Source organism: Drosophila sechellia, chromosome 3L (assembly GCF_004382195.2).
Source record: "Drosophila sechellia strain sech25 chromosome 3L, ASM438219v1, whole genome shotgun sequence".
Taxonomy (NCBI): domain Eukaryota; kingdom Metazoa; phylum Arthropoda; class Insecta; order Diptera; family Drosophilidae; genus Drosophila; species Drosophila sechellia.
Window position 1 is genome coordinate 16,963,884 of NC_045951.1, and position 205,786 is coordinate 17,169,669.

General features: G+C 42.3%; 27 protein-coding genes and 1 pseudogene across 49 annotated transcripts; 13 read left to right on the forward strand and 15 right to left on the reverse strand.

Annotated features, from left to right (window-relative positions):
* Positions 1-2,454: 2,454 nt before the first annotated feature.
* Positions 2,455-28,185, reverse strand: LOC6606077 (sodium-dependent nutrient amino acid transporter 1). Of its 2 annotated transcripts, XM_032719292.1 has the most exons (6): positions 28,027-28,185; positions 16,128-16,775; positions 7,537-7,768; positions 4,585-4,730; positions 4,393-4,529; positions 2,455-4,327 (listed from the first exon to the last, which is right to left on the reverse strand). In XM_032719292.1, the coding sequence occupies exons 2-6, from the start codon at positions 16,764-16,766 to the stop codon at positions 2,551-2,553; spliced, it is 2,931 nt and encodes a 976-aa protein (XP_032575183.1). In that variant the 5' UTR covers positions 16,767-16,775; positions 28,027-28,185; the 3' UTR covers positions 2,455-2,550. The 2 variants fall into 2 exon arrangements, with proteins under 2 accessions (XP_032575183.1, XP_032575184.1); XM_032719293.1 differs by lacking the exons at positions 16,128-16,775; positions 28,027-28,185 and adding an exon at positions 9,465-9,876.
* Positions 28,186-28,499: 314 nt separating this feature from the next.
* On the reverse strand, positions 28,500-31,822 carry LOC6606078 (exocyst complex component 1). The gene is made up of 6 exons (XM_002030851.2): positions 31,169-31,822; positions 30,883-31,110; positions 30,375-30,824; positions 29,831-30,312; positions 29,260-29,767; positions 28,500-29,181 (listed from the first exon to the last, which is right to left on the reverse strand). The coding sequence occupies exons 1-6, from the start codon at positions 31,820-31,822 to the stop codon at positions 28,834-28,836; spliced, it is 2,670 nt and encodes an 889-aa protein (XP_002030887.1). The 3' UTR covers positions 28,500-28,833.
* Positions 31,823-32,161: 339 nt separating this feature from the next.
* LOC6606079 lies at positions 32,162-33,005 on the forward strand. The gene is made up of 4 exons (XM_002030852.2): positions 32,162-32,240; positions 32,302-32,363; positions 32,632-32,801; positions 32,861-33,005. Exons 2-4 carry the CDS (start codon positions 32,318-32,320, stop codon positions 32,915-32,917), a joined length of 273 nt encoding a protein of 90 aa, XP_002030888.1. The 5' UTR covers positions 32,162-32,240; positions 32,302-32,317; the 3' UTR covers positions 32,918-33,005.
* LOC6606080 (DNA-directed RNA polymerase III subunit RPC7-like) lies at positions 33,006-33,885 on the reverse strand. The gene is made up of 3 exons (XM_002030853.2): positions 33,645-33,885; positions 33,447-33,575; positions 33,006-33,389 (listed from the first exon to the last, which is right to left on the reverse strand). Exons 1-3 carry the CDS (start codon positions 33,786-33,788, stop codon positions 33,030-33,032), a joined length of 633 nt encoding a protein of 210 aa, XP_002030889.1. The 5' UTR covers positions 33,789-33,885; the 3' UTR covers positions 33,006-33,029.
* Positions 33,886-34,104: 219 nt separating this feature from the next.
* Positions 34,105-35,546, reverse strand: LOC6606081 (RAB6-interacting golgin). The gene is made up of 3 exons (XM_002030854.2): positions 35,361-35,546; positions 34,577-35,276; positions 34,105-34,519 (listed from the first exon to the last, which is right to left on the reverse strand). Exons 1-3 carry the CDS (start codon positions 35,458-35,460, stop codon positions 34,303-34,305), a joined length of 1,017 nt encoding a protein of 338 aa, XP_002030890.1. The 5' UTR covers positions 35,461-35,546; the 3' UTR covers positions 34,105-34,302.
* Positions 35,547-35,843: 297 nt separating this feature from the next.
* On the reverse strand, positions 35,844-40,415 carry LOC6606082 (ubiquinone biosynthesis protein COQ4 homolog, mitochondrial). Of its 3 annotated transcripts, none has more exons than XM_032718295.1 (5): positions 40,334-40,415; positions 36,836-37,062; positions 36,573-36,777; positions 36,091-36,314; positions 35,844-36,019 (listed from the first exon to the last, which is right to left on the reverse strand). In XM_032718295.1, exons 2-5 carry the CDS (start codon positions 37,054-37,056, stop codon positions 35,863-35,865), a joined length of 807 nt encoding a protein of 268 aa, XP_032574186.1. In that variant the 5' UTR covers positions 37,057-37,062; positions 40,334-40,415; the 3' UTR covers positions 35,844-35,862. The 3 variants fall into 3 exon arrangements, with proteins under 3 accessions (XP_032574186.1, XP_032574187.1, XP_002030891.2); XM_032718296.1 differs by lacking the exon at positions 40,334-40,415 and adding an exon at positions 40,213-40,285; XM_002030855.2 differs by lacking the exon at positions 40,334-40,415 and having other exon boundaries at positions 36,836-37,209.
* Positions 38,330-39,985, reverse strand: LOC6606083 (UDP-sugar transporter UST74c). The gene has a single exon (XM_032718294.1). The coding sequence runs from the start codon at positions 39,758-39,760 to the stop codon at positions 38,639-38,641; it is 1,122 nt and encodes a 373-aa protein (XP_032574185.1). The 5' UTR covers positions 39,761-39,985; the 3' UTR covers positions 38,330-38,638.
* Positions 40,416-40,678: 263 nt separating the features above from the next.
* LOC6606084 (uncharacterized protein DDB_G0286299) lies at positions 40,679-44,935 on the forward strand. 2 transcript variants are annotated; one of them, XM_002030857.2, is made up of 6 exons: positions 40,679-40,936; positions 40,988-41,132; positions 41,193-41,252; positions 43,121-43,174; positions 43,314-44,308; positions 44,373-44,935. In XM_002030857.2, the coding sequence occupies exons 1-6, from the start codon at positions 40,736-40,738 to the stop codon at positions 44,622-44,624; spliced, it is 1,707 nt and encodes a 568-aa protein (XP_002030893.1). In that variant the 5' UTR covers positions 40,679-40,735; the 3' UTR covers positions 44,625-44,935. The 2 variants fall into 2 exon arrangements, with proteins under 2 accessions (XP_002030893.1, XP_032574638.1); XM_032718747.1 differs by lacking the exon at positions 41,193-41,252.
* On the reverse strand, positions 41,259-43,249 carry LOC6606085. The gene has a single exon (XM_002030858.2). The coding sequence runs from the start codon at positions 43,041-43,043 to the stop codon at positions 41,328-41,330; it is 1,716 nt and encodes a 571-aa protein (XP_002030894.1). The 5' UTR covers positions 43,044-43,249; the 3' UTR covers positions 41,259-41,327.
* Positions 44,936-46,186: 1,251 nt separating the features above from the next.
* LOC6606087 lies at positions 46,187-64,270 on the forward strand. Its single transcript, XM_032718806.1, has 2 exons — positions 46,187-46,289; positions 56,227-64,270. The coding sequence occupies exon 2, from the start codon at positions 56,241-56,243 to the stop codon at positions 60,207-60,209; it is 3,969 nt and encodes a 1,322-aa protein (XP_032574697.1). The 5' UTR covers positions 46,187-46,289; positions 56,227-56,240; the 3' UTR covers positions 60,210-64,270.
* Positions 64,271-72,740: 8,470 nt separating this feature from the next.
* LOC6606088 (MICOS complex subunit MIC13 homolog QIL1) lies at positions 72,741-73,551 on the forward strand. Its single transcript, XM_002030861.2, has 2 exons — positions 72,741-72,917; positions 72,978-73,551. Exons 1-2 carry the CDS (start codon positions 72,907-72,909, stop codon positions 73,333-73,335), a joined length of 369 nt encoding a protein of 122 aa, XP_002030897.1. The 5' UTR covers positions 72,741-72,906; the 3' UTR covers positions 73,336-73,551.
* Positions 73,552-77,240: 3,689 nt separating this feature from the next.
* On the forward strand, positions 77,241-81,651 carry LOC6606089 (glutamate-gated chloride channel subunit beta). Its single transcript, XM_002030862.2, has 7 exons — positions 77,241-77,880; positions 79,557-79,675; positions 79,736-80,134; positions 80,204-80,362; positions 80,418-80,573; positions 80,826-81,205; positions 81,268-81,651. Exons 1-7 carry the CDS (start codon positions 77,807-77,809, stop codon positions 81,508-81,510), a joined length of 1,530 nt encoding a protein of 509 aa, XP_002030898.1. The 5' UTR covers positions 77,241-77,806; the 3' UTR covers positions 81,511-81,651.
* Positions 81,652-82,144: 493 nt separating this feature from the next.
* Positions 82,145-82,927, forward strand: LOC6606090 (cytochrome b-c1 complex subunit 8). Its single transcript, XM_002030863.2, has 3 exons — positions 82,145-82,253; positions 82,528-82,712; positions 82,769-82,927. The coding sequence occupies exons 2-3, from the start codon at positions 82,538-82,540 to the stop codon at positions 82,861-82,863; spliced, it is 270 nt and encodes an 89-aa protein (XP_002030899.1). The 5' UTR covers positions 82,145-82,253; positions 82,528-82,537; the 3' UTR covers positions 82,864-82,927.
* A 93-nt stretch (positions 82,928-83,020) lies between these two features.
* Positions 83,021-84,412, forward strand: LOC6606091. Its single transcript, XM_032718417.1, has 2 exons — positions 83,021-83,571; positions 83,669-84,412. Exons 1-2 carry the CDS (start codon positions 83,411-83,413, stop codon positions 83,724-83,726), a joined length of 219 nt encoding a protein of 72 aa, XP_032574308.1. The 5' UTR covers positions 83,021-83,410; the 3' UTR covers positions 83,727-84,412.
* A 312-nt stretch (positions 84,413-84,724) lies between these two features.
* Positions 84,725-85,876, reverse strand: LOC6606092. The gene has a single exon (XM_002030865.2). It carries the CDS (start codon positions 85,734-85,736, stop codon positions 84,876-84,878), a length of 861 nt encoding a protein of 286 aa, XP_002030901.2. The 5' UTR covers positions 85,737-85,876; the 3' UTR covers positions 84,725-84,875.
* Positions 85,877-85,881: 5 nt separating this feature from the next.
* LOC6606093 (E3 SUMO-protein ligase NSE2) lies at positions 85,882-87,164 on the forward strand. Its single transcript, XM_002030866.2, has 2 exons — positions 85,882-86,288; positions 86,350-87,164. The coding sequence occupies exon 2, from the start codon at positions 86,400-86,402 to the stop codon at positions 87,099-87,101; it is 702 nt and encodes a 233-aa protein (XP_002030902.1). The 5' UTR covers positions 85,882-86,288; positions 86,350-86,399; the 3' UTR covers positions 87,102-87,164.
* A 43-nt stretch (positions 87,165-87,207) lies between these two features.
* On the reverse strand, positions 87,208-87,990 carry LOC6606094. Its single transcript, XM_002030867.2, has one exon. The coding sequence runs from the start codon at positions 87,902-87,904 to the stop codon at positions 87,395-87,397; it is 510 nt and encodes a 169-aa protein (XP_002030903.1). The 5' UTR covers positions 87,905-87,990; the 3' UTR covers positions 87,208-87,394.
* Positions 87,991-93,947: 5,957 nt separating this feature from the next.
* Positions 93,948-118,034, forward strand: LOC6606096 (solute carrier organic anion transporter family member 74D). Of its 3 annotated transcripts, XM_032718279.1 has the most exons (9): positions 93,948-94,024; positions 94,888-95,156; positions 108,111-108,146; positions 114,172-115,851; positions 115,986-116,349; positions 116,491-116,675; positions 116,738-116,881; positions 116,945-117,121; positions 117,265-118,034. In XM_032718279.1, exons 4-9 carry the CDS (start codon positions 114,444-114,446, stop codon positions 117,444-117,446), a joined length of 2,460 nt encoding a protein of 819 aa, XP_032574170.1. In that variant the 5' UTR covers positions 93,948-94,024; positions 94,888-95,156; positions 108,111-108,146; positions 114,172-114,443; the 3' UTR covers positions 117,447-118,034. The 3 variants fall into 3 exon arrangements, with proteins under 3 accessions (XP_032574170.1, XP_032574169.1, XP_002030905.1); XM_032718278.1 differs by lacking the exon at positions 93,948-94,024 and having other exon boundaries at positions 94,354-95,156; XM_002030869.2 differs by lacking the exons at positions 93,948-94,024; positions 94,888-95,156; positions 108,111-108,146 and adding an exon at positions 113,740-113,834.
* Positions 101,540-101,991, forward strand: LOC6606095. Its single transcript, XM_002030868.2, has one exon. The coding sequence runs from the start codon at positions 101,577-101,579 to the stop codon at positions 101,922-101,924; it is 348 nt and encodes a 115-aa protein (XP_002030904.1). The 5' UTR covers positions 101,540-101,576; the 3' UTR covers positions 101,925-101,991.
* Positions 118,035-118,196: 162 nt separating the features above from the next.
* On the reverse strand, positions 118,197-120,259 carry LOC6606097 (U4/U6 small nuclear ribonucleoprotein Prp4). Its single transcript, XM_002030870.2, has one exon. It carries the CDS (start codon positions 120,136-120,138, stop codon positions 118,477-118,479), a length of 1,662 nt encoding a protein of 553 aa, XP_002030906.1. The 5' UTR covers positions 120,139-120,259; the 3' UTR covers positions 118,197-118,476.
* Positions 120,260-120,697: 438 nt separating this feature from the next.
* On the forward strand, positions 120,698-123,875 carry LOC6606098 (putative RNA-binding protein Luc7-like 1). The gene is made up of 2 exons (XM_002030871.2): positions 120,698-123,501; positions 123,599-123,875. The coding sequence occupies exon 1, from the start codon at positions 120,867-120,869 to the stop codon at positions 122,124-122,126; it is 1,260 nt and encodes a 419-aa protein (XP_002030907.2). The 5' UTR covers positions 120,698-120,866; the 3' UTR covers positions 122,127-123,501; positions 123,599-123,875.
* A 380-nt stretch (positions 123,876-124,255) lies between these two features.
* LOC6606099 (enhancer of mRNA-decapping protein 3) lies at positions 124,256-128,744 on the reverse strand. Its single transcript, XM_002030872.2, has 5 exons — positions 127,814-128,744; positions 126,639-127,553; positions 126,418-126,578; positions 126,271-126,355; positions 124,256-126,215 (listed from the first exon to the last, which is right to left on the reverse strand). The coding sequence occupies exons 1-5, from the start codon at positions 128,350-128,352 to the stop codon at positions 125,885-125,887; spliced, it is 2,031 nt and encodes a 676-aa protein (XP_002030908.1). The 5' UTR covers positions 128,353-128,744; the 3' UTR covers positions 124,256-125,884.
* A 230-nt stretch (positions 128,745-128,974) lies between these two features.
* Positions 128,975-144,880, forward strand: LOC6606100 (E3 ubiquitin-protein ligase Nedd-4). Of its 16 annotated transcripts, none has more exons than XM_032718260.1 (20): positions 128,975-129,287; positions 129,683-129,909; positions 137,322-137,404; positions 137,475-137,556; positions 138,011-138,049; positions 138,120-138,289; positions 139,276-139,426; positions 139,488-139,612; positions 139,851-139,953; positions 140,742-140,941; positions 141,109-141,370; positions 141,449-141,520; positions 142,007-142,114; positions 142,266-142,506; positions 142,565-142,689; positions 142,753-142,894; positions 142,953-143,109; positions 143,169-143,462; positions 143,528-143,926; positions 144,001-144,880. In XM_032718260.1, exons 2-20 carry the CDS (start codon positions 129,721-129,723, stop codon positions 144,101-144,103), a joined length of 3,045 nt encoding a protein of 1,014 aa, XP_032574151.1. In that variant the 5' UTR covers positions 128,975-129,287; positions 129,683-129,720; the 3' UTR covers positions 144,104-144,880. The 16 variants fall into 16 exon arrangements, with proteins under 16 accessions (XP_032574151.1, XP_032574153.1, XP_002030909.1 ...); XM_032718262.1 differs by having other exon boundaries at positions 141,148-141,370; XM_002030873.2 differs by having other exon boundaries at positions 139,279-139,426.
* Positions 144,398-146,221, reverse strand: LOC6606101 (annotated as a pseudogene).
* A 3,005-nt stretch (positions 146,222-149,226) lies between these two features.
* LOC6606102 (brachyurin) lies at positions 149,227-150,311 on the reverse strand. The gene is made up of 3 exons (XM_002030875.2): positions 150,028-150,311; positions 149,707-149,969; positions 149,227-149,612 (listed from the first exon to the last, which is right to left on the reverse strand). The coding sequence occupies exons 1-3, from the start codon at positions 150,264-150,266 to the stop codon at positions 149,299-149,301; spliced, it is 816 nt and encodes a 271-aa protein (XP_002030911.2). The 5' UTR covers positions 150,267-150,311; the 3' UTR covers positions 149,227-149,298.
* A 609-nt stretch (positions 150,312-150,920) lies between these two features.
* LOC6606103 (brachyurin) lies at positions 150,921-152,076 on the forward strand. The gene has a single exon (XM_002030876.2). The coding sequence runs from the start codon at positions 150,935-150,937 to the stop codon at positions 151,745-151,747; it is 813 nt and encodes a 270-aa protein (XP_002030912.1). The 5' UTR covers positions 150,921-150,934; the 3' UTR covers positions 151,748-152,076.
* Positions 152,077-152,902: 826 nt separating this feature from the next.
* LOC6606104 (cyclin-T) lies at positions 152,903-158,839 on the reverse strand. Its single transcript, XM_002030877.2, has 4 exons — positions 157,562-158,839; positions 157,440-157,485; positions 156,003-156,586; positions 152,903-155,946 (listed from the first exon to the last, which is right to left on the reverse strand). The coding sequence occupies exons 1-4, from the start codon at positions 158,136-158,138 to the stop codon at positions 153,872-153,874; spliced, it is 3,282 nt and encodes a 1,093-aa protein (XP_002030913.1). The 5' UTR covers positions 158,139-158,839; the 3' UTR covers positions 152,903-153,871.
* A 2,270-nt stretch (positions 158,840-161,109) lies between these two features.
* Positions 161,110-203,411, reverse strand: LOC6606105 (ecdysone-induced protein 74EF). 2 transcript variants are annotated; one of them, XM_032717369.1, is made up of 7 exons: positions 203,034-203,411; positions 199,276-199,887; positions 198,631-198,912; positions 197,913-198,411; positions 166,332-166,697; positions 165,625-165,879; positions 161,110-163,691 (listed from the first exon to the last, which is right to left on the reverse strand). In XM_032717369.1, exons 2-7 carry the CDS (start codon positions 199,360-199,362, stop codon positions 162,709-162,711), a joined length of 2,472 nt encoding a protein of 823 aa, XP_032573260.1. In that variant the 5' UTR covers positions 199,363-199,887; positions 203,034-203,411; the 3' UTR covers positions 161,110-162,708. The 2 variants fall into 2 exon arrangements, with proteins under 2 accessions (XP_032573260.1, XP_002030914.1); XM_002030878.2 differs by lacking the exons at positions 197,913-198,411; positions 198,631-198,912; positions 199,276-199,887; positions 203,034-203,411 and adding an exon at positions 175,681-177,489.
* Between the last annotated feature and the right edge of the window lie 2,375 nt (positions 203,412-205,786).

Below are 205,786 nucleotides of genomic sequence, written 5' to 3' on the forward strand. Positions count from 1 at the left end.
AGAAGTGTCTGATCGTAATGGCAGCCACGAACACCACTGTGCACTTGTAAAGCCACGAAAAGGCCTCATAATTTCCACCTGGTCATAAATTTTAGCTGTTGCTTTATGATTTGTTGACCCGGGTCCAAGACCACACATTCATCCACTGAGTTTTTTGGAGCTTCCCGCTGCCTTCCGCCTTTCGGGGCCTTGACTTGGACACGCGAGGCAACCTTCAAGGAGGCCCCAATCCTGCAGTATCCTTACATGTCTCGTGGCATTAACTCGACTTGACATCGCATTTCAGGCGATTAGCACCAACTTAATTGGATTATGCAATCCAAAGACGTCAATCAGTGTGAAGTCCCTTGCCCAATCCCCGCTCTCGGTGGCATCTTATCGTCTCGAAGGTTAGATGGACCAGTTTTCTAATGAATTTCAGATAGAGTTCGGCTCGGACTAGAGCCACAATGAACGCCTAAGTATTTATTAGCTTTAATTTGAATTTTCATATATAAAATAAAACCGCGAATAAAACTCGTTGAGGCGCTGCTTCTTCTGCACGGCGATACATTTAGACATAGATGCTTCTATACGAAAACATAAAACGACAAAAAACAACACCGCCAAACAAAATCAAGCTCACCTCGAGTGTATCAAATTTGTATAAAATTCATCAGTTAGCAAATACGTCAGCTGGTAATACAAGATTCAAACTTTGTGGCCAGAGTGTATGTGTGTGTGTGTGTGTGTGCGTATCTATGTGTGTGTGGACACTATGCAAAGCAGAGGAAGAAGACCAAGTCCAACTTATACCATATATAAAGATATATTTGTACCTGTTGAGCTCGGATCGGATCGATTAGCATTTTAGTGGCTGGCCTAATGATACTCCACCATGGGAGCCACCTCAATGCAGTTCTGCGTGGCTAAACTATATTTTTATGTGGAATCGATTAACTCGAGCCATACATCACATGCTTGTTCCATCCATTCGATATGCCCCACTCAAGGCCCCCCTCGGTGATCCAAACAAGAGTTGGAATCAGCTCAGAAGTGGCCAAAACATCGCTTGATTGACCACTTAATGGGCCAACTTCGCACTTCTTTAGCGCTATTAATTGCACTGCGCGCCAAGAAGAATGTATCACATTTTACGAAAATTGGCCAGTAATTGCCTAATTTCCTTTTTCATAGCTCCATAAATATCCAACTCTCATTACTTCTTGGTACTCGAATGTGTTGGGTTGGCATTGAAAATATAACACATTTTACAGCCAGAACATAGAGGTTCAGTTATGAGTTTGTTTGACCTTTCCAAAGAACACAATAATAAATGTTGTGACTATTGAAAAAAAACAATTTTTGAAATTTTACTTAAGAATTGCTTATAGTTTGATATTTATCTAAGCAAACATGTATTGAAATGACTTCTAAACGAAATTAATCCTTGTTATCATCATCTGAATATTCTGAATATCGTTTTTTAAACGCATTAATATCTACTGTTAAGTCGTATAAACATACAAATCATATGATAATAAGCCCGATGCTGCAGACTAAATCCATATTCTAAACCAGAAAAATCCTACGCAGTTCCGTTTAGAATAACGGTACAAAAACGATTATTAACTTAGTGACTTTATAAGCTTTCGATTTCGATTTCGTTGCCGCTTGCGTCAGATAACTTGCTCTGCGGCTAAACACAAAAGTATTCTTAAACAAATTTTAATTGCCATCTAGGGGTGGCTCACTTGCCCAAAACCATTTTGTGCAAATTTGTAGCGAAAATTTATAGCTTAAAATAGTCGAACATATATTCTAAGCTGGATTTTGGTAGTTAACGGCGGCAGAAGCAATCGACACGATCCACCGATCATGTTCGAACATGTATGCTAATTGAAATTCTGGTTCCCCAACTTGAATCCATGGATGAGATATTTAAGTAAGAGTTTTGTGATTAGGAAACAAATTTAGCACCCGACTTGACAAATGCCCGAACTTTGATATTTAATGTCCATATAATTGCGGCGAACAGAAAACACGAGCGATCATAATTTACTAATCCTTCTATTTATTACATAAGATCGTTTTCGGAATCGTTGTGTTTTTAGTGTAACTTTGCAATGGATGCTTAGGTTATGGGGTCATAAGCCTACGGACTAACTAAGAGCTGAAAAAGCTTAGGGTTAATTCAGTTAATTCATGTTTTTTCAGGCACTCGAATCCTTGATAGTTCAACGTGCTTAGGCTAAATGTATACTCATTCTTATCCTGCTCCTGATTTCCAGATGAAGAACAATGACAACGGAATTTTCTCGACTTAAGCTAAGGAACTAGATCGTAGAACTAAATCTAGGGACATTCTCTCCTCTATCTCTCTCTCTTTCTATTTACAGCTCGCAACTAGAAGATACACTTTCCCTATGAACATGGTTCGTTATTCGTAGCTTACAGTTAGGTGTGCCGTAGATGCAATACGGATTACAGATACAGATACGTTTGTTTTGGATGCAACAAGTCTTTTTGAATGTGAATGCTTCGTTTCCTACTCCTGGTCCTCCCCTGATTTCACAGCTCCGTGGAATACTCTTCCGGATTGACGTTGAACTTCCGCCAGCAAATGTGATCCGCCGCTCCACCGGACGTCGCTGGAGGTGGCAGCTTGTGGGAGTTGACATTGACCACCGAGCTGGCCGACCGCTTGACATGCACGCTGGGCGGCGGCGGCTGGGCCGGAGCGGCCAGACATCCCGTGGAGCGGCCCAGCGGATTGCGGGACATGGCCGAGGTGTAGTTATTGTTGCTCTTGCCATTGCCGTAGGTAATGGATTCGTTGGAGGGCGATATCTCTATCCGCGTGGCATGGCCTGTACCAGTTCCACCATCGGAGAGGCGGCGAATGTAGACCACCTCACGATGTTTCTCCACGGATTCCCTGGGCGGTCGCATCTGCGTTTGGGTCTGCGGCTGAGCGGTCTGCCGCATTCTCTGTGAATACCTCGACTGCTTCGTATCACTAGCCTGGAAGGGAACGTATTGCTGCTGCGTGATTCCTGGGAATTTATCCACACTAATATCCTCTTCAATGGCTGAGTCCCCAAACATGGATCCGCTGTAGTTGGGGGAACTATTTCCCGGCGTGGATGACTTCCAGTGCTGCTGATGCATAGGCGTCTGGGTTTGACCTCCATTCTGTACTCCATACTTCGTCGCACTCGAGTACTGACCCTTCTTGATGGAGTGCGTATAGTCCCGTGTACCTCTTCGTCTTAGGGTAAAGTCCCTGCGTCCTGTGTCCTGGCATACGGAGCGCCACTGCTTCCAGGAGTGGCGGGCCAAAGGATCCGCCGGACCCCACTCCTTTGCAGGCTTTGAAGCCTCGCAGATCATGCCAAAGAAGTTGTACTCCACCTGCCGGAAGATCTGCACACAGGCGATGATCACGATGACGGCCAGCACAAAAAGAATTGGCGCCCAGCGAGGGAGATACTCCGCCAGCAAGTCGTACTGATCGTCGTCCGCACACCACCACACCAAAATACCTGTCAGTATGGCCGGACAAATGACCCACAGCCACATCCACACCCGAAAAATGGGACGACCTATGGAGAACTCGAGGTCGGTGTAGATGTTCTTTGCTCCGTAGATCCAAGTTATGGCAATCAGCTCGAACACCAAAGCAGTGACCACCATAGTGCCCACCAATCGCGAATCCAGCACGCGGGCGATGAGGAACTTGGGCGCCGCGAAGGAAATAACGGCCACCACCAATCCAATCAGGCAGATCACATAGTTGGGGCGTCGTGGCACAAGACGTGTGGAGGTGTACACCGCCACTGTGATGGATACCATGGCCGAGAGGATTATGAGGGCGTAGATTAGGGATGGGACCAGATGCTGTAGTAGGTGACTATCGCCCTCCCGGGATCCATTCAATACCCGGTCGTAGATGGCGGTTAGGGGCTTCAGTTCCTCCATATTCTGAAAGCCATTTGACGACAAATCAAACTGTACCATGAACAGGGTCACGGCAATGGCGTTGATGAGCAGGTTGAAGCAGAGATAAACCACCGAGGTTCTCACAGCGTCGCCTTTGTACAAGAACTTGCCCGTGACCATGGGCAGAGCTCCAAAGCCACAGTTCACTGAGAAGAGGACTTGCATCAGGGCATTGAACCAGATGTTGCTTTCGGCCAGCAAACCAGAGTCGAAGCCCCACAGCTCCGGAAAGTAGTGACGACTGAAGGAGTTTCGCACCTCCCAACCAGTGAGTGTGCAAAGCAGGACTAGACCAACTAGTCCGAAGACGAATATACTGCGCCGCAGGATTTTGGCATTGTGTGTGCTGTTGGATAAGAAATGGGCTTATAAATCTTTTACTATAAATGTATTTTAGTCATTCTATCTTACCACAACATTACAACTATCCAGAGGCCTATAAGTCCCGCTGCCAGAAGGCCAAAGTACAGAGGATTTCGCCAGAATGGAGTTAGAAAGGTCAGCTGCAAACACTCTTGTCCACTGGTTCCCGTCAGGAGGTATCCACTCTGTAGAATATCGCATTTTAAATTACATTCCCCTGGCAGAGTAGCTCTTACTTACCAATCGCAGTTTCACGGGTCCAGCGCACTCCCGGAATGGCAGGTCATTGGAGGCGAACATCCCGATGTAGGCCAGTGCCAGCACGGCCTGCAAGGACACCCAAATGGCCGAAAGCCAGGAGGCAAAGCGACTGATCATGCAGGCTCCTGAAATATAAATACATATAGTTTTGAGAATTGGCTCTACGCCTTTAGGTGATTATATCTATTTCGCTAAAGTGAGAACTAAGGGAAGCATGTGAAATATATTTACATATGTACTATTCTATCGCATAATTTATCTAGCCCAAAGTTCCTTCTCAGAATCGGATGTAAGCTACGTCTAATATACGACCCCATAAAGCAACCTTCTAAACAAACCACAAAAGAGCGGAAGATGAGGAACCCAGCTAATGAAATTACTTTTGTCATTTAAAAGGCGAAATTCATAAAAGCAAAGTCGTTCGTTTGAAAAGAGCTCAAGTGAAAACTAGTTATAAATGAGAACGAGATTTTTTAATATCTTTACATTTACATTCGCCAAACCAGATCAATTTGACCTTAAAAACACACCCAAAGCCGTTAATTAATATACGTATTTTAAATTGATTGGGGGACTACCCAAAGGCGACATTGAAAAGTGTCCGAAAAATATATAAAAATGATTTGAGTTTCAAAGGTTTTAGGGCTTGGTTCGATAGCCCAATGAAAACGATTGAAATATTTTAATTAGCATTGTCTGTTGTACAGACCGCAAATGTTTTGTCTTGTTTATTATACACTTCCTATCTATGCAAATAGGCCACATTAGATTATGGTACGTTTGCCAATTCCGTTAGCACCGTTTTTTATGCTTATATTGCACTATCGATCAAGAAAAAGGTGTAGCAACAAGAGCTCGCATCTCATCTGACCTATGGATTCTGTTCCTCATCCATTCATATACGCAATCGGCACGTGCCATGAATATTTTGCCTCATTTATCGTAATTATGGGCTGCGAACAACTCACTCATAAAACGATCCACTCAATGAGCCCGCTGATTTCATAATGAAATGGGTACTTTAAACCAACGTCAGTGGCTTGAAAAATGTTAAGTGTTGCCTTTGCCAATTTAAGAGTTTTATAAGCCATATAAATGCTTAAGTGTTTATCAAGAATTGGCTTTGATGATAACTCTTTAGTTGGGCACCAAAGCAAACTTTAATATGAGTTCTTTGTACCAATACTATATTTCAAAAGAGTCTTTAACATTTGCTTTTTAGTTTAACGCTCAATGAATAAATTAATAAATAAAACGGCTGTTGTTTAAAATATGTGTTACTTTGACTATAAATCATTGTGTGATGGAAATGCCAGGCCAGGCATAAAATATTTTAAAACGAGTAGCCATTTATCGAGATCTTAATATGCTGTTAATAGTGATCTTTACTACAAAAATAATAAAACTGCAGTTTATTGCTCATACGCACTGTTGCTCTGCTGTTTAAAATGATGTTTGATACAAAAATATTAAAAATGCAGTTTATTGCTTATACGCACTGTTGCTGTGCTTGTCATTTTAATATTGCATACACTTCTTAATTTATTACAATGCATCTGTCGTCTGAAACTATACTTATACAATAATAGCTTGGCCAAGTCCAAAAAAGGGCGATACAACGAAGGCATTCCTTTGCAGCCACCAAGCATTCACGTGTTTTGTTGTTGTTTTTATTATTACTGAGGTCTTTTCGAAGGTGTTGTGTCGTAATTTGCAGTTGTCGTTTTTGCTTTTTGCCATTATTAGTTGTTGCTCATATTGCTCATTTTTGAATTCGTTTGTTTCTCGTTACAATTGTTTTTGGTTTATACTTTTGTTCATTTAGAATTTGCCTTAAACGTCTCTATGGTTATTTTTTGTGGACGCGCCGCCGCCTTGCCCGCGATACCTGCACCACCATTTTGCTCGCCCGTTTCCGTTTCCGCTTTCGGTTCGTTTCCGGACCGCTTCCTCTGCCGCCCAAACACGATGGGCGTGGCGGGCGGCGGATCAGATCTTGCGTCTGCTGTTGGGCGTTGTGCTACTAGATGTTCTTGTGTGCCACCCACACGTTGTCCATCTGCCCGCTGCTAATGGGGCGGCAACTGGAAGGGGGGCGTGGGGAGCGCGCGACAGTGGGAGGGGCGGGGGGCGTGGCGCGCCAGCGATTACACGAACGGGACACACACACCAATGCATTTTGAGGTTTTAATATTTTTTTGTACGATTTTCAGAGATTTTTTGCGGTCGTCCTGATAACACGATGATGATTTTATCTACTAGGTCACATTTAAGTAAGTCTTCTCTTTTTTTAGTGTATTTTATGTGTATTTTTTAGATTTTTTTGTTTGCATTGATATAACTTTGGTCTGATATTTTTTTTTCTCATTTTGTCATTATCATTTTCAATTCGTGATACATGTCTTAGACTTTTGCGGTTGTTGATTTTGCTTTCTTGTTTATTTAGCTGCTCCTGTGCTCCTGTGCCCTTGCAATTGCACCTGCACCACCCCCTTTTCCGGGGGGTTGGCACCATATGCGCCTGTTCCGGCCTTGGTTTTTGCTTCAGAGAGTGAGAGAGAGATGACGAAAGTTTTGCAATCGTAACTTCGGCTACCAACGGACACAATTTGAGAGAGTGGGGATGAGACGGGATGTGCCCAACCGTCGTTGCTGCGGAATGCACGACCGCCCGCTGGAGGTCCTTGCAACGAGGATATTTAAGCTCTGCCTTGCGGAATTCCAACTTGGGAATTATAGGCGCGAGCCCGCAGTGCAACGCCAGAGCTTTCCCCATCAAGCTTCGTCCTGCAATTGGGGATGCAAAAAGCTGCAGCTGCAGCTTTGGCTTCGGCCCCATTTTGTAGCCCCCATAATGGGGGATGCTTCCGTTTCTGAGCACCTGTTGCCGGCCGAAAAGTATGCTACCCCCGCTACTCCATCGAAACTCACCTTTGAAAATGGGCGAGGCGCGCCAGGTGTGCGCCGCCCCCTGGCCCAGAAACTGGCCCACCGAGATCTCCAGCAGAACCATGGGCAGGCCGACTAGAAACAGCAACGCCACATACGGAACCAGGTACGCCGACCCGTAGCGGTCCAACTCGCGTGGGAAGCGGACCACGTTCGCATAGCTGAGGTTCAGGCACAGACAGAGCACGAGCCCGCGGAACACCGAGCATTTCGTCTGCAATGAAAAGAAATGGGACGAGTGTGGAAATTAGTTTAGACGACATGGAATAGGCATTAACCTGGCGTAAACTGAACCCATTAACTAAGCCCACCTAAAATGGAACATCATCCACTAAGTTATATTTGAATATAAATCTGATCTTATGTATTGCGACATGCTCTGTTTCCCTGTACAAAATACGCTTACCATATAATGGCTAGCTAAATTTTAGTTTTAAATTAAATTGAGCACAACTGAACACGTAATCATTAAAAAACTAAAATGTGAATTATGAGTTAGCACAACTTATTGTAAAAAGCTGTTCAAAGGTTCAAAGACTTCATTAATTTGCGTGAATGCATTTAACCCTGAACTCCCTTCGAAGAAAGTAAAAGTTAGCAATGAACCATGTCCGAAAAATTTGCGCAGCTGATGAGAAAGCCCAAATCTACAAATGTCTGTCATATGCAAACCCATTTGGATTTTCTTTTGCCGGTAACCCGGACAAATAGCGGCAGTCACAGTCACAGTTGCCGCATCCGCCGACATTAGGCAAAAACAAAAAGATAATCCTACAGAGCGTCGCCGTCATTTCCGGTACTTCCGCTTTCGACTTGTGTAATTTCGCCGTGCTTCGCTTTATTTTCATTAATTACACAATTTTGCTTTCTGTTTATTTGTCTTACGACTCATATTCCTCGAATTCCCCCACCCAGCCACAGCCATCGAAACTGGCTTAGTTCTTTGTGTTCGCACAGTGAGCGGCAAAAGAAAGTGGCCGCCGCAGCAGGGTGTCACGGGGGATCTTATTAAGCTTCGGCCAAAATTCGCTCATGACTCTAATAAGTCATCTGCGAAATGTACAGCATAAGCCCATTATTAGATGTGCGCGGGCAAAAACCTCAGCGAACTAACAACCGTCCTCACTTTGCTCACTTTCCAAGCAAAAGAGGCGAAAATACAGCGTAGCAACTAAAGAATACCTTCTATCTTGCAGCTTTTTGAATCTAATCAATTCAATTAATTTAAAATATATTTAATTATGTTTCTGAGGCAGCATTTCTAGTCTTGGTATATTTTGCAAAAATCATTAAATTGATGATAATAGAACTTAAGTAAGCAACATATTAAACATTCGCATTTTTAAAACGATTTTAATTTAATTTAATCAATATAACTGAATGATTAATTAATTAATAATTAATTAATAAGATAACATATGACAACTTGTTAACGTGTATTGTTTTGAATACTACAAAGCCGTAAGATAGTAGAATTATGTTCCACGCCGAAGTAAACAATGCTTGTAAATGCTCATAAACAGATTTCTTGTTTGTTGTATAATTGAGAGGCTTCTTAAGTCTCACCCAACTTCCAGAGCCTAAATTAATGCCACAGGGTATGCCGCCCAGCGCATCTAAGTGAAATTCGTTTAGTTAGGCAAACGAACTGCCAACAGGGCAAACTCAGCATCCGAAGGGGCAGAGCGGTAACAACGTGACGCCCAGGTAAAGGCGGTTAATAAAGCGAAAACCGCACGGTGAAAATGTAAACAAAAAAATCGACCAGCCAAGCGGCGTTTAGAGTTTATGAGCGTGCCGATGACGAGCGCTCCATGGGCATAGCATATCATCATCGTATCGTATCATATCAAATATCGTATGCCATATCATGCATGATGGCCCCCGCAAACCCCCGTCCTGGCACTCACTTTGCGATAGTATCGGAAGGGTACGTCCTCGTGCACAACGTACAGATAGTCGGCTAAATACTTTGTCGTTGGAATCTCCATCTTGGGACAGACTTTGTATTGCTTGTAGGTGTCGAAGAACTTGTCATTTTCTTGCATTTGTTTGTTGGTGCATACAAATCAGGTTTTGTATTGTTATGCTTTGGATTTTATTGCGAGGTTCTGTGAGCTGTGTTTCCCTTCGAGCTGGAATTTTAATTGCACTGCACTCGAAAATAAATAAATTACAATTAGCGCGGGCACTCGTGTGTATTTTAAGCATTTCGTATTTATTTTTTAAACATCATGCTAATTAAAGCCGGGGCATTTGTGTCAAGAAAATAACAATATTTTTATGCAAGTGGAACAAGTTATCACGTGACGACAGCGAGCCAACAAAAAGCGCAGACTTTTAAAATAAATTGGCAACACCTTCAGAGCCTGGCCCTGAACCGCTTATTGAATGTCTCGCCGTCGCGTTTTGTTTTTATATCACATAAGGTATTTGTATTCTTTATTTTTTCGCATTTTACACAAATCGCCAACGCATATCAATGACACTTGTCATGGAACTACAGTGCGCGAGCTCCTTTTCTATAAACAATATGCAAGTGGCTTGTGGTCGCGGATTGCCTGGAATTTAGTTACATTTCATTGCACAGAACGCTTTGGTCATTAGCGATTATTCACTTCACACTTTTGTATTTTCCCCGATTGCACTGCGTTTCCTTTTTTCAATTCGCTTAGCTGCTTTTATTTTTCCTTTTACTATATGTTTTTTCGCTTTTCGAAGCCTTTTGGCTGAGCGTGTGCACCACTCATCACCGCTACAGCGTCGAGTTGCGACTGCGCAGACGACGATTTTGATTGGGGGGGAAATCGAATTGGAGTGCCCGAGGAGAAAGAGGCGGCCGAGAGATGGCCAAACAAGTTTTCCCCCCAATAGGCAAACTTTTATTTGGGATCTCTCTCTGCCCGATTTTCCTCCGGCTGGGTTTTCATCTGGATGAAACTCTGTAGCTCGTATGTTGTTTTTGGACCACACCGAGCGTGCGAGCGGAGCGTACCTAACTGCTCTCTCATTAATGCAGAACTGACGACTGACGTAGTGCCGGCGGCAGCGAAATAAAGCAAGCAGCGACGGCACCAAAGCGTGGCTTTCTATGCACAGTGGCTGCGCAAAGTCAGCGCACACCTCCACGCATCTGCTCACGGCTCACTGGGTTTCTTTGGAAATTTATGCATGCTTCTTTCAGCACTAGAAAAAATAGCTTGTAGCCAAATATAGTTTTTAGTCCACGAGAAATCAGATATATAGCACTTCAAAACTTTATAAGGAAATTATTATATTTATATCTGATTCCAAACTAGCAGACCTCTACTGATACATGTCACCTTTAAACGATTCCTCATTTTAAAGCTATATATGCAAATATTTTTTCCAAGTGCACCTCACTTTGCTGAGAGAACCTAATAGTCGCAGGCTTATTAAAGCTCTTCTCCATTCTAAGCTCGCCCACGTGGGTTAATTGAAAAAAAGATCAGAGAACACAAAGATGCTGGCTGAATGAAATTCTATTGCTATTGCTATTGCTTAATGATGCCCTTAGGCCGCGTTCCCATGTCTCGAAATCCATCTGCATAATTAACCTGTCTTCTGCACAGCAGGAAATGGCCACCGCAAAGAGCAGAAACCGTCTATTAGGCTTGGCTCTTTGAGCCGCTTCTCATACTAATATTAAATTTTATTTTAACACGTTCTTTGGCGCAGAAGAGAAAAGAGCGTGGCAATTTCTAATTATTATGTAAGCATGCGAGCGAAACTGGCACTGGTCGCGTAATTAACAGCACTCACTGTGTGATCAAAAAATAAAAAGGGGGGAATGTGAAAAATTATCGCTGTAGCGCCGAGCGAAATAGGTGGATTGAATGGGCGCTAATGGGAAATACAAATATTATTACAAGCTAGAATTTATATTTGGCATCAAAGATCTGCCATATCAATCGAATCGATAGGCGTTGACTTTCTCAACGATGATCACATCAAGAACTTAAACACTTTTAGCATAAATAATTGCGCTTTTTTTTGGCTTTTTGACGGTTGGCTTGTGCCTGGCATACCGAATGAGCTCTAAAGAGGTATTATAAATATATGAAATATGAAAAGCCAAAAGCTAACAGCCAGAAGTAAAAGCGTGGGCTGGAGCCAATTAATTGAGAAACTTAACCCATAAATACCCGCCAAGGTTTCTCCGGGTTTCTTCTATCGAGAATTGATTCCGCGATTGTATCAGAATGGAAAGGTCTTGCTGCACAATAATTACCTTCAGTGTGGTGTCACCTGAAACTGGAGTGTGAAAAGGTCCCCACAATGGGGCTGGTCACAAAAGGTGTCCGAAATAAGGCTATTGTGAGTCGTATTTTATGTTGAATAAGCGATGCCTCGACAATCTCTTTGACTGAACGGATCTGGGCACTGGAGCATGGACAAGTGTACCCGGGGAGTTGTAGTTATGGTACTCGCATCTGGGCTATTGTTTTACGACTTGGATTGCGACTGAGGGTCTCTAATCAGTGGCCAGTGAAAGGAGAAGTCATGAAGCCATTCAGCTGTGTGTGATATCGTTAACTCGTCAAATGGTCTCGGTTACACCCAAACCCGGTAGAGCAGTGTACCGTGGACTGGGATTGTATATCGTAAGGCCCAAGGGAGTTCTGTTTGATTATCCACCGATGTCCATTTTCACTGGATACACTTTTCCCGATTTATCGATGCAATTCTAATAGCCCCACGCAATTAGCGTGTTGCATCGAACCAGTTTGCCACTGACGTCATTTCTTATTTTCATTTCTCTTTATGGCCGAAACGTGAGTCTTGCCACCGCCGAATTTGCACCGAAAGTATCTGCAAGATTGTACTGGCTGCCACTGTGTTTTGTTGAACTTGTTAATCAGCGAATTGGAAACGAAATAAAATAAGAGATGAAGTAACTGAACAGCCCGAGAAACATGCATATGGGCAGAGGTTTTCGCTTTTGGGTCTTGGGTTTTGGCCACTCGCATGAGCCGCAAAAGCAATGGAAGGGAAGTGGCCAGAGACGAGGGGCCATCGATTGTGGTAAGCAAATTGCACATTCAAAAAGTCCCAAGTTAAAAGTAAAAATAAGCAAAGAAATATGCGAACTGCCGGCAGACATGGAATTAGCCGAGCCCAGTTGCAGATACAGTTTAAACTGCGAGACCATGAAATTGGTCAATAACTTGTTCATTTGAATGCAGGATTTCGGAAGAAAATTATTTAATTATTCCAATAGTAAGCTTTAAAGTGAGTAATGGTTTCTTTAATTTAATTATTACGCCTAACCAATAAGGAAACAAATAAATTAGTTCCTTGTAATTGTTTTAAATCACATTGATAGGCAGGAAATCAATAAATAAACTATTTTGTTAATCGTAATGTAAATTGAAACTAATAGAAATTGAAGAAAAAAGTATTGAGCTTTTACTATAATCATGATTTGCAATTTAATAAAAAATAAAAAATGTATAATGTACCTTTAAAACCATTTGTTATTGTAAAATTAATTTGGCAACATTTGCATTTAAAACATGTTCTTCTAATCACAACAAAACAAAAGACTTAGGCAACAAACTCATTTACCAAACTGAAGTTTCCATCAGAGAACTGCAGCCCGCCACTGGCACTTTACGTCCACCCGATAAACACTCGGTCTCTAGGCACCCCGTGTTTTTTGACACCCTACTTGCGGCAATACAAAATATTCGAGTGTTTTACCGACGTTGTGTTTTTGTTACGAGTAAAAAAACCACCCGAGGCCTGCTACGCAAGAGCCGTTTGGGTGAGTGGACGCACAGTCAACGATCGGCCGCAGGTCATTTTTTATACGCCTAAAATTTGTATGGGTGGAAGCGCGACGGGTATAAGAAATGAAGGGTAAAAGGGAATACCCAAGAAAAATTTCGTGCTCATGTCTTTGCTCTTTGATGTACTCAATGGGTGCCACCCGTTTCGAATCATTCCCTTATTAATTTTTCACACGTCGCTACCTGAATACTCTAATGACAAATATTCTTATATAAAGTCATTTTTGAAATGAATTTTGTGACATTATGTATTATTATTTTTACTATAATCTATATTTAAATAACAATAACGTTAATAATATATATAATATATAATAATATATAATATAATATATATATATAATATAATATTATAATTATATAATATATAATAATATATATATAATTATATAATATATAATAATATATATATAATTATAATAATATATAATATTATATGAAGGGCATATTTTACAAAGTATTCGACAAAGTCTAGAGCCACGCCGAAAGAATAGTGTGTAAACGTATGGAGTGTAAAACGTATGGAGTTACGCATCTTGTCTGTGACTCGACTATCTACAATACCACCCGAGTATTTTTAGAAACACCCGAGTATTTTTGGAAACACCCATGTGTTTAACGGTAAACCCACAAGCATTTGTCTTTTTCTGACTGCTTGTCTTCTCTACCCTCCGTTATGGGTGCCGAGTATGATCGGCACCCGCGACGCAGGGCACCGTATTGATTCGGGTGCGCGCACAACGGGGTGTCTTGTCTGCATGTTCAGATTTATACTGTGTGTTTGTAAGTATCCGCGATGTGCGTGGCAGGTAGCACCCGCACACAAAATTGTAGGGTGTGAGTCGAGTGTTAAAAAATGCCACCCTTGCAGTTCTCTGGTTTCCATTGGCTTTTAATACAAAATCATAGCATACCTTACGGCTGAACATGATTTATTTGAAGTGTGTCAAATGTAAAAATGTGTTGTGTAGAAACGGCAATGTGAAATCATTGTAAAATATTCTGTTTGAGTATGCGGTCTTAAATATGTAAAACATTTTCAGTGAGTGACAATATGCATAAAAAAATCAGAAATTAAGTAAATTAAGATAACCCAACCTAAAATGCTTCCTAAAATTACTTAATTGCTGCTAATCTGGTTTAATTCAATGAGATAAACATTGTAAATGTCTAACTCAATGACTAATCCCATATAAGTTAATGCTTTCAAAACTGTTGATTAATTTGTGTTATTAAATTAGCTGCACGCACTTGGTACGATGTGTTTGTGTGTGTGTGTGCAGCTAATTAAGGCCAATTAGCATCTGTTCGACGCAATTCATACTGCACTTGGCACTTGCACTTCCACTTGCAATCGTCAGGCGAACCTGGCTTGAATGGGTGAAAATTGCGGGAAACAATGGGAGAGGTGTGTGGATGCGAAAGACAATGGCCAAGCAACCAGCTGGGCCCTATCCGGTCCACTCCGATCCGATCCAGTCCGGTGCCCGCTGCCTTACTAACCCAAATAGGAGACAAATACGAGCTCACAGATGCCGAAACTAGTTTTATGATCGTGTTTATGATGCCGCCGCTCCGGACAACCCTATAAACAATGACTATTAGACCAAGACACAAGGATGGACTGTGTGGAAGACCTGCATTCCCCGCATGGTTCGATCGACAAAAGAGCTTCAGGTGTTTGAAGGTTGCCATCGCCACGCCCTCTGCTGCAACCGAGTTTGTGTAATCTTGGGTAATCTTCATCTTGAAAAATATTCAAACACCTCAAATCGTAGACTAGCAAACAAAGGAGGAGAGCAAACAAATCGCGCGAAAATTAACGCGTTTTAACGCTAGAAGGTATAACAGTGGGTAGAAAAAGTCTACAGACGCACACAAAACTATAATACAAGTAGAACTGCACGCAAAATCATTAAATTATAGTTTAGATCCTCTAAAATTGTTGTTAATTAGATCTCTTTATTTTATGGCGGAGGTATTTATTGGTTTAGACAAATCAATCGATCGAAGCTCAGCAAACAACAATATAAATTGAGACTTGGGGCTTGAGACACGTACACAAATTCATTTCGAATATTTTCAGCATTATTAAGCAGAGAAATAAAATTTACAGCGACTCGTGAGTAATCGATAAACGGAATCACCGGAGCTTCATTCAAAAGACTCGCCTCACCTGATGATAAGCAGCAGTTAGCTGAGAATTACCCCGACATAATTCTTATTCAGATTCATTCTTATTTATTCTCAAAAGATCTGAGGAGGAAGATGATTCCAATCGCTTCTGGCTAGTCCGTAACATTGAACAAAAGAGGTTCAACTTTGGGAGATCTTGATAACTTCAAAATTGCCAAAACAGGTAGGACCACCACTTGACTGGAAGCCAATATAAATTGCATACACGAGCTCCGGCTTCGAAGATGAACTACTTTTTGAAAGTTCCATCAATCGGAATGCTAAATTTATCTCAAAAACGCTAATTAATACACATACATTTCTAAGGCTTGGCAACGAAATTAAAGACATGTGGCAGATATTCTATGAAGATTCCTTTACAAGCTTTTTAACTTGAAAGAAATAAAATCATTTAAGTTCTAAAGTTTTGCAAAAAGCTTTCACTATAAAAAGACTAATAATATAAACATAAATTTGGCTAAATCAAATCAATCAATCAATCAAGCTAAATCAATTTACATAAATGCTACTTCCCATTTTCCCATTTAAGCACACTACTTTTCCGCACCTGTCTGCTCCACTCACCTGTTTGTTGGACTCATCCTCGACGGCGGGAAGGAGCTTGGCATTGCTGCCCGTGGTGATGTTGTGGGCGGAGGCCGATACGGAGAAGTTCTTGGACACCGCATCGTGGTCCATGTCATGGTAGCCGCCCTGGATCTCACTAAGTGTGTTGTTGCTGCCGCTCAGGGTGACGATGCCGCTGGAGCTGATGCGACCGGAAGTGGCGGTGGTGCGACCGCCACCACTGTCCACCACACTGGACACCGTGGAGATGCAGCTGCGAGTGGTTTGTGGTGAGGGCGTGACGGTGGGCAGGTCCGTCTCGTTGGCCTTGGCGCGTCGCATATTCAGCCAGGACATTCGTTGCGGCTGTCGGCGATCCAGAGTCACGGATATCTGTTCATTTCCGTTTCCGCCACCCGTGGGCGCTCCGCCTATATAGACGCAGGTTCTCGACGTCGCTGTGGAATCGCTGCGCAAGCGGCTGGAGTTGTCATTGTGATTGTGGTTGTTATCGTGGCGCGGCAGAGTTGCCATGGCGCCGGGTATCTGGCGGTAGGTGGGCGTGGCCGGGGGCTTGGTGCCACTTCCGGCACGAGCTAAACTAAACTGCTCAGCGAGGGCCTCGTCGCTGCTGCGGGGCTTATAGCTGCTGCTCATCGATCAGATCTGCCAGATAAAGATAAAAGAAGAAGTCAGCTGAATTTATCATTTTAAGGAAATCGATACTCCATGAATAGGGGTAAACAAATTGGGGATCGAAAGCATTTCGAGGAGTGGCACATAATCTCAAGGTATCAAATTTCAAACGAATTACGAATCAAGGAAAAATGTTTTGGGCAAAAGAACATTAATTCTGAAAGGGATAAAATCGACTGCTAATCATCAATTTGTCAGAAGTATAAAAATATATTTTACATATACATATTTAAATATATAATTTTAATTATGTCTTCTCAAAAATGAAAAAATTAAAAAGAATTATTACTGATCAATAAAGTTTCACTTATATTCAAAGAGAACCTTTTATTTTTGATAAACAAAATCAGGTAAAACTGTCAACATTTTCTTTGTTTCAGTGGGTAAAATTCGTGGAAATATCAGAATGACTTCAAAGGCCGACTGCGCCAGCGGAATTCACACGCAGCCCGAAAATCATAAATAAAAATACGATTATATCCGCTTTGGGTTTCTAACGAAATGATTCATATGGGAGATGGGATGGGGGTTTTGTTTTCGGGCCTGTTTGGACAGCGGATTTACATGCGAATTGAGCTGCCAAAGAGAACAATGTGTGTCCGTTGAACGGAAAGTGAAATGTCGCCACATTTCGCAGGCATGCGAAAGTGAAAGCCCTGCAGCCATTCTACTTCATAGTGATGACCATATTTTGCCGTGGATTATGACATTGTTTTCGCAGATTCTTCGATCGCCTTTTGTAATGCAATCCAGCACAAATCAGAGCAAATCATTTCAATTCTGCTCTAGACAGGTGACTTTTTTGCTGCCGAAATTTCACTTGATTGGTTTTTTTTTTTATCAGACACCGACAGTGAAAACATCTCGGCCGAAAGTTGACAACAATGAGCGTTGAAACAAAGCCGTAACAACAACTGTTCCAATATGAGCACGATGGTTAAATAAAAAAATGCATGAAAACAAAATAAACGAATCGAAAGACACGCCGCGATATCAGTTTGTTCGCTCTCGGTTTCCCAACTTATTATTTTATTGACCTGAAATGAGTTTCTCGTGCTAAAAATATTTCTGGCGATCCATTGACATTGTTCCATTCCCATTCCCTGCAAAGTTAGCAACTTCACCAGCCATTTATAACTTACAGATGCACACTAAAACTTAATTTGTATTATTTTCTGAAAAAGAGCATGAATAATCTATCCTAAGCTTGAATCTACCGCTTAAAGTCAACAAACTGATATCCCTATTTGCAGGCCAATAAATCTGGCAATGTATTTTTAAAACAAAGATAAAGAAGAGACTTAAATACGTTCGTAATTATGCCAGCTACCGTCTTCGAGCCTTGGCAAGACAAACTGAGCAAATATATATCCGGCTAATAATCATTAATTAAGCCAAGTGCTCAAATATGTTCGACGATTGGTGTTTATATGTATATTTGCACCGCTGGATACAATTCAAATGGCACGATGACTCAACGCGAACACAACATTTCGATTATTGCGATTGTGTCACTGTATTAATGATGGCTCTCCTCTTATCGGCCCAATGGCACACATTTATCTTGGCAACAGCAGCCTCTTATCACAATCACTCGAAATGCATATTTACAAATAATTATGCATGCTTGCATAAATGGGCAAAAAAAAAGGTTTAGTGAAAAAAAACATGGAGAGAAGAAAACAAAATCAACTTTTAACATGCGATCGAGTTCGGTGACCAGCAAAACAATCCAAAAGAGGTCGTATCTTAATCTTAGCCGAGTATTTATACAAATTTTCGCTCATTTACTGCTGTTCCAGGCCGCCAAGTCATAAAAATAAAAACAGTTGAAATTTGAGGTGATCGACTGAGGATATATCATATGATATATCAAAATAGTTGCATTAATTAATTAATAAGATTTTTATATATTTTGGGAAAATATGAAACAATTATACAAAAAACAGATAACATACGAGACTATCAAATTAAGATAAATATCTAAAAAATATTAACATTTTAAAAAATAGTTGCATGCAATCTTAATATCGAAACCATGCTGAAAACGTTATATAATAAATATCTTTCGGTTTGTTTTTAACGAACTGCCAATACCATTTTGGACCCTTAAAGATGTATTTTCAGTATTTCCCCCTATAGTCCCTTCTTTCCTGATCAAATTACTTCAGCCAGCCAGTGTTTATCCACAAACAGGCATTTAATGAGTACCGGGTATCGAAGTGTTTACGTCTTCCTCGGCCAAATGAAGGCACCAAAGTGGATGACGGCGGCGTCTCCGTCTGTTTGTTATTGAACATTTGGCAAACAACAGTGGCGCCGTAGCTGAGATTTGCATTTGCATGTTGCAGATACAAAACGCGGAGAGATGTGAATGCCTTCAGTTAAAGATACTTTCGGTGGCCGAGTGTTAAGCCCACTCACACTGGCGCATTGAGATGGCAGACAAAGATACAATTTTGGGAGGAGTCGGGGCGGAACCAAAAGCGGGATCGCTCGACCGTTGGGCGAAGACTCGGAAACCCAGTCCAGCGGGACGGAGTCAAGGGATCCGCCGATCCGGCGATGCATCAAGTTACAAGTTATTAACAGGTACGAGGGCGAGTACAAGTGTTGCCAAGGAAAGCACCTCACAATGCCCGTAGATGTGCCACACATAAATATACATATATATCTATATCCGTGCCTGCTTTTCTTTGTGCACTCAGTCCGAACGGCGACAAGTGCGAGAGTTGGGGCTCGGAAAGTATGACACTTGATAAAGGTTCTGACGAGGGCAGCATACATACAAATATGTATAGGGAGTACTATCCTATATATAGAAATGCCGGTGCTGCCACCAGCCACCAACTTCATCGCCACCAAGGAATTCAGCCGGGCGTAACCACAAACCAAGACAACTGCCACTGACCAAAGAAAACGCGCACATTAACTTGCCATTTAGCCTGTACTTATGGCCCGGAGAGCCAAAACAAACCGCACAGAACCTCTGATCATTCCACCTTTTGGTAATAAAGTTTTTTAGCTGAAATTATCAAGGGTTCACTTCCAAGGAAGCCCCGAGAATCAACTGCTTGGCAGTCATTATTTTTAATGGAAAAGCAAATGGATGGATGAATCTGGCATTATATATGAAGGCTTCCCATATGGGAAGCTTACAAAACAAAGAACGGGCAGATCAATCAGTTATTGAAGGTCAAAGTGGTTCCTAATGGGCTTTTAATGCGTATTTACAGATAGAATCAGACAATGTACATATTCTTTGACGAAAATTACATTATTTTTATGAAATAGATGCAAATAAAGGTTTAGATAGTAAATCTATATGGCTCTACCAACTATGTTTTCTTTTTCGGAGATTTCAAATAAAATCAAAATATTTATTCCTGTTGTTTTCAGTGCTTTAACCTTTAACTTTAATAACATTCCCGCCGGATTACCATCAATTAAACGGCGCACTATGATAAAATTCGAACGCAATTGTAACGAGCACACGTGGTTGACCTTTGACAGGGCGAAAGTCCAACTGCCAGCGAATCGAACGCACATTACAGGGCAGAAATGTCACAAACAAAATAGTAATTTCCATTTACAAACCGTCAGCGCTAATTAGTGTCCAACCGTGTGGCTAATTTGGAGATCATTCAGCGGGCAGACCAAATCAAATCAAATCAAGTCACAGCTAATCTCGTGGCAACAATTCATTTAGTGAATCCAGGGTAAAATCACAATTGACATGCTGCACGGCTATGGGCTGTATCTGTATCTTTAATGGGCGGATCTGCATCTCAATCTGCATTCGAGTAATTGAAAGTCTGCGCTCGGTGTGGCGTAAAAGGAAAGTAAAAACTACTTAGATGGGTCTGCCTATTTCTCCTCTTTCTTCTGCTTCTGACGCCTCACAGATCGCAGCCACCAACGAAAGTAAAAACAACAAAGCCAAGATACTTGGCTAACTACCAACTAGCAGCTAGCAACTGCCAACTGAGTTGACACAGTTTCTCGGAAGGGGAAGATTATGTAAAATTATGTGCAAATTGAATTGAAACTCAGGCGACACAAGTAAAAGTATCTGCACGAGCACGAGTACGAGTACGAGTATCTCGGCATCCGCGCGTGTCTGTATCGCATTGATTGCCCCCTATTGATTGTCCAATTCCAATCGAGTCTAATTAATGCTGTCCGCTCTGGGGACACGGACCACGGACCAGTGCAAAATCTTGCCGGGCCTCGCCCATCGATCGGTTGACTGATTCCGATTCCCCCATTCCGAATCAAAGCGAATTTTTAGCGCTGTTTTCTCAACAAATTGTCACATCTGCGATGGCAATCCGAGTTCGTTTTTCGTGTTAGTGGGGCAAAATAATGGAGATGTGATCCGAAAACTCGTTCGGCCATTATGGCTCTGCAAATTGCATTTAGCTCGTGGTAATTACACTTATCCAGAGATCAAGGCAGTGGACACTTTTTACTTTTTTCCGCCAGGTTTTATTGGACCTGTTTTGCGCGTGGAGATTAGCCAAGAAATTGCCCACATCGACACTTGCTTGTCACTGGGTCAAGAGCATAATTGAAAAGATACACCAGGAGGCTCGGGCTCTGGCTCTGACTATCAGGCAACCGCAAACTCGATTCAATGGTTGATTCAGGACCGTGTTGGCCCATGATTTGCATAAATAGATTGTCGTGCTGCCCTTGCCGCTCGTTAATTGCATCAGCATCGAGTCGCTGGCAATCATAATCGGTACTCAAAACAAAACTCTACTAAACGTAGTTGGTGCCCCCCCTCCAAAAAATTTTGCCCCCCTCCAGTTGCACAACCGAAGTTTCGCTTTTGGTTTCGCACAATGGCAATTATCAGAATCATTAGCAAATGAATGGGCTCCACCTGCCCCCCTCATTGACATTAGATTCGCTTTCGCAATCGATTCGAGCAAACAGAAATAGTCAAATGGCAATGAAAATGCTGGGATGCTACCGGAATAATGTCAGTGTTTAAATGAAGCCAGGTGTTTGAGATCGAGTTCTTGAGCTGATAACTTGTTTTCAAAGAACTTTTACTGCGCCAAGTCAGGTGCCAAAGTCTCTTTACTAAGTTTTAAGTTGAGTTTAATGGGTTCCCGGTACTTATCTTAGGTTTTTCCTAATTCTATCTACAGCAAATCCCATTCACGTGAAGATAAGATTTAACACATTTTTACAAATTTGCACAAACTATACTAGGAAGTTTTCCACAATAGATTAAACTATTTAAACCAAACTGATTATATAACATTTAAAATTGTTGACTTAAAACAAAGATTACCGTGGAATTCCTTGAAATAAACCAAATAAAGTTCCGGTAAGCAATCACATCCACTTTAAATAAAGTTCTTGACATGCAAATATTTATAAATATTTCGTTTTTCACAGAATTTCAATGATCTTCGTTCCACTTCTTATGGCCAGCCTAAGGTTGAGCCGTCTCATTCATTCATCACTTGTTAGGAAGTAGATAATTTTTTAATTTGTATTCAAGTCGGCTTCTGCTTTTTTTCGGGCAACAAGCGCAACTGGAGCTGGTAATCAGAGACGTAACTCTGCTCCGAAAAGCTCATTTGAATGCTCCATAAAGGGCAATTGCCACACGGCGAACTGGGAATCATTGAGCCACGGGAGCCGTCATCAATTCCGATTCAATAGCGCAAAAATTCATGGAAATTACGTTCTCACACACGCAAAAATAAAAAGCAGACAAAACAACGAAAAACATTGAAAATTCGAAGTGCAAATACAAAGCGTTTTGCGGTAACAGAAAAACTACTATAAGCGACGACGACGACAGGTTCGGCGGTACTGACGGACTGCCTCACTGGCTGACTGGCTGAACCGAGCGAATCGACTGAGAGCGGAACTGCGATGAGCCGGGCTGAGCAGAGCCAGAGCCATTGCCACAGGCATGGATAATGTAGCTGACAGGTAGCGACGGAGCTGAGCGGTACAACACGTGTAACGGCTAAATGTATCTGCCAGATACACAGTTCCTAGCTGCCCATCCGATCGGGCGTCTGGTAATCGCTGTAATATCAGCGAAACACGCAAACCTATTCAAGATAACTGGAGAGAGATAGAGAGAGTCCTATTTAACCATATCCTGCACGCGAAAAAATCATATTTTCAGTTAAGAGATCTGTTAACAATAATCGATTTTATTTATACATTTCTCCACTATAACTACAATTTTATGTCATGTATAATTGCCTATTTAAGCTAAAATATCAATATGTTCTACTTGGTTTCTTTGTGATCAGTTTCTGTTAATTGATTCAAGCTAGCAAGAACTACATTATTTTGTACAGTGCACGCAGCACATAGGAACAAATATACGAATCTCGAAACTGGGTTTCATTGAGGGAGGGAAACCTTCGAACCCTGGGCAAAGAAGCCGCACAAACAAAGAACGAGGCGAAACGAAATGCTCATAAACAGGAAATTAATCACTCGAGTGTGTGTACAATGCGGCGAATCCCATTCTCAGGCAGGAGTAGATGTATCTTGGCCCGAGTCCCTGCCGGCGGAAAAGGACGAGGTCGCAAGGAAGTGGGAATTCAAGGGTAAGGGCAAGGTAAGGCAGAACGATGAATTCCCATTTGCCAAGGTCACACACACAGGTATTACAACTTCATTCGCTGCGTGCAATTCAATTCTGTTTACTTTGACTTTTCGATTGTTCGCACTGTGCCAGTGCAGCATAAAAGCGATCGTAAAAAATTCCCAGGTAACACGACGCTACTGGTGGCATAATGCTAATGAGTTCCTAGTTTGAGTTTTTCTTAACGATGATTCAATGGCGAGCCCAGCGATTCTTTGCCAATAACTAATTACAATTGGAGATGTTGCCACTTTGAGAGGAGGCGGAGAAGGCAGAGTTACCGGTTTCCGGCTCATTTCTAATTATAAATCAGATAAATCAACAACAATTACTTTTAATATTAATTTAGCATGCATCCAGCAAATATTTCATGGCACCAGAACATTTGCGCCTCATCAAAGTTCCTCACGGGGCAAAAAACAAAGGTTGATACGAAAAACGTGCGAGTGCTTTGTGTTGTTTTGATTTTTTGTTCTAGCCAAAATTTAATGAGTTGAGGAATCATCATCGAATCTGTTTTTTTTCTCTAAGAAATTCCGTCTCTATTCGCATAATCCGCAGATTTAAATTTTGATTTTTACTAATGGGAGCTTACTCAGAAATTCGAAAATGAGAAAATCCCATATGAAAAAACTTAAACAAGTATTTAAACAAATATAAAACATGTCAATAGTTTCTTATACAGAAGCTATCACACTATTTGCCTTGGATAATTCCTTAATTTGATAATTTCGTCTTCCTTTGCTGATGTGACACTTTCGTCACACCTGAGCTTCCCAGGTAAAAACTCTTTACTTTTTAAAGACCTCAAGGCAGTTGAGCCGCATTAGAACCAGGCACATCATCAAAACGAGGAAACTGGTCTATGTGTAATGTAAGACACGAGTTCGTCCACTTCCACGATCACGTTTGCATGGTGAAAACAAACCAAACCAGACGAGCAGACACGACACTCGAAGAAAAAAGGGGACGATAGCCAAGAAGTCGGCTTGCCAAGTAACCTGTCAGTTACCAAAATGAGTTCAGAGCCATTTTCCGCAGCATGCTTTACTTGGCCCCACATTACGCTTTTTGTTTTGCTATTTCCCAGTCGCCTTTTGGCCACTTTCTAGCAGCAGACTGTAGGAAAAGAACTCTAAGAGCCGAACAGTCGAGCAAATTGCACCACTTTGCGGCGTTCTGGTGGCGAGTCGGCCCAGAGGCATCATTACCATGGCCATTACCGGCTGCAGTGTACCTTACTGACACCATAAATGGTCCACCAGTGCCCCCCAGCCACGGAGTTATGTGCTCTAGGTCCAAAGAGGGCCTGGGCCTGGGTCTTTCCACGAATGTGAGTCTCTGCAGATACTTTCAACCTTTCGCTGCGTGGCGGCAATCGAGCTGCGGATCTGCAACTCTACTCCCAATCGAATATGACGTGCTCGTTCGTTTATTCTTTCATCGCTTCTATGAGCCAACTCGGCGGCAATATCGCAGTTGTCTCTTGGCTTTTGCAAACCTCTAAGAACTGAACGGGGCAAAGAACAATAGATGCTTGCTCAATAACTCAGATATTATATTTCAAATGAAGACATTAACTAGACAGTTTGAATCGGTTGTAATAGACTTCCTAATTTCACTTAACGATGGTCAGATTTAATGTACTTCCAACATGGAAGTTAACTTAAAATTTAGATGGATCTTGACTTTTTTTTGGCTCTTTCCCTAATTTTCTTCTTATCAGCAAGACAAGACATTTATTTATAAGCTTATAAACAATAGAATTTACTTTTCTTTGAGATCGGAAGGCCAAGTATATCAAGTTGTTACCATTTAAAGGCATTTTGCCCGTCTAATTTGGTTACAACGCCTGAGATGGGTTCACACAGTTCACATGGCTCATGGATTTGAGAACACGACAGCCATAAATAAAGATTCACCGACCGGGGCGAGAGGCAGGTATTATGTGAGTAGATATATTCAGATTCAGTTAGCACTTGCCGTAACTCTTCTCGCCTGTGTTTTTATTTATTTGAGAGTGACTTCATTTTCTCAGGGCTGAGACGAGCGATCTGAGCCGGTGACATGCAACCCCCGTTTCGGCCTTTTTTTACGCTTTTTATCGTATAACGCTCCATTGTTCGGAACAATGTGCGGCGCACACTCTTTTTTCCACATGCATTATAAAACATGCACATAACTATACTAGCACCTGTATATACTAGGTGTTTCAAATGCACATAGCACACTTACGGCGCTTATTGTTTAAGCTTTTCCGATTGCCAAATACTCCGAAAATATTAAGAAAATAGCTGAGCACGTATGGCGGAGATTAGGTGCCAAGTACGCCGGTGGTCAGTTCTGCTGATGACAGCAGCGCTGGAAAATGTCGAATTAATTAGTCTAGGTCTAGATTCTAGCCACTAGAGTCTAGAGTCTAGCCCCCACTCCGATCGCGAAATAACGGTCAGTTGGGCGGGCTAAAATGAAAATGTGCGGCCATATTGCAGTTGCCAGGGGAGGGGAAAAAAACAAGAAGCGAAAATGAAGAAAGAACGAAAGGTAAGTAAAAACTGCCGCTGGCAGCTAACCTCAAGTAAACTTGGGTTCTGGTTCGGGCCAAAACCGGAGGGAGATGGAGTAAAAAACCTGATGACTCAGTCACGAAGCACAAAGTTGATGGCTTCCCCCTCGGGAAATTGGCGGAAAGTCCGGATAGCGGGGGAGTGGGCGAGCTGTGGTTGGGGGGGCGGTAGGAGCACCTTCCTCTATTGCCGACACTGCAGCTGAGTATAATATTGAAACAAAAGATAATGGGCAAGTGCAAATATTTAGCGAGCGATGCATTCTGCAGCGGATATTACACGGCCATATGGCATTTCCTCTGGAAAAATGCTTAATGTGCCACGCAAACAGGTAAACATTCTATTTAGAACGAAAACAAGAGTGACTCTGAGATACTAAACTATACTAGATATTAGTAGCGGTTATAACCGCTTTTGAATAGTGGTATTAGTTTTGAGGCTGTTCCAACTGTTCAGCTGAAATTGAAATCTTTAGTTCTGTAAACACATAAATATTTTCCTTTTATATAATATTATTGTGTAGAACGAGTAAATGGGTTGTGGAACATTGGTTTTCTACGGTTATCAAGTGCGAAAAATATTGCAAACAATAAAGTGGAACGACAATTAAAATAAGCAAATAAACATTTCAATGGGGGCAATCAGTGAAATTAAATAAGGTTCGCATATATACATATATCAAATGAGAACTTTGATATCGCCGCATGCTGATGATGACATCTGACACTACATTCATTCATACATCAACTTTGCGTGAATACAGCTGGCACTCAGTAATATGCATATTTGCAAAATTGTATTTCAAAGTTGGCATTGAGGTAACCAGATACGAGCTTTCTAAAACTAAGAAATGAATGAAAGAATTTCCAAACCTACGCATTTCTAAAAGATTAACAAGTTCATGCTGCTAACCCATGGAGGCCACTTATCCCTGATATCTTCATGACTCAAGATCACCTCGGTGATTACAACATTTACTGATGACATAGATAACTTTGCCACTTAATCACTTCACACAGTTGCGCTCTTATCGCACTTTATCCGTTTCTTTGAGAACAAGTACAGTGCCCACCGAAATCGAAGGGCCAAAGAGTTGAGCTAGCTAATTATAGCGGAAGTCGAAAATGCAGCGCCAATATCATAGCATTGAACTTGCCAGACGATCGCCGAGCGATCGCGACCAACTGCCTTTCCAGGTGCTTATCAAGGTGGGCCAGGTTTCAGCGAAACTTCGTTAAAATATACGGCAAGAGCAACTGTGATGACCGCCAGTTAAGGCTAAAACAAAAGTCAGTTGTGTTGAAGAGGAATTGCGAGGAAAGAAAAACAGTGGAAAACGCAAAGAGCTATGGCGAGTGATCCCAAACTAGATATATATAAGCTTGTTATGAAAGAATTATGTAAAGTTTATGATGATTATCTTAGAAACCTATATTATTTAAACCCAAAAACGATCTGAAGACTCAGTATTCCTGTATCTCATTAAGGTCCTAAATAGAATTGTCTTTTTTATGCGTTCCGCATCCGATTAGTTTCCACGAGGGAACACAGGCATAAAAATGTAAATGTCTTCCGTTAACCGGTATCCACTGTACTACAGGCTGCCGAAAAAGTGGAAGAACATGAGCACGGGAGCGCACGAAAAGCACAAAAAGCGGGCAACGTGTGTGCATGAGAAATGCAAGGCGGAGGGCAAGACAGGCTAAGGTAAGCTAAGGAATGGAACGGCTGGAGGAGATGGGAATGGGAATGGAGATGGGGATGGGGGTCACGGGAAGGTAGGGAGAACCGAGTCAGGAGCGACAACCGCACAACAGCACGAAACTGGTCGGACGGGTCGCTATGGTGGCCATGTTTATGGGACAGCCCAGACAGGAGGGAGGATCAGTTCGGATCGGTTCGGTTCGGCGGTAGTCTAACTTTTTGTTCTCCCTGACGGAGCTTCATAAAATATGCACCACATTCAGTCGCATGCGTTGCGGCTTCTTCCATTTTCCGTTTGCCATTTGCCATTTGCAATTACCATTTGCATTTCACGGAGTTATCAACACGGCACATGAGCACACACACGGAAACACGTACGGCTAGAACAATTTAAAATACACGAAATAAAATGCTTATAATGCAGTTGGGAAAACCACGCGGGCAGGCGACAACCGATGCGAAAGAGGCGCGCGACTTGACTGGGAGCTCCAGCCCGAACTCCAACGGCTGGCGACCCAAAAGCCACCCCGGAAAGCTCACTCTTCGAGCTCTCTGAATGTCTCTTTAGGCTATCAGCTATCTCTTTTGATCTTGAAGAGCTCTCTTTGACCTTAGAAGGCTGTTTGAATATGCGCGGTATATATTTTACGATCAGCTGAAAATATCTGGAGCATAGCTTTTTAAATTAGAGTTATACTATAAAAGATTAAAGACGGAAACTTTGAAACTTCTATCTGTGATTTTTAAAGGCTAACGTATAAAAGATCAAGTCATCAGTAAGACCTCTACAAATTCTACATCTTTATAAATATAATTTAGTTTACTCGCATTCTTGGACAAAAGTTGAGTATTGGCTATTTAATTTTAGCTTACTTATACAATAATCAACTTCAATGGCTAGCTGTTGAAAAGTTCCCTTAAAGGCCTACTCTTCCAGTTAGTCTCGTTGATATTTCTTTACGCGATCCCTCTCTTTTGAACGTTTTGAACTTTCGCAGATCCACATCTGTTTAAATATACGCGCCATATATTTTGCAATCAGCAGAAACAGCGCTTTAAATACTATTGCACTTAAAAATAAAACCCGGTTGAACCGCTGCCTGACTTTCAGATTCCAATCCCTAGATCAGTGGGAGCGCGCTATGTCCGAGAAGAAGGCGAGTATGTCCTGAATGTTGAACTCCAGGTTGATCATGGCGCCGGCGTAGCACTTTTGGATGCGCTCTTCCAGGTAGTTATACTGGGCAATGAACTCCTCCTGCATGGCGTGCCATACCACCTGCAGTAGGTTCTCCTCCTCGCTCAGGTGCTTTTCCACCTTCTTGTAGAGGTTCTCCAGTCCTTTCTTCACCTCTCGCGCAGGATACTGAGCGATCACCTTGCGGAGTTCCTGCTTGGAGAAGGCCATCTGGTAGCTGATCTCCGTTTCCTTGACTCCCTGGGCCACCTTAAGTTGCACGCCTTCGAAGAATTGCTGCAAAGGCAGAATGGAAATGTATGAGATGGCGATCCACTTATCTTTTTTTCTGGAAGGTCATTGACTTTGACTTACATTCAGTTTCTCCAGCGGCCGGCCGAAGTACTGAGTCACATAAGCTTTTAGCGCATCGTTGTAACACTTCTTGGCCTCCTTTTTCAGGGCGTCCAGACCAGGAACCTTAAGCTGGGCTAGCAAAGCGTACATGTGGTGGTAGTTCTCCATGCGCACTACCTGAACTGGTGTCTTGGGATGCTCCTGCGAATGCAGTTGAATGCCCTCAAATATGGCATTCACCAGCTGCAAGTACCACTTCTCCATGTCCGTGCGGCGATCCGATTTGCGAAATATGCCCTCTGCAGTTTGGGCAAAGTTTTCAAAGTTTTCCACATATGGCAGAATGGCTTTCGATCGTTTGTGCAGCTTTGCTTCCCGGATAGACAGTAGTTGGTTCTGCATAAAGCGGTCGAAGCTCCGCTTCACCTGCACCAAGGCGGAAGCGAAGGTCATGCTGAGAAAGGAATGTGTGTCCTGGGCGGACATGACGTGCTGCGTAAGTCGCACAAAAACGTACAGGGAGTAGCTACGTAAAAAAAAATTTGTTGATTAATCCTGCCTAGATCCCATTACTATATTGATATCTTACAAGCTGTCTACACGCTCAAAGCTCTGGATGAAGCTAACCAGCTCTGGTTCTAGGCAACCGAAAAGACCCATCATCAGTTTACGCACATCCTCGTTGATCTGACGGTCAATCCGCTTTTGCGGGACACCATCGGCTGATGGTGAAACCGCTCCTGCTATGATGGACTGCGTCATATCCACCGCCTTCTCCATTTCCAACGTAGTCTGTGTGTTCTTCGTCGTTGGACTGATCACGTCCATTTGGAAAAAGTTGATGCAGAACAGCTGTTCCTGCAGGGCGATGGGTTCCAGCTCAGCTAGAACCTTTTCCAACAGTGCATCAAATCGAATTCGATCCGCTGTCTCCACACCAGGACCCCACTGATCCCTGTTGATTCCCAGTGTGCCATAAGGAATGGTGGAAACTGCGGACTTTCTAGAAGACGTAGACATGTCCAGATCCTCCCGAGAATTCCGTAGTTTCTCCGTCACCTGAATTTTAGCCTATACGATGGTCGAGATTAGTTTAGATTACAATCTATTACATTTCCAAGTTCATATCTTACCAAATTGAAGAAGTTTCTCACATCCCTGTCATAAATCTTGCTCAGCGATGCTGTGTACACACGCATTAGGCCATCGTAGGTCTTCCGATCCATGGCTTTTGTCCAGTGCATTAGCTCAGTATAAGGCGTCAGTTCTCGATGGACGTTGGAATGGTTAGGCAGCGTAAGTTCGGTGCTGGTCACCTGGATGTCTCCTATTTCATTGCCCAGGTGGATGAATAGGTTGTTCATAAACCGACTGACAGTGGCCGAGAACTTTTGTTTCCACTTTTCAAAGCGCTTGCGTTGGTCCTGCACCGCCTCCAAACGCAGCAGAGCGGGATCTATATCGCTATTCATGGCCTGTTGCAGGCACTGAGCAGCTGCAATGGCTGCTTTGCGTCCGTTGGCGGTCTTTAAATCGGGTTCATCCAGAGCCTGCTGCTGGCTGTGCGGCAGGTCCAGTTGACTCTATTAATGTATCAAAATTATTAAACACTCTAAAATTGGGTTAACTAAGAATACGCACTATGACTTTGTTGAGCTCCTTCATTAGCTTGATATTGTTATTGTTGGCAATCTCGATCATGGCATTTTTGCCTCCAATTTTCTCCATGGTTTCCTTGACATGCCCCAGAATGTCCTCGTAGCTGTCAAGACGGTTCTCAAACTTATCCGCCTCGGAGATAGCGTTGTCGATGTGTTCCATCATTTTTAGAACCTTCTGCTCTGAGGCAAGTACACTTTGCATATTGGCCTGCGAGATAAGAAATTATGAGTAATGTGTACACGCTGAACAAGCCCAATTTACTTACCCCATCCAAATCGTGGAGCTCTCGGGAAAGCTGCTCTATGAACTGCTCAGCATCTTTGATGGCGAAGTCGCACTCGGAGAAAAGTTTGCCCAGCTCGTTGGCCTCTTTGTCCGTCAGAGCGGTAAACTCCTGGGCCTCCTCCTCTTCGTCCTCCTCGTCGTCCGTGTGTTGCGTCTTCTGGGCCGCTCTGCCCAATGCCACTTTTTCTGGTGACTTCTCCGACAGCCATGTTGCAGGCACATTCCGGAACTCCGCCCGCTGGCCACGCACGCTTTTTTGGATTTGGCGATTGAGCACCGCCAGAAAGTTTTGGCGCTCGTGAGGGTTAAGGGCGTACCATTTGTACTGCTTCTCCAACTGCAGATCGAACTCATGTGTCTCGAACTGCTCGTTCCGGCCGTCAACCCACTTAATCTCGTCCAGCTGCCAGCTCCGCTTGCGCTTGTACTCGCCCTCGCGCTGCTCCGACTGTTTGATGAGGCACAAAGTGACCACAGGGACCGGTGGCGCCGTGGTGACCACGCAAAGGTAGCACGGCTTTTTGTCCTTCTTCTTGACCACCGTCACCACAGAAAGGAGGCGTTCGCCGGAGGCCAGAAAGAGCTCCTTCTGAAGCGTGTGCTTGATGTTGGCCATGGCGCCAATGGACAGCATGGCTGAGAATGTCTTCGGGAGGCACTGGTCTCGAAAAAAGTCCTTTCAAGAATCAACAACTGGCCAATTGTTTGCACTTGCAATTAGCAATCGCAGAACGCCTCCGCACCAACAGCTGATTTAACAGCGCTTCTGCAGAGGCGTTTACACACTATCGGTTGGGGATGAGCGCATTGTGTGAGTGTTGTTTACGTGGTTAAAAATCACATAGTAAAAATATGTTAAGACTACAGAAACCAATTAAATGTATTAAATCATAATGTTATTTAAACATTTCAGTATGATACATACATTGAGGGTTTCATCGCATCGTAGGTAATAACGAGTATGCAGCCCGTGATCTCATCTCCCACTGTTGGGTAGATATTATTCTATAGCAACACAACGGTCACACTGTTCAACACAAGGTAATCTTCGGGTGAGTTATAATGCGAAAAAAATTTGGCAGGGAAAATAAACCCATATTTACCCATTTCCAGCTACTTTCGAGCAATCATGTTGGTTAAGCACATTGTCAAGCAGGGGCTTCTGCTCAAGAACGGTGAGTTGGAGTGGCCCAACACCCCTTTTCAGCAAAACTGCTAACCTTAAAAATTACATAATGTGGATAAGCAAAGGGAGAATCTTTAAGGAACTGCGAAGGAATGGTTTACCCACCAATCTTCAGAATAGCCATGGATATTATCAGAATTAGCCAAACAAATATCGGAAGAAACTTGGATAAGATCATTGTCCAAGTTGTATTCCGTTGGGATTACCCCTTTTTAAAATAATTCACTTAGATATTCTTCCTTGATCTTTCATTTCAGCTGGCGCTTTGTCGCGTGCCGCTTACCACGGTGGACATGGTCCCCACTCCACCATGAACGATCTGCCCGTGCCCGCTGGAGACTGGAAGGAGCAGCACAGCCAGAAGAACGCCAAGTACAATGCCGCGCTCATCACTGGCATTCTCGTCCTGGCCGGCACTATTGGATTCGTAAGTGGCTGCCATATTTCTTCCATCCTATATCGGTATAATTTAAATACGCTTTGCAGGTGAAATCTTCTGGTGTCATCCACTTCAACTACTACGCACCCAAGAGCCTGGACTAAGCCAGCGTTCCCTTATGTGTAAATTAATCCAACATTTGTGTTAAATAAGCTTAAAGTGGCGACATAGTAAATCACAGATCCGAAAGTATTCAGTTAGATGGTTTTATTTGTCTCAGTATACGGGACCATCGTCCAAGTTGTCGTCCTCATCATTGAAGGCTTCTCCATTATCGAAGTACGTTGCACCGTAGTCGTTGTCCTCGTCCATCTCATCATCCATCGCCGCCTCCGGATCTTCCTCCTCCTGTTCGGAATCGGACTCTTGCTTGTTCTCGTCCTGCTCACCGCCACCTGATTTCAGTTCCTTCTGCTCCAGAACTTTCAGTCTGTCCTCAATGTTTGTCTTCTTGGTCAGCAGCTTCGGCCTTGCATCTGCTCCACGACGTTTTCTACTGGAGATGTTTAGCTCCTGGGGCATGGCTTTGTAGTTAAAATCGGGTTGTGCTGTGAGCTTCATGCGCTCCATGGCTTTCTGGGGGTGTAAAAGCACGATTATAAGCAGCTAATTTAAAATAGCCAGTATTATTACTTCTCGCCAGTCCTTGTGATCGAAGTTTTTAGCGTCCCGACTGGCGGAGATCATGTAATAGGGAGAATCTCGCATTCGGTTCAGAAAGTCCTCCTTCCACAGGAGCTGATAGTTCTGTGTGGCGGTTGCCTATCGAAGTAAAATAGGTAAAAAGTTAATCACTGTTTTATTAACTATAGTAAATGGATTTATACCCACTTCTAGGGTAGTGGGTCTGTTCAAAACTGGCGGAAATGTTGGTGGCGGCGCCGTCTGCACCGGCATATCCTTTGTGCATCCCAGCATGGCCATTTGCTCCGCCGTGAGGGTGCCTGTCTTGCCACCCCTTCCGCGGCCTGCCATTATGAATTTTAAATTTCTTTTAATCTGATTAGAAACACTTATTTCCGATCGTATTGTTTAGCTTGCACGTTTATTTCACTCTTAAAACGATCAGCTGTTGCCGCATTTAATAGTGTTGCCACCTAGTCAAAGTCAAACAATAACACAAGTTAACAATGTTCACTTTTTAATACCCTTATTTTTGTTAAAATCTCAGTTTTAACTACTCAGTGTCCCAAAATATAATTACACTTTAATTTTACACATAACATATACATATTTTATTTGCAATTTGCACTTCATCACTTATGCTATGAACATTAATTACATGCTAATATAAGAGCGCATTTCAGGCGTGTTTTATGTTTACTTTCCCGTACAATATAGCCGATGGAACATAATTTACATACATTTCTTTCCAATTTAAAAAATATAATATTTCAGGAAGCAACGAATTGAAACTTATGGTCAGCTCAAGCGAACAACGACGAATATTAGAATTAAAGATGCTTTGAAGTTTAATTTACATTGGCGCTTAGGGGCTTTGTGGAGTTAAATCAATCGGTTGGCAATCATCGGTTGGCGACAGACCCACTTTCTGCATCAATTCAGTGAGCTTCTGCGCTTTGCGGTCCTCGTTGTGGGCAATTACTGTGCATAGATGCTCGGTGAGCAGCTCCTTCTTTTCGGATGCATTATGCAGCTCTATCTTGGCCCGCAAGAACTGAGCCTCGATCTTAACGTATTGTTTTCTGTGGAACAAAAATATTAATAAGGGAAATATACAAGTATTTGGCTTCACCACTCACTCTACATTGGCAAAATGTATGCAGGCATTGTCGATCTGCTTCCTTAGCAGGGCTACGTCCACGGCCAGATCACTTTCCAGCTTGGACAGCTCGTGGCGGATCTCCTCGATCTTTCGCGATTCCGCCGCCGTCTTCTGAGTGTGCTGCTCGATGGCCTGGTAGAGCATTTGCTTCTTCTGCTTGTTCTGCTCCTCGATCATGCGACGATGCTGTTCGAAGTCCTTCAGGGAAATGCCCTTGAAAGGTGAGTCTGTGTTGAGGCGCTCCCGCGACGAGGTGTCCTCTGTACTCGGCAGGATGTTGCCATCATCGGTGGAGCTAGTTGTCTGGCTGTCACCGCCGCTGATCTTCAGAATCGAACTGTCGTCGGTGGACGTTGTTTCAGCATCTGCATACGTGGCGGGCGGTTGCTTATCTCTAGCTGTAGCAGTTCCATGGTAGAGTGCCTCTATTAATGAATCGGAGAGTGGGTGGTCCAAATTCAGCGATCCGTTCGCTACGTCATCCTCCGCCGCGGGAGTGGGAGCCGGTAGCTTCTCCGTGGGAGTCGTCGTTCCCGATTTGGTCTTCTTCGCCACATCCGGTTTTTGTATGGGTTGCTGTGGCTGCTGCAGCTGTTGCTTCCGTAACTGATCCGCTTGCCGGAAGATCTTATCGGGCATACGCCGAATGCCGGGTTGATTTCGGAGCGCCTGCTTCGCTGCTCACGCACACATGGGCAAAGGTTTTTATTATAAACAGATAATTGTTTACACGCTTTGGGGTTCATGCTCAGTGATCTAACCTGCTTCCAGACTCGCAGGCCTTTTGCCCACACCGCCCTCCTTCACGCCCGTTATCTTGAGGATCTCGTCGTGGCTGAAACCATTGAATTTCTCAGTCATGGTGATTAACTTAGGGATAATTAGCCATTAAGAAGACGATCGACCGAAAAACATAACAACACATCAGCAAATGCAAACAGAACGAGTGGAGTTGCCACGTCGGGTTAGGTTTCGATGCGATCATTCACGGAGATGGACTGTTCTCACTGTGCTCAAGTTCTAACATAAAAAAAATATCAAGTTTTTGCTTACGATCTTTAAATTATTTCGGCAAATTGCATCAGCTTTCTATTTATTGCCATAATCAAATAATAGTTATATTGGTAAGTGGAAACATCCAGAATCAGTTCGACGTTACACAACGTTGCCAGATCACAATTCTACGATCGCGATAGTACTACTCGATAGCCGCAATCGATAAGTTCAAAAATTTAAAAACGGGCTTAAAAATAAACATCCTTATTAAGCTTTATTCAGCACAGTAATTCCCAATTCGGAGCGCAGCTCGTGGATGTTCTGCTCCCAGCGCTTCTCCCAATAGACGGGCATCAAGGGCTTGGCCCGCTTGCCGTTCTCCAGGGCCCACGGCAAGTAATGCTTCAAGTACGCACGCCGCTGCCTAAGTAGACGAGAAAATAAACAAACGCGTGAATGGAGGTATAATTAAAGAGCCCAGTTCACTGAACTCACTTGGGACGTAGGCGAACTGCTCCGAACACCGCACCACCGTAGCACATGGGCAGACCCGTGTTCAGAGCCTCCACCCACTTGACGGCCACCTCGCCCAGCATATTGGTGGGCATGTCCAGCACCGTGTGGATCAGGTCGTGGCATTCGCGATACCGCGTCATCAAGTAGGCCAACTTCGGGTCCTCCAGAAACCGCACGGCCATGCGACTGTCCGGCGTGACTTGCTGAAAGTGGATTACCAAAATTATACTTGAATCGATGGACAGAAGCAATTATTATACCATCTATCTAAATATTTCTTTTATATGCAATATATGAGACAATAATTTTTAATATTTTCAATTGCTAGTTACCAATTTCAAATTCGACCTATTGTCATGACATTCACTGTCCAAATTCACTTAGGAATGTCTTTGAACCAGATTTTTGTACGTGTTATGGTTACTAAGGTTTGTTCCTACCGGTTTCTTCGAACCACTTACATTATCTTTCAGAAACTTTACGTAAGCGGCTCCAAAGGTATCCGGTGGCAAAGTTTCCAGGTACTTGAAGTCAATGGTGCTGGTGTGGATGCGCGGCTTATCAGCCATGATGCGCTGACCCTCCTCGCTGGCCTGCATGGTGTCCAAAATAGTCCATAGAGCATCCTCTCCAGTCGTCTCACCCAAACAGGCGATCATGTCATGTCTTCATAATAGTAAATAAGAGTTTTAGGAGGTTTTTTCAATTTAATCAGATGCCCTACCGCCTTGGATTCAAGAGCGCAGCAATGGAGGATCCGGCCCCCAGGAACAGCCGCTGGAAAGGCGATATCTCGATTCGCTCCTTGAGGTACTGACGCTCGAAGGCATCCAGAGGCTCCGCCTCGGGTGCTTCTGTGGTCACCGCTTGGCTATTAACTTGGGCTAAGTGAAGGCCTCGCCGCAGGGCCAGCGGCTTTTGGAGACGCAAACAGCGTTGCATCATGATGATCTGTGGATTCATAGAGGAGATATGGGGAGGTGCACCCGGTGGTGACCTTATCAGCACGATCGTCGTCATCATCATCATTATTATTATTATCATGATCATCAGCATCGCACACAAACATGACCCTGACTACCTGTCTTCGGTTAAAGCTGGTCTCTCGAGCCATACGTACGTATGTACGTGCCCACTTTCAATAGCGGCGAATATGAGCAAACAATTTGTCCATAATGTGGGTACGCAGACGGGGCTGATGCTGACTAACAATTTACCTCACCGCACGGCTAAGTCTGTGCAAACCTGTTTCGGCTTCCTCATTACCTGTCCCCACTCCAAATCCCTCACTCCACCACCGCCCATCAATATTGCGGGCTCCCAAAATAACCCAAACAAAGTGCTGCCGGGGCACTGGCACCTCATTCTGCGGCTTTATGCCCGATTCAATGTCGTCATTGTTGTTTCTTTGGATAAATGGGTAGTCACTATTTAAGAGATAAGTTATGTTTAGCCAGAGTTACTATTTAAAAGATAAGTTAAGTTTAGCAACAGCTAAACAGCAATACGAAACATCTCTGTGGGTTATTTAAAGCTTCATCTTTTGATAAGGAACTGGGCAGTTACCAACTAAAATTCAATTCTAGGAAAATAGATAACCATCTTAAAGCATACATACATATTACGCTAAAACTAAACAGTTTCAGCCGCGCAAATTTATTTACTTTTCAGAGATAGAAAAAGATTCTTCAGCACTCCAATCTAAACAAAAGTCTTTTGAGGCAATTACCAAATGAAACGGAAAATAACACAGCCCAAAAATCGGAAGGCGTGCTAATCTGAATAATACTATTACCACTCGCAATCACGTTATTGTCTGATAATATTGTTGTTTTTTTTTTTTATTCAACATAAAATAACCAAAAATTTGATAAAGAGTAACCAGTAATCGAGTAATCTATCAAAGGCGTTCTACATAGTGATGTTGAGTGATGACGCTGCTGGATTGTCCGGCACTGCAGTACTTTGTTTTGTAGCAATCTCGAGGCGCCGCCAACGTGTTTGCCCAGAAGAGATAAACAACCGATTAAGCACAAGTAATTGGCAAATCCCACAACGTAGTTCCAGACATTACTTATTTTACACAAAAAAGTAATTAGAAAAGCACATGTGAGAGAGCAAGATGTCTGCTTAATTTGCAACGTCCAAGTTGCTGGCCTTATCGGAGCAGGCAATCTTATCAATAATGACCCAAAATGGAACAGAAGACGAAACCCAATTGGTTATCTGGCCCACCCATTCCGTAGGAGGAGGAGTGGAAGTCTGTATATTTCTATTTCTTATGACACTTTCGATGCAGGAAACAGTTGCATGCAGACAAATGTACAAAGTGATTAAAATTATATAATTGCTAAATTACACTCTTTAAGAAACATAGCTAGATATATGTACAGAGACGATGCGCTGTGTGGTTGTAGGAAATCGAATACGAACGTTGTCGCGAATCGCAGATCGCAACTGAAGTACGCAGTACGGTATACACTAAACATATCGTATGGCTTTGGCTTGAGTTTGAGCTAAGACGAAGCTAGACATTCTCGCCGCGGGTGCTGGGTAAGTGGTCCTGCTTATCGGGCGCCCGCTTCCGCCGAAAAGTGACGTACGTGTAGAGCAGACTAGCCAGCACGCTGATGTTGATCCCAATACAGTTGAGCCACGAGAAGACGTAGTCGCCGCCAATGAACATGCCCAGATATGTTACGCAGATGTTTTTCAGGCAGCCCACAATGGTGGTGGTCAGCGCCGAGTTGAACTGCGTGCACAGGATGGTGCTGTACGATAGGATGAATCCCATAACGCAACTGAGCAGGAACTGCAGCACAAACACTAAGTCATTCCATTGTCCAAAGTTCAGCGCCTGATCCAGATCCCCTGTAACATAGTTGAGAGCAAGGGCAGGCAGAAACATAAACAGCGAGTTGTAGTACATCAGGCCGTACTTTCCGATCTCCGAGGTGTCAAGTTTTTTCTTCACATACACGCCATTCGAGGCGGTCAAGGCGTTAGTGATCATCACATAGATGTAGCCCCTCATGTTGAAGGACAGATCATCAGAGGCGGCCAGTAGCGCCCCACCGATCATTGCGTACACGCTGACCTGAACCGCATTCGAAGGTCGCAGTCCGAGGATCTTGAGCTCCAGCAGCATGGTCATCAAGATGGAGAAGCGTCGTAGGGCCGCGAACATGGGCAGACTCAGGGTCTTTGTACCGCCCAGTCCAAACATCATGTTTCCCAGAAATATCAGTGGCAGCGGAAAGATCTTGGCGAAGGTATTCCTCTGCAGAGGGGGAAAGTTCACCAATTTCAGGCGCTTGCCCATGCCCAGGACCACAATGCTAGCAGTAAGTTGGCCGAGGCTGAGGAACAGGAACGAGGGGAAGTGGTAGGAGGTCAGCACCGTCTTGTTTACCACCGTAATCATGAAGGAGGACAAGCCATAGAACAAGGCGCTCCCGATCTTCTTGACGAACAACGCCGAGTCCTCGCGTTCCCGGTGGCTCAACTCCTTCGAACCGGATCCATTGAGCAGCGATGCCCGATCCGCCGATCCGCCCATCTTCTCCTCCTGCTCCCTGTTTCCGACATCGCTCTCCGCCAGGAGCGGCTGCAAGTCCAGTGTAGTGTTGCCGCCGCGCGACATACTCATCGTATTTGCGGGAGTGCTGGTAGTTGAATTAAATCACTTTCGTCACTATCGTTCGTTCGGCGGCGACTATCTTGCGGCGCGCACATTTGCTCACTTTTTTCGGGGCCACTTTGGGGCCGGGGAGGAAGCGTTCCCACAGCACATTAACGAGTATTTGCTATTTTTACCGACGCGAAATCGCAGCCATTCTTCCCGGAACATATGTTCAGTGTGGCAGCAGCAGAGTTGTCAAAAAACGCTACGCAAACGAAATACCCTAAATGTGCCACACTGTTACTTAACAGCTCGTGTTACTTTTCTAGCGGCATGTCAATGAAAAAGTATATAGGATTTGCTAAATATATATTGAACTAATGTATTTAAATGTAACTTACACTAGTACCAGAATCCTATTAATAAGACCCAAACACTAAAATTATGCCATAAGTATTATTTTTCACGTAATAACTCACCAACGGATTTCACAAGATGTCTACGACAAGAAACTATTTGCTTATATGAAATTGCTATCACCGCTGTCTGTAAGCACTTTTACACTGATGGATTACAAGCCCAATTAATGAATAAACTTACCGTATAAATTTTAAGACATCTAACACTCCACAAATTAATTCAACCTACACCGCTTGATAATCAGCTGTTCTGTATGAAAAACAATAACACTGTTAACAACAGCGCACAGTGGCTAACATAGTCCGAAAGGCAATGTTGTGGAGTAACAAGAACAAAATTAATATTTTCAATTATTGATTCTATGTGCCATTCCCTAGTATATGAAGTAATTTTTATTGTATAAATTTTCATAATAATGCGCTTTTTTGTCTTTGTTTTGAATATTAAAATAAAGCCATCCTCATTAATCCCACAAAATTGTTGCCTTCGTCCCACTGTGCACAAGGCATATAAATAGTAGTGGCAACGCTGCCCGAAAGACCGAAATTGTTTGGTTTTTATTTTAACAACAAATTGGATAAAATGAGTGGCTTAAAGGCGAAAAAGTCCAGCAAGGGCGACCAAATCCCCAAGCCCATTAGCATTAAAAAGGAGAAAATGGAGGAGGACCGGAAGCTGCATCCCATGTCCCATTACATAGACGACCGCCTGGAACTGGTGAAACAGATTTTTGGGACCTTAAAACCGAAAACTATTTTGAACCTAGCTCCAGAGTTTCTAAAGGTGTGTTAAAAATCTTCATATGAAATGCAATTAATCAATACTTTTACGCAGAAAACGCCACTAGACGAAATCGAGGAACTTTGTCTAGAGGAGTTACTCTGCTTGTCTACGAAGCGCCTAAAATCCATAATAGAAAACACCAAATGTCCCACAGACACTGAAAGCTCCGAAGACTCCGATGTGGAGCACAAAGAAGGTAGGTTGAATCACTTTCTTGCCCTATAAACCCACCATTCATTGTTAAGTCTCATTTAAGAACACATCTCGCTAGAGGAGATATCCTCTGACAGCGACATCGGTCAGGAATCCCGAAAGAGTGAGTTTTTGGCTTGAGATACATTTAATTTAGAGTTAATTATCTGTGTAATCTGCACAACTGCACGCCGTAAAGTTATCCACCGTACTTAAACTTCTCGCAGGCAAAGAGTGGCGACACGTAGAATGCCCGCAATATGCAAATATCCTCTCCTATGCCGATGACCACGTTATCCTTATCCTCTTTGCCCACCTTCAGGGTAACGACAAAGTCTCCAACCTCCAAGCAGCCCTTCTTCCTCATAAAGTCAACTCCAAACTCAATAGGACTGTAGCTGCACTCGTTAAGATCCTTAGTGTAAAGAACAGGGTGCATGTTACGGCGCAAATGAAGCGCACGAGCGAGCTCAACCTTGCAGGTAATGGTTTCCGCATCATCTGTCTCCTCCAGCGGCACCATTACATATACTGGGCAATAGATCTCAATGCGCGAAAGGGCCACACTGGCGGTCTCGCAAGTGGTGAACAAAAATATGGCTTGACACTCAATTGAGCTAATTGTGCGGATTATAAAATTCACTATGGTCTGATATGAGGTTAGGATGCTCTTCAGTACCATCTTATTCTGGACCGCGCCAACACGATAATCTTTTATGGGCATCAGCTTTTTGACTATCAGCGGATATTTGTTGCACCATGGACTTTTTTGGATGTGAATAGCGTCGACCTTCCAGAGGAAATCGTGCAACTCAAATCGCTTAAAATCGCTGCAACGCTCCAGCGGAACCGTGCCAATTACTGGTTTCTTCTGGCACTGCGAAATGGGAAGCACGTCCTCCATAATGTAGTTATATACGCAACAGTTTACGTTGAACATGTCCGGTATCCAAATGTAGTCCACCAGCTTTATGATGCCTAGCAAATCAAGCATGTTGCTCCGCACATACTCGAAATCTATCATTCCGATCAACTTTAGGTTGAAATCGGAGTTCAAGGTCTGCCGCACGGCACGCAGAAAGCTCTTGCATCGTATCTTGGGCAGAACCACATAGTTGGCATTCAAAGACGCGGCCATCTCAAGGTCCTTCATGTACAGATCGGGATATAGGTCCGGATCCAGAGCGTGGCACTGTCTAGGAAGCTCTATAAAGTCGTAAGAGGCTACCAGACCGGCATCTATGATCATCACGGTTAGTGCTTCCCGCAGGGTCTTCACCACCTTACCCCTAACTTCACGTCCGATCAGCACCATATCGCCCAACTGAACGGAGGCGAGATAACACCGCAGATTGATCACGTACACTATTTCCTTAAAGCCTTTGTAGCGGTAAGACTCATCCGTGGTGAGTGTGACCACTCCACCTCGTGCCAGCATCACGGTGCAGTTGTTCCGCAGCCTGCCAACGCGACAGCACTCGCCGTTAATCTCCAGAGCCAGGCCAGTTATCAGACGTAGTTCCCTTTCTGCAGAATGCGCCGAAATGGCAATGTTCATGGTGTCCAAAATGGCTTTCAGTTCATCGGGCTTATTGCCCACCGTGTCCACGTGAAAGGTGTAGGTTCCATTTTCCAGCATACGTCGCAGCTCGTCGTGAGTGGTTTCCGTCACCAGCTTGGCCACAAGACCCAAATGGTAGTATCGCTTCCGCTTTCGCCGTCTGGCGTGCTTCTCGTGAGCCTCGCATGCCGCTTTAAAATCCTTTAAACGCTGCTCCAGGTCATGTTGTCCATTAAGACGCACCGTAAACTTCTCCAGACGATTCTCGTCGTCCGGCTGCTCCTCCTCCTCCCCCTGATCCTCACCTGTCTGACTGTCTAATTGCGGCGTTACCTCTTTCTGGTTAATCGGCATCCTGGCGTGCAGTTAATTTAAGTATACTTTAATCACAATTTGTAATGCAATCTGTGTCAATCTTGTCTGATTTTCAGCCAAGAAGAAGATCAGATCCAAGAAAACGAATAATGGGAATGAAAACAAAGAGTGTGAGTACAAACTTTACGAATGAATGTATAAAAACTAAACGAAATCGACCGAATGTATGATAACAACAGCCATCTGAGACTGTGCGCCCGTTTGACTGCAAATTTGCTAAGGTTACTAAGGTATTCTTTTCTCCCACAGCGGGCGGTCAAATGAGCGTGCTGGAACTGTTGGAACTTCAGGCGCGTGCCAGGGCCATCCGCTCCCAACTGGCAATGGAGCCAATCACCAAAATAGAGGTCAAGTCGGATGATGATATTGACGAGCTACCAGTGAAAAAGGTACAGAGAAAGGAAAAGGAAAAACGTAGCCCTAAAAAGACGGATTCGGGCAAGCGCAAATCGCAGGAATCAGCTAGAGCAACACCTAATTCCCAGCCAGATAGCAGTAGCAAGGAGCAGGAAGCGCCCCGGAAAAGGATCAAGATCAAGAGAAACTATAGGCAGACTTCAAAGTCGCCAGAAAAGGAACGTAAACCTCCAACATCTGCTCCCGAAACATTGGTTGCATCTAACGATTTAAACAAACTGCCACGATCCAAATCACGTTCAGCCTCACCAGATGTGATAACTATACAAACGGAACCCGAAACACTGCTGATCAGCGACAGTACGGATGATGAGACCACCAAAAAGAAGACGATTGAAACAACAACAACTAAGCAAGTCGACTCGGACCCACCAGCCCCAGTCGTTGAGAGCGAGCCAGAGGAGGGAGAAGTGCGCGATGAACCCGAAGAGCCTGCCAAGGTAGTTGAGCCAGCCAATCCAGAAGAGCCAACCGAGTCAGAAGCAGCAGTTATCGGATCGGATAGGTCTGATAAGCAAGATAAAACAGGGGATAAGGAAAAACCCTCGGAAGAAGCTCACCCAGCTAATCCCCCTGCAGAGCCAAAGAAGCCGATTGCAGCCGAACCAACTGCCCTTGACGACGAAGATCAAAACGACGACGTCATTTCAATAGGTGGGGATCTAGAAATGATTGAGGAAATGACGAAGGATGACGATTCATCTTGGGTGAGCATTAAGAGCGAGAAAAAGGAGAAGATGCAGGATCCTGAGGAACTGGACAACGATGTCATATCCCTGGGCACAAGCGAGGACGAACGCGATAAACTACAACAGGGAGACTCCGAGGTATTTTTAAATGCTCCTCAAAACAGTCACTTTTTTATCAATAGAATAATCCTTTTGTTTGCAGTCCTGGCGTTCACGCTACATGAAGAGTTCCAAGGTCAGCCAAGTGCTGGCCGAATCGCGTTTGGGAAAACGCGTCCGCGATAAGCTCAAGAAATCGAAGCGCAGCAAAGTCACCGCCAGGGAGGAGCAGGCCAAGGTTGAAAAGCCGGACTCATTTACTTCCAAGCATGAAGACGGATCCATAGAGCAATACCAGGAGCTTTTGCAGCACCGACAGCGTAAAACTTCAAACAGTAGCAAGGGGGATACATAAGTTTAGCCGCTAAGGGCGGGATTTATTGAAAAGTCGCGTACTGACGCACGGCCCTAGTTTATATGGCATATAAAAAGTCAAATAAAAATCCTCTGTCCTCGGGGGCGATAGGCAACAAAAAATTTGAATATATCGTGCTAAGCGGATATTTAATTTCTTATTCGCCTTTTCAATACTCTATTCGTGTAGCGCTGAGTTGTTGTTTTTTATAAATATAATTTTTTAAGTCAGGCTTTTTAGTTTTGTGTAACAAACCGTGTAAAGGGTACAAAATTTTTAGTAACATTGCAAAATATAATCTGTGTAACGCAGTTTTTGGATTTACTATTTATTTAAAATTGAATACATATATTTTATTTAATTTATTTATTTTTTATGAATTCAATTCGTCGACTTGTTTATTTGTAGTTTTCAGCTATGTTTTGTAATTTAAAAGAAAATGCGATAACTGTGCTTTTTTGTTTAAGGAGATTTTGCGTCGGCCGAGCAGCCTGGAATAGGCAGTTAAACGAGCCGCACGCAAGTTACGCCTGTGCATTGATATTATTTGTCATAAACAAGCTGAAAAATCATTAGGTACGCATTTGAATGGAAGGGTTTTGGTTTAACCCAGTTTCTGCTCCCCACCCGGTTTTCTATACATATAAGGATTCAGCTCCACCCGCCACTTTATCATCGACTTTGCTCGATTTCTAATCATGCGGTTGCAGAACATGTCCACACCACTCGAATCTACTCCCACCACTTTTCACTGTCCTCCTGGCCATTCCACTCGACTCGGTTTGTTAGCCACCCCAGTTCGGTGTTACTGGTCTGGTCACTGGACTATATCTCAATTATGCTGCTGGGGGGGGGGGGGGCGGTTGAAGCGTGTTGCACCATAAACGATGATTGTTTTATCAGAGACTCGGGCGTGTTGATAAACTGTTTTAGCAACAACAACAAAAAATGGTCCGGAGAGTTGTTCTCTGAGTGTCATTTTTATATTTGGCTTATCTAATACGCATGTCCTGTGAGCAGAGGGTAGGATTCGCTTACTTATATGAAAGTGTGCTTTTACTGCGAATCCATCAAGTGGGCGCCCAGTATACATACATATAAATGTGACATGGGTATAGAAAAATTGTTATAAAATTGTTGTATTAAAATTTAAAATAAATGTGTATTTAATTTTTTAGACTTTTTTAGACAAAATTTATATGCTTTAAGGTGCTTAGCCGAAACAAGCGGTAACAAAAATTAACTTTCTATTGAAATGCCCCACGTTGGGCGCCAAATAATGTACGTAGTTAGTGGATAAGACTAGCACATGTTTTGCCAAGCTCTACCACCCACTCCCCTACTAGGCCGTTTGGTTGTCTCTCTTTTTAGTCCGTAGAACGCCCCCGCGGCGAGAAGTAAACAAAATAGCAACAGAGCGTTGCCCGCTGGAGGTTGGGGTTGGCTCTGGGGGTGGTTTCTCTCGCGGGCTCTCGCTCTCTTTTGAGTGCGCGGGTGTGGGTGACTGCATCCTTTGGCGGCAGGCTGGCAATTGGGAAAACCGAAAAGCCGAATCAGTCTACAGAAAACGCGTACGTGGTGCAGAAGTAGCCGCGGGTGGCTACCACAGCGTCGTTTTGGACTTGTCGGCATGATAAAATAAGTGTAACGCCCCGTACAAGTTCTGTAAGTTTCCAGCTGCAACAAAATCAAACCAAATCCATGAGAAGCAAATGAAAGCCAAACAAATGCAAATATCAATCTGCCGATTAACTGTGTGTCCAAAGTGTTTGAAATAAGTGACAAAACCCGAGGATTTGTAAGCCAATAACAATCAAAAAGTGTTGGCAACACAAACATATTAAATCAAGGATAACCAAGCTTATTTTGTATTTTTATAACCATAAACGCTGTGCTAAAAAAAACCCGATAAGTGCTTTAAACTCTAACAAACTACTTAAGTATTAAATAATTTAACATTTTGATACTAGCCTAAACATGCCTTATCCAAGGAGTTTTCTTTCGATGCGCGCATATTATCGCAAAACGTTACACTTAGGATTAAAGATGCTCTCTCTGGCCGGAGACATTGTGAGTCCCAGCTACGAAAATTGTAACCCAACATAATCCATGTACCGGATATAGGATTATTGAACTATGCCCGCTTGCATTGGTCACCTAAAATTTTAAAAATTACAATTGGCTTAAAAGAAATACAAATCAAAATAAATTCGAATTGGCAAATTAAAAATGTGTTTGCTTAATGCTTCCGAACGCTTCAAATCCCTCCACATATACCGTGTGCAGTCAACGTTAATTTCCAGTTCCAAATTACCAAATCTAAAAACATTTCATTACAAAGATATATATGGAAACTAAATGACTGCATTTTTATCCTTTTCCCCTTAACTATACCCCTTTAATGTATGTATGTATAGAACACATATAATGACTTCATACAAATTATTTCATTCAGATTTCTTTTATAAATAATGAAATGAAACTCCAATGAGTAAGTGAAATACTTCTCATATATCTGATTTTTTTACATATTACATATTTCGCTTTTTATATTTATAAAGATTATAGGTTTATGGAAAGATATTGTTCATTATTAAAGTAATAACTTATACCAGCGGTTTTTTTAAAGAAAAGGTTTTTAGGGCTTACTTTAAATTTATGCTTATTATTATTATTAAATTTTCATATACCTTGTGCGTTGATTTACCTTACAATTTCCAATAAGTATGCTATATTGACAAACCAGTTTTTATAGAGCATGTGCGTTAAGGTTTTCCTGATATGCACCAACATGTATTACTTTGTGTTCAAAAAGCCAGAACGCAAATGATAAATGAGATTTTTTGATGGATACAATGACGAACTCACACACACACAGAGACAATGTCCAACGAAGTTGGTAAATTTAATTGGAATAATAAATGGCGTACTTGTATGTGTGTGTGCGTATGGTGTTCGCTGCTCTCTCTCTTTTTATGAAACAAAAGTGCACGATGCCTGATATAGGCATCATAAAGTTTTATTAATAATGAAAATTGTACTAAAAACGAGGCCAGCCGGAAAGGGACAATTTATTAAAAAGTCTCATTAGCTCACGGTTTTATCGCACATCGAGCATACGCCACGAGGTCCCCTTACGGGTGCTAATAACGTAAAAGCAGAGACGAGAATAATAATAATATGCCCCCGGCTCTGGGCTGCGATAAAGTTAAATTTTCGATATGGACATGGATAAAATGCCCACCCCGGTTACCACCACCCACTTTTTATGACATGGCAGCGGCAATAACTGGGCCGTCGGAGATTAAGTATTTTTAATACGACTGACAATAAAAATATAAAAATTTCAACGATAGCAAATAGCGACGTCAGCAGGACAAATCAATTTCAATACGAAGATATATCTATTGATATGTGTTTTGCATGTGTCTCTTGTAAATATCCAGGCGACTGATATTAAGTCACTTGCCATGTGCTCCTCCAGCAATATTTATTCGCTGAAAATCAATAAATTCCACACAGACACAAACACTCGCAAAGCGAATATTTTCCTTTTTTTCTCATTTTCTCTTTGCGCTGGCGCTGCGGCTCATTATTAATATAAGTATATACTTGTATACATCTGTATGTATAAATGATTTTTTTACATTTTGTTATTTCGCAGGGCTCGAAGGATGGGGGTTGGCTTAAGTGTTTTTCTATTACGCCTTTTGCCCGAATTCCAGCTTGGCCAACACACCCACCCACCCACACACACACACGCACACAGACTTAGTGCAACCCACCTCCCCAATATTATATTTGCTTTTAAATATTTTGATATACAGCCCAGTAACTCACACACACACACCACACGAGCACACTCACAACCAGGCATTTTCTCATAAAAATTTCGTACTCGAATAAGACGAAGTAGCTGCACACACACACACACCCATCAAGCCACCCACACACACACACAGAGTGGGCGAAATGTAACCCGCAGACATTATGGGTTAAGGGCGGCGGAGAGGGGGTGGGGCCACATGGCAAAAACTTTGAGCAGCAGCAGGAAAATAATGTAAAGGATGTGCCAGGGCCACCATGGAGACCAAGCCGACTGTAACTGGAAAATAATAATTTTTTCTCCCTTTTTTCCTTCATTTCTCGCTTTCTCCGAAGAGCACCCACACCACACTACACCACCCAATCCACCCACTCCACCCCATCCCACATTCAGCCCTCCCTCTGTATATTTGCCGTTTCTTTTGAGTGTCAGAAATGGAAAAGAAAATAATTTGATGGTTTCATAAACTCGCTTCGTGGGCCAAAAAGGGGGCGGCGGGGTGGTTCGCTTTTCCCCTGCCTGTGTGGGTGTGTGTATTTCTGATAAAATTGCAAACTTCTCCCCATCCCCCATGAACTATGTGTGTGTGCGAGTGTGTTTGAGGCAGAAGCTAGAATTTATGGAATTTTTCTGCTTTTGTATTCTTCTTTTTTTTTTGGTGAAAAGTTCTCGGACGATAGATTTTTCCTACAAAATATTTTGCAACATACTTATGGGGGTGGCTTCTGCAAAATGTTCATCATGCCGATAGGGCAGATGATAAGGAATACAGTATCAGTCTCATTAGAGCCAAGGAAAACACTTGCCTTATTATAAACATGACTATTATAACCCCTATTCCCTCTCCTCTCCCCCCCTTTTCCCATATTCCACCCACACATACGCACTTGGACTGGTTTGTGTGCACAGCATTTGTCCTTGTCTCTGTGTTTGAGTTTCATTATTAATTTTCCTCTTTTTTTCATATTTTTCGTATTTTTATTTTATCACACACAAACGCACACATAAGCAAGGGGGTGGAACGCACACACACACACGCAGTTAGTATATTGTACAAAGTAATATTTGATAGAAAAAAGTTTTAGTGTCCGACAGAGATGGAAATAGTTTTTGTTGGCTTTTCGCTTTTCGGTTGGTCGGAAAATAGGTTGTGTGAGCGTGTGTGTGTGTGTGTGTGTGTAGGAAATGCAAATGGTTGGGGGAAATTAATTTTTCACTTCGTGGCCCATGCGCCATGGAGATGTGAAAGTGAAAATGATGGAAAAATATCAAACGGTGAACGATTTTGAGGCCTTCGAAGCCTCTCATTACACGGTTTTCCACCCCGCACACCATAAATTCATGTTTGTTTGCTTTTCCTGCGCGTTCATTGGTTTCTAATGAGATTTCTTACTAATGAGCTGAGCACCTAGAAACTGCCAATGTTTTTCCGTTTTTTTTTTTCCTGTCGTTTAGCTTAGGGCTTTGTGCAAAGGATTTCTGTTGATACGTCAAAGAAGTAGGAATTCTGGGAAATTGTTTCGACACACTTCCCACTTCGAACATTTCATGTGATTACGAATTCGGAAGAATTGAAGAGGTTTTCTTTGCTTCTTCTCTAAATTATGCTCATTACCTTACTCAGATTACTACAGTATTTAATTCTAATTACAGCAACGTTGTTGTGTAATAATGGTTTGTCGATTGAAATGGATATAAAATGTAGGGGGCCATTAACACATCCTTTGAACCTTTCCATGCTAATTTGAATTTTCAAAAACTGATTGTAATGAGTTGTAATTAAAGGGACATCAAAGTAGTATCAGTCTAACCACATAAAATACTCGAGCAGAATTTCACGTACATGGTGCATTTGAAGCAAACTAATTTGTCGCACACATTTCCCGCGGAAAGGCGACACCAAAACCCGTCCTCTCCGAAATATTCCTCCCCCGCACTAGCAGGAAAACTAACAAAGATCATTACCCTCTTGCTGAGGGTTGATTTCCCAGTCCCGCGACTCGTTATAATTCCCATTCCCATTTACATTTTAGAGTCTACGCATAATTTCAATTTGATTTTCATCAGAAATATTAATTGCACTTGGGCGGGGGTGTCCTGTCAGGATCTGCCTTTGAAGGCGTTAGTGTGGCATATGGCCTCAAAGGGCGTATCAATCATAAGCGACATTTCGTCAGGACACGCTAGGCTAAGGGTGCGAGAAGTGGGTTGGGTCCAGTTTGAATTTAAATTTAATAATTACCATTATGGTGCCTAACGACCTGGGTGGGTGCTACAATTGTAGCTAGCCCATTTACTTCCTGTTTCATGGCTAAAAAACAAAAGCATGTATATTAAAAATACATAGTATATAGTTATAGTTACTGTATAGCTACTTCTATTATTATTGTACTTATGAGCATACATGTAAGACCACATTAAGTGGTTTACAATCAAAGTTATTGAGTGCATATAGAAAAAAAGGGTTGATGGGGTTGAGGTTCCCACTCCACAATTCTACATAAACCTTATGGTTTCTGAACAAAAGCTCACAATTAATTGAACCCATACCCAACTTATTAACTAAACAATAGTTGAAACGACATTTCAAGGCAATTACCAGACTATCCTCATTAGGGGAATAATTAGTTTAATAGGCTGCCATAAGATGTAGTTAAACAACTTGCATTGCTTGGCTTAATAATGCAAAGGCAATTGCATTTCGCTCTATAACGACTTGACCGCACCATTTGTGGTTTGTTTACATTCCGCCCACTGCAAGGACATGCGCCTACGAAAAAGGGGAAGCCCCCCTTTTCGGGCGGTGCGTGCGTGCGAGTGATTTCAGTCGAGTGACGGCGAAAGTGAAAGTGCCGGCACCGACAACGTCACAGCGGACATGTGTGAGAGTGAAAGTCGGTGGAAAAACCTTGACCACGACCACGGCGGCGAGCAGGTCAATGCAGACCAGACCGAGTGGGTGGCAATTCGGTGGGTCATTCGGTGGCTCCGATCCGATCCGATTCGATTCAGTTGCCGACCAATGAGTTGCCCACTGCTCCGTTCCGACTGTTGCTGCTCGACCATTTTGCGAGCCTGGTTCGTTCAACCGGCGATTTTCCATCCACACTCGTACACATATGGCCGGCTGCTCCACAAAAAAAGAAGAGAGTCACCTTCATCGCGCAGGCGCAGATCCCAAAGTACGCCGCAGGACGTTTGGGGCATCGAGGCAAGTTACTTTCTCTTTTTCGGCCTCTGATGTGTGTTGAATGCCGCGTGCCAAAAGAACGGGGGAAAATGAAAAAAGGGGTGGCCAAGGTTGGACCCACACGCACACACATGCACTTGCAGCAGGCATGTCCTTCGATACACAAGTATCTGTAAGTCAATCCGTCAATTGGGCAACGCAAACAATCACTCGCCGTATCTCTGGGGATAGCGTGTGATTCAGATTTTCACTGAAACAAATGTTATTCCCTTCAGGGATTCGATTCAGCTCTGACTTGATCATAAATTTATTTATTTTTATGTTACTGTTTTATTCTTCATACAGAATTACTACATTTATGTATATTTACGGGTATTATTACAAATTATTCAAAATATATAATTAATTTCCCACCATTATCAAAAAAAAATAATCACAAGCTAAAAAGCTGCAACTCCTGAATAGACTGGAAAAAGGATTTTATGTTCAATATATATATGATAATATCATAATTATAAATAATTCAAATTAAATTGGTTTGACTGATTTTTTACAACTCAATTATATTTAATCATGAATAAAAACATATAAATCGAAATCAATTAAAAGCAGTTCGACTTCAACACCCATATCTTGTAAAATAAAAAAGACAATACATGTAAATCACCCCTTTACCAACAAGAATTTCCTTGGTTTTCTTTTCGAAAAATTAAAATTGTATCATATGCCTTTTTTGGTTCAGAAACAGTTATACCCCAAGAAATCTTTTGTCATAGGATTCTAGAACCTTATTCTTCAAATAAAGTGTCTTTCCAAAGAGTTCCCTACAATACGTTTAGGTAATCATGTTATTAAAAGACAATTACAATGGTCCTTTGACAGTTATCCCTAAAAGGCATTAAAACTGGAACTGGTTACCTGGGTGGGGATTCTGATCCCTTTTTAGTCCGCAGAAGCCCTTCAATTAGCCAATTTCAGCATTAGGGAACATTGAACAACCCCCAAAACCCTTTCGGAAAATATTTATTCGATTCCTGACTACTCAAGTCAAGAAGTTTCAGCCTTTGTGACAGGAACTTGAAAGAAACCCAAAAGAAAATGCGACTCTTTTCATTGGGAGCGCATAAATTAAAATAACAAAAATATAACTGCCGGAACACCAATAACAACGATGGTGGCACACGAACTTCTGCAGTAGGAAAAACAAATTGAAAATCCTATCGAACAATGATAAATTGGCACGACAACAATAATACCGGGGGAAAACCTTCCAAGTTGCGCGGTTGTTGCTCATTCGTGTGTCACCCGTCCCTTTCTATTGTATTCGTAGTTGTAGTTGTGGTGGTTACTGAAAATTTCAAAAAAATAAAAGAGCGGAGGGAAAAAGAAAACGAAAAGGGGCGGAGCAATAATGGTTTTCCGGGCAGCGCTGCTCAGTTGTCGCTCTATGGATTTTTTTTAAGGGAAATTCTATGATTTTTGATATTTTGGGGTGTTTTATTGAGGTTTTTTTTCCGTGATATGGGTAGGGGCCCACAATGTGCATGTGTGTGTGTGTGTGCTCGCGGTATTAAGCGATATGGAGGGTTAGGCTTGTGTGTGTCGCCGGGATTTTAGTATCATTGCTATTTGCTGTTTTGATTTTCAACCGGCAACTGGCAATTGATAGCCGATATTTTTGTTATTCCGCTGCGTCATGCGGCAGTTGACAACGAGCAAGCCACTTGGCAGGACACGATCCCGACACACGCCAAAGAATTTAAAAAAAAAATAAAAAGTGCGCATGCGCAAAAGCACCGCGCGAACATAACGAGAGCATCTAGAGATCACCGATCGAGAAAATAGTTTTTGAAAATGTTCGGTGAACTTCAATCGCAGTGACAATAAGAAAATTTAACGATACAGTCCTTCGGATCGCGACACATTAAATAACGCACTTAATGAGTAGGTGGATATGCTATAATATAATATTGTGATGTGTCATTGTAAAGATAGTGTTAAGTGATCCCATGAAAATAAATCTGTTTATCAGGGAATTATTTCTGAATAATTAGTAATTAAATAATTAAATGGCTGAGTTCAAAATCTTATTGGAAAATGACTTGGAAAATCAGAAAATATATTTGAAAATTTTTAATCATTCAAATCATTTGTTTTGAAAATATGTTTTTAAAAGCTCAAAGATTTTTCTGTGTCCCGTGTTAAGCTTTCAACTTGCCATCTTATGTTACTCTACTTTGAATTACTTCTGAAATTCCAACAAATATCCTTGCCAGGACCAAAACCAATCCAACGTTATTGGTTTTCCCTTGGCCAGTGTCAAGATTGTGTTCCGAGTCCTTCAGCCCCGCATCCAAAACTTGGTTGATATGTTGGTTTGCCAAATTAGCCGCTTCCCTTGCGAAGTCTCAAAATATACAGTGCACACACACCCATTCTAGCCATATACATATAAATACCTAGTCGAGGAGTATATGGTTTTGTTTACACTCTGTTGGCATTTTCATTTCGAACATTTTTCTCGGGCATCCTCCTCCTGGCACGATGAGATGGATATAAGGCGGTAAGGCAGCCAGGCAGGCAGGCGGAAAAAATCAAATAAAATAACATCAAACTACCTTAGGCTTTATAAAAATCCCAGTCGAAACACAAGCAGCACTCGCACACCCACACACACAGACGTACATGCCCACAAAGATACTGAAGAGAAATGCGCACATCCTGGCAGGCATTTTTGCTTAACTCCTCAAAGTGGCAGGTCCGGGGTCATGGGGGGTTAAAAGGGATCGGGGGACGGGGTCGGTGGTTTTCGGCCTCAAGAAATTGTATAAAAGCAAAGTCAACAACAACTACAACTACAACGACAGCATGTAGCTGGAGAACCAATTTCCAACCATGGAAACTTAATTTATGTCTGCAGCATAGTTGAGAATATTTTTCTTTTCTTTTTTTCCTGCTCTCTAACCGCCACCCCCACCACCCCCACCAGCCCATCAAACTTATTTCCCCCTACCCTTTGACTGCGCCTCCTTGGGGTTTCTCCTTTCTGCCTCAGCTCAAATAGGAAAAAGAATTTTCGGTTTATTTCGAAATTTTTTTCCCTGCACGGAAAGAAATTCATGTCATTTCTATAAGTATTATTTTATTTTACTTACATAAAAAATATTATTGTATAGTTATATAATATATATTAATTTATAGTTCGTTTCTTACAATGCTTAAAAATGGAATGGCTTATATTAAAATGTTATCCTTTCTTTTAATTATATGCAAATTTATTTCTTATATTGGAAAATGCACATTAATCCATTAGATCGCATAAATGTTAATGATTATTTCATTTGGCATGCCATAAACTTTTCTCCCCGTGTATCTCCGCCTCCCTGTTGCCAGGCATTTTCCCCCTCACTTGCCCATCTCTTCCTTCCTATTTTCCTTTTTGCTTTTCTTGAGAATCAAATTTATTTTACCAAGTCATGTTGAAGAAAATTTTTATAAGTTTTATGCTTGACTCAAGTGATGGTGTTGGCCGGGGGCCCAAAAGTGGGTGGCAAGTCGCTGTGTGTGTGTGTGTTTGTGTGGTTGGGAGGCGCAAAAAGTTTTCTGTGTGCGCCACCCAAGCACACCCACTCGCACACACACTCGCACACAAGAAAATAAGCAAAATTTGTATTCCTTAAATCGGATGACTTTGTATAAATTTTCGTGTGCGCCACAATGGGGTTGTGTGTATGTGTGTTAGTGGGTGGCAGCTGGGGCTCATAGTAAACAAACAAAAAGGAAAAAAGTTTCCTTCCCCCCTATGTGTATGCTATACATACATATGTACATATATATAATGGAAAAATTTTTCATAGAATTTGCACAAAAATGAAAAAGTGTAGCCACAGCAAAATAGTGTGGGCGGTGGGGCACGGTGGGTGGGAATAATGATTATGGAGCAGAGGCAGCAGAAGGCGGACAGAAGCAGAAAAATGAAATTAAGCGCATACGGAAATGAGACACAAATATTCTGCGTGTGTGTGTGTGCGGACTTATGCGAGTGTGTGTGTGTGCAGGAGAAATATTTGAGTGGCATTCAGTTAAAGCCAAACTAAAATTGAATGGAATCCTGGGCCAAATATTCTGCGTTCCTTTTACGTTTTTCCCTTTGCAAAAATAATGCGATCTAAGCCTCGGTTCATTCGTTGTGTACACTGGAAAAGAGGAAAGGGACTTGTGAATGAGTGGATTACCATAACCATACCATTTCCTATTGTTAAAAAGATTATTACATTTGGTCTAACTATTAGTCTTTATAGCCTATTAAAAATAAATCACATTCCTTACCATTCAGTAAACATTGTGAGTGGGTTTAAGACTTTCATTGTTTACTTGTTAAATTGTTTTAAAATGTTTTTAGTTATTAAAGCTTATCTTAATCCATCGCATATGGTGACTAAATGACATATACATACATGCACATGAATAACCCTTATATCCCATTCCTTATCGAAAAGACCGCCCGCTAGCATGGCTTCGACTTCAATTAAAAAGTTCTCCACTACAATGTTTCTCCCTTTCCATCTTTCTTCCCCCGCCCGCAGTAATATCATCCAAAATGGCTGCATCCATATATGCCACCCCACCGCCAGATCTGAGCAGCGAGGACACTGCTCTCTCCGACGTCTCCAACTCATCGACACTCAACACGAACAGGAACAACCACACCAGCGGTAGCAACAGCAACAATCCACATGAAGCCGCAGGAGCAACACCCACAGCCACGTCAGCCACAACCAGAGGAGCAACAGGAGCAGGAGGAGTGGAAAGCACTTCACCCGCCGACCATTTGGTGCCGGCAATGGAGCTGGAACTGGAGCCGAAGCCAGCGGGAAGCGGAGCCAATGAGGCGGACCAATTGGAGGAGGCTGGAGAGGATGTACGCAAGGATGTGGATGCGGAGGAGGAGGTGGGCGATGCCAACATGGCCACCATGGCGGCAGCCATGCAGCTGCAGATTCTGGAGGCCCTAAGTGATGCGGCCAAGAAGCGACGCAAGCAGCACAATCCCAGCCGCTTGGAAGCGCTGAATTTGAGTGGAGAACCCACTGGTGTAGTAGGTCAAAAGAAAGCAGACTCCTCCACCGTGGACTACGAGGAGAAGTTGTCGAAGATGTTCCTTCCCAAGTCGTTTGAACAGCTAAAGGAGACCTTCGAAATGCTGCAGCAGCAAAAGCAAGAGGAGGAGCAACCGGAAGCGGGAGAGGAAATGGAAGCGGAAACGGAAGCCATGGCAGACATATCAGAATCCAGCAAGCAGCGCGAGAATCCATACCACACTTACTGCAAGCAGTGCGGCGAGAGTTTCGAGACCGAGTTCAAGTTGAGCCTGCACATGTTGCAGGATCACGGCGAGGAAAGGTCCGGTGATCAGGATCCCGCTGACTTTCTGGCCTCCATCAAGGTAAAGCTGGAGCGTGCCGACATTCCCAGTCCGCAACAGGAGCAGAATATGCAGCACGACCTTACCAATGGTCATGGCAAGGACTTGGAACGGGAGCAGGAGCACTGGTTCCAGGCCATGCAGGCGCAGCACCATCCACATGGTCCACAAATGCCGCCTGCTTTTCCATTTCCACCGGAGGCAGCCTTGGGACCAGCTGGCTACCTGCCACTGCTCGGCATGTCCGGGTTTCCAGGAGTGGATGGTCTCAACCGCCCTCCATTGAGGATCTTCAATCCCGAGGCCTACTGTGAGCTGTGCAACAAGGAGTTCTGCAACAAGTACTTCCTCAAGACGCACAAAGCCAACAAGCATGGCATCTTTGATCCCGTTGGCGAATCGAGCTCCAGCAACACCTCCAGTCACCACAATAACAACAACAATAACATCACCAGTAGTAACAACAATACCAGTGGTCACCCCAATATCAGTATGAGTTCCATGAGTCCAATGTTCCAGCTGCAGCGGGAGGCTCAGGTGGCGAAACAGGATCCCACACCAGCCGGCGGAGCATCGAATCCCGTGGCCTCGGTGCACTGCGACATCTGTTCCAAGCGTTTCACCAACATCTTCGCCATGCGTCGCCATCGGGCCAAGCAGCACGAGGCACAACCAGCTGCCCAAGTTTCACCCAACTCCCAGACACCCATGCAATCGCAATCCCATCGGGGAAGTCCCAACGAACCGTCGCATCCAACTATAAAGCAGGAAATGTCGCAGGATGCGGAGATCAAGCCCTATCAGTTGCCCGAGGGTTTCCGCGAGGACTTTACCCTGGAGCAGGAGGAGCTGAGCTTTGTGCCACCGCCCCGGAAGTTGCCCTCCCATCTGCAGCAACAGGCGAAGGATTCGAACTTCAATCCCGACAAGCTACGTCGCCTGGGCGTCCAGTTTCCCGACTTCTTCTGCGAGCTGTGCTGCCGGGAGTACGCCAATCGATACTTCCTACGCACTCACAAGTGGAAGCGCCACGGTCTGTTTGTGCCACCCGAAGACGTGGCACCACAGCCAGGCAGCAAGGATGAAGCCCAGATGGCCAGTGCTTGGCCCTTCATGCCACTCAATCTGATGCTGGCCAAGGCAGCAGTAGCAACCATGGATCAGCAGGAGCAAGAGCGCGAGCAGGAAGCGGATTCAGAGCAGCCCAGTAAGAGGATCAAGTTGGAACAGGGACAGACACCGCCGGAGGGATACGACGAGGATAAGCTGAATGGTTCGGTGGTGGGCTTGCAGAATCTTCAGAAGCTGCAGTCCATGTTGCAGCAACTGAACGACATCAATGGCAAGCGCCCGCTACCCTGTCATCTTTGTGGCCAGGAGCAGGAGAATCAGTATACATTGAGGGCTCACTTGATGACCGAACATGCTGGCCAGATGCAACTTCCCATGCCCATACCGATTCCACTGCCCGACCAGCAGGCCCCACATCCCATGGCCAGTTTGTACCATGCCCAGGGAAATCCGCAAACTCCGCCGGCGCCAGGAGCCAGATCCCCGCCAGGCTGTGATCTGCGCTGCCAGCAGTGCGATCGTGATTTCGCCACACCCCAGGAATTCAAGCAACATATCGCCGAGGTGCACTTGGGCAGAAACGGAGGCCTGAGCGGAAGTCCCCTGCGCGAGGGTTTCTTCACACCCGAACGCCCAGTGGCGCCGTCAGCGGGCGGACCCGGAACCCCAGCAGCTCCGGCTGCAAATCGTCCACCTTATACCCTAACACCCACAAGCAGCTACTGTGAGATTTGCAACAAGGAGCTGTGCAACAAATACTTCATGAAGACGCACATGCAGCGGATGCACGGCATCGAGATCGAGAATGGCGCCCAGATTGGTGGCGTGGTGTGCAACATATGCAACAAGGAGCTGTGCAGCAAGTACTTCCTGCGGGTGCACAAACACAACACCCATGGCATCATCGAGGAGGGCTCCCCACTGCCACAGCCGAGGGGTCAGAATGGAGTCAAAGCCGATGCAGCCGCCGCCGTAGCAGCATCACAGCCATCGCAAGCACAGCAGGATCAGGACCTCAATGTCTCACCAACCACTGTGGAGGGCAGTGGCGGCAGTTCATCCAACTCGGCCCATGAGGTGTGCCCACTCTGCTCTCGCCAATTCCGCAGCTTTAAGTGGCTGCGATCCCATCTGATGAACGAACACGGAACCGCCGGAGTGGAACGCCTCCGGGAAATGGACACCACCCAGTCCTCGACGCGCAGCAAGCCGAACAGTCCCACGCTCAAGATTCCCAACGGAAATGGCAGTAACCCAGGAGCGGCGGGTGCCGGAGCCGGAAATACCGCTCCCAATCTCGCCCAGGCCCTACAAAATCTCAATGCCCAGCATCTCTTTGGCCAAATGCAACAGCAGCAGATGCCCAAGATGCCACCACTTCCATTGCCCGGAATGTTTGGCGAGCAGGCGGCCCGGTTCAAGGAGTACCAGTGCTCACTGTGTCCCTTCAGCACGCCCTACTACGCCTTCTTGTTCATCCATGAGCGATCGCATGCTCTGCTCAACAACGGAGGTGAGGGCATGGAGTTGTCCATGGAGACGCCGCCACCACAACCCTCCAGAAGTTCGGGTAAATCACGCAGCAAATCCAGCAAATCGATGGTGGCACCTCCTCCTACTAAATCCGAAGAAACAGAGCCTCCACTGGAGCCCACCAATCTCAGCACCTCAGCGCCCAAGGTGGCATCTCGTTCCCCCCCCTCAACTGGGGCTGGATCTCCTCCCGCCTCCTCCCCCAAAGCAACCAGCTCAACTTCGCCCAAGATTCAACGACGTCGATCCACTTCCAAGCCCCCGACGACGCCAAATGGATTGGGCAGTGCAACTGGTGGCCACCGATCGGCAGCCACCTCGCCCTTCGAGGGCTGCGGGGAATTGGCCAACGGCATTGGCAAGCCGGCCAGCTATGCCCAACCGGATGGGGCAGAGGAAGCATATCAGATGCAGGCCTTCCACCTGCAGCCCGCCGACCAGGACTCCGAGATGCAGTTCGCACCTGCCCTGGTCTACCTGCCCGTCCGCGTCCGGGCCTCGGAGTCGGCCACGCTCAGCTTCCGGCTCACACCGGCCTAAAGGTGCCACATGCAGCAGGTATAGTGTTGCCAGCGTAAGTTCAACCCATAGAAACCAAAGAAGCCCCACAAAGTCACGGGATTGGGACACTCTAGAGAAAACTTTCGTTCTTTCGAATCCATTTCTGTCTTTAGCTCCGAAGGTATGCATAATACTTTAAATACTTTGAAGATTACAGGAAATCCTTGAGTGTTTCGATCCCAGGAACTCCCAGACTCCCCCCACTAAATAGTTAAGCAAACGAAGTTAGGAACTTGAACAAGACAAAATAGTGGAACTACAAAAGACTGAGTGCGCATATTAGTTGAGCTCATTATTAATCTTAAATATACAAAACCCATAACACAACAATCGATCAATATCTAAGCCCAAAATCGAGCCCAAAAGTTGACCATGTCCAACATGGCGCTGATCAAATCTACAGCCTATATAACAAAGAAGAACAAGTCCGTTTCAGCTGGCAGCACTATGCTAATCATCAAAATATGATAAATATACATAGCATATATTTTGATAGACGCATGACAAAGCATAAACCATAACATACCGCAACCTATAACATACATATATCTCTAGTGATTAACTATCAAAGTTCCTATGCGTAATAGTAATCTATCGCAATCGAGTTGCAGAAAATTAGAGGAGATGGTCAGAGGAATCTAAATACGTACATAGATTAGGCGAGGGGAAGGCGAAAAGTGGAGGGATGGATCCATGGAAAAAAGTACCATATATACCACTTAGAAGGATTATATATCGTAGTAGCAGCATAAAATCAAAATTACAATTATACATTTCTCAACTAGATATGAGGTGGGTTTTGTCGTGCTTAGATTAGGACTAATCGGTCGCGGGGATCGAAACGTATATACATATATATATGGCATATATGTGGCGTATTAAAAATGCTATGGTAAAGCTTCAGCACAAACAAATTGCTCAAAATCAAAATCTTTATAGCGAAGACTACACTTTTAGGATGTTTTTAAACGACGGCCCTGGAGATCTTCACTTCCTTTAAATATCCTCTAGAACACACTCTAACATTAACCGCATCTGAACCAAGTTATATCCGAGGAAATGTCTTCACTTAAACATAATTCCAGCGCACAACGTGTACATATAAAGTTGTTAAAGCTAACACCATGATAGTTCAGATTTTGGGTAGTCAGTTAGATGAAGGGAAAACTAATGCCAGATGGTAAAAATTAAGAACATTTAAACAACTCAGGGCAAAAGTACAATGACCATTAGTACTTTTTTATACAAACGTATTTAGAGAAACCAAAAACCAAAAGCATACGCAAGTAAATATTAACATAATAATAAATTAAATATATTATGAAACGTTAAAAAGATAACAAGAATGCTACCTCAGACGGACTTGAAAACAATAATTTAAATAAAATGAATTTATAAAGAAAATCTACGATACCATACGAAACCCTTCAAGCTAAATCTAATTTCGTGTAGTAACTTTACCTCAAACAGAATTACACCTTACTTTATTCACAGTTCTAATATATATCCTATGATTTACTTATGCATTCTAAGTTAAAGCATTCCAAAGACAAAAACTAGTCGCATAAACAAACGAAAATCAAACCATTCTAGTCAAACGAATAAGATAAAAATAGTTTTAAATGTAAAACAGGAAGCCAAAACAGATCGATCAACTCTTCAGTTTTGCGCGACGATTTTCGCAGATTATTTTTTAGTGTTTAAGAATTTGTTCTTTGGCGAGAAGAGTTGCCCAAAATGAGTTGATCGCTCCGAGATGAATTTGGATCGGCGAGGAACTATTTGCTATATTAAAAATTTCCTCTTTTAAAAACGTGTGTTTTTTAAAATGCTGCGTGCCTTTTAGCAAATACTTCGCCGAGTCCACAACACCAAGAAAATTTGAACTTCAAGAACAAAATGAAATTTTACATAGAACTACAAATATATATAGATCGTAATTTTATTTTACCTTTCACTTATTCCTTAGTTATTATGTCTTACTTTAACTGTGTATATATGTATCGAATAAATGTCATGCAATTTATATTTGTTAAACTTGAGTTTCCTTTATGATTTCCATGTTGATTTCTGATTTCCCAATTTGTATGTACATTTAACCCCGATTGAAGTGTGCCAGCCTCGAGTCCAAGGTCTTAAAAAATCTGTATCATCAACTTATCGCCTGCGAAGTTGTCGCCGATAGGGGAAGACCCTTTTTACTTTTGTTTCGATTTTTCTTCTTTTTTGAAAACGTTCCCATAGGGGACCTTCATTTCTCGGGGTGTTATATGCTGGTCCAACGCCTTGGCGACTTCAAATATTAAATTGCCATTTGATTCAATTTGTCAACAATGGCTTGAGAGCCTATCTGCAACTTGTTTAATCATTTTAAAAAACTCACAAGCAGCTGCCTCGTTCTCTTTCGTTTCAAATGCAACCGAAAACAGCACCCTCATAATAAAAAAAAGAAAACATAATAAGTGAAACTGTTTCCGGCTTTGGGTCAGGCCTTGACCAACCCCCTGATTAGAATGTTTGCATTAAAAAATACATCCGTTTGAATGGCTATATACCGTTGGAAAAAAAAACCTAAGCAACGATAACAAAAACCCAGCATGGTCATGTGAGGGTCAAGTTGGAGGGTCAGCAGCTGCAGTTTGAATTTGAGTTTTCAAAAAAAGAAAAAAGTTCCTAAGCCGGAATCCAAATCGATATTGCCATGGCTATTGATTTAATGCAGCCACCCCCCTCCGGGCGGTGAATCTCGCCCATTTTGGCAGTTAATTATTTGTCACGTGTCCATGCAAATTTCATCTCATTGATTACGGCCAGATATCCGACACTTTTCCGACTGCCGTGCAATTAAAGATTGACTCGAGCAGCAACCCCCTCGATTTGGCCAGGGGATGGATGCTAGGCAAATTCATAAATATATATTTTTGCGATTTTCCCCGAAATTGGTTCCATTGAATTTTTATGGCAATTTGGGAAAATCTGCTGCCAAGAATTTTTAAGGGCGCACACAATGGTGCAAATGACCAAATGCAGCGCTACCCCATGGTGCATTTGCATCGATTTAAGGGTGTCCGCGCCGCTATTTGCATGTTTAAAAGTGAGCTGGAAAAATTGCGATTTATATAAAAATGGAATGAAAAGAGAAAAATGGCAAGTGCCAAGGGTGATTTGGTAGCCACCCCATGCAAATTCTTTGTTTCCGCTGGCCTCGAGATTTTGGCAGTTTTGGAAAACGATTATTTTTATTTCTATTGATTTCGGCATGACTGCAACCACCACTCGACAGAGCGCACAAATTAAAAACGACAAGGATATGTTTTCTTAATCTAAAGCTAAATAAATTTTACAACACAAAACCCAACAACAACTTGCAACGTACCTTGAGCATAAATCAAAATTTTGTATGACCTTCGGTAGGGTCAGGCTGCAAAAACCAAAAGAAAATCAAAAAATACAATTTTAGTAGCGCTAAGCAAAACAAAAGCTAAAATCGAAAATCAAAAAATTACTTTCTTTATAAATATTTTAGTTGTAGGCTTAAGTCAAAGCAGCAAAATGCATTGAGAAATTATTAATTAATTGATGTTGAAGTGGGAAGAAGAGAGAAGAAATTGGAGATAAATGTAACACAAAGACGTGAGAGCGCAAATCAAAAGCCACGAGCAAAAAATCAAACAAAATTAAATTTAAATTTAATATAAAACGAAACCCAAGAGAATAACATTTATTTAGCAATTGGCAAATGTATGAGATATATACACTTGTATATCGATATATATATATATATATATATATTACTTAAACCTAAACAATTTTACTTTGTTATTATGTAAAACTATGTGTGAGTAACTTAAAGATGATATGAAGGAGAAATCGAACAAAATAATTTATATTATATGTGAAATCTGAAATGTGAAAGAGCAAAGAATCAAAAACGGTGGAGAAGCAAACATTTTTCCTTTCATTGTAAGTGAGCATTTATCAAAATTGTATGTGTTTTAAATTGATTATATTGAATATATATACAAATACATATAAATAAATTTAAAAACGTGTCATTCTCTTCACGAGGGGCTCCACTTGACTCTTCTGTGACTTCTTTAGTCCGACTTTCCCGGGCCAAAAACGCACTCAGGTACAAGTGTCATCATATGGGGCTTAAAAAGTGCTTAGGTCGCCCAGTGATTCCCATTGAAAGTCGACGAGGGACTTGCCTAAACTGATTTTCCGACTCTCGAGACGGAAATCCCGACCAAGTCCACCACACAACCCCTCGGTGTCCCCGGAAAACACGGGAAAATTTCAACTTTTCCGAGCTTTGACATTTCCTTTCAGCTTTTCAATATTTCCAAAGGAGACAGGGATGAGCGCATAGCACTCAGACGAAATAGTTTCTTTCTTAAATCCTTGAATGTTATTTTTTAATGGCTCAAACAAACACTGCTTTCAATACTCTAAAATTCATTTCACATATTTTTAATATTTATAAAAATAATTATAATACTTTAACTACTCAAGTAGAATTATTCTCTGTGCAAAAGTGGAGTGCGGAGCTCAATGCTGCATCCCCAGAGAACCGGAGAACTTACTTCCTTTCGCTGGTTGCTACCCCGAGCATTGCGAAATCAAAGTATGTCAATATTTGTATTACATGGGGACACTCACTGGCAGGAGCTACTGTAACTGTAGCTGTAATGGGCGAACACAATGCCCGTGGAAATGTCTTATCAATAATTTTTGAAAAGAATGCGACGAAATCAATTCCGATCGGGGAATGAAGATGGGCGTCTGACGCGTGTTCCTGACAGCTCCATGGTTCCCTTGTCCTGTCGTTCTGTTGTCCTTTGTCGCAAGTTGCCAAAAAGGCAAGGAAACAAACTTGTTCATAATTTCGAGGCGGAAGAGGGCAGAACACTTTCCACATAGTTTTCGTCGATGAAAGAAGTTCTGGTGAGTATTATAAACGAATAGTGCTACATAAGTTGGATAACTTTTGGGTACAGTTGTGCGGAATTTAGGCATTGCTACATATAATTCATATACACAATAAAATGTTTATGTAACAAGCTTAGAGATAAAAGTTTAATTTGAACATAACGCTTGGATCTCATTGACATCTAGCCCTTCATCCTAATGCATTTTGAATGGAACCCATCCATCAAAGACACCAATAGTTCCAAAATTCGACCATTAAATTATAGTTTTCGTCGTTTTTTGAATTGCTTTGTGTGTGGAAATTAGTTTTTAATCGATTTGACAGAGCTTCACACGCAGGCCCACAAATTATAGGCCTGAATTACTCATTGAACACCAGTCCACGGCCAACACAAGGACTTCCTCCACTTACTCCACATGTGAATGTAGGTAGCCGTACATATTTACGAGTAATTTCAACTCTCAATTAAATTGTTTAGGCGGCGCCAGGCGCAAACAACAATTTTTGTTGTCACCATATGCCATATAAAAACGCTTTCTGTTTTTAGTACCCTCGAATTGGTAGTAGAAGAGCATGTCGTTTTGGAGCAAAGCATAGCAATACCTTTCGATTCAAGAAATAGATCAATTAATTATTAAATATTTTAATAATCATATTGTTTAGTAAGTGCTTAAGTTGCTTAGTAAATGGAATTTTAATTTTTAAAGAGAAGGTTATTTTATATTTGATACGAATCCCTTCATCCATGTGCTTTTATGGGACTTCATTTCATTGACCGCTTGGAGTCCTGAGTCCTTGGAATGTGTCAAAAACCCCCAAACTTTGGGTCAACAACAACAGCTACAAACTTTAATAATTTAACTTATGGATTTTTCGGGCCTTTCGGAGTGGTAAGTATTTGTTATTTCGTTTTCTCATTTTCCAAATGTATATTAAGACGCAGGATGGCGGGAGGAGGGAGGGGAGCTGGGGTGGGTTTTTCATTTGTTTTGCCCTGGCATATGCACATTAGTCCTGGAAATGCGGCAATTTAAATAAATAACGCAAAAGGACACGCACCAGAGGCGAAGGGTCAGGGGTACCGGGGGGGTACGGCTGGCAGTAGGTTACCCTAATGACTTTTCAGAACGCGAACGGAATTAGAATGGCTTTTCTTTGCATACGTTATAAAAGGTATTTAGGATTTTTAACAAGGATTTTTTTTACATAATATGCTAAGCCAAAAGGAGTGGAAGTCGTTTTTCAATTTTTTTTTTTCTTGTATTTACTTGTATTTGTGGTAAACATTCGTCAAATTGAATAGATCATAACAATTTAGTGTACTAATATATACTTATAACAAATATTTGGTGAACTGCAAATACGTGATCCGTTCTCCAAAGGATTAGAAGTCTTTGAAGCTGGACAATTAAAAATCATGATATCGCTACCACATTAATTGACAAAAGTGACATTAATGCCACATCTAATAATACCTGTTAATGATCATAAATTAAATCTTAATGCGTTCGTTGGGTAATTTCCGGTCCAATCAAAATTCGTGGCACATGCGACGCTACAACCCCCCATTATAGATCCAGATCTCTTATCGAACGTCGCCAAAAGGCTGCATCCCTTTAATCATTTCTCATTTGCAGTCAAGTGAAGCCAAAGAAAGTAGAAAGTAAAGCATCGACGCCCGAAACACGGATTTATTTGAGTTTCGACTGCGTTTTGAGACTGCTCGGCTCGTCCTGCTCCTGGTCCTTTCAATTGGATACACACAGCCTCACTGGCATGTGCGTGAGTTCCAGAAAGGACTGCCAGGACTCGGAGTCTACGGCTTGAGTTTGAGTTTCAGTTTTAGGTTGACTGCGGAAAGGGGAATAGGTTGAACGGGCGTTGATGAGGAATAAAACTTGCCAGGCGAAGGGACTCCAGCTCACTCACACACTCGTCGTGCGTGTGTGTGCGTATTTGTATGGTTACGAGGGGGAAAGGACATCAGCAAAGGACGAGCGGACGAACGGAAGCAACAAGAGGGCAAATAATTTCTTCCTTTTGGCATGAAAGTTGAGAGAAAAGTAAGACGAAAATTGTAATTTTCATCAAACGAAAGAAAAGAAAGTTTTTTGTATTTCATTTCAGCTTGACCTTAAAAGAAAATTACATGCTCATGTGTGTGTGTGGGTGAGTGTGTACCGCATATATGTACAAACACATATGTACATACATGTACCTCTATTTGTGTGCGAGACTATCGAACGCAATTCCAAAATAAAAAGAAAAATTTAACGCAAAAGACAAAGTTTTTTTTTTTTGGGGGGGAGTGCCGCAGCAAGGATAAGGTTGCGGGAAAAGTGGGCGGGGGGCGGAGGAGTTTGGGAAATTCTATAAGCATGTGTGGGATGCTGAGGCTTTTGGCTTCTCGGGCTTCTCCGGTTTCCAGCTGGCCACCCGAAACGAGGGTGTCCTTTGAATTCCTGCGAGCGTGTGTGTGCTCTTGGGTGGGTGGAATGTATGCTAAAGTGAAAAGTAGTAAATAGAACTTTCTTCCTTCTCCTGACCTCCCCACCCTCCTCTCCTCCTTCTGCTGGCATCGTTTTTGTATTTCTGTGGGCAATTTGTACTTTGTCTGCGTTCAGCACTTTTTGCAGTTGTTGCTGCGGCTACTTTTCCACTTTTCTTTTCACTTTCATTTTACGGCTGTTCACGGATTCTGGATTCCGGAATTTTGGCAAGGGAGTGGAATTTGGCTCTGGTGTGTGTGCCCATTTGATATTTATCGCTTTGCAAATTAAAGTTGAGCCGCATAAAACTGGCGAAATTATTTATAGCAATAAATATTAAGCGATGCCCCACCATCCCTAATTTGCAGTATGAGAAAAAATGAGGTAAGACGACTGACAAGCTGATAATAAATTGAAAAATCTATCAACGGAAGCAGCCCCACTTTTCGCGGGGGGGAGGGGGGTTTTCTGATGGGTAACTATCAGCTAGCTGTTGATGGAGTAGAAATCATAATGTCAGGATTGACCTGACAGCTACAAAAACAATACGAACATCCTGCGGCATCCTTGTGCGAGAGCAAAAAATGTTGGAGAAAATACAGAGAAAGTTACTACTATATCACCGAACTCAACTACAGTTTGAATTAACTAAAAAACTAAACTAATGTTTAATTGTTTTTATTTCCTAACAAGTTTGTTACTGCTAACACTACCAACAAAATCCCATAAAAAACATATTACCAAGTAGTAAAATAATACGCGAGAAAGAAAACTTTATAGCGATGCCCCACTTTATGTATATATAAATGATGACAATAAAATTGCTCTGCTCGCATGCGTGTGTGTGTGTGGATGTGGGAGTGTGTCTGTTTCTCTGGCAATCAGCCATGACAGCCAGGAATTCTTATTCCTGACCGCCCCCCGCACCACCCACAAGCCACCCCGCAACCACCTCCTTGGCCATCACTTTCCCTGCAGTGATTTTGCAATGAAATTCGATGGCTCCGCCAGGGAAGTTGGGCCGATATAAGCCTCATTATGGAAAATCAATAGAGACGAACGTAACTTTAGACTTTGCCAACTACGGAAAAAACCACGAGATGGGCAAAAGAAGAATTGAAAGAGAGTGCACAGAAAATTAATGGATATTATTTCCAGTACAACAAATTTCACACAATTATATAAACACATTGTATGTAATTCAAAAAAGCTTAAATATTTAAAATTTTCGATAGGGAAAAAATTCTAAGCCTAGAAACCGAATTGGTTTATTGAAAGGCGGATCTAAGATCCTAAGTTCTTTAAATTAAATTTATTATTCGGACTTTATATACAGCAATTTTTTCAAGTGTAGTTCAATGTTATGGACTACGCATTAAACAAAATTTCGATAGGCCCACTACCCCACATCCGCAGCCCCCCCTTTATCATGGGACACAGCAAACAAAAAAAGAAGCAAAAACAAAATTAATTAATTTATGTGCCAGCCGAAATTTTTCCATGGCAATGGGGCTCACACACACACATACGCAGACAGCCGTCTATTGATACAATTTTTCCAATTTCAACGCCATGCTGTAACAAGCGTCTTGTTGTTGTAGCTGTCCTAGCTGTTGTTGCTGTTATCTTGTTGACAACAACAACTCGCACTCATTACAAAAACATAATAGCAAAGTAAATATTGAAAGAAATGGCATAAAATTATAAAAGCCTTGTCCACAACGAGGAAAACTGCCATTGGCAGACTGAAGTGAAAGTGAAGTGCCCCTCCTCTGCGGAAAGTCCAGTTTTCCCGTCTCCCCCCAAAGCGCCAATAAATTTTATGCACTATCACACGCACACACATACACACAACCGCTTGCTGAGTGCGTAAGCTGCTTAAGGGAAATGAAAGTGGAATTGGAAAGGCAAAAGAAAAGCGCGGGGAAATTGCGGTCAGTGTGTTGGTCAGACTTTGAAAGCGAATCCCGTAGTGGAGTTTGCATTATTCAAGTAAAAAAAGGCTGGCAAAAAAATAAGGAACCAAAAAGCCATCGACTTTTATACATTTATCTCGCAAAATGTTTGGCAACAGAAGGGCAAAAAGTGGTCAACGAGTAGCCGAAGTACATCAATAACTGCGGAGTCATTGATAAGATAAGTGCCGGTAATAATTCCTTCAAATCCGCTTGAGCCTCTTTTCAATCGGAGGTTGGTTTTTTATACTCGTAAGAGCTTAGGAGTAACTATATAATATATAACTTAGCTTAACTTCTACAACTTAGAATAACTATCTAATAAATATTTTGATATACAAAGTTTTTTAAGGAGCTGATTGAGCAGAGATTGATTAATTGACACCATTTTAAGCGACCTTCTTCTTCAAATGCTCCCACATTTCCTTATTATATGTCATATTCCATTAATAATGGAACTTTAACTATCCCTATAATCACCGATGAATTCCTGCCATTGCAACAGTAGGCCCTCGAGTAGTGGCCAGCATGGGAAGACATTACAAATTTGTCGGCGACGCGTGTCTTGATTTAAAAACCCCGATCTCGACCCCAAATAACAATCACGCCACATAGAGTCAGTTTTTACACAAAAAAACCCGAGCACATTTTACACCAAAACCCCGGCATTTTCCTTATCGCCAACACCCCGGGAAAACCCTAAGCCGCGGGCAAACACAGACGCGTGCGCCAATAGTATCGATATCGAATAGGTAAACGAGATCCATAAAAAAGCGTAAAATACTGCTGGATATACTCGATTGTACGAGTATGCGTGTTTGCGGCACGGGTAGTTTGGGTTTTAGGTTTTAAAAACCATTTGGACCCTACAAATGTACATTCGTACGTATCCCGGAATTGTGGCAGCTGCTTGTCGAATGGGAAATGTGAAATGCAGACGCGTGCGAAGAGCGAGTGGTGCCCCCAAAAGTTGTCAAAGTAAACGACATAAATTTCATTAGAGTTTACAATGCGCTGCATTGTTGCACATGGAAACCCTGGATATGTGTACTATACAAACTCGTAAAGGGTTGCCCGATTGGACAGTTTTTCGAAAATGTGTAAAATTTAGCCCAAAAGTGAGAGGGGTCACCCAAATTACTTTTGAGCGCAAATGAAGCGAACTGAATGCGAAATTGAAATCCTCTATCATGAGACTGCAAAGGGGTAAGGGTTAGAGGCTATAGGGTAAGGGGTAATGGGTAAGTGCTGAACCCTTGCCCGCTGAAAAGTTGCAATTTTCCGTGGATAATGCGAATTTTGCAACAAACATTTTCTTGACATTTTCCGCATAAAAATCTAGCTGGGTCGTGGATTAGGGGCGCCGGGGGTAAAAAGGGTCACCCAGTGCGCCGCTCATTGTGTAAATAAAGGATCAGGCGAATGCAACCAACTGTCACACGTCCGTGCGAAATTAATAAATTACATTTTCTCTATTTTTTTCGCGCAAAAATACTTGCCAATTTTTTAACCCAAAACGCCAGGGGAGTGGGGGAATTTAATTGTCGGGTGCACGAAGGGGTTGCGCAACGCATTAACTGAGCCCATTAATAAGCGTAGCCAACCCCGGATGACACGTGGGTCACTGTCGCCCGACCTGGAAAAAGGACAAGAGCGACAGGCGGCGCGAAAATGGGTGAAAAATAACAAAAGGAGCACCCAGCAAAAACAGTGGAAAACTGGCAAAAAATAGAGGAAGCCCGTTAAATTTCTCACTCGATTTGAAATCGGGACTTTTCAATAAATTGGCACAAACCTTGGCAGTTACCAATTCTTTGTTCGCCAGGCAATAATCCTCTTAACTGCAGCGAGTGTCGCAAAATTGGAACAATGCCGCGGGGAAAATAAACACGTTGCATAGGGGCACCAGTAGTAGCTGCGTCCTTGCCTCCTTCCGCTCCTTGTTAAGTAAATGAGATTTCAGTGGGAAACAAAGGCGGAAGCCTCCTTGGATAAGCCGGAAACTAGGACGGACTAGGACGGACCAGGAAGCTTCCCTGATTAGGAGAACAATAACTGCAGCACGATGCGGAGTTAATCAGCGGATTCCTCAGTTCATCAATTAACGTTAGCTAATACCAATTTTGAAACTATCGGTTCTAAAGTGTAGTTTTGATGTCTGCACTTTAATTAAACTTACATGATTATAATCAATACAGCGAATGTGTAAATTAGTTGTGACACAAATATATGAATTATATTTCATTTTAGGTGGTAACACACTTTAACTAATTATAATTAAGTAGTATTACATTTTATTATACAAACACAACAATACAAACCAAACCAATTCCAATAATATCCTATTAATTTTTTAGTGTGTAATTCTTCTAACTATTATTTTATATTCGTCCCATCTTAAACTGAAGATTTCGCGATTTGGAGAGCAAGTGCGGAATGGCATGGAGCTCAAGCTTCAGTCCTCCAAATTCTTAATTAAATAGCCATTACGTTGGGTGATAGACGTACGAATAATTTAATAAGTTCGCTCAGTCCTCAGCATTTTTAAAGGCTATGCATATTTATGAACGTATTGTAATCATTATATTGATAAGAAAAACTAATTTGTCTCCTTCCAACCCTCTAAGGATGGGAGCTAGTAAAATAATTTATGTCCTCAATGTATAAATTTGACCCAGAAGTATAAATTCAACTGCTAAAGATCTAAAATAACATCTTACTGGACCAGCAGTTATGGAAGGAATATGCAATATTTTATAAACAGTATTTTAATGCATTAAAATCGTTAAACAATAATTAATATTAAAATGATGCCAATAATTTCGGTTGAATCAAAAGGGATGGGCACACAATAAATTTTTAAGGAATATAAAACTAATAAATATGCATTGTGTATTCTTTTAAATAATACTTCGAAAAGGGATATGTCTTACCAATAAATGCTTCACCGCATAATCATGCGGCCATTAATTAAATATTATTATTATTAATTAATTTTAAATTAATAAACAATTTTAAATACTTTTTTAATTTGGAGTAAGACTGAGCTAGGTGTGTGTCTAGATTACGTTGGCGGTTCGAAACCTCACTGAATCTTTAAATGTATAACGAGCTGGTCACACTACAGCAGCAGATTTTAGCTGTTAGGTAGACACGGTCACTCCGACAATAATATGAAGTAGAAAAACAAGGAATTTTCCAAAAATTTTAAAAGAAAACGACCAGACTGCTATTGTTTGGATACACCCAAAGACCGCAATAGACTGTCACTCTCTCTTCCCCAAAACAAACGAATCAACATGGTTCTAGGGTAAGTCAGTATGCTTTCGCTTGAGGCTTACGTAAGCCTAACACTTCGAATCCTTTCTAGATTTCTGGTGCGCGGCGGTCTAGTGGCCGCAACCGTCTACTATACACAAAAGGTGGGCATCTGGGGAGACTCTGACCAGTCGGACAAGCTGTACAACGACATCAAGTCGGAGCTGCGTCCGCATGTCCAGAAGCTGGAGAAGCAACTGCCCTTCGAAGTGCCGCAGTTGCCCAAAACCGGCGAGATGCGCTTCCTGGCCAAGCACTACTACAACGAGGGCGTGAAGAACACCTTCCGCTTCATTCACATGCTGCCCTGCTACGCGGGCAGGGGCCTCAAGAAGGTAAAGGACACGTTCCAGGATTTTGCCCAATCCCCAGCCATCGCCGGCGGTGCGGAGTCCAGTCCGCCGAAGTAACCTAACCCACTGCTCTTCAATGGCAGGCTGTTTTCTTGTTAGCTCATAGTTAGCCTATTGAATAATGTCGTTGTAATGTGTCGTTATTCCTCGATCCGCTCCCCAGCGGATAAGCGACTTTAGATCTGTTCTCGACGTACTGAAACGCATCGAACTGGAACGTCCAGTTTAGAAATAAACAATTCTACGTGGTAGGCGGTAAGATCGCACTCAAAACGATGATGTATTCATTTGGGTGCACGGCAAGAAACTGCAGTTTGAACACAATCTCTGGTAAAATGGTATTTAATATTCAATTTATACAAATATTACCGGTTATAAAAGTCTATCAACCGTATTTCAATAAGGAAAAATATGATTTGAAAGAAAAGAGCATGGGACCGCAATCTTTAAGTTCATCATATAATAGTATGATAGTATCATTTGTGTATTATTCTTGCTTTTTTCGGTGTAGTTAAAAAAGAACCCTGTTACTTTAGTGATATGTGCTTCTATAAATATCCAGGCGAGCTGCTTTTTGCGCTCCACTAATTAAGATCTTTTCGTGTCCACGTAAGACGTCTGTCAGAGCACACTCCCCAAACAGGGCGGTGCAAAGAAAACTGATTTATGAGCCCACTAACGCTCCGGTTTTTGCGCCAGCTCAGACTATTAGATCTTGTATTTGGATCTAATATTTGGTCAGCTATAAAACCGGGGAAACCTGTCACGATGATTAGTCTTCTCCAAGCACGTGAACAGGGTTCTTTTCTGTATTTCCAACATGTCAGATATCCAAACGTTCTCCCGCACAACTGGTTTGATATCACTTGTACATCTTTCTTCTCGCTGATAACACGAAATTATTGCTGTAAACAATGTGATGTTTGAGATCGATGGTTATAGAAAAGATGGCCGACTCTTGTTCAACAGAACGGCGATAAAGATCTCAGCCAGCGTTGGTTTTGCCTCAACCGAGTCTGCCCGCCATGTTTGGCATTTTACAGCAGCTTCCGCTATGACAGCACGTTACGCATACGCCCCAGTGGCAAGAGCAAATATTAAACATTACTTTAGCAGGCGCAACGAATGAGAGTCCACAGACGTCATTGAAGGCGAACGTACGCCGGCAGCTGATAACAGTTTAGTCCCACAATTTGGCTACCAGGAGTCAGATAGATAGAACCAGTCCAAGTATTATTAAAAAACCAGTGAAAAAGCACCACGAGATAGAGCCTCCTGACCATCTCGGTTCGTTTGGCTGTCATCGCTTTAAATTTAGACACCTACTTGAGACTGCGACTGTGCTGTGCTGTGATTATCTCCACGGTAATACTACACGTTTTTAATTTCGATTATTTGATTATTTGCCATTCTATTTATGATATTTGCCCAGTGTCGCTGACGCTGGCTTCTATTTACATAGCCCCACCATGTTCTTAATTAATTAAACTTTTCGCTTGTTTATTGGCCAAGACGACCCAAACACAAGCAACTGTCTACTGCCTGCCAGGGAGCAGATGTTGTTGTCTCCAGATAAAGAATCTTCCGCCTCAGTCCTCCGGCCCCCCAGTCAGCTGAGGTGCAGGTGACTCATCTGCTAGGTGAGATAAAGCCGCAGATCGGAGATCTCAAGGAACCTCAAAGATCGAACCGCATCACGCCATCGCCAACACGTGATCACCAGGATCACAGTGGATCCGCCCATGGAAACCCAATATTTGGGGCAAACACACATAAACCCATTGCCAGCGACCCACAAAATCGGTGCAAATATCAATATAACCTTTAAACACCTCCGCCGGATTCACATATTCCATTTGCCGTGGCAATGACTCCGGTAAACAGGCGCAAATGGGTGATAAGCGGGGGCCAAGTTCTGCTCTTTCCTCGCCCAAATTGGCTAAATAGAGCACAAGTGCTTGTTTGCCTTGGCAATGCGAACAATAATTAAATAAGCCTTCTTGTTAAATATTCGCAGTTCAAATTTGCTCAGCCACGAGCATTTCATTTAATTAAAGTTCCCAAAATAACCACGATAAGAGGTGAGAAGTGAGAGGAGTCCAGCGAGGAATCGACGCAGGTAAATGGACCATAAAATAATTTATATTACTTGGGAATATCTACTATCTAATATCTACTACTACTCAAAAGTTTAAATATATATATCCACACAGCAGCATCTTTTCGAATAGCTAACAAATAAAGTAATTTGGCAAATGTTACAGGTAATTTTATCTGATATTCCATGCAAACCACTTGTCTAGCCCGTAGATCTCTGGGAAATAACGAATAAATCATTCAAACATAACCAGCGTCAATCACGAACCACTCAAGTTTCAGACTACCAACTAATTGTGTTTGACAAAGCGATATTAACTCATTCCGCTATTGGCCATTTGTCATATATTCAATTATTGTCACACTCTCAATTCTGTGTCACGTCGCGGCTTTAGCTTCGCCTTTGCCTTCGTCAGCTCATTATTATTAACGATATTATGGGCTTTCTGGGTGTGGAGCCCCCGTTCATTCCTCCGACCTTTTGAGCATAATCCCTTGGCCCGATCGTTCAACCAGGAGGATCGCTTGTTCCGCCGATAAGATGTGAATAGATTTTGTTTGGGGACAGTGGTGAGGTTTGTTGAACCTGCACCGCCCAAGTGCACGGAGCACCCACTAGCTGTCAAGTGGGATTCGATCATTTGCCGATCTAGCGATGGATCGCAAACAAGGCCAAAAGCGTGGGCAAACATTACAGGCTTAATTAGAAGCGCGGGTGGCTGGGCACTTGATCAAACAGCCGACCCATATGACTTATCATCCATCCACTGGTTGGGTACACACTCCGAGATATGTGTATGCTAAATGCCTGGAAACAAGACGCGAAATCCGACTGGCAGCGCCTTCATAAATGTTGCCATTATTTATTCTGATTCGGTGCATTTTCCAGTGCGACTTCCATACCGGTTTGCTAACAGACGCAACTGCAATGCTTCCGATTTGTACACCGCGGAAAAGTGCAATTTTCATTTAATCACTGTTATAACACCTTTAATAAATGGCTTTATAAGCTTAGTTCGAGATCCCTAGCACTTATTTTATCCTTCTTCTAACCCGAAACAAATGTAAAAAATGCTTAGATAATTTTAAAGTTTTCTCTAGCTTGTTTTGCCTGTAAATGTCATTTAACTTGGATTTTATACTTTTTTTTTTGGAGTAACTAATTCTATTTATTAAGATTTCAAAAGGAATCGTTCAGTAATTCCTCTGAACTTAACCTAATGTGTGATAAAGATAAATGAGACCAAGTGGTATCTTAATTATAAAGTACAAAAGAAAATGTAATATGTTATGTTATCCTCCGGGTAAGGAGATCGCTGGGGTGTACCCTCTTCAGTCTTCGGAGAGAGATGGGATCAGCTAGGATAGTTGCTAGTCGGTTCTGGTGGGCCATAAGCCTGTCGGCATAACGGCTGCTGTGGAAATTAATCTGCTGCGAGTCTAATAAAAGATTAAATACTAGCTTTGCTGTTTTTGTTAGGTGTTTGTAAACAAATAGTTGTCAAGCAAACTCTTCTTTCAAGGCCTGCTTGATCCAAGCCCAATATGATTTCTTATAGATATTATTTATTGAATACTACAAAATCAACTTAACCTTTTGATATATTTAAGTAACTACAAGTTAGTAAGAAGGGAATATTTATTATTACTTAAGAATTGGTATGGGTTGCAGAAGTGTAGCTTTACCGTGCAAGTTCGAGTTTCTCAAATTAAGGCGCCAGTCAAAAAGATCGCCTTACATCCAGACGAGAAATGTATCTACATCTTTAATAGTTTTTCTCCGAGTGGCAAACGCACGCGGGTGAGTACGTCTAGTATATGGTCTATAGAATGCTTATAAGTGAGGCGATCCCCAATCGACCCTGCGCTATTGCCTTCCAGCTCTTGACCAGCTAACAATATCTACTGCTGCTGCTGTTTGTATTGAGTGGTTCGGTTGGGAGTTGCGACTTGGGAGTAGAACCATCGCATCGTATCGTATCTGCCGGTCTTATCAGGCCCGAAAAAAGACGAGAGCCTCTCCGCCCACAACTCAGTGTGTTTTGGATCGTCGGCAGAGGCAGTGGCAGTGGCAGTGGCAGTGGAGGCGGCAGCGGCAGAGCGTTACCTGGTATTTCTCAACCACTAGGGGGCGCAAACGCGGCGCGATCTCAAACCGCCGACGAACGCAGAGCGGACAGAGCGACTCGTCCTCGAGGGAGCTGCGGCAAATTCGTAAATAAAGTCGCCGATCGACGTGGATTTGCATTAATTGCAAAGTGAATGTGTGAAGTGAATGTGCGAGGAGATCGTGTGAAACATGAGCATATAGTTTGACAAGCCAACGAAATCGAATCATTTCGCTAGCGGCCAGACAAAGTAAAAGTTGTAAACCTCCCACCAAATCAAGAAAAACTGTTTAAATTGCTAAAAAAATTAAGAATCAAGCCACATGATGAATCTGCATCTGAGCCAAACCTTTTGGATCACGCTGATCTTGGTCCTCAGCATATGGACTTCAGTTGGGTAAGTTTTGACCGGGAAACACCCAGCACCCAGTAAACATCTTACAAATCATTCAACCTCCAGCAATTCTCCGATAAAGATACATTTTGGTGGAACTGTCTAAATTTAGATAATAATTTGCTCTCACGTTTCTTTTTTGTCGCCGTAAGTCGAAGTAACTTTCCCAAAAATTATCAAACATTGCACCTTCGTTCGATGAGAACCTTACTCATACCAGAAGAATATTCTCTTCTGGAAATAACAATATCTTGCCCAAATTTCCATCTCGTATTTGTTAAAAAGCCACTGACAAAGGCTTAAAACTAAACGCGCAATTAAACATAAGCATAAGATGTCAACAGATATAGTCGAATTGAATAAACAACATTTCGTCGAAAATTCCCATCTAGATCATTTTGATAGGGGTGCTTCAAAAAGGTTGTCTGATAACGTTTCCCAAAGAGATTCAAGAGAAAATGTTTACATGGAGGCTGATAAAAGAAAAGGGTTACACATGAAAAATGTGGTAACCTTTCATGTTAACACGTTAACATTTCCTGTAACCCCTTTCCTTGGGAAATCTCAGATGCGTGGGTTTTTCCAGGTCTTCTACTCTTATGGTTTCGGAATTCTCCCAAAGCCCCTGATAAATCTTCGCCGATTTGCGTAAACAAATCTTTAGATTAGAATTTAATTAAGATTTTCTCGAAGGTGCAGAAGGTAACGGACCGAAAAGTATTTACAGTCGGCGCTACTCCTTTGATGTGCGAAAAAGGTCGCGGAACGGTGAAATTTTCTTATCGGATAAGTTCAAGATCTAAGCGCTTTATCAACAGGGCTATAATTAGTTTCCTGCTGGGGCGGGACCAGGTCAACTCGATTAATTGAATTAAAACATTTTATTGTTGCGCAAGCAGGCAAAACACATACAAACAACGAAGTAACGAAATAAAATGCAAGTTAAATAACGAGCGCCATATGAGGAGACAAATATTTTGCTATTATTTATTTTTATTCAGCCATTTATTCTGCTGTTTGACATTTTAAGGTAGCTGCAAATGAGCTTGCACAGCTGCTTAAAGGTGCTTACCGCTCAGTCATGCTAACTCCCCCATAAAAAACCGAGTGGAGCCGAGTGAAATCATTTTGAGTACTATCGGAAAAGGGGCCCACAAATTCATTAAATTTCATAATCGAAGTTATTCCAAAAAATCGACATACTTTAATTTACTGATTGTAAATGTTCCCAGATAGATTCATTGCTTAAAAGGGCGGAGATTTTACGAGTTGTTCAAATCGCCTTTCTTTTTGAGCTACTGTAAGTTGCTAAATACTACTTCCTTTCGTAAAATAACAATTGTACTTAATTCAAGCTATTATTAGGACGCAAAAAGTCTATGTTTTACCATTGTGATCTGAAATGTATTATCGTTTTTAAGCTTACCAAATACTGTCATTTAAGATCGCTGTCAAAACAAACCTCTTATTAACAGAACAATTAAAACTAGACTTGGTTAACCGAATTGTTATGTCTTTATAAGTCAATTGTTAAATAATTTTCAGTAAGGCAGTCTTGAAGTTTTGTTTTGATAAGTAAAGAGGGTTTTACAAGTACAGGAATGATACATTACATTTCTTCACTTCTCTGAAAGAACCTTCGTCTAAGGATTAACACTAAACTTAATAATTTTTTTTAGGGTCCAAGCTGAGGAAGAGGAGTGTCCTTCTATGGCGGACGCAGGAAGCTTGCAACAGACCCAGCTCATCCAGCGATTAACACATGTCTGCCGCTACGATCGTCTGGAAAGACCATTTGGTATACATTTTGAATATTCGAATGTATAAAACTAAGTTTAATACATGTTTCCCTGCACAGAATATGACTCTGATGGAAAACGCCTGCCCATTGTGGTGAAGACGCGTATCTACGTGTATTTCCTGCAGAACCTCAACTCCGACCTGCTGCAGTTCAAGATGCACGCGCTGCTGCAGCTGCGATTCCAGGACAAGCGGCTGGCCTACAAGGCCTTCAATCGCAGCGACAACATCCTGGGCCAGAAGCACCTGAGCGAGCGCCTCTGGCTGCCGCACATCTTCTTTGCCAACGAACGGGAGTCCAGCATCCTGGGCACGGACGAGAAGGACGTCCTGACTTCGCTTTCGCCCGAGGGAAACGTGATCATCTCCACGCGCATGCAGGCCAGTCTCTACTGCTGGATGAACTTCCAGAAGTTTCCCTTTGACCAGCAGTTCTGCTCCACGGTCCTGGAGAGCTGTAAGTTATGCGGTTTCATCATAGGATTAAAGCATATATATTAACTTTTCTTACTCATATTTATAATAGGGATGTACAACACTTCCGATTTAATTCTGGAGTGGGAGCCGCATACGCCCATCTCCTTTGACCCGGAAATGAGACTCACTGAGTACAATATGGCCCAGTTCTGGCACAACACTACGATTGTGGAGTCGGATGGGGACAATCTGCGGCATGGGGCTTTTGGTGCGCATACGAGGAGTTTGTTGGAGGATTCTTTCTTAATACTGTTTCCTTGCAGCTGGTAACTATAGTTCGCTGAGCTTCACGGTCAATCTCAAGCGAGAAATTGGCTTCTATCTACTCGACTACTACCTGCCCTCCATGATGATTGTGGCCATCTCTTGGGTGTCCTTCTGGTTGCAGGCGGACGCATCTCCTCCAAGGATTATGCTGGGTAATTACATTTAAATAGTAATAACTTAAGTTGTTATAAAGCAACATTTAGTATTCGAAACACATAATTTATTTGTTGACCTGTAACACAGTGCGTATGTGTAATATTCTCTTAGAACATTGCGCATACGTCATGTTCAGACAGAATAATTGATTGCTTAAATTAAAGGAATAATTACTCCCTCTTTGAAAGAATTTAGTAACTCGAAATGATTTTGATATGACTCACTTATACTGATTTCCATGCTTTTAGGAACCAGCACCATGTTGTCGTTCATCACGCTTTCCTCGTCGCAGAGCAAGAATCTGCCCAAGGTGAGCTACATAAAGGTGTCGGAGGTGTGGTTCCTCGGATGCACCTTCTTCATCTTCGGCAGCCTGGTGGAGTTCGCCTTCGTCAACACCATTTGGCGCCGCAAGGAGAACATTGAGCTGAAGAAGGTCAACAGCAAGTACATCATAAAATCCACATTGACACCACGACCGGCCCGTCGTCAAATTGGCGGAAGTTTGAGCAACGAATCCAGGGCGAGATCGTGTTCCAGTTTGGACAACATTGTGTCCAGCACGGAGAGCGTGCGCAATGGCAATGGCACTGTGAATCAGGGCTTCAACAACTACCTGACAGTGCATGTAAGTACTCCAGATCGACATCTTCCCAAGGATATATAATTTATCATATCTCATGTCCTTAGCCCAATTTACCAATCATAAGAACGGAGTGCGCCGAGGCGGATACAGTGTCTATCTGCAGTGCGCGTACGAACAACGATCACATCGTGGATGTGGACAAGGATAAAAAGGACTCGCCGCCCACTTTCACCACCATGACACCGCAGGAGATCGCCATGTGGATAGACCGGCGGTCCCGATTTCTTTTTCCGGCCATGTTCCTCGCCTTCAACGCTCTGTATTGGACATTCGTCTATGTTTTGTAAGCGGATGTGGGCAGATGCCGCCGCTTATGTGAAATCTTGTCTATTTGTGTAGTCCTGCTCGCGCAAATAATTGTTAAATTGTAAGATGCATCATCTCTTAGCTGTATAAATGTTAATCATTAATAAAGGAATAAACTTAATCTCAACATTGTTAAAAAAGGGTAATATGACAGGAAAAGTATTCTCGCTTGACAACTCATTTTAATACATGGCATTTTGAATACATTAAAATTATTTAGAAAATATTTTACATAAAATGGGGTATATGTGCCATCTTTAAAGGCAAGCTTGAATACTTTTGTATGCCTAATCACAGAAAATTAAGTTAAAAAGATAAGTAGCCCTCGATTTTACAATTCCATGTGTCTATTCTGTCTGTTAATTTGAATAAATATAATCTTTTCGTTCACGAAATTTAAGTTTGTAAACCGCTCACATATTTTTTTTTTTTAGGACAAAGGTAAGATTTTATGCCACTAAACAATTATGTTATACATTTTTTTATTATTATATTCTAATAAGATCCACTATCCACACAATTAAGGTGTATATCCACGCTGAAAGTCTACAAAAGGTACACTGCCTGGTGGTGGCCTGCACTTAGCTTCTGTCCAAGACATCAACCTTTCCTTTATTTTTCAAAAATAAAGCCTAACTGTTTGGTATGTTCAAGCGGTCCGTCCACGGTCACACTGGTTGAGACGAGTCGAGAGGAAATTGCAGCGTAAAAGTCGAATTTCAAGGTAAAAATTTGGCATCATAATCGTTGCAATGGCAGGTGCTGGCTCTAAAAATATGCACAATTATGGGCTGCCAAAAGTGCAGAGATCGCGCCCAGTGTTAGACGTACTCGGCCGCCTTCATCCGCGGAGCAGTGCGAAAATTACATAACCTCCGGGTGCAGCAAATATAGGAGCACCACCAGGGCCATAATGTTTATAATAACGATCTGTGTCTTCATACAAATCCTGGTGCACTTCCTCTGCGGTTGCTAATTAAAGCTTTTACCACCCGCAGCCCCACAACCATGCGTCTATCCTCGATCCTGAATGGCCAGCACTTTGGCAACCTGGCCAAGGTGCACGGCATCGTCACCTACAAGCTGTCGCCCTTCGAGCAGCGCGCCTTCGCCGGAGCGATCAGCAAGGGATTGCCCAACATGGTGCGTCGCTTCCGCTCCAACGTCTTCATCGTGACTCCCCGTAAGTAAACCGCTCGGGATTCCCATCAAACCGTATTGTAATACCCAATCTTTTAGCCTTCATCGTGGGATACCTGATCTACGATCTGACCGAACGCAAGCACACCGCCCTGCTGCGTAAGAACCCCGCTGACTACGCGAACGACGAATAAGCGTCCCAACTAGCAGATAGTTATGTTAAACTAATTAATAAAACTAAACCCACAGTTCAAGAGAGTTGTGTGTTTCGGTTGCTGGAAGGCTAAACAACAAAGGCTTTGAACTCATAAGTTACAAGTGGTATAAGCATAAGTTTTTGTTTAATTTTATCAGTTTTAATTCTCTGTTTGCTAAACAATTCTAAAAAGAATTTGTTTTTCTGGAGGAGCAGCATCAGCTGTTTCCCAGTCTTGGTTTGAACGCAAGCTAACTCACACTGCAATGTCTCAAATTAAAATTACGAAAAATTCATATGAGGAGAACTTCGAAAAAAAACACTACATGGATAATAATAATAATAAAATCAAAATTTTATTTGTTATTAATATTTAGCATAGACACTCACCCACTAGAGTTGCCCAGAGAGTGAAACATCGAAAGCCAGACGAAACAATCGATGAGTGAGAAAATGTAACTAGTCCCATCTCTAGCCACGGATCAGCTGTTTGCAAACAAAATATTGGCGTTCTAATTAGTTATTGCTTCGATGTTAGTGCATTAATGGACTGCTGCGGCAACGAAGTACGCAGCGAGAGTATCTACAACATGCTACAGGCCCTGGTGGACTCGAAGGTGATCGACGTGCAGCTTTTGTCGATTGCCGTGGGCATTTTCTTCGTGGTCATGCTGCTGAAAAACAATTTTCGCAGCTTTTCTGTCACGTAGATGGATCCAGTTTAGTGTTTAATATATCTCATAATGTAATGTACACTAAGGACTAATAATAACTACCTAAAGCCACCTTGCATCTTGTTTCAGTTCTATGGTTTTTGGAGCACTCCTCGAGGCAGTGACGTCACGCACATTATATGTGTAATAATTTGGGTGCTAGTACGTACGCGTGCTTTTTTCGGTCTCAGGGTCGTCGTTTTATTTCGGAGGTGTTTGCACAACAACCCCAAAAATATAATTGTTTTCGAAGGCCGGGTGAACTGGTTTGACGGCCCCCGAAACTTCCACGGAACGCGCAAAAAAAAGAAGAAAAAATAGAGTCCAGAATTGGTTAATTTCATCATTAGGCAACTGTGATTCATGGCAAGCTGTCTTGCGATAAGATAGCTTATTCGAATACTCGAAGTAAGTTCTACTTGGAACCGGCTTTCTCATCCAAGAACTGCTGAACTTTTGCCCCAATTGCCGGAGTAGAAGCCATATCCAATCACACTCAATTGCTATCCACAAACGATTCCAATTGACCGGCGACTGATTGCCCAATGTCTGCACGCACTTCCTGGTGCAGCATTAGAATTCAATAGACGCCCGACTTCAGCTGGCTCCGTTCTGCAATCCCGCACTGACTCATTGCCCGGCTCTTTCAGAATTTATGCAATACTGCGGTACGTGCTCTTATGCTAAAATATTGCATTAGAACACCCAGCGAACGTGACTTGATTGCAGGGCTGGAAATAGCAGCACTACCTTTAAGCCCTCGGATAAGCCACTAAGCCAAGTCTACCTATTCTCCTGAAAATAAATATAAAATAAAATATCCTTAAACGTCAACTGATAGTCCTGAAACTGTCTAATCCTTCACATAACATGAAATATACCTATCTTCACAGCATTAAACAAAAATAATTGATTAATGCAAGTTCATATGTATTCATTACATCATCGGATTATTCAAACTTTCCCAAAAACAAATGCAGTTAAGCTATTGCTTACCACACAAAATGAATCAAAATAAAGCTATCCATTAAGCCGGATCATTAACCCGATTCCATACTGCTGAATGGATAATCCAGCAGGTTGTCAATGAACTTGTAAATCGGGAGTTCCAGGAACTCCGACGCCCGTCGAAAACGAAGTGCTGACTGAAGTTCCGTTTGGTTAGTTTATTCATTTACTGTTAATATGAGATCTATATATGTACATAACAATTTTTACAGAGATATTCGGTTACAGAAGAAATTTTGTAAAAAGCTTATCTAAAAACCATAAATTTGAATATCCATCAGATAATAGATCATTCTTCGGCAGTTGGCTGTTGCTGGTTACTTAACTTATTTTTTAGCGCATAGGAGAGACAGTCCAAGTTAAGGGATCGGATTTTTGTAGACTTGGGATTCGCCTCAGAAATTGATGGCTTATCAGAGCCCGTCGAGCTGGAATCTTCCTTATCGCCTTCGCCAAATTTCAGTTTTTTGCGATCACACTTTCTTTGATCACTCGGCTTGGGAAGTGGTGGCTGTTCGGAAGGGATCGAACTGGCATCAGCTTTATCGACATGGTGGATGTGGATCTTCTGATTACGCTTTTTTTTATCTTTCTTCTTCTGGAGACTTGCCATGATACTTATCATTTCCTCCTGCTGGGCTTCGTACTTGGAGATGATGGCGTTCCGGCGCTCCAGTTTGGCGGTGAGGAAACCCACTTGGTGCTTGAGGCTGTCCACTTCACCAGCCTGCTCGGCAATGGTCTTCATCTCGCGGCGCACCCGCTTCATCTCCTTTTCTACCAGCTCGGCATTCTGCCGGACTTCGGTCATACGTTGCTGATACTTGTTGCGTGTGAGATTGATCTGCTCCTCCAGGAAGGCAATGTACTTCTCCTGCTTAGCCACGTGCTCGTCAAGTTTCTCCAGCTGCTGGCTCAAACGGGAACACTGCTCGGCTCCACCGCACTCTCGCTCATTCGGATTCGATTGAGCTGCGACTAGTTCGCTCTGTAGAATCTGGATCTCCTGCTCCATACGCGCCTGTAGAACCGCCTGCTCCTGCCGATACTTACGATGTTGGTTGTGCTTGGAGCGCAGCGAGGACACCTCGCCACGCAGGAGAACCACCTCGTTCTCCAATCGGGCTTTGGCCCGATCGTGGTATGGCATCGCGCTGGACAAATCAAATTTTGGTAGTCCAAAACACACGGCTTGTCTATTGGAAAATAGCTTCAAGATTGGTGTGTCTATTGGGATTTTGAAGGCATTCAGTGGAGAATCCGAGACTTGACATTTAAAAACTTAAATAAAACGTTGTTATACAGGCATGCTCTGGTAATCGTAACTTTTTCTATTTCGCAATTTATTTTTCACTGCACTTTGATCATTTAAGTAATTAAATTCAAAAGCAATATTTACAAACAACCCTCCCTGGTCGTCCTTTAAATTAATGATTTAATTCTTTTATATTTTATAAGTATTTTTACCTGCCTGTTTCGTTCCACCACCTGATCTGATTTGATATAAAAAAATATTTACTTTTTATTTCAACCACACAAATTCAAAAATTTCAAACGAATTCGGAATCCGAAAAATCGGTACATTCGATATAAGATCGATATCGTAAAATTCTTACGAAATCGATTACCGGAGCATGCCTGATGCTTCCACTTTACAAACGATTACATTCCACGTGGGATTTGCTTAAAAGCCTAATTTCAGGTAAATATCATCGTTATTTATAAATATAAGTTCATACAAAGTCCATTTATTAATTCGCTAGCCTAACCGAACCGTCAGTGTTGAACATTTGGCTTAAATATTCTATATAAAATGGAATTCAATAACCTTGCTGATTCCGCACTTTCCACTTTGGTGGAAAACCAAAAGTTCTTCAAGGAAATGTCAGATTTCGTGTCCGATTTCAGCGATGGCGGGAAGATCAAGAAGTTGCAGGAGCAGAGCGTTGGCAAGAGCAAGGAGCACGCCAAGAATCTCCTCAAAACGAAGATCAAGCACCAATCGCTCAAGAAGGCTATGAAGGATGCCAAAGACTCTAGCGCCACCATTGAGGAGTTCGAGGAAGTCTGGAAGGAGCGCTCCGAAGCGGTGGAGAAGAAGCGCATCAATGTCAAGAACCTAGACGAGTTCAAGAACTTCGTGAATGCGGTGGAATCAGCAGCTGGCCAGACAGGTGTGGAAGCCAATGGTCAAGCGAATGGCACCGGCCATGATGAGGATATTATCATGGAATCCTCCGGTAGCGAGGTCTTCTCGCTCTACGATCCCTGGTCCAAGGCCCTGATAAAGAAACCCATTCGCAACAAAATGTGTGGTCACATCTACGACCGCGACTCGGTGATGCCAATCATCATGGACAACTTTGGCATCCGATGCCCGGTGCTCGGCTGTGCCAACAGGTCCTACATCCAGCCAGATCACCTGGTCGAGGACTCCAATGTCCAACAGAAGATACAACAGCTCATGTCCAACGTGATCCTTGATGGAAGTGCCTCGGAGGAGGACGAGAAATAGTCAGATAATGATTGTGCGCAACTCCGTCCTTGTTGAGAATTAAGTTAATAAAAAATGAGATTAAACAAATAATAAATATTATTTATGATATATTTATTATTGCCATTATTTTATTTTATAACAACTAGTGCTAATTTAAGCTGACCACAAAACCCAATGGAACCACAATGTACACACAAGAATATGATTCACAACCTATTCCTGTACCTACTTGTGTTTTCATTGGCGTTCTTGGTCGAACGCGAAATTTTCTTGGACTGAAGATACTGGATCAGCAATTGGTTGGCCGAAGATTACGGCTTCACTTGGATGTCGCTCCTTTGCAGCTTCTCTACGGCACCAAGCATGTCCTGGCAGTGGTGGTCAATCCGCTTGGCCCGATCCCTTTCGACACTGGCCAGCACCTTTTGCAGATGTGACTCCAGCATGATGGCATTGCTCTTGATGGTGGACACCTGGCGCTCATAGTGCGCCTTTATTCTCTTCATCTCCCGCTGCTGCTTCTCGATGCGACGGGCCTGCATAAGGATTATGTCCGCCAGGTTTTGGCGATCGGTGTGATGCTGCTCCGCCTTACAATCCTGCTGCACCAGGACATCCAATTCTTCCTCGGAGATCGGACTTGCCTTGTGCTTCAGGATGTAGGAACTCGTATTCCCACCGCCAGTTTGTAGAGACTGCAATGGTTTCCTAGATGGCCTGGAGGGCATCTTTTGCAGCGAATCTATAGTTCGTCGAGTATATGGCCATTCATTTGACAATGCAGGCAATCCATCGTTAAAAATCCTCACGCCCTTGGTCATTTTAAACAATAATTTAGCAACTCGTGAATGTCGTACTGACTCTTAATTTTATTCGAATTATTTCAAATTTTGTCGATTAAGTGAGGGCAAACGTTGTTTTACCTCTAAAAATATTTAAAGGTGGATTGAATTCTTAAGACAATTCTGGTAATAAATAAACGAACTGTCTATTTTTTATGATATAAATGATCGTTTATGAATCATGCAACACTTAAATCTCTGCAAATATCCTCAAATTGGCAGAAAGTGAAAAAGTCGATCACTTTTACCCTTTTTTTTACCGATACTGACCAACTAATCTCAGTTATTTGAAAGTACTATAAAAACTACAAGCAAAATGACAGCAATTTGATAAACTCAGGTTCAAGGTGGGCTCATTTTTGGCCAGATCTTGTCAGAGTTTTCATGATTGTATGGGTTGAACCAGAGTTGAAAGTGCCACGCCCACCACTTGAGGCGACCAAGCACATGCATATCAACGTATACATACATGTAGGCATATGAATATTTAAGTAGGTACAACAAATTTGCACTTCTTGTATACTTATCTTAATATCTCTTAAGTAAATTTGGTAACATTACTAAAACAGATGATTATACAATTTTTCAAAAAGGAAAAATGTTTGAAGTTTCATACATTGCTGTTTTCCCACTTTATTCCCTCTTGGTTAGAGTATTCCAAAACCATTGATTTATGCTTTCTTTGCCTTTTGGTAAGCATAATTTGTATATTTTGGGCCGCGATGCCGCACACTTGATAAGGGTTATCGATATGCCCATGGATATATATGCATGCATTATGTGCGACTGATCATTATTTGTTTTCTTCCCATAGCCTGTGCGCGATGCACATTCGCAAGTTGTAAATTATTTGGCAGCAGGAAGCGGATTTCGGATTGTTTTCGGGGTATGGAAGATGGATGGTGGTGGCCGGCGAAAAAAAAGACAATCTTAATATCCTGAATACTCATAAACTCAAAGTACCCCCTTGAGCCATAATTCAAGCTACTTCCTCGAATAATTCGATTCACAGTCCTTCAACACAATGCCAAGCTCTGGTCGTTTATGTCACCATCACTGCCTTTGGCTTCTATGCTTCCAGTAAATTTCTTAATATGACAAAGTTGTTCCCACTTATGCAATTTCCATAAATTCAAGGTCAGCCGTACAATAAAAGTACAAAAAAAGCACATGTGGACATTCGTCTGGCTACTTTTTCGGCAGCCAAAAGATTGAGAGCTAGAGGAAGAGTAATTTTTCGCCAGAGATGCGCGAAAACATCTGCATATGAAAAATATATTTTTATAATAGTAATTTTAACAATTTAATAAATAAAAGTAATGGAAATAACTCTTATAGAAAGAAATTAAGTCTGATAAATCAAGAGCTTAAATCTTAAATACCATAATGATTTTCCTCTAAGGGATTCCAATGATCCTCTGCGTTAATTATTAAAGTCAAAATCATAAAAAATTAAACTAAAATCTTTTTGACAAAAAACTGATAGTAACGATTGGTAGTAGTTGAAATAATAGATTAATACAAATGCATACAAATGTTATCACTGATATAGTTAATGACAATAGCCTTTTAACTACAATGTAATTGATGTACTTGAAAATGTTGATTAAATGTTAAATTTTGATTGACCTTTGAAAATGTTGATTAATTATATTATAAATAAATAGTAAGTGTACTATAACAAACAAAACAAGAACTTAATTGGGTTTTTTGTAGTACGAAAAATTATGTGGAATCTTTAACATATAAATAAATAATATAAAATTATATAATATATTATTTTACAAAAATTGCACAGAATTCTAGTTTAGTAAATCAGGACGGATAATTGGTTTTCGAAAAGAGATTAAATAACAGTAGCACCTTAATTTAGCATTTAAATTCACCGATGCAACTAAGTATAAATAATAATTATGAACAGGTTAGGAAACTCTGTACTATTTAATGTATAATAAAATTATTTATTTAATTTGAATTGCGTCAATCAGACTCGCTACCTACTGCCAGCTCTATAAATCCCGCTTATAATATATACAAAATTCGGCTTGGAGAGCGACATTCCCTCACACCCCACCGACCCCTTTCCACATGCCGAAAAATGATATCAAAATGCGAAATCAAAACAAAGACCCAGAATTTCGGCAGACTAACCCAAACAACATAAAAAAAGGTCGAAACCCGACTAGCATCTAAGCCAAGCACAAAGGAACCACGCAGCAGACAGGGAGCAGACAGGCGAACCCCAAAACCAAACCAGAAGCCCAGGGGCTTTTTTCTGTCTCGTTCTTTTTTACTTTTATTTTTTTATAAGCCCCTTAGAAGCGTAGACTTTGGCTAGACGAAATTTGAGATGTCTAAAGGACGAAGGAAAGGCAATCAGAACAGAAGGAGGAGGAGCTGTCAAGTGCCATCGGAAGAAAGGAGGAGGTGCAGAGGCGGAGCTTGCTGGATTCGTTTGATTTTTTTCTATCAATTTCAGTTTAATTGCATTTAATTTGAATTGCAGACATCGAAATCAGGTTATATTTCTTGTTCGGCTGTGCAGCTTGATTTAATTTGCTCGCTAGACGGCCAAAAATCGACGTAGATATTGCGCAATTTGCTCACCCCGAGAGCAACAATCAAATGCACTCGAAAAGTCAAATAAAAGTGAATTGATTTATGGGCTTTTTGTTTGTTTGCACTAAATATTCTTAGAAAAAATATGGTTACCCACTTAAATCAGAAATAATTACTTGATAGTATAAAATAAAAATATAGAACCGTAGAATCTAGAATTCTTGCAGTCTTTCATTTATCGAAGATTTCATATGAAAGCTGCTGCTTTTGGCACACTTTTTCCACCCTCCATTGTATCCTTGCCTCGATTAAGCACTTGCGCATAAATCTGCAGAGGAATCGCCAAAAAGTTGTAGCTTTAGAAAAGAATCAAAACATATGAAATATGCAACAGGCCAGACACTTCGGTTGGAAATTTGCTTTGCAAATTCTGCTGGTTTTTGGCGACAAATTTCAATTTAACAATCGAGCACAGACATCCGTTCTGCGTGCAAATCTCAGATGTATCTATATCGCAAGATACTGAGAGATACAAACGCACACCAAAGTCGGCTGAAAGAACCCTATGCAACATAACTCAGCAAAGCAAACTCAGATTTCCGACAAGGGAACTCCCCAGCTCCTACTCGCTTCCAAAATTTCTGACTTCGACTCTGAGTTATTAAAGAAACGCCATCGAGTGGGGGAAACCAAACACAAAGTTTGTTATGTTGCGCAGGCGCAGCCCAGCAACGCCCTCAAATTCAGGGACTCGGCATGGGAGGATCCATATAGGGATGCGTACGGGGGAGAATCAGAAGGAGGCATCCGCACAATGTTATTGACCCGTCCCAACGGATCCGTTAGCCATCCTCCGCCCGGTTGTCCCGCCCCACCGCACAAATTCTTATTAAGATCAATCAGCTAAATGTCGGTTTTATGCTTAATGCTCATGATTCACACGGGCAGAAGAGTCCAGGAATCGAAACTCCATGTGGCAGGAATTCGACGTTCAGACCCTTAAAACACACCCACTGGTACTCTAATATGATGGTTAGAACTTTTCAATTGCAAATTCAGTTTTTAAAAAATATTAAAAAAATTATTGCCTAGGCTATAAAAAACCACCCATTCAGATTCATTTCGAATTTATTTCTCACTCACTCAAATAGTATCTGAATAAATGTACATATGTTACTCGCTCGAGATAATTCTTATTTCCCAAAGAAGTTAAGTTACCCTTCGCATCGATTCCAACTCCAAAAAAGCATGTCCCAACATCTTGTATGCGAATATAAATAAAAATGTGCATTTTTGGCAGCCTTTACAAAGTTGTCGGCACGTTTTAATGCTGAGAATTTGAGCAGCTTTTTGCCTTCTTTTCATACTTTTTTGGTTACTTAATTAGTCATGGCAGGCACACTCTGTGGAAGGGGGCGACTCGGAGTGGCAGAGGCAAGTACCCTTATAACGAATGCAAACTGTATTCGAGCGAGTAGGAGAATGGAGTGAGTCCGTTCAGATCTTATACAATAGTTTTCCCACCCCCCGCATTTGCTTATCACCACTGACACACATTATAGGCCAGCTCCGACTTTTGATCCGTTCTATTCGCTTCAAACTCATCCAATTCATAAGCGTGCTTCCTGCTTTCAGTCAAGATTAAATAAGAAGTTTTCCCATTCAGCAGTACGAATTATGAACAATTAGGGGAATCGTTAATAGTAATAAGAATTAATGAAAGTAATTGTATGGCAAGTACAGCTTAAGCTTAACCTTTTAACCTACTAATTATACGACTATATTAAATATACAAGTTCGTCATAAGGAAGCCCCACTGCACATACACATACCACACCACATTGTGTGCAACACATATAAATGTGCATGTTTATTCCATCTGACAACGGTTGGCGATAAGCCCAATGATGTAGTCAATACAACAAACAATAAGGAACATTTTTGGAGTTTCGTCGTCGACTTTGTCATTATTTGCTCGCCGTTTGTTTACAAGCTGAAACATTGACACACACACATCAGCTGCATCAGCAGCTCGTGCCCCACCCCAACCACCAAGAAGCCCACTCAGAATGCGTAACCCCCCCTTCAATGTGGAAGCGCCAACGCCCATGGGTTCATCTGCGGGTTATCAGCAGCGGACTGCAACTAGAATTGGTTACAAAAAAAGCGAGCCACGAAAAAGGGAAAACAACATTCATCCGGCGGCGAGAAAAGCAACCGCAAAAGTTCAATGCACATTTCGAGGTGAATTTGTTTTTGAGCTCTCGCTCGTCTCGGCCTGCAATTAATTACACAAATCGAACGAGCGTGTTTAACTTGTTTTCGCGTCTAACATGTCACGTAATTAGCCGTCTAGCTGCGAATCGAGCCAATATCGATGGGAGTTTGCCAAAAGAGTATCCAATAGATACGGCTGCGGCAGCGCCTGCGTTGCACTCAATTTGCTTGATTGTTGCGCACAGACTTTGCATGAGTACGCGTATCTGACAGTTTGCCTATCTATCTGGCCGCTTGGCGGACGACCTTGCGCCGAATATGCAATTGATACGTACTTTGCACATATGAATATTAATAGGCGACCAGAGAGTTACTCGAGGAATTTCACAAACTGAATTCCATTAGCCTCCAAACTCTAGAACATTTTGTAAACTCAGTTGCACCGACAGACCGCAGATGCATAACCTAAGAGATAACCCTTAATCGCAAAAATCGCTTGGTAAACACACAAAGCAACTTATAGAAACTAATTAGCACATTTTGCAAAAAGTATTCCTTTTTAGTATTACGCTGGAACTAACTAAAAATGTAACGAACATTAAACCACCGAATTTCCTCATCCTAAACACTTTTCTTTGAAATGCAAATCTCACAGGCTTTTAGCTTCTCTAAGCCTTTGGGAAAATATTGAATAGCTCGGAATAAGAACGCAATCAATCGAATCACAGACTAAACATATCCATCACTTTTCTTCACTTTTTTATAACCCACCCCACCCACTCGAAAAATCTTGGTTGAGTCATTTGCAGAAATCATTTAGTGTATGTATATTGGTGCATGTGTAACTTGGTGACTCTGCATGTGATTCGTAAGTGAAAAAACTCTAATCCAAGCTAATAGAAACTTGTCAAATTTTAAGCAAAATAAAGGACTTTCTATGAAACAATTGGTACTCTTATCAAAACCATTTGAATTATTCCCTTATGAACATATTGTATTCTAATATTCCGGTATCCTGAAAGTTTAAGCCAGGTCGATCAGTCTGATCTCCTAAATCCCCATTTCACTTTGATAAAAGAGCGCACGCCACTGATAACAAACTGAGAGAGCAGCCGAGCTAACAGAGCCCTAACAGCGTGGGGGCCTAACAGAGCCCCAACAGCCCCAAACAGCTGCGCTGCAGACGCCGACCGCGACGCAGACGAAAAGTTTTGGCTGTTTTCAGTTCGCCAGGCCGTTTTGCGTATTCGTATTCGAATTGTTACCGTGTGCGGACTGTGCCGACGGGCAGCGGAACTCAGGCGGTGCAACTGTATGTGTGCGGTGCGTGAGAGTGTGTGTGTGTGAGTGCGAGTGGGGGGCGAGAGAGATAATATGTACATTCGGTGTATATATACACATGTGTATACGTATTATTTCTATACGCCGCGATCAGAAACAACAACAACGGCAACAACAATGTGGGTCGTGCATATTGAACGTATGCAAATAAAACAAAAACAGATAAATGCCAAAAATCTACTACACATTTATAACCAAAACACACAGAGCGCGCGGAGAGAGCGGCAATAACGATAACAGCGGAGAAAGACCACCCCCACAGCGAAGAGAGAGCGTAAGAGAGTGGCGGTTAGAAGTATCTTTGAGATACACCAACACAAAGAGAACGCGTATCTGTATCTGCATCTGTAAATGTATCTTCTGGTCTGCGTTTTTCGACTCCTCGTATAAATTGAGCCGCACTTTGCTTATTCTCGAGTTTTTGCTGCTCAGACGTCGCTGTAAGTGCACGCGTCGCTCGACTTTTCGGTTCCGCTCCGCTCCGAATCGGTTTCGTTTTCGGTTCCCAATACCTCCAATATTCCCTGAAAGATACCTGTGTCCAAGAACCTCGTTGAATGCACATATCTTCGACAAATCGAAGGAAAAAAATTATTAATAAATTTCTAAACGCTCAAGACAAATAATTTCGCACACTATAAAAATATTTATGTTTAAAAAAACTGGTTGACAAATTTGTACGATCAAACACCTAAAGAAACTTATACACAAGCCCATAAAACCAATAACATATTAAATACTCTCTTTTTGAAGTTCAATAAAACAACACTTAATCTCTAAATAAATCGTTAATACGATCTTGAGACCATTTTAACAAAAAATTAAAGTGCCAATTCCATTTTCAGTGAGTGCTTGATAAATTTGTTGTATTGAAACCCAACCGCAAATACAATTTTCAATTGCCTGCGTGCGTGTCTCCGACGCACAAACATACGAATATAGCATTTAATTTTGTTCATTATGTGTGCAATTAAATAAAAAAAAATTGTGTGTGAAATAACAGAAAAAACAGTGCGGCGAACAGAGGCAGCAACAAATTAAACGCGTAAATTGCGTAGCAAATTCTGAATGAAAAAATTCAACAAAACCAGAAAGCGAAACAGGAGCGATAAGCGTAAGTACGGCTTTAATAAATAAATTTTATATGTTCATAATATGCCAATTTTTTGTGACACTTAAGAACTTCGAGTTTGATGGCAATTTAAGTTTGTCGGGAAAAAGATTAATAGATTTTAAGAGCTTTGCTTAAGTCAATATTACTTAGAGCCCCAATTAACAATTACTTCAACTTGCATATATGTATAAATATAGCATTTGTTTATTTAAAAATGTGTATTTCCCAAAAACAATTCTTGTATAATGCAATTAAATGTTGTGGCGAAATAAAATTTCAAAGTGAACGATCAATGCCAAACAAACATGCACAACCAGAAATTAGCTTAAAATTCATGGAATAACCTGATTTCGTTTCTTTTCATTTAATTGGGCTAAAGAAATTTCCCTTTTCAATACTGCCCCACAACAGAAATGGAAAGAACGAAGCATTCTCTGATTGATGTGGGGAAAAACAAAAACAGAAACCCCGAAAAGATATTTCGAAACAAAATAGAGAGGGGCAGGCGATGTCTAAGCATTTATCTTTTCGTTCTTCGACGCGGTTCTTGTTATTTTTTTTCGAAGGGCGGACTACTATTTGGGCGCCAGAGAAAGTGAAACATGTAATTTTTTGTTGGACGGCCTACAAAAATCATACGCCGTATTGAGTGAAATCGTAATGGGCTAAGAAATTTCTTAAATACGAAGGTTAAAAGGGGGCAGAGCAATCAGAAAGCGCACAATACACACTCGGAAATAATGATAAGACGCGCGGCGGAGAAGAGACCGTCGAAAGAATACGAAACACACACTCCACTTCTCTGCCTTTTCTGCCTGCTTTACTCGGTTCCCGGGTAATTACATACATGCCGTAAAACCAAAATAAATACGCACAGATAAAGATGCACAGATGCAGATACAGATACCGGGGTTTTGGGTTGGGTTCGGATGGGCTTTTTTCCCGCATTCTTTTTGTGTCCTCGCAAAACGAAAGCCGAATATCGGCGAAATGCATTAAGGCCGAACAAAAGCAAAAACGAAAACAGTCAATAAACGCTGTTTAATCAAATGTAAATGTTTATACCGCACCGCAACTATCGACTCAGAATTACCGACTTTCAGAGCGTCAGAGTTTCACTTTTGTACCTCAATCATAAGAGTGTTTGTTCTGGCCAGAAACCAGTAAGAAACACTCTTTTCCGTCTGACCCACATCGGGTTCGTTATCACCGATTTTTATTATCCATTTATATATATTTGCTTGATCGCATTGAATGCGTACACACAGAGTCGTTTATTTTTTGGATTTCAAAATTAAACACTTAAAACGACGTTAACACACAGCAGGAAACGCATCTGAAAGTGACAGAGAAATCAATTTATTGTTTCTCAAATTAAAGTTATTTTTTTGCAATAAAATTAAAAATTCATGAAGTTACATTATTTTGCTCAGGTTCATAGAGAAAGTCAAATGAGTGCTACAATTTGAAATAAATAATTCACCCATTTCATTGTTGACTTCTATGAAAAGTTTAGTTAAAAAGTTTTTATGTATCTCAAGTGCAACTGATGAACTTAAAGCTAATGATTGTGTAAACATAAGATCAACAGAAATTTTCATTTTAATGGTTATAATACCCATATAACGTGTTTCCCACAAGGTGTTTCCCACAACCAAAGTTTCGGAGCTAACTTTGTCTACCTCGCCATTCCCATATTTTTCCATTGTTTCCTTTTAACTTCATCGCCTCCGCCGACCAATAAATGATCAATGGCCCAAAGCATTTCGATTTCAGCCAAACTCATTTAATTTGTTTTTTGATTCCGCTCTTTTTTCGCCATGCGTCCCAAGTCCAGAAAAATAAAGAAAGATACAAACAAAAACTGGGAAAGAACTACAATATTCACCTGTAATAACGTCGCAGAAAATGAAGAAATCGGTTGAGAACCGGCAGACAAAAACAAGAATCGAGTAGAAGTGAGAAGACGAGCTACAGATGGAGATGAGAAAAAAAGTTGGGGAACTTCAGAGAACAGACCCGAAATCACAAACCAGATTTTCTACTAATTTAAATTCTTGGCATACAAAATATTCTAAAAAAAAATATAACAAAAATCAACAAAAGCGGAAAAAAGACAGTAACAAAACAAAGTTTTCTGTATTGATTAACGAAAAGAAGCGAAAATGGTTTTATTGTCCAAATATTGGCAGACAGTTTCACAAAGATCGTACGTCCCTATATTACACCCCTATCCATTCTTTAGAACTTCCGTTTCCTCGAAACACTCTTTGCATCTAATGGATTGACATTTGTTTTATCTGCCTGACGTTTAAAAGTAAATTTCTTGGCCAAGAGAGCGGGCTAAAAAACACATTTACTCATCGTTGACACAAAGGAAATTTTCAAGAAGTTTAGTCACTGTGTATCGATTTTTACTGGCTCGATATTGCTGTATTCGTTCGCCAGAGCACGTGTAAAGTTGTACACAAATAAGTCTTATTCACAAGCCCAAGCTGATAATTTTATATGGTGCTGTATGTATTTGGCATTATGCTAATCAACTGGAGAAACAAATACGTACAGCCAAATCGTCATTAATTATGCATTTATTTTGAGCGTCTCAGGCCGCTGGCTGCGGCCACATTTGATATGAAAACCTCGATTCGCATTTCGAGAAACTGAAAGTTGGCCTAAAAACACAGTTAGGAATTGCCCCTGGCCATGCATTGTCGTTGAGCTGGGCTGGGGTCGTGTTTACCGCCTTAGTCAACTAACTTTAGTCGCCACCATCAGCCAGATGTTGGCCTTACATTATGAATATCTCAAACGGATTTAGCAGCAGTCGCAAAAGATATAGAAAATGTATGCACAACTAACATAAACTTGTAAAGATACAAATGTATCTTGCGAATTTTCTCACTTTAGGAACTGAAATATAAGTACTATCCCTACTCATCGTCTGAAAATAAGATTATTTCTAACGGAAGCATATTTGTACAAATGCACAAACTAAGTAGATGCTTAATAAAACACACTTCATCTAGAGCAGACACATGTATCTTTTCAAATGCTGAACTTGTCTTCGAAATCATGTGCTCGACACACCCCAGACCACTCGAACAGCCCCGATTCCCCATGCCAATCACGAATATATGAGATGGATTCCCACATTCTCCAGCGACACGCCCTCTCTCTTTGGACGGACAAAAGCAGCCCCACTCGAGATGTATTTGTATATCGGGGACTGGATGCTGGATGCTGGATGGCAACCGTTTGCGAGCGATTAAGGAACCAGAAGTCGCACTTGACTTGCTCGTAGCCCCAAAGCCGGCCTGACATACAAAAGAGCCATTGAAGAGCAGCCTAGAAGATAGCAAAGCAGCCCGTGGAAGCGGCCAAGAGGAAGACGAATCACGATCATCAGCGGCAATTACCGCACTGTAACTACGCAGCATCTGCAACAACAACCACAATGTAAGCGGGCTGCGTGCAGAGTCAAGCAAAAAGTAAAAGAGATTCACATAGATACACAAGAAGCGGGTCTCCAGTTGGAGCCCGTGCTCCTTCTCCTCCCCTCCACCCCGGGAATTCGGACTCCACCCATCTGGAAGCTTGTTTGGCTGCTCGCTGCGACGCGTCTTTAGCAAGTGATTTCAATTTAATTGACAGTCCTTGAACTTGACTTAAACGCAACGCACAGCATAACACAGCACAGCAACCATAATAATAAAAACACCACAAGCATCCCCATCTCTTCACTTGATTCGCCATTCTTCCAAGTATCCAAAGTTCCTCCTCTTTGCGGGGTCTTTCGATTTTAGATTTCATTAAATTGAAATTAATGGTTTCGTTTTCGAGGTTCAAGCACATATAGATATTTTATGATAATGCACTTAGGTAACTGAATGGGTAATCAAAATAATATTAAAGGTTTTACAGCCCAGACGATTTAAAATGCTCTAAAAAGTATAATCAAAAGTATATACATATATTTATGTAAAAGTAAAAAAACAGGTTCATATATGCCTAATTTAAAAACTATACAATTAATATTCAAAGAAATATTTGCTAATACATCGCTAGAAAGTTATTTCATTGGTGGGTTCTTAAGATATACGAAATAAATCCATTTGTGAGTATAAATTTACCTGCTTAACTCATAAATAAAACACTAATTTTAGGTATTCAGCAGATAAGCAAACTATTTTTAACCAAAGTTTTAATTATCTAATCAATTATTATATTTGTATCAATTTATAAAATTTTAAAACGGTTTTTTGTACTTTAAAAATATTGAATAATTTGACTTGAATATTAATGAATTGTGATGAACTGGGTCGATTGCTTTCTTGAGAAATTTCTTTAATTGAATTCTTTAAATTTAAGAGGGGCTCTGGAGTTCGCTGTGGCCAACTGATATTTCCGCCCTTGTCGCTCTTCTCACTCATTGTAATCTGCATTTTCCTCCTTCCATTGTTGACAAAGCTGAAGAGCAAAAAAATAAATAAAAACCACACAAAAAGTTGCCCATTTGCGATTTCAGCACACAGTATTTTACGGCTCTGCTCGTCGTCATATTTTTTGGCAAATAAATCTTTTTAAAACAACAAGGGAAACACAGTAACATACATAAGAGCGGCGGATATACAATATATACAATTATATGTATATATACGAGTATAAACGCATTTGTCTATATAAAATCGTATCATCGCCGCATATATAATTTATTTTGAAAGCGTGCGTACGCCACGCATTTTTTGCCGCCTATTCTTTTCTTTTTTTTTGTGCCTAGACAAATGGATGTCCAAGGGGCAGACACGCCGATATATTCCATATTCATTCAATGAATTTTGATATTTTCGGGCTTAATTGTTTTTCTAGCTGTGAGCTGAGAGGCGGCCGCCGAATTCTCGGGCAGATCTATAAAATTTTACACTTATGACTCGGCAACTTCTTGGATATCGACACGTGTCGCTGAAGTTTTGTATCTTTTCCACCGTGCTTCTTTGCCCATTTCGGTTTCTACTCCGCATTGTGTATACGCCCCGTGGGCGTCGGACTGAGCTTTTTGAGATAAATAGCCACAGGTGACAAAAGATGTAAATGCACAACTTGATATTCAATAGATAAGACGGCCGCAGTCCGCTGAAGTAAATGAAAGAAACACGGAGCCGCAGAAGCGCTACGTACCCATGCAGAAACTTTCACCCGCAAATGATCTACGGGCCGAAAGAAAGACTTTCGCATCGGGATCGCGAGCGAGCCAGCTAGCGAGCGATCTAGCGAGCGGTACGCACATCTAATTACCGCACTCGAAATGTGATTAGAAATCAGTTCTCGTCGCCGAAAAGAATTGAGAGAGTGCCGCAGCACTCGGCAGAATAGTACAATAGTACAATACTTTCACAATCATTCGAATTCAAGTTCACGGCGAGGTTTGCAAGGGTTTCGGCAGTGATTAGAACTTGATATGTACGTATATGTTTGTATATATACCGATTCAGTACTAATCGGTGACGCCGCGTTGATAACTAATACGAAAAGGCGTACGATCTATTGAGTTCATAGTGAATCGTGCGTGGATCGCACGCACGGGAAAACTAAATTTTGATTTCTTTCTTTTCTGTGTCAATGAACCCATTTGAACTAAATTCTCTTTTATGATTTTTCTGGCTTTTTTTACCCCCTGATTTCTTGTGTTTTTTATTGGGAGCTTTCGGCCACGCCGGTGCGTGCGGCGTTATCTCAAAAAGTCTGTTGCGTAGGCCGATTCGAATGCGTTTAGAAAAGAAAAGTTATGGGCGATCGCGCCCCTCTTTTGGCCTGATTAGAAACCCGTCGAAATCAGTCCTAATCAGCTGGGAATTAACATATACTTAGATATATTTGTGTGGATAGCGTATGTAGATTCATAGATGAAATTAATTACGACTGTAATAGAAATTGTATTGATAGTTTAGCTTGTGTGTAAGTAATCGATCGTAAGTTTCAAGACTATATCTCATAAATAACATTAGCAGAATAGTAATATTAGTTTGCTTAGATACAGAGTTTTGTAGTTTCTTCAGGAAGTTAGAATGGATTCAGATTTTTGTTTTATAGAGTAAAAACCTTATTTGAGTACAAGCTTGGAGTTTTTTCTTAGCCTAATGATATAAATGAGATATTGATTAAATTAGAGATTCATTCAGATTCAGAGATGTCATCTTGGACTGTATGTACCCTACTATATATTGTTGTCATCTGGCGCTGATAAGGATCCCCGACCGGGATGAACCTTATAAAAAAATCCCCGTTAAGTTGATAAGAAACAATGGGATGACAAGTAGAAGTCCCCGCTGAGGTGAATCCCTTTGAAAAGCTATTTGCTCCTATAAAATCGCATGGCACCTCTATGCTCACCATCACTCCGATTTCAACAATTAGCCAGCAAAGATGTTCTCCAACAAGTGCGGAATACTGTTCCTCGTGGCCTGCTGCCTGGTGAGCCTAGTGGCATCCTATCGTCAACCATATACCGAGGAGTTTCAGACCAGTCCTGATCAGCTGCTCCAAGTGGCTCCCTTGGTACGCCGTGCTCGATCGCCTGAGGGAGGATCCGTGGTCGTAACCGCCAGCAAGGACCACCAAGTGGGTAGGGAGGCCAGTGTTCAGTACAACCACAATCTGTACAGTAGTGGCGATGGGCGTGGCACTATCGACGCCTACGCCCAGGCCAGTCGGAATTTCGACTTCAATCGGAACAACTACGAAGGCGGCATTCGGGGCACCTGGCATTTCTGAGCGGCAACAGAAGTATTAAATTGGTTACAACTTGATTCATGTGAATAAATACATGTGTTTACCCAAGCGTGCTGTTGTTGTTTTCCCATTAGTGACGAATCCTCCACGGCGGATCCCATCGAAGCCCAAAGATCTTTGCGCCTGACCAAAACAAACAGTAGCCGCTGCATCGGCTATTTACCCAAAGTAACTCAACTGAAGAAACAACATCAGGGGGCAGGCAATTCATCAGGCTGAAGTGGAATATACACTTCATAAGCAGAAGGGCACCCAAAATCTTTTGGATTGGAAATCCTTTTTAAAAGTTTTGGTTTCCGGTCTCTAGTTTTCATTGTCTAACAATTAGTATCTTTTTTTAATTATGCAAACTGTTTTTCCTACAAACGATAGCATAGATATATCCATTTCCCAAGTTCGTTACAAGTTGAATGGATGCGTTCGGCATGCACCTTGTGAAGTGTATGCCAAGAAGTACTAAAAGTCATGAGTCGTCGTCGGGGTCAATGGACTTTTCCTTCGCTGCTGGCGTCGTCGTTGTGTAACCAATAAAAATTGATTCTGTTGCGTGTGTGCCCTGTGGCCGACGGGGGCGGGGCAGGAAGGGGCGGCGAATTACGCACACTGCAACAAACTCACACACACGTACAGAGCGGAGGGTCTGTGAATGCAATTGGGGTTGATGCATTTATCGCTCGATTTCTTGGGGAACTCTTTTGTGAGAGCCAGTACTATATCTATGTATATATGTATATGTATCTGCTGGGTATTTGGGTGTGTATATATATGTGTGAACATGACTAAGGGTAATTACTTTCGCTTTCCGTTTGCTCAGCTGGCAAATCAATAAAACCGGGCAACGCAAGTCAAGAATACGTTAAATGCTTGACCCTCTTGCACATTTTTCGGGAAAGCCTCGTCGGCCTTTGCCGTGGCAACAAAGGCGTCGTTAATGAAAAGCCACGAAAAAGGAAAAGCAATGCCTGGAAAATGACTTTCCATTTTCATTTAACAATAAGCAATCAATTGCAAGTTCATGGCACAGCTAACGATCTATTAGAAGAAAGTAAAAACAAGCAACGAAACCCATGCGAGGCAGAAACAAAAGACCAAAACCTACGAAAAGCGACGCCTACACAGATACGCCAGGTGAGTTGAGTCCAGGTGAGTTTCCAGGTGAGTGCAGCTGTCAGCTGTTGCAGTTGCAGTTGCTGTCGCTGCTGCCGCCGCTGCTGCTGCTGCTGCCAATCAGTGCGAGCGGGATGGCGATGAGGAGACGGAGACGCAGTCGCAGTCTCAGCCTCTCGACTCGACTGGTTTTCATTTTGGCTTGGAAAAACCACACATTGGCATTGCCCCGTTGCCATTTTTAGTGGCAAAAACTGACTGCATCATAATGAAAGTGAAATGCATTGCGCAGATGGCGACGGCGATGGCGATGTCAGTTACCAGATGCAACACCGCCAGGCGGTGCAAGTAAGTCAAGTGCAGCAGTGCAGCAGCGCCAGCTGCCGTTGTTGCAACATGAAGTGCCAACTGAAAAACGCGCAGCGGATTCGATTCAATTGGATTGGATCGTATCGCTGCGGATTGGAATGTGCGCGCGTCACCGACATCTCCATTTCCATCTGCATCGCCAACTGAATTCGGCACCATTCAGTTAATTGGCTAAATGCGAAAAGAGCTAGGCAAAGCACACACTTTGCATGCACCGCAAGAAATTCAAAATAATACAATCGTGAGAAATCAATCTTTACACAAATGTGAGATGACAGTAATAATAAATCATGAAACATTATGCAACTTAAAATCCAAAAGATAAAGTTAAAAATCCAAATTATATAAAAATATTGAACAAAAAACTTCAGGTTGCAAGATAAAGTAACCTATGATCCAGAAGTTGCATTATTTCTTTCGGTGTATGCTCTGTTTAAATTATGTCAACATGCATGTACAGCAACAAAAGGCGAGAAGGTATGTACAAGTAGCGCACAATGTACAATGTACAATGTACAGTGAACAACGTACATGCGTATGCCTCCATTTATAGCCAGTGTTCAATGTCAGATCGCCGCCGAAGGTCGCTCTGTTGTCGGATGCAGTGCGCGGTTTTCATCTGGTTTCTTCGCTTGGATGTTTATCTGCATCTGCAGCATGAATATGCAGCCGTAAATGTATCTGTATCTGCATCTGCATCTCCATCGCAAATTCGTTCCCATGTGTGTGTGTGGAGTTCTGGACGAGTGTAATTGATTCCAATAGCATGGAAAACTTGACATTGAGACAAACAATTCGCATTGTGGTAGGACCACGACAACTCGACATTAAGCACGCATGCTGACAGCAGGCAAAGTATAGACTACAAATCAGAGAACAAGAATGCAGATTTAGTAGCAGTTGTTTAGTTCTTGGAAGCCTTGAACAATGGTAAATTCTACGGATTTACACAACTTCAATTACCAACAGTGAGAATCGTTAATACCCTTTTAAGAAATTGGGTAATAAAATATTTAAAAAAATATATAAAAATGGCATACCCAAAAATTCCAACTATAATTGTATAATTAACTCACCTTCCGTGGATGCAGTTTCTCTGGCATATTTTAGGCGCATGCTCGACTCAATCAAGTCACAATAAATTAACCTCTATTTGTAAGCCAAGTGAATAATGCGAATAGCTAACAAACAGACAGCTGAACACAATGCAACATCAATTCACTTTTTTTTTTTTTGGTCACATTTCACTGATTTTGAAAGTGAACGTTGTGGCAGGCGGCGGCAACTGGCGGAATCACGATTTTGTGGGCAGCGCAAATCTCTCCATCTCCCTCGTCAGTGGTACAGTGGACACGTCGTATGGTGGATAGGTGTTTAATTTAATTCTCTATTCAAATGAACTAAGTAGATAATAGAGTTAAAGGAATCTTGCAAGTGTGAATTGTTATGAAAGCTGGATTTATTTCGAATGCTTTTCGAGTTGAATAGACAAAGTAGAAGCTCGTCGTTTTCTGGCCTGATGCTGGTTTTTCCTGCCGTTAATGGTGCTGCTGCTTTTTTATTGGCAACTGCGTGGGTGAAATCCAGCAGACATAAATTTGGCGTCGTGTAGCTGCCGTTTTTACTTTTCCAGTGCGAGCAAATGAAGCGAAACGTGGGTTACACTTTTTACCATTTGCCTCTGCCTTTATTTATTTTATTACTGCATTTTTTTTCTCAATTTTTTGGCATGCATCTGCAGCTGCATATCTTTTTGAGTTACATATTGGTAACGTCTGCGGCCGGATAGACAACGAACTAGATGTGTGGATGTGAATGTGGCTGAATGGAGCTGCGTAGGCCGCTCTGCATCAGGTTGACCCAGTTTTCGCTTTCTGTCTCCGTTTTGGCCCGGGTTTTTGTGATTTTTTTGTGGAAATTATACGATATGCAACCCGCTGCAGACCCATTCCATGTTTGTCCGTTAATTTATGGCACTCCAGTTGCAGCTCAATCAATTTAGCACACATTCGTCTCTCGATTCAAGACGCTGGCCACGCTGGGCACTTATTCAATTGAGCGCCACGTAACTTTGCCAGCACAATGCAAATGATCTCTCGGATTCCTACTAAACTAGTTTTGCACCCATCCACTTTCTTATTCTTGTCACTTTGTGGATTTCGCACATTTGATACAATGAAACGGATGCGACCATGTTGGAAAGGGCAGTAAAGTGCACTGCTTTTGATTATACACTTGCTTGCGATTGTAGACGCTGTACAAATGGGCGTATACGCGATGTAGTTACACTTGTATACAATACGCCATGTGGGACAGGGCGTTATGAGGTGGTAAAACTCAAACTTTTTGTTTCATTTATAATATCTATTGATCTACTTAATACCTAAAAAAAAGAATTAATAACAATTCATTTTACATTTCATTCTTCATTCTTTTAAAATTCTTTTCCCAAATTTGACACTTTCTGACAGTGTGCAATTCTAGCAAGTGCATTCCTGAGCAATCTGAAAATAGACCATTGAATCACTTTTAAGGCACACCCAACTTGGGCAAGGAATTAAATCCACCTAGGTCAACAAATAAACACCCGAACAGCTTGCTAAATACCGCACTTTATGATATTTTCCTGTTGGCTATAAAAAAAAGGGGAGTACCGAACTGCATCAGACAAATTACAAATTGGAATTGGCCATTGCAATCTTGGCCACATGCCATTCACCAATACACCGACAAGCAAACACACATACCAACAAACAGATAAGTCAATGCACTTTTCGCCAGCACACACACACATGCATGCGCGCTGGGTAAACCAGAGAGGAAGAGCGAGAGAGCCACCGTTAGTCGCATGTCTGTGTGCGTGCCTAGATTTTGCAATAATTTCGTTTTCATTTCGAATTTGAATTTCGTTTTCGTTTCGCCTGCGACGCTCGAATGCTTCTGAAACTCAATTGTTTTCCCATTTGCATTCACTAATTATGTCATCCAGAAACCGAAGGCCGCTCCCATGGCGACCAGTTTTTTTTATCTCTGAGTTTTCCCAATCCCTTTATTGCCTGTCTAGACGAAGGAAAGCCCATGAATTTCGTCTACTGCGCAATAAGTTGTATATTGTCTGTATTCCTTTGGTCCCACGTCCTGCCCCTTTTTTTGCCTTAAGAGCTTTTCTTCGATGTGTCAAAAAAATCCAGCTTTTTGGGGGTAGTATTTTCGTTTGACTGTTCCTTGCTGAGTCTTCCTGCCTCAGATACTTGGATTTGTGTTGACCTAGGTCCGGAAAATGAGGAAAACGGGGGATGTAACTAAGAGCAATAGATGAGAGAGATGTGCGCAGACTTTGAGCTGCAGAAGCTTAATAGGAATTTCATTTTCCAGCCACTTTAATTTATTTTACTCTTCCATATTTGGTTCAAATTGAATGAATGCAACAGAAAGTTCGTTTAAATCAGTACTTATTCGGACGTTCTTATAATTCCGATGATCTTTATTTAAACAGAGTAGCTTTGATTTGCTTAATACAAGTATTAGGTCAAATTTATACATTTTGTTTGTTGAAACTGATTTCGTTTGATCTACTACTATTTCCATTTCAAAAGTGCAGCAGAAAGTGCAAGTAGCCGAAGAGACTGCCGCAGCTCTTTCGCTCTGGGATGCACTTCCTCTCTTCGGCGAAGAGCTTTGTGCCGCGCTCTCTGGCCTCTCGCCAAATTATTGAAATTGCACAAAGAAAAGTGAATCGAGAGAGCGGCACTGCGATTGTGTAAGTTTTACATGGATGCAAGAAACTTGTTTTCTTTTTATGGCCCGCAATTTGAATTCTTACTGCTGCGCCGGAGACTATTATTGTGGTTAAAAGTACCACCCCTAGGTGGCGTAATTAGAGCAGTTATCAAACACAAGCATACACACACATAGGCCGCGATTGCAATCGATTGCAGAAGAGAGTCCGCTGCACTCGTCTGATTGTGTCTGTGTGAGTGTGTGACTGACCTATCTCAATGCAATTTTGCTTGCCCGCTGCACCACACACACACGCGCGCACGCATGCACACACACACACAGCAGGCCGTTGTGCTTTATCTTTTATTTTTATACAATTTTCTGCTGCTGTTGTTGTTGTTGTTGTCGCCGAGGCGTCAGCAACTATTTTTGCCGCAGACAATATTTGCATTTTACATTTATTGTACACTTTGCCCCCATTTAATAGCTTTTCCTGTCCCTCGCTGTTTCGCTTTCGTTAATAAACAATAATGTGCGCTGCACTTTTTTCACACGCATTGCATCGGTCTGGCTGTAATTATTATGACCCAACTAAACGCCATGCCCATTTATATACGTACTTTTAATTACGGCTGATTGTATATGGCAACAATTTTATGACACCAATTTTATGGACATTAAATTCTCAGTTGCCTCTTAGCTACATTGTTGAACAAGAAGTTTGCCAAAAGTATTTTTTTATAGAGAAAAAAGAAAACAAGGCCTTAATTTGTAAAAAATTCATATATTTTACGATCTTAAAATTAAAGGAATGCTCTTTAGTTTAGTATGCTTCACATTTATTTCAAACATGAGAACTTGTTTCTGTACGTAGGACTTCCGGATAGTTAATGTATGTACATATAGTATTTAATGAAGTTACAAGTTTTAGTTATTAAATTAATTTTTCCTTTTTCTTCTTTATACTTTCAGTTACCAACTAAGAAGAAACTCACGCCTAACAGAAAGGTAAGTTGACAACAAAAAGACCATTTCAACGTTGTTTAAGAGTATACAACTAATTTAAAATGGAACGCCAAAAAAGTCAGGCGCCAAAAGAGTTAAGAAAGAAATCACACAAAAAAGACAAGTGGAATTTTACAAAGCCCAAAAAGTTGAATAAATAAAAAATTACAAACACGCACTCGGTGAAAATTATGCATGGATTTTTTGTTCGTTAAACAATTGAAATCTTTTTTTTTTTTTTTGCTGAGCGGTAAAAGAACCTGCTAAGTACTTTCATAAACAAATACTCATGGGCAATGAATGGGCCCTGTATCTATGCGAATGGCGTTGGTTCTATATCTATTTGGGAACCACTTTTATTTTTTTATTTCTCGGAAAGCCACTTGACACTTCGAGTGAACTAACTCCGAGACCCAAAACACTTGAGAAGTCTATTGAATGACCATTCATCTGTCTGATACTGGACGAAAAAGCCAAACTTTCTGCGCATGACGAAGCCTTACCGCATAATTGCACGCTAATTGGAAAAATCCATGCAGAACCTACAATAAATTATGCCAAATTAGCTGGTTTCGTTGTTAAGCAGCATCTTCCAGTTGACAGTTAACAATTTATAAAAGTTCAATTAGCCCCATAACGGTAATAATCGGACCGTGGAGCATTTAAGGCAAGTTAACACCTCGTCCGTTGGTCCACCAGTTGCATCCTGGCCACCGAAAACGGCTTAAATCAGCGGGTCAATCAATCAGACGAAGGGTTCTGTTCTGTTTTAAATTAAGATTTTTTGCGCTTTTAAACAAGCTTTCTTTTCTGCGGCCTGCAAGCACAGTGGTTAAAAAGCCAATTAAATAGTATCAAGTAACAACGATTTTAAAAGATACCTATGACACATTGATGTTTGAATAAAAAGACAGGATCAAATTTAAATTCTCCATTAGATATTATTCTATTTCATTTTAAGTAGTTAGGCTTTGAGACAAAGAGTTCCACTGTCTGAGCAAAATGACAAATGCAACCTCCGCCAAAAGCAAAAAGCAATCCAATCCACTCTCATTTATTCAGTACCCACCTATATATGCGTATCTTATAGGTAGCATATCCAGAATGAAAATAAATGTATCTGTTCGCTTTTTGCCTCGAGAACGTCACGTCAGCGCCATGTACTGATCTTCACGCGAGATATTCGGGGGAATTTCGAGAAGGATTGGAGCAGCCAGTAACCAGCTAGCACTGGACTCCAGGTCCACTGAGCACTGGACTTAATGCAGTCCTCCTCGAATGCCTTTTTGATTGCATTTCATTAGGTTCTTTTTTTTGCGGATTTTTTGTCTGTTTATTTTTTTGAATTTGTTTCGGCGTGGACTTTTGCGGGCATTTCAAAAATTTATGCACACTTGGCTGCCATTTTGAGGTTGTTAATTTTTCTTCATTTTTTTCGTTTTCGATTCGTTTTCTGACTGGCTTTCGTGTTTTTACCTTTCTCAGATTTTTAACAAGCGCCGTCAAAAAGGAAGTTTGGTTTTCCGACAAACAAAAGCGCAAATAAAGAAAAGTAACTGCTGTCCAAATAAGAAGTTATGTATGCACATTCAATTTAAATCATGAGCTACACCAAAAAATATTTATTGCAAAAATTCAATTTAACTGTTTCAGTTTATTATTAATTTATTAAATTATGAGGTGTTAGTTTCACAAAGAGCATACTTGCATTCACCTTTTCTTTTTTTTAAGTATTTTCTGTCATCGTTTTTGGCCAGAAAACCACACCCTTTGTGTTGCCATGAATCATGTACCTCATATCGTACTTATATATGTACCAAACTCCGAGGTTTACATCGTTGTTCCACTTTTAAATGCCTAAAAAGCACATGCTTAAATATCCGCATATACGATATATGTATATGTGGGATTTTACGATACCTTGATCGCATTGAAATACAATTTTTATAATCCCAGATTTGCTGCTTGAAAAGTTTTATGGCGTTTTTTATTTGTTGTGCGATGATTAAATATTAAATTAACTTTTTATAATAGGCTTAAACAAAATCACAAATAAAACAAAATTGACTCATGCCATTTGCACATCCAAATAATAATGGAATAATTTCGCCCGCGAATTGGGTTCAAAAATTATAATGATTATAAAGCTTCGCATATAAGTGTATTTATACTATAATCGTTTGTCACAGCCAAGTTGTGCACTTTTTGTTATTGTTTTTGTCTGTCCACTTTGAATTGTTTACACAATTCGAGCTTCTGGTTCAAATTTCAGTTCTCAATGTGAAGGTCAATGCCAAAACACAATAAACGAATCCATTTGATTGGTCAGCGAATTGGAGACCCTAGAGAATTAAGCCAAGAAAATGACTCAATTTTCGGGGGGAAATGCGAATAAACAAATAAGTCTGTTGAGTTCCGAACTTTGTAGAAACAGAAACGTAAACATATTCTCGAGATTAATGAGCCACCGCCTCATGTTGCAATATAAAAGATGCCTGCGATAGCACAGGTTCTGAATCGTTTCTATGCTAAAAGTGAAATGTGGAAAAACCACTTTTCCGAGCGCGCTTTTCCAGCAGGCCGCCAGCCCCAACTGCAAGGCCCGACTTCAACTTGGACTTGCAACTGGCATCTGTTGCTGGTCGAGTGTGCAATTTACTTTCAATGCCGCTTCTAGCCATTGTTGGGCTTTCTTCGCTGGCTTTGGCCGTGCATCTGCCACTTGTTTGTTGCCATTTTGCTGTTGCTGTTGCAGTTGCAACTGCTGCTGCTGCTGCTGCTGCTGCTGCTGCTGCTGCTGTCAGCGTCTAGTCAGCACGTTGCCCGCGTGTCTGGTTTTGTTGCATGTTGGCATGCAGCAGCAGCAGCCACTGAGCTGCTTGGTATGCAATTTGCAATAGTTGCGCTTGCGCAATTCAAATGGCCACCAATACTAGTGCGCTCGCACACACACACACACGTGCATACATAACTCAGTTACGTTGTAGGAAAAGACCAAAGACGGAAGTGGGAAGACGTGTTGCAAGTGGCCAGGAAAACCGGAAAATCCACACGTTATGAGCAGAGAAAAGGTGCAACTCCCCGTTTTCCCCGCCAACTCGATCATTCTTATTACACTAGACAGCATAGTTTTAATTCGAAAGAATACAATTTCAGTTCAGCTTATTATTTTATTATAAAAATCATGCAATTATACAATAAAATCGTTTACAATGACCTAATTTATGTACAATGACTGGAATTTATTAATGAATTTTTTGACATGTTTATTGACCTTTTTAAAATGTAGATTCTGCTACTTTTATAGGAATAAAAACCATTTTGTGCCTCGGTGTAAAATCAAGCGTTAATTTCCACGATGATGGGCTGTGGGCCCAATTGAAATGGAAACCTCGGCTAGAATCTACATATCGATCCGCTCGCAACTAGAATGACCCGCTCGTTTGGGCCTATCCTCATAGATAGTTTCGTAAACTGGTGGTTTAATTGCATTTATTATGATTGACACTGATAAATCGGTAATAACAAATCTAACTGTCAGTCGGACACTTGCTGCAAATTGAACAATTAACCATCCATCAGGCCAAATTAAAGGCAATAGATGGCCGGTCTGTTACATAAACATCTGGCGATGGTTCGCAACCCGGTCAGTTGATTTCAGCCGGGTTCAATGAGCCCAGCCCGCATCTCGGGCCCAAAACCCAGGCCGAAACCCCAGCCAAACAGGTAACCGCAGGAGTTCAGGTTCAGGCCAGGTCTCAGCAAGTGCATCGGAGTAGCTCCAAAGTTTAGACTCTATTCCTCTGCTGTCCATGCCCATCGAGGAAATAAGGAGCGGGGAGGATTACGCAGCGATGGCAGCGATAAGTGGCAGCCAGCCAGGTAGAACTGAAGTACTAAAGTACTTGGCTTTGTTGGCCCGTCTACGTTACCAGTTAGATTCTGCAGGGCGTGCGGAGCAGATAAGACGGGAAATAAAGATACAGCGCACGGCTTATCTTGAGGTGTTATATTTTCTCTATAACGTGGAGAAACAAGTTGTAATGCAAGCGTAAAGAAAGATAAAATCCACATCATTATATGCTAAAAATAATACTAATTTAAGATAAGTACAATCACACATTCTTAAATGATGATTGATTGTATTTTACTAGAGTTTCGATATTTTAGGAACCTATTGTTTCGTAATCTCTGGCGTTTTGTTTATATGCTGTAATCCCATTTGGCGCATCACATTTCTAAACATAAAAAGTAAATTAAAAATGCTAATTGAGCACGTGCTACTTCCATTCATCTCTAATTATGCATAAATAAATATTCGCTTGATTCAAACGCATTCCGATGGAACAACAGCCAAGTATTTCAAACAGAAATCAAAAGCGCAAAATGCGCAATAAATAAAATCGAAGAAAAAAGAACAACAAAAAATTCAAGGCCAAAGTTTATGACGCTTGAGGGGAGTAGAAGAAAAACATCGAGCTTCTCTACAATTTCCCCCCTCTTTCCACTGCACACACACATAGTTGGTTACACAGGGAGAAATTCAATGCAGTTCTTGCTCGATTCTTTTAAAATATATAATTTCAAGTCAAAAGGTATTAAGGTTCCCAATTTTCGAAAATCAAATCAGAAATTTTTTCCAATTTAAAATCCTTTAAAACTGCGTCGAAAAGTATGCAACAACATATTTTTTCTAGGTATCTGAGTATTCAACATAATGGTTGTATCTAAACATAAAATTTTTTTATAAAATAACTAAGATCAATTAAGCATTTTCAAAATTTTTAAGAATTCTTTAACAATTTTCTCTAAACGTATTCCATACTTGATTATATTTTATTAGTGAGGAATATTTATAAAAAACAAAAACAAATACATTTTTGTGCATTTAGGAGTGAGGGGACTGGCAAATCCAATCTCTCCTCACCGCCGAGAAAGAATTTCACTTTCCTTATCAGCGAGGTCGGGTACATTGATAAGATTTGCGACTGCAGCCAGTCCATAATGATTGCAATGAAAGTGAAATTAAATTCAGTCATGCCTTTTATAAGCCAACGCCAACGCAAATTGTTGAGTCTGAACAATAACAACAAATGCTTAGAACGAAATTTGCGAGTATTTGACATTGAAATTTTTTGTGCAAAAAAAAAAATATACAAACCGAAAGTGAGATACGAGTAGAGGAGCATTTGGACAAACTGTTTTAATATTTGCTTTGCATATACAAATTGGCTTATATACTACAAGCATATGTACATACATACATATTTAGTTGGTTTCTAAAAATGGGGAAATCATCATTTGGGAAATGTAAAGTTTTTGTATGACAGCGAGAGCCAAATTAGGTTTAAATGGACGCAAATAAGCCAAACACTCTCCTCGTGCGATTAAAATTTCATATCAGCCCAACCTTGAACTTTTTCGGTGCTCTTATCAATTTGTCAAAGTGTGGTGCAATCTAAAATACTTGCAGCGTTGCTAGAATTTTGTCGCATGCTGTTCGCACGACTGCGTTTCAAATGCATGTGTGTGTGTGTGTTCGGCACTGATAAGATGTGTGTGTGTGTGCTCAGTGTTTCCCGATTCTCTTTAGTCTTCGTTGGGGTTTCAACACCATAGTTCCATTATAATCGGATGGTGAGAAGTGACTTAACCAGAGAAAGAAAATCATTAAAGGAAAATGTGCCAATAGTGAGTTTTCAATTAAAAGCCTACCGGTATCTATAAAAACAATTATATTATTTAAGTATATTTCTGAATATACAGTTCAATTTTGTATTGTGTACTTTGCAAAGCATTTACTTCTCATTAAAAATACTCAGTTAATAATACAGCTTTTGATATAAATATAAAGGCATGACGTATATTTGTATTTGAAGTTAATCAATACAAATAAACAAAATGCGGGAAGAGGTTGGAAAAAGCTGAATAGGAGAAGATTTATAAAGTCTGAAAATATTTATTTTGCCTTTTCCCCAAAACAAATAAGTTATTTCAATACCAATCTTAATTTATCTTTTATTTTCAGACACAACACTGCCATATTAAAGCAAAGAATATAGAACTGTTTTGAAGACCAGATCAACCAATCTACCTCGACTTCTGGGCCAACAAGCAAAGGAAAACTAAACTCAATGCCAGAAGCCAATTTCCCGATAGGAAAATGGAACAGGCAATAAGCAAGACCACATAGAGGAGATTAACTAAACCGAGCCGTTGAGATTACACAGTTGAGATCAATAGAACCCATTGAAGATCGTTCGAACCAACTAGTTTTTTAGATTTCCATTAGAAGCCAAAATGACGAAGAGCAATGGCGATGTGGAGGCGGCAACCCAGGTGCAAAATCTGGGCGGAAAGCCCAGCAACGGACATGGCCAGCTGAATGGGAATGGCTATCATCAGAACGGCGGACGCAGGGATTCCAGTCAAGCATTCACACCACTGCTGTCGCAGCAGAATAATGGCACCACCAATGGCGAGGTGACCACTCCGCCTCCAAGTACAGTGCTCTACGAGAGCACTCCGAGCAATAATAACGAGTGGAAGGCTCCGGAGGATCTGGGCCACCTTAAGAACGGCCTTGGCAACATACTGAGCAGTAATAATAATGGCACCGGCAATGGGCACAGTCTCAGCGAAAAGTATGCCCACGAACAGGCTCCCCTGACCGGAGGTTACAAGTTGCCACCTCGCTCCAGTGAGTCCGAGGAATCCGATTTCGATTCCGACCTCAATGGCGGCTCCTCCGCGGAATCCAGCTCCAGTTGCGGCCTCTTCGGCTGTCGGCCAAGGTGGGCCAGGAGATTCGCGTCCACGCACGTCTTCATGGTGGTCTTCCTGCTGGCCTACATCCTGCAGGGCATGTACATGACCTACTTCGTCTCTGTGATCACCACCATCGAGAAGCTATTCCAGATCAAGTCGAAGACCACGGGAATTCTGCTGAGCGCCAGTGAGATGGGTCAGATATGCACGGCCATGTTGTTGACCTACTTCGCCGGCAGAGGACATCGTCCACGATGGATTGCCTGCGGCATGGTCCTGTTTTCCATCGCCGCCTTCTCCTGCGCCCTGCCGCATTTCATCTTCGGCGAGCAGCTGATGCACTCCAGTGTGATTCTGCAGCAGACGCAGGTCTCTCCCGCCAATAATTCCTTCTCATCACACTGGCTGAATGCCAGCAGTGAACAGGTTAATCCCAATCTGTGCATTTTGGGTGGCAACCAAACCCATTCGGGCAGCGAGTGCAACGAGGAGCGCCAGCTGGAGCAGGCCTCCCACTCCAAGATCACCGTCATCGTGCTGTGCATCTTCTTTGGCAGCCTGCTCAGCTCGGGCATTGGCCAGACCGCCGTGGCCACCCTGGGCATACCCTACATCGATGACAATGTGGGCAGCAAGCAGTCACCCATGTACATGGCCGTCACCATTGGCATGAGGATCCTGGGACCGGCGTCCGGTTTCATTTTTGGCAGCTTCTGCACGCGCTGGTATGTCAACTTCTCGAATCCCGGCTTCGACGCCACCGATCCGCGCTGGATTGGCGCCTGGTGGCTGGGGCCCGTGGCCATTGGCAGCCTCATGCTGCTGGCCTCCATTGCCATGTTCTCGTTCCCCAAGCAGCTGAGGGGCAAACAGAAGCCGCCGGGGCAGACGGCCACTCCAGCAGCTCCAGTTGAGCCGGAGGAGAAGCCCAAGCTGAAAGGTGAGAATGCCAAAGATGACTTGTTGTTAGCATTTGATGATAAAAATATTAGATTCATGCCTCTATCATCAACAGACCAGTCAATCAATGCACTTTCCTCTATCTGGAACTTAATCTTCAATTCGCCCATACAGATTTTCCCAAGACAGTCCGTCGCCAGCTGAGCAACGACATCCTGATGTTCCGCACTGCCTCATGTGTGTTCCACCTGCTGCCCATCGCCGGTCTTTATACGTTCCTGCCCAAGTATCTGGAGACCCAGTTCCGGCTGGCCACCTATGATGCCAACATGATCGCCGCCTTCTGTGGCATCCTGGTCATGGGCATAGGTATTGTCATTTCCGGGCTCTTCATCCTGAAGCGGAAGCCCACTGCCAGGGGTGTGGCCGCCTGGATCGCCTTCACAGCCCTCGTCTACTCGGCGGGCATGATCATCCTGATGTTTATCGGCTGCAGCATGAACGACTTTGCCGGCTACAAGCCAAGCGATGGCAACAGGTGGGTCATCAAACTAAGTTCTTGCTCACATAAGTATGCAAACTTTTTCCACGACCAGAGGATCCTGTTAAAGGTGTTACCATAAACTAGCTATTAGATCTATCATTTAATTTGTGTTACTTTTAATCAATTAATCTGCAGTCCCGCCTTGATCGAGCCTACATGCAGTGCCGCTCTCAACTGTACCTGTGATAAGGAGAACTTCGCGCCCATCTGCGCCGACGGCAAGATGTACATCTCGGCCTGCCACGCCGGATGCAGCAGCTCCTCGCTGCGGCCCAGCGACAATCGCACGCTCTACTCCGATTGTGCTTGCATTCCAGATGGTGAGACGCACCCTTAGCCATAGCCCTAAGATCCAGTATCTTAATCCCTATGCACCTTTCAGCTCCGGAGGCGGTCAACGGTTACTGTGATAATAACTGCAAGAACTTCATCTACTTTATACTGATCTTTGCCATTTGCGTATTTATGCATTCCACCTCCGAGGTGGGCAGCATGCTGCTCGTCATGCGCTGCACACACCCCAAAGGTAATAACCAGGATTGGCAAACAGATGTTACACTAACGATAACAAAACCCTAAATCCCCGCAGATAAGGCCATGGCCATGGGTGTGATACAGTCGGCCATCGGCCTGTTCGGCAACGTTCCCTGTCCCATCATCTACGGCGCAGTGGTGGACTCCGCCTGCCTCATCTGGAAGTCGGTGTGCGGCAAACACGGCGCCTGTTCGCTCTACGATGCGGACACCTTCCGGCAATATTTCCTAGGTGAGTCGGAATCTATAGGAAAATCTAAAAATAATATCTAAATTACTAATCACCGAGTATTTGATTGATACGTTACTATACAAGATAATAGATAATAGTTATTTATAAACAAAAGTACTTAGTAACCTATCTGTAATTCCCAGGAATCACGGCTGGCATTATGTTCCTGGCATTCCTGATGGACCTGGTGGTGTGGCGCAAGGCGCATCGCATCGACATCGCGCCCGAGGATCCGCAGGAGGGCGGGCCCGCTTCCAACGGAAGGACCTTGGAGGTGTCCGAGTCCAAGCAGCCCATCACCCCGGCGCCGGACACGACGGTCTAGGAGGAGCGGGTCGGCGACGAGCCTTGCACAAGCTGCAGGATTTCCAATAAACGTTTACCTTAATTGTTAATTAGTTATCATTTGTCTAGTTTGTTAGCCTAGTGCAAGAGTTATGTATTTAGTTAAGTGGCATCTTCGAGCGTCGGGAGACCTCATTCAAATCCACATTAGAACGCGCTCGTCCAGCTCCCGATCCCGATCCCGCTCCAAATCCCAGCACCATATTCTACATGAAACGGCTGGATTGCGATTTGAATCCTTGTAAATCTCAACGCGAAACAATGAAATGAAATTCTAGACATTATCTAACGTCATGCATGAACGTAGTTAATCGACAAGCTAATACTACAAAATGATCGACAATTGTGCAAAGTGCAAGAAAATTGATGAATCCTTATGTGTAAACTATATGTAACAGTTATATCGCGATGTATGTAATCTATAATTAATATATTAGACATACACTTACATGTATGTATGTAATTGCAACCTATCTGTGGTAGTTAAATTTTAGTTAAAATTCAAATTAATTGTCTAAGTTTGTCATACAACAAATATATACGAAAAGAAATTAAATGGAAAACTATATACAAGTAAAAAAAAAATGGTTTTTAATTATGAGGTTGGGCTGCTTAAGGACAATTGAAAAATTAAGAGGAAAAGTTGCTAGTTATCCATAATTGTAAATTAGAAAACAGGCTGATTAGTTGTTGGACTAGTAAAGCCTTTCCCACAAAAACCCGTTTAAAATTCAATTCTCTACCAAAAATGTATTTTTTATTAACAATTTCAATAAAAAAGTCTTAAATTTACGAAATGCAACATCGCTGCATCTGCCTTTCGCCTAACAAAAACAACAAATTGTGTTATACAAAACGAAAACTTGAAATGTTAGCATGAACTGTCTTGGGCTATTGTCTCTGAAATAACAAAAACAGTTGATGAGTAAGTGGTGCCCAGCGGGCAGATCGCAAGTGGAGATTGTCTGCGTACGTCCACAGGTGAGTACAATAAAGTAATGGTATCAAAATCAGCTATCCGGCGACCACAGCTTAAATGTGCGGTCAAATGAGGTCGTGGCTATATACTGCGAATTGGGCGCGATGTCCACCGATATGACCTTGTTGTCGTGGCCCTGTAGCGTCTTCAACGGCTGCCACGTCTTGTTGGACCAGATCTTGGTGGTCGAGTCGTAGGAGCAGGTGACCAGGAAGCTGCCGCACTCCTGCTGGTACTTCACGTCCGAAATCAGATTGGTGTGCGCAGGAATGGTGTAGACCGGCTGACGTCGCCTCAGGTCCCAGATTTTACATGTGTTGTCCTGGGACCCTGTTGCTATGTGGAATCCGTTTGGAGAAAAGTCCACGCCGAAAACGGCGCCCAAGTGTCCCTCCAGAAACATGATGCATCGCCCAGTGCGCAGATCCCACACTCGTCCAAAGGCATCCAGGCCGCCGGTGACCAGAACACTGCCGTCGGAATGATAGCTAAGGCAGTGCACCGGCTTTGCGTGCCCCTCCTGATGAAGCACCTCCGTCTTTTGCTCCAGATCCCACAGCCGCCAGCTGGAGTCGTAGCAGGCGGTGGCCAGAAAGCGGCCGGACGGATGGAAGGCTACCTTGGAGACGCGATGCGGCATATGGCCGGTGATGTCGGCAATCGACTCTTCGTTGTTGAAGCCCCACAGCTTGACGGCGCCATCGTGGCCACCGGAAGCCATGGCCACCACGTTCTCCTCATCCGTTTTGACTCCCGGCCGCAGAGCCACTCCACCCACATAACTGGCATGTCCGCGCAGCGTCTGCTTCAGCTCACAATCGGGCACGCTCCACAGCTTGCAGAGACCCGACCACGAGGAGGTCAGAAGGAGTGAGGAGTCTTCACTGAAGGCAGCACTACTCACGGGCCGTGTGTCACCCACCTGGGAGCACAGTGGAGCCAGTGACTGCAACTTCTTCTGCATCTCCACCATCCGACCGGCACGTGTTGCGCTGGGCACTTCAAGGGCCTCACGTGCTCGCACCAAGCGATCCTTGGCGCGTGGCAGGGAATAATCCGCCAGCCAGAGTCGAGCAATACGCAGACTATCGGGTCCCTCGTGATACCAGGTGGCCTGATCCTGCTCCCGCTGTTGCTGTTTGCGCTCCTCCTCCTCGTACTGCCTCTTGTTGATGGCGTTCTCTCCCAATCCAGCCAAAAGTTCCTTAAGACGTCTTCTTCGCTCCGCCGGTCCTTCACCAAAATAGCAAATGGGTTCGTTCAGCTGGCGCAGATTGCTCTTGATCTCCGTGTCGTCGGTAGACACATTTATCTGTCGTGCCCGCTTTTTCCGCTCAAATTCCTCGAGGAGCGCCACCTTGTCGCGCTCCATTTCCATCTCCAGATCGAAGTAGTCATCGTCAATTTTATTTGCCAGAGTTGCGGCTGTGGGTGGAGGTGCTCCGGCCTGCTTCGAATTGCTTGCCTTTTTCGTGGACTCCTCGTAATCCTCATCGGAATCTATGTCTTCCAGTTGCCCGCCTGTTCCAGTTGTTGTTGCTCCTGTCCCAGACGATGCCGGCGTTCCAGGTGTTGTTGTTGTTGCTGCCCCAGACGCCGCGGCATTTTGCCGCTTGCGTTCCGATTCTTCGAGCGATCCATAGTGCAGCGTTCGCTGCCGCTTGATGTACTGTATATCGTCGTCATCGGACATCGTTGCGGCCAGCAAACAAGTGCAAAATAATTAATTTTAAAACAAAATTTCGCCGAAACAACGAAGAAACAACAAAAAATATTGCCGTAAAGAAAACGTTTTGCTGCCTAGTGTTGAGCAACGATGAGAGGGGTGGTTTAGCGATGGCATCACCGATATTTAGAGCGGTATGCAGAGAATATGCAATAGTTTTTAGATCAATGTGTGGTAACAAAACAAGGGACGATTTTTGCAACTATAAATCATATTTAAAACAAAAACTATTTAAAGCTTAACTATTAATTCCATATGTTTATATTGATAATATCCATTATACTTTATATTTGATATATAACCACCAAATTTCTAATTTTAAATACATCTACCGTTATAACAGAAAACGACATTTGTTTTTGAAATTAAATGATGTTCTGATGATCCTTTTTTTATTTATTCAACAATAATCTATCACTAATCAATAATCTTGGATCTGAACAAAAGCCGTTACTCCTAAAAACCGTGACTTTCCACCGATATATCGGCCACCTGTGCTTCACAGCACTGTTTTGCAGCACTAACCCATTTTAGAACATCCTCACGCACGCACACACAGAATTTTCCTAGGTGATTAAAAGTGAGTGAAAATTTAAGATTTCCACACGCGTCGCACGCTATCGGTCACCAAGCCAGTGAGATAGCTGTCACTGCCACCGCTGCAGCACTTTTCACGCGCTCCTGGCCAGAAGGATATGAGCGCGCCGAGCAACAAAATGTCGGCCACCGATCAGATGCGAGCAATGCTGGACCAGCTTATGGGTACCACACGGAATGGCGACGAGCGCCAGCTGAAATTCTCTGACCCCAGGGTCTGCAAGTCCTTTCTGCTCGACTGCTGTCCGCACGACATCCTGGCGTCCACGCGCATGGATCTCGGTGAGTGTCCCAAAGTGCATGACCTGGCTTTCCGCGCAGATTACGAAAGTGCCGCCAAGACGCGCGACTACTACTACGACATTGAGGCCATGGAACACCTGCAGGCCTTTATCGCCGATTGCGATCGACGAACCGACTCCGCCAAGCAACGGTTGAAAGAGACCCAGGAAGAGCTGACCGCCGAGGTGGCCGAGAAGGCAAATGCTGTCCATGGCCTCGCCGAGGAGATTGGCAAAAAGTTGGCCAAGGCCGAGGCTCTCGGCGAGGCCGGCGAAGTGGAGGACAGCATGGAGCTGATGAAGGAGATCGAGGAGCTGCGTGCTAAGAAGATCAAGGCCGAGCACGAGTACCGCACCTCTATGCCCGCATCCACCTACCAGCAGCAGAAGTTGCGCGTCTGCGAGGTCTGCTCCGCCTACCTCGGGATTCACGACAACGACATCCGTCTGGCGGACCACTTTGGTGGTAAGTTACATCTCGGATTCCTCACCATCAGAGAGAAGCTGATCGAACTGGAGAAGACGGCGGCGCCGCGAAAGGCGGAGCTCAAGCGGACGGGTAAGATGACGGACCGGGAAGACGAGGGCCGCGGACGCAATCGCTACTTTGTAGGTGGTCGTGAACTGGACCGCCGCTCTCGAGTACATCGTTCCCGCTCCAGAGAACGACAGCGCAACCGGGATGGGGACCGCGAGCGCCCCAACAACGGACGCGGGCCTGAGGAGAAGGGCAGTGAGCGACCCAAGGAAACGGCAGATCCGGAGAGAGCCGAAAGGGCACCAGATCGTGGAGGACGGCGAGACGACAGGGACAACCACGGCAGGGATCATCGCGAACGGGAACGCGATGGAAGGCGGGATCGGGAGCGACATGGACGCAACGACAGAGGACGCTTTGGTGACAGAGGCGGCGGTGGAGGAGGCGGTGGCCATCACCGTGACGACAGACGCCGCTCAAGGTCCAGAGAGCGCTCGCCACGCGAACGCCGCAACTTCAACCACTTCAGGGATGGTGGTGGCGGCGGAAATGGCCAGCGCAAACGCTCCTACTCCCGTGAGCGCAACTACCGCCGCTAGGCTAGAATCCCGCCCAGCGCACGTACGTAGCATTAATCACATGAACTATAATGCCACCACAAATTGAACTACTGAAAACAACAGGAACCGAAAATTCTTAGCGTAACCAATAAAGCAACCTAGAGCCACACTGTCGACGCTCCAATATGAAGATACAACTACCTTTGTACATTTTTAATAATTTAATTGATTTCTATTTTTCATCTTGCGTTCCAACCTCTAACGACCGAATAAAGCAGACAAACTTTGGTTTGTTACTACCCCAAAGTAAACCGAACGCAGCCTAAGACCCCAGCCTAAATAAAAACTTTAAGAGAAACGATATACTCGATATAATGCGATTGAAATTATATAGTCCCCCCGTCCAGTCCAGTGTACTTGGCACGTAGAGACAGAAACCCAAACAGAAAATAGAAATCCCAACGAAACCGCGGTGTTGTCAATTATAGTTCAGTTCATAGTAATTCGGTTAGGACACAGCGGCAGTCAAGCTAAAGATAACTAATTTATAAAGATTCAGAGCAGGAGAAACGTTTATAATTATTGATATTTTGTGTGTTGTATAGCTAGCTACAAGTTGGTAACACTGACTGAAACCCAACCAAACCTGACCACGTTCGACCATGTACTCTTCTCAGCTAACGATCACGTTCACCCAGTCGAAGTCAACGTGTGTTGTGCATCGCTGTCGTCCCGCTTTGGGGTAAGCCGCCACCATATTTAACTCTGACACACTCCATCACTGCTCTGATCTGATTTCATTTGATATGATTTGATTTGATTTGTAACCCCAAAGCGTTCTCTACTTGAAGTTCCGTTCCACATTTTCGCAGCCGCTTAAACTCTCGCACAGCTTCGGTACGTATTGAGTATGGCGAGGTGACTATATCCATTATATCAGACCAATGTTAGTTGTTTTGGCAGATATGCATATTACATAGATAATCCAGATAATATAGCTTGGGTACGTATCCATACCGGCCGACGACGTTTCCTTTCGAATCGTCGAATGAGAGTGTCGTTTATTTATTCGGTTCTGGGTACGTATTATTGTTAGAAGATCGCGACTGTGGTACGTATGCATATAACGACTATAATGGTGCCCCATAAGCAAACCAGGCTCTGTAGGGTTCTCGGCGATCCAGATCCCAACGTACGTATTCCTCATTCTCTCTCTCTCTCTCTTGAAAATAAATAATCAAAACTACAATCACCACAAACCCAAATAAATTTTAATCTCGTAGCTGTTTAGAGGCAATTGACTTAAAATCCGTTTCATACTAAATCTCTGTTTATCTTGCCAAATGATACTTGAGCCACAGAATCGATGCCGCCGCGGGGCGCAGATCAGTACAGTACATGCCTATATGATGATGTGAGTATTCGGGACACTAATCTCTGATTACAATCAAGCAAATACCAAATTTAATCATCGATGACGGCTTGGTTTCTTGGTTTGATTTTTTCGGCAGCCAAGGATATAGAGTGGGATTATGAGAGCAGTGTAAAGAGTTGTTTGTGTTTGGCCCTGACAGTGGGTAAGAATCGATCGATAATGCCAACTGATTTTTAACTACCATATATCTATTAACAATACCTATTGTTATATCTACGCCTAAGTCAACACACTTTTCTACACACTTTTAAGTTATACACCCACACACGACACACTCTGATAAGATATAAATTAAAACTAATCTTTATGAATCTAAGCGGAATGTAATAAAATTGCACTTGAATTATCGCCGAGTCAACGAGTTTCTTAAATTTCATTCGCAAGGGTTCATCAAAGGCAGATTTATGACTGGAAATCTTATAGTCGTGCTATGCGAAGTGATAAGGGCAAGTATTCCTTTAAATCCACCGGGCTCGATATCGGTAACAAGATAAAGGTAACCCTAATGTGAAACCTATCTGTTTCAAATAGATGGAAACCATCCCCCCGGATGGTCTGTACTTGCTTACAGGTGCGTATGCCACAGGGTAAATATGCTAGCAATTTAAGAAGGAACCCATTGAATTATACAAATATGTTTAAAGATAAAGAAATGAAAATCGCTCAGAAACAGCAATTTAAATTTATATTTACGCCATTAATATAGCCCCCAAAATAAAACACAATTGTAAAGTTTGTTTTCTTCCATGAGAAGGCTTCTCGGTGTTGTTTTGTATTTTTTAATTTTGTTGTTACGTTGGAAAGGACTTTCTTTTTTATCCGTTTTTTTTTTCTGCCTGATTTCTTGTTCCAAAAAAGAATTTCCGTACAATTTTGTCTTTTAAGTATACATTTAAAATTAGGTTTTCATTCTTTGTTTAACAATTTCAATTGGCCCAAAAATAGATGTATTTGTTTTTAATTTTAAAGCGTTACCAAAATCTGGTTGCTTGTTGTTTCTTCTTGTCTTGGTGTTAATTCGTTTGGCTGTGAAATCTGTGGTTACTGTGGTATTGGAAAAACCTTCTCATCCTCCCTCGCCACCAACATCCCTTTAAGGTCTGGTCATCGTTTCTACTCCTAACGCAAAACAGTCACTGCGGGATCCGCCTGGCGGCTGATTGATCCGCATTCAACTCTCTTTTACAATATAATTTGATGGGTTTGGAAATTGAATTTGCAGATGATCATCAACATGATTGGAGTTTACAACTATAGTCATTATTTATACAACAAGTAGTTTCAATTTGGGTTGTTTGTTTTGAGTTTTTGGTTGCCTTGCTGAGTCGCAACGTTCTAAGATTTTGCACTATTAGATTGGATTTAATCTTATATAAAATTCATCGCTCTACAGTTTATAGTATAAGTATTGTGTTGTGGTTTCTTTTTAGTATTCGATGGGTAAAAAATTATGCTCTCGACTTTGTTTAGTTTCGCTTAAAGACACATTTTAATTATTTCTATACATAATATAAAGTGTTTCTCATTTTATAAGTTTTGTTTTGTTTTGTTTGTTATGGTCTGTTAAACGTTTAAACACTGCTTACGAAACTATCTTAGCTAATCTGATTTGATTTATACTTGGATTTGTATTCCATATTACATCGTACAATAGTTGTTGCTTTTGCTGTTGATTTAATGCTTAAAATTAGACATTGAATTTGGCATTTATTGCGCATACTTGATAGTAATTAACATGATCTTATCTTTCCCCATAGAATTGTATAGTTATTTACAAACAATTTCTCGCCTGATTTGTTGTTTACGATTATGAAGACCACTTGCAGGAAGGACAGTGAATTGTAAATTAAATTAAAACCGTAGGAAATTTTGGATTGCATGTTGGAAAAATTCCTTAGAGCGTGCGCCTAAACTAAAGCTTTATAAACTTGTAAATGCTGGACTAGCTTTTAAAACAGAGGGCTGAAAAAGAAGTGTTTGTTGCTAAAAATGAAAAAAATAATCTATAGGGTACAGTTGGAAACTAATCATAGTTCGGCACTTGGCCGGGCAGTTTTGAATTAATTTAGAAAATATAGATATAATAACTAGGCGTATCTAAAGGGATGATGCGTGAAGTAACCTAAAAACTATATGTGTACGCGCCGTAGAACAAAATATTTAACTTGAGTAATATATGAGAGAAGACTACTAAGAGCTAGATTCACAGGAAACTGGACTTGATGATCATCACAAGTGTGCGGGTGTGTCATTGTTATTGTTTTTGTTGTATGTGCTTATTCTTGTTTTAATGGATTGCAGTTGTTTCTGATGCTGCAGTTTGATTGCTGTTGTAAATGTTGGTGTTTGTGTTGTCGTTGTTTCAGTCCTTTGAGTGAATCGGTATCACATATTTATGTCCATACGGACTTTTGTACTTAATGCCACAATCACGATAGAATTTATCCGGTATACCTAGATTACATAAATACAATTTGCCACAATTGTTCGTTGATGCTGCTCCTGCTGCTAATTTGGTAGCCGCTGCTGCTGCCGAAGTGCTAGCAATGGGTGTTGGTGTGGCGGCAGCCGAAGAGGATGATGATGTTGTTGCTGTTGATATGCCATTTAATGGTAGTATGGGTAGAATTGAGTACTTGATAGCAACCTCATTAATGCCACACGGCGGCGGGTCTATGGCAAGCACCGAAGCGCTAAAAAAAATGTATAATAGTAATTTGCTTTCGACATTGAACGGCGTTCACTAACCGATTTACACTGAGCCATTTCCTGATCGCATCCGATAAATTAGCGGTGTTAGTTGATAATATCACAAGATCTGGCGTGGGTAAGGCTGAAGGTTGTAAATAGTTCAGTAATCGATTAATTATATTTTATATTATATAAGTAACTTACCGTCTACTGAGTGAACTATGACATTGTCGGTTGCCTTGAACAAGGAAATCTCTGCGCTACTGCTGTTCTGCTCCAGCAGTTTGGCCTGCTCCACGTACAGCAGGACAGTAAGTCCATGCGAAGCCAGCTGGCGACCTGTGGCTGCTCCAATGTTAATTATTCTGTAAGGAATTGTGTTAGAGACTGCCCTAGTTATGTACATATAGGTTTGATTAACTCACCGCATATTTTTGACGCCATCGCAGATAATGGCAATCTTCGGCCACTGATGATTGTTGGCCGGCGTCAATCGCCTGGCGCCGCCCAGCAGTGTAATGGCCAGATCACTGGCTCCGCGCGCCAAAATGTCGATCTGCCTCTGCAGGGAGAGGCCCGCCTTATCGGCACTTATCTCGATTTTATTCCGAACGTAAGCCGGAATCGTCGGTATAATGAGACCGTCGTCCGTCACAAAGTCCTGGCTGCCGTCGAACATGCTTTCGATCTGGCGCAATTGTAGTGGTTTGCTGGCCAGGATGTTCTCATCGTGACGATACTTCTGCTCTGGCTTATTATAATGATTGTTCACAATGTGCCGCACCACATCTGGTTTTTGGGTCGTCGACTCGATGTCGTCCCAAATTGCCTGCTTGTCGAACAGCGCCAGATTGCCCTCAAAATCGAAATCCTCGTGGATCAGCGGATCGTCCGCCTCACTGCCAAAAGTCAACTGCACCTGTTGCTGCCGCATGCTGCTCTCCCTTCGCACCCTGTACCGCTTGTTCTTTCCGTTGCCGTTGAGATTTCCATTGGTATAAGAACCATTTCCGTTGCTATTTCCATTGTTATTGGCATTGCCATTCCTTCTTCCATTTCCATTTGTATTCCCATAGCTCGAGGCAGCCGACTGCTTGTAAAAGCCATCTCCGTTGCTGACGATATCTATGGGTTTGCTGCTGCCCAACGACAAACCAGTTGCCTCGCCGCTATCTCCGCTGCTGCTGCAGTAACTCTCCCGGGTGTTGCTCACGTAGGAGCCCAGTTTCACCTCAACCTTCGGCGGTATCATGTTGCCAAAAAAGGCGGCCACGCTGTTGGGAGTCGTTGACATCTGCGGCTGCTGCTGAGCACTGGACGCACGGGATGTTTGTGGTGTTCTGGAAACACAAAACAAATATAAAAGTTAGATGGAACGTTTTTAAATAGTACGCTCAGTTGGCACAATACCTATCTAAAACTACTGTTGCTATCTTAAGTAATTAAGGTTATTTACTCATTTCGTATTTCAGAGTTGGTAAGTTTAAACATAAAGCTAACATCGAAATGAAATAAAATAAAGAGACAATCGTGTAGACTGCAAAAATCTTATTTTTTTATAAAGAGCTAACAAATTATTTAAATTGTTATATTATATTACCTTACGGTGCCATTTGAGTCGTTGGTCTCGATTAGCTTCAGCTGATGCATCTTATCGCTTAGCGCCGAGTTGAAGTTGCCACGTGGGCCCGAAGAACTCGATGGTCCGCCAGCCACTCCCCGTCCATTGTCGTTTGCCCTTGACCGCGGCGTCGATGGCAGATCCTGTTCTCGTTCCTGCTCCTGGAATTGCTGTTTCTGTTGCTGCTGCTGCTGGAGTTGGAGCTGCTGCTGCTTGCCCAGGATGTTAGAGAAGTGGGGCATCTTGACGGGCGTGGGCTTGTTGACCACTGGCGGCGGCACCGTGTGCCCATCCAGATCTTGCTTTACGGGCTCGATGAGATCGATGCTGCGAATGTCCGTGCACTTGAGGACCACCTCGGCGTTCTGCTTGCGCAGCGGCACGCCATTGCGGAAAGCCCTCACAATGGTGATCTCCTCGGCAGAAATCTGCTTGATCAGGCCCTGGAAGACACCCAGGACCTCGTCGCAGGCTATAGACACCGCACAGCCGATCCAGTCTTGATCCGTCGGACCCATGTAACCAGTTTTCGATACTCCCGCTGCAAATGCGACACGTTGGATCGGCTTGTTCTGCCCTGTCTAATGCTTGTTCAAAATGATTGCTGGCCCGCGAAGAGCTGCTTGTTGTTTTCGTTTCTAATACGCAATTTAGCCACTAACTACGCACCACGCACCTCTCCTCCTCTTCTTCCTGCTGCTGCACTGCTGTTGATTCTAGTGTCTTGTGGCTTAAAGTCGGGTGTTTTTGGATTATTTGGCTCTGCGGTCAAGGGGTTTGGTATTTTGTCTCTTTCAATCAATAAATGCACCAACCGTTGCAACACTTTGAGGCTAAAACTTATTGGATTCCTCGTTTCATTAGGATTTTCACTGCTTGCGTGTGGCCGTTCGTCGGTGTCCAGATAATACCAAATAATATCAAAACTCGCTGCGTGGCAAATTAGTTTATTGACGAGATTTATAATCAAAACATTTAAAAATTTCATGCTTTTAGGAAACTTGACCCTATTTGGAAAAACATTTGGTTCAATTAAAACCTGCAAGCCATTTTATGATTTTAACAAGTGTATCCCTTAACTGTAAAGGTTTCTAGTTGCTGTGGTTTGTTCTCAGTGCGCGTACACGGTCACTCTGGCAGTTTTGTTCTCGATTTTGTCGCCGTTTTTTGTATTCCTCCCGTCCGGTGTTTAAATTTTATTTTACACTTCGCGTGCGACATATATACAGGCAGCTATAGCCGACCGATATCGGCGATTGAGGCATGTGCGCCGCCGAAGCGGTCAAAGTGATAATCGCTTGAATAGTGAGCAGTGTAGAATTTGCCGTGTGATAGAAGTACGTGATGATTTTCCGCAAATAGTGGATAAAGGCGAGCCCACACGCATACCAGCGCAAAATATATACATAAATCGGGCGAAAATATAGTGCCCCGTGTTTGTGCGTGTGTAAACGTAAGTGGAAAACTTGGGCGAAACTTTATGCTAACCATAAATGGTCTACAAAGACATGGCTTCGCGCTTGGCTAATTATCAAGAAATTGTTTGGCTTTTGTGCTCTATCACCCACACCTCAATCACACAACACACACACACACACACCAGCTCACACGCCTGCACGGGGGCAGGGCGGCAGACAGAGATGGCATCTATCACAAGTACCGTTGTGCACTTTGTTTGCCGTCTTTGTTGTCTGTTCGCTTTTCTTTCCTTCGCTTCTCCTCTCCCTTTCTCCTCTTGTTACCTTTTGGCAGCCTCCTCTTGTTCTTCTTCGTGTCATTTATCGCTTAATTTGCACTTCCGCTTTGCACTTACTCACCCGCTCTCTTTCCGCCATTCTTTCATTGCAGAAGCTTCTCTAAAAGAAACAAACAACAACAACACAACAATGTCGGCACGTTCCAGCGGCTTGGTGGCCGCGGCGGCCCTTTCCGTCCCCTCGTCTTCATCCTCGGCGGCCGGCGGCGACGTGCCACGCCCACCGCCCCGCCGGCGAGCGGCCTCTGTTGCGGGACAACAGCAAACCCGCCAGGAATTTGGAACCGGACACACTCCCCGCAGATCGTTGGCAGCAGTGGTAAGTTTACATAAGTGCAGGTGACGACGCACAGAGAGAGCTCTACCTTGAAGGATAACTTAGGCACTCTTCTAACATCTTAGGAATGTTGTAGGAGCACCTAAAGGTTGCAACCTTATTTCACCACCCATTCAAGTCTGATTGAAAATGAAAGCATTTTCGATAAAGTTAGCTGAGTTAACAAATTATATAACCGCGTATGTATCAAATTAAGGTATCATAACAGCAAATAGTGACCCTGGCACCTATATGTTTATCAATTTTGAATAGATAGTAAGGAATTACTTACTATGACATCTTATAAGATACTCTTATCAATTGTTTTGGTTTCGTTGCAAACTGACTAATCAATAAATGTATCTCATTTTAAAGGGCATACCGAAATGTTGTCTTATCAGAACTAAGTCAACCAATTCCTATAACCATTTATATGGAATTGCCCACAATGTATCCACCATTTTGTTGGTGTGAAGAATTGAAAAGTATTTATCATCGGGTGGTGCTGGGGGATTTGGTCGCCCTTATCAGTGCCTCCGCTGTATTTAGTGTTTCCATTTTTACGATGTTTTAACTACTAATCTAATCTGCAGCTTGCCAAACAGCTGAGTCGTGTAGATGGGCCATGTAGATTTTACTCCGCTCATGGTTGATAAAGTGGGATATATGGTGGGAAAAGTAGGGGATCTACAATTCCTTCTGATGACAAAAAGCATGAAAACTTTACTAACTGTTATCCAATATCTAGCTTATACGGTGTTAAGGCCGTTGCATTTCGTCAACCATTAAGTTAGATGTAGTTGTATGACTTCAATAAGTGTTAGCCTTTTATTATTTACCTTTATTTAGAAGAAGCAATAATACAGCACATAACATTTTATCGTTTAGTCATTGTTTACTTGAACCAATTACTGTATAATGTTAAAGTAGCCTTTTTGCGGATTTTTTAAAATCTAAACACATTTCTTGACTTGCACTTTTCAAAGAGCCGAAAAGTGCCAAGAAAAGTATTAGGTAGCCGCCAGAAAATAAACTGGCATCATTGTTGTTTGCTTAGTGTCTGGAATGGGCTATTCCATTGTTTTGCTCACTTGTATAAACAAATAATTCGCTCGCCATCTCAGGCCGAACGGAAACTGAACTAATTTATTTATCTTAATTTGCCAAAGATGCTAGCCACTTGAGCAGTCATCGGCACCTTCGAAGCTAATTTAATTTATCAACACAATTCTTGGCCGCCGCCTGTTGAATGTTGTGTACATACACTTTATGGTTTTCTGGCTGCACAGAGCGAAAAACATTGTTTTAACTTTTGATATGTTTAATGGTTGATAAAAATATTTTAATTTCAAAAGTTCTAACGGAATTTGTAGAATTATATTATTCATAGTTTCTAATCGTCTTATGAACAGACATTTTGTTTTGTGTTTCTATTACTTTCTTTTTTTAGTATCCCAGTTTTGGTTGTTTGCTCTGTTTGCTTTCACTCAATGAGCGATAATTTGACGGCACTTCAATTCTGTTTGTCGAGCTCATTGAAGCGTTGTCAGAAAGGCTCGAAATTCCTGTCCAAAAAGTGGGAGGTGCATGAATGAATGGCTTATCTTCATTAGTGTTTTTTTTTTTGCCGCAAAAGTTGTATGCCCCCGCTAATTGAGCTCTGTTATTTGGGTTATTTAATCCAATTTGCACGTCAGCCGGCAAGCGGTGACGTCGGCCAATCGACGCACTTGTACGACCACTCGACGTCACAATTGCCTTAGCGGATAGCCTTAATGGGCCGCTTATCAGTAACAGTTTTGGAATTACATTCATTGAATCCATTGCGTCAGCAACCGGAGCAGTCTAATGTCCATAATAAGTGATTATGCGCTATTTAGCTGAACATTATTCATGGAATTGGAGGGATTCCCAAAATACAGACTTCACACAGATACGCACTCACACATAAATGGTCTACTCACATCAACTCGCGGCGCAGTCGATCAGCTGTTTTTGTTTTGTTTTGCTTTAAGACACTTGTTCGATGGCAGCTGTCAAAAGTGGGAGTGAGAAAACGCGAGAGGGAGATAAAAAGAGTACAGGGCTAAGCTGTCAATTTAAAAAGCTTTTAGCCAACAGCTCGTAGCTGGGGCTTTAGTGTTGAAAAATGTGTTCAGTACTGTTTTGGTATTTATATTTTATGGTTGAGAACTTTCCTTTTTATGGGTAATTAATTGCACTTTTGTGACCATTTATTAAAATCATCTATGCATGGGTATTGCAATGTGAAGTTTTTATTTTGCTCTTTGATAAGTTAATATTGGAATTTTGGCCAGGGAAGCCGACCATGAGGTAAATAATTTCCTCCGTTCCTTCGGTCACACTAGAAGCGATGAAAGCTCCTCGTTGGGGCAGCCTTTTGGCCCGACCGCGCTGGTCACACTTTTCAGTGGAGATGCCTTCATTTTAGCTTAGAACGCGAAAGCGCCAAGTTCCGTGTTTTGCGCTGCGGCTGCCGACAAGTGTTGCTGTTGCTGTTCCGCTCGCACCCACGACCGCACACACACTCGCTGCGGGAGCGAGCGAGAGAGGCAGACATTTACGCAGAACATGTTTTCGCAATAGTGTTGGTGTGCCGTTTGTTATTGTTGTTATTGTTTCCATCGCTTAGGGCCGTTAATAAAAGATAAATAAGTGAATAATTGAATTATAAATATTGTAGAGTGTACCGCCACAGACACACACACACAAATCGCTGGATTATATAGATAAATTTATTGCACAGTACCCCTGAAATGTGTTAATTATATAAAAAAAAACAGTAAATAAGCGTACGTACCGTAAAGCAATAGTTCACGCTCGGCACAACCGAGAAATCTCGAAATCACATCAAATGCAGAAGCATTTCCCCATTTCTTTCGCATTTTTCACGAGGCCCTATTAGTCATACAGGGCAAAAAAAAAGTTGGAATGGGAACCTAATGCTGCCCTGCCCCCTTTTGGCCCAACCAACATTGCGTATACGAAATAAACATAATAAAAACAAAACGGCAATTGTTGTGGAACCTGTTCCCTTTTTGTCGCCGTATGCAGCTTGCAGCTTAGCAAAAATCAAAAAGCTCGTCGAGATACCAAAATAAATCTTGTGTGCGCCAAAACCGTGAAAACCAAGTAAAAAGAACGCAAAAAAGGCTGCAAGAATATGAAATTCCTTTTTGACCAACTCGTTTTGAGCAGTTAAAACCGACAAACGCGGCCAATATTCTGATGCTCTGAGTGTTTGTTTATTTTATAACCCTCGCAATTTATTGTCCAATTTAGTTTGAGAGGCGTGCACGAAAATTAACACAAACGCGAAACGTAAACAGCGGAAGAAAAATCGGCAGTGAATAAAGTCCAAATCGGAGGCAAAACTAAATCCAAATCCCAATCCAAATCACCATCAAAATAAAGTAAAAATGGCCGAGTCAACAACCACATCGCCATCGGTGACGAGCGAAGATGGCCAAATCCATGGCTACAATAACAGTGATGTAAGTAACTGGCGAGAGCAGCGCCTCTCTTCTCTCTCGTCACTACGTGAAAATGGTACATATGCAAATGCTCGAGCCTCTGTGTGAGTGTGCTCATTTTCTTCGACCGCTAATTGAGCCGCCTTTGATGTGCCTCACGTGCAGCCCGTCCCTACGCCAACCGCCCAGTAATCCTCTCTGCATTCTCCGCTAAATCTCTAGAGATTTTCCGGCTCAAGGCCTCCCCGGTTAATGAGATTTTTCGATAGATATTGGAAAATATCAAATGAGATCGGTCGGAACGCAAAGTGCAATTGTATATCTGCCTGTTTGTGTATAAATATTTAGATGACAATTTGCCCTTGAAATCCTGACACCCTCCTTCAATTAATACAAACAAAAACCATGTTTAATTTAATTGGTAAAATTTTATAATAAGGAAATAAAGTTCGAAATGATGGCTTACACAAAAATATATATGTATAATTAATTTTCGATGGTACTGAAATTCTGTAGAAATTAACTATTGACCATTGAAAATTGCTCAATTTTTATTGTTACTATTGACATTTTAACTAACTTAACGATAATAGAGGCCTATTTATCGTACTTACAGACGTCATAAACATACATATATAACCGTCACATTACAATAAATTATTTATAGCCCTAAATTTATTTGACATTTGTATATGGCTATGCCTTATAAAGCGAACACTTTTTCTATATTCTAGTTCTTTCTGGTTATGGCTTCTAAAAATAGATTTTTTAAGAACTTATCTTGTAAACTATCAATGTATCTTTCATCTAACCCAGATGCACGGCAGAATGTCAATTTGTGTAATGAATTTGCATTGACCTCTGGAAATGGTGGCAAGTGATGGGTGGCAACCAATCAATTAGGTTAATGGCAGCGACTACGCTTAAGGCCACATTCTTTTTTGGCCTGAAGAGTTTTCACTCTGCCCCATGTGCGCATTAAAACGTACGAGTAACAATTGATATTCGAGCTGGTTTAATTTCGCTGTTGACTGGTATTTATTATCTCCCATCAGCCTTGCGCTTAAGCCATCTGTTTGAACAGCAGATGGATTGACTTTTTTTCGGCCACCAAAACGCTTCCTCTCTTATTCGCTTTTGCTTATCAGCGCACAGCTGAATGATTATTCACATATATATTTTTATAATTCATTATTCATGCAGTGGGCACGGAAATAAAAGTGGATGAAAACTAAGGTGAATGTGAAATAGTTTGAGCAGGGCGGAACAGTGGCGATTGGACGGACTGGACTGATGGCAAGGAAACGGAGAAAGGGCAGTTGTGGTTGTATGTCACATGGTCGAGCGAATGGTAAAGTCAACGGCTTTCCAACTCCGATAATGAGCGTTTGGGGCTATGTGCGTATTGATAACCGATTTCGGACACGATTTTAGGCTCTTCATAGTCAAGAAAAATGAAACCGTATCAGTGGGATTCGTGATTAAAAAGTGCACACAAAGCACAGTCAAAACGAATAAGCAGGCGGATTTGGCTAAGGGTAACTATGGTTGTTTTAAAAATGTATGCTGTAATGCTACACAGATTTACATACCATTTATTGTTTAATAACCATTTAGACGCCAAATGCAATAAGTTTTTAGAATTACTTTTCAAAAGAGTCATTAAAAAATCGTTTTACTTTTATGACTCATAATTGTTTTTACTACCTCTAGCAATTATCAGTACTATAGATTTTTACAGCTGATATAGCAGTTTTAAAATTGACTTAAAATTATTTAATAATTCAATTTGTAAATCTGAAACGTGGTTTGATTGAGAGTGGTTCCACTGTAGGCCAGACAATTAAAGGAAGATGAAATGACAGTGCAGCGCAATGCGGATCATTACGTCGGACTTCCCTTTTAATTAACGCTTTTCCTGCCGAGCCCGCCCCTTTTGCAAAACCAACTGTCAATCCAGCGCCAAACAGGCTTAAACCGCAAGAACCGTTTTAAGCTAATTTCCCTCGGTCCCAGATTTTATGGCTAAAAATCAATTTAATGCCAGCTACGACGTGGCTTTGTCAGAGACTTTGAGCCAAGAAAGGGAACTGTAACAGCTGCACGGGCAGTGAAGGCGTGAGAAAGGATCCTGGAAGAACCATGGGGGATTACTCGACTCCAGGGTTATTGCCGAGGCAATAATCGAGTCGGGACAACGATGCATCTGGCATTTAATAATGCGCATTAGCTTATTTTGCTCATTAATATACTGTGTGTACTTAAGGACATTACCCCATTATTGTTTTATAGTTAGTGGCAAGAAGAGCACTTATAATTTATGAAACAATTTTGATCAAATCCGACGAAAAACTACGTTACCAAAATGCTAATTTAATAGTTTAAAGGAATGGATATGAATATACATTTTTTCCGTATTTTAAAGTAACTTGCAATTGCACTCAAAGCTTTTCTCTCTGTACATTTAATTATTGCACAAGTGGGAAAAGCCGCGGCTATTTTAAAGAGCTAGCCCCACGCGGTGAAAATCAATAGTACAAGTTCATGGAAAATGCGGAACTGTCAGCTCAAAAATACAAACACAACCCGTCACAGAAACGGAACAAAATAGTTCCTGAGAGCGTGTACGAAATGGCACATGTAATATAGGGTCTGGAAAAAAACACAGTCAGGGTCAGCGGGCGGCCAACAAGCCGCAACATGCGAGCCTCTGATATCTGATACAAGGGGGAGTCTCGGATATGGATATGGCGCCGTCTGGTCAGGCACCAAAGCGGGGCAGCGGGACACTCGGGTTTGCTCCTCACATTATAAACAATGTCGGCAAATTGAATATTTAATGGGAAAGCCTTTTAATGGATACAAGTGCTAGCTTTCAGCCGAGATGAGTGGATAAAATGGGTTATGTTTGACTCGGAAGAATGCACAACGTTTGCTGCTCCCCAATCCCGAATAGTGGGTGGTCACGGGGTAGAGGTGTTATGGTGCTATGTGATTAGATTCCAGCAGAAAAATGGGATTTCTAATCAGAAGAATATTAAAATAATCCACATATGACTTAAATTTAACAAAAATGTACTCTAAATATAATTAGTCCCAGTAGTCAGCAGTTTTGCAAACCTGAGACTGCTTTTGACATACACAACACGGTTCTCCCATTAAAGTGAACTACTACTAGAGCCACTATTTGTTTACAAAGCTTTAATAATCCTACAATTTAATTTATGACATGAAAAGCCACTAAGTTTTGAGGTCTGACATCAAACTCACGCCCAATTAACCCAATTCTGTGCTCTCAAGCCGCTCTAATATCGCCACAAAGTACATCTAGATGTGAAAATGTATTTTTGAGGGATGCCTAAAATTGTGTTTCGCATTTCAACGACAAATGCCAACTGCAAACGCAAACTGGGCCGCAACCGCAATTCTAGACCCGAGAGCCCCCGAGGTCCGCAGTGATTCACAACACGCAATTTAGCTCAAGTTTTTGGCCGCATTCTCTGCACTAGACAATTGCTTGATGACTCTCTTGAACTTCTACGCCCCTTTCTGGGGCGGTGCTCGTGTCAAGGTCGTGGGAATTATCTGGCCGCGAATGAAAAAACAATTATGAACGCGAATTTATAATGCATATCCTTCAGGGAACATTTATGAAGAACTTGTGCGCGCGGTCGCAATGCAAAAAAAAATGCATGTACTTTTACCCTGCCCAGCATACGCGGCGTATGCGTAATCGCGGACATTAAGCATACGCTGCGTGGGTCACCATGTGACCCAGCCAGCTCGTCTGTGCCATTCAATTCCTGGCCGCTGTTTTTCCCCAGCGATGCGTGCACAAGTGTCTCATTTGGGAGGCTACTATTTAATTTTTTTTTATACTAATTTTATGATTTTTTTTCTGTTATTTTTTCCCCTTTTCAGAACGACTCTGGGGACTCGTGTCACCTGCGAATCGTCGTACTCACCGGCCAATCGCTGGCCAAAAAGGATATATTCGGCGCCAGGTGAGTGAATCAGCTGCTAATTAAGCCGATTATATTGGAGATAACTGAATTGAATTGCTTTCATCCACAGCGACCCGTATGTCAGAATCGATTTGAACACAATCAACGGTGATATTAATATTGACTCTGTTTTGACGAAGACCAAAAAGAAGGTAAACATAAAACCCCTTAAAAAATTAAACAGTTCTATGTTGGGTGTCAAGGGCAATCGAAGAAGTTTGTCTTATCGATTATGCTTGGCGCTACTTGCCTCATTGCAAGGGAAGACTATTCGGCCCAGATTGTACTTTTATAAATTATCAGTGTCGTGTGGACTTTATGACTAACGCTTTGATATCTACTTTGCTGATCAAATAAAGGTGTTTATAGATTACAAGTTTTTAAGAGTAGTACGCCTTTTGAGATAATTCATTTGGAATTGAGTTTGGGGTTTACTTGACTAAGATTATACGAAATATGTATTGCGAACATCATGAAGATTGAGTCAGCCACCCTTAAGCTGTTTAAATTGTTATTAAGTATGCTTATGATTTATTAATAGATTTACCTTACTACCCCGCATCCATCGATAATTATTTTTGATTCATTTGATCTATTTCTCCACAGACACTGAATCCAACCTGGAATGAAGAGTTCATATTTAGAGTAAGTTTGCAGACATATCGCAGAAGAATTGTATCGCCTTTTAATTGACCATTGTTATTTTATTGACCAGGTTAAACCGTCTGAGCATAAGCTTGTGTTTCAAGTATTTGACGAGAATCGCCTGACACGCGACGACTTCCTGGGCATGGTGGAGCTGACCCTTGTGAATCTGCCTACCGAGCAGGAGGGTCGCACCATCGGAGAGCAAAGCTACACTCTGCGCCCGCGCAGGTCAGTAGGGTAGGTTTATATCATTTGCAGTTTGATTTTGTTTCTTTAATTTCAGTTGATTTACACACTACTACATAGCCATAAAATCTTGTTATGTATAAGAAACAACTAAGGCAGAATTGTTCATAGATTGGTGAAGAAGGCTATGATCTCGTCTAAGTCCCCAACCCGTAGAGATTCTGTTGTAGTGCTATAGAGTTTACGTGTTTTGCTTTTCGTCCGTACCTTGTTTATTGTTTATCACCATGCCCAAGTGCAGTCTTTAATTGCAATTATAATTTGCAAATGTATTCGTCGTAATCTTAGTAGAACACTCCTCTTACCCACTACTAGAATAGAATCACTTTTCAATCGAACATTAACTGCTTTTCACAACTTTAGACCACATGACAAAGCAGGAAAGTACTATACAAATGGAGCTTATTATGAAAACACTGCTTACTGGTGGAGGTTAAATGTACGTATGGTTGGAGCCTGTTTTCAATATCTCACTTATTACGGTGTCAATACATTTTATATATATTGGTAACAATTACCTATTGTGTACTTCTATTGTTAACTAACAATATCTCAATTTTTTATAAATATATGTTATTTGTATGCAATGCTCTTCCTATTTCCCCTAAATAATGTTTGTCATATAACTATTTTAACAAGTGACTCACTCACATTCAAGAAAGTATTCGATTAAAAATTTTGTTGATTAAGAGCTCCTACAAATGCCATTCTTATCATGTGTGTCGCCTTCCGAATTGACATTCATTAAAGTGAAAGCGGCTTTAAAGTTGTGAAACGCGACGTAATCCATAGTAACCCATATGTATCTGTGTATTCGCTGTTGAGTTTATTTTTAGTTTACGCTTAGTATGAAACTTATTGTTTTTAACTCGTGCGCGTCTGTGTGTCTGCCGTGTGGGCCTGGTGTTGGTGGCGGTGTCTGTGCACCTGTTTGGTTGCCTCATTAAAATTTATCTTCTCCCCTGCCCTTCGCCCAGCAGCGCCAAATCCCGCATCAAGGGCACCCTGCGCATCTACCATGCCTTTATCCGGGAGACGCGGGAGCAGAGCGAGCCATCTAGTGGCAATAGCGATGGCGAGTGGGAGCACGTGGAGGCCACCAATGCCGGTGAGACGTATGCCCAGCCGGTGAGTGTCCTTATTCCCTTTGAAATGCAAATAATAATCGTGTGGCATTCCCGCTTCGCAGCACCCATTTCCTACTGGTGGACACGATGCCCTACCCGCTGGATGGGAGGAACGCCAGGATGCCAACGGGCGCACGTACTATGTGAATCACACGGCGAGGACGACGCAATGGGAGAGACCTACTGTGTAAGTTGGGCGTGAAGATATGAGCTTAAATTAGAAAGACTGTTCCCTAAATTGCACTGATGAATACGAATTTTTATGAACATTTACAGCAACTTGTTCGCTTAATATTAAATTGTACCTAGGTGCATTAAATATAAAGAATAAGATAAATAAAAAAAAGGGCAAAAATGAGGAACAGCTTTTTACAATGTAAATAATTATTTATTTATAACCCTAAAAATTTATAATCCTTTCTCAGCTTAAGCAGCCACAGTAGCCAATCTACTGACGACCAGTTGGCCTCGGATTTCCAGAGGCGTTTCCACATCAGCGTGGACGACACGGAGTCAGGACGTTCGGCGGTAAGTGGAAAAGCTTGGATCTGTATACCTTAGGGGGCACGTTTAGGTTTAAGTTGGTTAACCACAGGCAAATTTGTAAGTTTTGATATATATATATATTTAATCAGAGACGTATAACTATTTATTATGCATGTGTGATGAGCAATTGATTTGATTGATTTTTTGCATGATATTTTAAACTTCCGCATCGAACACAAACCCATTACACAATGCACACACAAAACGCACTCGAACCGACTAACCCAATAACAAAACCACAAACCTCAGAGGCCAAGGAACGCTGCTCACATGGAGACTTTGGCCAGCGAGGAGAGCAGCGAGGATGAAGATGTGGCTGAATGTGGCGAGGAGATGGTGGATCTGCAGAATAATCAGGCCAATTGTCTGCACTGCGGCGAGCTGCATGACAATGACGAAGCAGAGGAGTATGTTGACGGGGAGGAGGATAATGGAGAGCTGCAGCCTCCAACACCTGATCCAGATCAGCCGTCAGCCACATCCCGAAGCGCGCAAACTTGTGATATACTCGATAGGAACTTGTACTTGAAACGCATATTCGTAATGATAAAATTTTTTACTGCAGATTAAGTGTATTGCTAGTTTTGAGATAAGATGTTAGTAGTATGACATCAATATTGGGAGCCAGTTTATAGCTTTCTAATCGTAAGATGCCCACTGCCGTTGATCGTTGTGTCTTTGTCTTCACTGGGTTGATTGAAACCCCACTTAGAATTGTAGATGTGTAGTCGTCTAGTGCCCATCATTAACAATCCCCTGTATATACGTAGGACTCCATCAGTCACAATAGTATAGAGGACAATAACAATGCTGCTGGCTTAGCAAATACTCCAACAACAGCAGCCACCTCATCGGCAATGATCTCACCATCCAACACCCCAACAAACAACAATGGAATTCCCGCACACATTGCCATGCAAAATCGCGCAGAGGAAGATCAAGATCAAGATCCAACAGTGGACCATACCAGGTTAATATCATCCGCCATGCGCTAGCAGCACCCATCCAATAGATCCCCCAGCCTTTTGTCGGTATCTTGTCCGTAACCGAATAATCCTCCCAATCCCCAAGGCTCCTTCACTTTCGCAGCCAGCTTCCTAACCGCCTTACGTTGTGCTCTATCTTTCATGACCTCAGTTTTGTTTACAATTCCCTGCGACATCCTGTCGCCCATAGGCAGCCCGAAATCTCAGCGACCAGTTTGCAGAACGACCTGCGGCCGGTGCGGGAGGCTCCCGGTGTGCCGGATATAGCCATAACCAACCTGTTGACGCGACGGGCCGCGGGCAATATGGCCGGCGGTGCGGGATGGCAGCAACAACGCCGGCGACAGCAGATGCAACTGCATATCCAGCAGCATCAGCAGCGGCAACAGCAACAACAGCAGAATAGAATATTGGTTAGCAAGTCTTAAGCACACACTCATCTCACTATTATATATGAAACAAACCACCCAAATCACTCATTTCACTTGTAGCTTGATGTGGATCATCGTCAGCAGGAGCCGCAACATCGGGGTCAGAGACACCAGCAGCAACATCGGTCATCGGTCAGCACATTCCCATCCGCACTCGTATCCTTGCACTTGTAGACTTAAACCTTCGTTGTCTTTTCTCGTTCGTTCATTTCTGTTGGAGAATCTGAACTATTTGTTTGTTTTAGGGCATGGGGGATTTCAGCGGGGGGAGCGGTAAGCAACACAAAGACCATTCCGACTGCTCCCCAACATCTGTGTGTCTATGTTGCATGTAAACCCAAGTATATCATGGTACTTACCCTCATAATGCTTTAAACTGCACCTTTTCAGTAATCGTAGTTTCCGCTAAGTTATTCGATTAGTTATAATATTTTGTATGTTTGCATTTGTGGCTTGATTTGTGTTTTTATATAATTTTCAATTTGAGAACATGTTTTTAATTTCATCGATACATCTTTTCTGTTTCTTCCAAAACCAACAAACAAAAATACCTTACGCAATGCAATGCATCCATATGTATACATTTATGAATAAAATAATCGATCGACAAATGATTAGAATGAAGACACCGATCACACAGACAGCCACAATCCCTCTGACATCTCAGCTCCGTCCACACGACGCAATTCCGAGGAAGACAACGCGGCTGTGCCTCCCATGGAACAAGTAATGTCGATTTCCCTCTTTATTCCTATCCTAAAAGCACACGAAAAATGTAAAGACATCTTCAGATAATGTATCTGCATGTGCCAAGGATAATCTAAAGAAAGAGTTTGAAGTGAAGCGGCTAATGTTCTATGGCAATCTTTTATTGCAGAGGAGTACTGGTGGTGAAGAGGAACCTTTGCCACCGCGCTGGTCGATGCAGGTAGCCCCCAACGGAAGGACATTCTTCATTGATCATGCGTCCCGGAGGACCACTTGGATAGACCCGCGCAACGGACGGGCCAGCCCTATGCCAAATCAAACTCGTCGCGTCGAGGACGACCTGGGTCCCTTACCAGAGGGCTGGGAGGAGCGGGTACACACCGACGGACGCGTATTCTATATAGATCATAGTAAGTCGTTCATATTTTATTACTTTCTACAAATAAATTAACTAAACTCTGCTTGCAGACACGCGAACCACGCAGTGGGAGGATCCTCGCTTGTCCAATCCAAATATTGCCGGTCAGGCTGTGCCCTATTCTCGAGATTACAAGCAGAAATACGAGTATTTCAAGAGTCACATTAGAAAGCCTGTAAGTAGAGACAGAAGAAGTCTGGTGATTAAATTAAATTATTCCCTTTTATATTCTTTTCAGACAAATGTACCAAATAAATTTGAAATACGTATTCGTCGTACGTCGATACTGGAGGATTCATACAGAATTATTAGTTCGGTAACGAAGACCGATTTACTAAAGACTAAATTATGGGTAGAGTTTGAAGGAGAAACTGGCTTAGGTAAGTAAATTAAACTATTATTGTTGGATTGCAATTAAAATCATGTTTTTGATTGCAGATTATGGCGGCCTCGCAAGGGAATGGTTCTATTTATTATCAAAAGAAATGTTCAATCCGTACTACGGGCTATTCGAGTACTCGGCCATGGACAACTACACGCTCCAGATAAACAATGGCAGTGGTTTGTGCAACGAGGAGCATTTAAGTTACTTTAAGTAAGTATTTTTAAGAGTGAAAGTAAATCCTTTTGTTAACTGTTTTAAAAACATCGTAGATTCATTGGCCGTATTGCGGGCATGGCTGTGTATCACGGAAAGCTGCTAGATGCCTTTTTCATTCGTCCATTCTACAAGATGATGCTGCAGAAGCCTATTGACCTAAAGGACATGGAGTCTGTGGACACGGAGTACTACAACTCGCTGATGTGGATTAAGGAGAACGATCCACGCATCCTGGAACTGACTTTCTGCCTGGATGAAGACGTTTTTGGGCAAAAGAGTCAGCACGAACTAAAGCCCGGCGGCGCCAACATAGACGTGACTAACGAAAACAAGGATGAATACATTAAGTAAGTGTCATCAATAATAAGATTAGTTTTAATGTCTAAAACAATTGCAATTTCTTCCCTTATAGATTGGTTATCGAATGGCGGTTTGTGGCACGTGTCAAGGAGCAGATGTCGTCTTTCCTTGATGGTTTTGGATCGATAATTCCGCTGAATCTTATTAAGATTTTCGACGAAAACGAACTGGAGCTACTTATGTGTGGCATACAGAACATCGATGTGAAGGATTGGCGCGAGAATACTCTGTACAAGGGCGACTACCACATGAATCATATAATTATCCAGTGGTTCTGGAGGGCTGTACTTTCCTTCTCCAACGAGATGCGTTCTCGCCTGCTGCAATTTGTTACGGGCACTTCACGCGTGCCCATGAACGGTTTCAAGGAGCTTTACGGCTCAAATGGCCCCCAGATGTTTACTATCGAAAAGTGGGGCACTCCTAATAACTTTCCAAGGGCACATACCTGGTGAGTTTCGGGTCAACTTGCGAAAAACCCAATTTAGGCTTTTCAAACTTTATGCTAACAATATTCCTCTACAGTTTCAATCGCCTGGACCTGCCACCCTATGAAGGCTACCTGCAACTGAAGGACAAACTAATCAAGGCCATCGAGGGCAGCCAAGGATTCGCTGGAGTTGATTAATAACACCGGCAACGGGAGTGCAAGCGAATGGCTTTGGCTGGAGGTGCAGCAACAGTTTCTGCAGCGACAGGAGGAGGAGCAGTTACAACGATTCCACACATCACAAGAACCGCAAGATCAACAACAACAACGACTTGAAGAGCAGCAACAGCGAAATCAGCGGCACAACCGCAACCTCATTGCATTCACTTGGAATAGCACCGCCAGCAGATCGTGTACTTATTTGTTCGTTTGCTTTTGTATTATAATCATTTTTGCTAGTTTAGTGTTATTTCGTATGTATTTTAACTAGGCGCCAAAACTCACACACAACACATACACCTTATAAAAGCAGAGAAAGAAGGATCCCAATAAAGCTGCGCATGGTGAACAACACGAACCTAACAAACGAGTCCAAATTATATATAAATATATTTATTACATTGCCGACAATTGTAAAAAGTTCAGAACGTTTTACAAACTAAGAGAGAAGAATCCAAACTAACTATTAAATCTATAGAGTCAAAAGTATATCTTGTATGTATATGCAGAGAAAACTTTTTATAATTGTTATTTTTATGCGCTATTCCTCTATACGTGCCCACAGCAAAAAACTAAAGGCGAAAAAAATTAAAATAAAATAAAAAAGTTAATATTTGTAATCTGATGAATGCATATTTTTAAACAAATTAAATTTTCTATTCTGTATAACTGTATGTGTATTCGTAATAATGATAATGTTAGTTCGTAAAAATCGCTCTTTACTATTAAATAAAAAGACAACATAATATATATATATATATAAAGTCTAAAAACATAAACCTTAAAAAATACAATCAATGTATATTGTATAAATGTTAATTATATACAGACACATTCCAAATGTTTTTGCAAAAGAGTAACTTTGCTATAGGAGGCCTATATGATAATATGATTATTGACCGATCGGAAGTCTATCAAAATTAAATTTTAAATTCAAATTATGGTGTAGAAAGCAAGGACTGGAACTTCTGCTATGAAGCCAGGAGCCACACAAAGAAAATGAATACCAATAAAAATGGTTAACGTTAAGTAATTCAGATCTAGTTGTTTTTAAATTACTGCAAAAAGAGTCTATAAGCTTGGTTTAAATTTGCTTTAAAAAAAAAAGTGGTATTTGTAAACACAACTACCAGCTAATCGCAATTTACCAAATATTGCATAAGACCTTTAAATAAGCCAACAACGCAAGATTTATATGTTCGCCGTTACACCTATTTTAATAATGCAAAAATCAGAAACTTAAATTTAGATGCCGGTGTGCTCCTTGATCCAGTCCAGATAGCTGGTGACGCGGGTGAAGACGGCGGGGTAGCCCTTCTCGCAGCCAGCAGAGGATCCGAAAGAGGTAAGACCGACTTGGACCTTGTCGGAGGCCAGGACCAGAGGACCACCGGAGTCGCCGTTGCAGGTAGACACGCTAGCAGGAGTGGAGACACAGATGTTGGAGTCACGGATGGTGGAGTAGTAGGTGTGCTTGCACTCGCTGTTGGAAATAACCTTCATGTGGGCGTACTGGAGGTGGGCGGCGACGGCGCTGGAAGAGTCGGAAGTGCGGCCCCATCCGGAGGCGATAACCTCATCACCATCATAGGAGGCGTAGTGGGACTCGTGCTTGGGCAGCTGAACGTTATGAATGGCGCTGCTGTAGTCCACGTGAGGAATGCGGATCAAGGAGATGTCGTTCCTAAGGGTACGGATGTTCCAGTCGGCGTGCAGGATGATGTCGTTCTTGGTAACATGGTGCTTGACCTTGGGGCTGGAGCGAACGGTGCTGCCCAGTTAAACCTCGACGGAGTCAACGCTGAACGGAAGGGTTAACTATTAGTAAGGATGTACACACATATGTAAAAGTCATTAGCAGCTTACCCGTCAGTGCAGTGAGCGGCAGTCAGAACCCAATCGTGTCCGATGAGGGAGCCACCGCACCAAGCCGAGGAGGAGCCGATCTTCAGGGAGAGTCCACCTGGTAGGGGAACTGGTCGGTGCGGGCATCCTCGCCGTGGGTGATGCGACCACCGGGTCCGTCCAGGGAGCGAAGGGCCGATCCGGAAGCGTAGGCCAAGGCCAAAGCGAAGACAATGAGAACTTTCATGTTGGGGGTATCTATGGAAAGTATGCCCCACTCGGACTCATCCCTCTGCTTTTATACCCGAGATTGGCCAATCAAGTGACGTCTCCAACATTCTATCACTATCTGATCTTAGGGCACCTGCTCAAGTGGCATAGTCTCCTTGTCTATCAAAGTACGCTGTTCAAGCGATATGGGAGCTGATCTGCGTTTCGCATCGCTCGTGGCTGTTGAAACGACTCCGATATGGGGCCATGAATCGTCAAAATTGGCTGCAGCTCGAAGATAGTATAACAGGAAAACAATTGGAAAAATTGGGGATTTTTTCAGAAGAATCCATTGGCAAAAAAACAAAAGATAAGCCTTCTTGAGATCTATTAGTGTTAATACAATATAAAATAAAAGGAAAGCAGTTACGATAGTGATATCTTATGATCATTGTGGACGGTAGTCCACGTAGTGACGAAACAAGCCAAGCTTCGAAAGCAAATATTTTTAATATTGGGTCTGGTATGGGTTAACATCAACAAGAACATATTGGCATATACTTGTTAAAAATACGCCTCTATGCTAATAACCAGTGCTCCGTTCAAAAATATTACCAAACTTGAGTTCTATCTTTTTTGAAATTACTCTGTCCATTTAAATGTTGGAACTAAGAACTTAATTATCCTCTAATTAATCCTCTAGCCAGCAAAAAATTCGTAACGGTCGCATTTCGATATACAAAAGTTCTGATTCCAACTTCGTGACGAATAATGATTTAACACTCAACTAAGAAAGACAATACTTATGCAATAGTAAATTCCCGAGTGGAAAAAAAATTTTTAATAAAATTAAGATATTGTTTTTTTTATTATTTGACCTATTTTACCGATTCGCTTTTATTTTTAAGTTCCACCAAAAAATATGCTACACCACACGCAAGCCTTTCTTATCATAGGCAAAAGAGCACCGCTGTTATCTTTTGCAGTCTATGAAGCGAACTGCGTCATATTCTGAAGTGCTCTTCGCGGTACGCCCACCCCACAGTGGTTCCCACTTAGCACAAAATGTTCTTATTTTTGTAGGAAAATTATATGAAAAAATCAGCCGGATCAGAACACTATATCATGTAGCTGTCATATGAACGATCAGTTTGAAATTAAGTGTTAGTATGGAAAACATTTTTGTTTTCAATTATTTTGCAACGAAAACTTGGATTTCTACATAAGAAATTAGTATACATATCAAGGCGAGCTTAGCGAAAATTGTATGCTATTCTGCTGCTATAGGAACAATCAGTCGAAAATCGTGATTTTGTTTGAAAAATCATTTTGTTGCAAACAATATTGGATAACATTTTTTCATTCATTTAATAACAACCACAAAATAATTTTTTAGGTTATATACATTAATATACTTATATTTTAATTATCAAAATTCAAAAAATATATATTACATTTATATGTGCATATGTACAAGGTGAAACAATACATAATTTAAAAGGATTGCTCAAGTAAATCAATGGCTGATTTTAAAAGCTTCTACTTTGGTTTGCATGGAAGTTTTCTTTGACCAGTGCACTGGTGGGGGAAACAACAGAATTTCTCTCGTACACTTAATGAGTTCAATTCGGGTGTTTGAATCCAACTGACTCGCTAGTGCGAGGTCTTCGCCTTTTTGGCACTTTACCACTTTACCACTTTAGCTAAACATTTATTATTATTATTAAGTGGTTTTGTATGTGTACTGCGACCCAGTCAGATCTATTGTACTACCCCTTCATGACTCAAAGATCCCCCTGAAGTCCAATGCACTGTATAAATGCCAGAATTTTATTGGGGTTCAGGGCTGCAATTGTTTCCCGTGGGACTACATAAATACCCAGGAGTCTGTTCCTCGTGATGGAAAGCGCCATGCAGTCACATATAATAGGTGCAGAGCTCTCCTCCTCCATGCAGCAGAAGCGACAGAGTTCACTGTCTGCAATGCCAATCCTATGCAAATGACTGCGAAGTCGGCAGTGCCCCGTAAGAAGGCCAGTTTAAATGCGCACGGGATTTTTCCCGTGTGTCATTAAGGTCTTGAACCTTTTATGGTTATATTCACGGAGGAGAGTCTTAGATTGCCTAAGTCCTCGTAGGTGTTCCCAGAGGGGCAGACGTTTTTCTTTCTCTATTGACTTTAGTAAGTGACTTTAGGGATCCGTCTGTATACCACTTTATTGTTGTTTGTGGTTTCATAGAGTGTACTAACCCCAGGGATGTCCAACTATTTTTAATACTGAGATGAGTGCTGAAGTTCTGAGCGAACCTATGCTCAGCTGGCATCTCATCCCTGGGTTGCATTAGCAACGGGATAGCCCTTTTTAGGCTTTCAGCATCCTTACTTGTGGGGTTGCAGTCATTTCCTGTTCCCTCAATTCTTATTAGGGAGACTTACCGTTTCATTTCAATGACGATATGAAGCGACGTCACCTCCATTAGTACTTCTACTAGGGCTGCAGTGGGACAGGTACGCATTGCTCCTGTAATGCATACGCAGACCATTCTTTGCAGCTTATGGAGTTTCACCTTAGTGGTGCTAAGGCGTGCTCTATCACCCCAGCCTATTGCCCTATAGGCTTGTATGGGTCTGACTACCATGAGGTACAGCCATCTTATTATGCGTGGTTAGGTTCCCCACGACTTACCAGCAATTTTTCTACACGTGAAAAGTGCTCTGATGCACTTATCAATTGTTTTATCGACATGAGTTTTGAAGCTAAGTTTGGAGTCAAGGGTTATCCCAAGATACTTAACTTCTTCTGGCCTCTATGTGACAATCTGACAGGGTTATTGCCTTCATTCTCTGTAGCTTGTACCTATTTGTGAAATAGGAATAGGAATTAGGAGAGGATTTTTTCTGAAAATCCCGTTACATATCTAGCAAAAACCGATTTGCCACTTAGAAGTTTGGACTTTTTAGAGACAGTTGGCAAATACTTTTTTCATTTTTGGCCTATGGGGGGAACCACTGTGAACCCCTTCGTAAGAAAACCAATAGTCGCAACTAAAATGCTCAACATTTAATTTAATTGCAGTGCCCAGCACTATTTGACCAGCCATCGAGGGCCCCTCCACTCCTACGGATAGAGAACTCCGCTCACCTCGCCTATCCAGTTCAAATAGGCGGTGACGCGTGTGAAAACCGATGGATATCCCTTGGTGCAGCCCGACTTTTTGCCATAGGAAGTGACACCGATCAGAATGTCCGTGTTTTGCACAGGATCGCTGTAGACCAAAGGTCCTCCAGAGTCTCCGGTACAGGTGGATTTCCCTCCAGTGGTGTCCATGCAGATGTTAGTAGGTTTTATGTTAGCGTAGGAGTATTCACAGTCCTCATTGGATTCCACAAAGCGGTAAACATAGCGCAGGGTATCCGATATTGCAGTGGATTCTGTGCGTGGAGTTGAGAAAAAATAAAATTGGTATAAATTATGGTCTGTTATTTAGCATTCATTCCAAGTCAAAAAATTGAAGTCAGTTCTTACCGTCATTCATGCGGCCCCAACCGGAAGCGATTGCCGGAACATAGTCGTAGCTGTTCCGGCTCGATGAGATTCCTGGCAACCGGATGGGTCGTATGGAATCACAGAGCAGGGCATCCACTGGCAATCGTACAAGGGCAATGTCGTTTTCCAAGCTTTGGAAATTCCAGTCAGGGTGCAGATGCACTTCGGGATTACTCGATCGAATAAGCTGCCGAGGGGCAAGTCGCAGCACTCCCCCCAGGTAGTATGTGATAGCCACTGCCCTGAATTGATAAGGTTATCAGTTTAGTATATTAACTAAATGCTTCACTGAATACTCACTTTTCAACGCAATGTGCAGCCGTTAGCAGATATCGGTCGGAGATCAAACTAGCGCCACACCAGCAATACATGTCGTTGGGCTCCTCGATGCTCAGACCCACTTGATGGGGAAACTGATTGGCGCGGGCCAACTCCCCGCCAGCGATTCGGCCGCCGATCCCATGACCCATATCCAGGCAAGAGATCGACCTTCCCTGTACCAAGATAAGCAGGAAAACTGAAATCGTACTGAATTGCATGCTTTTCAGTGTCAACTATTCGCACCACTGACGCAGTCCATCCACCTGAATGAGGATTTATGTCCCCTCAATTGGTTAATCTATAAGAAGTAATGCCTGATTATGCATTATCATTTCGGACTCATCTGAACGCCACTTGATTACCGAAATAATTTAAAGTACATATGTTTTCATTAATCACGGGTTCCCGATAGCAGCATTTATTCAAAGAACTGTGTTCCGAATAGTCGAAACACCTGAACGTCTTTTTAAAGAGGTAATTACTCTTAACTTAAAATGAAAGCTTGTTTTAACGGACCGGCAATTAAAAGTATGTTACATATTCTTTGCTAACTTAAAAATGGGTGCTGCATTTACAGGAGATAACGATATCAGTGAACACCCATCAATCGCATATTGTAAGTACTGATATCAAAGCAACTAAGAACTGGGAATTAGTAAGTAATTACCATCTCACGTGCCGCAGGTTTTTAAATTGCAGTTGATTCATTGGGTGGATCCCAAGTCAAGTGAAATGTTTTTTGTGTGATCATGGTATAATAATCCAACTGGTCTAGGGTGCTCGAAGTTTAAGAGGTCCTTATCATGAGATAACAAGCTGCAGGCTTAACCCGTTCCTATATAACCACGAAGCAGTCTCGCTGCCTCAGTTATTTTGAACCTAGAAAATGATGAAGCTTTTGGTCTGTGCCCTGCTGGTAGGATCCTGCACGGCTGTCCCCCTCCTTACCGATGTGGAGCCCTATATTACCAATGGAGAACCGGCGGAGGTGGGTCAGTTTCCCTACCAGGCCGGTCTGAACATCTCCTTCGGAAACTGGAGCACTTGGTGCGGCGGTAGCTTGATCTCACACTACTGGATAATCACAGCAGCACACTGCATGGATGGGGCGGAGTCCGTAACGGTCTATTTGGGGGCCATAAACATTGGTGATGAGTCCGAGGAGGGTCAGGAGAGGATCTTCGTGGAGAAGTCGGGCATTATAGTGCACTCGAACTATATGGCTAGCTCGGTGGTCAACGACATCTCGCTTATTCGATTGCCCGCATTTGTGGGTTTCACTGATCGCATCCGGGCCGCCACTTTGCCCCGTCGCTTGAACGGCCAGTTTCCCACGTACGAGTCCGTCCGGGCCTTCGCCTCCGGCTGGGGACGTAAAAGCGATGCCTCCGACTCGGTCTCCCCCGTGCTGAGATACGTAGAGATGCCTATCATGCCTTACTCTGTGTGCCGGATGTACTGGAGTGGAGCTGTGTCGGAGAAGATGATCTGCATGAGCACCACCAGCGGCAAATCCACCTGTCATGGTGACTCTGGCGGTCCGCTGGTCTACAAGCAGGGCAACTCCAGCTACCTGATCGGATCCACCTCGTTTGGAACCTCTATGGGATGTCAAGTGGGATTTCCGGCCGTGTTCACCCGCATCAGCAGCTACTTGGACTGGATCCTCAACCACATCATCGCCCATACTAAAGAATAAGCTACTACTAAATTGTTCTTCGTAAGAGAGATCCACTCGCAATGATTTAAATCAACTAGATAATTAAAGTATATAATGACTCCATTAAAATGCTTTTAAATTACAAATTCTCTCTTGCAAAGGATAATCCTATATTTTTTTAAGTATAATAATAGTTAAGATATTAATGTATTATCCCAGCAGGTTTTAAGTTATTTGCTAACGAAACAAATGAGAATCAATTTAGTTAAGATTTCAAGATAATTAATATTTGGACCGTTTTCAAGAATATAAAGTTTCGCTCAGAAACTTGAACCCCAAGCTCCGCAATAAAAACACTTATCATTTAATTTTCCTGATTTTTTTGTTGTTTATTTTTTGCATTTTTATAGTTTTTTGTTTAGAATTTTTGCGGGGTTTTGAAGATTTTTATTCGTGCCCTCGTGGGGGCGTGCAAGTGACGAGTGAGTCCATATTCGAACGCACAACCAAACAATCCCAATGAAACCCGACACTTGCCCGCCACCCGAGCGGCGGGTTTTCCATTTGCTTTCCAAGTATGTACAAAAACTTAAGTTAGAAGGGACGAGGGGTGGGGATGGGCGTGGGCGTGGGTGGGGGGTGTGATAAAAGGGGCCAAGAATAAGTATATAAAGGGAAATCCAAATCTTAGATGCAAATTGCGCATTCTTTCGATCGATTATAAAAACGGGTTTCTCGGGTTCCCAACTTAAAGAATACGTTTGTCGACTGTGTGGGATGGATGGTGTGTGTATGGATGTGTGGTGTGTTTAGAGCTATATATGCTTGCAGCTTAATGCAGTAGTAGAGAAATCGAATACGAATATACGAGTACGAATAGTTTTGAAAAACGCGCAACGTTCGCTTAACCTTTGCCTTAGTCGAAAATTACATAAAATTTCATTTCATTCTCATTTTCGCATCGAATATATAGATCTTGCCTAGATTTCTATATGCCTAACTTTTGTTTTTCCTCGTTTAGCCTTCTGTTAGTTTTTCGTTCGTTTAGCTTAGTTTGCTTGCAACGTTTTCGCTTGCATTTACATAATTTTAAAACTTTTTGTTTTCTTGCACAATAACTTTTGTTTTATCCAAAATTTCGATTTGGGTTTCTTTTTTGTTTGCATATTCCGTTTTTGTTTTGGGACTTTATTATTTGTTTTTGTTTTGTGGTAATCTGTTTCGTAATGCTATTTAAAAAATAAATTAAAAACAAATGAAAGCTACGTCAACGTTCCAGGCGATCTTGAAACATAATATCATCCGCTGAAACAATCCGATATTTTTACTTATCTCCATTGAAAATTGTAAATACACTACTGTATATATTGCTAGGTGTCGAAAACTATTTTGAAACACGGTTAGTAATCGGGCAATCGTTCAAAAAGGAAGGGAAAACTTTGCTAACTAAAAATAAACATCTTCATTCATTTTCGGATTAGCAACTATGTATTAATAAAATAATTCATTATGTGGTTTGGCGTCTTCAATTTTGAATCAAAGCGCTGGCTTTCCATTTACTCTCCTATCCTCTGCCACAACTATATGCTCCTCTGTGGGGATTATTCTGAAGCTCTTACTCCTCCTTTCTCTCTGGCTTGCATTTAGTTGGGGCCGTATTTAGTATATTTGCTAAGCGGAAGTCTGTACTATATATCTCTTGATTGTGTGTTTGTGAGTGGCTATATACAGCTTAGAGTGTGTGTAACGGGTATTTGATTTGCTAACTTAAACGCTAGACGGCCATTGCTGCTCTCTGTGTATTTTCTGCTTGCGTCTCTGATTCCGTTTTCCAACAACTCGCTTAAAACTATTCCGTACTTTTATGTATGTGGGCTTATGTGTATTCTATTTATTATAGTTATAAATTAATTAATGCTGTACAAAAGTTTTCGCGGTTTGAGTTCTGCTTTTACGTTCAGCCCCATCGCGACCTCCACTTTCACTCTTCTTCTTCTGCGCATCCGGCTTCACTCCCAATTTTGGAGTTCTCGCTACGTGCTTAACTAAAATCAATAATGCATCTCACTAACAATCCTAACAACTATACTACAATTGGACTTACTGAGGTTCTATACATATATCAAAACGTACGACTTAATGATAACCCTCTGACCGCTACCACTACTTCTTGTTGTAGACGGGCATGGGAGGCGGTGCCAGCCCAGCGGCAGAGGGTGGTACTGCACCGGTGGGCGCCAACAGCATGGATGGTGGTACAGCAGTAGACATGGGGGCGCCCATTCCACCAGACATATTGGGTGCGGCGCCAGCACCGCCAAGGGGATTAAAGATGCCGCTACCAGCGCCATTGTACTTCGCGTAGTCTTGGCTCTTATTCTTTTTGCTCTCCTTGTCGCGGTCACGATCGCTGTGCTTTTTCTTGCTGCTGCCACCGGAACTGCTGCCACCCGATGAGCTGTAGCCACCACCGCCGGCACCATAAGGAGGCAGAACAGGAGCAGCTGCTCCGATCGAGGCGGACGTGGTGGTAGCCGTAGTTGGAGGCAAGCCATATCCGATTGCGCCCGGCAGACCCGCCGCTGCAGAGTAGTTATTGGGTTCAACCTTATTTTTGCTGATCTTAAGCTTAATGGGAGCTGACGCACCGGCCTGCAGGCTGCCGTTGGGATTCTTGATAACCATCTTCAGAGGCTCATTGGCAAGAGAACTGTCCTTGCTGCCACCGCTGTTGCTACGATCCTTCTGCTTATCCTTCTTGTGCTTCTTACGCTCCTCCTTTTCCGTCTTGTCCTTGGACTTGTCCTTCTCCTTGTGCTTGTGTTTATCCTTCTTCTTTTTCTTTTCGGACTTGCTGCTGCTTTCTTCCTTAATCTCTCCGGCCAGTTTGGTGGGTACTTCCAAATCCATGGGTGCGGGCCCACTAGCCAAACTGGTCATCGGAGTTATTCCCTGTTCTTTCTTGATTGTCGCTGGCGCGGGCATGGGCTCAAGCAGTTCGGCCGGTGGTTTTAGGCCAGGCATAGTCAAGGCATCGGGTTTCAAGAGCGAAGCGTTCGATGGACACAGACTCTCCTTCAGCAAGCTGCGCACCAGATCCGGCGTTGTCTCGATCCCGTTGGACATATTCAGAGGCGTGTGTTTCTCCTCATAGCTCGGATAAGTTGGTAGTCCAGTTGTAGTGTCCAGCTTGCGAAGCTTCTCTCGCGGCATATTACTGTTATCTATTTCATCCAGCTTATTTAATCCGTACTGACTTCCCGAGATCTCATTGGGCCGTTTTAGGCTTCCACTATCTCCAGGATTGGTCAACAGGTCCCCGCCATGGGGTATCTGTTTCTTGTGAGGCGGTAGCATCGGCTTTGATGATCCCGAGCCGGAGGAACTGTTCCCACTGCCCATGGGGGGCATGACAGGACGGTGCTTATCCTTTTTGGTGGGCGTTAGTCGCTCTTTCTTGGGACTTTCTTTGTCACGCGGATGGCTATTTAGTTTGTAATCGTGGCCTGGTGGCGCAGGAGGGGGTAGCAAACCGTTGAAAGGCTGTGGTTGCGACTGCGACATGGGTTCTTTTTTAATGTCTGGCCACTCTGGACTGAAGAGCGAGTTCTTGGACTGCAACGAGTGCTGGGATGCCTCCGGAGGCATCTGTTGCTGCTGAGACTGAGGCACTGGCTGCTGCATGTGGCCGTAGCTCTGGCTCTGGGAATAGGCCAATTGCTGCTCGAAAGGCGGCATGCCATGGACGGTGGAGCCGGATTTGCTGCGATGCCCGCCGTATCCGGCCGGAGGCGGGGGCTGGGATCCATTGCTAGCGCCTGGATATCCACCACGCGACATCAGCGGGTTTGGAGGGGCACTATTACTGTATGGCGGCGGTGCGTTCGGATACATTTTGTTGCTCTGGGATTTATCCTTGGAGGACATGCCCGATACAGAGGAATTAGAGGCGGATGGATGTGGAACCGGTGGCTGCTGCTGCGGCTGCTGAGGCTTGGAGCCCGAAGTCATCTTGTGGCTGCCGTGAGGTGGCATGCCCACGCCTACCGGGGGCATGCCCCGCGAGGATTTGTGATAGTCCACGGGCATAGACGGTCGGCCAGGCTGCTGGCTTGAAGACGACGAGGATGAGCTGCTGCGCTGGCTGCCACCTCCCGAGGAACCGAGTCCACTGCTACTACTACGCTGGTGACTTGAGGGCATTCGATTGCTATAGCCTGGCTGCTTTGACTTGTGATCTTCAATACGAGGATGTTGAAAAAGTGTTTCTTTTTGAAGTTGTTAAAATACTTACCCGGATGAGCGTCGTTCGGCATGCCACCAGGGTAATTTGGCATCTTGTGACTGGAGGAAGACGACGAAGAGCTGCTACCTGGCACTCCGCTCACTGAGGACGAGCGCTGATGGCCACCATCCTGTCGTCTTTGCTGCGGCACCATAGCCGGTGGCGGCAGTAGCGACGACGGATCCCGTTCCCGCTCTCTCTCCCGTTCACGATCCCGGCTGTCGTTGCCGTTTAACAGCTCTGGTGGTGTCGTGATGTTTGAATGGTAGCCCTTCATCATCTCGGTGATCTTCCAGTCCTCCTTGGGTTTGTCCTTGCTGTTAGCTGTCCGATTGCTGGCTCCCTGTGCGATCGCCTTGATCGAGTTAAGCTTCGACTTTAGACGGGCGGGGCTCTTCTCATAGATAGCGATGAACTCATCAGTCAGCTGCTTTAGCAAATCCAGCGAGACCGTCTTGTCCACGTAGTAGAACCAATGCTTGCCCTCGGTCGACTGGGGGATCTCCCATCGGGACCACTTGCAGGCTAGGTAAATGCAGAAACAGGCTACGACCGTGGGGCGGTATTGCAGGCACATCGAGGTCAGATGCAGGCTGTGCCAGGATGGTTAAGTCAATTTAGTGGAAAGTCTTTTGCTAAAGTATCACATATAAATGTAGTTGGGTGAGTGTGTGCAGGGGGATTTCATCACTTATAATACGGATTACGTGTTTAGTTCTTAGCATTTTCACAGCATGTCTCTTTTATATTTTGGGGATCTTACATTCAAAAGAATTATTCTAAAACATATGCCGATATTCCGAAATTCGCAAATTTTCCCAATGAGCTCTTCTCCCTTTCCGCATTTAATCAAAATTTTGACTATGTTTTAGCAGGTATGTCAAACTGAATTTATCTTTTGTCCAAATGTTTGTAGTGTGCCAAAGGATTACAATGGTTATCATTACAATTCTTCAAATGTCTTTTTCTAGGAATAAGTCTCTTTCTAGGAATTAGTCTTATTCTTGACATATGGTGGATTTCCCGACACAAATTACAATGTTATTGCAGGCAATAGAGGATAATTACCGCGAGGGACACGGAAAATGCTGCCTTTTTGCTAAGATGCTATATTTGTACAGACGTCCTGCTGCGATTAGGGAACGCGTGTTCTTTTTCGATTTGTGACTTCGGGTCGTCACCTTTTTTTTTTTGTTTCGACCCAGATACCAGGTTTTCTTAGCTATAAGCGAGGAATTAAGCAGGTAAAAGAACTGCCCAAAGATTTTAGCCAAAACAAGCCAGTGATCGAACTCTCTACAACCTCACCAATTTCTGGGGAGGATTCGGCCAACACCAAACCCGCACACACACACACACACATTGCTTATACCACAGCCGTATTTGCGTTGGGAGGCGATCTCTTGGGGGGGATTACACCTTAGAGTAGCGCATTGCTAGCCATACCTGTTCGAGGCCAAGAAGTACGATGTCTGCGCCAGATCCTTGCATGCTAAAATATACCACAGTAATCAGTACCATCTGACATGTGAAGGGGACATGGCTTGGGTCGGATGGTGGGTGCATACCTTTGACCAGCTGGCAGGTGCGCACCACATGCGTGTGCGGATGATCGATGGCCACATCGAAGCCCAGCGTCTGCAGGAGCACGTTCTCGTTGAACACAAGCTCCTGGGCGAGTTCGGCGTAATTCTGCTCGGTGGTCGGCGGCAGGCACTTGTTGGCGGCCCGAATAACATGCTCCAGCTTCCGCGGTTGCTCCTCTACCTTGGCGGCCAAGAATAGGCTTGCCGACGCCATGGAGTTTCGATGAAAGTGGGTGAAGGAGTGGAAGGCGTAGAACCGATGCATGTACACAATGGCCGTGTTGATGCACAGCTGGGAGACCTGCAGACGCTGACCCATTTCCTGTATCAGATAGGCGGTCATCTGGCGGTACTGCAGCTCATCGTCGCCCTTGATGCCGCATCGTCTGCTTGGCGAATTGTCCAGCTGATCGTTGCTGAAGTACCAGATCTTGTCCTTCTCGAAAGGCAGGTTGTTGTTGGCGGTGGTCGGAATCCCGCTGGCCGAGGCGGCCGCGGATGCGGATGAAGAAGATGAGGCGGTGGCCGCCTGGGGCATTGGCGTGGCTAGGAGACTCATGGTTGTATGTTTCCTTTATCCGTGCAGCGGGGATGGGGATCTGCGGTTTTGGATTCTGTGTGGTTCTGCCGGCACCTCCGTTTCACATGCAAACTGCGCCTCGGAATGGGCCTAGTAATTCCCTTTTGGCTGATTCAGCTGTAGGAACTAACTGTACAAAGAGGAAGAGAGAGCGCTCTTTCTTTGTCGGCTGTGCTTGAGTGCGATGGTATTGGTGTCCGTATCCGTGAGCGTTGGTGCTGTGGCGGGGGTGGCAGCGGTACGGAGGGGGCAGCGGGGATCGCACGGCACATTGGCTAAGCCACACTCGATATTTCGCTGTTTTTGGGAGACTCCAATTTGGGTTCGGAACGAGGGGCTATATCCGCGGTCCGCACACTTTTTCCGCCGCCGCGTCTCTGCGTGTTTGTTTGTGTGTGTGTGCGTGGTGGTGGTGGTATGGTGTGGTGAGGTTTTCTGGAAACTGCGACTGCGGCGGAAACGAAACGAGACGAAAAACACACTAACCGCGACACCAGGCGACGTGTTATGCAACTTTCGTATCAATTCATAGTTATTCGCACTGCAATCGCCGATGCGTCGGGCACTTTAACCATTACGGGTCGTTTACTCCACGTTTTTAATTCCACAACACATCACAGATTCCATTCACACAGTGACAATGACAAACTTTGCAGAAAAAAATGTATTTTCAAGTATGGCCGTCGGCAGGGCTGCCAGATCGAAACGACTTTCCAAACCGATGTTTATGTGGTCTTATCGATATTATTTCGAAAATATGGCAACATTGATTATCGATTAATAATCGTAAGGTAGACATTAAAATAAATGTAAGTACATTTTTAAGTATTAAAATTGCTTAACCTGTAATGAAGTAATGCATCGAAAATGTATGGATTACTCTAGAAATATGCAGATGCTTACAAAAGTTTTGGACTTTTTTTAATAATATTTTTAAAGATTAAATATTCTCTAACTTACATGTAGAAATATACATGTAGAAATATACATGTAGAAATATACATGTAGAAAATAATGTCAACATTTGTTCCCTTCTTATTCAGTTAAAAAATAACGTATATTAGGGTAATTGAATTTCTACACAATATTTTTCAACAGTTATATATGTACATATTTTGTACTTTGAGCATCTTCATTTAATCGCATTAACGTTTTTTTTTAATATCCAAATTTTTTTATGTATACGTGTATATACCCAGTCCGAAATGGAATTATTCCAAGTGATATAGCCTCTGAATAGCACCCTGAATTATTATAGCACCCTCATTTATTAGTCTACTCTTATATTAATCCCAGCATTTCGGTTGAAGTTAATTAATTCTTATGGGCTGGTGGAATCAGTGGTCCGTACTTCTTCAACTGAGGATCGGTATAGGGCCATGATTACCAACATTTTCATTCCTGAATCGAACAACCATGATGTCCAGGACCTGTGATTCCAACAAGAGGGCGCAACATTTGAACTCTACCCATTTGACATAAAAACACATATGAGTTTTTATTGTTATTTATAAAACAGATAATATATATTTATAGTTTGTAGATTAAAATATACAAAATTTAGCTAAAAACCTTAAAACTCTTATGTCGTCATAACAGTAAATAATTATGCTAGCTTGTGACTGTTACTTGCTTCGTTTTTCTTAATGCATTCTTATAAAAATTAATCTAATCCGTTCGCTTGCGCTTTCCTCTAACCATAAAATTCACCTACATACCATGACTTCGATCCAACGTTCGTTTCCTTACTACATAAGCATTAAAGTATACATATATATTTTATATATTGTGGCTGGCTTTAGCTGATTTCTCATCGCAGACAGTTTAAAATGTGTCTGTCAAATGTACAAAGATTGAACAAAAAGTGAAATAAACAGGCTAAAAACTTAACTTAGGTTAGCAAGTCGAAAACTAATCGTATCTAATGTTAATGCATTCGACATATTCGTCTAAATCTAGGCCAATCCGTATCTCTACTATTCTCAGGCGCCATAGAATACCTTTGAATAATCGCACGCTTCGATTTAAAAGCTATATAGTTCGTTTCGTTTTTGAGTTACCAATAGAAAGATATCTTGTCTTAGCCTAGCATAGAAATCTTGCCCAACGGCATCGATATTCTGTTGCATATAATTTAGTTGGTCTTATCCAGCATTCGGGGTTATCCAATCTAACAAATAATTGGTGTATATATATAAAATACGTTTATAATCGAGTGGAATCATGAGGTCCAGAAGTTGTATATGTACAATTATCGTGCTTAGCATGCATAAATGCTTTGGGATTGGAGTCTCCAACTGTTTTAGGCTATCGAAGTGAAAGGAGAGCTCTCTGGGAAATAGGAGATTCAAATTTAAATGTACTATCTCGATTTAAAGCTGCATTATCCGGGTTGTGGCTCAGATTCTTGTTTACCGATTTCGTTGTACTCGACTCGTGATTTTTGCATATCTGGTTCGATGCTGCTCTTGTTGTGGGAGTGCTTATAGCTAAGGTCTTATAACATTTTAATATTCATTCCCTAACAACTAATAACTGATTTACGCTAGGTAATAATGGTAGATGCGGTGATCTACGCCAATAAATAGACATACATATAAATCCATAATCTGGGGGAAACCTCATAAACTGAGACCTCGTGAAATGGTGTCAAATGCCATACTGTGTCTTAGAACTACAAAATACACCGACTGGACTTTATCTAAAATATGTGATCTCGACTTCAAATATCGGCAATCCGCTCGACTATCCTATATAGACTTTGAATATATTGTAACTTATGCAACATTATGTACTTTTCATGGGAGGTATATCTAGATTCCAAATTTGTAGCGGGTTCCATATATTTGTATCATATCTTTGCTTACGTTCTATATTTCATTCGGTTTTTGTTTTGGTTTGTTTATACTGTGTGTTTGGTTTGCGAATGTGTAAATAAAACGCATGCACAAATTGAAATAATAATTTTATTTAAAAAATAAAAAATAATCATAAAAAATTGTTTACAATGAACAGAGTTGAACTCAAGACTCACTTTGTTTATTTGCATCATCAATCACCAATCATCATAAACAAAATGATATATTGTAGATTTCATCTTCACGTACACATAATAATAATAATAGATAAAGGTACTTAGAGAACGCAACTATTAAAGAATTAGATTAAAGAACTAGGAGTTGGTTTTATTCTCTTTCCTATTCAAGGTATCCTTTCAAGAGATTGCACGTTTTGGGCAGTGTTTGGAAATTGTTGTTGTTGAAGTTGTCGGTATATTGCATTGAGGATTGCGGTTGCAGTATTGGTGAAACTATGGGTCAGTATCTCGGTTCGGTTCGATTAAATTTCCAGATCTGTTCCATTATGTAAGGCTTGTTTCGATTTGTGGCAGTGTGACGTTAACAAGAATACGGTAGTTAGGCTTTATGCCTTATAAATAAACTTCAGATCGAGAGAATTGAGTTTGGTTTGGTGTTCTAAGACTGCTTAAACGGGGGCTCAAGGAGTGCCTTCTTCGGGTTTATCCTGTGAGCTTTTCTGCTGTTGATGTTGTAAATATACAAAACTTATCAAATAATAATTACAAGAAAGTTTAGACCACCAGTTTGCTGGGTTCTTAGCTCCAGTTAGGATGTGTGTGTGTTTTTGTTTTTTGGGGGAAGTTTCGGGGGATTAGCTGGAGAAACACTTAAATAAATATCCTAAAGGTAGTCGTACAAATAGCTAAAACTATGAAATAATAAATTTCCATCTCTCTTCGTTTATAAAATAAGCAACAAAAACAATTAGCCCAAGCACAGACACCCGCGCAGATCGTTCAGATCTGCAGATATGTTCATACTTAGACCCATATCCTCTGCACTGAGCTTGTCCTTGGGCAGCGGGTTGGGCTAGGGGACAGTTGAAAGGGCATTAGGCTACGCATATACATACTCATATACATTTAGATTTAGCATTAGATCAATAGAGATAGAGAAATTCTTGCAGCTATAGGGGTTCGTACTCATTTACATATTACACACATCTATCGAATATCAATATGAATCAATTCGGTCGTCCTTCGTCCTCTTCCTTCCGCCATAGCAGTAGCAATAATAATTATAATATTAATAATAGTAATAGTAATAATAATAATAATAATAACCAATAATAACAATATTCATTACAGTTACAGTTTACAGTTAAATCTACAGTTACAAGTACAACACTAACGTCCATGATCATTAATTACCGCCGATTTAGCTGGGTGTATGTATAGGGTACAGGACACAGGGTGTGAATATATATGTATACATATACATATATATATAAGTATATGTACGCGTATTGGGACTATCAGCTATGTGTAACCTACGCTTATCGCTGACTAACCAAGAAACTCAACGCATGTACAAAGAAATCCCCATCTCGCGTGGCCTTCAGCCACTATTGCCGCTAGCCGGTTGATTTATACCCCACCCAGAACCTATTGCCATTCCAGCTCGATCCGCCTGCGATCTGGGATCGATCTATATTTACAGGCCTCGTCGTCCTCCTCGTCCTCGTCACTTCACACACCGTTGCAGTCAATCTCGACGATGTCCTTGGGCACATCCACGAACTGGTAGACCAGCCGCTGGCCATCCACCTTGGCCAGTATGCCGCGCTGGTAGTAGTACCTCAGCGCCCTGCCCATCGTCTCGTAGTTCATGTCCGGCTTGTTCTTGTGCATGCCCCACAGGCGGGACACCGCCTTCGAGTCGACCAGCTTGAAGACGCCCTTCTCCCGGTTCGTCCACTTGATGAAGCGCGGACAGTATTCGCGATCCTGGAGCAGCTTGAGGAGAAACTCCCACAGGTAGGTGGTGGATCCCTCCCGGCTGCGTCGCTTTACGCCCATCTCCAGCTTCGGCTTGCGCGGCTTCTTCGCCTTTCGCTGCTGGAATCCGCCCAGCTCCAGCATGTAGGAGAGATCGTAGCTGACGCTGGACGTCGCCGGTTGGATAACGCTCTGGGATCCGCCCGCCGCAGCTGCCGCCGTTGCCGCTGCCGCTGCACTGGCGCTCAGCATGGCTGCCGCTGCAACGGCGCTGCTGCTGCTGCTGACGACAGATGCTGCTGCTGCTGCCGCCGCTGCAGCGATTGTGGAATGCGTGTGCTGGCCTGCGTGCGGATGCGAATGCGGATGGGAGTGCGGATGTGAGTGCGGATGCGGACCGTTCAGCTGGGAGTGCGGGTGTTGCTGCTGTTGCTGCTGCTGCTGTTGGTGCGACAGTTGCTGGTGCAACGCCTGCTGCTGCTGTTGCGACAGTTGCTGGTGGGCCAGTTGCTGTTGCTGCTGCGATTGCTGCGACTGCTGTTGCTGCTGCTGCTGCTGGTGCAGGGAATGATAGCCATTGATTGTGGTTCCTCGCTGGGACGCCGCTGCCGTTGCCGCTGTCGGTGCGTTGAAGTAGGACGTTGTCAGGTAGCCAGGCGTTTGGGGGTTTCCTGGACCACCGGGCTGGGTGCCCCCACTGCCGGCGCCACTGCTTCCGTAGTAGTTGTCAGGCACTGTAAGAACAAAGTCAATTATATAAATGAGTACTAGAGAACAAAGCGGATAGCTTAACCAACGTATATACAGGTGAACTTCCCTAACTTAAGCCATCCATTTCCGACTCTTGATTATTTTTTTTTTAATTTTTACATTTTAAATTAGATGTGCGATAACACATTAAAATGTCAATATATGTCATCATAGCCCAGATTATCACCCCGTGACCTGTCCTTTCTCTCCATAAAAGTACATAGTTAAAATCAACCCCATTCACCGTGCATCAAATTAAAAGTTTTCCTGAAACTATTTTCGTAACCATCATTCTAACTGTGTGCTTTGCAAATAAATTTTTCAAATTCCTGTTGCTTACTTAAAAAGTTACAAACATGTTACTTTTGTGATTTTCAATGCACATGAGTAAATATATTGTAGCATACTTTTAGACTTTTTTTTAACGAAATTATTTTATTTAATTTTAGACTCAGTTAAAAGTTATTTTCGATTAGTATTTTTCACTTCTTCACTTAATAAATATATAAAAAAAATAGTATAAATAAAGAGCCATAACTAAAATTTAAACTTTTAGGTTACAGATTAAAGTCAGAAGGCAAGTACACAAATCTGCAACATCTAAGAACAGGCAATCTCAACTTGGGTAATCAATGTTATTGCATTCCACTTAACATTCAAAATGTAAATTGAAATTATATACCCTGATGAATTTGGCTGGTGGCAACACGTTCTGTCCCATTGTACCCAGATCGCAGATCGCTCGCGACTATTTCACACTGTTTCTGTTTCTGTGTGGTGGCACAGGTAAAATTTTGTATGCTATTTAGTAAGTTTATTTTTTTTTACATCCGGCGTTGGCGTTGCCCAATTTCGCGGCTCAGCCAGTTGGCAGTCGGTGGATTTGGATTCGCATTCGTCTTTGGATTCGGTGGACCATTTTAGACGGGGGGTGTGGCTGGGGGGCACAGGGGCATGGGACAGGAAGAGAGTGGGGAAAGACTGGGCTGAATCTGAATAAAAACAAAAGTAAGCAGCGCCACTCTCTCGCCAACTCTCTCACAGACACTCCGCACAGAGAGCAACGCACGCTGTGTTTTTCGTGTGTTGCTCATGTGTCTCGTTCGTGTTGCTGTTGCATTTGCGTTGGTGTTTGGCACTCTTCCACTCTCTCTCTCTCTTTATCCGCCTCTCCGGGAGGAAGAGGAAAAGAGAGTGGAGCACTCTCGCGAGCAGCATTATTGCCACATTGGCGCTGCTGCTGCTGCTGTTGCTGTCGTTGTCGTTGTGACCTTCACAATTTGCGCAAAGGCAATGTGTCGATGACCACAGATTTTATACAGCAACGCGGACTCACACACACACACACACACACACGCACTCAGTTGGCAGAGAGCATAAAAGCAGCGAGTGCAACACAATCGCATTGCAATTGATTGTGCTGTACGTAATGTATGGTATGTGTGCGTGCGCCTTGCTTGCCTGACATTTTCGTAGGAAAGAGTACGCTGGATTAGGAGTGCATTATGTATGCAACAGATTATACCAACTTCAAATTGATTGCAATATGCAAAGTTCCCCATTAGGTCATATGATTAATTGGTTGAGATAAAACCGTTCTGAGCTTAGATCGAATCCCCGAAATAATTGTGCGATTTACTTTAAATTTAGCTCTTTGCCAATTAAGGGTAAAATTCTTATTATCTGTCTAAATCGTAAATGCACTAAGGTAAGTAGACAGCAATGTGCAAAACTTAAGTCTTACAAATGCACATTTAAATGGAATTGCAATCGAAATTCTCACTATAAGTTGACGTCTAAAAGTTCCTTTAACCTCTTGTCTTTAAGATTACGACGTCAGCCCTTGAAGTTCAAGCACTAAACTTAAGCACACAGTTGGAATTGGTTGCGTTTTTCTCAGGCATACTCGATACTCACCTCCAACACTGCGATTCCATATGTTCCGCAGCGAATTCGCCGCGTTGTTCTGGTATAAATTCGGATGCAGAAAGGTGCCCGTGTGCAGGTGTGCCGCTGCCGCCGCCGCCGCTGCTGCCGCGGCCGCTGCCGACGCCGAGGTGGCTGGTGGCATCCCGAGCCGCGCCTTCAGCTCGTCGGCGCAGGGCTGGCCGCCGGAACTGGAGCTGTCCACGTCGGAGACGCCGCTGTCCGCGGGACTGGGCGGAAATGAACCTGCGAACGGGGTAGAGCCGCGCGGAGCGAGGACGAGCCAAGAAAAGGGGCAATTAGCAATCGATATGGCTCGAATAGAGTCGAGGGCGTGTGCAGTGGTCCACCTTGCTGCTGGACACGCTCGCCTCACTACTGACTGCACTCGAAAAAACAAGATCTCTTTCAGCTTGAAACTGGCATTGTTATAACAAATGCATTCGAAGCTATAAGGACGTTAATTTATCTATTAAATGCCATTTAAAATTAATTTAAAGTAGCAAAGTTAGTTCAAGTATTGGTGCATTTAAGGGTTACAACTTTGTACATAGGTAAATATTACATTGTAGTTTAAAATTTTAAAAAGTTCTCAAAATGTATACTTTTTCGAATAAATTTAAACAATTTGTTGTTAATATCCTTTAAGATCAAGTTGCTTTTAGGAAGTGACATTAATTTGCCTTGTGTATAATCACCTGTTGTGGCCGTCGTGTAGTTTCTGTGGTGCGGATTGTGGATGGCACCGCCGCTAAGCAGATTGTGGAGCAGCGGGCGTTGCGGGATGGCCAGCGGCTGTTGCTGCTGGTGGGCATTGTTGCCGTTGCTGCTGCCTCCGTTGCCTGCCGCACCGTGTAGACCCTGCTGCTGTTGTTGCTGCTGCTGCAGCTGGAGCGGAGTGAGCAGCGCATTCTGTTCCGTCTTTATGTGGAGCAGAGCGGTGGCGCCGGCGAAGGTGGACCCGTTGTGCGGCTGCTGCTGCTGCTGTTGCAGGTGGTGCTGCTGCTGCAGTTGCTGCTGCGGTGCCGGACTCGTCGATTGTTTGACAATAGGAATTTCGGTGTCTGAAATGAAGGAGAAAAGGAGGAGGTGGTTGAAAATACATCTCTTAGTTAAGAGGTTGAAAATTGCCAAGATAATACATATCTTTTACAGAAAAACAGTAAACAGTAAACAGTAAAACAGTATTATTAGACATATCTAAATACACTAGTTTCATAAATTGATTAAAAAAAATTTAATTAATTATGCATTTCTTGGCAAATTAACCTAAAATTAAAAATTGACATTGCTTTAATGGCCATAATTATGCGTATATATAAAAAATATGCACAAAGGTAATAGCTAAATAATTAAGCATCCTTCAGCAACATCAGTTTAAATTTGCGATTGCTTCAATCACCAGAATAATGAATACTATCGAATCCCCAGCCGCCGTTGCTGTTCCAATTGAACGAATACTTGGCCTCATCACGGAATGCTTTGCAGGGCCCTCAGCCCCCTCAACCCCCACCGACCCCCTTTAATCCGCCCACCAACCACTTGGCTACGCCCCTGTCCTCTTCACAGCTGTCAAAAATGCCTATCCAACGAGCTAATAATACAAAAATTCGCATCATAATTTCATAGAAATGTGCAAAAAGGAAAACGAATATAACGAATACAACGAAACGAAACGAAATGAAACAATTGAAATGCCCCAATTTGGTGGGCCATGAACTCGCAACCGTTAAAAACAACGCCAGAGGAAAGGCAAAAAAAAAATTTGCTTCTCACTTTCCTTTGGCCGCTGTTGTTGCAGCTGAAAAGTAAAAGTGCATTTTCACTTATTTCATGCAGCGGCAGCACTGGCAGCAGCGGCATGAAAATAAGCAGAGGCAAAAAAATTGCATTGAATGTCAAGCGGTACGCACACACACACACACACATTCACACGAATCAAATCCGCGGCAACTGCAGTGTGCAGGAAAACGTCAAAGCCAGCGGAGCAATGAAGCTTGCAAGCACACTCACTCTCACAGATACGCGCACACACACAGCCACGCCAAGCACTCACACACACACACACAAGCTCAGACGAGTGGCAGCAGAGAGGAAGAGAAATCAGGTCAAGGCTTGTCGGCAACGGCGACGAGTTTACAATTTATGCTTTGCTGGCTGCATTATTGCATGTTGCCGCTGTGTGCGAGTGCTTTTTACAGCTTTTTAAATACACGGCGGCCCGGCCGACTTCGCACACTGGCCGATACTGCCTGTAAGGCGGTGTAAAACTAAACATTTTCCATATATTTGCAGATATATCATTTCCACCAAGAAAAGTGTGGTATCACTGTATGAGAGAAAGTGGCAAGCACTTGTACTTGCATACCTTTTGTTTTCAAAAGCAATACAATCAAAAATATATTTTTGAGTTATTTCTTTTAAAAAAACGTTAATTATTTTACTCCGCCCTATAGCCCATTTGGCCCACTGTGCGACGCAGTTGTCTCGTTTTGATTGCCGCTCCACTCGTCGTGGGTGAATGAGAAGCATGTAAAAATATATATATAAATGTATATACCCATATATTTTCTTGATATGTAAAAAATTCAAAAGCCGCAGCACAAAAATAAAAAACCAAAGTCGTGACGGAAATCGCGCGGCAACAAAACAGCTGTGCGGTTGCATTGGTTAACCGCCCACCCCTACTCCCCCCTCAACCAACGACAATTGGCCTGCTGCTGCAACAGCAGCAGTTTTTTTAGCGGAAATTATAAATATTATTTTCGCCAAGTTTTCGTTGCGAGAATTTCCCTCTATTTACTTGGTGCTTTAATCGCTGTCGAAGTGAAAATGTCGGAAATGCCCGTCACTTGCCTCGATTTTTTTCGCTTGTCTGCGTTTTTCTTTTAGTTTTTCCGTGGGGAAGTGCTCACGTGTTGTTTTTACTGCGGCCAACGCGGCGTATGCGTAATTTGTTGCAGGTGGCCGCCGACAAGTTAAGGTTCTAAATAGTAAACGACTGACATGGAAATGTCTAAATCAATTTACGCAAAATGAAGACATTCATGTTCATATAGTTTACTTTTGATTTTTTAATAATCAAGGCAAAAGTTTAATTTATAATTGTGAAATGAAATAATAATTGGGCAACTTAAAAGCTGTAAGTCGTATTTAAACCGTGCTTTTAGCACATATTCCGCGTGTCAACATATGTATTGACTCTAGAAAATTCCTGAGAATTCAAATGTAGATTATTGTATTTATTCCCGTTGAAATAGTTTATTGCGCAAACGAAACGTGTGCGATTACTTCCTGTGCGGCATACTAGGCGTATGAGTAATATACGACCGTTCAAATTAAGTATTCGCCTAGGTGAACAACGGAAGGAAGGCGAAGAATTTAGATTTCCTGGAGGAAGTTCATCGGTTCTCCCCCCGTTTATTCCGCCGAGCTTTCACTGTACCGCATCTGTGGCGCCACCATGGAAAAGAAAACAACGCCATAGAAGCCGACAATCAGACCGCCAGAGGTTCAGCGTTAATGGTGCATAAACAAACACAAACACGGCAGAAAGAAAGACAAATAGCCAGTGGTAATAGAGTCTACAAAACATTGCAATGCTGCGCCAAATGTGCGCTGACCTCTAAAAATGCGGTCTAATAAAACCAGCAGAAACTAACCAACCGACAAAACACACAGAAATACAAGAGAAAAAAAATTAAATATATTACGAGAAAACAAAGCAAAATTGGCAAACAACATAAAAAAAATAATAATAATAAAAAACAACTCACACACACAGAGACATGTCAAAGAAGTTAACGGTAAAATCATGTGCATGTGAGCTGGTGGGTTTTGCTATTTTTCTTTTGTTGAATTCGAATTTGGACTTGAACCGAACTGGCTCGTTGATATGTGCGCGGCATTTTGGGACAGTTACATCACAATTCCGGCGGATAGCGCAGCATTTGCCGCAATAGTAGGTCAATGTAGGTACGAGCCATCGCTGCCTGCTTGTTACCTCTAAATGATTAGTTCGCCTTATAGAGCCGATATGCTTTTTGTTTTTATACTCAGTTTGCCTGGCTTCGTTTTCGGCTGTGCGGTGGATAAGGCGTCATCCGTGGTGCTTGAGTTTTGTTTACAATTTTTCGTAGCATTTCCGAAAGCCGTAGAAGCTGCCCGCCTGTCTGTCCGACCCACAACAGCAATAACAATTGCACACCAGCAGCAGCAACAACAATTTGTAATTGTTTATGGCATTTTGGTTATTGGCCTATTTTTGATGTGCCCAACAACCGACATTTGTGAGCTTGTGAGTTGTGGGCGTTTTGGTAAGAAACGGAAAGTGATTTCTGTGTGGGCCCAGCTGAAGGGGGATTTACCTATTGAGCTCAGCCTTTATCACCTATCCAGTATTTTCATCTGACATTAATCAGTGGAAAGTAGGCAAATGAAACTGTATACTTCGAAGTTGTTGGCTGAAATTATTGCTTTGGTTTTGGCAGATCGAATTACGGGGGGAACGAGCTGAAGGCATGTTATGGCCAACTGAAAGTTCACTTTTTAACAATTTTCGATAAATATCTAGCTTTAACTTTTTGTTTTTTTATAACGCATTAAAGATTTCTAGATACCGGAATCAGTTTGCAAATCTTCCTAGTACATTTCATCATGTATTTTTATGTTGTTTATGTGCGCCCTTCCTTTAATAATCAATCATAAAACTAGCCTTGCCCCAATTGTTAACCCGCAAAAAACATATTCAAATTCTATTTAGCAAAAAAAAAAACCATTAAAAAATACCAGCGACGGATGCCAGGCGAATTCCCCGAATAGCTGAAGCCAAAAACGACAGCCACTAGAAATTGCTTTGTATCGATAATTTCACTTGTGCGGCGCAATAATTCGCCAAACCGGAATCAAAATGTTCCCCAACTGGGATATATTTATTTCTTTATTTATTTTCAATAATAATACAATTTATGGCAGTGCAAAAGCGAAAAAGGCAAACAGAATTATGGGTGTGGAAGAAAGAAAAATTCAAGTTAATTCGAATGCAGCAGCGACAGACGAAAGTAAAATGCACAAAGAGCCGAAAGCAAAATCAACAGGAACGGGCGACACAACAACGCAAAAGTTCTATATTTAAATATTATAATTTATGTGTTTGTTTGGCAATTGTAGTATTTGTTGTTGGTGTGAATGTCTCTTCCCCAATTTTTTATGTGTACGTACATATATATTTTTTTCGGGTTCCGTCTGCCTCGCTTTTGCACGATCCCCATTATTACCAGTCCCATATTCCCGTTCCCATTCCCCTTTTTTCTCTCCCTCCCTCTCTCTCTCTATCTTTCTCGGCGGCTCTCTGCTGCTCTCTAAATTCCTGTTCTGCCGCCTTATTTTTGCTTTTATGCCGCTGCCAACTTCGCTGCTTTCACGGCTGCCTGTGTATTGGTGGCCAGAATAAAAGCCAGTTGTTGTTCTCTCGCTTCTTCGGCGCGCGTGTGTGTGTGCGCTTTTTGGAAATTCAGTCTCAAGTTCAAGGTCTCGCGGATAACGCACACCAGCAAAGACACACTGCTCACACGGACACGGGATTCTCATTGTTTACGCACACAGGCGCAGCCAGCGAGACATATGCATATCAGGCAATTTCTCATTGTCTTGTCGTACGAAAATGTGTGTTTATTAAAGCTACATATGCAGTTAATACGAGTCCACACACAAACGCACATTATTCGTATTTATATAGACAACAGAAATTCTTCTTCAATATTTCCGCATTAAGAAATGATACGCGACTCGGTTGCGATCTGTGTGATTTTCTGTTTTTTTCTGTTTTCGCTGTGCCCGTTTGTTTTTTGCATTTTTTATGACCGCTATTTCTCTATACTCGAAAATTTCTCGTATCGCACAAAAGGAAATATAATGTAATTTTATATACTTTCCGATGATTTGTTTTTATTTCGGCTGAATCTTTCGTTTTAATTTGTCATTAAGTACTTTTACTTGTTTTATGGTGTGGTATAATATGCATATAGATTGACGCATTTGCCCCCCGACAAGATGGTTTTATATGCCTTTCCAATTTGTTGCGATTGCCTAAATGAGATTTTGTAATGCGTTTTATTTTATGCACTGGGTTATGTTTTAAAAGTTATGTTAATGATATGTCGTATTCTGAGCAGGCGATTATTCATTTTATATAAAAAAAAATATTTTGTCGCATTGGACATTCTTTAAATTTGCATAATTTAGTTTCAACGATTTTGACAAATTTTTTTATAAATTTCGTTTAATATTTGTATTTAATATTATGTCTGCTTGACTATATTATTTATTTCATTTTAAATTTTTTACGCGTTCAACAGTTGAATACTGACTCAATTCTCGTAGCTTCTGTTTGTATTAACACTTTCTATGCGTGAAAAATACAAATTTTTTGGTCACGCGCCAACTTTTATGGAGTTACAAGTGCTAATTGGCAGTGAATACTATAATTCTGCTCAGCTATTGTCAAGATAATTGATTTGTGTTTAACTAGCTAATCAAGAAGTTTAGAAATATAATTTAATAAAAGAAAGGGCGCTGTTATAATTAAATCTCAAATTGTAATTTATTCAAAATGAGTGGCATCTATATCAATAGACATTTTAATTGAAGTATAAGTTTCCTCATTGTAAAAGCCAAAAATATTAAAAGCTAAATGCTTGTGGTGTGGGCTTTCGTTGCATTTTGTAGCTGGTTTACCAAGAATCCGCGACCGCAGCCCCAAAAACGGAAGTTTCGGCTAGCGCAGCAAGTTCTAGGTAGCCGCATTACGTATACGACTCGTTGTCGCGAATTTCCCAGCAACAAGTCTTGGGCCTTGACCCGACCTATTGGACTCTCTGCTGTGGCTATCAAGTGACCATATGGCCACACCACATCAGCTGCACTGCGAACGGGAGATATTTGCTCAATTCGATTTTCTGCATTTGCTAATCCGATTTTGTAATTGAGTTACGTTGCCCGACTAGTGACATAATCCCTGCGACTAGGAATCGGGGACTCGGCGTCTCTCCTTGTCTACCGATAAGGAGATAAGTTGCGAGTGAGCAGAACCTCCATTGGCCAATTATGTGGAGAGCAAGAGCGATTACAAAATCTGAACCGGAGAAAGATACTTGTGTAAGTATCGCATAGGCCTACTTCATATATGGGGCATTGGCTTACATAATTCTAATGCGAAAAAATCGCCACCGCCGTATTTGGGTTAAAAGACAGAAAAAAGGCAGAAAAAAGAGAAAAAATGGAAAATCATTTGCTAATTTCTTGCCACGAAACGAGAAATTTATGTTTTTCCGCGCACGCTCTCTGTGTGTGTGTGTGTGCGATGGCATGTAAGTGTGTGCGTGCGCGCAGTTGTTGCCAATCTATTCCCAACCTACCTCAAAATGTTTTGCGTTAGGCCTGAAAAACAGCAACAGAGCGCTGAGTTGGGTGGCGGGCGGTGGGCGGCGTTCGGAGGGGGCGCTCTTTTTCACTATTTCCCACAGCGCACTTACACAAGCGAACGCACACACACACACAGAGACGCCGAGTGAGCAAACACAGACGCTCCAAGCTGGTTTGTCATGTAAAGAAACGCCGCGGAAAAGGGGCAGTGGCGGTGGTAAAGAGAGGAGACCGCTCTCCGCCGCATGTCGCAATTGAAAGTTGCCTCCGCTGCCTCAATGTGTGGGTGGTTCAATATTGCTGCCGTCGAAAGGTTGAAGGTAAGACCAGAAACAAAGCCCCACAAAATGAAGTCATGAGGAACGCACACAAACAGCCACAAAAAATGCAAAGAAAAAAGCAAAAAAAAAACCGCAGAAAAAGGTTAAAACCCATATAAATAAAAGATGAAAATGCTCGTCGTGTCGCAAGCGGAAAATATATATCATCTAGGAATTTGTGTGCGAAAAATAAATAATAAAACTCCGAAACGAAGTCTGTAGTGAAAAGGAAGCCGAGAGATTTACTGACTGACGGGAATGTTTCGACAGAAGTTGCAAGTTTTTGGAGCGAGGCGGTCAAGTGGTGTTCCAGTTGAAGATTTTGCGTACTACCAATCATTTTAAGCCATGCAATTTATGGGGAATCGAGCCAAATGTATTTGTATCCATATTAAAGGGTTGGGTTCAATGTGCTCTAAGAAAAACTTAACTTTCCATTATAACATCATATAATTACTTTTCAGTTCTTTATAAATATTTATAAACATATACTGCTTTAACTAGATACTCGTTCAACGAAACCTGCTAACCAAAAATATCTTTTTTTTATGGTTTCTCATCTGGCTGGAAAAAGAAGTTGCCACTTTCAATTTTACCTTAATCAAATATTATTTTAGATAATATTGGCATTGAATGTACTGCTAATAACATGTAAATTTGCCTAACCATCTTAATTTATTAGCACTCGAATTGTTTTGTATATATACTCAGAACATTTACTACTACATTTAATGTGTATATTCTCCACTTGATGTAGGATTGGGAATTCTACTTTCGTTTTTTGCCATTTGCAAGAAGAACATTAGCTTGACTTGCACATTTTTCCCCAATCCCCATTCCCACACTGCATAAATCTGTTGGCGACGGCCACTTTGGCCAGATGTGAGATGCGAGAGGAGCATTTCCGCCAGCCACTTGGCCAACAACTGCAATTGGCAGGCAGCGTTTTGTGGCGGTTTAGTGTGTATCCGAAGCCCAGGGCTCCAGTCGAGCCAAAGCCAGAGCCAAAATCAAAGCGAAAACCCAAACTAAAGTGGGGTAAACTTTGGCAAAAGTGAAGGCAGCAACAGCAGCAGCCCGGGAGTCGTTTTGCTGACGACGACGCCCCGTGTAAAAGTCAAATAGAGGAAACAAGTTGTTGGCTAGGGTTACCAGATATATGTATATATATGCGCACATATATAGGTGGGTATGTAACAAGTGCAAGACACACACACACGGATAAACGGATACAGATACTGCTAGAGATGGAGATACAGAAGACCAAGTCGGAGTCTCCAGCTCATTTAGCAGTTGCCAGTCGCGAGTTGGCGAGTTGCCGTGGCAGTTTTAGAGCAAGTGACTGGGAAACTATTCCACACCACTACATACACTGCCGTCGAAAAGCAAAAGCAGACACACAGATATGCGTTACAAAGCAGCGAATGCAGCGAACGGAGAGCCAGATACGGATACCCATACACACACACACACACAGGCCGAATCAGAAACCCAGCCAGCTGAGCGCAATAGTTTATAGACGGGCGCTCTCTTTTCGGCTCTCCGTGTGGCGTTTGCCGCCTCAAGTAATCAATAAAATTGTTGAGGTGGGTTAGGAAACTGTTACGAAGCCGTTGACGTAGACTCGCTGCTTCTACCGCCGCTGCTTCTGCCGCTTCTACCGCTTCTGAACGCAGTGCCGGCGGCGGAAATTGCGCTATTTTAAATAATGTTTATTTCGCCTATGGCTGCCCGACTCTTTTTCTGTGCATTGTTGTTCGTTATAAACATTTCTGGGTCTTGCCAAATTGACATTTCACAATTTTGGCCAGTGAAAGATGGGGGAGTTTCAGTCGAGGCTGATTCATTGCCACTTAATGGCCCGTTTGTATAAAAACAAAATTAATAGTCAACAGAAATCGATACAGAATTTAAATGGAAATACCATCTAAAGGAATTTCCTCTAATCAAGAGTTGTCTAAAAATAATTTAATATGCATTAAAGTTTTAAATAGAACCGTTACGAGGAATATATATGTTACATGTGTATATTACACAATTATACCCTTATAACATATATTCCAAATTACATACAAATCATAACATATATTCCAATTAATTAACTAAATGAATAATTAATTAATTTCAAATTTGCGTATGTTTTCAATATTTTATTACGTCAAAATGCGTAAGAAGCATATCAAAGATGATTGTTATTGTTTCAATCAGAAAGTTATCCTTTTCAAGTATTTCAAAGATTCCAACGAAAGGCTTTACAGAAGTAAAGCAATTTCAGAACAATTAAGTTTAAAAGCTTGCCACTTACAATATCGCTTCATCAAGCTCTTCTTGTAGGCCGCCGATCTCTCCGCCTTGCGTTCCGGCTTGAGTCGCATCCTCGCCCGCTCGCACTGCGCGGAGTCGTCGGATTCCGTGCCGGAGTAGGTGCGTCCCCGTCGGCGACTGACCGCCGAGGCGGCAGCTGCAGCTGAGGCGGCTGCACTGGTGGCTCCACCCAGCGACAGATCCAGTGGCGAGTCGTAGCCGTTCTGGTACTGCTCCAGCAGCTCCTCGTCCTCGGCGTCCGCCTCCACGTCCGCATCCGCGTCATCAACATCCTCTAGAGTCTCCTCGTCCTCGATGTCACTCATGGGCTGTTGGTGCTGCTGCGGCTGCAGAGTGGGCGCTGCGGTAATCACTGAGCTGCGCTGCAGCTGCTGCTTTCGCTCCCAGAGGATCTTGGACACGTCGTCCAGGGTGCTGCGCGTCTTGTCTGGCGAGGAGGGAGAGTGGTGGTGTTGCTGCTGCCTTAGGTGATTATAGAGCACTTTGAACTCGCGACAGTCGGAGGCTACGGACTCAGACTCCTCTTCATCCTCTTGAACGGGCGGCGATTTATTGGAAATCTCTTCTAGTGACTCGGGGACTTTGGTGGACGCAACTGGACTTGGACTTTGCCGCGCCATCACTGACTCGGTATCAACTATGGCACCTGGTTCCTCCCCATTAACTGGATCCTTCACCTCCTGCCTCGACTTTTCCATCTTGTCTTCGTCTTTCACAGTAGGATCCTCCAGAGTCTTGGACTGCTGCTCATCCTCCTGCAACTCAGCTCCTGCTGGCGGTGAGGCTTCTGCGGGTGCGGCGGCTGCCGGCGGTGGAGATGTGGGCGTCACGGGCGAGGCCACCGGCGTGGGCGTGGCCGAGGACAGCGAGGAGCTGGAGGAGGATGAAGACAGCGACAGCGAGGACGAGGAACTCGAACTGGAACTAGAGCTGGAGCTGGACACATTGACAAGCGATGCCGCCGCCTGGCTTGCAAAGTTGTGCGCCGAGGCGGCCACCAAATGTTGCACCATAATCATTTTGCACGACGCGGCGTATGCGTGATGTCTGCGTTAATGGGTTTGGCGATATTGCGTATACGCAACGTTCTACACTCTAGACATGATTCTTATGTCTGTTTTTTTAGGGGCTTCAAATTTTCTTATTAAAGAAATTGCACTAAGTTTTTGCACTCGGTTCGTTGCTTGTTTGTTTGTTTGCTTGTTGGTTTATTGTTACTTCTTTACGCTTGAGGTATTTGTTTGATTTCGAAAATTGATCAGGTTTTGAACTTTTTTGCACTAATTGTGGACGTTTTTATATGCTAACTTTCTGGCTTAAACTTAAACACATTTTGCTACATTAGCTATTACATTTTGTTTTCCCGCGGGTCAAACATTTGCTTGTTGCTTGCTTCTGTTTCTCTGGTATTCTGTGTGTGTTTTGGCTGTTCAGTTTTTCTCTGTTTTGGGCCGCTAATTCGTCGCTCGCCGCGGCACGTCATTTATCTCTTACGGTATCAGCAAAACTAAAATCTAAAGTCAGCACAAAAACCGCTGCGAGTGTTTGTTAGGCGCAAACACCGAACAACAAACGTCGGCTTCGACGTCAGCGCCAGCAGCGACGCCGACTGCGATGCTGCGGCTGCAAAAGCGCGCGCGCGCCCCACTCACCGATGCCCCAATACCAGTGCACCAGTTCCCCGCTCACGCACACACACTTACACGAACGCACGCACCGCGGGAGAAACACACACTTGCACAGGTGCAAAAGAGCCAAATCGGCGGACTGAATGGGGCTCGCTCGCTCGACTCGCTTACGCCGACTGAACGACTGAATCGACGGCACGACGTTGCTGCCGCTGCCGCTGGTGTTGCGAAAAACGTTGCGAGAGAGCGCAAAAATGGCAAACAAACGTAATCGCGGGGCAAAGTCAGGGGGAGACCGAGAGAGAGATAGAGAGAGCACGCGAATGTTTGGAGCTCTCTTTGCTGCGTCTTCCTCTTCACCCCCACCACCTCGCTGTTGCATCGGTGTGTGTGCATGTTTGGGGGATTTGTGTGCCACATGCGCATTTGCATGCAATTCTCGAGGGGATTTTGGCGGGTTTTGCGGGGTGGGGATGGAGGAGGGAAGAGGGACATCCACAGTAGCAAGTCCCTCAAGAATGTTGTCAAGTTAGGATTACTTTTAGCTGCACAGCGAAAAATGCATTCCCGCTTGTGAGACTTAATCTTTAATTTGAACCATTTTAAGTTTTTAGTATATGACTAAAAGAAGTTATTGTCATTAACAGATTTTGCAGCCATTGAAATCTTAAAAATCTTAAAGAAAAACAAAAGTTTTACAATGCAATACAAAGAAACTATCCGAAGTCTCTGGAAACTCCTTCAAGTCAACGCACTAAAAAGGGGTTATCAGCAACCCAAGATTACCTTTCTAGATCCATCCGTAACACTATATAGTGATATAGGCATTATTTCGAAAAATTCCCAATATAAAGTTATTGAATAATTAAGATTAAAAAATAAAAAGTTTATAAACAAACAATGATATCTAAATATTTGCATTGCAGAAATATGTTCATTTGTGAATGGAAAAAACCTCTTTATTAATGTATTAAAATCTATTTTAAGAAATATGATCATCTTAATTTCAATTAACGGAATTACAGCATTTTTCCCGATGCCTCAACAAAGGCAGATTATTTCCCCTTAAAGATCATTACACATCATCGGGAGCGATTAAAACTAAAAGTAACACAACAATCACCACAGCCAGCGACCCAGACCCAGTGCTCTCCACTCTCAGGGCTCCTCTGTACCCCCCACCCCCTCTTTCTACATCGCGTCCTCTCTTCTTCTCCGTGATTCTCTGGAGAAGGCTATCGGTGGCTCGCCAAATGGGTCAGGCCCCGTCAAAAGGGCTAAGCGATCATCTGGTCTGTGTTTTTGCACAGCGAAGAGGAACTGAGACGGGGGATGAGCGAAAGGGAGAGAAGGACAAGGGGGAGCAGATTGGGTGGCTGCAGAGGATGAGGAAGGGGAAGGGGTGCAGGAGAGCGGACGTCGCTGCTGCAATCGACACGATTATGACTCAATGCAAGTGTATGTAAGCGATTTTCTCTATCTTTGTGAGAGTGCCAGCAGCACTCTCTCTTACTCACTCGCTCTCACTCTTTTCTTGCTGTCTGTCAGTGGAGCAAATTTTCACTTTCCGTTTGCTTAGTGTTGTTGGGGGCCTTTCCATTTACTTTGCCGATTGCAATTCAAGTGTGCGAGCGGGAAGGAAGCCCCGCTTGCCGCTTTTCTCTCTCTCTCTCTCTTCTTTCCCCCGTTGGCATATAATGTATGTTGCAAATAAAGGAAGCAGAGCAAGTAGACGGCGAAGAAGAAGTCGGAGGAGCGGCAGAAGGAAGAGTTTTGTTTTTAGAAACAGCGAGGGCGTAGACGCAAGGGGGGTGGGTCGGCGGATTTTAGTGGGCATGTGGCAGGGGACGGAAAAGGAGGCAGCAGGCAGAAGAAGAAGCTAAATGAGGCGACGTCGACACAGACATACTTTTGCAATAGCTCTTTGTCTGTGTGCGCCCGTCTAAGTGCAAGAGTGTGTGTGTGAAATGAGTCCAATGTACCCACAACTAGGGATGCACTCACAGAAAACAGGTATGAGATTAGAATTTTAATATGACCTCGTGATATATTGATATTTTATTCATTTCGTTTTATTTCCTTGCAATAGTCATTGTGAAAGTTCTTTTAAATCTATCACACATCGAATATTTGGTATTTGCAAGTACAACCAAAAAACAATTTGACCAAGGAGATTTCGTGAAAAATATACCCAATTATTTTGATAGAAATTTTAATTGTTTTAAATATTTTCTTAAAAATTTTGTCTTCTCCGTATTATATTCTCTCCGTGTAAGATTTAGCAACAAAGGTTTGGGACTAGTAGAATGGATATGGGGGAAATGTTTGGGGCTTGACTGCCGCCGACGGCTCCTTTTGCCAGAAGAAACAGCAAAGCGAGGGGACTGAGACAGACAGACAGCCAGTCGTAAAAGAATTTGTTGAAGAGGAAGCGCATTAGGTGGCTCTGCTCCGCCTGCTGGAAGCTTCCACCTCTGCTGCTCCGTGGCCACAGCTCCTTGACTCCTTCGGCATTGGAATAGGCGGGCTTGGTTTGGGTGCTGACTGTGTAGTCGATTCATGTTTCAGCAGAAGTCATTGAACAGCTAACGACAAATGCTGCACACTGGTTGATTCGAATGGAAACTAATCAACGCGTTGGAGATAAGAAATAGCTTGCTTTAAAGATAAGTATCGGTATTCGCTCTAATCTTCTAAGGCTGTTAAGACAGTTAAGTATGCTAGAGTAATAAGCCAGAGATAAATTTATCGTGTGAAGTAATTAACGTTGCGTGATAAAGGATTGATGGCATTGAATGAATTAAATTTTAAGCCACAACCATATAAAATACAATGTTGAAACACATTAGAATTACTTATACCGAAGATTAATGCTTCGCACAACAGTTAATTTTAAAATAAATTTAAGTAAATTATTAACTAGGATCATAAGTTATCAGTCTTAGTGTTATATCTAAATTTGAACGACGGAAGAAAATGATCCTAGCGCCACTGTGCTAAGCTGGACGACAACACAAGCGCCACCTACCGCCAGACAGGCGGACAATGGGCAAGGAGGATGTCGGAAATGTATAAGCAGGGCAACAGTTTGGGGTTTCGGTTCGGGTATAGCTTTCAGCACAGCCCCACCAACACACACACCAACAGACCGGACAAAACCAACTGTATATTGTATATGGTATATGAGCGCAGCGTCATCCAGAAATTTCGGCAACAGAGCAGAGAAAAGCAGCGCAGCAGCGTCGGCGAGACGGGGTATTCGGTGTTCGCTGTAAACAGCAGTGAATGACCTCATATCATCTAATACACGCGCCGTGCACTCAAACCCACCGAATTCTGTCGCACTGGCTGAGTGACAAACCGAACCGAACGACCCAGCGACTAACTGACAAACCGACTTGACTGACTAACCTGCAGACTGGAGCTAAAAGCTGGAACAGAAACAGAATCACAATCGCAATCGCCGCGCCTCCCCCCCATCCCGCTCCCCATCGCCAGATTACGATGGCAACGTCGGGGCGACAAAACCTGCTGCTCCTCCTCGATTTCGCACCAAAGAAGTCTAAGTACACAAGGCGAAATGTCATCCAACAGTTGCAATCAATTGGAAGTTGATCTTGAGTAATTAAGCAGCTATCTCTGACATATCCATATGTACTTGCAAAGTTTAAAGGAACTACTAAATTTGAGTATATAAATGATTCAAAATGATTTGCTAAGTTACATTTCATGTGGTTCCGTCTAAGATCACAGTCACGTTGAATAAATTATTTATTAAGGAGTTCATAAATCTTTTAAATTGCTTTCTAATTCTGTATTTATGTTTTGATTTTTGCCTCAGTGGAGAAATAGAAGCAGAGCAGACTTTGTAATTGTTACGGCTTCGCTTGGGGGAAGTGGGGGCATCTCTTTGTTCATAGCTCGTAATCTTGCCGAAAAATTGTCCGTGTAGTTTCTTTGTCTCTTCAGGAAAAATGGGATGTGATTGCGAGGCAGGGGATCCTTGTGGGTTAAACGAGCGACGTTTATAATGTCGTCGAATTGATGATTGCGACTTTGATGCTTGACGAGATTAGGAAGATGCTGCAGTCCGATGGATACCCGATATCAACTGCAAACTCGTGACCTGTTGTCGAATGGAACTTTAACGCTCGATTTGATGGGAAACTTACATTGTCCAAGAGCGTTTTGTGATGAATTGGAGAGGAATCTATAGATGGGCTAAATTAACTGATGAGTCATGCATTCTCTATTGAGTCTTAACTGCAAGTGCACTATAAAATCGAAACGAATTGCATATTCGGTTGCCGTTCAAAGCTTTCTACAAATCTTCAGGAAGTTTCCACTGCCCTCAAGAGAAAGAGTGAAAACATTGAACACATATTTAAATGGCATTCACCTTTGGTGCAGAAAATTAAAGCAACAACCAGAAACATCTCAATTCAGCGGTTTTTCATTATCACTCCACCGTGGCCTTCAGCCAGTTTCAATTGTTTCCCCATTTTCAGCCATCAGCCATCAAATTGGCGAAAATAAAACCACAATAGGTGCAGCATGCTCTTGACCATCAGCAGAAGCAAAAAGAATTATGCACCGAGACCGCAGAAGGCGAAAAGCAGCCGCAAGTGTACATATACCGCTGCATCTTTAATGGCGGCAGCCACGGGGCGTATGAGTAATTCGCTTGTTTAATTTGCATGTAAAGCGGCCATTACAAGTGTCAACTGTTTCGGGCCCCCAGCAGCAGTAGACCAAAGCCTTGACCGCGACTTAGGCGTGCGAGTTCTTAACTTGTTATTGAAATGACGTACATGGAAAGAAACATGGCAAAAATATCAGAGTGCAGTGCAGACTTCTCATCATGATTAAGAATTATGATGATGACAAGTTTTTTGGCGCTGATGCTGGCAAGTTTCGGCCAGCCAATGTCAATGATAAGAAAACCACTGTTTTTCGCTGGCTGTCTGTCACTGCCAATAACGAGGCAAGAGATTGTTGTTCGTCGGGGGCCATCTAAAATCCCAACCCATCCCATGCCATCCTAGGCAATGACATCTACATCCAAGATGGAGTCAACTTTTATGCGTTTTAATTAAACGAAATCGAAAGCGCCAGACAGACAGACAGACAGGCCAGACCGACCAGACGGACTGGACGTAGCCGACCGAAAGGAAATTGCTGATTGTGCTGCATGCAACGAACGTTATTCCGCTGTTCGCCGTGGCAGTAACTGTTTTACTGCTCATTTGACCAGCAAAACCCAGCTACACTTGCACTTGACAACGAAAATGGCACAACAACATGAAAAACTCCAAGTGGTAGCTGGAAAAACTCGTCGTTGTCGTCAGCCGCAAAACAATGGCATTCATCCTACATTTTGGCCCGAAAACAAGTTGCTCATACGCCCCATTGGCATTGTTTTGCTTTTCCTTTCTGTAAGCCACCCCCTCAAGTCCCGCCATTTCGGCTTCAGCTGCTGCACTTGCACTTTCTTTTTGCATTATGGTCTGGGGAAAAACTTTCGATTTTCTCGCTTATAAAAATAGTAAAAAAAACATGAAAATATTTCGCTTCGCAAGAAAAAGAAAATGAAAGCGAAAATGCGAAATGGAAACGCGCAGAAAAAAGCAGGCCAATCGATGGGGCAAGGAGGGAAGATGAAGCTGCAGCTAAAGCTGAAGACCTGAAATGTGTTAGTTGGCGACTTCCAATTGCAGTCTGTCTTGGCCTGGGACCTGCCGTCAATTGCGCTAAATGGCAGCGGCAACAGTAACAACAGCAACACCAACACCAGCAACATGCAACATCTATGCTCAGCGCAGTTGGCCATTTGATTTGATGTGGCAAGCATAATGGGCTCCAGCTGAGTGCCACATGCAGGTCCATGTAGACAGGCCCTTGGGGCAGCGTCATGAAAACTAATGGAACAGCTGAAGCTCGGACGTAATGGGGATACGGATGGAAGTATCTGCGTATCTGCAGATCGGGTTCTATAGGAAGCAGCTCGAGGGAAACTTTAGAAAAGCATTGCTAGTAAAGATAAATAGCTGCCAGTTTTTGTTACATGGTCTTAAACTTAATTGGAGTAATCAAAAACCAGACAGTTTCTTTGATGTAGAAAATGAATAAAGTTCAATAAAATCGAAATTTAAGATATAAAATTGAAAGAATGCATAACTAAAAAAAAAATCAGTTAATTCAAGTCAAAACTAGTAGTTAGTTGTGAAAATCTACGCATATTTTAAAAAATTGTGTATAAAAAGGATTTTCCAGTAACTGACTATTAAACAAATGTGGCTTATCTCTAATCAAGTTCCCCCGTGTCCTCCAACTCGATTAGCCGATCGAATCATAATCACCGTCAACTGCAGCGAACTTGGCCCACTGAATGTTGCCGTTGAGCCCGTCAATTAGCGGCAGCAAGAAACAGCGGTAAAAAAAACAACCGCAGATGTGAGAGAAAGGAAAACCCATGATTTGGCTTGGCCACCAGGTTGGATGACCAAGCCGCCACTGCAGTGGCCAGCGATCGCGAATCTCGAGCTGCATTTGTATGCAGCGCCACTCGAGCATTCGACCGTTTGGCCATTCATAATGAAAGTGAATTTCGTACGGGTTTCCTCGGTGGCTCTCCTCCGTGTGAAGCCAAGCATCGATCTGCTGGCCAATTTCTAATGCTGTACGTTGCACGGCATGGCTCGGTGTCTTTTGGCCAAGAGCAAGGCAAAACCAGTTGGCAGTGGTGGCCGGGTAAAATTGTTTTAGTAGGACGCTTTTGGCATCGTCATCGCTCGGATCCGATGGATACGATGGATCGTCTTGGATCGGATCGGGTAACACTGACTGACTAACTGAGTAACAGACTTCTTGGTCATGCAACGAGCGTGTGCAGAAAATCAAAGGAAAAGCGAAAAGAAAACGCAGCGGCCACATGTGGAATGGCCAACAGTTTCACATTCGCCGATTTTCTTTTCTTTTCGTTTATTTTATTTTGTTTACATTATATTTGATTTGATTTTTTTTGGCACAATCATTTGGCTGCAATGTCCACGTCCGTGGCGGAAAGTATTTATTTTAATTAACAAATCGCGTTGGAGTGCCGAGAGTTGGTTGCTCGATTTTCAATTGATTTCCGAAAGCTATCAATTTGAATTTTTACTTTCGCCCATCTAACAGTTGATGTGAAATGTCAACTCAGTGCAACGGCTGAACAGAAATTTAAAGTCATTTAAAAGGGTCACATTGCTTTCCAAAAGTATTCTTCGAATGCATTCTCGATTCTCCCCGTTGTATATCCGCAACCTTGTCTATAAGTCTAACAATTGACCCCGTATCACCTCGGCCCACTACAATTATATCCTTCCCAGTGCGAACCCCCCGTAGATGGTTGGCTTCTAATGAATATTGAAATTCAATGGAAACACTTTTCTCGAAGTCTCCCGTCTCCGTCGCTCCGGATTCGTTGTCTCGCTCAGTGTCAGTCGCCAAACAGACAAAAGTTGATTAAACTGCACAATAACAAACGGCAACAACAACTACAACGGCCGCTTTCAAGTTCAACCTATTGTGAGTCCGCCAGATACAAACGTAAATTCAAAAGATTTCGACTGGAAAATTCCCAAAAAAAAAATCAAAAAAAAAAAAAAATAGAAACACAAAATAAAGCAAGAAAAACAAAATAATTCATACTAATAATCGAAAGCAGGCAACCAAGCGGGATTTGCAGCAAAAAGTTACATTTGCACAGCCGAACAAGTGCAACATAAGTGCCAAGCGAAATTCTCACACATTATTAAGCGTTGATTACCATCGAAAAGTGCAAAATACGACGAGCTTATTTATAAAAACTATTAACTAAAAGTGCAAACTCAAAGCCTCTTCTGCTTTGTATCTTACAGATACATAGATGTTGTTTTTGCGTTTGCCTTTGCCATTGCATTTGCCTGTGTTTTCGTGCGTTTTCATTTTCATTTGGCTTTTCGGTTTTTGATGTTTGTTTACTTGTTTTATTGAAAACGATTTTCAATGCCATTATAATGCACTTTGTCTGCGTGTGTGTGAGTGTCCGTGTGTTGTAAACGCAAGCAAAGCAAACGTCCGTCTAACTGTACGGCCGTCAACCGCAGCCATTGGGGCAGCGGCGTTAGAGGTAAGGCGGTACGGGGCTTTTGCTGGCAACCGTGATGGAGAAGTGGGGAGGGGGAGGGGTTGGGGCGTACATGACGACGTCGACGGAAGCAGCGCAGCGAATGGCAACGGCGACGACAGCGTCGACTGCAACTGCTCATCCGCCAGACGATTTGCTAGTGACTACTACTAGAATTTGCACGAGGGTCGCAGGGAAATGAAAATGTATCTTATCAGTTGTATTTACTACGGAATATTACGTTCCAGAGATTTGTAAGTTTCAATTCAATTTATTATATGATATTCGGTTATCTCCTTCTATGTAAATTCAATGTTAGATAATTTCCTAACAATACAAGGACATTTTATAATATATTCCTTCGTTCATTTGTGGTTTTGTGAAACACATTACTTCTTTTTAAATACTATTCCAAATTCAAACTATTTTTCAATTTCTTTTCTTATGTCTTACTAGCTTAAAGTTAGATACCTTCATTTATAAGGTTAAATTTTACCACACCTATATATTACTATGTGTTATGTACAAATAAGTTAACAACAAGTAAATGTTGGATTAGGTTATGGCTAAGTAAATTACTTAAAAAGTCATTGAGGTAGGTCAGATCTAGAAAAATGCACAAAATAGTGCAACTGCAATCAAGAATTGAGGTAGGTTGCATTCAAAACATGTGATATATTGTGCATGAAAATGTTGTAGTTGCCAAAAGGTCAACGTATCATTATCCATTTTCCGAATAAAGTTTTTTAATGAGTCTAAAAGTTATTATTATATGCTTAGTGCTATTTTCCAGCTCTTACTTTTTAGCATGCAGCTAATTAAAACCCTTTCAATCGGCGTAGGATGTTTCTGGATGTGCCACCATCCACTTTGCTTGCCCCACCCAGCAGCCACCGCTAATCGGGTCTTATTAATATGTTGCCAAAGGAAAGTTTTCACCGACATGGATGGCCGGCAAATTGATCGTGCAATAATTACTGCATAGCAGCCAGTTCAGTTGCAAGTTGCAACTTGCTGTTGCAGCAAGCTGATGTCGATGTGGATGCTGCAGATGCTGGTTATGAAGTTGTTGCTGCAAATGGAAAGCAACGAGAGGGAAAGTGTTGCCGCTGCCATTTTCATTTTCCATGGCATGCCGCTAATAATACCAATCATAATGGCGCATAATAGACACACTGACATTGAAACGCGGCGCACTGGGTGTGTGGGAGTGAAGGGGGTGGTGGCAGCGGAGTGAGGCGGCAGACAGAGTCTGCTGCCAACACGGTAGCCCCAGTGAGATCGATTGGCATCGTCGATCATAGCCAGCAGCAAATAGCAAATAGCAAACAGAAAATAACAAACAGCAAGCAGCGCAGCGGCAGCGTCAAATTTTGCAATTGCAATAGCAACTGCAACGCCGACGACTGCAACGACATTCAACCGATAGAAGTCAAAGTTCTGAGAGAAGGCGACAGATAACACGTCACTTGACTCGAATGGGGACATGGACAACATGCGTGCCTCCCCCCAGCCCGTTCGCCCCCTTCCGTTCCGTTCGCCAGCAGAGCAGCAACAACAACAACTGCAGCAATTGCAACTAAAACAGCAACTACAACAGCAACTACTACGACTGCGAAAACGACGAGTCCGGCACTCGCCGCTGCCACTCGAGAATCGCAATGAATTGTCGTTAGCTTCGCCATTACCCCACGGGCAGTTCACTGGGTTCTCCTGGCCCCCATGGACCCCCCAGTTCCCCCCTGACCACCCCGCCATTACCCCCAATCAGGGCCGTTCCCATAGATCTCAGGCACACTTGAAAAAATATCAGAGCAATTAGTCTCATATTTAGAGTGCATAACTGTTGGAGATTTTAACTAGTTTGGAAGAATTAATTAAGAAAATTTTGCTAATTTCTAAATTCAATATTATAAATTGCTGTTGAAAGATGACTGTTGTATTTTAAAGTATATTTCGTCTATTTCAAATATTTTCAAAACGCTCTTTTTTCCTTTTTTACATTTTCAGATTAGTTCAATGATTTTTGTTTCATTTAATACTGCCATTTTTTGAACAGTAGTTTTTGAAAGTAATATTAAATGCATTAAATATTAGCTTTTATGTTGTTAAAAATATAATATATGTTTGCTGTTGAATGTTGCTGCACTTAAAGTTCATCTAATTATACAAGTAATAGTTGACCTTTTTTCTGCCAGTGCACTTTTTGTTTGTAATTTCGCATTTGATTTGAGATAGAATGTTGCGCGTATCGAACGCTGCCACCGCAAAATGTTGCAACGGGCTGCAGCAGCTGAATCGCGGCGATCGATCGCATGGCAAAAGGGGCGGTGCAGCTGGGGGCGGGGGCGTGGCGCGGTTAGCTGCGTTTATGGCCGTTTGTCTGACGGTAGCAAAAAAAAAACATTTTTTTAATTTAAATTGTTTGTTGTTGCTGTTCTGGGTTGTGTTTCGATCGTTGTTTTTTTTTTTCTTTCGGTTTGCTTTTCTATCAGCTTTGTTTTATTTCGAATTCCCATTGCGCAGTTAGTCGTGTTGTTCGCAGTTTCTTGACGTGTATTCAGTAGCCAATGTCTCTGCCAGTCGGCAATTGGTAAGGATATGGGGTGCCACAAGCACTTTGATTGATCAGGAATTATGGTTCAATAGGCTATCTTTCAAAATTCAAGGATCATTCGTAAACCAAGTAAAAGTAAGGTTGGGAAACTTCCGGTAATTCAGCTGCACTGCGATAAAGTGTCATAAAATAATATCATTTTAATCACTGAACTTTAGATATTGGAACCTTTTCTGAGTTAATCAGTTTTCTATTTGGAGCACCTATAAAGTAGCTTATAGGACCGAAAATTGGGAGTCTAGCAGATTAATGCATCATATTTTAGCGGCAAATTGGTAAAATTTCTTGATAATGAAGAACGATCTTGAATAGAGTTGTAAATGGAACAATTCCCAACGGAAATCCTTGCAAAATATACTTAAAGATACAAAAACCAAAAGCATGCATTAATGTTTAATCATGATCAAGCATTTTCTGCACATATGCATACAGCCAGCTGTTAAAGATAGCTAAATACTATTGCTTAAAATTTGAAATTAATTCATTACCAAAAGAATTAGAAGACATTTCCTTTCTGTTAGTGATCCCTGTACCAAAAAAAAGCACCCTGTACAGTGCGAACTAACGCACAATTACCCACAGACACAAAATGCATGCCAAGAGTCGGACGAGCTGCAGTGCTCCTATATGGACAGCGATATATATAAACACATTGAATGCATTTTATTTGCTTAGGCATATTTTTAATTTGCGAGGAAGGAGAACAAATAATGAGTGCCGCACAAAATGGCACACGGAGCGAAAGAGACGGAAGAGTATCTGGTTGGCGAGCGAGTAGCGAACTGCAAACTGCGAACTGCAAACTGCAAACTGCAAAATGCGAACTGCAAGCGAAACGAACGCGAATGCACGAGTGCGGGCAAAATAATAATAGCAACAAAATTTTCCTTTTCTAGGTCTAGGCCAGATGCACAATTACATTCTAAAATATGCACACAGCTGAGTGTCTATACGTATATCTCTCTCTCTCGTTATATATATATATATATATATATATATATATGAATCGGTGGGGAGCGAGCCATGTTGCTGACGCTTGGAGCTCCGGCTGCTTTCAGCAGCAACAACAGGTAACCGAAATGACAGCACTTGGGATTTAGGGCCCCCACTTGACTTCCCCATTATATCGCCTTACTGCATATGGGCATTTAGGTGAGGGGAATGCAATACAATGCGATATCCGCGATTATTCACCGACTTGCACTGGTCTCGTTCGCAGTTCCTGCAACCTATAAATATTAATATATGGGGGCACACGTATTTGTGGCCGGATTATAGATGCACACAATGTAGTCAGACATCCGCCTAATATTTTCTGCAATCGAAGTGGCTGCTGGCATTGCAGTTGCACTGCATTTTGTTCTTGCACATTGCTTACGCATAAAATGCTCGCTTTCGCTTTTCACAGACTACGAGTGTGCATACATACAAATGTATCTGTTTATTCGTTTTGAAGGACAAGCCCCGTGTGTCGAAGTGTCTGGGTGTCGATCTGCATACCGAGCTGCAACAAGCGCTGAAAAACAATCTATTTACGCATAGACAATGTTGTCGCCAAACGAGAACGCAATGGATGAAAATTTCCTATAGTTGGCACCTTTCAATGTGCTAAACACACTCTTTGTTGCGGAAAGACTTAACTGCATATAGTGTTGCACGTAAGAATTAGCTAACAAAACATTGTTAGCTAATTCTTGACTTTTACAGATTTTATCTCTTATAGAAATATTTCATTCTTTTCCCCCTTTGCCAGGATTATGCCATAGCATATTGCAGCTTAAAAAAAAGTATTTAGTTTTTCCTGCTGAAAAGTGCTTTCAATTCGCCAGTGCACAGCCAATTAGTCGTTTGCATTTATGACACACATACGATGCGAGACGGTTTTCCGCTTGTTTTCCCCCATTTCCCGACACTCGCTAATTCGCATTCGTCACAGCGAAAAGGAGAGTGGAAAGAGACATGCATATCCGCTGCCACAATTGCATATATGTAGAATATAGGATATAGTGCTTCGATTCCGATGTGTGTCGGCACGATCAGAAGGCTAGACGCACCAGATGACGGATCGTGTCCAAAGGTGGGGGCGTCGGACTGACAGGAGGAAATAATTAGGGGCAGCGAGGTGATCAATTGGAACATGCAAAAACATGTCTGATGTTGTTTATTTGGGTAAGGATATCGAAATAGCATGCCTCGAAACAGAATGGCGACATGAGCCCATTAAATGTTAATCATTTTAGCAAATAGAAACATATGGGAGGTCGTGTTTTTATTAAATTTGTAGTTTTATATAAAAACATAAGCTTATTAAAAATATTATAAATAAAGTATTAGTTACATATTTATAATTGAGGATACTGGTAAGTTATGTAATATCATTTTTGGGATTAACTGAGATAACATAAATGCTTAGTAAATGCCCCAATCGATTAGAAGAATTTAATTTAAAAAAGTATAACGGAATTGAAGATAAGTGTAAGAAACATTTGGACAAACGGCTGGCGATAAGTGGAATACGAGTTCTATCTTAATCGTTTATTGAATAGGTTAATATACATATATTGTTTGAGCAACATAATCGCTCCAATGACACTTTGAACATATTAAGCGTAAAGAAACTAATTTTCCATTGATCGTTAACTTATTTTTAACGGTTCATGAAAATGTTCATTAAAAGTATGTGCCAATGTCAAAAGGTTTTGTTCTCTTATAAGAATAACTTCCTGATCCTATATAGTTGAGCTTGCAATCAGCTTGTCACTAAGTAAATACCCCAATTGATCGTCAAATTTTTGCACTGTGCAGCAAACAATCTGTTTGGCAAAGTCGGAAAATGGGATATGCAAACAAGAAGCGACAACTCGTATGCCGCATGTTCGTGTGTTCACAAAATATATATGTACGTATGTATGTATTTTATAGCGCCGCAGTAGATTCTTTCCTTCTACGATTTCGATTGGGATGGCATGGGGTGTTGGGTGGCTTGGCGTGGCAGGGGAAGGGGCTTTGGGTGGCGAGGGAATCGACGAGCATTGCAAAAGGGGAGCAAAGCATCAACGAGCAGAGCAGAGCAGCACAGAGCTTTCGCACACTGCGAAACGCTTATATGGCACTGCTCCCCATGTGCGCTTGTGTGTGTGTGTGTGTGTGTGGTGTTCGCGTGTATTTATATGCGCCGTGTGTGCGTTTGTTTGTTTGTGTGTATGTACGGGCGGGTGCAGCGAACTAATTCAAGGCTGCATACCACACACGCTACGGCAAAAATAAAGCTATCACTGTGTTTGTCGCGCTCTCTCTCGCCGCCGTGTGTTTACTATTGCTTTTGCTATCTCGCCGTCTATCTCTCTGCGTCGCGCTCTCGCTCTCTCGCGCGAACTGCATATGTGGTCGTGTGCAAGACAAGTTCAGCGCTAAACATTCAAAGTCGCTGCGATGGGCAAGATCGGGTGGTGGAGCGGGGCTGGAGGGAGTGGTGCGGATGGGGGTTTGGATCGCACCGCAGTCTGCGACTGAGAATTTTGTAAGGTTGTATCATCATCATTGCTGATGTTGCTGCCGCTGCTGCTGCTGCCGCTGCTTTTGTTTTCATTTCTGCCTTTAACGAGATGCGACGGGCGGCACACGCTCTAATGCAATCAAAGGGCCAGCGCAAACTGGATCCAAAGCCCGGTTTAGTTCAGGGACGTTCCTAAAGACCCAAAGGGCCTAAAGCTAGGGCCATAAGTCTAAAAGCTATATGCATTTTTATTAAATTTTAAAGACCCCTATTTATCTCTATGGAAATATTTTCTTAAATACAATTCTTTGCTTGAAACACATTGGTATTTTTTCTCGTTTTTTCATTTTCAACATTAACCATTTAATTGGTATAAAAACCGATTTTAATAAAGTTTTTCATAAATCTATTCTTGATTGCAATTCTTTTGATTCCTTGTTAAATAGGAAAGTTTTAAGAACTATCAAAGCTCTCGAAAATTGTATCTTTACTTTTAATGCTTAACTACATACAAGATATATTATAAATGAAAATTAAGTTATTTATGATATTTGTCATTATTATGGTAATATTTCCTAATTGCTTCATATCGTATCAATGTAATTTGCCAAGTTAAATAAGAGAACATATTATACTGATGTACATATTTTCCCTGCTACCATTCACTGCACATAAATCGCAGAGAAAATGCAAACATATGTATCTCGCTTCCCCCATCTTTGTCCTATTGCATTATTGTTTTCCTCGCTCTTCACTCGCGCTTTTCCGATGCGACTGCCGTTGTTTTTGTGGCTGATGAGGTGAAGGTGAAAATTTGTAGCCGGCCCCCTTTCTATGGGTACCAGAAACACAAAAACAGAGAATAGGGATGCCGAACTGGTTGCATGCTCTGTGTTAATGGGTTACAGTGTAATTAGGACAGCGAGGGGGGGGAAGGGGAATGGGGCAGCAGTTGTGTGTGTGTGTGTTTGTGTGTGCTTTATATTGAATCTGATTAATATGTAATGGGAGCGCTTATGTATGCAACGCCCAAGAGGAAAGTCCTGTGAATAAAGATTTCACAATGCCAACGAGATGGGAGGATTTGTTTTGGAATTCATTTCATTTCAATCAATTCTTTTCAAAAATTATCAAAAATAGTATGAATATTATTTAAACTACCAATATTCTTAAAGGATGCATATATTCAAATGTTTAATAAATACTTATATAGAGACTTAAGTGTTCCCTAAAATTGAGTTTTCATACACTCGAAATATCCGAGCCCGTCCCAAAAACTAATTAAGCGTTTCCATCTGTATGCTCAAAAGTGCCACTGGACCATTAATCAATCTGCAACTCGACAAAATGGCGCTCGGAATGACTTCATTGGCAGCACAAAAGAGCGCGGAGCCATAATGCCGCTTATATAACGAGGCTAAGGCGAGGCTCCTGCCAAAAAAAAAAAAAAACGAGAACACGGCAGCAACAACAAAGACATTAGCAGCGGCTAACAGCAAAAACTAAGCGATATCCGTTAAAACTTGAACTCGGCGGTCAACCTGCAATGCGTACGGCAGCAGCAACAACAGAAACGACAACAACAACAGCGCATTTAGATAAGTCGCAAAACAAATATACATATTTTAGAAATAAAACAAAAAATGGGAAAACACAACAGTAACAAAAAAGGATGTTAGAACTGTCAAACCGACACCTAAATACTCTTGCACGATATGTGCTTAACTTGCTTCAATTGGATATTATGCTATAAATAGCTTTCTAACATCATATTAATATAATAATAGATTGCGATTTATAAATAACGCAAGACAAAGCAATCATAAGCATGCAAATTTCAAAACATTCTAAGAATATAAGCTTATGGCAAGTTATTTATAAGCAGCTCTAACAAATTTATAATCTAGACTTTTAGATCTACTGCACGTTATTAAGATATTCTTAAAAATGGTTCAATATGTATGCTAAATCCAATTGTTTCTTTAAAATAAATAAAAATAGTAGTACTAATAAAAATAGTTTAAAGAAATATTCAAGATCAGCGCGTAACAAACTGAAGTTCATAACTAAAATACCCCAGCGATGATGTAAAAACACAAATGCAACAGTAACAACAAATGGCAAAGCAATCAACAAAATTGCAAAGTGCATTTTGCAGTGGCAACTGCAACGTTTGGCACTCAAATTTAAGGTGGCAAGAGGGGGCTTTCAGAGTTGTTTTGTGTGTGTGGGGGGGGTGAGGTGGTGCCTTTGGGGGTGGGCAGTGGCAAGTGGGGTGCAAGTGGGGGGTTGTCGCTGGTGACAGTGACGTGCTCGGCCCGGTTCGGTTCGGTTCAGTTCGTTTGCTGGCTGGCAATGGACAAATGAACGCCCCTGACATCGTTAGTTGTTTCTGTTCTTGCAGTTCTCGTTGTTGTTGTTGCGCGTTGTGTTGCTGCTGCAACTGTTGTTGTTGTCGCTGTTGCTGCTGCTTGAGCCGTTGTAATTGTTGTTAGTCGCTTTGCTGGCCGGGGGCACGCAGAAATCCTGATTTGGTTATAACAACGCACATTTGAAAAGCGACAAAATAAAAGTAAGAAACGGCAACGCAGCAGCAGCAGCAGTGTGATTTGAAATTCAAATTCAAATTGGCAATCCAAATCCAAAGCCGAAAGGCAGCCAAGAAATGCGTGCACTGAGCTTTAGCCATGAGCCATGAGCTGTGAGCCATGAGCCATGAGCTGTAGTGGCTAAAACGCTGCATACTTGCTCGCAGTCGTAGAACAGAAAATGTCAGCCGGAGTAATCAAATAAATAATCTGGCTAAGTGCTGCCAGGGATGGCGAAGTTGGCCGAAAGTGAAACTGAATCTGCAACTACAACTGCAACTGAAATTGCCATTGCAATTGCAATGCAAAGAAAGTGAAACGCGTGATTGCGATGGGCTGGGAAAATGCATTGCAAGTGAAATGTAAAATTAAGTTAAATTTGATGTATATAGTTTCATGAAATGCATAAACAAAATTGATGAGCAGCAATGAATAACAAAATTATTCAAGAGACATTAAGACATTGCTTGCAATTTATTCAGTTTGTAAAATATGAATAAAAACTAAATTAATCAGTTTTAAGGAAGCTTAAAAAACTCTATGAAAGACACAAGTTGTATACTTAGGCAAGAAATCCTTCTTTATTGCCACTAATATGGAGAAGAGCCCAACGGCAAATGGTTAATTAGATTTAAGATTTGAGATAATCTGCAACCGAATAGTAGTACTTAATCATTTAATCCCAACATCAAAACTAACAATTATTCTCTAATTGTGGTTAACAATCGTTACACAAATAGACATGCAAACTGAGCACTTGCAAATGAATTGCTGAAATTATCACCAATCAAATACAATTCTTGGCTAACAATCATGCTGTCGATTGAATAGATCGCAGCCAGCAATTTTCCCACAACACCCATCCCTCGAGTGAGCGGACTAACGCAGAAACTAACGCACTTTTCAAATCTAATGCCAACAAAAAGAACAGAAACAGAAACGTCGGCTTGGTCGTGTGGAACCCCTTGACATTAATAGCGAGTCGCAAAGTCTGACTCAAAGAGAGGCCCAAGAGATGGCTGCAGGGGCACTACGAGTAGATGGGGTTCTTTTTTTGTCATAGGGGGGTAGAAGTCGTTTTTGGGGGTAGCGGGTAGGGGGCTGGCTGTGGCCGCCGCAAAAGAACCTTGGACCGTCGCTGAACTCGCTGCAAAGTGAACAATTTTAGCCCGTCTACGACGCGTCGGTAGCGTTGACGACCGCTCGCAATGTCAACGGCTCGAGCAGCATTTCAATGCCTGCCTCTGCCACTGGGTTGCGGATCCGAGTTCCAATCCGACTCAGAATCTGTATCTGTATCTGAATCCGACTTCCAGTCCGAGTCCGGGGCGTTGGTGTATCCTTGAAATCGAGAGTTCAATGCTTGGGCCGTGCGGCGCTTGAACCCAGTCGGGGCATCCACCAACGAAAAAGGGCAGCGACAGGACCTGCTCGTCCTTCTGTCACACAAACAAAAAATTCGAGCTCAGTCGAAGAAAAAAAATGGCACCAATCGCTCATATTTCTTGTAAATTACTCAGAGTCAAGTTGCCAAAAAGGATATTAGGTTCCGTCTCTAAAATAAACTTAAGACGCTACAAGAAATCCTAACCTGATCTATAACTTCAACTATTTGAGCATATTTTTTAAAACATTTTAAAATTCTAAATCAGCTTCAAATATCTTTGAGCCTCAAAGTATGCAATGATTTATTTTCAAATGAAAATCCTTTTGAACTGTGAGATCTCACGGTTCAAAAAGAGTTTTTTAAATATATAAAAATTGTATAGCAACAAAGTAGGAAGATATAATGTTGTGCATGTTTAAGGGAAGCTTTAACTATTTAAAAGCTGAAATAAGTTTTTCTTCCCGTGCATCCAAAAAAAAGTGGGTGGCTGCAGGGCGCAGGACCCAAAATTTAGCGCCTCGCTTACAGGCTGAACTTCAACGAAATTGTTCAAGTTCAAGGTTGCCGGAAAGCCCGCTTCGAACCAAAAACCCAAAGCCCATACCCTAACAGTCGGCTCTTTGTCTGCCGCACGCACACACCCACGCCCACACAAACACAGAGGCACACACACGCACACTCGCACACTTTATCACGCACACGCACAGCAAAATGGCCGACAAACGAAAAGGAGTGTGGGCAGCCATTTTGTCTGCGGCCCCAAATACCAATACAAGCGCACAGATAGGCAGACGGCAGCCTAAATACATGCTCACATATACGGCGAACATTTCCTACAAGCGATCCAGCCGCCACCCACACAGTCACACACACACAGAGGCAGCAAGGCGAATATCCTTTTGACCTTGAGCGCACAATTTCCACACGCAAAATTTATTGACCCGACTGTCTGACTTGGCTTCGCCGCATTCGGAAACTTTTGAAAACAAAAACGAGCAGCGAAAAGTAGCAGGCCGCCACGACTCCTCGCTGGGTCCTGTCTGGGTTTCATATATATGTATGTCTTTTTGTTTTCCCTTTTTTGCCAAGAAAAGGAAGTAGGTGCCCGCAAAAAAGGGCGGCGGCGCCCAAGGACTGTGGGTGGTTGTGGTGTGGGTGTGGTGCGGTGTGCCATTCAGACGCTTCCCAGAACCGGGGGCTCCGTCTGCCTTTCGTGTCAATAGACGGTTATTTGTCTGCCTCCTGGAAATCCCAGCCCCTTGTGAAATCCCTACCACTCAGCGGGAGGCATCCGTCCTACACCTACAGCACATTTTTTAGGCGGTACGACGACGTCGACAACGACGAGACAACAACCCGAGCGTCGACATTTATATTTTAGTCTGCGACTTTGAGTGGTTGAGTGGCTCGGTGGCTCAGTCGTTAGGTGGTTGACTGTTTTTGGGTGGCCATTGGGGCGGCTCCTTGCGAGGAGGACATCCTGTCGGGATTTAATAAACAAGTTACTGGCCTTTTTATTTATTTCGGGCAGTTGTTGGGCTGACAGTTTCGGTCTTTGGAGGACGAGTTTTAATACAATTTATCCCACGGCCAGATGGGAAATTCAATTAGTTGAAATACATATTTTCATAATGAACATTTTCAAAGACCAATGCCCAGACTTTTAAGTAGAGTATTAAAAGCATTGCATTATTGCATTAGTGCAATTGGCTCAATAATTTCATAGATGTCCCATTTCCAGCTCTGTCTCTTATATATTAAGATATATTATTAAATCAAAAACTTTCCCTTCTTTATAAAATCGAAACAGTGGAATTCTTAGAAATCTGATTTTAAATTATTTGAAAACAAGAGCTTTGAAAGCTTTTACCGAGCACACAAAATACTTGAGCTTTACAACACACTAAAACTGTAAGCATGCGTTCAAAGCATCTAAAACTGTACTGCTGTCGTTTAGCTTCCTTATGTAGATTAATGTATGATACATGTAATATACATGTAGCTATATGTAGATATACACAATTATCATACTAGTTACAATGTACTAGCCCTAGATGGCGCCACCAGTTAATGCTTGAGTTGTAAATTGTTCAGGTAAAAATAACGTAGAAATAGCAAAGTTTCGAACGAGTGGCAGCGCTTGCCAAGCGCCAAATTTGAAAGATAGATACAATTTATTCATGCAATCTTATCTGAGCCAATTTAAATAATCAGATATCTATTGGGATTTTAATTCTTCACTCTTGGATCAATTTTTTGTTCTCTCCTACATTTTTGAAAATTCTCTTTAATGTACTTCTTAAATTTTAGTTTTTCGTAGTGCAAAAAGGTAATAAAAATGTCGACTTACCGCTGAGCTTGTCCATCCGCTTCTCGATGTTCAGGCACTTGGACATGAGCTTCTCGACGAGCAGGGGATTGGCGGCGGCGCTGGTCACGAAGCGCGGCTCCTCCGCCAGCGGCTGTCCGCCCATGAGGGCGTACTCCAGCTTGGTGGCACAGTCGCCGGCTACTCCGCCGCCGGAACCAGCTCCTCCTCCCCCGCCGACGTGATTGCCATTGCCATTGCTGTTGTTGTTGCTGTTGCTGTTATTGTTGATCAAATCGCCACAAAGTGCAGCAGCTGCGGCTGCAATGGCCGAGGCCGCCGAGCTGGAGGACCCGAAGGCCAGTAGCGCCTGCTGACCACCGGCGTCGCCGGAATCAGCCAGACTGGCGGCCACCGAATCGACCAGACCTTGGGCACTCAGCTGGGCATTCTCTTTGGCTAGCAGATCATCGTTGGCCACCACGGCGGCAGCCACGCTGGCGAAGTCATCATCGGTGATGACATTGTTGTTGTTCTCCTCCTGGGAAACAGTTGGTTGCAGCGGGAGGAGCAGGAGTTGTTTCACCGGTGTGGGGGAGAGATGAGCAGAAAACAGAGAGGGAAAACAAAACAATGATGAAAAATCCATATAGAATCTGCTGGTCTAAATATTATATGGATATGTATATATATATATATATATGTAGATATGTATTATGACAGTTTGTAAACTTCTCTGTTCTATTCTTGGCGGATGTACATTTTCGACTTTCACCTCGACGGTGGCCAAATCGGACAGCAGGCTCTCGATCTCGAAGTTGCTCTCGGAGAAGCTGCGGAACAGCTCGTCGGAGGAGTCGCCGCCGCAGAGCGGTTCCACCACCACGTTCACGTTGCGGGCCGCCGCTCCATTCAGTTCGTTGCCGGCGGACTCCACGGATACCAGGACCTCGCCACCGACGCTCTGCTGCGGGTTGTTTGGATTGCCAGCTGATTGGATCGAGGGGTTCAGGTTTTCCGTTCCGTTCGCCGTAGAATCATCCTGGAAATACATTTAAATATTTATATTAATAAATCTTTAAATATGTTATGCACATATATCACTTTCTATAGAATGTCTTAGAAGCGAAGAAGGTAAAATTGTCGACTCTAAAAGTATGCAACATTATGGCTTTAAAAAACCAACATCTTTAAAATCCTTGATGTCCTGCTCATTACGAATCTTAAATGTTGTTTAATAACATATTATATGTTTTTAAATATGTAAAATTTAATTGAAACTACATAATATATAAAGATCATTGCGGGTCCATGAATTTCATAGGTATAAAAGTATCTCCAACTAATCTTTCTATTCCTAGCGAACTTCTAAGTTTCCTAAGGCTGCAGTTGTCCTTGTACTTACGGCTATGCATGTTCCCAAGTCTAGACCTCCAACAAGACGACCATCGTTATCTGGACACCAGAGCAGTGCATCGTCGATAAAGGGCATCGCTGATAGGGCAAAGCCTGCACTGCAAATACTGTTAACTGCCAGCGTGTAGCCGTTTCCTGAATACCCCTGCCAGTCGCGAAAGTTCTGCTCAATCTTGATGCCACCCAGGTCCAGGGTACTCCTCGCGTCTCAAACCAGGAAAGGGTATCTAGTGTTCACTAGTTCTTGGTTTCGCTGCGGAAACACTGCTCTCTGCGAACTTGCAATACCTCGATTTGTATACCTATCACACTTGGTATAAAATTTCGATCTCCGTTCGCTTTACAATTTTCTCATAAGATTCGTGTGAAAATGTTGTTTTAGGCACTTTATTTAAGACGGTTTTGGTTTGGTTCTTTAAAATTTGTATAGAGTTTTGACTTCACTTCTGGATATTAGATCGCACGAAAAGTGAAGATATAAGGTTCCTTGTGGATGTGTAAAAGTTGTTAGTTCTTCGACGCACTTAACAGTGTAGGGATATTAAAATCCTCTTGTATATATATTTTTAATTTTAATATTATTTTGGCTTGGTTTTGGAGTCTGAAAAGGAAGAGAGAAGTCAGGCATAAGTATGTAATAATAATAGAATACATAATAATAGAAAACAACATAATATATAGACATAACATCTGTAAACCTTCAAAACCTTTTCTTATTCATTAAATTACATTATACATTGAGTGCATAATACATTTTTCAAATGCACAACTCCCTTCTTTTCAATTTCGCACCACCTTATCTAAAATCAAAGCGTTTTAATTGCACAGGCAACGTGCTTTCTTGGGGAAATTCCGGCCCATCTGAATTTGCATCTGCATCCCAACAATGCCGCATCATTGGGGGGCAACCATTAAAATATCTACATTTATACATAGCCGATCCGATCTGCAGGCAATATATACATATATATATACCGACATATATACATAGTTAAAAGGCGAGAAGAGGATGAAAATATAGAAAGTCGTCTCGTTGCATTGTTTCAATTTTTGCCTTGTGGCTTCCGGTTATAACTAATTTTCCTCCGAATCAAAGTTTTTCTCCGCGCGTCGCAACTTTTTTTTCGGTTTTGCGATTGCGTTTGTGTTTAAAGTTCAATAACATTAGAAATTGCGAATTACAACATAAAAGCAAGAGCGGAAAGAAAACTCGGCGATCGGGGCAAGTTGCATCCACGGCGGCGGGGCAAGACGTGCGGCACAAATTTTGTGGCAAGCTAAAACTGAAAACTGCATACAAATAATCACATAAAAAAAGTGTGCAAAAAAGCAGGAGAAAAACGAAAATAGAAGCAAAGCTGGAAAAACGCTTTTTACATAACATGTTACTGAACTGCGGCAACAACAACAACAACAGCATGGAGCGGCAACAACAAGTTTTGCACTCGCCAAATTCATTACAAGTGAAAGTCCAAAAACAACAGCAACACCAACAGCAGCATTTGCAACAACAACAACAACAACAACAACAGCAACTGCAACAACAATCTGCATTCACGGCGCAAAAAGTTCGTTAACATTGAACTACGAAGCAAACGAGGCGGAATACGAAGAGAAAAATGCGCATAGGAAAAAATAAAACTGCAGCAAACTTGAAAGCACTCGCCAGAAACAACAATAACAACAACATTTGCAGCTTTAGGTGCAAGCGTTAGCTGAAAAAAAAAAAACATATTATAAAATAGGAGACTGGAGAAAAACAACATCTGCTATACTTAAACATGCAGCCGTAAAAAAGTAACAATAGACTCGCAATTTTATTTTAATAACTTCAGACAAGAAGCAGCATCAGCAATTAGTTTTAAAGACCTTCAGCTAAGTCGTAAGATTTTATAAAAATATATAATTAAAATTGATTTAGAAAATAAAGTAAGAATCTCAAATACAGCTTTAGATACATTGCATAAATACATTGACTATACAAAATGGCATTAAAAATATAACTTCATAACATTTGTACATCATTAGCTGAGGACTAAAGCGCAAAAAGTGAGAACAAATAAGATATCTACTATTATCAATAACAAAAACAAAAAATCTTTCGTGTTTATCTTAGCTGTTAAATAGCACCGTTATATTTAGGTAACTAAGCAAAAAGAGAATAACATTATTATAAATGTTACCTTAACAAAAGTCTTTAGTCTATACTAAATCAAAATAAACTATCCTAACTGAAATAAGCTAAGAGCTAAGAGAATTACTAAATATTTAGAGGAGCAAAAACACAGCAAAAACATTAACAAATTAGTTAAAAAACTCTAATAAATTTATCTGAATTCATTGCATTTCATAAAAGAAATTACATCGGCAATAGATAATGTTCATAAAGAAAAGCATTAAACATCTTTGCAGAGGCAGTATAGTATATCACGTAGATATTAGCATTAGAAGTCGAAAGAACAAAAACAATAGCAACATTGTGTGCGGCACACGAGCAACAAACACATGCAACATGCAGCAGCAGCAGCATTATGAGCAATAGAAACGGCAGCAACATCAATTGCCGCAGTGCAACACAGGCAACTTGCAGCACAGACATTACAGCATTGCGCTGCCTGGCACCCGCGTCATCATCATTTCTCTTTCTCTTTCTCCCTGCCTATCGCCACTTTGCTTTCGACCTCTTCGGGTTTTCCACAGCTTAGCTGTTGCTGTTGTTGTTGTTGCTATTGCTGTTGGTATTGCCTTTATGATGCGCATGCGCGGCGGAAAACTCGTTTTTCATTATTCAATACAAGCGACTCCGGGCGGCTGCAACTATTTCACTTTCCAGCCAAACTGCAAGTTCAGGCGAAAAGAAAAAGCGAAAGAAAACTCGAAAGAGCTGGGCAACAACAACAGCAACAACAAACGAGAAGCGCGAAAGGAAAAGCCAATGGAAAACGTCCAGCCTCAGTTTGAGTTTCAGCTGGCGCCAAGTTGGCCATTTGCCGTTTACTGTTCGCCGTTCCCCGCGGGCCAAATCATAATTAGACATTTGGCCCGAGCTGCTCAACATTTATGCAAAATATCGGTTGGCGTTGGATCCACCACCCCCCTCCTTCGATTTTCTTCATGCCTCTTTAGCTTGGCGAGTAATCACAGTGCCACAGTGCGTATACGCAATCTCTGATTAGCGCGGCAATCGGCAGGCGAGATTGCATAGAAAAGCTAAGTTAAAGCGGCTGGGCATGTGTACTTAGCATAGAATCTACACTGTGCAGCCCGCATTCACTTCCTGGTTTCCCCAGCGACTAGCTGGCAATGAGAATTCCCGATTTGGGTGCGCCGATCGACGACTGACGATCGCCGACTGGCCAGTGCTCCCCAATGCGCCCCAATGCTCCCCATCCCCAGTCGCCGGCTGATCGAGTGCTCTCCACAACGGGGTTCTTTTGCGAAAGTTGAAAGCTTTCCAGTTTTCCCTGGGTGTGGTGACCTTAAGGCGTTTCCACACTGGAATTTGAGTGTAAGCCACAAATATATACCAATCACTCTTAATAATAATAATAATTATAATGATAATGATTTATTTATACTTAAATACCGTTATTTGTAGTTGAATTTGAATGGGTCACTCCTTCACCAAAAAAAAAAAAGTAAAAATGTTTAGTTTTATAAAAATAAATTTCGATGGATATGATTTATGAGACATTTTGCGGTATGAAACCCCTTAAAATATATAAATTTAGTGTTTTTCATTCTCACCTTTCGCTTTTTGTTGTCGTTGTTCGCTGACGATCCTCGACGTTGCTGAATGTTATATTTTTTTTGTTTTTTTCACTAATTTTTAAAAGGTTTCGTTGTTGTAAATATATAAATTTTGATTGTTTTTTGCTTGTTGTATAGTTTGTATATTGAACTACGCGTAATTTGTAAGTTAATATTTTAATATTAACGATTAATGTTAACCGTAAGGCAGTGTAAAGTTATCAAAAAGTGTTTTTCTGCATTTCTGGCTTGCTGAACTTGTTGCACATTGACCGGCGTGCCACTCGATGTTGTTGTATTTGCTTGGCCGCGCACTCGGGCGCATTTTATATAGTTTAGTTAATTATTTTGGGCTTTTGTAACCGTCGCACTTGTCACAGGTAAATGGTGGAGTTCGGGGTAGCAGTCTCACAGTTTGCCGACTTGGCCGATTTTATCTTACAGCGAATGCGATAGATGTATAAAGTTTTATTGCCATTAGCATCGATATCGATGGCATTGAACAAATTTGCATTAGTTCCCAGTTTGCTGCTTTTGGCACGCATTTATGGTGTTTGAAGGTGCGCTGGGGCATTTGGGGGCGGGCGGCGGTGGGCGTCGGTGGGCGGTGCCCCGAAGACAAGTGGATCCCGTGGAAGTGGCTACCAATCCTTCCGATTGCCCAATCAGCCGATCTGTCGCCCTATGTCGGCTTGCTGTGCGGCCTCTGCAAGTAGAATCGAAGAAGAAACCACACGGCCAGAAAAGACAATCAATAAATATGAAATAAACACAAATTCGCTGCATAAGTTTGAATTGTTTAAAAAACGCGCGAGACATTGACAAACCGGTTGACGACTGTCTCGAAGGCAGAGGCCAAGATAATCTGCTGGGGTGTTCCCAATAACTATTTTCGTCGGAGATCATAAATTTTACAGCTCGCTTTATTTGCATTTTACTTCTCGAGTTTTCTAAATTTTTCAAACCTGATACCAATTTTCTGAAAACCCAAAGAACGAGCCTTTTCTCAATCGATATTATTTTTTTCATTTAGTTTAAAGATAATAATCTAAAATTTGCACTTCCCGGAACACCCCACTTCCGAACGCCCATTTCTGCATAGAATTCGAATGGCACTTGAAAAAAACATGAAAGCTTTTGAGGCCTGCAAATTATGGAGGAGCTTTTGCTATATAGACTATAGTAAAGCTATGCAAAATGCGTTAGTTGCAGAGAATGCGAAACAGAGATAGCTGCAGCGAGTGACAGAGACAGGTGGCAAGGGAGAGCGAAATGCGCCGGCTTCTTTGACTTTTGTCTATTTCTATTGACTGCGTAAATATGTGTGAGCTGTTGTTGCTATTGCGATTAGCTTTTTGCATTGTTATTGTGGTGGTGTGCGTTCAGTTTTTGAGCGCGTGTATGTGTGAGTGGTGACCTTCTCACACTGTCATGGCTACGAATAAAATAATATAAAAATAAAAGCTTCTGGCTGTATAATTTGTATGCAGCTCTCAATGCGTGTCGACTGGCGCGTTTGTGTGTGTGCGTGAAGAACATAAGCGAGTCGTGCTTAAAAAGCCACAACAAAACTATAAACAATAGCAACAACCACACGGCTTTTCATTGAACAAAATATTATTAACACTCCGCTCAAGATCGCTGTCGCTCAAGATTGTTGTCGCTTGCGGATAGTTGAAAAACAGTATCGCAAAACTTAGACAAATTTGTCGTATTTCTTATTTCTTTTTGCGTTTTTGCTTTTTGCCAGCAAACTGGAGACACTTCCGATTTGGCAAAAAAAAGCTAACGTTTTTCTATGCTTTGGTGACGAGCCTGAAATTGTAAAAACATTAACTTCGTTGGCTTCGTGCTTAATTAGTTTATTTAGTAACAGTCTCAAGGTCTCATTATAAAGTTAGCAGTTACATTTCGCACAGCTGTAGCTTTTTAGGAACTATGCATAATTACAGTTCAATCATTTAAATCTAAAAATATTCGATTGCTTTATCTTACTATATATGTAATATTTATGTTAAAGCTGTATCTATTATGATGTTTTATTAATTTACGATTTTCCCAGGACTTTATCCCCGATCAATGGATTAATTTAAGTCATTTCATTAGTCATAGCTTGAGAAACAATTTAGCAAGTGGGCAAATTTAAACCTTCGTTTTGTGCTTTTCGTTTTCAGTTGTAACCACAAAAAGCTATTGTTTTTGCTGTTGTATATATTTTTTTTAGTTTTCTGTTGACCTTCTTTGCTGCTGCTGCTTCTTCTTTTGCTGCCGTTTCTTGTGTTTTTGTTGCTAGTCCGATTCAAGTTTAAGGTCGTCGCTTTGGGGGTCTAGACGCTAGACTACAGTCTGTAGACAGTCGCTAATGCCGCACGAATGGCCGAGCTGTAGGGTGCTTGTTGTTGCTTTTAGAGGTAGCACCCCCCTTTGCCGCCCAAGGGCGTAACGAATGTTGTAGTAATCGAGTCTCCTTCCCGCTCGCACCGATGTATTTATATACATTTAGGTTTAAATTCGGTATAGTCGCACGTCGAATGTATGTCCACGTATGTGGAAAGCAGAAAAATTCAATTGGTTAATGCACCTCATTATGTGTGACTAATTTGCATTGGACGAAACACTACTCCAGCTTAAAGAGGGGAACTAAATTTACCAAATCGGTCAGGGCAACATACAAATAAGACCAACAAAAGCGGCTGAGAAAATATGTTTTAGTAACTGATCACTAGAGAAAAGTAATTAAACTGACAGCT

What these genes read in the sequence shown, in the direction of transcription:
- LOC6606077 (XM_032719292.1), bottom strand. Translation starts at nt 16,766, where the DNA reads ATGAGCAGCAGCTATAAGCCCCGCAGCAGCGACGAGGCCCTCGCTGAG. An exon ending in AGGATGAGTCCAACAAACAG is followed by an intron (nt 7,769 to 16,127) that starts GTGAGTGGAGCA and finishes TTTTCATTGCAG; the next exon opens with ACGAAATGCTCGGTGTTCCG. An exon ending in GACCCGTGAAACTGCGATTG is followed by an intron (nt 4,530 to 4,584) that starts GTAAGTAAGAGC and finishes GATATTCTACAG; the next exon opens with AGTGGATACCTCCTGACGGG.
- LOC6606078 (XM_002030851.2), bottom strand. Translation starts at nt 31,822, where the DNA reads ATGCTGTCCATTGGCGCCATGGCCAACATCAAGCACACGCTTCAGAAG. An exon ending in AGCTCCACGATTTGGATGGG is followed by an intron (nt 31,111 to 31,168) that starts GTAAGTAAATTG and finishes CTTATCTCGCAG; the next exon opens with GCCAATATGCAAAGTGTACT. An exon ending in TGAGAAACTTCTTCAATTTG is followed by an intron (nt 30,313 to 30,374) that starts GTAAGATATGAA and finishes ACCATCGTATAG; the next exon opens with GCTAAAATTCAGGTGACGGA.
- LOC6606079 (XM_002030852.2), top strand. Translation starts at nt 32,318, where the DNA reads ATGTTGGTTAAGCACATTGTCAAGCAGGGGCTTCTGCTCAAGAACG. An exon ending in GGGGCTTCTGCTCAAGAACG is followed by an intron (nt 32,364 to 32,631) that starts GTGAGTTGGAGT and finishes CTTTCATTTCAG; the next exon opens with CTGGCGCTTTGTCGCGTGCC. An exon ending in TGGCCGGCACTATTGGATTC is followed by an intron (nt 32,802 to 32,860) that starts GTAAGTGGCTGC and finishes TACGCTTTGCAG; the next exon opens with GTGAAATCTTCTGGTGTCAT.
- LOC6606080 (XM_002030853.2), bottom strand. Translation starts at nt 33,788, where the DNA reads ATGGCAGGCCGCGGAAGGGGTGGCAAGACAGGCACCCTCACGGCGGAG. An exon ending in ACAGACCCACTACCCTAGAA is followed by an intron (nt 33,576 to 33,644) that starts GTGGGTATAAAT and finishes TTACTTCGATAG; the next exon opens with GCAACCGCCACACAGAACTA. An exon ending in ATCACAAGGACTGGCGAGAA is followed by an intron (nt 33,390 to 33,446) that starts GTAATAATACTG and finishes TTACACCCCCAG; the next exon opens with AAAGCCATGGAGCGCATGAA.
- LOC6606081 (XM_002030854.2), bottom strand. Translation starts at nt 35,460, where the DNA reads ATGACTGAGAAATTCAATGGTTTCAGCCACGACGAGATCCTCAAGATA. An exon ending in GCCTGCGAGTCTGGAAGCAG is followed by an intron (nt 35,277 to 35,360) that starts GTTAGATCACTG and finishes GTGCGTGAGCAG; the next exon opens with CGAAGCAGGCGCTCCGAAAT. An exon ending in ATACATTTTGCCAATGTAGA is followed by an intron (nt 34,520 to 34,576) that starts GTGAGTGGTGAA and finishes TTTGTTCCACAG; the next exon opens with AAAACAATACGTTAAGATCG.
- LOC6606082 (XM_002030855.2), bottom strand. Translation starts at nt 37,167, where the DNA reads ATGCTGATGATCATGATAATAATAATAATGATGATGATGACGACGATC. An exon ending in GCGCTCTTGAATCCAAGGCG is followed by an intron (nt 36,778 to 36,835) that starts GTAGGGCATCTG and finishes ACTATTATGAAG; the next exon opens with ACATGACATGATCGCCTGTT. An exon ending in TAAAGTTTCTGAAAGATAAT is followed by an intron (nt 36,315 to 36,572) that starts GTAAGTGGTTCG and finishes ATCCACTTTCAG; the next exon opens with CAAGTCACGCCGGACAGTCG.
- LOC6606083 (XM_032718294.1), bottom strand. Translation starts at nt 39,760, where the DNA reads ATGAGTATGTCGCGCGGCGGCAACACTACACTGGACTTGCAGCCGCTC.
- LOC6606084 (XM_002030857.2), top strand. Translation starts at nt 40,736, where the DNA reads ATGAGTGGCTTAAAGGCGAAAAAGTCCAGCAAGGGCGACCAAATCCCC. An exon ending in TAGCTCCAGAGTTTCTAAAG is followed by an intron (nt 40,937 to 40,987) that starts GTGTGTTAAAAA and finishes ACTTTTACGCAG; the next exon opens with AAAACGCCACTAGACGAAAT. An exon ending in TACAACAGGGAGACTCCGAG is followed by an intron (nt 44,309 to 44,372) that starts GTATTTTTAAAT and finishes TTTTGTTTGCAG; the next exon opens with TCCTGGCGTTCACGCTACAT.
- LOC6606085 (XM_002030858.2), bottom strand. Translation starts at nt 43,043, where the DNA reads ATGCCGATTAACCAGAAAGAGGTAACGCCGCAATTAGACAGTCAGACA.
- LOC6606087 (XM_032718806.1), top strand. Translation starts at nt 56,241, where the DNA reads ATGGCTGCATCCATATATGCCACCCCACCGCCAGATCTGAGCAGCGAG.
- LOC6606089 (XM_002030862.2), top strand. Translation starts at nt 77,807, where the DNA reads ATGATGAATCTGCATCTGAGCCAAACCTTTTGGATCACGCTGATCTTG. An exon ending in CTCCACGGTCCTGGAGAGCT is followed by an intron (nt 80,135 to 80,203) that starts GTAAGTTATGCG and finishes TATTTATAATAG; the next exon opens with GGATGTACAACACTTCCGAT. An exon ending in TCCTCCAAGGATTATGCTGG is followed by an intron (nt 80,574 to 80,825) that starts GTAATTACATTT and finishes CCATGCTTTTAG; the next exon opens with GAACCAGCACCATGTTGTCG.
- LOC6606090 (XM_002030863.2), top strand. Translation starts at nt 82,538, where the DNA reads ATGCGTCTATCCTCGATCCTGAATGGCCAGCACTTTGGCAACCTGGCC. An exon ending in CGTCTTCATCGTGACTCCCC is followed by an intron (nt 82,713 to 82,768) that starts GTAAGTAAACCG and finishes CCAATCTTTTAG; the next exon opens with CCTTCATCGTGGGATACCTG.
- LOC6606091 (XM_032718417.1), top strand. Translation starts at nt 83,411, where the DNA reads ATGGACTGCTGCGGCAACGAAGTACGCAGCGAGAGTATCTACAACATG. An exon ending in TTTCGCAGCTTTTCTGTCAC is followed by an intron (nt 83,572 to 83,668) that starts GTAGATGGATCC and finishes ATCTTGTTTCAG; the next exon opens with TTCTATGGTTTTTGGAGCAC.
- LOC6606092 (XM_002030865.2), bottom strand. Translation starts at nt 85,736, where the DNA reads ATGCCATACCACGATCGGGCCAAAGCCCGATTGGAGAACGAGGTGGTT.
- LOC6606093 (XM_002030866.2), top strand. Translation starts at nt 86,400, where the DNA reads ATGGAATTCAATAACCTTGCTGATTCCGCACTTTCCACTTTGGTGGAA.
- LOC6606094 (XM_002030867.2), bottom strand. Translation starts at nt 87,904, where the DNA reads ATGACCAAGGGCGTGAGGATTTTTAACGATGGATTGCCTGCATTGTCA.
- LOC6606095 (XM_002030868.2), top strand. Translation starts at nt 101,577, where the DNA reads ATGTTCTCCAACAAGTGCGGAATACTGTTCCTCGTGGCCTGCTGCCTG.
- LOC6606096 (XM_032718279.1), top strand. Translation starts at nt 114,444, where the DNA reads ATGACGAAGAGCAATGGCGATGTGGAGGCGGCAACCCAGGTGCAAAAT. An exon ending in GCGCTGCACACACCCCAAAG is followed by an intron (nt 116,882 to 116,944) that starts GTAATAACCAGG and finishes AAATCCCCGCAG; the next exon opens with ATAAGGCCATGGCCATGGGT. An exon ending in CTTCCGGCAATATTTCCTAG is followed by an intron (nt 117,122 to 117,264) that starts GTGAGTCGGAAT and finishes TGTAATTCCCAG; the next exon opens with GAATCACGGCTGGCATTATG.
- LOC6606097 (XM_002030870.2), bottom strand. Translation starts at nt 120,138, where the DNA reads ATGTCCGATGACGACGATATACAGTACATCAAGCGGCAGCGAACGCTG.
- LOC6606098 (XM_002030871.2), top strand. Translation starts at nt 120,867, where the DNA reads ATGAGCGCGCCGAGCAACAAAATGTCGGCCACCGATCAGATGCGAGCA.
- LOC6606099 (XM_002030872.2), bottom strand. Translation starts at nt 128,352, where the DNA reads ATGGGTCCGACGGATCAAGACTGGATCGGCTGTGCGGTGTCTATAGCC. An exon ending in GACTCAAATGGCACCGTAAG is followed by an intron (nt 127,554 to 127,813) that starts GTAATATAATAT and finishes TTGTGTTTCCAG; the next exon opens with AACACCACAAACATCCCGTG. An exon ending in GATGGCGTCAAAAATATGCG is followed by an intron (nt 126,579 to 126,638) that starts GTGAGTTAATCA and finishes AATTCCTTACAG; the next exon opens with AATAATTAACATTGGAGCAG.
- LOC6606100 (XM_032718260.1), top strand. Translation starts at nt 129,721, where the DNA reads ATGTCGGCACGTTCCAGCGGCTTGGTGGCCGCGGCGGCCCTTTCCGTC. An exon ending in GTGAGACGTATGCCCAGCCG is followed by an intron (nt 139,427 to 139,487) that starts GTGAGTGTCCTT and finishes CCCGCTTCGCAG; the next exon opens with CACCCATTTCCTACTGGTGG. An exon ending in CCAACAGTGGACCATACCAG is followed by an intron (nt 140,942 to 141,108) that starts GTTAATATCATC and finishes TCATGACCTCAG; the next exon opens with TTTTGTTTACAATTCCCTGC.
- LOC6606102 (XM_002030875.2), bottom strand. Translation starts at nt 150,266, where the DNA reads ATGCAATTCAGTACGATTTCAGTTTTCCTGCTTATCTTGGTACAGGGA. An exon ending in GCTGCACATTGCGTTGAAAA is followed by an intron (nt 149,970 to 150,027) that starts GTGAGTATTCAG and finishes TTATCAATTCAG; the next exon opens with GGCAGTGGCTATCACATACT. An exon ending in TTGGGGCCGCATGAATGACG is followed by an intron (nt 149,613 to 149,706) that starts GTAAGAACTGAC and finishes CTCCACGCACAG; the next exon opens with AATCCACTGCAATATCGGAT.
- LOC6606103 (XM_002030876.2), top strand. Translation starts at nt 150,935, where the DNA reads ATGATGAAGCTTTTGGTCTGTGCCCTGCTGGTAGGATCCTGCACGGCT.
- LOC6606104 (XM_002030877.2), bottom strand. Translation starts at nt 158,138, where the DNA reads ATGAGTCTCCTAGCCACGCCAATGCCCCAGGCGGCCACCGCCTCATCT. An exon ending in TACTTCTTGGCCTCGAACAG is followed by an intron (nt 156,587 to 157,439) that starts GTATGGCTAGCA and finishes ATCCTGGCACAG; the next exon opens with CCTGCATCTGACCTCGATGT. An exon ending in GCCGAACGACGCTCATCCGG is followed by an intron (nt 155,947 to 156,002) that starts GTAAGTATTTTA and finishes CTCGTATTGAAG; the next exon opens with ATCACAAGTCAAAGCAGCCA.
- LOC6606105 (XM_002030878.2), bottom strand. Translation starts at nt 176,719, where the DNA reads ATGATTATGGTGCAACATTTGGTGGCCGCCTCGGCGCACAACTTTGCA. An exon ending in GAGCTTGATGAAGCGATATT is followed by an intron (nt 166,698 to 175,680) that starts GTAAGTGGCAAG and finishes CCTTCATTTCAG; the next exon opens with ACACCGAAATTCCTATTGTC. An exon ending in ATGGAATCGCAGTGTTGGAG is followed by an intron (nt 163,692 to 165,624) that starts GTGAGTATCGAG and finishes TTGTTCTTACAG; the next exon opens with TGCCTGACAACTACTACGGA.